A 253,495-nucleotide genomic window follows, 5' to 3' on the forward strand; every position below is an offset into this window, starting at 1 on the left:
ACATGCCTGGATTCAAATATGCAGAAATAACCTGCCTCCTTCTGTGAGCTACTGCAAGAGGGTAGTGTATGAAGTTACTCTGGGACTGTCAGGGACCGCGTGGCTTCAATGACAGATGACTGTTTCCTCAGTTGTGGAGGCTGGAGATCCAAGACCAGGGTGTTGGCAGGGTTGGTTTCCTCCGAGGCCTCTCTCCTGCCTCCAAGATGGTCATCTTCTCCCGTGCCTTCACGTGGTCTTCCCTGTGTGGGTGGCTCTGTCCAATTTTCCTCTTCTAATGACTTTAACTGAATCATCTCTTTTTCAAAAGACCCTGCCTCCAAATATGGTCACATTCTCAGTTCCTGAGGGTCAGACTGTCAACCTGTGAATTTGGGGGAGAACCCAACTCAGCCCATAACAGAGACCAGAAGAAGTGGGCTGTGGCCATTTCTAGGCCCTACCCGTCCCAGAACTGTGAACTGGGGTCCCCAGACATACTTCCCAGAGGCTCCTGCAGGGTGCCATCCCTATCCTGTTCCTGATACCTGTTTCCAGTAGCAAAGAGCATCTTCCCCACATTCCTATCAGACTGCTTTATTTTTAACGTAATTTAATTTGTAGTGCTGAGGATGGAACCCCGGGCCTGGTGCATGCTGGGTAAGCACTCTACCCCTGAGCCACACCCCCAGTCACCACCCTGCTTTTTTATGGCGGGAAGCGGGGTACCAGGGATTGAACTCAGGGGCACTCGTCCACTGAGCCACACCCCTAGACCTATTTTGTATTTTATTTAAGGACAGGGTCTCACTGGGTTGCTTAGCGCCTCAATTTTGCTGAGGCTGGCTTTGAACTCGTGATCCTCCTGCCTCAGCCTCCTGATCGCTGGGATGACAGGCAAGCGGGACGGCGCCCAGTTCCTATGCTGCTTTTTTATTTGTGGCAGAAGTTGTACCATTTCCTGCCCACCCACCCCCCCTTGCAAAAGCCCTTCTGTCTGGAATTCCCTTCCCTCTTCTCCAATTCCCTCCTATTCAACGAATAGGACCAATTTTAAGGGGTCACTCTCCCTGGCCATTCCTGCACAGAAGTGGTGCTTCATCTTTCGTGAGTCCCTGATGGCTAATATGTATTTCCCCAAATCTGTCACCCCACTAGACTGAACTTCTCCAAGGGGGGAGCTCTGTTATGCCAGCCAGAGAGAGAACTTGAGCAAGTTATTGATCTTCTCTGTGCATCCATTTTCCCATCTGCAAAATGGGACAATAAGGACCCTCGTGGGGATTGTGCACCGATTAAATGAGATAATATATGCAATGCACATAGAATAGTGCCTGGCACATAGTAAACACTCAATAAATGTGAATTATCCTTATTTTTGTTATCCCCCCCCCTTTTTTTTTTTTTCCTTTCTGGTTATTCGTGCCCTGCATAAGCACCTGGTCCAGGAATTATTTGCTGAATGAATGAATTGATGTTATGAATGACCTTCACCATCATAAACAGAAGACTGGAACATGGGGACCGTTAAGACTTCAGCTGGGGAAAAAAAAATAAGAAATATCACCAAGTACATTAAGCAGTTTAATTAAAGCCTCCTCCACGCCCCCGTGCTGTCTGGCCTCCGCCTGCGGCTCCTATTTTTGTTTGGGCCTGGGTGGCATTTTTGAGGATCAGAATTTGGGGCATCATCTTCTGGCTGCGTCCTGCGCCCATGTGCCAGACCTAGAGGCCTCCCACGTGCCTCCCCGCCGTCCGCTTTAAATAGCATCTCTTGTTAACTGTTAATAAGAATCCTGAGCGAAGCTTATATAAGCTGGCCCAACGCCGCCTGCACTTCAGCGGAGACGCGAATCCGGGAGCAGATCCCACCAGCGGGCAGCGACTCCGTCGGCCAGCAGGGGGCGCGCAACACGCGCTTTCACCGCCTGAGGCTCAGATCCGCTCCCAGAGCCACGAACCCCACCCTGGTGGGACTTGAAAGGATGCTGGTCCCATCCTCCCCCGTTGATCTGGAATCCCAGCCTGGACTCTGGGATTTTTAACATCCCCCTCCCCGATGTGATCATGCTCTGCAGCCAAGTTTGAGAACAAAGCCCCAGACAGAGGCTCTGACTTCCTCTACCAGCCACCAGGGGGCCCCCTGCAAGCACTAAGGATGGTTACAATCGGTCTTTCATAGGCAGCATCATTTCCAAGCTTGATTGACCCTAGGACTTCCCTTAAAAAGGTGTCACATCGGATCGGGAATGTAGCTCGGGGGCAAAGAGCTTTCGTAGCACGTGCCAAGGTCGTGGGTTCGATTCCCAGTATTGTTAAAAAAAAAAAAATCTATATGGACTCAGCAATTTAGTGAGGCCCTGAGCAACTTGGCAAGACCCTGTCTCTAAATAAAATATAAAAAGGGCTAGGGATGTGGCTCAGTGGCTAAGCGCCCCCTGGTTTCAATCCCTGGCACCATATAAATGAATAAATAAATTAAATTAATTAAAAATACGCCGAGGGCTGGGGAGGTAGTTCAGTGGTGGAGAGTTTGCTTAGTATGTGCAATGCCCTGGGTTTGAGCCTCACCGACACACAAACTTACTTTTTGTTTGTTTGTTGATACTGGGAATTGAACCCAGAGGTGCTTCACCACTGAGCCACATCACCAGCCCTATTTGTTTATTTATTTATTTTTGAGGCAAGATCTCGCTAACTTGCTTCGTACCTCAGTAAGTTGCTGAGGCTGGCCTTGAACTTGCGATCCTCCCGCCTCAGCCTCCCTGGTTGTTGTGGTAACAGGCACGTGCCACCACACCCAGCAACAGCTTAGTTTTATGACAGGTAATGTCATTCAGAAAGTACGAATTGGAAAGAAAGGCAAGGTCATTTGGAGAAGAGAGCCCCCTTTCCTACTTCTCCTCCAGGTGCTGGGGCGTCTCCATGGCAACCACCAATCCTGCACGTCCTTCCAGAAACAGTCCGTACACATGCAAATAAATGCAAGAGACGTTTTTGTGCACCTACTAAGTGCAGGGGAGAGAGAACACAGGATGGGGAGCCACCTAGGCTGGCTTTGCTTGCCAGCTGGTGATATTTGGCTGTGTCTCTGTACTAAGAGCAAACGTTTACTTCCTGGGGACCAGGCACAGTTCCGTGATTTCATTCTGTGTTCTCTCATCCGCCTCCCACCACGAGTTAGTTGGGGGCCTCTGAGAAGCAGACACCAATTTAGGATTAGATGTGCAAGTGATTTATTGAGGAAAATACTCGTGAAGGAAAACAGGAAGGAGCTGAGGTCACCAGATTAAGCAAAGAAAAATACAAGAAGTCGAGTTAAGTTCGAAAGATAAACAACCATTTTTTTTCTTAGTATAACTATGTCCCATGCAATATGTCCCAAGAGTACTTACACAGTTATGCAATGGGCAGCAATATTTCAGCCAATGATGGACCACGTATACCATGGTGGTCTCATAAGATTATAATGGAGCCTGGCAGGCCCAGTGACTCTGGAGGCTGAGGCAGGAGGATCGCAAGTTCTGAGGCCAGCCTCAACAATTTAGTGAGTCCCTTGGCAACTAAGCAAAACACTGTCTCAAAAAATAAAAAGGACTGGGGATGTGGCTCAGTGGTTAAGTGCCCCTGGGTTCCATCCCTAGTAGCAAAAACAAAACAAACAAGAAACTAAAAAGCCTGGTGCATCTCTTCACTGCATCAGGTCACATAAACTCATCGATCTATTCCATGCAAGGCTGTGTAAGTCACTCTTTACGATAGTCTCACAATGACAGAATCACCTAACATTACATTTTTCAGACATATCCCCCCATGAAGCAATGCATGACTGTATTCCAAAAAGTGTTTATCTGACATTCACACGTGACTGGGCATTATCAATTACCTAGAGGTGACTGCGAGTGTCATCCCACCACGCAGTTCTGACCTCTGGAGAAGAGCAGAAAAGAAAGAGGGGAAATCTCATGGGCTGATAACAGCCCCTAAGGATGGCCACATCCCAATTCTTAGAACCTGTGAATGTGAGCTTCCACAGCCAAAGGGATTTTACAGATGTCTTTAAGTCACCGACCTTGCGATGAGAGAGGATTGTCTTGGATTACCAAGGCCCTCAACGGAATCACTAGGGTCCTTCTAAAAGAGAAGCAGTAAAGATATGACCATAGAAACAAGAGGTTGGAGAACAGGAGGCGGGGGAGGCCTCTGGAAGCTAGGAAGGACAATAAAGCCAAGTGTCCTGAAGGTTAGTTGACAGGCCCAGGCCCCTGCTGCCTGGAACGTTCCAGAATCAGCATGGGAGAAGCTGCGGTCATTCAGAGGACATGTCCCTGACATAGGGATCGCCAGTCTCTGGCTTGGGAGCACAGGACTTCCCGCAGGCCACAGTGAATTCTTATGGCCAGGATGTCTGGTTCCTCCTGATACTAATCAAGCCTTTTTATCTCGACATCTCTGGGATGCTGGATTCCTAGAGAGAGTAACAGGTGCCTTTCACACATGAGGCCACCAATCTGCAGCTCACGCCACCACCAGCTCCTTATCTAAGGACCCTCACCCTGCAGGCCACTCCTTCCCTGCCCTCCTCAACCTGGGACCCGGAAACAGACAACTAGGGATGGCCCCTACACCCCAGCCCCGGCTGCAATTATCCAGACTAGGAACTCGAAAACCAGCGAGCCCAACTCTTCCACATTAGAAGTGCCACCCCACAGTGCGTGAGATGGCCAAAAAATTGACCCAATGCTACCAGAAGTATCAGGAGAAGCATCCCATGAAGCAAAGTTTGACCGACGGGCTACAGGAAGCAGGAGAGGCCCAGTGGCCAAAGTCCCTCTTCTTGTCTTCCCACCACTACTGCGGCAGAATTCCTCCTTACAGTCCTTCTGGCATGTTCTATGTGATGCGGACTCACTTCTAGAGCAGGGAGGGTGAAGGACAGACGGCCACGTGGTGACAATGCACGTGTCCCCCCAACCTCTGCTCTCTTCCTTGTCCTCGGGGCCACTGACTCGGCTCTTGCCAAGGTTTGCAGGACTACGGTCCCTGCAGAAGCCACAGCTGAGTGGCAGCCTGGGTGGGTCAGAGTGCAGGTGGCAAGCACCGCCTGCAGCGGCCTGGATCCAGTGCCCTGGCAAGCCAAAGCCACTGACCTGTCATCCTGTGGTGGCCACGCCTGGACTCCGTACTGGTACCTGCTGCAGAAGCCCTGGGTACCCAGTGCTGGAGTCCCCGCCCAGGACCTCACCTCCGCCTTCCTGACCGGCGAGGAGAGTTGACCAATAGCGTTAGTCCATTCCAAGCCCTAATTAGCATAAGACTTAATTAGCATAAGTTTGGACCAATAGCGTTAGTATATTCCAAGCCCTAATTTGCATAAGTCTGGACCAATAGCGGTAGCCCGTTTGCAAACCCTAATTAGCATACGTTTGGACCAATAGCAGTGAGGCGAGTGGTATATAAACCCCTCGCCCAGGTCGCTGGGTTGTAGCCGGTGTGTGCTGACTTCTGCGGAGTGTTTTTCTTTTGGGGTTAAATTCTGGTTGTATTGGCTCTGGGTTTTATTTTTGCAAGTTTATGAGATAAGAACCCAGGGAAAAAGAATGTGGTGCTGAACTGTTGGGCTGTATTGCAACTTTTGCTCAAAACTTTGGTTTCAGGGGAGGCCAGAGTTCATCCTTGGGCTCCTGCCTCCTAAAGGGGACACCCACAGCCAAGCAGAGTGATGTGCTCCTGTCATCTCGGTGGCAACGAAGGAGGATCTCATGCTGGTGGTAGAACAGCATGGGCAATTCAGCCGGGTTTGGTCTTCAAAAAGTAAAAGCGAGGGCTGTGCTGTAGTTCAGCGCTCGGCACCCCCTGGTTCAATCCCTAGTGCAGAAAAGGCACGGGTTTGGGCTCTTAAAGAGGAAGGCTGAATAACCAGTTTCAAACTCAACTGTGGGTACCTCTTCTGAGGGAGGCTGGAGCATTTGACAAAGAGACTCTTACTTTGAACTCCAGGTAGCTGTATGTAAATAAATTTGGGGGAGTGGAAGTAGTGGGGAATTGAACCCAGGGGTACTTAACCAATGAGCCACATTCCCAGCTCTTTTTAAAATTTTTATTTTGAACGAGGGTCTGGCTAAATTGCTTAGGGCCTCCTGCTTCAGCCTCCCAAGCTGCTGGGATTATAGGCATGTGCCACCTGTTTATTTTTTTATTTTGACAGGGTCTGCCTGTGTTCCCCAGACTGGCCTTACACTTGTGATCCTCCCACCTCAGCCTCCTGAGTCGCTGAGATTATAGGTGTGTGCTGCCATCCCACCCAGTATAAACATTTATTGAGTGCCTACTGTAAACCTGCACGTTGCACTAGTTACTAGAGTTGTAAAGCATAGATGTTTGCTGTATGTTACTGGCTAGTATGGACCAGTAACAGCAGGAAAGAGTTAAATCAGACACCAAGAAGAACTTCCAAGTATGCCAAGTTAGTGGATTTCAGAAGTGGAGGGTGAGGGTATAACAGGAAGAGAAACTGGTTCAGGAAAGATCTGAACTACAGAGAGGGTGGCTACGTTCTGAGCCATACAGGGGCCGGGGGGGAGGGGGGGTTCTTGGGCAAGAGAAGAAAAAAAATGTACTTTTCCACACAACATTTGGTGCGTCTAAGAAGAACCCCATGAAATTTTAAACAACGTTTTTCTAAAGAGGCAGATGACCGGCAGTTACATTCTGAAGCCCAGCAGGCCCCAGCTTGGCAGGATTGGGACAGAGTGAGTCTGCTGAGAAATAAATGAGAGGGTGCCGACATTTCTTCTTTGCCAATAAAAGTTAAGCTACAATTTGAAATTGGCTGTGTGTCTGCAGAAAGTGAAGAAGGGGTCGGATGAGGAAAATTCTCGTTTTGCAACGAGTCCACTAGCTTGAGGTCCCGGGCAGGAGGGGTGCAGGTGCTGGAGTCGACCTTGGCAGTTGATCTCACAAGATGTCTCAAGTGCAGGACTCTAGGGTAGTTTCAAAGGGCTAGTTTAAACTGTGCTTTTCAAATCTGGGTATCAGAACACCCTGGAGGATTATTTTTTGGGGGGCACTGGGGGTTAAACCCAGGGGTGCTTAACCACTGAGTCACATCCTCAACCCTTTTTATATTTTACTTAGAGACAGGGTCTTTCTGAGTTGCTGGGGGCCTCACTAAGTTGGTGAGGCTGGCCTCCAAATTGCAATCCTCCTGCCTTGGCCTCCAGAGTTGCTGGGATTGGCTTTGAATTTGCCATCACCTGGAGGACTTTTTACAACACAGATTACTGACTTTCAAGTTCCATTCCCAGCGTCTCTGATTCTCTAGTCCAAAGTTAGGACCCAAGAATTCATGTCTCTCAACTTTCCTGAGGATGCTGGTCCACACTTGGAGATGAAGAGTTACTCCCTGCGCCCTGCCATTCAGTGCTAGGAATTGAACCCAGGGGTGTCTGTCACTGAGCTACACCCATCCCTTTTTATTTTTTGCTTTGAGGTTCTTGCTAAATTGCTGAGACTGGCTTCTAACCTGAGATCCTCCTGCCTCAGCCTCCCAAGTTGCTGGGCTCACAGGCATGTACCACTGCTCCCACTGCTACGTTGCTCCTGATGAGCCTTTAACGGTCTTTCTGACCCCAGATCCACCCTGTGGCTCAGAGGCCGCGCCTGATGCGATGTGGGAGGAGGTGGGAAGCCTTCCTGGAGGAGGAGGTGCTCGTTTTGCGTTGGAAACCGCAAGAGTTCAGAGCAGGGCTGTGAAGCAGTGGCGCACCCCAGGAATCCCAGCGACTGGGGAGGCTGAAGCAGGAGGCTCGCAAATGGGAGGTCAGCCTGGAGAATTTAAGGAGACCCTGTCTCAAAATTCAAAAGAAATAAAAATAAATAAAAACGGGCTGGAGATGGAGCTCAGGGGCAAAACGCCCCTGGGTACAATCAGGGAGACTCAGGTCCTTATCCCAGCTAACCCGAGCCTCGCTCTTCTCATCTATAAAACAGGAATCGCTGTTGCGCCCTCTTGTGGCCACCAGGAGGATCAGTCAGTTAAGAGCCAGTGACGGGCTGGAGAACGGGCAGCGGGGGCGTGGGTGGCACAGTGCCAGTCCGGAGGGGCCCAGGCTCTGTCGCAGAGTCGCTGCTTTGCGCTGACAATGATGTCCTCAGAAGTGCGATGTTCCCTGAGTCATCAGGGCCCAGACAAAGGGGCTTTGTGGGCCCCGCCCGCCCTGTGTGGGTCCGAGCTGTAATGAGAGGCCTCCTCTGCCCAGGCAGCCGGCAGCCCCGCTGGCCCACTCGGCTCCCAGCAGGCGCTAATGAGCTGTTTGGACAGCTCTGGAGGTCACAGGAACCCAGCGACCTGGGGGAGGGATAATGAAGCTCAGGCTCACCCTGACCCCACAGAGGAGCGCCCACCCAGTAGTGCACAGCGGGTTTTGCAAAACCCATGTGTGAACATTTACTGCAAAGGCAGAGACCCCTGCGAAGCCATTCCACAAACCAGTGGTCACTGACTTTCTTGGCTCACTGGCTCCTTTGAGAATTTAAGGCAAGCTCAGAATCCTACCCCCACCCCCAAATCAAATGTGAACTAACAAATAATCCCAAGAATTGGTTTAGGAATAAATGATCACATGACAGGTACCGAATTCAATGGTTTGCGGGCTTCATCTCATTTAATTCTTCTTCTTTCTTCCCTTCTTCCTTCTTCCTTCTTTCTTTTCTTCTTCTCCTCCTCCTCCTCCTCCTCCTCCTCTTCCTCCTTCTTCTTCTGAACCCAGGAGCACTTAACTACTGAGCCACATCCTCAACCCTTTTGATTTTGAGACACGGTTTCACTAAACTGCTGAGGCTGGCCTCCAACTTGTGATCCTCCTGCCTCAGCCTCCCAAGCCTCTGGGATGACAGGTGCGTGCCTGTGCCTGGCTTATCTCTTTTAATATTCACATAGGTTTTTCTATATCTGCTTTTTAGGGGATGGGGGATGCTGAGACACAGAAAGGTTAAGTCACTGGAGGCCACACAGCTGGTGGGTGGACTGGTTGAACCCAGTTAGTTGGATTTCCAGCTGATTGACTTCACAGTCTGTACTTTTCACTAATGAACTCTACATCCACATGTCCATCCCTTCGGAGGGAATCTCAGGTTATGATCATCCCACCAAGGGCCCGAGAAGCATTCTGCCTGGGAGGAAGATGAGCCCATGGCTACTCGAGACATCACAGGTGAATGAAAGGCAGACCCGCTTCCTATCGGTCAGTGCTATGAGGGTGCTCAAAGTTCATGTTGAGTCACCACTGGGTCTTAAAGGATGGACGGGCCCTGAAGGGCATTTCTGCCAGACACAATGGTAAGAGGCAAAGGCATCAGGAAAAAAAACAGCAAATTTGGAGATGGAGAAGCGGGGCTGGGGTTGTAGCTCAGTGGTAGAGCACCTACCTAGCGCGGGTGAGGCACTGGGTTCCATCCTCAGCAACAAAGAAAGCTTACAAAAAGAAAATGGCGAACCCCTAAGGGTGACCACAAAGGCTAGGGAACAGAAAGACGAGGAAGTTGCAGAGAATGAGACTGAAAATGGGAGGTTCTTATGAGTGAGGACGTTTTTGGCTGCAAGTAACAGTTACCCCAATCAGAAATGGCTTAAACAAAGAGTTCATCCTATTATTTCATATAACAAGATACGGTGGCTTAAGTTTGGGGTTCAATTCCGTGTGGCTTAATGACATTGACAAAGATTCACACATCTTCCTGTTCTTGCTTTCCCTGGGAACTGACTTCAATTCTCTGATGTGTGTGCCCTCTTGGTTACAAAAGGGCTGCCAAAGCGTCAGCCATCACTTTAAAACATGATGTCTTAAGCACAAAAGGAATTTTCATCCTTCATACTTCTTTCAGAAGAAAACTGACTTTCAAAGAGCCCACTGATAACACGTCAAAACTAGAGTTTTGGGCTGGGGATATAGCTCAGTTGGTAGAGTGCTTGCCTAGCATGCACAAGGTCCTGGGTTCAATCCCCAGCACCACAAAATAAATAAATAAATAAATAAAAATACAGTTTTTACAGACTGTATTTTGATTCACTGTACACAAATGGGGTACAACTTTTCATTTCTCTGGTTGTACACAATATACACTCACAACATTCATGTAATCATACATGTACATAGGGTAATAATGTCAGCCTTAGTCCACTATCTTTCCCCACCCCCTCCCATTTCCCTGGACACAATCCCAAGTGCATCCATTCTTCTCTTACCCCCCCAACCCCCCCAAACCCTCCCACCTCCCTATGTATCATCATCCACTTAATCAGAGAAAACCTTCCACCTTTGGTTTTTTTGGGCTTGGCTTATTTCACTTAGCATGATATTCCCCAGTTCCATCCATTTACCTGCAAATGCCATACTTTTATTCTTCTTTATGGCTCAGTAGTGTTCCTTATGTATACATATATGTACACCAGTTTCTTTATCCATTCAATTGAAGAGCATCTAGGTTGGTTCCACAATCTAGCTATTGTGAATCAAGCAGCTATAAACAATGATGTGACTGTGTCACTGTAGTATGCTGATTTTAAGTCCTTTGGGTATAGACTAAGGAGTGGGATATCTGGGTCAAATGGTGGTTCCATTCCAAGTTGTCTGAAGAATCTCCATCCTGCCTTCCAGGTGACTGCAGCCATTTGCAACTCCACCAGCAATGCATGAGTGTGGTGAAACTCATTCACTACTTAAGCCAACACATAAAATTAGGGCAAGCTTCATACCACTACAGTACTTAGAAATGGACCATAGGCAGAGTCTCAAATCCCAGCATCAAACCATCAATTTCTTCTTCCATGTTCTTTCATCAAGGTTCTTTTTCACCAAACAAAAGAATGAAATCCACAAACCTAAATAACCACTAAAATTTTAAGGAACAAACCCACTACGTCTCCCAAACAAAACCAAGAATAAAACTACTCTGGAGTCCCTGGTCCAGGGGTTTATATAATACTTGGTCCACTGCTATTGGTCCAACCAGATGCTAATTAGGGTTTGGAAAAGTCCTATTGGTCCAGATTTATGCTAATTAGTTTTGTCCTAACGCTATTGGTTAGCCCTGCATGGGGGGGGGTGAAGTCTTTGGATTGCGCATGCTCAGTAGGGTGCCTGGGCTGCTGCGCTTCGCGCGTGCAGGGAGCGGGGGTGTACCTCTGCAGTGGCCTTCCCACCATGTGCATGTGCAGGCCGGGCTGGGGTGCCGTGTGGGGTGACGACTCAGATGGGCTTGTCTGACTCACCTTGGTGGCCGCCCAGGGCGCCTCAGGCATGCATGGTGGGATCCATGCTCCAACCCACCCAAGCTGCTGGTCCGCCAGCTCACCGCTCCTTTGCGACTTCTCAGCCATTACCAGTAGGCTGGCTGCAGGCCTGGAAGCCAGGGAGCCATGTCAGCGTTAGAATGAATGACACAAGCACCCCTAAAACAGATCACTGGCAAGAGAATTGCATTCTAACGATTGGCTTAGACCCATCAAGCTTCACCCCTTTGGAGACGCAGAGCTGCTTGATACCTGAACAAAGCCAGGAAGAAATGCAAGGGGGAATGTCTTTGGCAAGGCAGCTAATGGTATATGCCACCAGTTCTAAACATGAAAAAAAAATCCTTCATTATGAAATAAATGAAAAGTCTTTAGATGTTCTGTTGTTGTTGTTATTGTTTTGTTACTGGGAATTGAATGCAGGGCCTTTACCACTGAACTACATCCCCAGCCATTTTTATTTTTTAATTTTGAAACAGAGTATTGCTAAGTGGCTGAGGCTGGCCTCAAACTTGCGATCCTCCTGCCTCAGCCTCCCCAGTCGCTGGAATTGCAGGCATGCGTCACCACGCCTGGTGTCTTTAGGGTTTTAAGCACCGATATAAATGAAGCCTGTGTTATTTAAAAGATCACCTCACAGCCAAAAGAAAGGAAAACAGGGCAAGCTGTGAGGAAATCGCAGCAGCAATAGATCAGGCAGAGGGGCTCGGCGGTACAGCACTTCCTTGGCATGCGTGAGACCCTGGGTTCAATTCCCAGCACCACAAAAAAGGAAAAAAAATAATAATAATAATGGACCAATGTTGGGCAGTGAGGGTGAAAGAGGAAAGATGAGCTATGTATTTCTAGCTGTCATAGTGTTAATTTCCAGGAGGCTTAAAAAAAAGTTCTTATTCTCTGTTTCCATTTCTATATCATCTTGTGCTAGTTTCATGGATGCTGTAATGTATCTTCTCTCTCTCTGAGGACGCCAACTAATGGTTGTTTTCTCTTTCTTTTTTAACATCTCTGTTTTCAGAATTATCTGTTTCCTCTGGGATCTTTTTTTTTTCTGTTTCTTTATCTTGATGTTTTGTTTAAATTGCAGATTTTCTTGAAATGTTTAGATCTTTTTGATTGTCCATTTAGGAAGAAGGGGAATCAGCTACGTATGATCAGTTCGCTCTGTTCAACCAGAAATCTCTACAGATAGAATCCCCAGAAGTTCCCCCAAATAGCCGGGTGTGGCGCACGCCTGTTATCCCAGCAGCTCAGGAGGCTGAGGCAGGAGGATTGTGAGTTCAAAGCCAGCCTCAGCAAAAGGGAGGCTCTAAGCAACTCGGTGAAACCCTGTCTCTAAATAAAATACAAAATAGGGCTGGGGCTGTGACTCAGTGGTCTAGTGCCCATGAGTTCAAGCCCCAGTAGCCCCCCAAAATAAATAAAAAGAAATTAAAATGAGAACTTCTAAAATATTCATTAATTTAAAATTGCCATAATAAATCTATGTTCTGTTAATGTAAACATGCTTGTGAAAAATAACTGTCCTTTTCAAAAGAGAAAACAAGTCAGTGGGAATGGGGGGGCATTGGTTTATGTTTTTGCAAATTGTTAAAATGTCGACTTAATAGAAGGTGACTGGTTTCTTGAAGCTGTTTCTGCCTTTTACCTGTTGTTTGGGTTGAAGTATCTGGAGAAGGCTTGGCTTCATACAGACAGGAAAGCAAACACCATGAAGATCCCCTGAAAGGGTCTTTGAGCAATTTCGAGAACCCCTGGTATTTATTCAGCAGGAGAGCCAACATTCTGTAACTGTTCAACCTGAAAGCACACTTCCGGGATTTAAATCTCAGCAGTGTGGGCCACTCACCTAACCTCCCTGTGCCTCAGTTTCCTCCTGAAGAGCGTCAAATGACTTGTTTCCCTGTGGAGTGGCTATAGCCATGCTTGGCACATAGTAAGTGCTCAATAAACACTAATTGCTATCTTTAGAGTCCTGTGTCACTTAGCATGGTGGATATGTACTGAGAAATGCCTCGTGAGACGGCTTCGTCACTGTGCGAACATCACAGAAGATATTTATCCAAGCTGAGATGGCTATGATGTCCCTAATCTTATAGGACCATAGCTATACATGCAGCCCCTGTGTGGACAGAAGCATCAATTTGCAGTGTGGCTGTTATTAGCTCAGCACAGGATACTCAATAGGAGTTCTCCCTTCTCTTACCAGGCTGGGCATCTCCTCAGAGAGAATCTTCAGCCTTCCAAGAATGGCCCAGGGCTTCTTGCCCCCTTGGGTTGCATTGAAACCCTGAGCACCTCCCAAGGGAGACCCAGGCCACAGGCCCACAGTGGACGTGTCTGTGTGCCAGCCTCTAGCACGTGGGACGGGGTGTACCTGCGACATTTCTGGAAGCTCTTCTCTCCAGCAGCTGGCGATTAGGAAATCACACTCCGTAACGGACTGGGCCTAATCAGCCTTCCAATAATTACCAGGCCCAGAACGTGGTCACAATTCAGGAAAGATGATCCCGGAAGATAAAAGCCACTTAAATCCTGGCATGGACCACAGGTCCCCTTGGTAACCTGTAACTCTCAAGCCCGGTTTAGCCACTGAGCTAATTGATCTTCTCCGAGTCAGTCAGCTCATACCCCGGCAATTGAAATGGGTTCTAATTGTTAACATCCTTCAGGTAAGAAGTCCCACATGTTCCGGGCCCACCCAAGAGGCCCTGGAGCAGGAACTGAGTCTCTCAGCAAACCAGTCCTCTGATTGCATTTAATTAATCAAAATAAGGTTGGCAGAAAGAATTAATTAAAGCACATATCAGAGGAAGTAGTGACATTGAGATGTTTCCCAGCAAGGCAGGCTGGGTGCTTGGGCTGGATGTGAGAGGCGGCTCCATAAAGAAATCACCCTGCTTTTCAAAGCTGCCCAAGCAAGGTGGAGGAGGAAAGAGAAAAGATCCCAAGACCTGGGTTTTACAGAACCAGGGTGGGTCTTGAGCAGGTCACATCACCTTTCTGAGCGAGGCTCATTTCACATTGGTAACGTAGAGAGTACTAGTCAGCTTTCCATCACTATAAGGAAATGCCTGAGATAATGAACTGTATAAGACAAAAGGTTTATTTGGACTTTGCAGTTTTGCAGATTCCGGTCCGTGATGGATTGACCTCTCTGGGGCCTGCAGAAAGGCAGCTCATCACGGTGAGAGCACATGGCAGAACAAAACTGCTGACATCAGCAGCCAGGGAACAAAGAGAAGGCAGAAAGAGCCCAGCTTCCATAATCTCCTTCAAGGCTAGCTCCCAGTCACCTGATTCCCTTCTACTAGGTCCCGCCTCTTAAAGGGCCCACCACTTCCCAATGGGCTGGCGACCACCTATGGGCCACTGAGGTACATTCAAGATCCAAACTATAGCATGGGGGATGTAAATGGTGGCTGGCAAGTGCCTTGCACATGACCCAGCTCCTAGTGACTTTTAGTGGCACCCCACAGCTTGGTGTGAGCATTTGGAGTGACCCCACCCCTTCTGGATGGGACCCAGAATCAGACAGACCTGCTCTCAAAACCCACCTCCACCTTGGTTCATATCACCTCTGTCCATGCCTTCAACTGTTTACTGAGCACCTACTCTGTGCAAAACACTGCCTTAGGTACTGTCATGCAGGGGAGCATGGGAGCCGAGAGTTTGGTGTGGGTGGAGCCACCCTTGGTTGACAAAAAGTCAACCAAGACAATTGCAGCAGCTGTCATTGGTACCTCGCTCTGTCTGCTCAGGTCTCACTTGGTGGTCTCACCAACAGCACACTGAGACTCTTCACCCAAGGGTCTTCTCGAGGCTGGCTTCCCGGACGATCTGGAAGTGCTGAGGAGTTCGTATTCCCAGGAGGTGATTATTGCAAGCCCCCCGTGATGGAAATGGGGAGGTACATCTCTAGTTTTCTCATCCTATCAGGGGGGACAATGCTGAGGCCTGTTCCACAGGCCCCTGGGGATCACCAAGGAGACGGAGTCCCAGAAATAACCTGCTCACTACTGGATTCTGCAGTCCCTCCCCCAAACCATGCCCCCATTCCCAGACCCCCAACCAAGGAAGCCAGTTGCACTCAAATCCTTGCCTTGGAGTCTGGTGTCGGGGAAACCCAGGCTTAGACAGATCTAAGTAGAAGCTGCCAGGAAGGGACAGGATGTGGGGATGCCGTAGCACACCAAGAGTCATCTGCAGTGACAGCCAAAGAGGAGTTGGAGCCATCTAGGCCGATCATTCGGATTTGGCACAGCAAACAGAAACCATTTTGGAAATGTTAAACAGGAAGTAGGAAGGGGGAAGGAACAGAGTAGGGTCTGCCCCTTAGAGGAAGAAAAGTTGATTTGGGGCTCATGGTTTCAGAGGTTCAGTCCATGGTCGGCCGACTCCATTGCTCTGAGCCCCGAGGTGAGGCAGAGCATGATGGCGGAAGGACCTGGCAAAGGAAACTGCTCGGCTCATGGGGATGAGGGGGCGTCAGGCTGGAGAGAGAGGAGGGGGGGGCTTTGAGGGAAGCTGCACCCTTCCAGAGCACCCCCCAGTGACTCACCTCCTCCAGCCCCCACCTGCCCACAGTTACCACCCAGTCATTCCACTCAAACTAGGGTGGACGCATGAGTTACCGCTTTCATGACATACTCATTTCACCTCCGAATATTCCTGAGAGCTTTTGGGGGACACCTCAACATCCAAACCATAATGCTCGGTTTCAGTTTTTTCTAATTTGGCAGTGACTTTGACGGGTCACTCATTCCCTCAGCACCTGTCGCACTGAATACGTATTGGACATCTGGACTGGACGAGTTACCCACTCGATGCTGGGCTCAGGATGTCAAAATATTTTTCTCACCCTCTGGGCCCAGATGAAGGACTTGGGACATTTTTTAAATATTTCTTTCATCTCTCAAAGTTCAACTCAAAGAACGCTCCTCTTCAGAAAGGCTTCCCTCTTTCCAAACCGATCCATACTTCTGTCTCAGGCTTCTGTGGGAATCAGGGTCCATGTGTAGGGTGGACCAGGAAGAGGGTGAGGACAGCAGAAGGCAGAAAGCTCATTCCCTGAGGGCTGGAAGATAGAGCGGGGAGAGAAGAGAGGAGTCCAAACAGACACGTTTCAATTATGAGCAACCTCAGTACCTATTTTTCTCCCTACCAGATCCTTGAGCTTCCTCTTCCTCAAATGCCTCTCTTCTGGTTCTTTGGACACTTGGACGCTTCCTCCTTCAGGCTGAGTTCCTTGCTCATCCCTATTCCCCTTCTGATCGTTTGTTCACCATAATCGATGCTAAGTTGCCTTCATCTGTTTGCTGGTCCAACTCCTCCCTGGACAGGAAGCCCCCAAGCACAAGAAGCTCCAGGAAATCCAGCTGGGAAACGGAAATCCAACCGACCTAAAGCTTGCAACAGCCATTCAACTAAAATTTATTGAGTACCTCCTATGTTCCAGGCTCTGATCTAGGCAGCATTGGTGAAAGCAGACAGGAAGGATCTCAGTGTGGAAAGGAAACGGAGGAGGCCTCTGTGTTTGTAAGAACTGACTAAGTTTATCTGAAAACAGACCCTGAAATCTCAGGGACTTAACAAAATGCAAATTTGGTTCTTGCGTATAAGAAGTCTGATGGCAGCCAGGAACAGCCTGTAATTCCAGCGATTTGGGAGGCTGAGGCAGGAGGATTGCAAGTTCAAGACCAGTCTCAGCAACTTAGCAAGGCCCTGGGCAACTTCGTGAGACCCTGTCTCAAAATAAAAAATAAAAAGGGCCGGGGATGCGGCTCAGTGGTTAAGCGCCCCTGGGTTCAATCCCCAGTAACAAAAAACAAACAACAACAAAAATCACAGATAGTTGGGAACTTTGAAATCCAAAGGCTGGGGGGCAGGGATTTTTTTGGGGGGTACTGGGAATTGAATCCAGAAGCACTTCACCCCTGAGCTTCATCCCCAGTCCTTTTTGATTTTTAATTTTTGAGACAGGTTCTTGCTAAGTTGCTGAGATTGACCTTGAACTTGTGATCCTCCAGCCTCAGCTTTAATAAGAGTGTTAACCACTGTGCTCAGCTGGGGGAATTTTGGAGATTAGTTTAAGCTAAAGGTTAAACTGGCAAGTTGCTTAACTTTGCTGTACCTTCCTCCCTCATTAGTAAAATGGACAAAATAATTGTTATAGCTAGGAGGATTATTGTGAGGATTAAAAGAAGTTATATAGGCAAAATTTTCAGCACGGTGCCTGACATGCAACGGGTGTTGTGTTTGTGTTTTACTGTTGTTGTTACTGTTTGATTCACACATGGTTTCCTAAAGGTTTTGGATTTAAGTGTCTTTTTCTGGGGGATTCTGGAGATTGACCTCAGGGGCACTCTATGCTGAGCCACATCCACAGCCATTTTTATTTTATTTTTTTCTTTTGAGACAGGGTCTGTCTAAGTTGCTTAGGGTCTAAGTTGTTGAGGCTGGCCTCTAACTTGCAGTCCTCCTGCCTCAGCCTCCTGAGTCACTGGGATTGTAACCATGTGCCCCTGTGCCAGCAGACTTAAATGTCTTGAAATGAATTCTGCAGTTTACTCCAGTGTCCATCACTTCCTCTTGTCCTGTACCCAGCCTACCCCATGATTAGCCCCAGAAGACCCCTCTGTCTAAGTCTCCAACTTCAGCTTGGTTCTTTGCCCTCTTCATGCCTGTCTGATAACAGGCTGCCAGTGACACAAACTTGTCAATTACTGCCGCAGAACCATGAGGATTTTTTTTTCTTTCTTTTTTTTTTTTTTTTTTGCAGGGGGGATACTGGAGATTGAACTCAGGGTCACTTAACCACGGTGTCATATCCCGCTCTGATTTTGTATTTTATTTAAAAATAGTGTCTCACTGAGTTACTTAGGGCCCCTCACTAAGTTGCTGAGGCTGGCCTTCAATTTGCCATCCTCCTGCCTCAGCCTCCAGAGCCAGTGGGATTACACGCCACTGCCACCAAGCTCGGTCCATGAAGACTATAGACCTGAGTCAGACCAGTGCTCCGCTCCCTTTGCCCATCAGGGAACTCAAGTCAGGACCCTGAACTGGCCTCTTAAACCCAGGGATCCACCTCAGGCAGCTGTGTCTAGGATCAGCCTTTCTCCCTTTCCAGGACTCCTAATATGTTCTGAGGTGAGGGCAGTAGGGAGAACTTTTTAGCTTCCCGGGTCCCTGATTCCCTCTGCAGCAGAACTGGGGAGCTCTAGTCCCGCCCCCTTTTCAGTGCCCCTCTGGATGCCCAAGAGAAACCCCGTGTGAGCTGGCACAGAATTACAACCACAGAGCGCTGCGATCTATCTGGACGCATGTTTTATTATCATGTGGACAAGGAGAAGGTGCCTGCGGAGGGGGGTTATATACAAGCCACAATTTCCAGGAGATGTGGGAATATTCCCACGCACGGCCATTGTCCCCAGGGCCACCACACAGGGAGTTCCCAAGAATGGTGCTTCTTTCCCCAGCAGAGCCCAGCGGAGGGAGCAGGGCGCTTGCCACCCACAAAAGGATGCTCAGGAAGGGGAGGAGATCCTGGGTGCCCGGAGGGCGAGGCCAGGGAATTGGGAGCGTGTTATACAGGTGGTTTGGGGCTGGGGACCTAAGGAGGAGGGGAAGAGGGGACCGGGATGGGGTGGGCACTCAAGATAGTCTTAGACCCCAAATTTGACTTTGCAGGAAACCGGGCTCACCCCTCCAGGGGCTCCCTGGCCCCGGATGCCCGACGCCCCGGGTGCTGCCGCTTCTCCTGGATTCCCTGGCCCCTGCTCAGGTCATTCAGCAGCCCCAGAAGGAGGCCCGAAGGCCCACAGGCCCCCTGGGGCCCACACGGGCCTCCCAGGGCCCTCTTGCCCGGGTGCTGGCGCTTCTCAGCCACCAGGGCTTCCTCTGCTTCCTCCTCCTCTTCCTCCTCGTCCCAGCTCCTGTGGCCCTTGGGATCCACCAGCCTTCTGCCTGGGTGCTGCCTCTTGGTGACCGCATCCTCCAGCCAGGGGGAGCGTCGGCCAGGGTGCTGCCTCTTGTGCTGGCTTATGTCAACTGACCGGGAAGCCTCGTCCTCGCGTCGACCCGGGTGCTGCCGTTTGTGGGGTCCCACAGCGCCCCCTTCCTCCTCCTCTTCGACTCCCTCTTCTGCCTCCTCCTCCCTTTTGCCCGGATGTTGACGCTTGGCGAGCGAGTCAGGTTGAAGGGACTCTGGGGAAGGAAAGAGGCCAGTGAGGGGCACCCCTTACCCTTGCGAGAGGCAGGCCTTCCTGCTTGCCCACCCCAGCCTTCCTCTTGGAGATCAAGGCAGACTTCTCTGCAGCACCTACCCAGAAGTTTTGCGCCTGCCTCCCACACTCTCTCACACTGATGGGCAAAGCCATTGCCTGTGGGTTCCAATCCCAGTTCTGCCACTCTCTGGCTATGTGACCAGAAGCGACTAACTCAGTTTTCTTCTCTATAAAATAGTAATAACAGCCGGGCGTGGTGGTGCATGCTTGAGATCCCAGCGACTTGGGAGGCTGAGGCAGGAGGATCACAAATTCGAGGCCAGCCTCAGCAACTTTAGCAAGACCCTAAGCAACTTAATTCAACCCATGTGTGAATCAAAGTTCCTGAAATAAAAACTAAGGAGGACTGGGGATATAGCTCAGTGGGTTCAATCCCTGGAATAATAACAATAATATCACCTGGGAGGTTGCTAGGACAATCACACAGTGAAAGGGTCTGAAGTGCTTAAAATACTGCTTAGCAAAAAAAATGCCTAATAAATAGTAATTAAAACTGTGCCCACGGATTGGGAGTGGGGCACACAGCATCTTCCCCCTTGAAGGTCTGCTCTGTGAAATATTTCCAGTACTGAAAAGAGGACTCTGGGACCAAGGACGGGCAATTCCGGTGGCAATCCGCGTTTCTGAAACGTAGGAGGCTGAGGATCCAGTCGCCCCCTCCCCGCCTCGCGTCCCAATCCCTCCAGCCCTTCCGCCTGCTCAGTTCACTTCCAGCCGCCACCAACGGCCCCGCCCACTCACCTGAGTGCTCGCCCAGGTCCCCTCGCAGCCTCTGGATGTCTTCCTGGAGGAGGAGGAAACGTTCTGCCTGGCGCAAGAGGTCATCCAGGCCGGGATGCTCGGCAGCCATCTCCGCCTCTAGCTGGGCAGCCTCGGGTTGAGCGTGGCCTCCAGGGGCACCGGTCAGGGTCAAGGTCAGAGCTAAGGTCAGCAATAACCAAGGGCCCGGCATCGCAGCGGCTAGGGTCAGTGGACAGAGAGAAACGTGAGCCCTCCCCACCTGCTCCATCTCTCCCTCTCCTCCCTCAGCCGTCCCCCCACTCCGAGGCCAGACGCTGGGGGACAAATTGCTCTGCCTCTGCATCTGCCACCTGTAAGCCTTCTAGTCCAGAGGGATGCCTGGGGTGCCTGTCCATGTCGCGTTCTGCCAGTGTAAACCAGGTGACCGTGGGACCCCATCGTTGCTGCCGTCCCTCAACATCACGCCAAGCTGAGGAAGCCTGCCCTGGGGTTGACCAAGCCGGTGGTGTGACCACCAAGGCTGCAGCGCTGGCCCCACAGCCAGCGGGGTGCTAATGATCGCGTCGCTGCCAAGATTGTCCCCAAGGTTCTTTTTGCTACATTCTGACACTTCATCTCCCGCTTTCTTATTCCAATACTGGGATTCCTTTAGATTTTTTTTTTTTTTTTCTTTTTTCATTGCAAGTCGGGGGGATGGGACCCAGGGACTTGCACCAGCTGGGGTAGCGCCCTGCCACTGAGCCATACAGCTAAAATTCAGATTCCAAAGCTCACATTCTACTCGTCGTGCTCAGCTGGGGCATCTAAGGCTAAGCCACTGCGTCTAAACGAGGAATCTAAAAATCCTAATTGCAATGTTCATTCCAAAGCCAACATTCTATTCCCAATGTCAAGGTTGGGATTCGAACCCCGAGGCGGTCAGGCGGACGCTCGGAATCCCTAGTTCTGCTGGAACGTCCTGGAGCGAACCTAAAGCTGCGATCCTGGCAGGGACAGGATGGCTGACCTGCCATGGGACGCTGGGCGCCCATCGCTCCCGATGCCCGGGACGTGCGTGCGCCGCAGCCAATGCACCCGAGCGCTCGGGCTGTGCCTCCCGTCGGGTCCCGGTTCTGTGATCCAGCGCTCCGGGAAGCGCTCGCGGGCAGAGCAAAAGGCGGGCGGAGAGCGCTTCCCTCCCAGGGCTCGGAAAAGGAGTGGGGAGGGATCAGGGGTGCTTACCTGCCTGGCTAGGGCTCCGCGGGGTGGGTCGGGGATCCGGGCACGCGGGGTTCCGAGTCCGCCGGTCGCAAGTCTGCAAGCGCCTGTAGGATCCGGTGCACCGGTTGCGCGCTCCTCCGTGGGGCCGCTCCTTATATCCGCGGGAGGCTGCGGAGCCGATGAGGTCAGCGCGGAGGGGTCGCAGGCGCCCGGGAGGGGTGCTGACGGCAGCGGCCCCGCGGGACCCCGCCTGCCCGCTCCGCCGGAAATCTGGGGCGGGGGCGGGAGGGGCAGTGAGGAGTCACGAGTCACAGGATGAGGGTGCCGGTGTGGGGGTCGTGTCTGCACCCAGCTCCGGAGGAGGTCTGGTGTCTAAAAGCACATTGGAGGCAAAGAAAGAGGCAGAGACACAGAGGCATCCAGAAAGGGCAGGAGGAAGCCACAAGCGCAGAGAGACTCGTGTGGAGATGGAGAAACAGGAGCAGACACACACACACACACACACACACACACACACACACCCATCCAAGAGACGGAAAGATACAGAGACAGAGTCAACCCCCTTGGCAGGAGAGAGGAGGTGATGGAGGAAGGGAACCTAATCTCTGATCTTTACCCTGTCACCTTTAGCCAATGCCTTTCTTTCCCTGGGACTCAGTTTTCTCAATCTGCAAAATGGGAGAGGGAAGGGAACGTTTTCAGAACTCCAAAACTGGTGGCAACCACCACTTCATGGAACAGTTTTGTTTGACCCCTACAGTGTTTGGGAAATATCTGAATAAGCAACATTTTAAAGCCAGGAGAGGTTAGGGGCAAATTTGGATTTATGGTTTTCCTCCAAAACCTCTTGAGAAAGAGAGTCGCTTCTAGTGACAGCAGAAGGGAGCCAAACTTGGCTGCCCCTGGTCACCACACTCCCCACTACTCCCTGATGTCTCCCAGTGTGATGTCTGACCTCTGAAGAAAGATGTCGGAGTTTGCAGCTCCTGACCCAGAAGTCCGTTGGAGGCCACCCTAACCAGGCAAAGAAGGGAAGGGGATGCTGGGAGGAGAAAGATCTTGATGTGAAGGAGCTTGTCCCCAGTCAGTCCCCAAAGTCCAAGCCTTCTCATGACACTTTAAGAGAACACTGTCAATCTAGCCCTGGGCACCGCCTCCTGAGATCTGTCAGGTACCCCCTGGGTGCTGAGCTTCTGGGTGAATCCCAGAGACACCGAGAGAAACAGGCCCAGAGTTCCAGGAGTTCAGAAGCAATGAGGGGGACACCTTGGGAAACGCTGAGTTGTTATGTAGACTGAGGCTGGTTATGTAGACAAGGGACTGAGAAAGAATCCAGAGCCAGTCTGCTGACAGCCTTCCAGAAGTTTCTCAGAGGGACAACCTGAGGGATGATGGACAGTTAGACAGAACCACATTTTAGTCGAAGGCATCTCCTATTGCCGGACAGTTCCAGTTTTATCCTGCTTCCCTGGACACTGGTTCCTCCATCTATAACTTAATTGAGCACTTACAGTATGCCTCAGGCTGTGCTAGGAGTCTGGCGAAGGATTCCCAAGGTGTTTAATTATTACTCCTTCCCTTGATGGGAACTGTCCCTTGCCCAACTGTCGTGGCAAATCCATGCCCACCATCTCATTGAAGCTTCTCATCACTAAACAAGAGAAACAATATAGGAAATGTTAGTCCCACTTTACGGAGACCTGGGGAAGTAAGGTGACTCCAAAGGTCAGAGGTGAAAGGGAACTTTTAGATCACCAGGTAGAGAGTCCTACTTATTTATCTATCTTTAATACTGGAGATTCAACCTGGAACTTACTTTCCCAGTCCTTCTTATTTATTTATTTATTTATTACTTAGTTATATATTTTGACAGGGTTTCACTAAGTTGCTGAGGCTGGCCTCCAACTGGTGATCCTCCTGCCTCAGCCTCCCAAGTCACTGGGATTACAGGCATGCACCATGGTGCCCAGTCTGCTTTTCATTTTTAGCTGAAGAAACTAAGTTCTGCAGACCTCAGCTTCCCAAGGGCCAAGAAGCAGTATGTCACCAGGTAGACAGTTGCCTCTGGGATGATCCCAAACCTATAGCCTCGGGTTTGATCGCCCTGGATTTGAAGAATTACCAACTTCGCTATGAATGAAATCAGACAGATCTGTTATCTTTCATTCATAAAAGGTATATATGGATGCAACGAAGGTGAAAGTATATATCGATACCTGCTCTTTGGACTGTGTTCTGAAAACATAACCTTTATGTATCTTGCTTGAGACAATTCTGTTTTCCAGGTTGTTTTTTTTTCCTGCATTAACTGACGGCTCCCTGGGGGTATTCAGTACAGCCTGGTTTCTCGACGCCAGAATTGCAAACAGCCCAGATATCTATCTGTGGATCAGGGGAGAGCTGCTAAGTCGACTGGGTTCCGCCCAAAACGATGGGGGTACAGGGACTTTTAAAATTAAGGAATAAGCTCCAAGACATAGTAAGTGACAGAAGCAGTGCGAAGGACCATGTGTACGTGGTGCTGCCATTTGTGGGCTGGACGGTGAATGGGCTGTTCTGAGCTTATGCAGAGAAGGATCTGGGGAGCGAGGGAACGGGGCGTCAGGGAGAAGGGAGGCTGCTCTTGCTTTGGGCTTTCAGCTCTTAGTGGAGTTTGATTTGTTGTCCCCTCTGTGCAGCATGACCGATGCACAGACAGCACCCAAAACCAAAACAACAATCAAAAATCGCATCTGACTCTCCAGGGGAGGGATGAGCGTGATTGGATAGAAATTGCTGCCCCGCGGAAGACCGGATGGCTGGAACATCGCCCCCTGGTGGCCACGGAAACCTTTTCTTTTGTCAGGGATTTGAGTTGCCTACTTGGAGGGCGGGATCTGGGTGGCTGGGGAGGAGTTGGGGGGGGGAAGTTCTCCTGCAGCCCAAGGAACTGGAGTGGACTCTGCAGCGTCCTTCGCTTTGACCCCCTGGGGCCTTACTGATTTAGGACAGACTACCCCTCCCAGGGTCACCCAGTTCCTAGGAAGTAAGCCACCCATCCCCGAGTGTTCTTTTCAAATGAGTTCATCCAAAGCTCAAATCCAGAGATCACTTTTTATTTTTTAGTACTGGAGATTGAACCCAGGGATCCTTAACCACTGAGCCACATCCCCAGCCCTTTTTAATATTTTATATTAGAGACAGTTGCCTAAGCAACTCGCTAAATTGCTGAGTTTGGCTTTGAACCCTCCATCCTCCTGCCTCAGCCTCCCGAGAGGCTGGGATCACAGGCGTGCGCCAACACCCTCGGTTTCTCTACGTAGCTCCCTCGCTCCGGGTGACAGGCCAGGAGCTCACGCCCTGGGGCCTGCTGAAATGATCCAACCTGGCCAATCCTATAAACATCGCCTGTTCCCTCCCTCCTATAGAAATCACCATAGGCCCCCGCTTCCCCCTCACTCCCGCTACCTCCAAAGTGACCCCCGTGCTTCCCAAGCGATCCTCTCCCGGAAACTGTGAGTAATAAACCGTCTTTCCAACGGCAGTCACCTCTGCCTCTGTTGGCTTCACCCCACCTGAAAGATAATAAAAACCTACCTTTCTTAAAATGAGAGCCCAGCAGAGACTCTGCTCTCTCATGAAGCTGACTCTTTTTTAATTTGGGGTGCTGGGGATGGAAGGGGCCTGGTGCCTGTGAAGCCAGACTCTCCCACGAGCTGCACCCACCACTGCCAAAGCTGAGAATCTAATCAGTGTGTCACATTTATTTTTCTAGTTTGCTCCTTTGTTCTCTGCTAATGCAAATGTGCTTGATTCCAAAGCGGTAGTTACTTATCAGATTAATGCTCTGCTTTTGAAAATGAATATTGGGATAATTTAATAGGAAATCTATATGCTATACCTGACCCCCACCACCACACTCACGCACGCACGCACGCACGCACGCACGCCCTGGCAGAGATGTGTTGGGCCCCGGGGTCAGGGGTACTGTTCTGATTTTCTAGACCTGACCTCCTCTGAGTTCCTCTGTCCTTTTTCTCCCTCCAAGTCTCTTTGTTGAGGATTCACAGATATTTTAGTCTAGAAATGAGCTGCAGAAAGGCTGGAAGCAAGCAACCCATTCAGCTTATCTTTTGATTTTGTTCATGGTAGTTTTGTTTTGTTTTGTTTTTGAACCCACAGGTGCTTAACCACTAAGCCATATCTCCAGTCATTTTTAAATTTTTAATTCTGAGACAGGGTCTCACTAAGTTGCTGAGGCTGGCCTCCAACTTGTGATCCTCCTGCCTCAGCCTCCCAACCCACTATGATTCCAAGCATGCACCACCACATCCAGCCTAACAGGGAATCTTGAAGATAGTTTGTTTTCAACCCACAGGGCTGAGCATCCAGTGGGTGCTAAGAAGATGGTAAACACCAGAGAGGGTCAACAGATAAGGACTTGACAATGGAACCAACACCTAGGTTCCCTGAACACCCAGGAATTACTCTGCCTGTTTAAGGAAAACAAGACTCAGAGAGAGGAAGGGACATGTTCAAGGTCACACAGCCAGGAAGTAGAGGCACGTTGATTTGAACTCGGATTTGTGTTATTCCAAGTTTTCCCCATTCAAGCCCACTACAAGGAAATACAGAAGAAAAGAGTTAAGAGCCTTTGTTGTTCCTTTTACAAAATTCTTTTCAGTGGTTTTGGTGATGTCTTCTCATGAAAGAAACTTGAATAGAAATTCTTGACAGGTGCGGTGGCCCACACCTGTAATCCCTGTGGCTTGGGAGGCTGATGCAGAAGGAGCCTTAGTTCAAAGCCAGCCTCGGCAAAAGTGAGGCCCTAAGCAACTCAGTGAGACCCTGTCTCTAAATAAAACACAAAATAGGGCTGGGGATGTGGCTCAGTGGTTGAATGCCCCTGAGCTCAATCCCCAGTACCAAAAAAGAAAGAAAGGAAAGAGGAAGGAAGGAAGGAAGGAAGGAAGGAAGGAAGGAAGGAAGGAAGGAAGGAAGGAAGGAAGGAAGGAAGGAGAAAAAAAAGAAAAAAAAGAAAATTGGGAAGGCATGGGTAACTGAAGCCATCCTGTGAGCCAGAATCTGAGCTCTAGAAGGTCCTCAATGAAGGAGTAAGCCATCTTTGGATCATTTTGAAAGAACCCAATGCTCATTCTGATAAGGGCACAAATTCTGGGCTGGGCAGGGTGGGGATGGGTTGGTGGCAGCGGGTAGACATCATGCCACCAGGAAGCTGGTGATCGCAGGCAGATCAGACACCTCGTCATCCGTCAGGTCTGCCAGAGATAACGAGCCCCCCACCCCTGCCTCCATTTGTCTTATTATGGAAGAAAAATGAGCCCACCTCCCAATCGCCTCGGCCATTTATGTATATTTATCTTGCTGTCAGCCACGCAGGCTCTTGCCCCACGTTCCGGGCTAATTAAAGCTTGTCCTCAGAATATGTGGACTGCACACCCTGAGTATTGAGGAAGCGGGGACAAATACACTCGTCACACTGGGTCATGAGTCAGGGTGGCAACAGGGGAGGATCCTGGAGGGCCCAGGGGGCTGACCGAGGCCTTCCATATGGCCCAGTGAGATGCCCACTGTCCTGCGGCCGAGTCTTGAGTGTTCCTTTTTATGGCCCTGTGAGAATCCATGAGCGTCTGGGGCGCATGCTGTGGCGTGTCATCTGTTGACTTGTGATCTGGGGACCCCTCTTTCCTTCTGGAGAATTGACTTATCTCTATCAAGTGTGGCCTGGGTGTCAAGCCACTGCCTTCCCTCTCAGTGCCAAGGGGCTGGCAGGTGACCCAAGCTCGGCCCATAGAACCTACTCTTTCCTGGGACCTAGACCTTTGGGTGACAGGGGGACATTTTGTTCCAAAGCGGCAACAGCACAAGGAGCCAATGTTTGAGAAGTCCTTGCTGCGTGGCTGGACCCTTGCAGGACCCTTCATTTGGTCTTAGGACTGTCCCTCCCTTTGTGTTTCCTCCTGAGCAACCTTAATCCCTCTTTCTGAGTCGGGTTCTGTTCTTTGCGATCCTGATGGATGCAGAAGACCAGGCCTTGGTTCCCCTGTGCTGGGACCTTGAGAGAGTCATGGATTCAAATCCTGGCTGTGATTTCAAGAGGATAAAAAGAAGAGAGAGAGAGAGAGAGAGATCAAGGTTGTGAGAGGGTTGGAAGAGGGATGCTGGGGACGGAGAAGGTCAAGAGATAAAATGGGGCAAAATGTGTGGGGGTGTTTCAGCCACATCCAACGTGGATGAGAGAAGGGATTTCTGTCGGAGGACGGTGTTGACTGTAAATCAACTGCTAATCCACTTATCTAATCAATAAACACAAGAGCCAATAATCTTTTCAAATGGAAGGGGGTGTGATGGATCGGGCCTCTCACAAGACGGAGAAGCCCACCTTCGCCATTATTGATAGTTGCATGGGTAAAGGGGCCAAGACCGGGAGGGGCTTCTTCTGTGAGGAACAGGATGGGGTGGAGTTAGGGAAGCCATTTGCTCAGGGAATTAGCCTATCCTGAGGGTTGAGCCACCTCTGAACAGGGCCAGCTACCCAAGGCTGTCTGAAACACTCTCCCATGACCACCAGTTCCTGGGAGTCAGACCTCCAAATCCCATGGCTCAGTGAAGCCCAGTTCTGCTGAACATGGATGGCTTCCCACAAAAAGGAACAACAAAGACAAGAAGAAGAAAAGGAGTTCCACTCAGGGACCCAAAGACGGGCCGGAAATAGTCTCTACATCATCAGAACTACGTCTCTCAAGGAACTTGGAGAGAAAAGTCATTTCCATTTGCGTAGGTAGCTCTTCTTTTTGTCTGGACATTTTCCATTCTTCTTATAATGGGTCCCTAGGTTAACAATGGGGAACCCCCTTCCCCTATCCTTGAGCCCGTTGGTCTATGTGGAGCTGGGAGCAGGGAATGGCCAGTCAGGTGCGAATTTCCCCAGCCTGAGGGATGGCTGCAAGGACAGACATAGGACCCAGCTGGGCTAATGGGACTCACCTTTGAGATTTTTGCTGAGACCATGTGGACAGAGGCATTGTCTTCATGCTGAGGTTGTACAGGGTCAGCCCAGAACTGCTGGGGGCCATTTCTGCCACTTCACAAAAAGATTCAAGTTGTGAATGATGTCACCGCAAAGTCAGTTAAACCAGAAAGTGGAACTGGTTTTCCATGACATTGTTTAAACATCTCGCTGGACCCTTCAGTTCTAGGAGCTGGCGAATCCATTTTTGTGGTTGTTGAAGTCAGTGTGAGTTTCCTTTGATGTCACTTGAAACCTAATGACCAACAGATAAAACTCGAAGGAGTGAGGCCAGGACACCGTGCATGTCAAGAAAATGAATAGGAGTCACACGGAACCAAACCAAGTTCTCCAACTTACCGGGAGCTTGGTCCAACCCTTTACATGACTGGGGCTCAGTTTTCTCTTCTGTAAAATGAGGATGATAGTAACACTTCAATCCTGATCATTTTAAAAGTCCTTTCAATGCTAACTGGTGACTATTTCCCATGATTCTCATAAAAATTAAGTGGTGTAAATATTAGTTAGTCAGTGGTCTGTCACTGTGACAAAAATATCTGAGACAATCAACTTATGAAGAAGAAAGGTTTGCTGGGTGTGGTGGTGCATGCCTCTAATCCCAGCAGCTCAGGAGGCTGAGGCAAGAGGATCTTGAGTTCAAAGCCAGCCTCAGCAACTTAGCAAGGTTCGAAGCAACTTAGTGAGACCCTGTCTCAAAATAAAAATAAAAAGGGCTGGGGGTGTGGTGAAGCACCTCTGGATTCAATTTCCAGTACCAAAATAAATAAATAAATAAACAAATAAATAAATAAAGGTTAATTTTGGTTCATGGTTTCAGAGCTTTCAATCAAGGTAGTTTGGCCCTGTTGCTTTGGGCCTGTGAAAGGCCAGTACATGATGGTGGGAGTACATGGAGGAGGCCATTCATCTCATGGTGTCTAGGATGCAAAGAGAGAGCCAGGAAGAGACAGGGTCCTAAAATCCCCTTCAAGGACATTCCCCTCCCAATGACCTAACTTCCTCCCGCGGAGCCCCACCTCCTAAAGGTTCTACCGCCTCCCAGGACCACCACAGGCTGGTGACCAAACCTTTAACTCATGGTTTTTGGGAGAACTTTCAGGTCCCAACAGTAGCACAGTAATTCCCATTTTAGAGATGTGAAACCTAAGACCCAGAAGATTAGGCAACTTGTCCAGGTCATCAGGTGGAAGACCAAGGATTTGACTCTTAACCACCCTATTTCACAATCTCTCAGATATTTTTTAAAAAAGCCACTGGCCAAGAGGGGCAGAGCACAGGGAATCCGGTTCTTCCTGCTCAGACTTCCCAAGCCGCAGCCCCAGTCCATCTCTGCTGCACCTCCAGGAGGAGCTGCTCTTCTACCTGAGATTAGCATTGGGGAAGTGACCCAAAGTCTCACAAGTCCCTGGGAGACAGGTTAAGGTCAAGGTGAGGGTCCCGAGAGTCAGCCTAGGAACTGTGAATAAAATCCGACCTGAAGTTCAAAAGAGAGGTTGTTCCCCCAGTCTCTTCTACAAGCGTCCAAAGGGAAACACAGAAAGCACTTCAGGATACTAAGGCTTCAGGTGACTGACTGAGTGGATGGAGACGTGAGTCAAGGAGTGAGTGAGTGAGTGAGGCAGAAAGGAACTTGTGTCCTGTCTCTCCGAGGGAGCTCACAGGGCAGATGAGAGACAAGACAGAAATAGCAGAAAACAACTAGAGAACAATCATGTGCCAAGACACATAGCCCGATGATGCGGGAAGATGTCTCTACGGATAGACGGTGTCCAGTCGAGCTTCAAGTATGAGGTGAGGCTGATGGGGGCCCTGGAGGGTGAACCTACTGGAAAAACTGGAGAAGAGGGCATAGGGCATGTGGGAGGGGTCACTGTGTGCAGGTGGAGGAATGACAGAAAGGACAAAAAACACCCTCCCTTCCCTGGAGACCCATCCGCCATCAATATTTCCACTTCCTTCATCAGCACCTGAGCAAGAGTTACCTGTGGACGAAAATCTAGGGCACAAATACCACAAGGAGGAATCACAAGGAATGACTGCTCTTGACTTTGGCCCACCGCGGGGGCAGAAAGGGGGAGCCAGAACGATTCATCTCAAGCATCTCGGGTCTGGCCATGTCAAAGGCTGACCTGGGGCACATCCCCAGTGCTACCTTGGCGACCCAGCTGGCTACAGCAAATGGATTTTCCTTTATTGGTTTTGAAGCCAGAGAGCAATTAAGGACAGTCATGAAGGATGATCCAACAAGCAAGGGCTTCTGAGGAAGAGGGGCAGGGCTGCAGAAAAGACTAGGATCTCACAGACCGAGTTTCCACTCCCCACTTGCTACCTTGCTACCTTAGACTTAGGCAGGCTGCGTGTAGAGGTGCATGCCTGTAATCCCAGCGACTCCAGAGATTGAGGCAGGAGGATTGCAAGTTCAAGGTCAGCCTGGGCAACTTACTGAGACCCTGTCGCAAAATAAGTAAAAAGGGCTGGGAATGTCGCTCAGTGATAGGACACCCCTGGGTTCAATCCCCAGTGCCACACACAAAAAGTGAACACACACAAAAGTGAAAAACTGTAGGTAAGCCTGGCACTTCTCTGAGTCTCATGGGTACAACAGTAACAGTAAAAGATAGCTCACTGGAGTTTGTGGGGACATACGGACTGTGCCTGCTGGCATGGCGCTTGCCTGGAACGGAGTAGGTCCTGGTGAATGACAATTCTACATTTCCTCCCTCCCTTCTCCCTCTCCTCAGAAACAAACACAACTGATTTTTTAAAAATCAAAAACAATGACAGTGTGTCTACTTATGAACAATATGATGAGTGCATTGTTCAGAATCCTTCCAGAAAGCAGCCAGTCCCTGCCACTTGGATAGTTGGAGGAAGACTCAATAAAAGGATGATCTATAAAAGTACATGGCTGGGGATGGGACTCTGTGGTAGAGCGCTGACCTGGCACAAAGCTCTGGGTTCCACCCCAACACCACCACACACAAAAAAGTTTGGGCAGTGTGTGAGTCAGGGTTCTCTAAAGAAACAGAATCAACAGGAGGTATGGTTACAAAAAGGGGATTTATTAGATTGGCTTCCACAACCAGAAGCTGGAGAGTCCGCAATGGCTATCTGCAGGCTGGAGAGCTGGAAGAACCAGCAGCCGTGCAGTCCAAGAGGCCGAAGCCCCAGAACAAGAGGGATCAACAGTGCTACCCTAGTCTGAGACCAAGGCTTCTGGTAGAGAGTCACTGGCAGCGTCCTCTTTGGAAGAGTGAAGAAGCGAGAGTCTAATAGCCTCAGATGATCAAAGCAGTGATCAAAAACCCGTTCAAGAAGAGCCGAGCTTCCATCTGCATCTGCTTCCTCGTTCTTCCAGCTTTTATTCCATCCTATTGGGTGGTGCTGCCCATGCTTAGGGAGGGCCTCCACTCCAGTTGGCTATCCCACATGCCAATCATTCCTAGACACGCCCTCATGGACACACCCAGAAGCCTCTTAATCATCGGCATCTCTTCATCCAATCAAGTTGACAATTCAGATTAGCCATCACAGGCAGAGTGTACAGGAAGTGCAGCAACCAGGGATGCTAAGAGGGGAGATGTTGAAAGTCTTAAACTTAGAAAGGCAAGAGGAGGCAGCAGTTACCAGAAGCCAGAGAAAAAGGGACTCTAAGGATAGGAGCTGTGACCTTCAGCTGAGGGACCCCACAGAGAGGGAAATAGGGGATTAGTGTTATGGGGTGCAACTTAAGAACAGACTGATCACCACTGAGAAGTCTAAATTTGAGAGTCTTTATTAAGCCGGCCAGCTGACTGTTTCACACAATGCCCAAAAAAATGGCTATTGGGAGAGCAGCCCTGACCACATGGTGTAGGGGTTCTTATACCAAAAATCACATCAATCATAAGTGTCTGTTGCTATGATTCGAAATTACACATTAACATCATGAGCTCATCAACAGAGGGGGAAGTGGGTCAGAATGACCCTTACCTAGGTACAAACTAAAGAATGGTTGCTAACATCCACACAATCACTGTTCACATGGTACAATGTTTAAGAGCAATAGAGATCAAAAGAGAGCAATTTTTTGTTACATAAGAATTGTCATTTTGTATTGCTGAACATGTCACACTAAGTAACTGATGATGGGGACTGAGGTGGGTTGTCCCATGGGAGAAGCTTATTTCCTACATAACATGGAGCCTCAGAGCAAAATGGAGTCTGTTTAGTCGTTTCCCTTAGAGTCTGGCCTGTAACATTCTCATGGAGCCAGATCTGTCAGTCATCACATTACTACTTTTCCCCTTGTCCCGCCTTCTAGTCTCCCTCTAGGATCCCCATTGGCCAACCCCAACAGGAAGTGAAGGGTCAAGGTAGCCATTGATCAAGGTTGACTTCCTGTGCACAGAGCCGGTTGGGGAAAGTGGGAGGGTCAGATGGAGAGAGCTCAGGCCTAAGGGGATTTTGTGCCCTGTGGGTGATAAACTTGAACATGCCACCTGGAAAACACGCTCTCGGAGCCCCTGTCCCACAACACAGGCCCGACAATGGCGCTGACAGCGATTGCTTTTCACAGTGCAGAGAGAGGAGTGCCATCGTGACCAGGATCTGGTGAAGGAGAAGCTCGACCTTATCGGGGACGCAGCCTGAGGGTGGGGACAGGACATGGAGCGCTGCCTGCTCTAGGGAGACGGGAGCGGCCGGATGTGGCGGGACAGCAGGCGGGTGGGCCTCACATGGCAGGGGCCCCCATGATTGATGAGCCACTTGAGCCCAAGAGGTGAGGAAATTAAAAGGAATTAAAAAAAAGAAAGTTTAATAAATTCTGGTTGGTGTCATGCAGACACACCCACCCTCCCCGCTCTGTCATGGAGAGTCATATTTTAATCTCAGATTCCGAGAAGTCACGGATGGATTCGCTAGAGCTGTCGGGATGTTAGGAGTTGGGGCTTCAAGTTCTCTCTGCAAATTCTTGACGGTTTCACTTCTGGACTTGGGGTGGAGGGTCGAGAACTGAGCTGGACTGAGCAGGTCACAGCCCCCACGGCCTGGTCCCTGGTGGGGACAGAAGCCAGGGTCACCATCTCCTGAGATGAAATGGGAAGAACACATTCGTCCAGGTAGCAATGCATAGAGACTTGGAGGGGATTGATTGGGACGGATGTGTTGCTACCTGGACTAATGGTGGATGTTTAGGCTAAGTGACCAGCAGAAGGAATAAATGGCCAGTATTGTCAAAGGCCCCTTGGAGAGAATTTCTAGGTCTTTATCCAGGCCCAGCCCTGTCAAAGGGGTCAGGACAACCAGCAAGGTCTCCCGCCTCGGGAAGATGGGGGAAGCAGTGAATGCAAGAAGCAAGTTTCTGGGTTTTTTTTTGTTTTTTTTTTTTTTTTTTTTTTTTTTTTGTATTAAGTCTCTGATGAGCTGTCCTTGGACAGGAGAGAGGCGGAAATGTCAAGTGCTGGTAATGAGCTGCGAGGTTGTCCAAGCAGGACTGGCATTGATCACCTAGCTCCTGGTTCTTTCCAGCAGCAAGAGTGGGGGTTATGTGTGTCCCCAGGAGCTGCAGGAAAGTATCCAGGCACCAAGACGATTCTGGAGTGGAGACAGAGGGGCAATAAGCTCAGCCTTCAGGAAGGGCAGGGCTATCTCAGAGTACCAGGCGAGTTCCAGGCATGTCACCTCCATGATCTCCTTTACTCCTTACGACTATCCTGCAAGCAGGGATTCTTATGCATATGGAGACAGAAGCTCAGGGAGGGTAAGAAACTTGCCTCAGGTCACAGAGCAGACCTGTGACTCGCAGCTTGGAAGTCACCTATGCAAAAAATTGTGACATTCTAGATTAGAATTTCTTTTTTTTTTTCCGCGGTGCTGGGGATTGAACCCAGGGCCTTGTGCTCGCAAGGCAAGCACTCTACCAACTGAGCTATGTCCCCAGCCCTAGATTAGAATTTCTAACTCCAACTTTCTTCGTACCGGAAAGTGGACATTCAGTCTTGGTCATTTCACCAACTTCCACTTCGGAATCTTCCCACCCCGACGAGCACGTGTCACCATCTGCTGTGTAAGGACCAGAACTCAGGGACTTGAAGCCAGCACAGTTGTTATTGTGTAGCATTGTGACTCTGTGGGACAGTTCCAGGGAGGGATGGGGCTCAGCTGTCCGACCTTGCTCAGGGTCTCTGGCCTGACAGAGGCTAAGGCTGGAGGCCCTCAGAGGCCCCCTCAGTCACGTATCCGATGGCCGATGTTGGCTGTTGGTTGGGACCTGAGCTAGGGTGGAGGCCTGGGACCCCTACATGTGACCTTTTGGGGTCTCCTGAGTCCCCTCAAAGCATGGTGTCTGGGTTCCAAGAGCCAAAAACCCAGAGGAACCAGCTCAGGGTTGTCTCGGTTTTTAGGACCGAGCGTCAGAAGCCACAGAGCATCCCTGGGTTCTACCTAAGCCCCTCCTCTCCTTGAAAGGAGGGTCATCGGCTCATTGCAATGTGAGCCTGAGGCGGGACAGCTGTGGCTGTCTCAAAAAGACAATTAGCCAGCCTGTCTCTCCCCCCAGCTGGCTTTGTCCCCTGCCCTCTCTGCCGGCCAGTGCTCTGTAGCATGTGTGACTCCTGGATCTTCACCGCAAGACCCCCTTCCTGAGTCTCTTGGGCTGAATCTACACCGTTGGGGGTGAATTTGCTGCTTTTTATGAACTGGGGCACCGAAGGAACTCATAAGTCCTTCTAAAACCAGAATTCTCCCTTCACTTCTTCCCTTTTCTCATCGGGCTGGACAGAGGCGGAGGGTGAGAACCCAGATGGGAAACAGAGGGTCCGGCATATAGTAAATGCTCAATAAAAGTCAGCGTCAGTTCCTAGGACGGGTATGAATTACCTGGCATTACAGGAGACCAGAGAATCAGCCTGGGGATGTGGGAGCTGTCAGGGCAGGTCTCACGCTGGAGGTGACATGAGCTTGATTGTATCAGGTAGGGACACAGGAGGAGGGACAGGGATAAAAAATGCCATAGAGCATGCAGGACCCGCAGGGGCTGCGCCTGAGCTGCGGCTGCGGCTGCGTGGGAGGCGTCCCCGGTGCCAATCATCCCGGGATCCATGCAGCGGGCGGGAGGTGATTCTGGACTCAGAGGAAGCCAGCAACAGGATGGAGAAGAGGCTCCTGGGGTGGGTTCGCTCTAAAAGACACAATTCCAGACCCGAGCGAGGCAGACCCAGCTCCAAACCCTGGCGAAATGAGCTACTTTGAGGTTCCTTCCAACTTGGCAGCGCCTGGCGTCCTGGCAGGGCGAGGGTGGACCGCGCAAGCCTTCCCGGGATGCTGACGCCTTTGGAAGCTTTGCTGGGAGCTAGCGGAGTGTGTAATAGCTCTGGGTGCTTCATTAGGCGCCCTGTGTTTAATTTAGATAACTTCACTGCAGCCTGGGGCTTGGAGCGAGGCGTGCCTATCTGTAGTTCCCAATAGAGCCAGCCTCGGAGTCTCTACCAACGCCCCACCATCCCGCCTCCTCCGCCTTCCCGGCGCTGTCCATCAGCTGAGGTTCTGAGGTGGTGGATCTGGGCTGGGCTCCAGGGGAGTCTGCTGGAGGCGGCTTAGGGACACACTCAAGCAGCCCCGCGGAGGGGAGGGGCTGGACTGGGATCATGAAAGACCTTGAACGTCCAACTCTGAACAACACCTGTCCACTTGTTTTGTATTGACTGGACACAGACGTTAAGATATAATTTCAAAAGAGGAGCCAGGCGTGGTGGCACTCGCCTGTAATCCCAGTGGCTCGGGAGGCTGAGGCAGGAGGATCGCAGGTTGGAGGCCAGCCTCAGTAAATTAGTGAGCTTCTGAGCAACTCAGCAAGACCCTGTCTCTAAATAAAACATAAAAAGGGCTGGGGATGTAGCTCAGTGGTTAAGCAACCCTGGGTTCAATTCCTGGTATTGAAAAAATAACAATAATAATAAAATAAAAAGAGGAATTTAGGGCAACCTGCTCTTGGGTCCCCTCTCACTCTACAAGGGTTCTCTCTCTTCTTCTCACTTGATTAAAACCTACTCTTTAATTCTCTAAATATCAACATTTATGTATAAATGGAGGAATCTGAGACCAGAACTGATTTGTCTTTGCAAAAGTCAGTGGTTCTTTCCAACAAATATCCATCAACACCTCCTCAGACCCAGACTTTGTTCTGGAAAACCTGAGGGGGAAGTAATTCCAGTCTGTGTTTGTCTGGTTGGAGGATGGGCGGGAGAGGGGCAGACATGGAAAGAATGACCCGGAATAGCTACATGATCCAGAACCTGGACTGTGACAGAGTCATAGCCCAGTTCCCAGATGTGGGAACTTTTGGGCTGGATTTTGAGGAATGAATAGGAGTTCACCAAAAGGCAGAGAAGCAGCAGAGGCGGAAAGGGTGGAGGAGGATAGTTTGGGCTTCCTTCATTTCCTATAGTGTCTGGTTTACCTGTGCCTGGTGGCCCTGCTCACAGACCCCCATGATGACCTGGGTGATGTCGCGCTTACCTGACCCCTGTCACCTCTCCATACGTCCTGAGGTCTTCTGCTTTGGGTCATCCAGCAAGCAGAATGGGAAAGCCAGGGTAATGGCCTTCTTCACTGTCACAGTGTTAAGGGTTCCAGCTACTGCAGAGTCCTTCGAAAGGACTTCCTTCTTCCTTGGGCTTTGCAATTTTTTTTTTTTTTTGCCTCTGGGTCTATTAGTCTCAGATTTAATTAATGTTCCACTTGACTAATAAGACATAATGGAAGCAGTTTGGATGGGCTGGGGTGGGGGCGGGGTAACTGCATATCCTGAGACCAAGGGGAGAGTCTTGGGGGAGCTGCCAGCCTTGGGGAGGGGGCTGGCATGAACTGGGTTAGGCACCACTGGGGCTCAGTGACCCCATGGGAGGCCCAGTGGGTGAGCTCCATTCTGCCTTGGTGACTTCTGCTTCCCTGACTCTAAAATCCCACCTTCTTCATGACCTCTCAGTCTCCCACCACTGAGGGTAGCTTAGGCAGTGGATCTCAAAATTTACCAGGAGTCAGAAAGGACACGGCACAAGTCAGTTCTTGGGTATAAAAATACAGACTGTAGTGGGGCGAGGTGGTGCATGCCTGTTATCCCAGTGGGTTGGGAGGCTGAGGCAGGAGGATCGCAAGTTGGAGGCCAGCCTCAGCTACTTAGTGAGGCCCTAAGCAACTCAGTGAGACCCTGTCTCTAAATAAAAAATAAAAAGGGCTGGGGATGTGGCTCAGTGGTTAAATGCCCCTGGATGCAATCCCTGGTACAAAAAAAATCAATTAATTGATTGATTAAATAAACGCAGGTCCCCTGGCCCCACCTAGGCTTCCTGAATCGGCAATCCCGTCATGGTGTTGCAGGTGGTCTATTAAGAAAGACTCAGAAATGCTGCCTGAGGGCTGGAAGCAGGCGCCTCCCGGGCAGTGATCACGAATCCCCTTTCTTTCTGTTCTGCCCGGTTCCCAACTCCAGTGCGTGCACTTAGGAACTCAGAAAGACTCATGGGTGGCTTAAAAGTGTACCGAGGTCCTGAGATGGGCAGTGACCTCCCCAAAGAGGTCACACAGCCAGAGTTGCCTAGTACCTGCATTAAACAGGCGGAGCCCTGGCCAAACATGGGCAAACCCTGAGTTCCATTCCCAGCACCCCAAGGAAGCAGAGAGAAAGAGCATCCAGGCTTGAAATCAGACAAGCCCAGATTTCTTCATTGTTGTTCTTCTGGGGATTGAACACAGGGGTATTCTACCACTGAGCTACACCCCCAGCCCTTTTTATTTTTATTTTGAAATAGGTTCTTGCTAATTTTCTGAGGCTGGCCTCAAATTGCAGTCCTCCTGCCCCAGCCTCCCGAGTCTCCGGGATTACAGGCGTGCGCCTCCATGCCTGGTGGACAAGCCCAGATTTGGAAAAAAGAAGCAATGTCTTCCTTGATCGCCTGTGTGACCTTGGGCAAGGACCTTTGTCCCCTCCCCCCATGCACACAGCCCAGTGGGTCCATTTATAAAATGGAGATATTCAACCCTGTCCCAGAAAGTTGGCATGAAATAAAGTCTGTGTATGGAGAGGTTTAGCACCACCATGCCAGCTCCTGCCAACTCCTGGTTCACGGACGCTGCTATTTTAAGCAATATCACCCTTTTCCACATCATTATCACTAAGTCAAGCGCTCACCTGTAATCCCAGCAACTCAGGAGGCTGAGGCAGGAGGATCTCAAGTTCAAGGTCAGACTGGGCAATGTATCAAGAGTCCGTTTCAAAATAAAAAAAATAAAATAAAAAGGGCTATGGATGTGGCTCAGTGATACCAAGGCCCTGGGTTCAATCCCCAGTAGCAGGAAAAAAAAAATCAACGAGTGAACATCTTTTTCACTGAAAGACACCACAGGGCTGGGGTGAAGGTCATGCAGCTGAGGTTCAAGCCTGGTTCTGTCTGACTCCCCAAGTCAGTTCCAGCCTGGGCCTCAGTTTCCCCAGCCTGAAAGGATCATTGAAGCTGGGTTAGTTAACCTGAGTGAACTTGACCCAGGGACTGGACTTCTCTGGGCTTTGACTGACGCACCGGGCAGGCGCTGATTTCTCAGGCTGCTGTACTGGTCATTTGGAAAGTTGCAAGCACGCGCCCGGCGCCCTGGAAGCCCGGGATGAATGTTGGCTGTCATTACCAACAGCCTGGACCAGAAGCCCGGATAAAAGCTGCCTCCGTAATGAATGTACCTCTCCGCCAAGCACGGCTGTCAGCACGAGGCTCTGACGATCCAGGGCCTGGCGGCAGCACCAACTATACAATTAAGCGACTCCGTGGGCTTGGGAAGCAGACGTCAGTCCCTGGGTATTGATTTCCTGGCGGGACCACAGCCCAGACCCCGTGTGTCTGGCTTCTGCTGAAATGGGAGACATCACTGCTGAGAGAAAGGCTGGCGTTGAAACCTCCAGTCCCGGATGTCCCAGCAGCCTGGGCTGAAAAAGCCCCCTCCCTCCAGAAAGGTCCCATATGTGCCCATCTTTCATGATGACAGTGATTAAGACACAAAACTAACAAGGTTTATTTTGAGAGCATGATTTTGATGAATATCTAACCATTGCTATCACCGTGACCCATTTTATAGACCAGGAAAACTGAGTCCCCAGAGAGGCAGAGGTCTTTGAGCCCCAGGTCACACAGCTGAGGTTCAAGTCTGGTTCTGACTCCATGAGTAAGCTCTGTGCTGGGCCTCAGTGTCCCGACTGTGAAATGATCATCGAAGACTGGGTTAGTTCATTCTTCTGGGTTTATCTGGAGTTGGTCGGGAAGGATGCGCAGAGGCCAGTCCGTGAGCTGGGGACGAATCCTGTTACTTCCCAGAGGGGCGCTCATTCCCACGATGGCCCAAAGAGTAATTAATAATTGTTAACATTTCCTGCTACCCGAATGTCTGGCTCTGTCCTACAAATCTGAATTATATTAATTATATTCGTATTGATATATTAATTCATACTACTGCTGGCACTTTCCAAATGGGGAAACTGAGGCACAGAGAGTTGAAAGAACTCGCCTGTCTGTACTGTGGGCCCTCCACCCAGGTCTCCTCTCATCCCCCAGCTACTGTAAATGCTAAACACAGATGCGCCCTTCTGCTGAGAAGGTCCCTCGTCAATGGGACCCACCTCACCCCAAATGTCCTCCCAACAGGGTACTGTCCTCAGATAATGGCCATCTGAAGAATGAATACAAAAGGTTGTCCCAGCAGCTCAGGAGGCTGAGGCAGGAGGATCGTGAGTTCGAGGCCAGCCTCAACAATTTAGCAAGGTCCTGAGCAAGTCAGTGAGGCCCTGTTCCAAAATAAAAAATTTAAAAAGGGCTGGGGATGTGGTTCAGTGATTAAGCACCCATGGGTTCAATCCCTGGTAACCAAAAAAAAAAAAAAAAAAAAAAAAAAGGCTGTCCCAATGCCACAAGGTATCTGTGATCACAGGGTTGAACTGTGTCCCTCTAAAAAGACATGCTGTTCCTTGCCCTCAATATCTCCTATTGGAAAATGAGCTCACTGCGGGTGGAATTGATGGAAGTCACGGCGGGTTCATATTGGAGTCAGGCTACCCTTAACCCCATTTGACTGGTGTCTTTACAAGAAGAAAAGAGACACAGAGACGTGGGTGGAGAGGACCACGTGACGTTGGGCCCAGAGGTTGGCCAAGGAGCGCCAAGAACCGCCGGCCTCTCGTCTAGCAAAGCTAGAGGCAAGGAAGGACCGTCCCTCCTGGTCTCAGAGGAAGCATGGCTCTGGGGACACCTTGATCTCAGACTTGCAGCCTCAGAGGGGTGAGACCATGGCTGTCGCGCAGGCCACCCGCTCCAGGGTATTTTATTGTGGCTGCGCTAGCAAACGGATACCGAGCCCTGCTGCAAGGAAGTCCTGTCATGGGGCCATCGGGCTACAGGCGGGCCATTCTGCGGAGCTGGGATACTCCAAGCCTTCCCCTTCCCTAGAAATGGGCTCAAAAGGACTCCAAGGCGGAGTCCGCCCACGTCTAGGTTCTGAGGCGGGCTCATGGCCCAGTTCTGACCAATCAGAATGCTCCGCCCCAGCCACACACAGTGATTGGCTTTGGTGGAGGCACGTGACCCAAGTCCGTCCAATGAGCTTCCAGGTCATCTATACTATTGAAAATCTAGGGAACCAATTTCCATTCATCCTCCCCACCACCAGAGAGGCCTCCCTTGGCCACCTGCGCTAAAACACCTGTGCATCCCACCCACCTTGCCCGGTTTTCTTTTTCTTCACAGCACCTATCACTATGGATACATTTCCTTCTGTGGACAAGATTGTTACTACTAGTATGAATAAAAGCAACAACTGTCATTTTATTGTTATCTCCTGAGTGGGTTTGGCAAGGTGGCTCTTGATCAGGGGTCACTTCTGTTATTACAACCCAAGAACTTTAGTCCAAAGGTTTCTTTACTCACACACCTGGTGGTTGTTTCTGGCTGTTGCCTAAGACCATAAGTGAAGGTGTTGACTGGAAAACCTACCAGTGATCTATCCATATGGCTTAATGTATTTAGTTAGTTCTCTGTTACTGTAATAAAATACCTGAGATATTCCACTTAAGAAGAGGAAAGGTTTGTTTTAGCTCACAGTTTCTATTTGGTATCTGGTGAGTGGAGTCTCTCTCTGCCTCCTGATCCCCAGGGGAGCTGCTTCCCTGCACCACACTCTTCCTCCATGATGTTCAGCCTCCCCTCGGGTCCTGAGGAATGGAGCCGGCTGTCTATGGACTGAGCCCTCTGCCACTGTGAGCCCCCAAATAAACTCTTCATCCTCTACAATTGTTCTGGTCGGATCTTTTAGTCACAGCAGCAAAAGAAAAGTTGACTAAAACAGCAGGAATCTGGTGTTTTTTAAAACATGAAGGGTAGTAAGTTCTCTGTCCTCTCTGGAATTACAGTCCTGCTTCTAGAAACGTTCAAATTCAGATCAGAGAAAGTACAAATGTCTGCCAAATAAAATGAGCCCCCAGCTGGCCTTAGCTGAAGGGCCGTGAATTCCTATTCCTGCTCAGCTCACTCACTCTGGGGAAAGATGTTCTCACTCCCTGAGAAGGTTCCACGTACCCGGGGCGGGGACCCTTCACATGTCACAGAGACCGAACTGCCCCATTTTACAGCTGAGAAAACTGAGGCAGGAAGTAGTGAGAGGACTGGCCACCGGTGACGGAGGAGGGAAGAGGGAAAGCCAGGTCTCGGTTTCAGCCCCCTGAAGGGACCACCTTCCTGGACTGTGAAGTGGGAGGTGGACCGTGCCAACTGTGAAGTGCTGTGCACACCCGCACTGGCTTGTCCGGACTATACTTTAGGGAGAAGGATGGAGATGGCCAGGAAGCTGTTTCAAAGATGGAAAGAGGTGGGAGCCCCGCACTGTCACCCTAGGAGAAGCTTCCGGAAATGATCACGGAGAGGACGGGGACTCGCGGTGGGCGAGGGGTCTGGACCAACAGGATATGAGCAAGAGGGGAGCGGCCGCCCCCCAGGAAATGAACGATCCCGGAGATGGGGCTGCTTGCAGGAAATGAAAGACGGGGGGGTGATCAATGCAGATGCCACAGGCAGAAAGTGGCAGCAGCCCTAACCAGGGCGCCTGTCCAGTCCCCTGGGGGAGGACAAGGGCCCGTCACGCAGAGCAGGGCCTGGGCTTCTGCTTCTGTTACTCAGTGAAGAGCTCCCTCTCTGAAGGCACCTCTGGGTGGCCTCTGTCTCCTCTGCCCCTCCACTGCGGCCAGAGTGGCCTTGTAAAGGTAAAGCTAAGCCTGTCCCTCTTGGCTGCAGACTGTCCCCTAGTTCCTGGTTGCTCAAAATAAGATGCACGTGGCCATTGTCCCATACCTAGCCTTCCCCGTGGTCCTTCCTACAAGCTGACATTTTGGCCTCTTTTTATTTTTTTCCCCCTACATTTTTGCTGTACAGGGGATTGAACCTAGGGGCACTTAACCACTGAGCCACATCCCCAGCCCTTGTTATTAATTTTTTAATTCTGTGACAGGGTCTAGCTAAGTTACTTAGGGTCTCACAAAGTTGCTGAGGCTGGCCTCCAACTTTCGATCCTCCTGCCTCAGCCTCCTGAGTTGCTGGAATGATGGGTGTATGCCATTGCGTCCAGCCACTAACTGCTTTTCAAATGAATGAGTCCAGGCTGGAAGTATTTATTTAGACAAGGCATATTGTAGTTCTGGGCCAGAAGAGACGCTTTAATAAAAAAAAAAAAAAAAAAAAAAAAAAAAAACTCAGTTACATTTAATAAGCAAAGCAAAACGAGATAGCAACAATTTAAAAATAACATCAAGCCAGATGTGAGGCACACACCTCTAGTCCCAGCTATCTGGGAGGCTAGGGCCTGGCCCAAGAATTCCCTTCTCTATAAACCTTCCCTGACCTAGATCCTCTCCCTCCTCTGGCCTCCCCTAATTGTCCCACCCTGAGTCAGGCACAGTTCTCGGCCCCTCCTCAGCCTTTCAGCTTCCTGCCTCTGCTCAGTTCTCTTGGCCCCCAAGTGCTGGCGGAGGAACCTTCGGGTCCCTTAAGACCCAGGTCAACTTTGTAGCTCTGCTTCCCTCTGGTGGTGAAAATCAGTACTGCATCAAGCTGTGTGGCCCTGAAATCCTGCTTCTCCAGGTCCCGTATTTGTATTTGCTAAATCCTGGCGAACCTACTCCACCTCCCGGAATCCTTTTTTTTTTTTTTTTTTTTTTTCATAGAAGTTCAGTGTTTTCTTGTTTCTTTTATCGTTTGCTTGGTTTGGTGCTGGTGGTAGAACCCAGCGCCTCCAATCTGCTAAGTCTGCTGCTGAGCCACACCCCAGCCCCAAAGCTGAGATTCTTTTCTTTCTTTTTTTAATTTAATTTAATTTTTTTCCAATGCTGAGGTTTTTAAGACAGGCCCCGGGAGGGTGTCACCACCTCTTTGCCCAGTCAATCACAAATCATGAGGAGAAAGGAATTCACTAAAGAGGCCAGAAGTTTCCTGGTTTTTACAGGTATGCAACAAATTCAAAGTTCATATACCACTCTGTTGGGTTAAAAAAAAAAGTCTGAGGGCAGATCTGGAAGGAAAACAACAGCCAGTTTGGAGTTTCTGGGGGTAAATCCCCCATTTTTACAAAGGATATAAGAACCAGTGAGGGGGATGGGGCTACTCTGTCACACGGACAGTAAGTGACTTTTTTTTTTTTTGGTGCTGGGGATTGAACCTGGGGTGGGGGGTGGGGGGTGTTAAGCATCGAGCCACATCCCCAGCCCTTTTAATTTAAATTTTGAGACAGCATCTTGCTAAGTTGCTGAGGGTTTGGCTGAATTGCTGAGGTTGGCCTCCAACTTGTGGTCCTCCTGCCTCAGCCTCCAGTCGTTGGGATCATAGGCATGCGCCACCGCATCCTGCTCCTCTGGTTGTGTCTTAAGTAACCAAGCCAGTGAGGAGGTGAGAGAGGAAAGAGATGGTGAGGGGAAGGCCCCCCGGAAGATGACGGGGGTCTGGAGTCATGGGAACAGCATGGAGGGGCTCAGTAGGAGACGGATGGTGGCAGAGAGCCAGGGAGGAGGCTGGGGTGCCCATCTCTAAGATGAAGACCTCAGAGGTTCTGATGGAGGAGGGAGGAAGATGAGGGAGGCTGGAACCTGTTAATTCTGAAAGTCTCCAGGTCATCCAGGCAGAGATGCCCAGGAGATGGCTGTGTGGATGGGTCTAAAGCAGGATGGGGCAGGTGGATTTGGGTGTCCTGTGCTCATCAGGTGTCACACACGAGCAGCCTCTGGACAAATATCGTTTGGTCTGTACAGTGCTTTTAAAACCTAAACTCAGCAGGGCATGATGGTGCATACCTGTCAGTCATCCTAGTGACTGGGGAGGCTGAGGCAGGAGGATGGCAAGTTGGAGGCCAGCCTCTACAACTTGGAGAGACCCTATCTCAAAATAAAAAGTAAAAAGGGATGTGGGTGTAGTTCAATAGTACCCCTGGGTTCCATCCCTAGTATCCAAAAAAAAAAAAAAAAAAAAAAAAAAAAAAAAAAAAAGAAAGAAAGAAAGAAAAATTGGACAGAGTTTTTATCACCGAGTTACTTTTATCAGAAACCCCTATGGTCACTGTTTCCCTTTTTCAGTTCCCACTCGGACAAATTCCGCTCTCAATCCTGCTTGGAGACTTAAAAGATGGGGTTTTCTTGAAGCTGCAGACCTATGTATTGCCAGCAGGTGTCGCTGGAGGGTCGGAAATCGTCAGAACGCTGTGGTTGGGTGGACTGTGAACTCAGGACCCCAAATTGGACAATTTGAATTGTAGAGAAGCATCAGAGGAGTCTGGAAGGTGAAAACATCAACGAACAAAAGGGGAAGGTAATTACAGATAGTTATAAGGGAAATAGGATTATGTGATGGAAAAGAGTGGGAGGGAAGGGAGGCACCCCGCAGCCCTTTCCAGATAAGTAAACAGGGGCTGAGGAGGAATCTAATTTTACACAACCAGTTACAGCCAGAATCCCCATTTGACGTCAGGTCTGTCGGAACCTGAAAGGGGCTTTTGGCAGTAGAATCGGTCAAGGTTCCAGACCCTTTTATTGTTTTCTTTTGGGACGGGGCCTCAGTAAATTGCTGAGGCTGGCCTCCAACTTTGGATCCTCCTGCCTCAGCCTCCCAAATTGCTGGAATTACAGGAGTCTGCCACCTCGTCCTGCACAGGAAGAGCAGGGTTTTCAAAGTAATCTTCTGACTGCATCAAACTCTTCCTGCCTTGTGGCTTTTTCTGGGAGGCCAACGGAGAAAAGGAATACAAAATATCTTTCCTTCTAGAGCCTCAAACCTGCATGCCTCAGAACCACCTGGAGAGCAGTTAAGTGGTAAATGATAATCCTGACGACTAGGGAGGCTAAGGCAGGAGGACTGCAAATCGGAGGCCAGCTAGATAAGTTAGGAAGACCCTATTTCAAAGTAAAATAGAGGATGGCAAATGTAACTCAGTGATGGAGGTCAACCCTGGGTTCAATTCCCACTTCTACCAAAAAAGAACTCATTTCCACTCTAACCTCTTAGTAAATTGGACTCCAGATTCCAGATAGGCCCATGATGTTGGATTTTCCACAAGCTCTAAAGCAGATCTGTAAGGTTCTCTCAGGCTCATGAAGGATCATCAAAACACTCTCACACAGGTGAGCCAACATAGAAATCCTCTCTGGAAAGTTCCAGCAGGCTTCTAGCTCACATTTGCTCATTTACAGAAACATGTACACCTGAAACCCCCAAATCTGGAGATGAAACTGGATTCTCCGCTTCTGATGGGTTGAATTCACGTAAGATTTTAAGTTTCTGCAGTTAAAAACTGTGTCAGGTCCCGAAGCACGCCAAGACCCCCATTGTAATAGCAGATTCCAGCAGATCAGGATTGATATAGTGATCAGAAGTAAAATTCCTGCACAAGAAACGACTCAGGGTACTGGACTAGGGGTTTATATAGCACTGGGTTCACCTCACTTGGTTCAAACTAATGCTAATTAGGGTTTGAAAAAAGCACCAATGAACCCGGAGCTCGCCAGCTGCCTGTAATCACAGCGGCTGGGGAGGCTGAGTCAGGAGGATCCCAAGTTGGAGGCCAGCCTTAGCAACTTAGTGAGATCCTAAGCAACTCAGCAAGACCCTGTCTCTCAATAAAATACAAAAAAAGACTGGGGGCGTGGCTCAATGGCTAAGCGCCCCTGGGTTCAATCCAGTATACCAAAGTGGGTGTGGGGGGAAAGCTCCAATGCTATTGGTCCAAACTTATGCTAATGAGGCTTGGAAACTACTAATGCCATTGGTCAATTCTTGAGTCCCGACTTCCATTTGCTCCTGGCAGGTCTGGAAGCGGGCAGGTGAGCTCCGTGGTGGGGCTGCTGCAGCTGGCAGGGACCCTTAGGCTGGCTGAGGGATCTAAGCATGAGAAACACTCCCTGGCAGGAGGTGGCGTCCAAGGCCAGGCCACCATAACTGTCCAGAGTCCGACTTCTACCTGGAGGAGTCCTCTTTGTTCCTTGCATTTGCTCTGCAAGCCAGAGGCACTTGAGAGCCTGGGAACAGAGATGCAGAGGCCAGGTCCCTTATTATAGGTCCTAAGGACGTTATAGGTGAGTGCTGGGCACTCAGGTTGGCAATCCCAGCCCACCTCAGAGCCCGGCCATAGCCTAAATCGCTATTTAGTCATGTAAACCTTATGAGTCACCTCTGTGATGGGATCTCGTGGTGGCCAAGGCAGCTGCAACTGTCCCCTGCCTCTGTACAACTCCCGGTCCGTCAGAAGGGATGGGATGAGGTGCCCCAGCAGCTGCTGACTAGAAAGGGACGGGACCTGTGTCTTAGATCATTTTGCATTGCTATAACAGAATACCTGAGGCTGGGAAATTTATGAAGCATGGAGATTTATTTCTGTCCGTTCTGGAGGTCAGGAAGTCCAAGGTTGAGGGGGACCTATTTCTGGTGGGGGCTTTCATGCTGCATCACCCCAGAGTGGAAGGCAGAGGGTAAGAGAGAAGGGAAGGGGGCCAAATTTACTTTTTACGAGGACCCGTTCCACAGGGTTGGTGACTCGCCCACTCCAATTATGGAGCAGACCCCTGAGGACTTAATCAATCATGTCTTAAAGGACCAGCTATGAGGGACCTATTCAAAGTATAACATCCTGACTTGTTTTAGGAGAATTTTGTCAGGGTCGGCTGATAGGGAGCCGGTTTTAAAGTAGCAGGACACCTTTCACCATCTGTAGCTTCCTCTTTTCCTCTACCAATGTCGCTGGAGTTCTTTAGTATGCAAAGCAGCTTCTCTGGCCTACTTAGGCCTTGACCTTGTAGCTGGAGAAAGGAGATCATTAAAGGGTAGACTGGGGAAGGAGAATCCTCTGGCTCCCTCACCCCAAAAGAGTCCAGTGCCCTTCACTTCTAGCCACCAAGTCAACTTTCTAGTGTCATGTCCCCACACACTCAGAGCCCACCCACAGAGAAAATTCAATGGGGAAAAAATTCAGTTCCCAACTGGGTGAGGTGGAACAGGCTGGGAAATCCCAGCAGCGCGGGAGGCTGAGGCAGGAGGATTGCAAATCCAAGGCCAGCCTCAGTAGCTTCGAGACCCTCAGCAATTTAGTGAGACCCTGTCTCAAAAGAAAAATAAAAAAAACTGTGAACTGGGCACAATGTTGCACACCTGTAATCCCAGCAGCTCAGGAGACTGAGGCAGGAGGATGGCAAGTTGGAGGCCAGCCTCAGTAACTTAAGTGAGGCCCTAAGCAACTTGGTGAGACCCTGTCTGGAAAAAAAAAAAAAGGGGCCTGGGATGTGGCTCGTGGTTGGTTAGGTACCCCTGGGTTCAGTCTCCGGTAGCCAAAAATAAATAAATCTGTTCTAAATTCCAACCCATTTTCTTTTCTCCGGTTGCCCCACCCCCCACTACTGAGGAGTGATCCCTGCACTTGCGTGTTAGGCAAGTTCGCCATCACAGAGCTGCATCTCCACCTGCCCCACCCCTGTCCAGCTTACCTTAGTGTCACTTGAGTGACCCTTCCAGGCTAAGTTTATTCTCCTGATTGGGAAAGCATTTTATAGGGTGTTGTTACCTGAGATGAAGCAAAGGCCCCCAGCCAGAAGAAATAAACAGCTTTCCATTCACGACCAGCAAATTTCTCAGAAGCTTGTCCTACGGATGACGTGCCATGTGGGAGCTGAGGACATCCTGGCTTTGCAGGGCAGGGGATGGATCCCAGGATCTCGAGCATGCTGGGCAAACGCTCTACCACTGAGCCCCAAGGGCCTGTCTGTCAGCCTTCCTCCACCAGGCCCGGCCTTGGACAGACCCCAGCTGCAGCAGCCCCACCCCTGGGCTCAACCTCCCCGCTTCCAGACCTGCCATGAGCAAATGGAAGTGGGGACTCAAGAATTGACCAATGGCGTTAGTAGTTTCCAAGCCTCATTAGCATAAATTTGGACCAATAGCATTGGAGCTTTGCCCCCACCCACTTTGGTATACCAGGGATTGAACCCAGGGGCGCTTAACCACTGAGCCACTGTCGCAGTCTTTTTTTGTATTTTATTGAGAGACAGGGTTTGTTGAGTTGCTTAGGGTCTCACTAAGTTGCTAAGGATGGCCTCCAACTTGGGATCCTCCTGCCTCAGCCTCCCCAGCCGCAGGGATTACAGGTTGGAGAGGAAGCATCTTTGAATGTCCTCCCTCTGGCTATAGCCTGGCCTGGAAAGTAAGGATTCCTAGTCTCTGGGCTTCCAGTGAGAGGTGCAGAGGTAGGACAGGAGCCAGTCGGTCCCGCCCCCAGGGAAGGGACATGGCCAGTGTGGAGATATCTGCTGACTACCTTTCACTTTCCTTTCCCTCTCTCAGGCGCTCAGGAAAATTGGGAAAGAATTCCAGTCTGGAAGTTCAGCGGGGCCATTGGCAGGGAAGCCCAGAGCAGCTGGTTAGGAGAGCGGAGAGGAAGCGGGTGGCCAAGCCATTTGTCACAGACACAGGACACTTCTGAGAAGGGAAGGAGGCGCTATTAATAATCGCTTTGGGACAACAGCTTTCCCTGCAAGCGGGTGACCTCAGTAGTCGTGGGGAGCTGGTGCCAGGGGGTTTGGGGAGGTTTTGGAAGGGAAGAGCCCAGGATCCTGTAGCCTTGAAGGATGTCAGACCCTGCAGAGAAGCGGCCACCCCCGGAAGATCCGCGTGTGTCCTCCGCAGCTCCACCCCGCCGTTTCTGCCAGGTTCATCTGTCCCTCTCTGAACCCCAGGATTCCCATCTGTAGAAGTGAAGGTGTGTAGGGACCAGGGATGTGGCTCAGTGGGACAGCACTTGCCTTGCGTGTGTGAGGCCCTGGTGACATGGCTTGGTGGCTGCCAAGCTGCGTGATCCCAGCCAAGAAACAGCAGCGGAGGCGTGGAGCGGTGGAGCGGGAGCTGGGGTGGGTTGGGGCGCAGGGGACAGCACAGCTGGAGGCGGCATGGAACCCGCCACACAGGCGTGGCCGGCCTGAGTCTAGAGTCACTTGGCCAGGCTTGGGCGCCACACTGAAGCCCGTTCATGCGGCCTGAGGACTTCAAACCTCCCGCCTACGGATTGCGCCAGAAAATGTCAGTGGGTGGCGGGGACTGAATGGAAGTCCAGACCAGAGAGTTGGCCAATAGCGAGAGTACTGTTCCAAGCCCAGCATAAAATTGGACCAATAGCTCGAGCACAGTTCCAAGCCCTGCATAAAATTGGACCAATAGCGAGAGCAGTTTCAAGCCCTGATTAGCATAAAATTCGACCAATAGCGAGAGCACAGTTCCAAACCCTGCTTAAAATTGGACCAATAGCATAGGTACTTTTCCAAACCCTAATTAGCATAATTTGGGACCAAGGTTGGCACTTTTTTCAAACACCACACCCCAAGCCGAGCTGCCCCTCTAGAGACCTCCGTGCAAAGATGTGCAATTGACTTCGATCTCTCGCTTCCCCTCAGTGGGGAGAGAAAGGAAGGAGGCCCATTTGAACGAGCCCCAGGGCTAAGGAGTAGCATTATTGCTTTCCCAAACCCGCATTAGCGAAAGCTCGGACCAGTAGCCCCAACAGAGTGCTACGTAAAATGCTAGTACGCTCAGTGGGAGAACCTACTGTCGGGTCCCCTCTTGCACTTGAGAGATTGGTTCCTGTTTTTATTTTTCAATAAAGGTTACGCTCACTTATCCTGGCCTGTGGACTTCGTTCTTCAGGTTCACAAGACAAAAATTGGGAAAGAAGTGGCTGGCGAGTTGCTGTGGTCTGCAGAGACCTGCGACCTCACCCAGAGGCCACCCACCAGCAGAACTGGGAGAACCTGGTCTCATGTGCCAGGAGCCGCCTGGGAAGCAAGCTGCATCTCAAGACTTCCTTTTCAGTATCTCTATTGCTTCTCTAGTGTAGTGTTTTTGGAGAGTACTGAGGACTGAGTCCACAGTTCTACTGAAACAAACCTGGATTTCTGACTAACTCCTGCATAAAAAGTCACAGGCAACTGCAGCCCCAAAGTGTTGCAGGTCACCTCAGAAACTAAGTATCAACTTATTTTTCTTCCCAATGTTCTTGTTGCCTAAATTCAAAGAGTAATAGCTTCAGACAAAGCTGAGCAGATCGTGGAATTTGCTAGAAAATTGGAAAGAGGACGAGAACATACTGATAAACTATCTCAGTTGCTGCCATAGGGGTTTATATAGCCCTTGGGTCACTGCTATTGGTCCAAATGCTGATTAAGGTTAGGAAACGCACTAACGCTATTGGTCAACTCTCAAGTCCCCGGCTTCCATTTTCTAGCCCCAGTCAGGAAGCGGGAGCTTGAGGTCTCTGTTTGGTCTGCAGCGCTCCCTGGAGCGGGCTTGCGCTGCAGGCGTCCATGCAGCGCCCTGTTCTGGTGGCCGAAGGATGACAGATTGGCGCGCCTTGGCTCGTCTGGGCACTGGATCGACGTGCTTCAGGCCCGTGGTGCCTGTGCGCCGGGCTGCACGCAGCCAGGTGCTCCAGTGGTGGCCACTACTCCTCAGCGGGACCCTTACGGCTGCTGCCAGTGCGCAGCCAGAGACCGTCGTCACTACCACTGAGCTACGTCCCTACATCTTTCTTTTCTTTGGATACTGGAGATTGAACCCATGGGTGCTTCACACTGAGCTACACCCCCAGCTGTTTTAATGTTTTATTTTGAGACGGGGTGTATGGAACATTGCTGAAGTGAACCAAACAACTCCCATTTTGCTTTCTGACCACATTTTGTGAAACTTATAAAAAACATGTTGTTTGCTGTGATAGATCAAAACAAAATGTGTGTGTAGCATTAAGATAAGTAAAGTCACGAGCAGTGACGCACACAGTGACTATGCAGTCACTGAGAAAAACATTTGGCAGTTTGTTTACACCAAATTTACATTAGTTTTAATGGTAAAACTGGTAAAAATATTTACTAGATGAATTTGCAGAATCCAGGACTTGAAAAACAAATTAGGTAATGTGTGAACTTGTTTTGATGTGACTATATAAACTGCAGACTGATCAGGAGCGAGCGGGCACTACTCCACCGACAGAGTCTGTCACTATGTCCCGCTGACAAGTGACAAGATAGTGCTCCCCAGCTCGAGGCCCCTGGTCGCTGCATGCTGTTACTCCGATGACTGATTGCCATTTGCTGTGAACCGAGCATCAATAAAACCTCATCTGAGGGCCAACAACCGGCTACGTGAGTGTTATCTTATTCCTACCCGGTTCCCGATCCAGTACAGGCCGCAAGTGTTGCGACGTGCTCGTGACAGTTGGCGTAGTCGGCAGTCGGACGCCTTCCACCCTGGCTCCCCTACATATCACTGTGCTCCTGGACTGTCTTGAATTGATTATTGACCTCCTCGACATTCTCATCGACAGCAAAACCCAGGAACTTCGCGACCTGTTGGACTCCAACTTGTAAACCTGGTAGGCTTTACATTTCTCTTTTATGCCTCAGTGCTGGTTAAAATCTAGACTCTGTACTCACCTCCTTACCAAATACGATTGCCTTTTGCATACACTTGTTTGTTCTATTGATAGTGCTAGCACTCTAAAGTGGAATTGGATTTTATTTAAACTTTATTGTACAAGTCGCTTGATAAAATGGCTCCAGGACTAGGGATAGATAAGCTCTTTAATAAGCTTACATTTGGCAAGTCTGATAAACATGAACTCAAACCACAATCTCCATGGAGGCAATGCAAACGCATTGTACAAAATAAATTCCCTAAATATGATAAGGGAAACTCTGTCCAGGTCTGCCTTAGCAGTCCGGATATTGTCGAGCCTATTTTAGCCCAGGCAGGTAAACAAGAGATCCCTAGTATTTTGTGCAAAGTAATAGATGATGTTGATTCTGATAGACTTAAGGGCAAACGCTTGGTAAGGGAAGCGCTTCAGAAATCTAAAAATCCTTTCCTGCAGGACATATATGACTCCCAAGATCGATCCATTTCTGAGGCCTTAAAGGTCACCTACAGCTCTGACCCCGTCTCCACAATTAAGACCTCTACACCTTCTCGTGGTCTTTCTCTTGCCGGCGCTGACCACGTAGTGGAGACTAGAGAATTATCTAGAAGTGAACTTATGCAGCTTAGACAGGACTTTTCCCATGCCCCCATTCACCTTAGCTGTCCAGCGAACTCCCCCGCGTCCCTTCATCCCACACCCTGTCCCTCGTGGGCCATTTCGGAACATTGTTCCAAAAAACGGTGCTCGGGCGCCCCCGTCTGGCCAACGTGGAGCAGTCCATCCGGGGCCACTATTCCCCCGCCACCAAGGGCAACCCTTCCCCCCTCAGCAAAGGTTTCGCCCACCTTTGGGCTTCCAAGTAAGGAATCTTTTCCGGAGAAACCCCGGGATACAACAATCTTTCGGGAGAAGGCCCCAGGGTCAGAATCGGGGTCGCAACCCACCTGGGGCCCCCAAGACCCCCAACGGTTGGAACCGCCCTTCTCGGCGCTTCCCATGAGCATTTCCTTAGACGAGAACCGTCCCTTTGTTCTTATCTCCGGTGTCTGTGATAACATTCCCTTCTCTTCCCGCTTCCTTATTGACACCGGTAGCCAGATTACAATAATAGATCCTACTATCATCCCTCAGGCTCACATGGGCAAGGGAACCCCTGCACAGGTGCAGGGCATCTCTGGCACTATACTTACTGCTTTTCATTATAATGTTGCCTTGTTTATTTATGACAGGCAACCCTTACGTTGCACTGTGCTTGTCCTCCCTAGCCCCCATTGTATCCTTGGTATGGACTATATCCCGTCCTTTTTTGGAAAATGGCTGCCCCTTAAAAGACTTAAATGCTGCAGTGTTACCCTCTTACCCACTGTGGCTATACAACCTATTCATTTTCCCCGGATCCCGCCATCCTTCACGAAGCAATATCCACTTAAAGGTGGCCATGAGGATATTTCTAAAACCTTGTCAGATCTCCTCGCTAAAGGCATAGTAGAACGCACCCAATCCTTTAATTATAATAGCCCCATATGGCCCGTCCGCAAGCCTAACGGGTCATGGCGGTTTACAGTGGATTATAGGAATATTAATAAGCTGTCCCCTCAAATGCCCGGCTCCTTGCCAGACATAGAAGGTATTTTTCAGGAAATTAGGGATTATGCACCTAAGTGGTTTGTAGCTATTGACCTCTCTGACATGTTTTTTGCTATTCCCTTACATGAGGACTCTAGGGAATACATTTACGTGGAATGCTCAACAGTATCAGTTCACTAGAGTCCCACAGGGGTATAAGAATAGCCCTATTATAGCACATGGTGCTATCCAACAAATTATGCCATGGAAATCACTTCCTTCTGATGTGAAGGTCTTCACCTATGTGGATGACATACTTATTTGTGCACATAGCAAAGAGGCAGCAGACAAAGCTAAACTGGTGGTAATTTCTACTCTTACATCCAAAGGCTGGACCATAAATCCTGATAAAGTGCAAGGCCCACTGGAATCCATTAAGTTTTTAGGTGTCCAGTGGTCCTCCACAGGGCCCTCCGTCCCCCACCCGGTACTGGACAAACTGCAGGCTATTCCAGCACCCAGAAATAAAACTGAAGCCCAACATCTTATTGGCCTATTTGGGTACTGGAGACTGCATATCCCTTTCTTACAGCTTATACTTCAACCTATGTATAAAGTAACTAGAAAGGCTTGTGATTTTGAGTGGGGGCCAGCACAGCAATTAGCTTTTACAACTGCCTTGGAATATATTTCCCTGTATGCACAATTATATGTCCCACAACCAGGTGAAGTCCTATTATTGGATATTTTGTTCATGAATGATTATGGTAACTGGGGGATATATACTAAAACCCCCGGTGTGTCATGACCGGTTGGCTTCTATTGCAAACGTTTCCCATATGCACCCACCAGATACTCTCTATTTGAGAAGTATATCTGGACTTTATGTCAAGCATTACAGGCAATGGGCTTTTCTCTTATCAACAAACGCCTGATTATTAGAACTCCTGTCCCACTCATAAACTGGATTAAAATGAGTGAGGACCAACTAAAAGGCCTTCCCTTTGAACCTAAAGTTTTACAATGGAAATGGTATCTTCAAAATGCTCTACAAGATTCCCTGGTTCAGTCTAACACTGCAATTGGCAGGTTGACTGAGGAAATTTGTGCCCAACCCCTGGTCAAGTTGCCCATTTCTCCAAAGGAAGAGCCCTCCTCCCCTATCGGTCATTGGGGAGCTTCAAACAGCCATGCCAATGCTTGGTTTACGGATGGCTCCTCCTCTGTGATTAATGGCAAGACCCATTGGAAAGCTGCGACTTACCGCCCAGCTGATAAGACTATCTTGACAGACCAGGGGGTGGATGATTCTGCACAAATGGCTGAACTTGTAGCAGTAAATTTGGCTGTGAAACATTCACTTATGGAAGGCCGAAAGCACATTCATATTTTCTCTGACTCATGGTCCGTTTGTAATGGCATAGCCATATGGTCAGCTAAGTGGAAACGCACTGACTATTGTATTAATGGAAAACCCATTTGGGGTCAGACTGTATGGAAGAAATTAGCAAACTCTGGTATTAAGATATTTGTAACACATGTAGATGCACATACAAATAGATTAGATAAAAATTCTAAAAATAATGATTTAGTAGACAAAATATCCAAAATTGCAGCTATAAGATTGACTAATGCTGCACCTTGGAAGGTTGTAAAACATGAAGACACCAAAGTAACTTTAAAAAGAAAACTGCAGTGGGAGGTGCACAAACCTCCGGTAGATAACCTGGAGATTTTGGGCCCTGAACTTACAACACTCCATAAACAGATGGGACATATAGGCACCCATGGACTATACCAATGGTGTAATGACAGAAACCTAAAGACCACTTGGAGGGCCTGTAAGGAGGCAATAAGGCGCTGTCCTAATTGCCCTAACCTATTGCAAAGGTTTAGGAGAAATCCTCCATCACACTTATCATCTCCAAGAGCATTTAATCACTCATTACAAATAGACTTCATAGGACCCATCAGGCAGAAACACTATGTTTGCACTATAGTGGATTGCTGCACCGGCCTGGGGTCTGCTACCATGTCCTCCAAGCCTAATCAGATTGCCACTATATTTGCCCTTTGGACATGGATTGCTCACCATGGAATCCCCCATGTGATTAGTTCTGATCAGGGCACACACTTTACAGGACAATTGGTACAGAAGTTTGCTGTTGATCTCAATATACAATGGAACTTCCATGAGGCATACAATCCAACAGCATCTGGACACATTGAATGTTTCAATGCACTGTTAAAACTTAAGTTATCATCATTATCTGACACCCCACTGCATAAAGCCTTACTTATAGCAACCTTCGAACTCAATTCTAGACCACGAGCTTACCGCCACTCCCCTTTTGAGGAAACTTACCCTCCGGACGTCCAGCCTCTCGACGGGACCACACCCGATCCACCACCTTCATCTGACAGAATCCTCATCAAGGACAGACTGGACTCTAGCCTCACCCCTGCTAACATTGTTGCCTCAGGACCAGGGAACTCTTATTGGACTACATCTGGTAAGGGTGATCTTCGCCTTACCAAGATGAAAGATGCTACTCCAATGTAGATATGCCCCGTTCCTGTATTTGTGCACTAGCATTTGGGTATAACCTGATCTCTCCTCAGACCTGACTGCCCTCTTTGGCGTGGAAGCCACCCCTTAGGGTGTCTCCCGTGCCAGGGGGTGGACTGTATGGAACATTGCTGAAGTGAACCAAACAACTCCCATTTTGCTTTCTGACCACATTTTGTGAAACTTATAAAAAACATGTTGTTTGCTGTGATAGATCAAAACAAAATGTGTGTGTAGCATTAAGATAAGTAAAGTCACGAGCAGTGACGCACACAGTGACTATGCAGTCACTGAGAAAAACATTTGGCAGTTTGTTTACACCAAATTTACATTAGTTTTAATGGTAAAACTGGTAAAAATATTTACTAGATGAATTTGCAGAATCCAGGACTTGAAAAACAAATTAGGTAATGTGTGAACTTGTTTTGATGTGACTATATAAACTGCAGACTGATCAGGAGCGAGCGGGCACTACTCCACCGACAGAGTCTGTCACTATGTCCCGCTGACAAGTGACAAGATAGTGCTCCCCAGCTCGAGGCCCCTGGTCGCTGCATGCTGTTACTCCGATGACTGATTGCCATTTGCTGTGAACCGAGCATCAATAAAACCTCATCTGAGGACCAACAACTGGCTACGTGAGTGTTATCTTATTCCTACCCGGTTCCCGATCCAGTACAGGCCGCAAGTGTTGCGACGTGCTCGTGACACGGGGTTTCCCTAAATTGTTGAGGCTGACCTCAAACGTGCAATCCTCCTGCCTCAGCCTCCCGAGGCGCTGGGGTTACATAGGCCACCGCACTTTAGGGACTGATGCAATTTAAAAATGGGTTATTGTTTTGTACTTAGGCTTCAAAATGACGCTTTGAAATAAATACTATTATTAGCGGTATTTTTCAGAGGAGGAAACTTAAGTTCAGATATTCTCCAAGGACCATACTGGGAAGCTGACATGGTTCTCCAGGTGCCAAGCCCCAGGGGCCCATGAAGCCTGCCAAACAGGAGTGGCAGCCTGAGGCGGGGTGGTCCAGCACCCAGCCCAGCTAAGGCACACGGACCTGTCGCCCTGGGCACCCTACTCGTGCCTGTCTGCAGCAACCTGCCTGCTGGTCCCAAGACCTCAACCTCCCACTTCCTGACCTGCAGCGTGAAAATGGAAGTAGGGTAGACCTGATTGGACATCGCGAGTTGAGAATTGACCAATAGCATGAGTAAGATTCCAAGCCCTAATTAGCATAAGTTTGGACCAATCAGCGTGACCCGGGTGCTATATAAACCCAGAGCCCACGCTGTTTGTGGGGAAGAAGTATATTCTGGGTTTCTCTGTAGTACTGAAGACCTTAGGCCTTCCCTAGAGAATTTTTTTTTTTTCAAACTCACTTGGTGAGAATCCAGAAGAGAGAAAGAGTTAGTAACCTACTGAAATGTTCTGGAACACTTGAGTCCATATCCTGTCCCTAAAATTGGTGGTTTTTTAAAGAGATTTGTTTTAATGCTGTCCTCATTAACTTGAGGTCTTAGCACCTCTTCAAAACAACATGGTGTTTGAGGATTAAATGAATTAGCATTGTGTTAAGTAAATACTGATCTAAGAACGAGTTAAGTCTGGACAGAGGACCCAGGGTACAGGAGTGTTGTAAGGGAGCCTGTGAAGGTTGAGAGTATAGCTCAGTGGGAAAGTGCTTGCCTGGCATGTTTGAAGCCCCATGTTCCAATCCTAGTACTGTGAAGAGAAGTGGCAGCTGGGTCCCAGTGCAGTGGCACATACCAGTAATCCCAGTATCTATCAGGAGGCTGAGGCAGGGAGGATTGCAAATTTGAGGCCAGCCTCAGCAATTTAGCTAGACCCTGGCTCAAAATGAAGAGCTGGGTATGTAGCTCAACAGCGATGTTTAGGCACCCCTGGGTTCAACACCTGGTACCAAAAGAAGAATAGTATAATAACCAAATGAAGCTGGAGAACCTTTGAGGTTCTAGATGGCGATAAGATAAGCGGATACGTTAGTTTGTGAGGGTAGATAAATGTCCAGCCCCAAATAAGACATTCTCATCCCTTGGTACCCTGTGACCCGCAGGGATTGGTTCCAGGACCCTCCTAGGATATCAAAATCCCTGATGCTCAAGTCCCTTGTATAAAGTGGCTTAGTCTGCTAGAACAAATTCTGCTGTACGTTTGGGGTTTTTTTGTTGTTGTTGTTTGTTTTGTTTTGTTTTGCTTTTTGTTTGGCACTGGGGATTGAACCCAGGGGCCCTTTATCACTGAGCCACATCCCTGGTCCTTTTTTATATTTTATTTTGAGGCCTAGGGCCTCACTAAATTGCTGACGCTGGCCTCAAAGTCGCCATCCTCCTGCCTCAGCCTCCCCAATTCCTGGGATTACAGGAATATGCCACGCCAGGGTGCCTGGTGTCCTATACACTTTATAGTGGACTATAACACCTACTGGACCTAATACAATGTAAATGTTCGGTCTGTAACTGTTCTGCTGCTTTGTTTAGGGCAAGAATGGCAAGAAAAAGAAAATCCGGGCATGTTCAATATAGATGCTATCCCCCCGCCCCCGAATATTTTCTGTCCTCAGTGAAATCCCTGAAAGCGGAATCTCAGAAGCACAGCAGGAGCGAGGGGGGCCCTCCCCAAACTCCTCAAACCCCCTCCTGGAGCCTGGCTCAGCCCCTGCCATGGAGAGAAAGCAGAAATCCAAAACGGACGTTTTCTCGAAGTCTTTTTTCTTTCCTCTTTGGAGACGTGTCAGGCCAAGCCGAGGTCACTTTGGTTTTGTTTTTCTCTAATCTGCTTCCAGCTCAGGGGCAGCGGGGAGCGCAGAGGCCTAAAAATACCGTGAGCTGCCAGGTTGGATCTCATCAACCTCTGGCCAGCAGGGCACCTGTCCCTCTGCTCAGCACTCTGTCCTCGGGCTGCGCTCCCTCCCTGGCAGCTCGGGGAACTTTCATTGACCCCAGCCAGAGGTGGCATGTGGAGGGATGGTCTGAAATGGAGGTTCCTGGATGGGCTGAGCCCAGCTGGTGGCCTCGGGGTGCAGAGACGAGCACATTATCTGGGGTTGTCTTGCTTGGCCCCTGTGTACAGCTGGGACACCCAGATGGCAAGAGGACAGATTTTCGGGTTATCCTGGCCTAGCTGCCTGCTGGTCCCCTTCCCCGACAGCCTTCAAAGCCCTTATCTCACAGAAAACAAAACTTCCAAAGACAATGAAGCTGGGCTGGCTCTCGTGGTGGGGTGAGGGGTGGCCAATCACTTCCCTCTGGGTCTCAGTTCCTTTGGGGTTTGATTTTTCCAAAGGATGTTTTGTAGCTCTCTGGTCGTCTACATTGGTGTGTTGGGGGGGGGGGGGGCAGGAAAGCTGGAGGTGGGGAGTCTCTGGAGGCACATCTCCGTGTCACCTAAAGCTGCTCCGCTTTTGTCTGTGTTCTAGGGATCACCGTAAGATTTTCATCTGAAGCTGGGCGTGGCGGCGCATGCCTGAAATCCCAAGCTACGAGGGAGGCCGAGGCAGGAGGATTGCAAGTGTGAGGCCAGCCTCAGCAACTTAGTGAGGCTCTGTCTCAAAATAAAAAAGGGCAGAGGATGATGCCCTATCTATCCGTCTGTCTGTTTATCTATCGAGAAGGCTCGAAAACCACCATTTCCAGGATGAAGGGTTCCTTGGTCCCCCACAGCCTGTGATAAGCTATGTCTGCTATCACAGCCCAATTTACTTCCTTTCTTTCTTTTTAAAAATTTTTGTGTTTTGGTACCAGGGACTGAACCCAGAGGCGCTTAACCACTGAGCTACATCCCAGTCTTTTTTTTTGGTGAATTAGAAAACGTGCATTTTGCTTTGAGGGCTGGGTAGGTATCTCATCTTGGAACTTCCGGAACTGCTGCTTGCTACGAGCAGCGGTGGTGACCTTGAGTACCTTGAAGTGGCACCCTGTCTTGCTCAAAGGCTTGCACTCACCCACTGTGATGATGTCGAGGTTCTGGATGTCCCTGAAGCAGGGGGACAGGTGCACAGACGCGTTCTTGTGGCGTGTCTCAAAGCGATTGTACCTGGGGATGTAGTGGAGATAGCCCGGGCGGATTGGAAGGGTCCCCTGCATCTTCAGCTTGGTCCCACACCAGAGAGGATCCGCCCTGAGATGGAAACATTACCAGTGAAGGGGCACTTCTTGTCAACATTGGTGTCCTCGATGGCCTCTTTTGGTGTCTTTATAGATCAAGGGAGTTTTTTCTTCCCAATTTCTTCCACCAGGACCCTCTTCTTGTTTTGAAAAATGGGGGGCACATTCCATCTGAATGTCCATCTTCCCAGCTGCCTTAAAACAAAAGAGGTCCAGCCCTTTTTATATATATATATATTTTATTTGATCAGGGACTCAAGTTGTGAGGCTGGCCTCCCAACTTGAGATCCTCCTGCCTCAGCCTTCCAAGCTACTGGAATGACACGTGTACACCATCGCGCCAGGCAGTTTACTTTTGATGATGCATCTGCCCTAAACGATTCGCTGTTCTCTACTGCTCTATCTCATCCCTGGTCATTTGCACATGATCCTTGATCTCTACTGCTTCCTTCTGATCACCTGGCAACATTGCTCACTCTTGAAGCCACTGGTTAATACACTTTCCTCCCGGAAGTCTTCCAGACCCACCTCAGACCTGCATAAAAGTCTCTTAAGGGTTGTCACAGATCCTAAGCTATCTGTTTACATACTTAGTCCCTTTGCAATCGCCTACGCATTTGTCTGTCTGTCATCAGAGAATATCCAAGGTTTAGTCCCAGTCCTGCTCTTTCCCAGCTGTACAACCCTGGGAAAGTGACCTAACGTCTCTGTTTCAATCTTCACATATCTAAAATAGTATCGACAAATAAAAAATGCTTGCTATGTGCCAGTTCCTGTCTTATGTACTTTACTCATTTAATCTACACAACATTCCTGTAAGATTGGTACAAAACCATTGATTTGGGAAGAGGGAGAAAAAAAGCCCAAGGCACAAAGGCTTAATAACTTGTCCAAGGTCACACAGCTTGTAAGTGACAGGTCGGAATTCAAACCATGCAATTCAACTGTCTTGGTTTTCCAGGGTACTCTCTGTTGATCTGTCTTTGGGGATTTAAGTTGGGGGGCGTTAAAAAAGGAATGGGGCATATTTTTATTACCTTTTTCTTATCATACTATTCCATTTGCCATCATAGGAACATGGCAAATCAGAGCTGGATAGGATGCATTAAATAAACATAACCATGATAAAAACGAGCAGTTGAATATTTGTTATGGATCAGTTACAGGGTGAACGTATTTTTTTGAGAGATTTTAATTATTTTTAATTTTTTAGGCAGGGATTGAACCCAGGAGCACTTGACCACTGAGCTATATCCCCACCCCTTTCTATTTAGTGACAGGATCTACACATTTACTACACCCAGAGCAGGACCTGGGTGTGGCAACACTACCTTCAATCTCAACTGCTCAGGAGGCTGAGGCAGGACGATCTCTTTAATACCAGGGTCAGTTTACATAACACAGTAAAGTTGTCACACCTTTCCTTAAAAAATTTAAAAAAAAAAAAAAAAAAAAGGAGAAAGAAAACAGAAAAAGAGAAGAAACACCCTGGAAAAAAAACCAACCCCCAAGAGAAAGAAGTACCAACCCAGCAGCTTCCAAAAGCCTACACTTAGCATGGAACTGGTACCTGCAGCACGCTGATTCCTCCAGCCTAGGGATTTATATAGCCCCTGGCTCACTGCTATTGGTCCAAGTTTATGCTAATTAGGTGGAAATGTCCTAACGCTATTGGTCCACATTTTTGGAAGCCTACCGCTATTGGTCAACTCTCAAGTCCGGACTCTCCACTTCTGTTTTCTCCTGGAAGGTCAGGAAGCGGGAGGTTGAGTTCTTGGACCGTCTTCAGCATTCTGTGGATCGGACTTTTGCAGTAGGTGTCCATGCCGTGCTCAGGACTGGCTGCCAAAGGAAGCCAGGGTGGCGCTCCTTGGCCTCAGCGAGTGCCACACCTGTATGGCGGGAGCCAGGGGGCCGTGGGCTTCCTGCCACCCCGAGCCCACCCTTCTGCTGTTTCTAGGCAGGGACCCAGTGTGATACTTGAGTAATACCTGGACTTGTTTTCTTATCTGAAAGGTAGTGGTAATAATAATAGCTTAAACGTAAAAAGATAACCTGTTACAAAATGCATTAGCCCACAGGGTGCGGTGGCCTGCATCTGTAACCCCGGCGACTTAGGGAGGCCGAGACAGGAGGACGGCACGTTTGAGGTCAACCTCAACAACTTAAGACCTTGTCTCAAAGTAAAACATGAAAGCGGCTGAGTGGAGAAACAACCCTGGGTTCAGTCTCCAGTACTACAAATAAATAAAAGAAAAAATAGGTGGACGTGGCTCAGTGCTGGCGCCACGGCTGCAGCGGAGAAGCCGAGGTCGGAAAGTAGAGCAGTGCGGCGGTGCAGCGGCAGCCCAGTGGGTTGGAGCGCCTGGCAGCAGGGAGTCCACCACACACGCACTGCGGGCGAGGCACGGAGAACCAGCATCCGTGGGAACCGAGGTGTGCCGACCTGTCACCCTTCAGTGGCCAGACCAGGACACAGCATGGACGCCTGCTGCAGAAGCCCGCTCCATACAAGCACTACAGACCAAACCAAGACCTTGAGCTTGCCGCCTGCTGATCTGGGGCAAGAAAATGGAAGTGGGGCAGACAAGAACTGGGAGTCGGGATTTGAGAGTAGACCAATAGCATGCCTAGGTTCCAAAAATCTGGACCAATCGAGTTAGCGAGTGGGCTAACCCTAATTAGCATAAGGCTGAACCAATTGCATTGGTGCTTTTTCCAAACCTTAATTAGCAAAAGTTTGGACCAATAGCAATGAGCCACGGGCTATATAAATCCCTACACCCGAAAGGTTTTGAGGTATGTTCTAGGCTTAGCTTTGGGGACTGTAGGGAGAATGTACTCAATGACAATTTTCCAGAGGGGAAAGTTGGAGGTTGGGCGGAGCTTTTTGTTGTGAACATTTTTGGAAAGCTGTGGTGCTTTCTGACTTGCAGAAGTCTACGGTTTTGTAGCTCACTTATCTGTAGAGGAAAAGGAGGACTTAGCTTTGCTTACAAACTCCAACTTCAAGAGTGAGCTGTTTGAAGAACTGAAAATCAGGCAGGTGTGGCTGGCCAGGAAGCTGCCGCTTTGGACTTTGTGATCTGCCCCAAAAACTGTCGGAGAGAAGTGTGCAAACGGATGTAGGTTTCCTGCCTTCCTGTAGAAATGGACAATAGCTTTAATTTGGAGTTTCCGTTTTCAGGGATGATCTACCACACTGTGGGTGTGGTGTGCGTTCTCTAGGGCTGTCATGCTGGTGGGGGTGTCCTGGTCTTAACTGCAACACTAGTGGGTGTGGCCTCAAAGTTTTAACCCGGGGGGGGGGGGTTTGTGCTCTTTGGGAGCTGCAAATTAGCACTGTTAGCTGCCAATGGGAGTAGGTAAGTTTTATCTTAGCCCTTCATTTGGAATAGACCCTTAAATTCAGTCCCCAGTGCTCCGGCAAGGAACATTAATGAGCAAATGGGATAATGTCAGATGAGACTGGTTCCCCCAATTCTGGAGTCGGCGTACGTTGCAGGTCTCTCAGCGGAGAATTCTGTAGCTTTTCACGATGGGCTGTTCCCTCTGGGGTTAGCAGACCACGAAGGCTCACCACTGAGGCTGTCTTGCCTGGTTCTTGTGAATTTGGAATGACGTTCAGATAAGAAAGAATAACAGTAAGGTTATTAAAATATAAACAGGAACTGAACTCAAAGGCAGGAGGGAACTTGGCTCTTAGGTCTCTCACTGAATGTGCTAGTGCATGACTTTACGGCACCTTATGTCCTTGCTTTTGGTCCAAACTGATGCTAATTAAGGTTTAAGCACCAATGCAATTGGCTCAACCTTGTGCTAATTAGGGTGGGATTCAGGGCGAACTTATAGTGTTCTTACTTTTCCAAGCCCACATTAGCAAGTTTGAACCAACAGCTGATAAAAGTGGCATATAAAGCCCTAGACTAGCACACTCGGTGAGAGGAACTCGTCGTGCGGTTCCCCTCTTGCACTGGAGAGGTCGAACCTGTTCCCTTTGGGTTTTCGGTGAACCTTACTATTACACTCTGTTAGGGCTTGGGTGCGAGGTGTCTATTAGGGCGGTCTGAGGTAGCGGGATGGCAGGGCATCAAGCAGCCTGCGCATGCACAAAGGAGCAACCAATCAGGCGCTGACAAATGACCCCCCAATGGTGCCTCGCCATCACCTGACGACCAGCGGCGCTCCCAGTCAATCCCAGGAAGACACAGGAAGTCCTCAAGCTTCCCTGCCCCGCCCGCCCCATGGGGGCCCGGCAAGCAACTCCTCCAGCCCCTAGCCTGTGGAACCCACAAGCCTTGACCGACAGCCATCCCAACATCCCAATAAAGTTTTTATTTTTGACTTATATCTGGCCTGCCTGTTCTCCGGTTACCATGATCTTACAGTGTCCCCCAAAGGTTCACGTTTGGGACAATGCAAGAAGGTTCGGAGGAGAAATGATTGGGTTGCCCGAGGCTTGGCTTGATCAGCGGATTGGATTCCTGATGGGATTGACGGAGTGGTACCTGGAGGCCAGGGGGGTGTGGCTGGAGGGAGTGGTTCCCTGGGGGCGTGGCTATGGGTATGCATTTTGAATCAGGAGGGTGGAGTCTGCTTTCTGATCATCCTGTGAGCTGCTGCCCTCTGCCACCCTCTCCCGCCATGATGTCCAGCCTCACCCACACCTATCTGTGGACTTCATTCTTCAGATTGACAAGAACCAGGAGGACTAGATTGACGGTGAGGTGCTGGGATCTGGTCCAACGCAGAAGTGCGCACCAACCACAGCATGAAGAGCTGCAGAAGCCGGAACCTTACCTAGAGCCCACTGACCAGGACTCTTGTGTGCCAACAGCTGCTGGGAAGCAGGCTTTGTCTCCCAACTTTGGTTTCGGCATCACTTTTGGTGTTGGTATTACTTTTGGTGTTTTGCTCTTTCAGTATTGAGTCTTGCGGCGGGAAGGGTGGTGGGTAAGAAAATACTGCAACTTGATTTCCACGCTTCTGGTGACGCCTGGGGTCTGTGTAGCTTCACACCTCTTCTTGACATTAAGTGTTGTAGGTCTAAGTGACAAGCCACAGCCTCCAGTGTTCCAACTGTAAATGAAGGTCATGCACTTCTGTCTAGCAGTTCACCCAGCAGTTTTCTCCTAAAAAGTGGAGTTTTGAAATAAAACTGAATTTTTTCTGTCTGATGGTAAGGTCTGGTATAAAGCTGCAAGGTTCTTACAGCCCCAAAGTATGACAGCTCTTAATGGCAGCCCACCTCAACAGACTACTACCAATTCTCTTTTCTCTCAGTTCTGGCTTCCTGAATTCAAACAATGAAAATCACACACACACAAAAGAAAATCCTAAAGGACTGTAGATTATTTGTATAGGAAGTTAGTGTCCTGGTTTCTATAGCGCCTGATTTACTGCTTTTCCAAACTCATGCTGTTTAGGGTTTGGAAAAAGCACCAATTCGATTGGTTTAAGCTTATGCCAATTAAGGTTTGGAAACGTACTAATGTTATTGACCCAAATTTTTGGAAATGTGCTCACGCTATTGGTCAACTCCAAAGTCCCAGTTCATGTCTACGCCCCTTCCATTTTCTTTCTTTCTTTTTTTTTCTTTTTTCTTTTTTTTAAATTTATTTTTATTGTAAACAAATGGGATACATGTTGTTTCTGTTTGTACATGGAGTAACAGCATACCATTTGCATATTCATACATTTACATAGAGTAATGATGTTTGATTCATTCCGTTATTTTTCCTTGCCCCCCACCCCTCCCACCTCTCTTTTCCCTCTATACAGTCCCTCCTTCCTCCATTCTTGCCCCCCTCCCACCCCCATTATGTCATAATCCACTTATCAGTGAGATCATTCGTCTTTTGGATTTTTGAGATTGGCTTATCTCACTTAACATGATATTCTCCAATTTCATCTATTTGCCTGCAAATGCCATAATTTTATTATTCTTTATAGCTGAGTAATATTCCATTGTATATATATACCACAGTTTCTTTATCCATTCATCAATTGAAGGGCATCTAGGTTGGTTCCACAATCTGGCTATTGTGAATTGAGCCGCTATGAACATTGATGTGGCTGTATCTCTGTAGTATGCTGATTTTAAGTCCTTTGGGTATAGGCTGAGGAGTGGGATAGCTGGGTCAAATGGTAGGTCCATTCCAAGTTTTCTAAGGAATCTCCACACTACTTTCCAGAGTGACTGCACTAATTTGCAGTCCCACAAGCAATATATGAGTGTACCTTTTTCCTCACATCCTCTCCACCACCTATTGTTGCTTGAATTCTTGATAATCACCATTCTAATTGGGGTGAGAAGGAATCTTAGTGTAGTTTTGATTTGCATTTCTCTTATTACTAAAGATGGTGAACATTTTTTCATATGTTTGTTGATTGCTTGTAGATCTTCTTCTGTGAAGTGTTTGTTCATATCCTTAGCCCATTTGTTGATTGGGTTATTTGTATTCTTGGTGTAGAGATTTTTGAGTTCTTTATATATTCTGGAAATTAGTGCTCTATCTGAAGTATGAGTGGCAAAGATATTCTCCCACTCTGTAGGCTCTCTCTTCGCATTGCTGATAGTTTCCTTTGCTGAGAGAAAGCTATTTAGTTTGAATCTATCCCAGTTATTGATTCTTACTTTTATTTCTTGTGCTATGGGAGTCCTGTTAAGGAAGTCTGATCCTAAGCCAACAAGGTGAAGATTTGGACCTACTTTTTCTTCTATAAGATGCAGGGTCTCTGGTCTGATTTCAAGGTCCTTGATCCATAGTGAGTTGAGTTTTGTGCAGGGTGAGAGATAGGGGTTTAGTTTCATTCTGTTGCATATGGATTTCCAGTTTTCCCAGCACCATTTGTTGAAGAGGCTATCTTTTCTCCATTGCATATTTTTGGCACCTTTGTCTAGTATGAGAAAATTGTATTTATTTGGGTTTGTGTCCATGTCTTCTATTCTGTACCATTGATCTACCTGTCTATTTTGGTGCCAATACCATGCCGTTTTTGTTACTATTGCTTTGTAGTATAGTTGAAGTTCTGGTATTGCGATACCACCTGTTTGATTCTTCCTGCTAAGGATTGCTTTAGCTATTCTGGGTTTCTTATTCTTCCAGATGAATTTCATGATTGCTTGCTCTATTTCTGTAAGGTACGTCATTGGGATTTTAATTGGAATTGCATTGAATCTGTATAGCCCTTTTGGTAGTATGGCCATTTTGACAATATTAATTCTGCCTATCCAAGAACATGGGAGATCTCTCCATCTTCTAAGGTCTTCCTTAATTTCTTTCTTCAATGTTTTATAGTTTTCATTGTAGAGATCTTTTACCTCTTTGGTTAGATTGATGCCCAAGTATTTTTTTTTTTTTTGAGGCTATTGCAAATGGAGTTGTTTTCCTCATTTCCCTTTCAGCTGTTTCGTCGCTTGCGTATAAAAATGCTTTAGATTTATGCGTGTTGATTTTATAGCCTGCTATTTTGCTGAATTCATTGATGAGGTCTAGAAGTTTTCTGGAGGAGGTTTTTGGATCCTCTAAATATAGAATCATGTCATCAGCAAATAGTGACAGCTTAAGTTCCTCTTTTCCTATTCGTATCCCTTTAATTTCTTTAGTCTGCCTAATTGCTCTGGCTAGAGTTTCCAGGACAATGTTGAATAGAAGTGGTGAAAGAGGACATCCCTGTCTTGTTCCCATTTTTAAAGGGAATGCTTTCAGTTTTTCTCCATTAAGAATGATCTTGGCCATGGGCTTAGCATAAATAGCCTTTACAATGTTCAGGTATGTTCCTACTATCCCTAGTTTTTCTAGTGTTTTGGGCATGAAGGGGTGCTGTATTTTGCCCCTTCCATTTTCTGAGCTGGCAGTCTTGGTTTGGTCTGCCGCAGGCATCGTACAGTGCCCAGATCTGGTGGCCGAAGGATGACAGGTTCGAGCTCCTGGGCTCGCCTGAGTGCTGATTCTCAGTGCCTCAGACCCGAGGTGCCTGTGGGGCGGGCTCCACGCAGCCAGGTGCTCCAACCCACTCTGGCCCTTGCTCCACCGCTCCCCTGTTCCACCACCGCTCTCTTCCCAGCAGAGACCCTTAGACTGGCGGCCAGTACACAGCCAGGGAGCCTTGTCACTTCCACTGAGCTACATCCCCAGACCTTTTATTTATTTTTAGTACTGGAGATTGACCTCGGGGTGCTTCGACACTGAGTTACATGCCCAGGCTTTTTTTTTTTTTAGACAGGGTCTCCCCAAGTTCCTGAGGCTGACCTCAAACTTTCAATCCTCCTGCCTGAGCCTCCTGAGTCGCGGGGGTTACAGATGCATGCTACTGCACCCTTTGGGCTAATGCATTTAAAAAATGGATTCTCTTTTTACATTTAGGCTTCCAAATGACACTTTGGGAGAGATACTATTATTATCACTATTTTTCCTATGAAAAAAAAATTAAAGTTTGGACACTCCCCAGGTATCACACTGGTATCCCCTGGTATCACAGGGTTCCCTGGCTGCCCAGCTGAGTGGCCAGTCAAGGGGTCCCTGCCCAAAACAGCAGCAGAGGTGTGGAGCTGCGGAGTGGTGGCCAGGTGGGACAGAGGACAGGTAGCAGGCACAGTTGTTGGCCCCGTGGAACCCACCAAACAGGTGCAGTGGTGGGCCTGAGGAGCAGAGCTCACTGAGGCAGACAAGGCATGGGTCACTGTCATCCTCTGGTGGCCAAGCCTGGACACAGTATGGACGCCTGCTGTAGCCCCATCTCACGACCTCAACCACCTGCTTCCTGACCTGGGACAAGAAAAGGGAAGTGGGGCAGACTTGAATGGAAGTCGGGTCCCAACAGAGTTAGAGTAGATGGGCACCCCACTGCAAACAGACTTTCTTGGGCTAGATTTAATCCCCAGGATCCCAGAGATTCAACATCAGGTGAATAATCTTATTAAAACATGAGCAAATGACCCGAGGAGATACTGAAACTAAGATTTTAAGATGAAATGGGATTCCCTACAGTTGTTAGCAAATGAAACCAGTTTCTCCAAAATCTGACAGATTGGGTCTGCAAAAGGTTGCAGGTATCTGTAGCTGAGACCTGTCACCCTCCAGTGTTGTGGCAGACCTCAGCAGGTCTCATATGTTTCTTCTCCTTTTCAGATTCTTGAATCATAATTTTTTTTTTTTTTTTTTTTTTTTTTGGTACTGAGGATTGAACCCAGGGGCGCTTAACCACTGAGCCACATCCCCAGCCCTTTTTAAATATTTTATTTAGAGACAGACTCTCGCTGAGTTGCTAAGTGCCTCACTAAGTTGCTGAGGCCGGCGTTGAACTCACGATCCTCCTGCCTCAGCCTCCAGAGCTACTGGGATCACAGGTGTGCACCACTGCACCTGGCTTGTTGCATGATCTTGAAGGATGCAACCCACAGACCTGGATGAGCACATTTAAGAGGAGGATTTGTTGAAGCATAGAAACCAGGAACAGACCTCTCCCGTTGCAAGACGGGAACCAACAACAGGTTTTCTCCTTCCAAAGGTTGTAGTGTAGGGATCAGTATAGTATTTGGTTCGCTGCTGATGGTCCAGACTTAATGCTGATGAGGGTTTGGAAAGGTCCTAACGATATTGACCAATTCTTGAGTCTCCACGTTCGTTTGGGTCTGCCCCCTTCTGTTTCCTTGTCGCCGATCAGGTTGTCAGGTAGCGCTGCAAGGCTCCTGGAGCAGGCTTCTTCAGCGGTGACTTTATAACCAGACAGCTCAGTCCTTCCTATTTTGCAGAGAGGCCCAGGGAGGGAAGGGGATTTGCCCTTGGTCCCAGCCTGCGTTAATTGTGCCTGAGGACTGATTTCTGAGGTCCCTTCCAAGGACGTCATGGATTTGTGTTGTGGAGAGAGCTGGACATCCTGCCTCGAGAGAGAGGACCCAGTGTCTCTCTGATACCTCTTCCCATCCCTTGCTGAGCCAATTGGACCTGCAGCTCCTTGGGAGGCTGGGGATTTGCAAGTTCAAGGCCAGCCTGAGTCATTTAGGGAGACCTTGTCTCAGAATAAAATTTCAAAAATGGATAGGGACGTAGCTCAGGGACAGAATGCTCCTGGACTCAACCCCCACTACCACATTAAAAAAGAGAAAGGAAGAATAAAAGTGGGATCCTACTGCCCTTATCTCTGGATCACTGGACAAGGGGAGACTGAAAAGTGTTTTCCTTTGGGGTTCGTGATGAAGGCCTCTTTTTTAAACAAAATGTTCTTTTTAGCTATCCAAGACAGGACAGGGTATTTTGACATATCATACGTACATGGAGTATGACTTCCCGTTCTCGTGGATGGACACGATGTGGAGTTTCACTGGTCGTGTATTTGGATGCAGACATAAGAAAGTGATGTCCGATTCATTCCGCTGTCTTTCCTATTCCCATCCTCCCTCCCTTCCCTTCATTCCCTTTTATCTAATCCAATGAACTACTATTCTCTGCACCACCCCAGAAGTTTAAATTACAGGAGTAACAGGCCAGGCTTTATGGATTTAGCTCACCCCTCTCTGCTCCAACCACTTGTGACTTTGGGTGTCTTGTGTGCCCAGCGCACCGCCCCTTCTTTTTTTTGGGGGGGTGGGGTACCAGGGATTAACTCAGGGACACTCAACCACTGAGCCACATCCCCAGCCCTTTATTGTATTTTATTTTGAGACTCACTGACTTGCCTAGCGCCTTGCCATTGCTGAGGCTGGCTTTGAACTCACAATCCTCCTGTTTTAGCCTCCCAAGCTGCTGGGATTACAGGCGTGTGCCACCGTACCTGCCAGTACCTCCCTTTTTGTTAGAAGCAATATGTTCCTTTGGGGTCGAGTTCCTGTCTACTTTCCAATGTGGTTCTGCTGGTATTGAGTCATAATGACCCACCCTCATAGCCACATTTGATTGGTCGAGGGATGGAAGTGCACTCCAAATGGGCCAATCAGAGCCTTTCCCTGAGATTTGTGGAACTGGATTTAAGGAAAGCAGGACACTGTCTCTCTCTAGCGTGAGGCTGTGGTGTGAGCCTCAGGAACTGGTGGCAGCCACATTTCCCACCGGGAGGAGAAACTGGTTCTGATCGACTACGACTAAAAGAAGCAGAGAGAATAGCCTGGGACACAGGTGCCCTGAGACCCTGCCCTTCCTATGGCTGCCTACCATACATACATCAGGCGCCTTCCAATAAGTCGCTCTTGCTTTGTGAAAACAAAATAGGCCAATACAGCTGAGATTCCGGTCCCCAGCAATCCCCACCACGAGGGCGGCTGGCCGGGTTCTGACCCCCTATGACTGACTGGCTCCACTCAGGTGAGAATTGGGGGTCCTTGTCCCACTGACTCTGAGTCCCACGGAGGACAGTTGTCTTTAGATCATGAATAAGGCTCTCTGTGTCCCTGTCCCCATCTTCCTGCTGGGCCTCCTGGGACATGGCCAGGCCCCACTTCTTTCCGGTTAGGGTCAGGTCAGGGGAAGGAAGCTGTGGTTCATGGGTATCGAGAGAAGGAAGCAAGGGGAGGGGCTTGAACCTCATCCAGGTTCCCCTCTGAGGTCCTGGGGGGGAGGCTGAGAAGGAGTTGGGGGCCGTCTTCTATGCCCACATAAGATGAGTGGCCAGGAGCCCTTCTGTCAAAATTTTTTAATGAGATATAAGTTGTATACAGTAGGGCTGGGGGTGTAGCTCAGTGGCAGAGTGCTGGTCTAGGCCCTCTGAGAGCTTTGGCTGGATTGTCAGCATGTCACCCCCCAAATAAAAATGATTGTGTACTTTATATAATTTGTTTTCCGTGCTGGAGATAAAGTCAGGCATACGCCTGCTAAGTAAGTGCTCTACCACTGAGCCACAGCCCCAGTCCAAAGTGCACAAATTTTATTTTTAAAATAAATTAACGATCTCTTTGGCAGTACTGGGGTGGAACCCAGGGGTGCTCTGCCACTGAGTTATAGCCCCAGCCTTTGATTTTTTTTTTTTAATTTTTGAGACGGGGTCTTGATAAGTTGCCTTATCTCCTGCCTTAGCTTCCTGAGTAGCTGGGTTTACAGGAGTGTATCACCACACCAGGGTGCACACATATTTAACACGCATTTCTTTGTACACACTCGCCTGTATGACTACAATGCAGAAAAACATGCAGAACGTTTTCAACACTCAGAATTCTCTGTACCCCTTCCGGGTCAATGTGCCCACCCCCACTCTCGCTATTCTGATTTATCTCTATCTTCATGGTAGTTTGTGGTTATTGTTTTGGTACTGGACACTGAGCCCAGGGGTGCTTCACCACTGAACCACATCCCCAGCCTTTTTATTTTTTTATTTTGAGACAGGTCCTGGTTAAGGTGCTGAGGCTGGCCTCGAACTTGTGATCCTCCTGCCTCAGCCTCCAGAGCTGCTGGGATTACAGGCATGTGCCACCACACCCACTGCTCATTGGTGAGTTCTGCCTGTCCTTGAACTTCATGGAATCACACAGTATATGCTCCTTTGTGTCTGGTTTCTCTCACTCCAAGAAATATTGGGGGTTTCCCCCTGTTTTTCCTTTCAGTACTGGGAAATGTACCTGGGTCTTAGGTGCTAGGTAAGTCCTCTGAGCTACATTACCACCCTTATTTTATTTAAATTTTATTTTTTTGAGACAGGATCTTGCTAAGTTGCCCAGGCTGGCCTAGAACTTGTGATCCTCCTGCCTCAGTCTCCTAAGTAGCAGGGATTACAAGTGTGTGCTGCTAAATCTAATATTGTTCCCCCTACTCTTGAACTGCATGGTACTCATGTAACAATAGTGAATGTCTGTGAGTACCTACCATGTTCCAAGCCCTTTATGTGTATATATTCATTTACTACTTGTAGTTTACCTGTGAGATAAGTACAAATGAAGGAACTGAGGTAGAAAGCATCGAAGTAACTACTTAAGACCCAGATTTGGCCTGGCAGAGTTAAAATTGAAAGGCAAACCATCCATTTCAATTCACACCTGTATCTGAGAGGTAGATGGTCTCATCTGCTGGGTGCTGTGGCACAGGCCTGTAATTTCTGTGACTTGGGAGGCTGAGGCAGGAGGATCAAAAGTTTGAGGCCAGCCTCGGCAATGTGGCAAGACCCTGTGTCAAAAAATAAGAGGGGCTGGGTATGTGACTCAGTGGTCGAGCACCCCTGGGTTCAATCAGGTTATACTTCATTTAATAAGAATAAAACTACCATTCATTCATTTATTAATTTCAAAAATATTTTTGGAGCCCCTAAAGATATAGGGAGGGTCAGTGGATTCAGAACAGCAGAGACAAAGTCCCTGCACTCAAGGAGTTCACCGACCAGAGAAGAAGGAAGAAGTTTAAGGGGAAGTTTCATGCATACCGGGATAAGAAAGCAGAAGTTCAGGATGTTTTGAAAATGCGTCATGGGAGAAGTTGACCTTTACTGTGGGGTCAGGGAAGACTTCCCCTAGGAAATGACATTTAAGCTGAGAAACAAAAGGTCACCTCTGCTGGAGAGAAAGTACAGACAGAGGAAACAGCCAAGCAAAGGCCCTGAGGTGAGAGAAACTAGCACAATAATTAGAAATTAGAAGTCACTTAGCATATGATGATTTGTAATCTAACAGTTATTTGTCTTGCTGGCATAGAAATAAATTCTTTGGGTGGGGGGTACTGGGGGTTGAACCCCAGGGATGCTTTACCCCACTGAGTCACATCCCCAGGCTTTTTAATTTGTTATGTTGAGACAGGGTCTCACTCAGTTGCTTAGGACCTCACCAAGTTGCTGAGCCTGGCCTCAAACTTGAGATCTTCCTGCCTCAGCCTCCCGAACTGTGGGGATTACAGGCATATGGCTCTTGGCAGTTCTTTCAAATTTATATTCAGTGGTTCTTTGATATAACTAAAAAAATTTTTTTTGATATAACTAAAATTTAACTGAAGCTTTTCAGCAGCCATAAGTTCTTGGAAGATATTAAATTAAATTAATTTTTTTGGTGCTGGGCATGGAACCCAGGACCTTGCCTATGCTGACACATGCTGTCCCACTGATCTATAGCCCCAGTCCCTCTTAGGAGCTCAGTACCGTCAAGGGACATCTTGATTGTTTAGAGAATGCTAAAAAAAAAGAAACTCAGGGTTGGTGGGGTAGCTCAGTGGTAGAGGCCTCATCTAGCATGTGTGAGGCCCTGGGTTCCATCCCCAGCAGTCAAGTGAGGGAGAGACCCTTGTGGTGTCAGGCACGGTGCCCCACCCCCTGAGGCAGGAGGATTGCAAATTCAAGGCCAGCCTGAGCAACTTGGCAAGAACCTGTCTGAAAATGTTAAAAAATAAAAGTTCTGGGCATGTAGCTAAGTGGCAAAGCACTCCTGGTGTATTTAAAAAAAAAAAATGGTGTAGAATTTCTTCCAAGGATCTTCTATTGCATTGTTCAACTTTCCACATATATTTGCATCATGGTTGTGTGTCTGGCTTCTCTGGTTTTGTGTAGTCCCATTTTTTTTGTAAATACTTCACCAAAATTTTTAAAGACTTTTTTCTCCAGTTATTATGAAAGTGTCCCCCAAATAACTCCCACGTAGAAGCATGTGACAAGGCCTGATTTCGTGATCTGTATTTGAGACCAGGATACTAGATTTCTGGTAAGCTCAGGGGTCGCCTAAGGGAGGGGTCAGGTGTTCATATTGCTGGTGCTCAGGGAACATTTTCTTTGACTTATTTTTATTTTGGGGGGGGGGTGCTTGGGATTGAACCTGGAGTCTTGCCCAGGTGAGGCAAGTTCTCTACCACCGAGCTACGTCCCTGGCCCTTGGGAATATTTTCTTTCACAGAAGAAATCTATGAATGCCCTGTGCTGCCAATAGGAATATTCTCTAGGTCCTCCTAAGGAGCCCCAAGCCCTGATGTCCTGAATTTAACATCCCTGGTTTTAAGACTACAGGGTGGCGTGGGGATGGAGGGAGCCCAGGTGTCCATAATCGGGACAGATTATGAAATAGGGAGTGGTGAAGACGATAGAAAGCTAGGTGAGATTCTCCAGCTTCTAAAAGTGCCTACACAATATTCCAGAAACTGGCTGTATGGGATGAGTGTGTACAGAAATCCTAAACCACCAGGACTGTACAGGATGGTTGATTTTTTGGTCTCCACTTGACTAGGATCATGCGGTATCCATTTACATGGTTAAACATTATTTCTGGGCGTGTCTGCGAGGTGTTTCTGGTTGAGAGGAGCGTGTGGATCAGCAGACGGAGTACAAGAGATTGTTCTCCCCGGTGTGGCTGGGCATCCCGCAGCCCACCGAGGGCCCGGATGTGACAGAACTGTGGAGGAAAGGAGAATTGGCTTCCTCTCTCTTTCTGCCTGATAGCTTGAGTTCAGACTTACCCCATTAGTGTTGGTGGTCTCAGGCCTTCTGATCTGACCTGGGACGTCATCGGCTTTCCCTTCTCTGGTGCACAGATGGCAGATTGCAGGACTTTTCAGTCTCCTCCCTCCGATGAGCCAATTCCTCATAATAAATCTCTTTACATTGAAAAGGGGGATTTTTAGGGTTGATGAATGTGGCTTTTGTGATTGCAGCTAACAATTCTGTAGACTCAGCATTGCTGGCTAATATTTCCTGTTATGGAGGCAAGGTTGCCCCTCCCAGGACGTGTGGAAAGAGATGATGGTGTCCATATAAGGTTGTCAACACTTCCTTTCTGAAAAAGAGTAGGTCTAGAATGCTTTAAAGCTTTAATAAGTCATCAACATGCAATAAACCACACACATTTTTTTGTCTCAGTGCTGGGACACGACCCAGGGTCTTGCACATGCTAGGTAAACACTTTACTGCTGAGTTCCACCCTCTCTCCCTAAAATGTACAGTTAAGTGTATAATTTGACAACATTTTACCTACAAATACACCTGTGAAACAAACATCTTCATCATCATAATGAACATATATATCACCTGCCTATTTTCTTTGAGACAGGTTCTCACTAAGTTGCTTAGGACCTCAATAAATTGCTGTGGCTGGCTATAAGTTGCTGCCCTGGCCTACTGAGTAACAGGGATGACAAGCATGTGCCACTGTGCCTTATAATGGCTCTTCTCTTCCCAGCCGTCCACACATTTTTCTTTGCAATAGATGATTTTGTGTTTTCTATAGTTTTATATGATTAGAATCCTAACGTGTTTACTATTTTTTCTGGTTTTCTTCATGCTCTGTAATTATCGTGAGATTAATCAACAAAGTTTATATGAACACTTTATTCTTTTTATTGCTGAATATATTCTGTTCTGTGGACATACCACTATTTATTTATCCATTCATCAGTTTTTGGACATTTGTTTCTAGTTTTTGCTGCAAATAAAAGTCATGCTGAACATATATGTTCATTTCCTGATATTGTTTCTTTTCTCTTGTTAAGAATTCAGACTGTAGTGTCCAAGTTACAGGGTAGGTGAATATTTGTTTGTTTTTGGTATTGGGGATTGAATCCAGGGGTTCTTTACCTGCTGCGAGTCTTGCTAAGTTGCTGAGGCTGACCTCCAACTTGGGAGCCTCCTGTCTCAGCCTCCGAAGTCACTAAGATTACAGGTGTATGCCACCATGCCTGGTCAAATGTTTAATTTTTAAAGAAACTGCTAAACTGTGATTAAAACAGTTGTTCCCTTTTGTATTCCCGCTAGCAGTGTATGAGAGTTTCCAATTCTACATCCCTGCCAGTACTTAATATGGTCAATCTTTAATTTTAGCCCTCTTAACTTTTACTGCTATCGTTTTAAGGTTTCAATTTACATTTCCCTCAGGATTCTTGATGTTGAACATTAAACAATTAAAATAATTTTATTGGTGTATTCTAATTATACATAATAGTGGGACATGTTACATATTCACAACTGCAAATAGCACAATTTGGTCAATTTCATGGAGCATTTTTTCATGTATTTTTTTTTAACCAGTAAATCTTTGTTGAAATGAGGTTAAATGGTTCATATAAGGCATTAGATGCTTGCACCTAAAACAGCGATATTTAGCATTTCTTGCTTTATTCCAAAGTATTTTTTATAGAACCTGTTAACATTTTAATTACTATAATGGGTTTTGTATATCATCCTAAGTAACAAAATGTCCTAGTGTTTTAGGGATGATATTTATCTTCTGCATAAATGCTTCTGACTTCACGTTACTAATATTGCCAAATAATGTTCCAATTTTCATATGCTTAAAATTAATTAGTAAATGTCTGATGGCTAAATATTGCCTCTCTCAAATCGGAATAATTTAGATAATGTTTTCAAAACAGCACAGCAGTATTCAACCATCCCCCTGCCCCTTTAGTATTTTTGGTGCTGGGATGCTAAGCTTAGGTGTGGTGCCAATGAGCTAGACCCCCAACCCAAATTTCCTATGTTTAGAACCTATGTGCTCTTCCTGGTCTTTCCCTCCTGCCCATACCCCCCTTTTCAGTACTGGGGATTGATCCCAGGGGTGTTCTACCATTAAGCTGCATCCCCAGGCCTTTTGTTTATTAACTTATTTTTTGAGACAAGGTGTTGCTAACTTGCCCAGGCTGGCCTCAAATTTGCAATCCTCCTGCTTCCAGCCTTTCAGGTGGCTGGGATGACAGGTGTGGGTCACCGCGCCTGCCTCTGGATTCATTTTCTTCATAGTGTTTTTCAAGGAGCAAAACTTTTAGTTTTGATAAAGCTCAGCTTATGAATCATTTCATTTATGGTTCATGCTTTTGGTTTCCTAGAAAAATCTGCCTATCCCAAAGTCACAAGATTTTTTAGTTTTCTTCTAAAAATTAATAGTTTTAGCTTTTACATTTAGATTTATCATTTTGAGTCACTTTTCTCAGGGGCCTCCTTCGATGCTCCTGGAATGTAATAAATGCATCCCCCACGACCCTCCAATCGGAGTCAATCTTGCTACCTCTCTCTCCTTTACTCTTCACCCACAAACCTGTCCATTTTACTGGCTAAATAGTCCTGTCTACTATCCCCCTCCTCCCTTGCCTTTATCTCTTAGCCAGTGGCCTGCTAACTGCCCTCCCTGCCCCTACCCTGAGGCCATTTCTCCCCCCACTGCTGAGTAACCATTTAAAAACAGACAAAATGATCAAGTAACTGTGACCATGCTCAAAAAACCTCAAAGGCTTCCCCAAACTCTCAAAGTCCCAAATCACCTACACGTGCAGTCTACAGTCTATTCCACATTCGGGGGTCTTTCGATGCCCCTTCTGGCATTGTGAAACCGTCAACCCTTGCACCTAGTTGGCCCTACCCCTTCAGCTTTGGATTGTAGCTCCATCCTCGACTAGAACAAAGGTTCTCTTAGCACCACGGATCTCTCAGGAGTCATTACTAATTGCAAATTTAATTTTGTCCCATTCCCCCATCAACGTTTTCCTTCTCCATCAGCTCTCAAAACTTCACGAGGCCATGGACTCCGTTCCAGTCCCACACTGTGGACTCCCAATTCCTTTAACATGGAAGAAACCTCAATACCTAAGTGATGACCTTAAAAAAAAAAAAAAAATTAGGAAAATTGGGTTGGGACTAATAAAAGGACGGGCTGGTGGTGGCTACTTGTGGTTTCTTCAGCAGTTAAGAACTTATATTTGATGTAAAATAACAGCCTTTGCCCTTTTCCCAGCAGCCCGCTAGGCGGAAGGAAGGCCTTCGCGACTCAAGCAAGGTAGGGCGCACAAGCATGGGACCCGGAGCGTCATCTAGAAATCCGCGCAAAACAGCACTGCCCAAGGGCGTCGTTCTCCATAAAACGAGCCCTCCCTGAAGAGCTCGGTTCCTGCAGGTTCAGGCCGGGACCGGCTCACCTGGGACCGCTCCGCTACACCTGCAGCGGCCCAGCTGAATTGGCCAGTGACCGCGTGGGTGGGCGGACCCGGGTGGGGCGGGGCCCCAGCTTATATAGCACCAGGCCCCGCCCCCTTTGCGGCGTGCGCGCGCCCCCGCGCATGCGCCGTGGGCCGGGGGCGGAGGTTGTGGGCGGCGGTGGCGGTGGCGCGCGCGCTCTCGCTCCCTCGCGCCGGTTCGCGTTCCCGCGCCGGGGTTAAGGCGGCAGCGGCGGCGGCTGCAGCGGCGCGGGGGGAGGGCCGGGAGGGGGGTGGTTGGGGGGGGATGGACCCGGCGCGGCGGCCGCAGCGGCAGGAGCCGGCGCTTGAACTCGAGCGACGGCGCTGGCGGAGACGCCGGCTGCTCCTCCCCTCCCCGCCGGTGAGTGAGCGCCCCCGCCTCGGACGCGGCCGCGGCCCCCTCACGGGCGGCCCCTCGGCCGTGGGTGGGAAGAGCGGTGCGGGAGCGTGGCTGGGTGCCGCCGCTGCGGGCCGGGCCTCCCGCTTGCGGCCTGGCGCCGCTCAGACCGGCGGTCGCCCGGGTTCGAGGCTGAAGCCCCGGGCCTAGGACTCGACCCCCAGCAGCCTGCCGGGCCTCTCTTCTGTCCCCGGCTGGTTCTGCTGTCATTTTGACCCAGGGCTCCCCCTCGCCTCACCCCTTTCCTGAGCAGCCTGGCTCCAGGGCCGAGGTGAGGCAGGGGCGTGTGAGCAGTCGGGCCGAGGCCCGAGGGACCGGGGGCAGCTGGCTCCGTGGGGGCGGGGGCGGGGGCCTGAGGTCCAAGGAGCCCTCGGTCCCCAGAAGTCGGCCCCCGGGGCTCAGCCGTTGCCACCTGAAACCCGTTTCTGTACCTTTGATTTTGAGCTTGTTTTAACGGGAGGAGGGAGCCCGTTGCACGGGGAGAACGGGTGGCGAGGTGGGATGTGAGCCCTGGCTGTCGGGGCTTGGCCCCAGGGCGCCCTTTCTTAACCCTTTTTAGAAAGAGGAAAAGGGGGCCAAGAAGTGAGTGACACCTGCCCCCCGCCGCCCGAGGCCGGAGATCCGGCTGTAGCTTGCAGATCCTTGCTTTTTCAGCCTAAGTGAAGGTGTGTTGGGGTGTCGGTCCAGGGGTTGGTTGGATTCGTCCCTTAACAGCCCTGATGGTGAGGATCCCCCAAATGATTGTTGCCGGAGTTCCTCTAGAGGCAGCCCACTTGAGCATTTGGCCAATTCTTTTTCTTGCTCGAGTGACACATTATACGTTAGGCTAGGTGGGTCCTGGCTGTTTGCAGGCTGCCTTCATCCTGCCTTGTTTGTCAGAGAAAAGAAAGATGACCCCCGCCCCCCATCCAAAGTGATTCTGCAAGTCTGACTTACTGGTCGGAGGTTCCTGAGCCCTGAGCATCTTTATGAAAGATCTGAATCTCTAAATTAGCTTATTAAAAAAAAAAAAAAAACCAAAAAAAAAAAAAAAAACTAAGCCATCCAGGACTTGAAAAAACACAGGTAGCTACTTTAAAATGAAACAAAAGTTTGATCTGTTTATACCTTCTGTCTAGTATCCTAAATTTTGGAAGTGATCGGTTAAACCAAACCTTTGTCTTTTTGAAGTACCTGTATATCAGAATTATTGCAAAGCCTGAGGGAAAGAACCTTAGGAAAATGTTAATGACATAAAATTCCTCCAGGAGGTGGGTACATTTTTTTTTTTCTCCATTTCTAGATAAGGAGATTGAGACTCAAATTGTGAGTAGGTGGCAGTTTTACTAGTGTCCTGTAACAAACAATGCTTATAGGTGGGATTTGAACTCAAAGATACCTTGTCCTGCACCAACAGAGTTGGCTTTTATTTTTTTGAAATCACACACCCACTCTCTGGCTAGTGTAGAAAGATTAAAAAGCTGCTTCTGGTCTGTGGGCGGTAACCTTTTAATTTCTAAAGAGTTTTCAACTGCTTACAGAGTAGATTGTTGATCAGCAGCATAGGAAAAATTTAGATATTAAAAATTCATTAGCATGTGATCTAGATCTGCTATAATTAAGAGCATTTATTAAGGTTTGGCATGGTGTTGGTGCTGTGTACTATGTATAGGAGATGAGATTTCTCAAGTATTTGCATCTTAAGATAAACAGGAGCCCAGTCAGCTGACAATGTTTTGACACTTTGCACTAGTTCAGAGAATCTTTCATGAGCACACAGACCTTGTAGTCTACAATTTGGTGAAGCTGGTGACCACCTTTACTTTATTACTCTCTCCCCCTATTATAATATTTTCCCTTTTCTGCAAGAATTTTTGTTCATATCATAAAACCTATGATGATCGAAGGACTAAGTTTAAACTTCTCCCAGTGGCCCATAAGCCATTTATTAATTTTTTCATCAAATATTTATTGAACCCTTTCTTTGCTCCAGAATTTTTTCTTAAGAATTGGGCTTCAGTATGGGAACAAAAGAGACAAGGGCCTCTGCCCTCCCTGTGCTTTGTTCTGTGTGTCTGAGAGTGAGGAATATAAAACAAATAGAAAAGTAAATAGATAAGATCATTTTAGATAATATAACCAGGAGTCAGTGAAGTTCTTTCGCGGAAGTCAAGAAAGTAAATATTTTAGGCTTGGTGGGCCCTACAACCTGTATTGCAGCTATTTAACTTTGAGTTCAAAGGCAGCCTAGGCAGTAGTAAATTAGCATGCCTGTTTTACAATTAAATTTGGACAACAAAATTTGAATTTCATATAATTTTCACACATCATGAAGTATTCATTTAAAAAAATCTCCCCCAACCTCTTAAATATGTAAAACTATTCTTAGCTTGGAGGCCATTCACACACATGGGACCAGCTGGGTTTGGCCTGAATGTAATCTGACCTTTTATAGAAAAAGTTTACTGACCCCTGATATGAACTCTGAAGGAAATAAAGCAAGCGAGTGTGACAAGTGAGTGACTAGGGGATGGGCAAAGGGTGACTTAGTGAGGGAGGCCTTGATAGGCAGATGTTTGAGTGGTCCTCTGAAAGATGGAAGCTTTCCTGCCTGTAGAAATGAGCTCCTGTGTTCCCCAGCATTGAACTTCCCCCACTTAACAGGTCATTCTTGCCTTTCATTTTGTTCCTTTCAACTAGGTTGCTTTCCTCTTATTGGATTTTAAAATTCTGCCCTTTTCTAGACTTTAGAACTTGAAAGAGATCTTCTCACACAATTCTTCTTTTCTAAAATGTTCTTAGTGATTTTTCAGTCTCTGAACACCTTTTATGACAGAAAATTCATTGCTTTGCAGTAGCCTGTGCAATTTTTAGATTTAATTGTTAGAATGTTTTTCGGAGGATTTGACTTTCCTGTCTTGGAGTAAGCCTGCAATGGAGTGGCACTTCATTCTCGGATTAGATCCTCAATTTAGCACACGAGGCAAAAATCACTTAAGATGAAAACTATACTTTAACATTTCTTAAATTGCTCAAATAGTGTGTGCATGTTTTTGTGTATGTAACTGTATAAAGCTCTTTTTTTTTTTTTTTTTTTTGGTACTGGATATTAAACTCGGGTGCCACTGAATGCCACTGAACTACATCCGTCTTCTTTCTATTTTAACTAAGAGTCTTGGTAAGTTGCTGATAGTCTCACTGAGTTTCTGAGGCTGACCTTGAAGTTGTGATCCACCTGCCTCAACCTCCCAAGCAGCTGGGGTGACAGGCATGCACCCCCGCACCCAGCTCCTCTATAGCTTTTATGCACATTAAAGCCCGAGAGCCACTGAGCTTTACTAAAGAAAGGAGCAAAGGGAGTAAGTTATGGAGATATCTGGGCCTACAAACTATTTTGCTTTTTAAAATATTTCTATCAGAGAGTGGGGGATGGTAAAGAATTCTAGTATTATGTTCCTGCTTCCATGCAGCCTTTAATTCTATTTTTACCTTAAGCCTCTACTACATTAATAAATGTTTATAGATGTACTGTGAATCTTAAGGTAACATAGGAAAGGATGTGGCACATAAAGTGGTCTCTACATGTTTGCAGGATTTGAATCTAGATTTTTGCTTCATTGGACTCGCATATGCAGTGTCCTTTGAAAAGTTGTGGAGAAGAACTCAGCCACCTGCTTTCTATCTTTCCATATTGGCATTTCCTGTTGTGGCTCTACTGAACAGCTGTCACTTTCTTTGTCCTTGATTGTTGGGCACATTTCATCAGAGGTCAACTTGTAAGTTAAATGGGTATATGATGTAACCATTTTTCAGCCATGTGACCCCTAAAGTATTTGAACACTGCTATTATGTGTCCTGTTTGAGGCTTTATTCTTCAGGGCTAAATTTTAAAATTCCTTTTAACTTTTTCTTATCTCCCTTCTGGTTGTCCTTGTGAATGTACCCATTTATCTTCTTTTTTTACTTTGGTACCCTGCAGTACATTTTAAGGTACAAACTCAAGTTTTATCTCCTCCTTGAAGCATCCTTCGTAACTCTCTTCCTTCTCTACATTTCTAATATGCTTTTGTCTATACTCCTTGTTTAATGTTCTCTTATTTTTTGTATCTTTCATGAGTATTTGTCTTACTTTACAGTGAAACAACAAACTTCTTGAAGGCAGAAATCATATTTTAACATCATTTGTGTCCCAGATGCACTAAGTAAAATTGCAAGTTTATAGTCATCATAAATTTTTCATTTTAAAGAGTAAACATTAAAAACAAACATATTTGGAACAGTATTAGGTTTCCTGAAATGTTATGAAGATTACCACTGAGGATTCCTGTCTTCCCTGTACCCAGTTTCCCCCTTTTAAAAACACCTTACAGTAGTGTGGTTCATTTATCACAGTGGACCAAGTACTCATGCATTATTACTAAGTCCATGCTCTATTCATATTTCTGGTTTTTCCCTAATGTCCTTTTTCTGTTCCAGCATCTCAGAACCCCATTCCATCCAAATTACATTTTTGCAGTCATGTCTCTTTAATTCCTCTTGGTCATGACAGTTTCCCAGGCTCCTTGGCACTGTGTGTCCCTCACAGTATTGGAGATTGAACCCAGGATATCTCTACCACTGAACTACATCCCCATCCCTTTTTATTTTTTATTTTGAGACAGGTCTTGCTAAGTTGCTGAGGCTGGCCTTGAATTTAAGATCTTCCTGCCTCAGCCTCCTAGGCATGCACCACCATCCCCAGCTTCTACAAAAATTTTGTTGCTTAGATTGTTCCATCATTGGCCATCAGGAGTTCTTTCAGATTCTGTATCCCTTCTCTTTGACACACCTGATCATTGTGTGTGTGTTTTGGGTTACTTTCTGTCCATTTAAGATGCTTCCGGATTCATCTTTTATATTTTCTACTCTAGTCCTATAATCAGTCATTTCTCCAAGGAGTCCTGATTGCTTTTCTTGGAGAATGGTGTTAGAAACCAGGATCTGGGTGTTGGGTATGCTTGTTGCTACCAAAGTGTAGTTGCTTCTAATCTCTCTTTAGGTGACAGATCAAGGAGATAGAGGTATGCATATTGGCCTTTTATTTTCAAATATCTGTAAATATTTCTGTGTTATCTGTATTGATAGGAAGGTAGGCATGAGTTCATGATGTCTTCAACTCTTAATTGCCACATGGATGATTCTAACCTGCCTTTATCTGTAACCTCTTGCTTCGCGGTGAGAAACCTGGCTCCCGCTGTCCGCCATCTTTTGCTTTAGTTCTTCAGTTCCAGTATCCATATGTAGTGGAATCTGTACACCTGTGGGGAGCTGCTTTATCAGCTAGAATACAGTGCTTATGGATAGTTCCTCTTGGTTTTTTGTCTCACAGACTGCTTGTGTTAGAGCCTAGGTTAGCTCTTGTTCCTCTTCCTCCGTCCTGAGTCTGTTTTATGTGGTTGTGAAGGATTGTGGTGTGTGTGTGTGTGTGTGTGTTGGGGGTACCGAGGGTTAAATCCAGGAGTATTCTACTGCTGAACTACATCCTCAGCCCTTTTCATTTTGATAGGAAGTCTGGCTTGAATTGCCCAGGCTGTTCTGGAACTTGCGATCCTCCTGTCTCCGGCTTCAGAGTTGCTTGGATTGCAGGCCTTCGCCATCATGCCTGACTGAGATTCTTTTGTCCCATTCTGTACTCCATGCAGAGATCCCCATACTTTCTAATTCCTTAAGAATTTGCATTCATTTAAGTTTATTCTTTGCGCTCTAAAGTTCTGTAGCTTTTGATGGACTTTTAATAGCTTATGTTCACCATTAGAGTAGTTTCACAGCACTGAAAAAATTTGTGGTGCACCTGTTTGCTTCTCCCACAACAGCTGTTGGCAGTTACTCACTGGTCTGTTTATTGTCTGTAGTTTTGCCTTTTCTAGAATAACTATATTAAAAATTTTAAATGTTCTCTTTCTTTTTTAAACTAGCAAAGCATTTTATCAAGTAGTGGGAAATACAGGTACCAGATAACTTACACTTGGAGCTGGGCACTGTGGTGCACACCTGTCATCCTGTGGGCTAGGAGGCTGAGGCAGGAGGATCACAGGTTCAAGGCCAGTCTCAGCAACTTAGCAAGACCCTGTCTCAAAATAAAGGAGTAGGGATGCAGTTCAGTGGCAAATCGCCCTTGGGTTCAAGTCCCAGTACCAAAAAAAAAAAAAAAAAAAAAAAGCCTTAAACATTGTTGGGTACATTTTTGTCTGAACGTATGCCATCAGTTCTCCTGGGCACATAACTAGTATATTTCTTAAGATAAATTTGTTGTCATATAAAGCGAAATGTTACCCAGTGTTTTGACTTGGGTAAAATGCTGAAAGATGGCTGCTTCTCCCTGGCATGGTATTCTTTAGTGAATACTGAACTCATAATTTTCTTGTTGTCTCAACTCCATTTTATAGAACAGGGAGTTTTGGTTCAGATGGGATAACAGTAGGTAGACTTCCTCTGGAATTCTGTCACAGAAACATCCTGAATATGTACCACTCAGTTCAGTTATGTGTCTGTAAATAACAAATGGTCTCTCACAAGAGGTTGGGTCTTAAGATGTGCTAGAGGGGCTGGGCGTGGTGGTACATGCCTGTAATCCCAGTAACTCGGGAGGCTAAGGCAGAAGGATCTCAAGTTTGAATTGCCAACCAGGGCAATTTAAAGAAACCCTGTCTCAAAAAAAGTAAACATGGTCTGGGGTTGTGACTCAGTGGTAGAGCACTTGCCTAGCATGTGTGAGACGCTGGGTTCAGTCCTCACATAAACAAAAAATTGTGTCCATCTACAACTAAAAATAATTTAAAAAAATAATAAAAAGCCTGGAGATAGAATTCAGTGGCAATGCACCTGGGTCAATCCCCAGTACCAGGAAGAAAAAGGAAAGAAAAGGAAAAAAAAAAAAAATTGTTAGTGGTCTCAAGTAATCTTAATATATGAACTGTATTTCACATTATGTATTCAGAGGGATAGTAGGCAGGATTCCCATTCTGTAATCTATTTGGCATCAGTGATATTGTATTACAGTGATTTTATTCTTACTAACCACATTTCCCCTGGGGTTTGAACTATAATAGAGTAGTGTCAAATATTGTTGTTTTCCTTTTCCTGTTTCAACATCTGACCCTGAAGCTTCATTTTGCAGCTATTGCTTTGACAAATTCATTTTCTTCAGGAAGACTTGGCAAAAGTTTTCTTCTTTGGCCGGTTTGGGGCATCCTGACCAATTCATTGAAACTTAATGTTTTTCAGATCTCTTAAAAACAGGGAACATTCCTTGCTATCCCTGTAACTCATTTCTAAGTGACTTCTGGATTCCCTGGAGACACTGAAAACTAGGTAAATTTTATATTGACCATCATCACACTGTATCTCAAGGAATTTCTCAGCAGCCCCTTCAATTTTTTTTTTCTTTCTTTCTTTCTTTCTTTTTTTTTTTTTCTTTTTAGATGGAGTCTCACTTTATGTCCCAGGCAGGCCTCCAACCCAAGATCCTCCTGCTGTTTCCCCAGTAGCTGGGATCATAGGCATGCGCCTTCATTCCCAATTTTGTAGGCAGTCCCTTCAAAGGGGACGGGGTTTGAAAGCCACTGCTGGTATAGTAGAACACTGGGATGGGCTAAAGAAGATTTTAGTTTTAACTATTTTTTCAAAAGACTATCCAGGGCTGGAGAGATAGCTCAGTCGGTAGAGTGCTTGCCTTGCAAGCACAAGGCCCTGGGTTCGATCCCCAGCACCACAAAGAAAAAAAAAAAAAAAAGACTGTCCAGACAAGTAGCTTGTTCCTTAGAGCTGCTGCTCCCTTTTTTTTTTTTTTTTTTCTTGGTGCCACAGCAGTTGAACCCAGGGCCTTGAGCATGCTGGGCTGCTCTACCACTGAGCTACACCCCAGCTCATAGAGCTGCTTTTTCTGAAAAAGGAATAACGTTGATTCTAATTTACAGCAAAATGTGATGTTAGTTGAGTTCTGTTAGTCATAGTACTTTGAATTTTGGAAGATGGGCATGTTGGAAGATGGTATATTATAAATTTTTTTTTTTTCTTTTTGTAGTACCTGGGAATTGAACTACCACTGAGCCAGATCCCTACCGCTTTATATTTTATTGAGACAGGGTCTTGCTAAATTGTCCAGACTAGCCTTACCTTTGTGATCCTCCTGCCTCAGCCTCCTGAGTTACTGGGATTACAGGTGTGTGCCTCTGCAATTGGTTTGTGGAAATTCTTCTTAGTGCTACTTTCTTTAATAATCTCATAATAAAAATCCCTTTCATGTATTTGTGTGTTTGTGTGTGTATAATTTTTTTTAATTTATGTATTTATAATTTCCAGAACTCTTCATTCTTTTGTGTGGCTCCAGGTTTCTATGTGATGTCATTTTCCTTCTGATTGAAGGACTTCTTTTAACATTTTTTGTAAAGCAGGTTTGCTGGTGCTGAATCCTTTTAGCTTGTATTTCTGAAGAAGTCTTTAATTTGCCTTCATTTGTAGAAGCTATTTTCCTGGGTATAGAATTCTAGATTGTAGGGCTGGGGATATAGCTCAGTTGGCAGAGTGCTTGCCTCACATGCACAAGGCCCTGGGTTCAATCCCCAGCACTGCAAAAAACAAACAAACAAAAAACAAAACAAAAAAAAAAGAATTCTAGATTGATAGTTTTATTCTTTTAGTACTTTAAAGATGTTGATTCACATCTGGCCTTCATGGTTTCCAAGGAGAAGTCTGCTGTCATTGGGTTTAATCTTTCTTCCTCCGTACATGATGTGTGGTTGTTTTCCTTGGGGTACTTCGATTTTCCTTCCAAAAACCTTTTTTTTTGTGGTTAAATGCACATGATGTAAAATATGTTATCATAACCATTTTTAGATGTACAGTTCATTGACATTCAGTACTCTTACTGTGTAGCCATTATTGCCATCCATTTCCAGAACTCTTTCATCTTGCAGAGCTAAAACTTGGTACCTGGTAAACTCCTAACAGCCCAATCCCCCTCTCTTAGCCTCTGGCATTCTTTCTGCCTGTGAATATGACTACTCTGGGTACTTCATGTAGGTGGAACCAGACAGTGTTTGTCTTTTGTGACAAAATTGTTTCACTTAGCATAATGTACTCAAGTTCATTCATGTTGTGTCATCTATCAGAATTTTTATTCCCTTTTAAGACTGAATAATCAAGGCCCTGGGTTCAATCCCCAGTACTACAAAAAAAAAAAAAAAAAAGACTGAATAATATTCCATTATATGTATATCCTACATTTTGCTTATCCATTCATCCAGGATGAACGCTTGGGTTGCTTCCTTATTTTAGCTCTTAGGAATAATGCTTTTGTGAACATGGATGTGCAAGTATCTCTTAAAGATCCTGTTTTCAGTATTTTGAGTTTATAACCAGAGGTGGACTTGCTGAATTATGGAATAATTCTGAGTGTGTGTGTGTATTTTTTTTTTCTTTTTCTGTTTTGGTGTCGGGGATTGAATTATATTTAATTTTTTTGAGAAATTGCAGTACAGTTTCCCATAGAGGATGTACCGTTGTACATTCCTATCAGTAGTACACAAGGGTTCCAGTTTCTCCACTTCCTAACCAACACACGTATGTATATTTTTTATAGTAAGCATCCTAATTGTGATGGGGTGTTTTTGATTTGCATTTCTCTGTTAGAGGTTTTGAGCATCTTTACTTAATTGGCCATTCATGTATCTTTTGTGTAGAAATGTCAGTTCAGGTCCTTTATGGTTTTTTTTTTTTTTTCTGTGATGGGATAGAACCCAGGGCTTCACACATGCTAGACTCTCACTCTACCACTGATTTATATCCCAGCCTGTTTGCCTGCTTTTGAGTCAGGTTGTTTGCTTCTTGGTGTCATTGTTGAGTTTTAAGGGTTCTTTGGATATGAATCACTTCTTATATATGATTTTGAAATAATTTCTCCCATTCCACTTTCCTGTGACTCCTTTTAAGATTTTTCCTTATCGCTGAATTTAAGTAATTTGATTTTATATGCTGTAGTGGAATTTTAGCTCTTCCTCGAACATATTTTATTTTGACCTTGGTGTTGGTTGAACCTTTCAAATTGTGTGCTTATAGTTTTCATCAGATTTGGAAAATCTTTGGTTATTATTTCTCCATATAGTGCTCCCATTCCAGTTACACATGCACACTGCTGGAGCTCGTGCCGCAGCTCACAGGGGCTCTACTCTTTTCTCCTATCCCCTTGTATTCTCAGTTTCATTTTGGTTAGTTTGGATTGCTGTGTCTTTACATTCACTTCTCTTCTTCTGCTGTTAACCCCATGCAGTATATTTAACTTCAGCCTGCTACCTGTATTCTGCAATCTGAGTTTTCTAGAAGCACAGTGATGTGGTAGGTTTCAAGAAATAACTGAATTTGCTGCCAAAATATGACAGATTTCTAGTTATATACAATCTCCAATAAAGGTACACAAAATCTTACTGTGTGTCAAATTATCTTTGATGTCCCTCAGTTTCCACATTAACTTTTGTTTTTCTGCCAGGCCTACATATGTGTTTATTGGCATGATTATGCTACATTTTCTGCTGACATAGTCATTCCCATTAGTTCCCCCGCCCCTCCACTGTTCTTTAAGGTGCCAAAATGTTCAGTCTGTTTGGCAGACTACCTCCATCTAATATGTACCTGTGCTTGTTTGTTTGTGGGATACAACTATCATCTTGCTATAAAAAACATGAAACAGATTTTCATATTTTATTTACCATTCTGCTTATTTGTTAGTGATCAGAGAGTGGGATTCCCTTCTGAAGTGTACCTTTGGTTGTCGCTCTCATATAACCCCAGTGCTAGCTGACTTGGCTAGTTGTACTGCCTCCATGTGATCTTTTAATGTTGACTGTTGTTAAGTTGAAACACTTTGCAGCCTGAAAAGTGGTGATTGTTGGTCAGCCATTTGCATTCAGTAGTATTTCTTTCTCCTTCTCTTGCTCCTCTGTCCCAGCAGGTATTCCCCTCTGGAGAAGACACCCCCACAGTTAGCACTCACTTCAGATGCTGACCCTCGGTGAACAGCTGCTCTTGGTGACAAGATTTAGAAGACAGAGTCCATCCTCCCAGATTGGATCTCTTTTTGTATGGATCTTCTATTTCTATGTCTTTTTTAAAAAGAACTTTTTTGGGAAACATTTTTGATTACAACTGTTCATCGTCATCTATGCAAAGAAAGGAAAGCTGTTGCTGGGATTTTGAGGAGGTATGTCTTTTTTTCTTCTGCAAAATAACATCACTGAGGCAATGAGCACAGTACAAAATAATGACACAACCATGACACTTTCCTCTCTAGAATTCAGTTCTCTTTCATTCACTCGTTCCATTTTCTTTTTTTTTTTTTTCCTGTAGCTAAACAAGAACTTTCTTACTGTATACAGCATAATAGCTCATGTCTTAACATTCTTACTCAATATTACTCAACCCTGGATTAGACTTAGAAGTAACAGGGAGCAGTTTGAATCTGAATCCTTAAATTGAAATTGTGACTTTGATGAACTTTATTTTTATTCTGCATGAACCTCAATGGTTTGGGGAAAGGTAGTATCCACAGCATAATAAATGGATATATGATTGCATAGTTTGATCCAGTTTCATTTTTATAAGGAAGCGTGATTATTTTGATTTTGAACTAAAAATTGAGAGATCTCAGTCTGTTTTGACGTTATCACTGCCATGCTTTGAGAATTAAATTATGTTTGTTTTCTCACCTCTAAAATGGGCAAATTGTTACTTTATATTCTTCATAGGGTTGTTGAGAATCAAGTGAGAAAATTTTATCAATATGAAGGATGATTATTGCATTGTGGAATTGCAAGCATATCTGTTCTTTTCACACAGTGCCTCAGTTTTTCTGTCCGCTTTGTGATAGTATAGGCCTGCTGTAATCATGAATCAGATTGTTAAATCTCCATTCTTAATCATGGATACACAGAAGTTTTCTAGTACCTTCGTTTTTACCAAATAGGTGCTCAGTGTACTGTATTTTGAACAATGGATTTGTTGAATGTGATGTTAAGAAAAGGCAGCATCTTAGTAAGGAACCATTTTTAAAGATCTAGCAGACACTGCTTTGAAGAGAAAACTCATTTGTTTATTATTTTGTGCATTTAATAGCTGTTGAATGGTGTTTTCTGGGTATTTACAAAAATCTTTGCTTCTGTAGAGCTTGTGTTCTATATCATATGGGGACATAGAGTAAGCAAGGTAAACATGAAACATAAAGATACAGTTTTTAAACTTTTTTTTTTTTGGAGTCTTGCTAAATTGCTCTGGCCTTGAACTCGTGATCCTTCTCTCTCAGCCTCCTGAGTCACTGGGACTAGACACATACTCCACCATCCTTGGCAGTTTTTAAATTTAGAATGACAAGTTCTAATGAGAAAAGTAAGAGCTGAATAGGTTCTACTGAGGGAATCAAGTGGTCACAGGTGGCCTCACAGGTGGCATTTGAGTAGAGGCTTGTGAGAGTTGAGGGAATGAGCCATGCAAACATATAAGAGAGCCTCTGGGCATCGTGAATGGCAAGTGCAAAGGCCCTGAGACTGCAGTGTGCCTGAAGGATGACATGAGTGGCTGCTTGTTTTGTGGTGCCCTACAGAAGGGCTTTTCAAACTTGAGGGTGCATGTGAATGACCTTGGAGATTCTTGTTAAAATTGGGGGTGGGGCGCATTTCCATTAAGCCCTCAGGTGACACTGAGGCTGCTGGTGCTTTGCGGAACTTTAACTTTTACACTGAGTAAAATGGGGTGTCTTAGGAGATTTGGGGCAGTAGGGTGATATGATCTGATTTCCATTTTGACATTTCACTCCTGTGACTGCGGTATTGATCATCAGCTAACTGGTGGTTAGATGCAAAGGCAAAAGCAGGAGTACCAGTTAGGAGTTTGTCATTCTAATTGAGAGAAAAGATGGCAGTTTGCAGTGGAGGACAGCAGTGACTATGGTGACATCGTAGTCTGAGTTGGATAGATTTCAAGTATAGTCAACAGGTTTTGTTGGTAGACTGAATATATACTGGAAAGAAAGTGAAGAATTAGGGCCAATTCCAGGGTTTCGCCCTGAGTTCCTAGAAGGATGTAGCTGCCCCGTGTTGAGATGGGAAAGAGTTTTGGAGGGGATTGGGCTGTTAGGGTACCAAATTTCGGATTTTACATCATGTACATTTAACCACAAAAGAAAATTTGGAAGGAAAATAAAAGTAGCCTGAGGAAAACCACCACACATCATGTGCAGAGGAAGAAAGATTAAACCCAACGACAGTCTTTCAAGACCAGTCTCTTCAAGATGTCCTTGGAGACATGTTATCTTCAAAGAATGTTAGAGTCTATGATTTACACTATATAATACAGAGTATAATATAGAAGGTGGGCAGCCAGGTGTGGTGGTGCCTGTAATCCCAGCTACTAGGGAGGCAGAGGCAAGTTCAAGGGAGTTTGGGCCATTTACAAAACTTGGCGGTACACTGGGTTCAATCCCTAGTACTGTTATTAATAAAAGAAAAAAGTGGGAGGTGGCAGGGAGTTGTGTATTAAAACTAGGTTTTGTTTCCAGTTCTGCTGTTTGCTGTGTACAGTGGGGAATTGGAGATTTAATTTTCCCTTCTGCTTTTGGGGACAGTATTTACCTCTCTGAGTTTTGTATACTGCATGTAATTTATGCCAGCTTAATGCCTGGCACGTAGGTGACATAAAATTAATGCCAATTCTTCTTGGTAGCCACCATTCTGACGGCATTGCTTACATTTTTTCTTTTTTTGTTTATACACTGCAGCAAGGTAAGCCGGGAGGGTCGACCAGCAAATCTGCTGTGTCTTCAGGCTTTATAAATACAGACTAGAGGTGACTGCTTGAGTGTTTCCTTCTGCACCGTGACCAGTCCTTCAGCTGCCAGCAGCATTCTAGGTGTCCAGCAGTTCCATTGAATTCTGACACTGTCTGCCTAGAGTTGGTCTCAGCTCCCACAGGTTAAAGGGCTCAGTCCCACAAAACTGCCCCTGCTTCAGATGCCAGTAACTAGTCCCTGGCCACCCACACTCACACTTTCTGTCCAACTTGGTTACAGATTCAGGGGTTCCCGTGACTTTCCCTCAGGTTCATAATTGACTAGACTCCTAAAACTCTGGGACTCTTCACTTACATCCACTGATTTATTATCAAGGATACAGCTCAGGAGTAGCCAATGGAAGAGAGAGAGCCAGGGTGGGCGTTGCGGTGGGGTGTTTGCCAACCCAGAAGCTCTCCACACCCCATCTCCTGCTCCTCTCTCTTCTCCAGAGGTGAAGGGTTTCAGGACAATTGTCCAGTCTCACAGTTAGTTCTCCTGGCAACCAGCCCCCATTCTGAAGCTATCTGGGGGTCCACCAAGAGTCACCTCATTAGCATGAACTCAGGTGTGGTTGAAAGGAACTTGAATAACAAAAGGTGGGTCTATCACTGATGAAATAGCAAGGGTTTTAGGAGTAGGGTGCCAGGAACCCAAGGGAAAAAACTAAATATGTATTTCTCATAGCACACTGCACTGTTACATAAACCAGATCTCCTTGTTGGTAGAGGTAGGCTTAGAACTTCAGTATTGAGTTTCCTTTGGTCATTGATAGGTTCCTGTACTTAGTTGTGGCACCACTGCTTTGATTCTTGGTAAGGTAAATGACATTTGTTTTTGAGATCCTTAGAAGACAGGTGTCATTGAAACGACTAAATACTATGTTCTCCGGAGTCTTTATCAAATTCCAGTATCCAGTATTGTTTCTTTTTGCTTAGACTTTTGTCCTCAGATGGCTGTACTCTAATCCTGTGACAGAGCTAATTCTGCAGTGGGATGTGACAAAAACAGATCACTTTTCTGACAGGAACAAGGCTCATTTTTCTTAAACTATTGGGTCATGAAATTTGGGTTGAAATGCCTTTTGATGATCTTAATCTTTTTTCGTTCTTGTTGTACTAGGGATTGAACCTAGGGCCTTCAGCATGCCTTTTTTATTTTATTTTGAGACAGGGTCTCAAAAGTTGCCCAGTCTGACCTCGAACTTGTGATCCTTCTGCCTCAGCCCTCTGAGTAACTGGGATTACAGGTGTGCACCACCATGCCGGGCTCTTAATTTCTTTCATGGTAAACAGCATGTGAATTTCCATAGCCAAAAGAGGAAAAGGGTAAATTATTTGGAATTCTAAATTCTTCCCTGCTGGTATAGGTCCACCTTCCTCCATCTGCCTATTTTAATGTGCTAATTGAGAGAGGTGGGCATTAAATATAGGAGATTCCTTAGAATGTAAGCCTTAACACCTTAACACCTGTGTGTGTGTTTCACTGGGCCTTGTGCATGCTAGGGAAGTGCTGTACCTTTATGCTGTATCCCCAACCTTTTAATGTGTATTTTGAGACAGGGTCTTGTTATGTTGCCCAGGTGACCTGGAACTTGTGATCTTCCTGCTCAGCCTCCCGAGTACCTGGAATTACAGGCATGTGCTGTGCTCCCTGGCTTTAAAGGTTTTTAAATGTCCTGTGTACAGAGCAAGCACTAGTCTAACCTAGTACCTAGCAGAGTTCTTGGCACTTATTAGGCACTCAATAAATATTTTGCTCTACTAAGAGTTTAAAGTGTCTGTTCTAGCCTTTGTGTGGTACCAACTACCTGTGTGACTGAAATCCATTTCTCATTTTGAAAATCACTAGAATCCTGCTTTACTCTGTTTCAGTGACTCAGACCGTTCTTCTTAGTTTTAAAAATGTGCCTCTCCTTTGCCTTTAAGTCACTCTGTTGAAAACAAGCAAGTGCAGAGTCATCGGATAGGTTGACTTGAGAAGTATTGTGAAATAACTTACCCTGTGTGGCCTGTTACTACCTTGCTTTTTGTTCTTTCTTTACTCTTGAAGAATAACTTTAGATTTTCTATCTGTACCAGGTTCGGACCAGATATTTAGAAAACAAGATTTCTTAGCACCTGCCCAGAGGATAGAGTGGGAGCTTCATAGGCTGAGTGATTTTTTTCCCCAGTCATTTATCCCCTTACACAATAACTTATGCAGTTAGTTCAGGTCCATGAGAAGACTATTTTTAAAAAAAAACTTTTCTTAAGATAGGTTTGAAAAATCTCACCATAGTCGGCCAGAACTTTTCAGATTTTTTATGTATTTTCCTATGTTTTTATATTTTTTAATTTGGCAGTGATTAAGTATCCTGAAGAAGTATAGTATTATGATTGTTCAGTTTTGAATCTGGTTGAAGAAGTATAGTATTATGATTGTTCAGTTTTGAATCTGGTTTTATTTTACATTTGCTTGTTTTTTTTTTCTGTTATCTAGAAAATGTGCATTGCTCTTTCAAAATCCAGATGCATTTTAATTTGGGGAAGGGTCCTCTCCTCCTCCTCTTTTTAATGGTTGTCTCCTTTTAGGGCACAACAAAGAAAACCCTAACTACCAAAACATTGGGGGAAGAGTTATTTTTGCAAGGTGGAAACAAAACAACTTTATTTCAGAACATTGGAAAGATTGATGTCACTGATTACAGATGCAACATTAACATTCTTCTAGATCTAATACCTGCTAGTTCACTGAAGAACGGCATACTATACTTTTTTTCCTGCTTTGTGGCAGCATAGAGAAGTTAGAGTTCTTCCTTCTGAAGGCTCATTTGAGTCTGCTGAAACAGATGGACAGTAGGCAGATTCACAGGGGAACAGGGTGCAAGTGCCAGTGTGCACAGGAGCCACCACATAAAGGGTTAGAGAGCTGATGGGTCAGGTTTAAATACCCTCATCTTGGTAGAGGAGAGGTATCTGCGCTCTTTTTGTGGGGTAGAAAATGATTTTTAGGGTACAGAATGAGCCTGGAGAACGGACAGTGACTTGGGATCAAGTTCCTCTGGGCTGTAGGTGTAGGTTTGGATGTTAGTCTCTGCTTCTGTTGTATGACTTCAGCCTTCCTTACCTAGTGACCTTTCAGTAAGGTTGAAGGCATTGTGTTCTTCAGAATTGGAGGATCCAGTTTTTAGGTAAATAACTCCAGAGAAAGCCCTTCCTTGCTTTCGCTGCTCACTGGGTGGGGTGGTCTCAGCATGAAGTCTGGGGCAGCATGTATATATGTATGCATACCTAAAAATATATGCACACACCTTTTTTTTTGGTCCTAGGGATTGAACTCAGAGGCTCTTAACCACTGAGCCACATCCTTAGCCCTTTCCATTTTCTGTTTTGAGACTGGGTCGAAGTGAGTTTCTCAGGGCTGAGGCTGGCTTTGAACTTGCCTCTGGGATTGTAGGCATGCGCCACCACCCGACTGATGCTGCATATTTTGAGGTATTATTTTCTGAGCTCCAACCACAGTGTGGAGGCAAGAGAGGATCAGGAAACCTTCTCTGAGATAAAGATCAAGACCTGCCACTGAGTGTTACCATTGAACACCAACTCTGCTCAGTATTGTTAGGAGATTGGGATTTGACATGACACTTAGCTTCAAGAACCTTACATTCTAGCAAGGAAAGAGGAAACCATCAAGAATAACGGTCGAAGGCCACGTGGTCTGTATGATGGAAATGCAAGAAAAGGAGAGCAGGTGAATGCCGAGGTGGTTAGACAAGTGTTTGGTCTGTGGTCTGTATTTACATTCATTCAAATACTTGCTGGAGAAAAGGGATAACATTGCAGGTAGGAAAGATGCGTGATGAAAGCATGGAGACAAATTAGCCTTCCACTGTGTGTTTCTGCATGGTGAGCCAGACTCACCATTGACCTTTTGGGGATTCGAGCTTAACTTTGAATAAGGTCATTTTAAGATCCCATTTGAGAAGCAGAGTTGAAACAAAGGACAACTGGAGGGCTGTTTTTTTTTTTTTTTTTTTTTTTTTTTTCTTTCTGATAGAATGAATTGTCTCATTCTTTGTTATTTTAACTCATAGGTGGGCTTTTGCAGGTGAGGACAGTTGGAAGTGTCAAGGTGTTATAATCCTGAAATTATGTGAAAGAAATGTCAAAAAAATAACTTCGTGTCATATATTGAGAATAAACATTTGTAAAAATGCTGTGAAGGAAAATTGCTGTCTCAGTTAGATGTGGGGGCGCACACCTGTAGTTCCCGCTCCTGGGGAGACCGAGGTGAGAGGGTGTCTGTGATCCAGGAATTCAAGGCCAGCACTGGCAATATAGTGAGACTCCACCTCAAAACACAGACAGAAACCCAGAAAAGGAAATGATTGCTCTCTCAAGACATCTGCTTTTTCTAAAGTATTTCAAGTTTCAAACTGGAACTTTAAAAAAAAATCAGCATGCGACAAACTATTTTATGATAATTTGCCAGTTCATAGCGAGTAAAACCAGTATGTACATTTTGTGTCTTTATGGCAAATAAGGCTGAGTGTATTGAATTTTGATCTTCCCTGTATGCATGAGCCAAGAATTCTGTCTGTAGCAAATAAAGTGAAACTACAAATACAGCTGTGAGCCTTTGTATACCATTAGGAAGCAAGTGAAAGACGAAAGACGGAAGGCTCTAAAGTGTGTTTATTTCATGATCTAAATTTAGAAATCACTGTGGTAAAGGTCAGGTTGGGATGTGAAGGCATCCAAAATAGTGCATTCCATTTTGATCTGCATCTCTTATTCTGCTGTTGATTAAGAGCAGTGAGCCCTTAAAATGTGTGTGGTAGCTGTGATCTCTTACATAAGCTTCGTGTGGATGACTCCCAAATCTGCATCTTTGGCCTATTCTCCCTACTGCCTGCTGGATCTGAATCTCTCTCTCTCTCCCCCTCCCTCTCTCCCTCCCTCCCCCTCCCCCTCTCCCTCCCTCCCCCTCCCCTTCCCCTCCCTCTCCCCTGCCCTCCCCCCTCTATTTCTTTTCATTCCCATGTGCTTCTGTCTCCTCATCTTCATCAATGCCTCATCATTCACTTAACTAGTCCACAAAATTCGGAATCATCTTTGATTTCTTCCTTTTGTTTTTAAACTTCTAAAGTAATTTTTACTGAGACTCAGAATGTTCCTTTGTTCCTGCATTCACTTGGCTTTATTCTGACTCATTTATTGAGCCCCTTTTATGTATGAGGTACTGTACAAGGTACTAGGAATGTAGTAGAAAATAAGACAGATTATTTCCTTGCAGAGTTTATAGTCCAAGCTTTGATCACTTTCCCTCTGCCCCTGTTGGGTATTGGGGTAGCCATCCTTATTCTTCTGGTTATAGCATAAAATATATGCTTATTTTAAGAAGTGCAAGAATAACAAATGTGTAGCATCTTAGGATACTTTAGCAAACCTGCAGAAGGAAGCCGAGGTAGCATTGTGATAGTTTTTAGAGGGAGCGGGAACCTGAGGCTTCTTTTGCATTCTTTGCATTATTTCACAGTTAGTTCTGGGTAAAAATAGTCTTATCTTTTATAAACAAGAAAGTGGCATTTCAGGGTGTGTTGGGGATGGAGAGGATGTGATTCGATCCTCTCATTCTGGGAGACTTGCTGAATGAAGAGTGGTTCTGAGCCTGCCTGCCTTTCTTGTCTGTCTGTCCTTCGGTACTGGGGATTGAGCCCACGGGGCTCTATCACTGAACCACATCCTCAGCCTTTTTATTTTAACACAGGGTCTTGCTAAACTGCTTAGGGTCTTACTAAATTGTTGAGACTGGCCTTGAACTTCGTGATCCTCCTGAGTAGCTGGGATTACAGGTGTGACCACTGTGCCCACCTTTAAGATTCCTATTCACTGATAAGGAGAACATGTCTGAAAATAAAAAACTAAAAGGACTGGGGCTGTATCTCAGTGGTAGAGAGCTCCTGAGTTCAATCCCCAGTACTGCCCCTGCCCCACAAAACCAAAACAAGAACGACAAAAAAACCCCAAAACATTTTTCCTCTATTTACAGAGTGGCACAACTACTGCCACAGTGTGATATCTAATTTCAGTATATTTTCATCAACCCTAAAAGAAACCCTCCGTGCATCTGGTAGTCATTTCCCATTTTCTCTCATCCTAGTCTTGGGTAACCACTAATCTGTGTTTTCTTTTTCTAGGGATTTGCCTAGTCTGCATACGTCATATAATTGGAATCTTATATTGTTATTGGCTTCTTTCAGTTTGCATATTTTTAAGGTTCATCCATTTTGTAGCCTCCATCAGTATTTTTTTTTATTGCCAAATAATGTTCTGTTCTGTGCATATACCACATTTTGTTTATCCATTTATCAGTTTATCTGCATTTAGTTTGATTCCACCTTTTGGTTGTTAGGAGTAACACTGCTGTGAACATTTATGTCCAAGTTTCCAGGCGGGCACTTGTGCCCAGCAGTGGAATTGCTGGGTCATATGGTGTCTCTTGTTGAGCATTGTGAGCACCTTCCAGACTGCCAAAGTACTTGGGCCACGGTACCTTTACCTTGGTTATATTTTGACTTTAATTCTCCTAACAGATGCGAAATGGGTATTTCATTGTGGTTTCATTTGCATTTTCCTAATGACTAGTGGAGTGAGTAGTTTTTAAAACATTTGTATTGGCCATTTGGGTATCTTTGGAGAAATATATTCAGATTCCTTTTTAAAAAAATTCGTCGTCTTAATTATATCTTAAGTTTTGCTTTTAACAGTGAGACTTTTTAGTCATTTGAAAGATGATAAATCACTTGCAAGGTTCTTGTTTTTCGTAATAATTCTTTAATAATTATTTATGTTTTTGTTTACCTCTGCTGCCCTCCTCCCACTTCTCAAAGCATTGAAAGTATTATACAGGTCTTTGTCCCGTGATAAAAATATTTGGGTTATTTTCGCCCCTTACATGACCACAAATAGGTGGTTGGAAAAAAATGTTTGAATCCTAGATAGTCTACACATACCTAGTTTAATAGATTAAAGGTCTTTAAAAATTATTTATTGTTTTCTTTTTGTTTTAAAAGTAGTAACATGTTATTGTTGGGCAGGGCCATGGTGGTCTATGCCTGTGATCCCAGCTACTTGGGAGGCTGAGGTAGAAGGATCACAAGTTCAAGTCCAGCCTGGGCAACTTAGACCCTGCCCTGTCTCAAAAAATATAAAGGGCTGGAGATGTAGCTCAGTTGAAGGGCACCCCTGGGCTCAATCCCCAGGGATATGCCAGAAAATAAAATATGAAACTAATAAATATTTGCTATAGAAAAATATAAGAAAGGCTCAGATAAATATTAATCAGAAAATTATTCCTGGTCATTTTCAGTGATAACCAGTGTCATTTTGATGCACATGTACATTGTAGCCTTAGGTGCAAACATGCCCTTTATGCACATATTTGATCTGGATGATAGTGTGCACACTGCTTTTCATTTTTTTCTAACCTGGTCCTTCTTTTTTTAAAACATTTTAAAATTTGTTCTAATTAGTTGTATATGACAGTAGAATGCATTTATATGTTTTGATCATAAATAAAATGTACTTTCTCAGTTTTCTGATTGTACATATTGTAGGATCACATCGTTCATGCAGTCGTGTGTACATGAGGTAATAATGTCTATTATACTCTACTGTCCTTCCTATCCCAAACCTCTTCCCCTCCCTTCACTCTCCTCTAGCTAATATAAAGTAACTATTATACCTAATATAAAGTAATCTGTTTCTTCATAATGAAGGGTTGTTGATTCCTGAAGGTACATGGGTGAAAAATGTTTAGCTGTTTAGCATATGTATTTTTAAAATTATTAGGTATTTATAAATTAAATGAACTATTGGTGATTATTTCCTGCTTTGTTTTATATCATCAGGTGTTTTTTTTAGTGCCCCAGACATTGTTTTTTCAATTGTCATTGGTGGTAAATTAAAAATTGTGCACTTGTACTGGTGTAGGAAGATAGACAGCCATGTATCCTCATAATCATGGATGCTAAATTATGGTGTGCTCCTGATTAGTGGAAAGTTTGTTTTTCAGGTGAGCAGTGGCAGGGAGGCAGTGTAAAATTATATTAGAGCAAAACAGTCAAAAGGTATTACATCTACATATTTTTTAAAACATTGCTACAGTGCCAGGAAATGTGACTTTGAGATACCACCTTTTTCTCCTTATTAAAGGTTTAAATGTAGCATATGAAAATATTGCAGTGTATATGGCAAAATGAGGGAAATGAAACTGTGGACAAATCAAAATCTTAATAGAAATTAGCTGTGGATTACAAGATTGTTTTTGTTCCTTCAGATTACTTCTGTATTTATTTGCATCAGGTTATTTTTCTCGGTTTACCAGCTACCATGATTCTGTACGTCATATTATTGCTTTGACAGTTTGGGAAGAAGAAAAAGTTTTTTCAGATATGCATATCTTTAAGTGTATTCAGGATTCTTTCTAAGATAATCAGTTACTTATATAAATTGTTATTAAAACTAGTAGAAGAAATCATGATATTTACCTATGCCTGAGAATAAGAAAGTCTATCTTTCCCAATGGAGGTGATGGGAACCAAGAGGCCATTAAGCGAAACAAGGTAGTTCATCATTTGTATGTTTTAATCCTCTTATTTTTTTTTCAAGTTTCTTCATTTCCATACATGCTTGTAAGTATTAAAATCTGAGGACATTGAAAAAAGTGGTTTTGATCCTGAGTACTGAAACTTTTCCTTTTTATAAGAAAAAGTAAATGTAAAATGAGAGATTAGAAATGATCCCTTGTCTCCTGTAATTCTCTGATTGGTTCTTATTTTTCAGTGTCTTAAAGCTGTTTAAGAGTTTGCTAAGATACCTTGGAGGATAGTGCCTTGTGCCTCTATGCCCACGTAGGAGAGGCGGCCAGTCTGGTGGTTGAGGGAGTGAAGTTCTGACTTTTTTACTTGCTGGCTGTGTGGCCTTCAGCAGGTCACTTGGTCCTCATTTTCCTCATCTGTAAGATGTGAAATAACAGCAAAGACCTCAGGATTGTTGTGAGCATCAAATGAGATGATGTGTTAAGAGGCCCTGGGATCTACAAAGTGCTATTGAATGCAAGGAGGTGCTATAAAAAGAGATCTCCATGTAAGAATAACTGTAGTTTGATGTTCATGTGCATTTGTGTTACCAGCATCACACAGAATAGTCCCACACTCAGAGGATTTCCTTGTCCAATATCCCCGTATTGTTGTCATACCTCCCTGTCCTTGTCTCTGTCCCCTGGCAACCAGTAATCTGTTCTCTATCTCTTTAGTTTTGTTACTTTGAGGATATTAGGAAATGGAATCACATAGTATAAATCTTTTGAGATTGACACTTGTGTGTGTGTGTGTGTGTGGTATCCAGGATCAAAGTAATGGCCTCATACATGCCAGGCAAGTACTCAGTCACTGACCTGCATCTCCACTCCTGAGATTGGCTTTCAAAAACATCCACTAAGCATCATGCCCTTGAGAGCTGTTGAAGTTGTAACATATATCAGTATCAGTAATTCCTCCCCTTTTTTGCTGAGTAGTGTTCCTTGGTATGGATGTGCCAGTTTTTTTTAAACATTTACCTGATGTGGGACATTTGTATTGTTTACGGTTGTGAATATTACCAGTAATGCCATTGTGAACATTCTTGCACAAGTTTTTATGTGAACATACATTTTCATTTCTGTGGGAGTAATGCCCCAAAACGCAATTGCTAGAATGTATGGTAATTGAATATTTAATTTTATAAGAAACTGCCACACTTTTCCAGAACAGCTGTATCATTTTACACCCCTACGAGCAATGTGAGACCACTGATATTCTTTTATTCCTTGTTCATTCTTTTTCTATCACATACGTGGTGCTTGATGACAGAAAATTTAAGAAAGATTTATGTAGGAAAAATCATAAAATGAAAACTCTGTGCATTGACATTATTTTCATATATAGTTGTTCTCAGGAGAATAAAATTAGTTGTTGTAGGCTGTTTGCGCTGGCAGTCTTTCGTTGACCTTGTTTGAAGAGACAACTTTGATAAATGAGGTAAGCATGTTACTAAAGTTTCATCCTAAGGCACTTGGCCATTTTAGAATATGAAGAGCCAGTTTCTTTAATTGTCATTTCTCCAGAGATATTTTTTTTCCTAAATTGTTAGTAATGGTGACACTACAACTTGTTTATAATAAGGATCTTAAGTTTTTTCATCCATTTTTACTTCATCATGAATTCTAGCATCCACTGTTTTTTTGTGTTAGAATTGTTGAAATATCATTACAAAACTTTGTTTATCGTCAAAACAGGCAATTCCCCTAAGCAGCTATATCCATACTCAGGCTTTAGAATAGGCACTGTGAAGTAGCGAGGGGTTTTTTTAGGCCACGGAAGCTATCCAAGAATTCTGTGAATAAGGCTGAGGATTGACCTTGCCAGAATGCGTGGGGATGTCCATCTTGTTTTGTGTGGTGGAACAGGGTTTTCATCCAAACATTGCCCTGATTTCTTCTCCTTTTCCCACTGAGCTTTTTTTTTTTTTTTTTTTTTTTTTCCTTTAACTTTTATTAAGTGTCTAGAGATTTTGATTTCTTTAAATGTTATTTTTGGTAGACTGACTTTGTGATTTATTATGGGATAAGTTGAAGAGGTTCAGATTTCAAGACAAATGGGAGCTTTGTCTTTACTTGGGGACTTGACAGTGAGATAATAAAAAATACTAGTTATTTTGTTATGAAGACTGCAAACAAATTGTTTTTGGATTGTTCAATGAAGTTTGAGTTTTTGATGATTTCTTCATGTAAGTAGGACATAATCAGAAGAAGGCCTTTTGTAGGTACATTTCTTGTGGCAGCTAAAGGATCTTGCTGAAACCAACCACACACCATCCTTCCTAGGATCCTGGTCATGAGTGTGACTGGTGGGTGTGTGTGACCGCAGGCAAGTCACGTCTTGGAAAGCTGCGAGTTGAACTCAGGCACACTCTGACTGAGCTCCAGCTCCAGCCCCTCGCACCTGAGCTTCAGTTTAGGCCACCTGGACCATGTTTGATGATTCTTAAGCATAGTACATTTTTATTGAGCCACCAAAACATTCAGGATAAACATGGAGCAAAAACTGATGTGGTACCTTCCCCTGTAGAATTAGGATCTGGCAGAGCAGATAGTTGCTGTGACTGGTGTAAGAGCAGGTGTTGACATAGTTCTATATGTACAAGTAACTTTTCCTGTCCTTTTTTTTTTTTTTTTTTTTTAATTGGTAGGTTTGTACTTCAGTGTTGTCCGTAGAGTAGGCGTCAGATAGTACTTGGTGAATGAATGATCCAGTCAGTATTTTTCATGCCATTTACAAGTGTTCATGTTTCTGGAGTGTCGACAGATAATTAAGGCTGCATTATTGCTGTTTGCAGTGGTCAGTAGCCTCTTGCCCTATTAGTAATGCCCTCCTCTCCCTCAAACGTTTTGTTTTCTACAATTTTATAAAATGTTAAGACTAAAATGACCCCATTGCTCAGAAACATGTTATCTAATGGAGTTAATATGGACAGGAAATTAAAAATAGATATTGTTTGACTTTGAGCTGTCTTCTCTGTTAGCTGGTTTATAATTTTCTCAACTTTTTCTTCCATTTTTAAAAATGGTGGTAGGATATACATAATAGAAATCCACCATTTTCAATGTGCTCTTCAGCGGTGTTAAATACACTCAACGTTGTCCGGCCATCACCTCCATCCCCCAGCATTGCTCTCTTGGTCTTGGAAAACTGAAACCTTAAATCCATTAAACAGAACTCACATCCTCCCTTCCCCAGGCCTGGGGACCAACTTTCACTTTCTTGTCTATGATTGACTGTTCTGTGTTAGTGGAGTTTGAAACAGTGTTGTGTGACTGGCTTATTTCACTTAGCAGAATGTCTTCAAGCCTCATTCATGTAGCGTGTTGCAGAATGTTCTTCCTTGTTAAGACTGGACTGCATTCCATGTCTGAGTATGCTGCATTCTCTTGGCCCTTTTATCCACTGATGGCCATTCGAGTTGCTTCTGTTCTTTAGCTGTTGTTAATAATCTTGGTGTGGACATGCAGACTCGGCTTTCAGTTCTTTGGATATGTTCTTGGGAGTAGAATTGCTGGATCACATGTGATTCTAGTTTTTAATCTCTTGAGAAACTGTCATGCTATTTTCACAGTGGCTCTACCATTTTATATTCTGATCATCAGTTTACAAAGGTCCTGTTTTCCCCACATACTTGACAACAAGTATTTCTGTGTATTTGGGATTTTTATGGTATCCTACTTATGTAAGGTGGTAGGTGGTTTATACTTGGATGAAAACATATCTGAATATTTTCTTATTATTTTGATTCTTAAAAAAGGGAAAATACAGGGCTGGGTGGTAGATTGGTGCTTTCCTATCATGTGATGGGGATTTTCTGATTGCTAGCAGCAGAAACAGAAAACAATTACAGTTGTACAGTTGTTCCTCTCTATCTGTGGCACCTTGCTTCCAAGATCCTCCCCATATCAAAGTCTGCATATGCTTAAGTGCTTTATATAAAATGGCATAGTATTTGCTTAAAACTTACATATATCTTTCTGTGTAATTTACATCATGTCTGGATCACACACAGTACCTAATAAAATGTAAATGCTATGTAAATAGTTGTACTGCATTGTTAAGGGAATAATGACAAAAAATGTCTGTACTGATTCAGTACAGACTGGACTTTTTTGATCTGAGGCTGGTTGGATGTGCAGACATGGAACCTGCAGGTACAAAGGGCCAGCTATACATGGAGTTTCTCTTGTTCTGTCTTTTGGAATTAAGTTGCTTGCTTGTCTGCTAAGCATAGGTTTGTTTAATGGGGTTTATATAAGTCTTTTTACTTTGCTGGAACTTTGAGGCCACTCAGATGACAGCTTTATTTTTCTTTCCTCAAAAGCTAAAACTAGGCTTACAGGAAGGAAAGGAACATACGCTGGAGCCAAGGCTGGTGCCGCATGGGCCTGTGGGGCGTGCGTGTTCGGAAGCTTTGCAGTTGGTTGGCCTGGATCTGTCAGAACATATTTGGATGGCTCTCACTCTGTGTGCACTGATGTATTCATATGCTTCTGAGCAGTGATCCTGGGAATGAATGCGTTATGAGTATTGTTCGGAAAACTGGTCTAGATTGCTGGGGGTGGGGGGACAGAAACACCAGCGTCAGACAGATCTGAAGTCCACTGGTTTCATCTTCTGTGAATGTTGTCCAGGGATTAAGCCTTTGGAACAAATGCCACTATGTTGGAGGCAAGTTCTTTCACAGGAGGGACTCTGATAGGAAGAAAAAATGTGAAATAAACATATATATCTTAGGGCTGACCTTATAAATACATACTATTAATTTTAAACCCAGGGTCTCCCACATGCTAAAGCATGTGCTCTACTACTGAGTTACACCCCCAGCCTTAAATGTAGAAGAAACTCTTCTCTTTTCAGTATCAGTAAAGCATGGGGGGAAAGGTAAAATTCTTTTATAATTTCTTGTCAAATCAGTAAAAATAGTGTAATATGTCTCATCTTTAATTTAGTCGAATATTTGTGGAATTATGAGAATACAGACAAAATAATAGGGCATTTCTTTTTTTTCTTTTTTTTTTTTGCGGTGCTGGGAATTGAACCCAGGGTTTTATGCTTGCAAGGCAAGCACTGTACCCACTGAGCTATATCCCCAGCCCTAGGGCATTTCATATTTGAACAGAATAAGTAGAACACAAGTTGATGAGGGTAGTATCTTTTCACATTTTTTAGACTTTGTTCAAGATTTTGTGAACATCTTCAAGAAAGGTAGACATTTCAATAAAATACTATTTTCAAATACCTAATGTAAGTATTAATTGAAATAGAATTTACAGTCTTGCATGAAATGCAATCCTTCCTAATGGATATGCAAAGGAGGCAAGGACGATCCTCCGCAACTTAGGCCATAAGCAACTTCATGAGACCTGTCTCAAAATAAAATATAAAAAGGACTAGGGACATAGCTCAGTAGTAAATTACCCTTGGGTTAAATCTCCAGCTCCCCCCTCCTAAACTTAAATATAAACCTGCTATGTGACCCATCCATTCCATTTCTAAGTGTTTATCCAAGAGAAGAAACCAAAGCATATGTCCAGAGACTTGTATACAAATGCTCATAGTAGCTTTGTTAATAACTAAAAATAGCCTACCGGCCCATCAACAAGTCTGTGGATAGATTCTGATGTAGCTATATAGTGAAGTACTACTTTGCTATAAAAAGAAAAGAACTGTACTCTCGGTATCATGTTTGAATCTCGATAGTTAGGCTTAAAGAAGGAAGCCAGACTTAAGAAAAATATACATTATGATTTCACTTAGTTAAAATGTGGAAAATGCAAGTTAACCTATAATAATGTTAGTAAATAGATAATTAGTCATTGCAGGGGATGATAGTAGAATTGGTATAGGTTACAGAGGAGCTTGAGGAAACTTTTGGTAGTCTTGGAAATGTTCATTATGTTGATGGTAGTGATTTTATGATTACATGTGTAAATTCACCAAATTATCTTACGTTAAACAGGTACAAAACTGTACTAGCAGGATGGTAGAATCATGCTTTCAGATATAATGCTTATTGTCATGTAATTTGTCATCTAATTTGTTCTTACTTATTACTGTGGGTTTTTTTCCATGTTAGTTTTCAGTTTCTTGCAGATGTTATGTTTTCTATTCTAGTAAAGTTGCTGAGAGCTTAGTACCTTTGGATGATGTTGCTACAAACCAGGTTAATAGGGTAAAAATGCTAATTTGGGTAAATACTTAGGTTTTGGTGCTAAAACTCTGACATTTTAAAGGACAGTTGTGTTTCAAAATAATGTTTTGAATGTCTAGAATGTACCGCCACACTTGCCACTGAAAATTTTGTTCCTGTTTGCCTGAACATTCTGGGAACTGACCTCCACAGTTCACTGAATGTGTAAACATTAGGTTTAATTAAAAAGGGAATTTGTTGCCTGAATTGAATTTTATCTGGTTGAGGTCTTAGTGAGAAGTTGAAATAGCATAAAAATTAAGGAAATAGAATTGATACGTGGTATGTCAGAAACTTACAATACTTAATTGGCTTGTAGTGTGCTGGTTATCATGTCTAGGTATTTCCAATATATTTGCCTATGGTTGGGAGAGGGTGAGGGTCATGATTACAAGAAAACGAGACAGCTTGTGCTTCCATATTTTTTCCATTTTTCTCTCCCATTTATTGCTACTATTAGTTCCAGGAACTGTGGAAAATATATTCTGTGTGATATCTGATTTAATTTTTACAACTTGAGGAAGCATACCTTGTTGCCATTTTACCAGTAAACTGAGGCTTAGCATCGAAGACCTTGCCCAGAGATACACAGCTAATAAATGATTTTAGTAATTGGCTTACTTGGAAGCTTAAGCTCTTAACCACTGCTTGAATTTCTTCTTTATTAATAAGTCAGCCATTTCCAGTACTTAAAAAAGTGTTCCGTCAAATGCCCATTGGTCCTGGAGAAGATAAAGGCACATGAATACACTAACCTCATTGGAGAATTTTTGTACACTGTACAGTCACACACACACACACACACACACACACACACACACACACCACACTTGTTTTCAAAGTATTTTTCGTGGTTAGGAGAACCAGTTTCTTACACTTGGCCTTACTAGACAACACAAATGATTTCTAAGCCCTTTTGTGAGCATATGACTTAAACAGTTTTAAGTCAGGGACTAAGTAGAAGACTTAAATAAATTACAGCCTATGAAATGAATCTCTGAATTATCAAATACTGGGTAGTTTATTTGACCCTCTTTCTCACTTTATTGCAACACTGACTTACTTTATATTCTCATGTTTGCTTATTCATTCATTCATAAGTTCAGCATCTTCTTGAGCAAAGGCACTGTGTGTGTGTGCTTTTTGTAGTCACTGTGGTTTTGTAAAGCTCTCTTTAGTCACATTTAGAGTCAACCCAAAGAAGTTTGATAAAATTATATTCATGACTGAAGAGAGAACATTCTTCAAAGGAATGAATGTCTACTGGGCTTGATTACATCTTTCTCATTTCTGTCTCAGTTCTTGGGTTTCTTATCTGTGCACTTCATCAGTAGTGTTCTGTAAAACAGAGGTCAAGAGAAAGAGTCGAGAGTGAATGGCTGGGGTGGGAAAAGCTGCTGCTAAATAAGGAATCCCTTAGGCGGCTAGAAGAATATCACCCTTTATAAAGCAGAAGCATTAGAAGAAATAATGACTTCAAGAATAGAACTGTTGAATAAATTTTCAGTGTAGCAAAGCATAAAGTCTGTGATACCCTTGAAACCATCTCAGATTACCCACACAACAAAGGAGAAAACATTTTTAAAAAAATTTTTTTAAATCTGAAAAGGCTGTTTTAGTTTTGTAACTTACTTCATGTTCATTCATTTATTCTAGATATATTTAAGGTCAGCTCTGGGACAGTTTGTACAGAATTTTACATACTGAAGGTATGTTGAAGTGTAACATGTTTAGTTTGAGTATTCTTTTTCCTATTTCAAATGACAAATGGTGAGTGCTTGATGATAAAAGAAATTTGAAATTAGGATTTTTTTTTTTTAATACCAGGAATGGAACCCAGGATGCTTTAATCACTGAGCCATATCCCCAGCCCTTTTTTTTTTTAATTTTGAGATAGGGTCTCATTAAGTTGCTGAGGCTGGCCTTGAACTTGCAATCCTCCTACCTCAGTCTTCCAAGTTGCTGGGATTACAGGTGTGTATCACCATGCCCAGTTGGTCAGAGTTTTTGTTTTTGTTTTTTGTGTTTTTTTAATGTCTCCTGGTTCCTATGTGGAAGACAAACTGTGTTGAACTAAATGAGGATTTTTTAAAAGACAAACTCTTCAAGGTTTAAAGTATATATTCTAATAGAAAATAATGTAGAATTTATTTTTGCCTTTCCTGGATTTTCATTGATTTTAATAGGAATTGTCTTCAGTTGGTTTGGATATTTATTCTGTTCCTTAATTCCTCTGCTAGTCAAGGTTATCAGGAATTTCATTTTTATAGTCCTTTTGATGCTGGGTCTCAGAAGAGAGGCCCTTGTAAAACAACGTATGATAAAGCTCACATTGTTCAAAGCATTGGTTGATATGTATAACAATAAAAGATGAAAAACAGCGTTATATATATTATGTGTATATATACACCTTAAATTTCTTGTGTATATGCTTGGGGGAGTCAGGATTACTGCAGGGGAAATCTGACAGATTTTTAGTTTTAGTTTGAAATGAATAGACAACACCCCCCCTCCCCCAGCCCTTTTGGTTGTACTTACAAATGTTTGGAAGACACACCTCTATTTTTTCGGCCCCATACATGTGTCCTGGATTATACCAAACGAGGAATTACTTTGAGGGTTAAGAGCTTCTCTTTTACTAGTTCAGGACTTAAGTCAGAAAGCTTAAATAAAGAATTCAGTTCTGTCAGCTGCCTTCTTAGAAACAATTTTGGGTTACAGATCGAAAGCTGCAGGTAGTGGTAGGATCATGGGCAGGAAGTGTGAGACCAAGGGATAACCTCGGACTGTCATAGAAACCCCTCAGGAATGTTGAGAGAAGGGGAAGAAGCAGGGAAGACCAGGCAAGCCTGCCAGTGCAAACCCTGGGTTTAATTTGTGAATTTATGAAAATGAAGGTTAAAAATAAAAAATCTTTTTAAAAAATGTATATTGCAGGAACTTATTCCATATGCACTACATAGGATTTGTAGGTTTCAAACATTTTGTTTCCCCTCCACTTTATCTAATGTAATTGTGTGGATGCCAGTTAAAGAGTAGTCATGTTCCTCATGTTCACCCCTGTGTCTTCATTCACTCCTAAAATCATGGTAGTGTTGTTTCCATTTATAGTATTATTTTTCTCGATTTTGTAGATTTTTCACTGATACCTTTTACTAGGCTAAGGGATTTCTCATCTGTTCTTAATATGTTGAGAATATCATAGTTTGATGTTGTGTTGAGTGAGTTATTTTATCGTAAATCAATGTTGGATTTAGTTGAATGCTTCTTCTGCATTGTCGTGATGCTTTGGTTTCTTATTTAGCCCATTAATGTGGTGAGTTGCATTGATTATTTTGGAACGTTGAACCAGCCCTGCATCTCTGAGGTAAACACTACATGGTCTTGATTGTCTTTTTTTTTTTTTTTTAATGTAGGGGCTTTGTGTGATTTGCTAAGCATTTGTTAAGGTTTTTGCGTATATGTTCATTACAATATTGGTGTGTAGTTTTCTTAAATTTTTTAAAATCTTGTTTTGATGTTACAGTAATGTTGGCTGCACAAAATGAGTTGGGGAATGGCCCCACCTCTTTCCTGAAAGAGACTGTAGAATTCTTATTTCTTCTTTAAATGATTGATAGAATTAATCAGTAAAAGCATTTGGGAGTCTGGAGTTATCCTCTTTAGGTTTGGAACGACAAATTCACTGTTTTGTTAGATCTGTGTTTTTCCCATGGTGTTCATGTCATCTTGTAAAGATTTGGTGTATTTCATTTAGGCTATTAAATTTAGGGTCAGAGAGGTGTTTTATGTTATCTTTTATTCTCATTTTCTCTCCCTGTCTCTTTCTCTTCCCCTTCCCTCTCCCTCTCCCTCCCTCCTCTTTTGTTTTGTTTTGGTAGCAGGGACTGAACCTAGGGGTGCTCAACCGCTGATCTACATCTCCAGCCTGTTTTTAATATTTATTTTGAGACAAGGGCCTCGATAAGTTACTGAGGCTGGCTTTGTACTGGTGATCCTCGTGCCTCAGTCTCCTGAGTGGTTGGGATTACAGGCGTGCAGTGCACCTGGCTTATTGTCTTTTTAGTATTTCTTGGATCTTTGCTACTATTCCTTCTCTTTGATTCTTGATACTTGTAATTTATGTATTATCTATTTCTTGGTTGAACTGACGAGAAATTTATTATTTTTATTAATCTTTTCCAGAAACTAATTTTTGCTCTCATTAAATTGCCTCCATTTATTCATTTTGCTTCAGTTTTTATTATTGCCTTCCTTTTGTTTGATATAGATTTAATTTGTTCTTCACCCTAGTTGCCTAAAGTAGAAACAGGTTATTGAGTTCAGGTCTTCTTTCCTAATATATGTGTTTAAAACTATAAATTCTTCTTTAATACTTGTTTTAGATGTGTTGCATAAGTTTGGTATATTCTATTTTCATTTACTTGCAAATATTTTAAGACTTTCCTTTAGACTTCCTCTAATATCCATGGGTTATTTAGAAGTATATTGTTTAATATCCAAATATTTGGGAGGCTCCTACAGTATCTTTTGCTGTTGATTTTCTTTTTATTCCATTATGGTCCAAGAATATACTTTGTATCCCATCAGTTTTTTGAATTTTGAAGGTCAGTTTTATTGTTCAGAATCTGGCATATCTTTGTGAATATTCCATGTGTATTTGAAAAGAGTCTATATCAACTGTTGTTGCATGGCATACCCTACAAATGTCACCTTGGTTAAGTTGGGTGATAGTGCTCAACTGTTGAGGCCACCTATATCCTTCCTGATTTTTTTTTTTCAATCTCATTTTCCCACCACTCACATCTGTCTGTCCCCACTACTATATGCATAAAATATTGTTCGTCCATTCATGTCACAAATTGTCTTTGCATTTGTTGACTGTTACCATCTAGAAGCCCATTGTAAAAAAGGAGGTTGATCAGGCAAGACTAAGTTTATCAGATTTCCTGTCTTGAGGAAAACACCATCCTCACCGAGTCTCAGCTGTATTTCAAAGCCCTGTGGTAGAGTGCTTGCCTAGCAAGTGCTAGCTCCTTCTGATTTTCTGCCTGTTTTATTAATTACTGAGAGCAGAGCCTTGAAAGTCTGCCCCTGGAAACGTGGATTTGTCTGTTCCCCTTACCAAACCTTCCAGTTTTTGCCTCATGTATTTTGAAGCTTTGGTTAAAGGTTCATATGTGTTTAGGCTTTGCGTTACTCAGCTTCACAGTACTGTAACAAATACCTGAGGTAAGTCAGCTATGAAGAGAAAAGTCTTATTTCTGCTCACAGTTTGGAAAGTTTCAGTTCTGATCAATTGGCCTTTGGCAAGATGGCGCACCATGGTTAGAAGCCTAGTGGCATACAGAGGTCGGACTATGAAAAAGAGACAGAGGAAGAGACTGGGGTCCCGCGGTTCCCTTTGAGGGCATGCCCCCGTTGACCTAAAACTTCATTAGACCTCGCCTCATAAAGTTTCTTCTCCAATATCAGAAAGCTGAGAACCAAGCCTTTAATACATTACTTTTGGGGGATATTCCAGATCCAAAATACAGCAGGACTGTTAGACCTGTTTGGAGAAGTGACCCCTTTATCATTATATAATGCTCCTCTTTTTCTTTGCATTGCTTCTTCTGAAGTAGACTTTGCAATTAATTCTGCTATACTAGCTTTCTTTTGATGAGTGTTTGTGTGGTATATTTTTCTCCATTTTTTTAAAATCTTAAATCTTTAGTTAGTGGGCTTCTTATAGAGAGTACATAGCTTGACCTTTCTTTTATCCAACCTGACAATCTGTTTTTTAACTGGTTTGTTTTGAGTCTATTCCTACTTAAAAGTGATTATTAACATGGGTTGATTAAAACCTGTTCTTTTGCTAGTTATTTTTGTTGGTGGTGTTGCACTCGTTTCTTTTTTCTTTTACATTTTCTGATGCAAACTAAACTTTTAAGGTCTGTCTACTCTTGCCTTATTATTTATATTTCTTTAAAAAAGATTTCTAGTGGTTGCCTTTGGGTTTACAGTATACATTTTCAAGTAACCTGAGTTTACCTTCAAATAATATTTTACCACCTCACATGTGGTGTGTTATCGTATGTTCCCATTTCTTTCCTCTTCCTTTACCTCATTGTTGCAGTCTTTTACTTGAGCAGTACATGTCCAGTACACAGTTACTGCTTTAAGCAGTTACCATTTAGAGCGGTTTAAATCGTGAAAAATAAAAGATGATGTTTTTCCTTCATTTATTCTTCATTTTGTAGATCCAGGCTCTAACCTTTGCATATTCCTGCCTGCAGACTTCTTTAGGCTCCAGGGGTGGCTTTGCTGACAGTAAGTTCTTGGTTTTTGTTTGGGAGGGTTTTTCATTTCTGCTTTCCTCGTGAGGGGTATTTCCACTGGATGTGGAGTAGTGGGTGGGCAGTTGTTTTCTCTCAGCACTTTAAAGTCCTCAGTCCACTGCTGGCTTGTGAAGTTGGACGGGAACGCTGTGATCTTTGTTCCTCGGTGTGTAAGACACTTTCCCCTCCCTAGCTGCCTTCAAGATTTTTCTCTTTGCCTTTTGCTTTTGACTACTTGAACATCATGTCTGGTCTTGTGTTTTGGGTATTTATCCTGTTTAGTGTTTTCAGAGTTTCTAAATTTGTAGTTTGGTGCCTTGTTACTAATTTTGTAAAGCTTTTGGCCATTCAGACATTTCTTTCCTTCTGTTCTCTCTTCTGAACTTCTAAGTATGTGTATGTCACAGTGTTTATTTTCCCATAGCTTTTGGATGTTCTCGAAGTACTCGAAGTAGGAAAATTTGTCTTCCCTGTAGTCCTCAGTTTGGATAATTTTTACTAGCCTATTTTGAAGTTCACTGGTTCTTTTTCCACTTGTTTCAAGTCTGCTCTTTCAGTATATATATAAAATTATCTATCGAAGGCATTTGTAACTTGTTACCGTGTTTTCATTTCTAGCATTTCTACCTCATTCTTTCTTATGATTTATTTCCATGTATCTTTGAAATTACCTATCTGGTCTCACATGTTGTCTACCTTTTCCATTAGAGCCTTTAATTGTTAATCATGCTTTAAATTCCCTGGTAGCACCAGAATTTATGTCATGTGTTAATCTGGCTCTTAGACAATGTTTGTCTCTTGAGAGTGTTTTTATTACTGCCTTTAGAATGCTTTTTTTTTTTTTTTTTTTTTTTTTTTTGTCAAAAGGTGTATATGTTGTATGCAATAGGAGCTGCTGAGGTCAGTATTTAATGCTTTGATATATTTGACTGCAAGTTTCCTTCTCCTAGTCCTTTAGGGTGGGGATTTGTGTTGATCTATTCAAGGATTCTGCTGTGTTTGATGTTTATTATCACTGTGGTTACTGGAGTTGACATTTGTTGTTGCCATGGGGACCAGAGGCTTCAGATTTCCCTAGTAATCCTTGTTCCTTGTCTCTGAGTTTTCCTTTTATGCTGTTTCTCACAGGGGGTCATTCTCTTGCTCTCTCCCACTGTCTTCCATTGTTAGTTCTCCTCAAGATTGTTAGTGGCAGCTGTTCAGTGGTAGCGAGGGTAACAGCAGCTCTGTGACTTCAGATTAAGCAGCAGATTTGTGGGAGCACTGGGTCTTGGGGTGTGGCCTTCACAAGACTCCATCCCCTTCCCCTTCTTTCTTTTTCCCTAATGGCAGTGGCATTCAGTAGTGTTCTCAGGCTGTTTTCTAAGCCTTTCCCCTGCACATTAAGGCTATTGTAACTTCAGAGGGCAAGTGGATGTGGGCGAAGATAGGGTGTCGGCCTCCTTCCCCTTCCTCTTGCTCTGGTGCAGTTCTCCCAGCGCAGGGTACTGGCAGGGTACTGGCTATGATTAATTTCCCCCTGCAGGTTAACCCTTTGGTCCCGTGGGGAGATGAGGTAAATGGGTCTGGAATGGTTTGACATCTCCCCTCCCCAGGCTCTGCAGGGCTGGAGAGAAGCACTCTCTCTCATTTCGCCCTGCCTCAGAGAGCCTTTTGAGATTTCCTGGAGGAAAAGTCCACAAAGGCTGGGAACTCTCCTTCATTGCAGCCCCCACGGACTGACCTGACGCCAGCCCACATGTAATCTGCAGCAGTTTGTCGAGGTTTCTGGTTTAATCTTCCTAACTGCAGTGGAATTCCTCTAGACTGTTAGGACTGTTTCCTTTTGTCAGAGAGAAAGCTTCTAGGTGTCTCTTCATCTTCAACTGTTGTTCCATCCCTGCTGAACTGCTACTGGCAAAGACCGAAGAAACAGGGAAAAAAGAAAACCGGGAGTGAAATGTCCCCACCCCCACCTCAGAGACCCACCTTGTGGCTAGAGAATACACTCTAGCATTACAGCCTTTCAGAAATTTGTGAGACTTGCCTTAGGGTTCAGCATATGGTCCATTTTTGTAAATGATCTTATTGTGCTTCAAAGCATATTTATTCTGCAGTTGTTGGGTGCTGTGTTTTATAATAATGTCTGTGTAGGTCCGGTTTATTAATCATGCTCTATTAATTATTGAGAGAGGTGTTAAAAACATGACTATGGATTTTTAAAAATTGTCTTCCCAAATCTATAAGGTTTGCTTTATATCTTTGGAGTCATGTTATTACATACATACTTTAAAATGATACCTTCCTGATAAATTGTACCTTAAATCCTGCGAATTACATCTCTGTTGATACTTTGAGTACTATAGCTAGAACAGCTTTCTTTTAGTTTGTATGATCTTCTGTATTTTTTACTTTTAGCTGTTTTCTCTTGTTATATTTTAAGTATTATCCTTGTCAACACTGCAATAATTAGGTTTGTTCTTCTCATTTAGTAAAACTTTTGTCTTTTGGACTAGTTGCATTTAATTGGTATATTTGAATTTATGTTTGACATATTGTTAGTGTTTACGCATTTTGCTTATTCTATTATCTTGCTTTTTGTCCTAATATTTATTTAGATACGAGAAAAATTTTGAGTATTTAAATTCTATTTTCCTTTCTATTAGTGTAGTAGTTCTCCCTATAGGGTAATATAATAACCTGTCACCTTTCCCCCAATCCAGATGAAATAATCTGAGCATGTATATTCAAGATGTACTCACTTGTAAATATTCTGGTGTAAATTAATGTATATTAATTTTGTATTACGTATCTGTCTTGACATTAAAAGAAGCAGTGTGTTTCTCTCTGGTGGACTGTGAGATGGAGCTGGTTAAGCTAGATAAATTTTTTTAGAGTAAATTAACCATGTGCTACAGGTGAAGAAAGCGTCTGTTGCTTTAAAAAAAAAAAAAAAAAACCGACAAGAAGTCATAAAAGAATTGAACTAATTTATAAATTATCTCTGAAAAGAAAGAACTTTGACAGCATGGAAATATACCATGAGTAAGAAACACTGGTCATAATAGGATGTTTACTAAGGACTTTAGGAAAAGGGATTTCAAAGGAATCAGAGGGAAGATAGATAAGTTCTCCTAGGCAGTTAAAATTTTTCCATTTTATCATGACTTGTGAGATGAAAATGAAATATTATAGTTGTGACATCATGGATCAGGATAGGGAAATGGTAAAGAAATAGTAAAACCAGCAACTAATCGGCATGATCATTTGAGCTCTTTTAAGTCCGAAGGAATAAGGTCCATCTATCAAGACTGCAGACCAGGGAAGTAGCTCTCACACAGGCTACAGGGAGCCCACGAGGTTTGCTAAAGAGAACACAGGGTTTTTTTGAGCTAATGAAGTATGCATGATTTTTTACTTTTGTCGAAGTAAGATGCAGGAGGGTTAACTGGATGGTTGCTTTGCTAAGTAAATTTCTATCTGATAAGTATAAATATCATTGTGTATACCAGGATCAGTTTTATCTGATTTTTTTAAAAAATTGTAGTATCAGGGTGATGCGGGGAGTTCCTGTTGACTCTTCAGTACTCTTCGTGTGTTGACTTCTTTCCATTTGCCTTTTAATGGTCCATTCCCAGCCATATTTCTGGGTTCAGCTCATCCTCATCACCTCTTTCTAAATCATAATTCCCTTACCAAATTTCTCTGTTTATGGACTTTCCTCTTGCTGATGTCTCTGACCTGTTATGAGTCCTATAACACCCCTAGATTCTCAGTCTTATAGCAGCCCAATTATTGTCTATAAGAGCAAGTAAAATTTTTATTCACTAGACTCTTTTGGCCTTAAGTTTTCCAGCTATAAATTGGGGGTAGTGATCCTTGTCCTCCTGGCAGGGTGCTGTGAGGGCTGAAGGTGAGACACGTGTCACCTCGGTGCCTCACATACACAAGTACTCGAGTAATCGTTCCAATATTTAAAGCTCTCCTTTAACTTTTCAGCCTTACCCATTTCATTTTATTTCCTCTACTAAAAAATGTGCACCACCAGTCGGGTCGTTTGGCCTCCTCTCTGGCCCCAGACATACTGTGTTATTCACCTTCTGGCTGGAAGTCTTGGCCCACATCCTTTGGCTTATTCTCTGCCTTCCACCCTTCAGAGTTCATCAAGCTGTCCAGACACATCCAGTCCTAACTGATCCTCTGACTTCCGATGCTCATCTCAGTCCTCCCCACACTTAAGCCCCGACCTGTGCTGTTAGAAACTCATTTGCCAGGAAAGTTCCAATTTTAATGCATTTTGATTCTTGCTTGTACATGTAGGTTTTATTTTTTAATATTCTTTTTTAAGAAATTTTTATGTGTAGGTTTTTCAAATTGCCTTTGAATAAAAAATTGCAGATGCAGCATTAGAAGCTGCTTGAAAAAATTTAAGTTGTGTTTTCATATACTTGTTTTATATTGCATGTTACTTTAAAGGCTAGAACTTGTAGAATGTCCATTTCTTGTTCAGTCATAATAGTGTAAAAACATTCAGTGAAAACTGACATTGGTCACTTTTTCTTTTTTAAGCGCTCACAGGTTAATATTCTTTTTTTCCAAAATCTTTTTTTTTTTGAGGTGGGGGGATACCAAGGATTGAACCCAGGGTTGCTTTACTACTGAGACACATCCCCAGAACTTTTTATTTTTTGTTTGAGACAGAGTCTTGCCAAGTTACTTAGGGCCTGAGTTGCTGAGGCTGGCCTCAAACTTGTGATCCTCCTGTCTCAGCCTCCTGAGTCACTGGGATTACAGACATATGCCATTGTGCCCCCCCTCAGAAATATTTTTGAAAAATTGGAAAACACTGATAACTGCTAGCAAAAAAAGAACCCTTCTTCTTTCTACCAGTACAAAAGGACCATTAACATTTTTGTTTTATTTTTATTAACTTTTTTTTTCTGTAATAGGTAAATTTCCTGCTCTGAGTTTCTCACTTCATAATTCTCAATGCTTTATTGTGTGCATGTATGAACATGTAACAACAAATCCCAGTCCTGCCATTATATACAACTGAAATGCACCAATAAAAATTATGGAAAAATAAAATTCTTAATGTTTGCTTTTCAGCTTTTCGTGACAGGATTCCTGTACACCCTGGAAGTGCTTGAGGAAGAGTGATGAAGGCAAGTGTCCCGTCCGTTCTAGCAGTGAAATTAACCTGGTTCATGGTCAAAGCACAACGCTTTGGTTGCTATGTCTTAAAAAAAACCCAAAAACTTGAATAAAAAGACGAAGGTCATGGTGTGTGATGTGGGGTAGTTTGGTAGAGCACCCTCTTAAACGTTTGTAATAATAACTTTTTTGCTTAGTATATACTCAGAGTAATTTGTTTCCTGTTAACTAATGGCATATTATGTCTTTAGTGAAATTGTGGTTAAGATGCATTGTTAAATATTCTGAGAATTTAACAAAAGTTTCTGAAGTGCTGATGGATAGTTGCTGCCATTTTCTCTTCTCTTCCCATCTTTCACTTTCCTCTTCCCTCCCCTCCCCCCCTCATCATTTTGTTTTCTTTTCTACTTCCTGTGGTTTACCTAACAGAACTTTGCTCTTTAGAGAATCTGGGTGAATAGAGGAAGCGCCAGCCTTTCCTTCTTTTTCAAGTACGGTTTGCTTTGCACAGTTGAACTCGAGCTGAGATCCAGTAGGGATCATTGGGGAGTTTTGTAAACTGAACAACAGATTATTACTCAGAAGGAAATAGGGAAACCCTAAAATATTTTGAGATTATTGAGTTTCTTTCTTGCTTATGTTCTTACAATATCAGTGATTTTAGAGCCTTAATTACAGTGTTATCGTCATAGGTAGTTTTGCTATTAGCATTTGACTTTCCTTAATACTTGGCATAAGTTGAAAGGGCCCCTTAAAGTATTTCTATACAGACAATTTTTGGAACCTTCAAAGCTGTGGAAATGTTTCTTGTTGGTGCTGGGAGCACAGCCGTAATGCAGATAAAGCTACAAGTGTAAGTCCCGGATCACATTTTATAATCCAAGCAGTAGGTTGTTCTTCCAAATTTTTATCTTACAACTTCATGCTCAGATTGTGTAGGTTTCCTTAGAGCTCCATGCAGTGTGAGGCTACGTTGGTAACGTTGAGGTGAGTCATGTGTTAGAAATCCTGGAATTCACTATACTCTACAACCTAATCCCTGCAGCCGTGAAGAGAGCCTAGGTTTAGAAGCCTTAGCTTAGCAAGACTCAGCTTAGAAACTGATACCGTGTCAGGTTTTCCTAGGGAATGCTAACATTTCCTAGTAACCAGTCATCATTCTCAGATTGTTTGAAAATAAATGATAAACACATGTTAGTGAAATCTGAGACAAAATTAGTGATATTTAAAATATACCACATTGTCCGCATTTTAAATAGGAAAGAAACAGATGGTCACTTGATTAGTTTATAACCCGGCCCAAAGAAAGAGATTTGTTGGATCATAAGTTCCTAATACCTTTGTATAGGAGACAACTAGGTCATTTAGTTATTCAGCTAACCTTGACATTCTTTTATTCATGGTTTCTTTTAATCTCATGGGATAAGTTTACTTCATATATTTTACTTAAAACAGTAACAACAAAAAATGAGTTGTATTATTTAGCTAATGCAGTGCAAAAAATGTAAACCACCTCTTCACTGCCAGTTTGCAGCTCTGGCAGCTCTGCCGTCCTCCCATCTTTTCAGAGCTTAGATAGCCCACTGTGCAGAGGTTAGCTGATGTACACTGTTCCTGTATTATCTTAGTCGCATAGCCTTTTCCTCTCAGGAGATTACAAATAATTCAATAACTATTAGTCTGCCAGACAGACTCCCAAGGAAAGGTGAGGATAAGTAAATGTATACATAATTGGCAGAACTTTTGCCCAGAAGGAGCCCCACCCAGAAAACTGCACCAGAGTCCAAGACATTCATTAATCTAATAAGAGCTAAGGGTTTCTTTCTTGGCTGTCCCAGAGGGACAGAGAAAAGGCAAATATGCAATCAAGAAAAGGGTCAGAGGCCACAGTAGGATGGCAAGATTTCAGTGGTGCCTCAGATTTGAACGAAAGACAGTGAACTGTCCTATTATTGCTGTTCTGCATTTGCTTCATTTAGGAGCTAAGAACTTTATGGTATTTAGAAAGTAGAAAGGTACAGGCGAGAGACACTGTCACCCTATTTGTGTTCCTGAGTGGTAGAAAGTCAGGATGCAGAAACGCATATGAATGAATAGGGACAGTGGAGTCACGGCGAGTGTCCATGCAATATGACAAGAAGGGCTTCTGCGTAGTCATTAGGAGTTTGTATTCCTGTTACTCTGAACACTGGTAGCCTTGAATTCATGCACACTGAACTCTCATATCAAGCTCATTTACGGCTCCTAGAGAGCCACTTGATGGCAGCGTGTCTGCACGTCTCCAAAACATGAGACCCCCTCTGCTTCATTGGTAGTGACTTAGATTATTCAAAGTCCATGGGAATGTAGAGAGTTTAAAAGAATTACAAACAAAAAGTTGAGAGAAAATCTGGAAATAAAGAACCTCCTACATCATGTTTTGACCTTAGTGGCAGCTTCTGTAGGTTTATGCCATTGTGTTTTATATATTTGTACAAACGCAATTTAAAAAAAAAAAATGCAGTTGCGACTAAGGAGAAATCTCTTCCCTACCCCCAGCCCCTTCAGCATGTGATCTCAGAAACCATGGCGATTATGCCGACTTGCCCTCTCTTGGTTTCAGCTTCCTTTTAACTTCCTGCATTTAACACTGGTGTATGGTTGCTGTTTGGCCTTTCATTTTCTCTCCTCTTCCATCATACCCAGCTACTGTGTTACGTCTTTGCCTTTGAATTTATGTAGACACATGGGAAGCCTCTGTCAGGAATGACACTATTGAGAAAGGGATTTTCTTTGAATCTCCTTTCTTGATAGCTGCTACTGGGCAAAGCTCTAGTCTCTCTGAAGACTGTTTCTGTCTGGACTGTTTGTTCATATGGTGCCAGAAAGGTCATTTGTGCTTCAGCAGAGACTTCAGTTTACAAGATTTTTATTCCCGTTGTCTTCTCAAAAGAGCAAGCCTGTCACCTCTAATTACCAATGAGCTTGATGAATGCGAATGGTAACAAGAGATTGCTGTATTCCATTAAAACCCATGGATTTTAGATTTCACTTCTCACTATTATTCTTTGAATTTACTGAGTTTCAGCATGTGGATAATTAACTATAGTTTTGAATGGCAGGAATTAAATTGCTGCATCTAGAATAAACTTTGGACAGTCTTTTGATGTCCTAAGCAGCGACTTGTTCAGTCAACTACTATTGTGTTCATTCCAAGATGGCTACTCTGGTATCCAGTTCTTCACATATTGAAACCCTTTTTTAAAATGTTGCTGTTTTCATTTCCTGTGTATTTGTTCTGGGTTTTTCATCTGTTCTAAAAAATAGTCATTTTTCACTATTTAGAAAACTATCTTTTAATCTTCTGATTAAAGATTGCTTGATGATGGTGCCTATTTGTTTGGCTAATAGCATGTTTTTCTTTGTTTTAACACTGGAGTTTCTGCATGAACTTACGATAGTTATGAAGTTTCTTTTCTTTTTCTTTCTTTCTTTCTTTTTTTTTTCTTAACATTAGATAGGCATGAAGCCTCCGTCTCACAGCTGCATGCGTAGTCGCTGTTGAAGCAAATGCCTACCTAATCTGACAGTCTTGGTGTGTTTAAAATTTTTTGAGTTTGCAAATAAGCTTATTAAGTCTACTGATGGAGCCCTCGGGCAGTGAACAGTTATATGAGGACCCTGATCCCGGAGGCAAATCCCAAGATGCAGAGGCCAGAAAGCAGACAGAATCAGAACAAAAGTTATCTAAAATGACCCACAATGCTTTGGAGAACATTAATGTGATTGGCCAAGGCTTGAAGCATCTCTTCCAGCACCAGCGCAGGAGGTCATCCGTGTCTCCACATGATGTGCAGCAGATTCAGACAGATCCAGAACCTGAAATGGATCTGGAAAGCCAGAACGCATGTGCTGAGATTGATGGTGTCCCCACCCACCCCACAGCTCTGAATCGTGTTCTGCAGCAGATCCGTGTGCCACCCAAGATGAAGAGAGGGACGAGCTTGCATAGTAGGCGGGGCAAGCCAGAGGCCCCAAAAGGAAGTCCCCAAATCAACAGGAAATCTGGCCAGGAGATGACAGCTGTCATACAGTCAGGCCGACCCAGGTCTTCATCCACCACTGATGCTCCGACCAGCTCTGCTATGATGGAGATCGCTTGTGCGGCTGCCGCGTGTCTACCAGGAGAGGAGGCGACTGTGGAGCGGGTGAGTCTGTGTGTGTGCATGCACACACACAACCTTAGACAAACGTTTGGCTGAATTTCTGGCGTTTCCATTGTGTGGAAAGCCACCTCCTTTCGCCTCAGTTTGACAGTTGAGTTAGTAGAAAGTAGAGAGGAACAAGACCTGGTGTCTAATTGGAAACTACATGGTCCGTTTTTGAAATGGAGCAAGCTTTCATTCAGTCGTTCACTAGTACTCATTAAATACCTACTGTGTACGAGGTGGTGTTCTAGGTAGTTCAGAAAAATCAGAAGACAAAACAAAGGTTTCTGCCCTGTGGCGCTTGTTTTGTATTGGAGGAGACAGCATCCGCCAGGGAGAGGAGGCCTGTGATTAGAACAGGAGGAGAGAGGAGAGGGCAAGAGGAGCAGCGGTGCGCAGGAGGAGGACCAGGGCGGGCCTCACGGAGAGGAGGGAAGACCTGCAGAGATGCGGGACCTGGGGTGGAGCACGCCAGGCAGGCAGAGCAGCCGCAGGGCGGGGCTGCGGGACTTGTTAGAGGAATAGTGAGGGGCTCCTGTGGGGATGCTGAGTGGGTAGGGGGCAGTCATAAGAGACCAGGCCAGAGGGGTCGCCATAGGACTTTGCAGGGTTTCTGAGGACTTGGAACACTGAGTGAGGTGGGGAGCCATGGGAGGGTTTTGCACGTAAGAGGAAGTGATCCAGCTTACATTTTTAAAGCCCTGTCTCTGGTTACAGTGTCAATAAATGGCAGGTTCGGGGTGGGAGCTGAGAGAGCAATTGGGTGTCTGTGGTGTCTTGGCAAGAAATGGTGATGGCTGGAACCAGAGATTTAAATGGAACACTTAGGACTGGGGATGTAGCACAGTGATAGAGTGCTTGCTTAGCTTGTGCAAGGTTCTCGTCCCTAGCACTGTCCTCTCCCCCAAAAAAAAGGCAGGTAAAAGAGATGACGCAGAAGAAGTCACAGGTTTTTGAAGTTCCTGAGTAGGAGTTCACTAAATCGATAGGTGAGCATGTACTATACCAAGAAAGGTTAGTACTCTGTGGGGAAAAGAATGGTTGACCCTTAATCGTAGATTTTATGTAACAACAGAAGACATCTTAGAAAAGCCACTCAATTATTACAACAGGGGGCCCCAGTGAAAGAATTGAGACTTAAGGAGATGGCTGTTGAGTACATTTTTCATGACCACAGGTTACAGAGACTCCATGTTTCAAAACAGTGGTAAGATTCCCAGTGGTTCAGAAGTCAAGTGTATGTTTCATGGTGTAAATTGTGATTAAGAGCGAATGCTTTCAGCCAGGCGCAGTGGCTCACGCCTGTCATCCCAGCAGCTCAGGAGACTGAGGCAGGAGGATGACGAGAATCAAAGCAGCCTCAGCAACTTAGCGAGTCCCTAAGTGCTCAGCGAGACCCTGTCTCTAAATAAAATACAAAATAGGACTGGGGGTGTGGCTCAGTGGTCGAGTGCCCCTGAGCTTAATCCCCAGTACCCACTACCAAAAAAAAAAGAGTAAATGCTTTGAAATTTTAATGTAGTATATAAGTGAGCCACAGCGTTAGGAAAGTGTTAGTGTTGGACATATTATCAAGGAGGAAATGGACGGTTGACTTGGAGGAGGAGGCCTGCAGATTCAGAGTAGGCTCCACCGGTCAGGCTCCCTCCAGGGTTTGCTTACTGTCATTGTTTTATGGTGAGTCAGACTAACCATTATGTGTCACATCATAAAGTTAGATCATATATTTCATTCTCAACTAGAAGACTGGAAATAATTCTTTTATTTAATTTTATTTAAATTTGGTTGGTTACAATGGAAAACAGTTTTTAAAAGCCAGGTTTCTGTCCCATATTCGCCATATACTTGGTGAGTGGCTTCAGGCAGGTCTCTTCACTGTCTGATTTTGAGTGCTTTTGCCAACTTTGTCCTTTAGTTCTGTGATATGTAGAGAAAAGTGGAGTCTGAGAAATGGTACAGGTAAAAGCTCAAGCCGGGTTAATTGTACTGAAACCTTCATGGTGCTTCCTAAGTTGACCTGCTCTTGTGCTAATTTTTTTATAAAACACAGATGACATAGTGGTTTGTCCCCCATGTTTATTGACTCATACGTTCAGTCCATGAACGCTTATTGTTTGACCTAGGATTATTTTAGGTCAGAGATCCGCAGACCTTTTCTTTAAATGGTAAATATTTTCAACCTGGGGGGCCCTGTGCCCTCTGTGCAGCTGTCCTGTGTGTGAATGGGCATGGCTGGCTTAGCTGTGGTGGATGTGACCGGGGTGTGAGGACATAGCTTGCTTGCTCCTATTTTAGGTACTAAGCACATGTGAGTGAGCAAAATAGATAAAAATCTTTGCCTTCATGGAGTTCACTGAAGAAAGGGGAGATCAATAAAACATACCAGTAAAATAGAAGAGTGTGAGAGTTGCGAAGAAAGATAAGAACTGTAAAGTAGAATGGTCAGGCTGATGTCACTAAGTGCGCCATACGCTGCCCAAGACCTGAAGGACGGGAGGGAGCAAACCAAGCCACGCAGGTGTCTGGGGAAAGAACATGCCAGGCAGAAGGAAGGGCACATGAGCCTGTCCCAGGGGCCTGTACTATAAAGAAATGTTACTGAAATTGTTTTTGTCTCAGCACTGAAATGAGAGGATGATACTGCACTCCATGACGAGGAGTCAGGCCACATGCACTGTCACATGCCTGTCATCCCAGCAGCTCAGGAGGCTGAGACAGGAGGACACAAGTTCGAGGCCAGCCTCAGCAGTTCAATGAGGCCCTAAGCAACTCAGCAAGGCCATCTCAGAATAAAAAATGCGCAGTACCAAAAAAAGACAAACAAAAATCCAGAAGTCAGAGCCATTGGTCTGAGTGCGCCAGGATGAGCAGCACCTGGGATGGCTCTTCGTGATAACTTGACCTGTAAATACTATTTAAACTTGGCTTGCATGGTTTGAGTTTAACACTTTTCACTCCATAAGCTTACCTGTCTGTAGCTGTCATCATGTTAGCTCGTCACCCTTCCTTCTAGGTTTCTTTTCTCAGTCTGTGTATGTAACATGTGTGATAACACATAAATATTTATACTGTTCACACAGATTTCTGAATTGTTAGTTGCATTAAATTTCTTTATAACAAAGACTTTATTCTCCCAATAATGTCCCTAAGTATTCCCGAATTGGAGATTGGCAGTTTGGGTATGAGAGGTTTCTGTCAGGTTACAGCCTCACTCTCGGAGACCTTACAGTCCTGTTGAGGAGGCAGGAATTCCATAAGTGGCAGTTTGAGGAGCAGTGTGGTATAGTGCAATCAGGCTCAGCAGTCAGGAGCTTGTGGTTTTAGATCCAGTTATTTCTGTAATTAAATATCCATGTGACCTTAAGGAAACTGAACTCTCTAGGTTTCATTTTCTTCAGTTTCAAGATGAGGTCATTTTGCTAAATAATATCTAATGTTGTTTCTCATTTGACAGTACTATAAACTAGACTTGCTGTATTTCCCAATTTTGTCATGGCCTGCACAGAAAGTTAAAATCCATGCAGCACAGCAGGACAAATTGATGTGTTGTTCAGAGCTGAGACCCTTGACTTAGTCACCTTAGGCTGTGCCAGTCCACCTGGAGAACTGAGTTAATCGATACCTGCAACATACTTAGTATCCATTCTCAGCCATTAAAAAGATTCAGTAGAGAACAGCATATAATCAGATGTCATTGAAATTAAGGGTGGTAGAAGGCCGGAGAAGGGAGAGCTGTCCAGGGCTGCATAGAAAAGGCTGTATAGAAAAGGTACAGTGTGTCTTTGGAAGATGAGGCCCAGTCTGAGCAAATAATTAGGCTTCAAAATAGTTGAGATGCAAACAACAACAGAACACCCAGTTGTGAGCCTCTGGAGAGCTAGGACCACACTGGTGATTAGCTGTCTGTCTACCCCACATAGAACCCTGGGTCTAAGGGGAGGTAATACGAGATAAATTAGGAAAATCCGCTGTAATCCTGTACAGCTGATTTTTAAAATTTAAGTTCAGGGAAGTGATTTTTTATTTAGGAATATGAATATGAAACTAAATTTTGAGGATGTGATTGGAAATAGGGAACACAGATTTCTTTCTTTCTTTCTTTTTTTTTTTTGAAGACAGAGGAAATTATATGTTAAAAATATATTGCTGGGCACAGAGGTGCACTTCTACAATCCTAGTGACTTGGCGGACTGAGGCAGGAGGATCGCAAGGCTAGCTTCAGCAACTTAAGGAGACCCTGTCTCAGAAGAGTGAAGTAGAAAGGCACAGGGGATGTAGCTCAGAGGTAGAATTGCCCCTGGGTTTAATCATATATGTGTGTGTGTGTCTGCATGTGTGTATGATTTTTAAAAAATAAGTATGTTTAAGATGGAATAAAATGGGAGAAACTCAGCCAAGGTGTTCAGGGAGCCTTGCAAGAAGTAACTGTCATGTAGTATAGAATCCACCAACTTATAAAACATATCCAATTGTTTATTTCTATGGGAGAAGTCATTCTGACTTCAGTGTTAGAAATGGTTTGTAGATTTCCAGTTTAGTCCAAAAGGTGCATTCCTTCAAAACCTAGTTGAAATATTATAACTATGCCACTATTTATGTGGTAACCACATAGTAAAACAGTGTAAATTGATGCTATTTAGATGGCTCCTTTTTGGGGGTGGGTTACTGGGCATTGAACCCAAGGGCACTGTACAGCTGAGCTACATTCCCAATTGCCTTTGCCCCCCTTTTTTTTTTTGAGACAGGACCTTGCTAAATTTCTTAGAGCCTTGCTGAGTAACTGAGGCTGACCTTGAACTTTTGATCCTCCTGCCTCAGCCTCACAAGTTGCTGGGATTACAGGCATTCACTACAAAAAATCTCTCTTATTTTGTAAAATAGTAACTATAAATGCAATTTTTTTTGGTCATAAATGTTGAGATAGAATAGATTTAGAGGGAAAAACAAGACAGAGGGTGCAAACTTTGAATCTTCTAAAGGGAAAGTTTGAAGTGACTTTTTAAAAAAAGACTAGTATCACTTTAGAGCTCACTACATCATTTTACTCTTCGTAGGCAAATTTAGGAAAAGCAGTGTCTTGAATAGACTACAACTGGGAATTTGTTTTGGATCACTTAAAATATGGGCAGAGAGAAAAAGAATTTTTTGTAGTGCATGTCAATAATTGGAGTATAAAGAGGCAGGGCCTGAAAGGTAGGTGTATGCGTTCAAATAAAGAAATTCCTGTGATTGAGTTAGTTGAGCTATGAGCAAAACCAAGAAATAAGCAGATGTACTTACCTTTCTCCCAAGAGGGAAGGATAAGGTGTCATGGAAAAGATAATTCCTGTTGTTGACCACCAGATGGTGCCCTAGGCCAAGGACAGGCAGGTGGACTTGAGGGGTGACTGTCCTGATGGGACATTAATTGTGGATGATATTTTGAGAAGTAACCTGTACAGGAGGTCATTAGGATACAGACTAAGTGACTAAGGTATGGTAACAGGTGTTCTTGTAAATATTGAGTTGATTACTGTGGAAATAAAATAGACAGTAGAAAAGCATATAGGATTTGATGTTAGAACAAAGAAATCAAAGGTTAAAAACAACAACAAAAAATTTAGTTACAAGATTTGCTTGGGAGAACCAGTAAGAAAATAGTGTTTGTTTTCCATGAAATAATCAAAAAATTGTGTTGCTGAAACCCAATAGAGAGCTTAGTTTTCTACATATTTAGTGTCAGTTGAGTTATTGACACTGTCAAGGGAATCTCTTACAGGCAGTTAATAACCTGGGACTGGAAAAGTGGCCACGAGTTAGAAATGGAAAGAAAATGTATTTTGGCTTTTTAAAATTGTTCTCCCTGAAAGGTACTTTAAAGAGCAAAACTTGATTGTCGCAGCAAGTAACTTTTAGGTTTATTGACCCTAAGAGCCCGAACCTGTACGGCTACTTTTCCCCACCCCAGTTTCCTTTAGTATAGCATAAGTATGTAAGTAGTCCAACAATATTTTGATTATCCTTATTGATCTATGTCAAGGTTAAATATGGTTGTTTTATGAGCAAAGGTGAAGATACAGATCTTGACCTTGATAAATTTGATACATAAAGTTTAACCAGGGATGTATCTTAAAATGTTTCGTTTTCAAATTTGAGTTAACATTTCTTCTGTTCAGAAGCAGCAGATTTTTATGTAGAAGACTCCACATAATAAAAAGTAGAGTTCACTGTTTAAATTTAACCTACTTTCCTTTGTCCTACAGAATAATCGCAGGCTTGGGCAATCAGACCCATAAAGCAATATAGCATATGACCCAATTTCTGCCTTCCCCATCTATTCACTAGGGAGTTGGGTACTTTATGAATCTTAAGAGTGGGGAAGAGAATTTTGGCATCTAAAGTCCACTGTTCTTGTTTATCCAAAACACTGGTACAAAGGTCTTACTTTCATATACTTAGAGGGACAGATCCTATTAAGATCCTATCATGTTATAAAGAGTAGTTGCTATAACAGATTGGTTTTTCTTCCCCCATGACAGTACAGCATTTTATCTCAAGAACAAGATAGGCAACTTTGGCAAGTTAACACAGAATTGAACTTAGTTAAGTATTTGTTTAAAGTTGACTTGTTTCGATATTACATCATCTTGACCTATGATCCTAATGGTCAATACAAGCAGACTAGATTTCACTTTTGAACTTTGATTCTCAGAGTCACAATTAATACACATTACTTATTAATTTGTGCCTCTCATTTTATAAATAAACTTCAAAAACACTTAAGTAGAATCCTAGGTAGAATCATTTTATTTTATTTCTGTATTTTTTTTTTTTTTTCTGGTACTGGAGATAGAACCCAGAGGTACTTTACCACTGAACTACATCAACAGTTCTTTTTTCTTTTTTCTTTTATAACAGGGTCTTGCTAAGTTGCTGAGACTGTTCTTGAACTTGCCATTCTCCTGCCTCAGCTGCCTGAATTGCTGGGGTTACAGGTGTGCACCACTGTGCTCAGCAAAATCATTTTAAATATATAAATGTTTGATTTTCAAAATCTGATGGAAAATCTTTTTGTAAAAAGTATTAGCAAGGGCTTATTGGTGTAGATGTAGTATGAAAATATTCACATCTCCACCTAAAGATCAAGTCAGGTATTTAAGAACTTATCAAATATATTTTGTTGTGTCACAGTAACATCGTACTGGTAATCCTAGAGATTTGGGAGGCTGAGGCAGATTGCAGGTTTGAGGCTAGCCTCAGCAATTTAGCAAGACCTGTCTCAAAAAAGAAAAGGACTGGGAATCTAGTTCAGTGGCAAAGTGCTACTGGGTTCAGTCCCTAGGACTAACTGCACACCACCCCCAATCCCTTGCAAAAAAAAAAATTCTTACTGGAATTAGAAACCATGGCTCAGATTTCAAAATTGTAATAATGTGGAAACCAAGAATTTTAAAACCTTGGGTTGCAAAATGAGTTCCTTGCAACACATACGACTTGTAGTCAGTAGACCTCTGGCTCTTGCCAAGTGTTGAGCAAAGAGTTAAACACTGCTGAGTCTTACAGAGAATCCTGATCAGACTCCTCGTTTGACAGAGATGTCAGACCCTGCCCAAGGGTACACAGCTCTTAGGAGTGATTCCAGGACCACATCCCTGGGTTCCTCCAAGTCTCTGTTCACCATTCTTCTGTACCCTGTGGGTATGTCAGAAAATAGAAAAACATCACTTCTGTCAAGCAGGGGACAAGAAAAGGGAAAAATAAAGTTTGTCCTTTTATTCAGATATTAATTACTGAATCACCTTGTTTGAACAAAGGCAGAAATCTAAGTAGGAGAGTGATTTCTTCACTGCCCCTTTTTGATTTCTAATGTCACTACTTTTGAACATCATCTTTTTGAATATTCGTCTTTTTTTAGATGGGTAACAATACAAATAGAGTAATGATTCCCTAGTTATTTTTAACACTGTTAATCATTAAAATATGGGCAATGAGATTCTGTACTTTAGTAGTTTAAATGAAATAATAATGAAGTTATTTATAATGTTTAAAAAAGTAAGGCTTTTATCTAGTGAGGTGGCCAGTTCAATAGCCAGTCTTCATGGAGCTGTTCCTGCATTTCGAGATTGAGTTGGAGTAGAAAACAAAGCCCGTTCTTAAGGTCTCATGTGAACCACAACATAATGCTGCAGAATTGAGAAAGGGTAATGAAGTCAAGAACCATCCCTCTGTTAACTTCTTGCTTTAAGTCACCAAGAAACCAGCCTTGGAAATACTGAATTTTTAAATTTATTCTGCTTAGTTATACATGACAGAAGAATACATTTTGACACATCATACAAAAATGGAGTATGACTTCTCATTCGTCTGGTTGTTCATGATGTAGAGTGACATAGGTCATGGAATCATGTGTACACATAGGGTAATAATGTCTGATTCATTCTTTCATTCCTATTCCCATACCCCCTCCCCTACCTTCACTCCCCCCTGTCTAGTCCAAAATACCTCTATTCCCTATGCACCTTATTGTGAATAAGCATCCACATATCAGAGAAAACATTCAGCCTTTGGTTCTTCGGAATTGGCTTATTTCACTTAGCATAATATTCTCCAGTTCCACCCATTTACAGGCAAATGCCATAATTTCATTCTTCTTTAAGGCTGAGTAATATTTCATTGTGTTTATATACCACAATTTCTTTATCCATTCATCTGTTGAAGGGCATCTAGGTTGGTTACATAGTTTAGCTATGGTGAGTTGAGTTGCTATAAACATTGCTGTGGCTGTGTCACTGTAGTTTGCTGATTTTAAGTCCTTTGGGTATAAACGTAGGAGTGGGATGACTGGGGTCAAATGCTGGTTCCATTCCAAGTTCTCTGAGGAATCACCACACTGCTTTCCAGAGTGGTTGCACCAATTTGCAGTCCCACCAATGTATGGGTGTACTTTTTCCCCACATCCTCACTAACATTTATTGTTGCTTGTATTCTTGACGATTGCCATTTTGATTGACGTGAGATGGAATCTCAGTGTAGTTTTGATTTGTAGGAAACACTGAATTTTGATAAATCATTCAATAATTGGGACTCTTTTTCCATGTCATTGGTAATATTCTTTGCAAGAATACACACATACACACATTCTTAAACACAAATTAGGAAATTAAGGCTTAGGAAAAATGTTCAACTTGCCTGAGACTGGCTGGGTCTACGTCCTTTGCTGGCGCTACCATAGTGCAGCTTGTGTTTATCATGCAATTAAATGTGGGGAGTATAATCTGAAGTCAGAAAGTGTGGATGGTTCCAAAAGGAACTAGTTTGCCAAAAAATTGGTAACCTGCCAATTAATTTTCCTAAAACATAGGAAAAAGTTGATATTAATGAATTGAAGCAGGTTTGAGACCTGATAATTAACTGTTAAAGTAGAAATTTAGATAAAAAGGTAAATTTCCCATTGCTGTTCCCAGATGGTCAATGCAACTGCTGGAAGTCACCACTGTCTTACTTCCAACAGTGCTTGTAAGTAGCAAGTGAGTGGTGATTGGTTGGTTTACCTTGGCCATTAGTGGGTAATCTGGTTGTTAGTAGCAGTGAATATTTTTTATTATGTTTTTTTTTCCCCACCGTGTTCCTGTCTACAAGTTAGATAAGAGTGAGGGAGCACTGCCTTAAGGAAGTTCCACTTTTCCTTTTGAGCCTTTCATTAACACAGAATCTTAGGTTGGGAGGGATTGCTGCATCTGCTCAGCTCTGTAATGTTCTCCCCCAGTGGCTGTGTGGCCTCTTAGATCTCCCAGAGCAGCCCATTCTGCTTCTTCTTGTGTTAGACACATCAAGCATCTTAAGCTGAATCTTTCGTTTTTGTTTGTTTTGGGTACTGGGGGTTGACCTCAGGGGTGCTTAACCACTGAGCCACATCCCCAAACCCCCCCACCCACACACTTTTTTTTTTTTTTAATTTAAAGACAAGATCTTCCTAATTGCTTAGGGCCTCGATAAGTTGCTGAAGCTGTCTTTGAACTTGAGATCCTCCTGCCTCAGCCTCCCAAGCCACTGGGATTACAGGGGTGCACCGCTGCGCCCTTAAGCCGAGTCTTGTTCCCTGTGTTTCGACCATCAGAATAGGTCATGCTGCTGCAGGCATGAACTGTCTTTGCAGTGCATCTCTCTTGGATCATCCCTTTGCCAGGCTAATAATTCCTAGGGCTTGTGATTTATTTTTTTCAACTTAATAAATATCTGTTGATCCGGGCATTCTAAGTGGTAGAGATGTAGTAGTGAATCCTCACTGCAAACAAGTGTACTTTGAAGTATTACTTTAAGAAACTGAAATAAAGTTGAAATGACTCGACATGTTCTGTTCATACATTGGGTAAGAAGTTTGTACTGGATGCTGTGGGTCTTACCAAGCAGTAAGTACTGTAAGCCCTAGTATAGACAGCTCAAGGAGAAGGCTGACTTAAGAACAGTTTAAAATACTTCTTAGGTAAGAGATCCTGGGGTTCTTGGGGGTGTTGAAGAATTTGGATCTTTACTGACTTCTTCCAGAAAACTCCACACCAAGTAGATTCTTGCAGTCACATTGAAGTTTGTGGTTTCAACAGTTACCCTTGAGCCATAAGAGGTACAGAATCCTCACCAGTTTTTATCCTATCTCTGTGTAGGGGCCATGCTAATACTCCCCTTATTGCCAATTCAGTGTACGTGCTGCTTCAGTGAATGCTGGGAAGTATTTTCACATCACAGTTTTAAATTCTTGGTTATATTGATCTGTCAACTCTGTCCCAGTTTTCCATCATTCTTAAACTGTGATATCTGGAACAGAACACTTTGCACAGATCTGGGTGCAGAGGTAACAAAAGTTGAGCTATAAATCTGAAGAACCATATGCTTCAGGTACTTAGGCTTTTTAATCATTGCTCTCTCTTTTCCCATCAAAAAACTGCCTTGGTTCATTTTATACTCTCTGAAATCCAGAGAAGCTTTTTCTTTCCTTCTTTCTTCCTCCTTCCTTCCTTCCCTTTTTTTCTCTCTCCCTCCCTCTCTCTTCTCCTCCCACCTGCCTTTTCTCTTCCCCAACTCAAAATAATAGAAATTGTAGCCTCTCACAAAGTTACAGTGTGGTGACGTTGGATGATAGTCTCTAGGGGGCTCAGAGGAAGAAATTCTTCTTAGCATTTATTTCTTTTAGGATAATAAGTAAATATTGCTTCTCCATTGTACTTTTGATCTGGTGGTTTCATGATCTTTTTAAAGTTCAAACACATTTAAAAAAAAATAGTATTCTAAAGAATTGGCACTTTCTTCCTTAGAAAAAATTTGATCCTACAACACAGTCAAAAGTTTTGACATTTGAATATTGTTTTTTTTTGTCTTGGGGATGAATTTTTTATATGGAAATCCCCATATTTTATTTTTGAGCTAGAGCCTTGATGAGATGTTGAAAGTTTAATTTGAACTTACACTTCCTTTTTTTTTTTTTTTTTTTTTTTTTTTTAAGCAAATATCAGTGCCAGGGAATTAACTGTTTCCCTGGAACTTGGAAAAGATGTTTTTAAGAAACTTGAGTAACAGTGAATTCTGGAGGCCCTCTGCTGTTGCTTTCTGGTACTGCAGAGAGTGGTTGTTGGTGAAATTATCAGAAGTTATGCATTGTACTGATAATGATCCTTATTATCTACAGTGTTATTTTAAAAGCAGTTTTCTTAAAAAAAAAATCAGTTTTCTTGGCTAATCTTAATATAATTCCAAAGTCTTGTTTTTAATTACTAACCAGAGTATGGAACCAATTTTTAACAAATGTTGGTCTAAATCCTGAACTTTATGAAGTTAGTAAATAACTGAAGACTTTCACTTTGGTCAGTAAGTTGTTTTGGCTCTAACTAGTAGAATGTTGACAGTTTGCCTTGGAAACCTGATTTAAGTATGCTTACCTTTTAAAGATTCTAGATATGGCAGCTTTCCAAAGCTTCATTCTCTCTCTCTCTCTCTCTCTCTCTCTCTCTCTTTTATGGTACTGAGGATCAAACCCAGAAGTGCTTTACCACCAAGCTACATCCTCAGCCCATTCTATTTTTTATTTTGAGACAGGGTTTCACCAAGTTGCTTAGGGCCTCACAAGTCGTTGAGATTATAGGTGTGTGCCACCTCACTGGCTCACTCTTCCAATTCTTTGCCTTCTTTTTAGAATGTTACTTACGATCACGTGAGCATTTTCTTTAAAAACTTCAGGCATTTCCTGTACCCTTGTTACAGCATTTGGACAGAATTTTTGATACGACCTAAACATTAATATCTTGAAAAGCTAATTCTAGGTAAGAATATTATGTTTTAAATATTAATTGAAATGGACTGTATCTTGTCATTTCCATTGTAAAACATTCTGAGGGCTCCAGCTTAGACCTTTAAATGTAGATAAATCCAGTCAAACCAGGTTTAGTTCTTAGATTTAGTTTGGAGGGATAATGAAAGATCTGTTCACAAGTTTCTGTCCTCTGGGTGGGTGTGTGTGCACATGACTCTAGATTGTCAAAAAACTCATTGTATAGTGTGAGCTTAAAGGAAAGCAAGGTAATCTGTTTTTCTCGGTAACTGTGAACTTTTACCAAGAAAATGACTTTATTATTTTGATATTTTGGAAGATTATATGAGTGCCATCTATTTCTCATGCTAAATATTTACTTGTACGTGGTTGATGGTGCATGATTATGAGTATTTAATATTTCCTGTGGATCCTCAGTCACCTATGTAGGCCCCTGTGTCCTGATACTCCAAAACATAAAGGAAAGGGCATTATCTAGCTAGACTGAGGCTTCTAAATTATGTTGTTCATCTACCTCTCTGAGCATGTCTCTGATTTGTTTATATTTAGTTATGAATTACACGTGTATACTTGTTCCTGCATACTATGTACATCACATAACACAAAAATAGAAAAAAAAAAATATCAGTGGAAGTGGTAATGTTTTCTTCCCATGACCCATTGATTGTCTTGCAACATACTCTTAGGTGTGTATTTAGACCAAGATGAAAGGAGTAGCTTTTCCCTGAAGAATTTTTGGACAGTATGAAAATCATTTCTGTTTGACTTAGTATGTGACACTAGCACAACATAGAACAGATTTTACCACAGAACTGTTGAAGTCTGAACTGATCTGCATGGGGAAGTTGCCAGCTGAGGAACCGCACAGCCACGGCCGAGGGAGTCCTATTAAGCCTGATTGCTTTGAGACTCTGTGACTGTCAGATTCACAGATGAGTTCTTCACGCTGTTGGACAGTCAGGATGTGAATGACGATCTGGCTCAGGAGTATGTTGGGACTTCTTTCAAACCTGCTCTGAACTCCTGTTGTCTTGTTTAGAAATTTGATGGCCTCAGATTTTTCAAGCCATCTCCACATAGAAAAAAGTTTTAATGCTTCTTGCCGGGCTGTAGCCTGACAGTGTGGGCTGATAAATATGTACGTACATTCCAGTATTGAGCTCTATCACTTAACCTGCCTCACTGTGCAGGGAGGGGGGACTTACAAGCAGTTTAGAATGAATGATTGAAGTATATAATGTCACAGATGATACACAAATAATTTTCAATCTTGTTAAATTCTCTCTAACATACATAAGTACTGTTTAATTAGGAATATCCTGCAGTTCATCTTTTTAAGCTCAAATTGGTATCCCCTTAAAAGCAACATTTTAGCACACTCCTACCCCTTCCTTTCTCTTTTCTCTTGCTCCCCCTTCCCCCCATGGGTAGTTGTTTTGTGAAACCCTGCAGGACAAGGTAAACCAGTTATAAACACAGAGGTTTTTTAGGATAAATTTTTGAAATGGGACTCTTTAAAGAAGACTCGAGGCACCAGCAGAGCGCTGGGGTGAGCATTGTGGGTGCGCCTGCAGTGCTGCAGAGGGCCAGCCTGCTTCTCTGTTGGCGGTTTTGCTCTTTCCTGGTCTGTGTAATGCCCTGTTGTTTCTTATGGTTTAACACGGAGGCACAGTGAATCAGAGACCAGATCCTTAAGAATCACCAAAACTTGAGAATTTTTTTTTAATGGATAAGTAGTCCTGCCTTTATTGAGAAGATTGGTTAAGAAGATTGCCATCTGAATGGATGAAATAGGGCTGGGGTGGTGGCTCAGTGGTGGAGCGCTTGCCTAGCCCGCGTGAGGCACTGGGTTCTACCCTCGGCACCACAGTGAAATAAATAAATAAAATAAAGGTATTGTGTCTATGTTTTTTTTTTTTGTTTTGTTTTTGTTTTTTTTTAAATAAAATAGAAGCAGTTAGAATAGAGCAAGTGGCTTGGAGGAGGGAAGAGCATAAGATGGATCAAATTATGTGCATGTACAGATGTGGCATGATGGTCTCCCTGTTGTGTAGAATCATAACGTACTAGTTAGAAAGTATGCATAATACTCAAAACGAGTGGCCTTAAAGTGAAAGAGTCCGATTCTAATCCGCTCCTGAGCATTTCTTTACAAGAAGCATCACAGTTGAGCAGGGCATGTTACTGAAGATAACCTTCATGTGATGCTCTGAGGAAGAAGTTCGCTAGAACTTGAGTGAAATGGAAGTTTATTTAACCACATGGAATCTTCAGGAGCAGTCTCGTGTTTTATTAATGAAAACCTCACCATTTTGTTCAGCAGCTATGCAAACATGTTTAAATAACCCTCTTTTTTCTTAAATATATTTTTTAGTTGTGGGTGGACACAGTACCTTTATTTTATTTACATGTGGTGCTGAGAATGGAACCCAGTGCCTCCCCCATGCTAGGCGAGCTCTCCACCACTGAGCCCTTAAACAACCCAGCCCTTAAATAACCACCTGAAGGTAATGTAGGAGTAGAATAGCTTAAACATTGTTTTTGTCTTAAAACTCTCCAAGAATATGTTTTCAACAATTGTAGATTGTTCCAGGCCAAAGACTAGTATCCAGGTTTTCTATTCCTTGGAACTATTGCCTCCTATAATGACACAAACAGAAACACAACCCAAAAAACTGAAGAAAACTACCCAGTTTTGTTATTGTCCCTGTGATTCTTTATGACAAACCATTTTTTTTAACAAACCATTTCTTTAATAAACTTCCTTCCATTTTCCATATTCCTGTGTGTCATCCATTGTCTTTATATAATTTGTTATACCAAACAATTAAAGTACTTGTGAGATAAATATGTTCATTTAAGAATGTTTGCCTGGAAGGAGATAAGGCACAGGGTGAATGTGCTTGAGTTTCTCTAAGTAAAGGGGGAATGTAGGCCTTATTCTGTTGTCAGCTTTGTAAGAATTAAGGTTTTGGAATCTGATTATAGCTCAGGAGAATTTAGGCCATAGTATGAATTACCTGCTGTGGATCTATGTACTAGTTGTGATGTTTGTCCCTTGCCTTTTACTTATGAGTCTGTGTATCTTTTTGTATCAGGGTATAGAGACTTGTGTATTGGTACAGATATCTAAGACAACTTGGACTCTTTATTTTCATTATGGGTATTTGTATTGCTAGTGTTTTACTAAATAAAATAAAATAAAAATTCTTATTTAACTGTGTAACCCTTTTTCACATCTACCCTATCTATACTGGGTAGCATTAATTTTTTACTTTTTTGGTGGGATTCAGTTGGAAATGAGGTAAGAAAAAGAATTAGGTATCCTTGAACCTGCCCCCCCCAAAAAAAAATGAAAGGCATTGATGTTCAGTGTACAACACGTCCAGTCATTCCTTTTGAATATTTTAAGCATGTATTTTTATTAAATACTGTCTTTTCTCCCTCCTTTAAGATTTATACCCTGGTGATTTTTTTCTTCCTGTCAGTTTACATCCGTGTCATTCACTGTCTCTGGCTTCACAATTCTGTATTGTCCTAGTACCATTTTAAAAATCACAGCTGGAAGCTCTGAAAAGCATTGTGACAAAGGAAGACTGAATTGTGACCTTAGACTATTGATAAGGCTTACACTACAGGAACAAATGAAAATAAGGAATTGACGTTTCAGATATGCATCCATGTCCTCAGTCTTAGAGTGAATTGTTGAAACCAAGAATTTAAAAATCATATTTCCTTTTCATTATTAGGAGTATGAAACATTCTGCTTGCTTATGAATCATCCCTGCTCCTGGAATTAATGTTGAAAAATCTGAATGTCTTTCTCATCCTTGATGCTCTCAGTATTGCTTGTTTTACTTTCTGGAATTTAAAAAGTCTTCCTCTGCTGCCCTGAAGTTTTATAATGATGTACCTTAGTGTGGGTCTTTTGGGCATTTGTGAGGCTAGGAACTTGTGGGTCTCTTTTGATCTGGAAAACTCAGACTGGATCTGGAAACATTGGTTTTAGAAAACTTCCCTGTTTTTGTTATTCCATATTTAAAGTTTTTATTATGTAATATTTTGTTCACATAAGAAAAAAATGTAAGCCATGACACCGTAACGAACTACCTGTGCACCTATCACACAACTTAATGAGAGCATTGCTTGACAGTACCACTTGGTTGCATTTGTGATTTTCTGTTGTTGACTTTGTATTTCATGGCCCTTTTTTTTTTTTAAAGAATTAATTGCATATATTTTTGGTACTAAACAAGCTGTTGTTTATTATGCCTGTTTGGGGGCTGTATCAAATGGTACTCTGTATAGTTAATATAGTATTTTAGGATTTGCTTTTTATGCAAAGAAATGTTCCTAAGATTGATCCATGCTATTTCTTTTCTTACCCTTTAGTGGTTTTTTTTTTTTTTTTTTTAAAGAAAATTTTGTTTTCTGTTTGTTGTTCTAATTTGAGACTTCCCAGGAAACTTATTTTCCAATCCTTTTACTAAATATTTCTGCAATCATATTTTAAATTTCCTGAGTGATTTTTATTTTTGTTGTTATCTACTTATGTTTTGCAGCATCTTGTTCTTACTTCATGAATTTGTTTTGTCTTCTTTTGTCTCTGAGACTATGTTCTTTTGCTTCCTATTGTGTCTATTTTTCTGTCCCCTCTGAATGTTTTGGTCTCTTTTTTATGTTAGAGGCTTCTTAAATATCTGGTTAACCATGGCTTTCTACAGTTTGAGGGAGGCATTAACATGGCGTGGGGAATTCTCTTTGTGAAGGCTTCTAGGTTGACAGGTTTTACTTAAAAGCATTAAAAAATAAAGAGGTCCAGTTTATTGCAGGGCCCCTGAATTATCAGTATTTATAGGTCTTCTCTAGTCGATTTTTCTAGAGAAAGTGTTCAGCCCTTCGCCTTTGGGTGGATGATGTTGGCGGGAGTGAGCCTGACTGACTTTTCAGGAGGACCAGGGGAAGAGGACTGAAATTTTCATCTGTTGGTTTAATCCCACAAGGCCTCTGAAGGGTCCCGCATCCCAGCCTGCAGCTGTGTCTAGCACCTCTCAGTCTAAAGTCCTTCTGGTTCATCGTTTCAGCTCCACTAGATCGTACACCCCCAGTAGCTCACTGTCTTGTGTTAAGAGAGTAATGTGTTGATTTAACTGTTCATTAGAAATCCTCTTAACCAGGAGGCTGTTTCCAGGCCCACCTTAGGCCCCTGCTTTTAGAGTAGCCCTGTTACCTCTAAGTCCTGGCCGTAATACTGTAGTTCTTTATGTATTGGCTACTACTTGCCAAGCCCTTAACCTGATTGGAGAAAATCACCTTCCAAAGTTTTATTGACATCTCTCACCTATTGCCGACCCCCCCCCCCCTCGCCCCCGCAAACCAAGAAAATAGCCTTTTGAAATGTAGGAAGCCCTTCTTTGGAAGTAGAACAGACAAAGACTGGAATCAGTTTATTTATTCCTGTAACAACCGAAAGAATTTTATTTCTGTGGCAGAATCACTTCTGTCTCACATTTTCTTTACTAAACAGCTAAACATGAACTTCATTCTCTTACTGACCTACTGACCTAAGGTGTCATACACAGAGCAATATTTTAAAATTTGATTTTGAATATTAAGGCTCAGTCTTCTGAATCTTAATTTTAGTGTTGGAAATCTACAATCAAGTAATTTAAGCCTGACTCTTTTAGATCTTGTGCTTTGAACCATATGAAACTGCCAATGTTTGAGCGACTGAGACATACAAAAATAGTACTTTGATATGACTCAACATAATAGAGTTAAAGCACCTTAACAGCTTATTTAAGAGTCCTTGGTCTAGTGTAGGAATTCATTCTTCAGCATTCTGGAAACATTACTAGTAGGAGGAAAGAATGAGAGAAAAATGGGGATTCTTCATGCTAAGTAAAATGGAGAGTTTAGGTCCCCATTGCGTCAGGGTCCCTGTGGTTCTCTAAAGTGTGGCTGCACACTCTGAAGCTGGAGACCAGAAATTTCTTGGAGTGCCTGTGAATCTGGACACCACTGCACACTCCTCAGCAACTGGCTGCTAAGCTGTGGACCTGTAAAGAATTTCAGCAAGTACCATCTTAGCTGAGTCAATAGTGTTACCTTACCTTGTTTACTCTCTATATAATTTTCTTGTGAGTTTCCTTAGTAGGTGAGTTTTAAAGTGATAATATGACTTGCAGTTTAGAACATTCTACAAAGAAAATATACAGCAATAGAAATGGCGGGGAGGCAAGGCAACTGTAGGACAATCTAACAAGCATCCTGATACCACTGATAGACTATAAAAAAAATTTAAGGTCATGGATGGAAAATCATTTTCTAACAAGTATCTAATTAACAAGATTGGTAGAAAAAAATACTTTTTACTGTTTTATGTTATCCTGCTTTCCAGATTATCATTTTTGCTTATAAATTGCAGAGCTCCTGCACGGACTCCTATTTAGCATAGTATCCCAATTTATGTTTCTATGGGGTTTTATGCTTACTTTTTACCCCACCTGATTTGTTATTGTTTTTTTTCTGAGTTTGCTTGTGATAGCTAAATTTTGTTTGATTTTTGTTACCAAGAAACTGAATAGTAGGAAATTGGATTTGTATAACAATAAATGTATTTCAAAAAGAAAGAAATGGCAGGGAGGGTTAAAGACCTTTCATTGTTTTAAAGGACTTATGGAGTTTGAGATATTGTTAAGGTACATTGTAGTTAAGAATGTATATTTGATTCTCAGCACTGAATGTAAATAAATAAAGTCCACTGACAACTAAAAAAAATTTTTTAAATTTAAAAAAAGAACATATATTGTAGTTTGCAGTGTGACCAAAGAGTAACACAAAATGCCTAACAGACCAATAGAGAAGAGAAAATGGAAACAAGCAAAACCTACTTAATTACTAGAAAAGAATAAAAATAACCATATGCTTCAAATACAAAACAAAACAAAATGGAAATAAAAGGATTTGAGAAAATATAGTCCAGTTGTCCCTTGGTGTCTGTGGGAGTGGTTTCCAGGTCCCCCATCCACAACCCATGGATCCCAACATCTGTGGATGCTCAAGTCCCACATGTAAAATGGCATGCACTTTGAAAGTGACCTCCACATGTCTTCCTGTATACTTTTAAGTCATCTCTAGATTACTTAGGAGGCTCAGTACAGTGTGCATGCTATGGGCATACTTGCATTATTGCAAGGAGAATTTTTCAGTCTGTGGCTGGATGAATCCATGGTTTCAAAACCCTTGATATGTAGTACTGACTGTACCTTCAAACACCAACCCAAAGAAAGTTGTATCAACTGTTATTATCAGATAAGTTAGACTTCAAAGAAAGTAGTAGTATTAAAGATACAGGAGAACATTGCACAATGCTGAAGTAGTAAGCCTAGACAGTCCTCCTTTGTTGCTTGGTTTGCTCATCCGTGGTCTTTGGGAATTTTCTTTTGACCAGTGTTCTCACTTTTTACTCCTGGAGCTGTTTCTGTGGTCTGTGAGGGAATACTTACTTGTTCCTTTGTTTCTCAGACACAGTGATGCTCACCCTTAATGTGCTCTGCGCTTGCAAACGATTGCCAAAGGAATACCACTTGAGAGGAGAATTCCAGACATAGTTCTCATTTAATGTTGTAGTTTTCTTTTTAAATGAAATTCTTAATCCTTTCTTAAATGCAAAGTATGAGAACTAGAATTTAGATGAAGACTAAGAAGTTGATTGTTTTTAAAGAATTATTTTTAACATTATGTGACTATAAGTACTAAGATATTGCAAAGAACAAATCAGAAAGGAGTAGGTGTTCATTTATAAAAGTTATTGACAATAAGTTTTTTTTTTTTTTTCTGAATCTTTATAGCTCTACATTGCTGTCTCTACAGAGAGAACACCCAGTTATTAGAGAAGATCGTTTTTCTGGAAAAAGACCTGTTGTTATTACTGTTACTATTGCAGGATTGAAGATTGAAGCCAGATCCTTGTACTTGGTAGGCAAGCACTCTACCACTGAGCTCTATCCCCAACCTTTTTATTTGATTTTGAGAGAGAGTCTTGTTTACTCAGACTGGCTTTGCATTTGAGATCCTCCTGCCTCTGTCTCCCAAGTAGCTGTGTTTGCAAGTGAGGGCCACTACACCCTGCTGGAAAAGAGCTGTTGTTGCCCAGAGCTCAGTGCTGAATGCCTGTAATCTCAGCACCTTGGGAGGCTGAGGCAGGAGGATACCAAGTTAAAGCCAGCCTCAGCTACTTAGTGAGACCCTGTGTTAAAGTAAAAAACAAAAAGCAGCCTGGCGCCATGGCACACACCTGTAATCCCAGCAGCTTGGGTGGCTGAGGCCAGAGAATCTCAAGGTCAAAGCCAGCCTCAGTAACAGCGAGGTACTAAGCAACTCAGTGAGATCCTGTCCCTAAATAAAATACAGAATAGGGGTGGGGACATGGCTCAGTGGTTAAGCACTCCTGAGTTCAATCCTGGTACCAAATAAAAACAAAATCCAAAAATTGTTGAACTCCATGTCCAAGTGCAAGGATAGAAAAGAGTTAAGGAAGCAAAATTAAAAGTGCAAGTCATGGGGCATACCTGGAAATAGACAGAAATGCAATTAGTATCCCTTTTTTACTGTCAAGAAAACACTTAACCATCATAATCATTAACTGTATAGTGTTGTGTTGTTAAATATATTCGCATTGTTGTAAAATAGATCTCCAGAACTTTTTCATCTTCAAGTCTAAAACTCTAAACTGATCAAATAAAACTCCCCCTTCCCCTTTTCTCCAGCCCCTGGTAACTATCTATCATTCAACTTCCTATGATCTTGAGTACTTTAGATACCTCATATAAAGGAATCACTGCCTGTCTTCTTGTGATTGGCTTATTTCACTTGGTGCCCAGGCAGTCTCCAGACAAGGTAAGATGTTGGAGTCTCGGTCCATACTCTTGTTTACATCCCAAGGAAAGAGCCTAGGTATGGTGAGGTAGGGAAGGAAAAGTATCTTTTTCTAGACCCACCTTTGGTTCATGTGAGGTCATTAGTAAGAGGAGAAAAGAAATGGAATGATAAGAAAAAAGCATACAGATTTATTTAATGTTTTACATGGCATGGGAATCTTGATAAGGAAACGAAACCCCAAAGAAATAGTTAAACTCGTGCATTTTTATACTTTTTGTTTTAACAAACTTTTTTTGTAACTGTTTTCTTATGTGGTGTTGAGAATCGAACCCAGTGCCTCACAGGTGCTAGGCATGTGCTCTTACCACTGAGCCCCATCCCCAGCCCCTAGACTTGGTGTTTATTAAGAAGTTGATAGTTGTAGAGAACTAGGATTGACAGAGTATGATGTAATGGTGATAAACTACAGAAGCTTACAGGTCCCGTTTGTTCAGGTTCCTCTCTGTGACCCTTCATCTTCAGAGAGAAGGATGTTTCCTTATGTAAGGCCTGGGGAGGGCACCCCTTGCATTGGGTTTTAGGATTTTCTTCAGTGGAAGGTCAGAAGAATCCTTAGGTTTTAAGACCATCTTCAGTGGAGAAGGCTGGGAGGATGTTGGAGAGTTCCTGCTTTGGTAATTTTCTCAAATGCCACTGCAGCATGCTGGGATAGTGTGTTCTGAATCCCATCAGGGAGTGTGGAGGGAGGGGTGTGAAGAGGCACCACAGACACCGTGAGTGTCCCTGCTTTTTGGCTTGGAATACCATCTTGGTTTCACAGTGGGCTGGGTATCATAGCTCTCGAGCTGGTCTCTAGAGTTCTTACTGTGATGTTGTCTGTATATTGTTTAGAACTCACTTCGCTGGAGGAGGAAGCTTCCCAGTCACCATCTTGATGATGTCACTCTCCCTGACATAACTTTTCAAAGCGCAAAATTCAGCCAGATAATTTATTTGTTTTCATAAGACTTGTCAGTAAAAGGGAATCAATACTTTGAACTTGCATTTGGCATTTGGTTTTGTATTTTACGAAGTTCATATCTGCAAACAAAATGAAATCTAAAGCATTGATATCACGACTTAATTTTGTAATCTTTTCCTTTGGGATAAAGATATAAGGTAATAGAATAGACAAGTTAATCCTATAAGACAAGACTGTGTTTTCTTTTAAGGTTTCCCCAGCATTCCACAAATATTTATTATATGTCTAGTATGTGTAAGTGACTGTACAATTAAGATATGGGGGAAAATAAGAGACCGTCCTTCAAAGTGCTAAGTGTGTGTGATGTGTCTGCGTGTAGCTGGAGGTTGAACCTAGCGTCTCCTGTGTGCTAGACAAGTGCTCTACCACTGAGCTACACCCCCAGTTCTTTTTAATTTATTACTTTGTTTTGTTTTGTTTTGTTTTTTGGAGCAGGGGTCTTGCTAAGTTGCCCAGGCATAGCTTGTGATCCTCCTGCTCAGCTTCCTGAATAGTTAGGGTTACCAGGCCAAGTTCAGAGTGCTCATTTTTAAATCGAGAAGAGTCCTAATGTATGGGAGCCATGTAGCAAATGCAGAAGTACAAGCACTCCCTGCACATGGGTTAGTTTTCCAGAGACTGTGTTGTGAGTGAAGCAGCAGAAAAGACAGTGAACTGAAGAGGTTGGGGCTTGTTTCTAGAGAAAATTAATTTGGACTGGACCTTGAGTGTGGATCGTATCTTACTATCTATCCTGGAGAAAAACTTACACATGCAAAAGCAAGCGCACACAGGCAGTACTGTTTGTACTAGCAGAAACGTGGAAATAATCTGACTCATCAAGAGAACAGCTGGATAAACTGTTGTGTCTGTGCCATGAAATACTCGCAACAGTTAAGAAATATGTATGTAAAGTAAATAGCATAGATTATGTATGTGTTGAAAGAAAAATTCTGAATAATTGAAGTTTTGTTTTTTGAACATTCATATTTTAATTGACAGAATTGTACATATTATGTATATCATGTGAAATAGACATTGTGGAATAGCTAAAATGAACTTATTATATGAATTACCTCACATTGTTACCATTTTTGTGAGAACATTTAAAATTTAAGCATTTCTTAATACATTATTAATTTTAGTCACCACGTATAACAGATTTCTTGAACCTAATTCCTCTTATCTAACTGAAATTTTGTTTCCTATGACCAATACCTCTGCAACCCATTTAAAAAGGAGGTTGCAGATAGTATATTGACATTAGTTGGTTTATAAAACAAACCAAACTTACCTACAAGTAATTACTCTATAATTTTATAGATACACAAGTATACAAATTCATAGTAAAGAATTATTGATAACAGTGGTTATAATAACTAAGCTTTCATAATTTACAATATGATTAGAACTAAAGAAAAAAGCCCAAATGGAAATTCATGAAAATACTAGTAGTGGTTATTTCTACATGATTATTATGAATAACTTTTATCTTATTTATATTCAGTGTATTCTCTTAATTTTTATAGAAAACACATCTTATTGGAAAGTGTTAAATGATAATCATTGATAAATGGGAAGTAAATGACAAAAAGCTAATAAAATTAATTCTTACAGTGGAAAAAAAGAACAAGCAGAACAAAGATTGCAGATACGGGAAGTGGATGAGGGAGAGAGGAAGAAATTTAGAGTGTCAGAAATCGTTAAAGTTTTACAGAACCAGCAAGCACTTCTTCGTATTATTAAGGCATTCATTTAAAATATATCAGCATAATTCTGGTAGGGTTTCTGTCCGTCCCTAAGGAACCTGGATTTTGATGATCAGATGTAGGCAGGCAAATTACAAGAGTGTAGTAAGAAAGAATTGAGTGGTAAAGCAGGGAAAAGAGTAGGTGAGGTTGATAGAGACGTTCGCTGAAGGAACAGAAAACTGAGATTCTGGAGTTCAGGTCAAAGAAGTGGGAAATGTCTGTTGCAAGAAAGTGGAGACCAGAACTTGAACACCCTGTAGATATCTTTAGGACCTGCATTTGAATATATATACATATATATATATGTATATATATATATATACATATATATATACACATATATATATAAATAAAATCCTGCTGTTTTTTTATCACATAGTAAACAATAATCATGTCAGTCATCTGGCATTCAGTAGGCACATAATAAACACTAATGGAATGAATGGTCAGTCATGCTGAAAGGTGCTAAATTTACTTGGAGAACAGTGCTAATACCAAGGAGCCTAGCATTCCATAAATACATGGAAGGATATATAGAGAAAGTGAGAAGAGGAACAGAACTGACTTTAAGATTTGAAAAACAGCTTTGTCTAAAGAGTCCAAAGTAAAGTTCTAAGAAACTTCTTAAAAAGATACACAGAGGCTGAGGTGGGAGGTTTGCAAGTTCGAGGTCACTCTGGACAAAGATAGGATGTGTAAAAGGAGCCAGAACAAGAGATTGTTTTTATGTGAATTTTAAGTATAGGCGAAGTTATAGAAGTCACAGTTAATGGTTACTTTTAGGGGAGAGGAGAGCAGTAAGGAGTCTAGGAACTTTCTGGGACTGGAGATACTTTGTTTTCATATGAAAATTAATATCCTATATCTTCATACATTTGTGTATAGCACTATGTGTGTATGTCTATAATACCCATCAGTGAATTTGTATGTTTACATGAATTCATTTACAGAATGAAATATTCATCCATCATGATATTACATAGCAGTAAAAGCTTATTTACAACTATGTGGCGCACAAAGATGATGAGCAAAAGAAGCATTTATTTACACTTACATATTCACACATGAACAGATTCATTGGTGAACTTGTAAGATGGTCAAGAAACTGTCTTCATAGAGAATCTAGTAAGAAAAAAATGGGTTCAAAGTAAAGGCATATTTAGAAAATTAATGTCTTGACCATAAATAACCTTCACAAGAGATGATCCAGAAGGATGCGGACATTTGTCTACAAAAAGTACCTTTATAGATGAGGCAAGAACCTTGTTCAGTGAGTTTGTTGCCTAGATACAAGGACCTGGAGAAGGAGCCTTGTGAATCTCCCTGGTCCTCCATTTCTTCCTTCATGCATTTGCTGCAGGTAATGTGTGGCTTAAAGTTTGGGGAGAAAGAAAGAGAGAACCCAAATCCTTGCTTTTTTGGAAGGATGTAGACAATTTAGTATATTTGAAAGAGCCATGTCAAGATCACCAAGATGAAGGCTTTATTTGGCAAGTTTGGTCTTCAAATCAACCATTAAAACTGGTTGTGGAATTAAATACCATAACCTTTGATCATCAACTTCTTTTAACTTCTTACTGCTTAATATTAAGGACATTACTTTCAGGGCTATTTGTATTGAAAGTTGCTTAGACTTTGGTAAATAATTACATAAATTAACTAAACTTCAAGTATATAAAATGTTATATGTATTTACCTACTGTTGGATTGCCAAAAGAAATTAGTTTTTGTAAAACAAAAATCTACCACTTAAGGAGGCCTGAATCATTACAGGGTACCCTGAAGTTGACAAAATCATTGACTATACTTTTTGGAAATAATGTTCTTCCTTGCTTTAAAGGTAGACCGTAACTAAAACATAATTTCTGAAAGAGGGAAGGTGTCACATTAATTATTAATGGTGACCTATTTCCATTTGGGCAGTTCGTAGAAAAATAGTTTACAAATGTGTGCAATTTTGAAAAGAAAAATAACTGAATGTTGTTGCTGTTTACATTCCCATTCTATAACCAAAACACTTTCTGAAGACTTCAGGCTCAGAAAGGCTTGTCTTGGCTTCAGGCTTGTCTTGTTAGTGTGGAAGGACTATTTTATTTATCTGTGGTTCTAACTTGTGTTTTTCCATCGCTCAGAATGCCCTTCCCCTTACTTATCCATCAGCAGAATTCCTACCTAAGTTTAAAGACTCTAAGACTTGTTCTTCCAAACGAAGTTCGTCCTTCTTTCCTTGTGCTACCAATGTACCTACCAAGTTTTTGGGAGGGAGGCATGGAGGACTTAGGCAGGAGCACTTTACCACCGAGCCACGTCCCCAGTCCTTTTTTATTTATTTATTTATTTATTTATTTATTTTTTTTTTTATTTTGAGACAAGGTCTCACTAAATTGCTGAGGCTGGCCTAGAACTTGGAATCCTCCTGCCTCAGCCTCCCCAGTTACTGGGATTACCAGTGTGCGCTACTGCGCCTGGCCTTCCCTACTAATTATCACTGCTAGTGTAGTATTTACATTCTGTGTGACAGTTTAAGCTGTTTCCTTTCTATACTGTGACCCCCATAACTAAAGGGGTGCTTCATTCCATACCTATCCATGTCCGGTATCCTAAATGCGTGTTCTGAAGTGGCAGTGTATTACATGATCAAAAACCTGTTAAGTTCTTATTTTAATGATTAACTGGAGTTGCCGCTGTACAGTTACTTCTACTAGATTATCACAGGAAGCTGGTCAGAACACACAGTGATGTTTGAACAATAAGATTTATTTAATATAACTGTTATGATACTGGACGCCAAAAAGATAGGAGAGAGACCTATAACCACATTACTTCATGTGTTCAAGAGTTTAGGTAAACTTCCTCATATCTTAAAGTGTAGTAAACTCATGTAGAACTGAATGTAGAAAAGTTCCAGCTTTAAAAATGGAATGATTATTCAGTTTACAAAAAATTCTCCACGATTGTCTAAAGTAGTGTTCTTGGTGCATTTAAAATTATTAAAAATAGGAGGAAGTCTGAGGTAATGGAAAAAGCATTGTAGTGAGAGCTGGGCATTTTGAGTACTAGTCCAGCTCTAATTGTGATTTGGGGGAGCTTTGAACTTGAGTTTCCTTCTCTGTACAAGTATTGTTTGTATGATTTGACCTTCAGAAGTATAAAACTTTAATATTTATTTTAAAAATGTGTTTGTAAAGGATTTTGAGAATTAAGTTATTGCAGGGGGAGGGACAAGTATTTCGAATATAGAAGCTAGCTAAATTAGGGTGATTATTTGAATTTCCTAAGTATTCATCCAAGATATTCATGACATATATGTGTGCATTCGTACTCATACGTGTTACTTTTCTGCATAGATAATGTTTTATATATATTATCTACACATACATAGATACAGAACATTTATATTTTGATAAAAAAGTGAACCACACAACAGAGAAATCTTTCTTTTTTAAAAAAGTATACATTCAGATGTGTAGCAAAACATCTACAAAGTGTTATGTTCTCCAACATGGGCTTCTATATGCTAGTTTGAAGGATAATTTTTCTCCCTATGATGATAATGAAGAAAACCTAAAAGACTTCAGACAAACTCAAACACCTAGACCATTTGTCCCTTGGAAGCAGGTTATTTGACAAGTAAGGGAAATGTGCTGGGATCTGGGGTCAAACTGTCAAAGACAAGCATTTTTCTGTTTCCTGGTTTTACTAAGAACTGTTACCTGTGGTGAAAAGTGGCAAGACTGCCCAGTGGTTGGCATTTACCTCCTCTTTAATCACTACTCGAACAGTGTTCTTAAGATGGGGTCTGCGGGCCACTTGGGATTGTATGTAAAATACTGTGTCCATCCGGGCCCTTCATGTTTGTTATCCCAGGAACGGAGTCCATAGCTTCTAACTAATTCACAGAGACGTCTGACCCAATAAAGATTAAGAACCCCATGGATGGTTCTTGTCTGTTCCCACACAAATTATAAAGTATTGTGGATTTTTGGTCACAGGCTACTAAAAATGATGACGCTTGGGTCCTGGTGTGGTAAGAGAGTGATTGCATGACTCTTGACTTTCCTCTAGGTTATATATTTCTATGTTTCCTGCTGTGTTCTTGCTTTTTTGGGCGGGTGGGTACCAGGGATTGAATCCATTGACTCCTTACCACTGAGCTACATCCCCAGCCCTTTTTGAGACAGGGCCTCACTAAGTTGCTGAGGCTGGCCGTGAACTTGTCATCCTCCTGCCTCAGCCTCCCAAGCCCCTGGAATTGGGCTTTTGCCTTAACCTTTGATCTTAGTCTTATTTTTTCATCTAAAAAGCTGCCATTCTCCTTCAGACAGATCAGATTTAAAGACTCTGATTTTTTCCCTGACAGCTTAGTTTATTGAAGATCTTTTCTATTTTACTTTTTTCCATTTTTTTTTATCAAGGGCTGAACTGTTGTCATACACTCAACTGAATTTTAACAGGATTAGTTGCATCTAGGCATTGAGACTTTTAATACGCAAAAAAGAAGTAAGTTCCCATTATAATGGAGACTCCATCCTTTTAATCTATAAGTCCTTTCTATATATCTGGAACTTTAAAGGAATTTTCAGTTCATGATTGATGTATATCTGGGTCTGTAGTCTTTTGACTTTTTTCCTGCTTCCTTTTCTCTTTTCTCATTAATTTTTTGATAAAATCTTATATATAGCAGTGACAGTTACTTAGGAACACCTCATCTCTAAGACAGCATATTTTTTGATAAGAAATTTCATTATTACTATATCAGTATCTCATTAATCCTGCCTGCTTTCCCAGGAGATTTCAGAGTACTTTGTTTCAATTTCTGTAGGACAAAAATGGAGGCACTGGTACTCTTATCACTTAAAAGCAAAAATGAACTCGAAGAACTCTGTCAACCCACTTTCCATTTAAAGTTAACTTTCTCTAGGTTTAAATATTAGGTTACATTGCATTCTGTGAACCTTAGATACCAAGGAAATTTTACTGTTAGTAGTAAGTAGTAGTTGATCTAAAAGTTTTTTTAGCTTTGAAAGTTTACAAAAGGTAAAACTTGTTTTACCAAAAGTTACCTTAAGATTTTCAAAAGTTTGACACATAAATTTTAGAGGGTTTTTCTGAGCCTTAGCATCCTATTGTTTGAATTTGGTATATCTTTGCTGTTCCTAAGATGTGAAATACATGTCTTTTTTTATGTGAATTTTTAAAATTATGCATCATTTTTGCTCATAGTTGGAGACTGATAGCATGTGATAGGGGTGTAATTGAGAACAGCCACTGCACAGAGGACTATTGCTTTTAAATTCATTTTTCACTTTTCTTGCCCGAAGAAAAAATAAGTAGCACTTTCCAGTGTTCTCATAGTATTCATGTTCTAGAGATTCCTGCTTTGCTTATTGGAAGAGTTCAGGATATTGATAGAAATTTCAGAGTTGTTTTAAGAAATCTGTGGGGCAGTAGACGTGAGACTACTAACAGCGAGTGCACATAAGAAGTTCACTGCAACAAAGGCTAGAAATGCGCAGCCTAAGGTGGAAACTGAGGGGTCCCGGGGTGTGGGGGGAAGACGTGCCGACAGGTTTTCCCTAATCAGTTACTAAATTCATTCGCGAATGATGAACAGTTTGGAGAGGAGCGCACAGAGTGGAAAATCTCATGAAAGTGCAACTTAATCCTGAGGGGCGGTCTGGGAGCAGACTCAAAGGGGAAAGGAGCCAGCCCCATGATGGCAAAATATCCTTTTCTCTTGGGCCGCCTCACCGTGCTCTTCTTCCCTACCTCTTCACCTGCATCCATTCACTCTGAGCTGTTCCTTTTGTGGGTAATATTTAAAAAAAAAAAAAAAAAAAAAAAAAAATATATATATATATATATATATATATATATATATATATATATATATATATATATATACTTTGTTCCAACGAGAGAGGGCAATCACTTGAGGAGGCCACCTCAGCGTGTTTAACTGGGCCCAGAGTTGAAGTCACCGTCCCGTCACCGTCCGGGTATGCCTCTGCACCTGACACTCCTTGCCGGGCAGGACCCTCCCTGTGAATAAGAGGAAAGGCTTGGCGCACGAGCCAGACAAAGCCGCACCGCTGCAGCCTGGGAGGAGTTTCCCAGCGCCGCCAGGCTGTGAGTCGTCTGCTCCTCCTTCCCACCTCCTTTTCTTCGCACTGCTTCACCCGCCAGTCACCTGGGGGGCAGGTCCGGAAAGGGGTGTTGGTTTGCGCAGCCCACCTGGTCGGCGAGGCCGGGGGAGCGGGACAGTGGTCGCCTCCTGCTGGAGGCAGATGCTCCGAGCCCCGAGCGCCACTCCCCCTCCGTACCGCAGAACGTCAAGCCCGTCCCCGCCCCCAGCGGAGTCTCAGGTGGCACCCCGGCCGCATCCTGGCCTAATGGTCTGGTGGGAGGGGAAGGGGTGGTCCTTGTGTCTGGACCCCTCGCGGCTGACTCACAGGAAGTGCTAGGAGAGCTTGGCAGCCGGCGCCGGCTCCAGGATCCCGCCCCGCCCGCCAGCCTGTTCCCACGTAGGCTTTGCCCTATCTGCCGGCAGAACAATGAAGTGCTTCCAAGTTTGCCAAGAGTCCTAGGGAAAGGCTTTGGACTTCTGTGGCAGCCGTCAAAATGTCCTGCCGGCCACTTTCCCCAGAAGCTGCTTTTTAAAAAACCCTTCCTCGGTGGATTGCTTTGTCCGAAGAGCCTCAGGGTGACCATGGTTCAGCGCTTCAGCCTCAGGAGGCAGCTCTCCAAGGTGGGTCGCGATTCGGCGAGTCCGTGCCGGGGAAACTCGCTGGCCACGGCAGGGCTTGCTTTCTCTCCGGTACCGTCTGTCAAGCCTGCCTTCCTCTAGTGCTAAGGAGGGGCCGGGAGGAAGCGCTGCCTTTTGTTCTTTCATCTGACAGACACAAAGCTTGAAGGCTGACTGCACTGGCACCCGGGGATGGTGTGCTCCCAAAACTGTAGCTGTCATTTGTGGATTTGGACGAAGTTGTACTCTGCTCCCCAGATAGAATTTCCAGAAGAGTGTGGGTGAGAGAGAGATAATTGTAGGTCAAAAGCACGTATTTAATTAGTAATAAACCTAGCAGCTTATGGACCAAGAGGAGAAGACCTTCGTGGTCTGCAGAATCAGGGCTCTCATACAAATTTCACTAATAAACCAGAGAAATGATCACAAAAGAGTTCAGTGAGCAAGACCCTCAGGAAAACGTTAAAATGAGGGCTGTGTGGAGAGTTGCATACTTAATGAAGAAGTGTGTAAAAAGCAGTTACCAGGAGGCTCACCAGGCAGTTTCCTACAGAGTTCTAATTGAAAAGCAGGTTTCCTGTTTGCAGCTTTGGGGGGAAAGTTCTTATGATCTGATAAAAATCAAACTTCAAATAAAAGAAATAAAAATGGCAGGCGCTCCTTGGAAGAGGGGATGGTGGTTTTATGAATGGGCTCTGGCTGTGGCCACCCTCCTAGATCCAGTACTGAGTCTTGCCTTAGTTCGTTCCAATAGGGACCCATGTAGAAAGAGGTGTGGGAAGAGCCGAGCTTTATTTCATAACCCATTGTGTTCTTTAAAAGCTCCGTTTTAAAGATGTAGCACTTTAGCCAGTTGGTGACTAAATTTTGTCACAGTTCATTCCGTGCAGACAGAAGCCTAAATAGTAAATCAGTATTCATTCTTCGCTTCCTTGTCTCTTGGTCAGAATTAAGTCCTGCAGTGTGTTGGATCTTAAGGGCAAACCTTTAGCTCCTCATAGGTGACCCGGTGGAGATTGTGTGTACTGAAGCGGAAAGGAGCAAAGTGATTGTCACCATCCCCATGTCAAATGGCTGAACTTCTCCTGCACCTCTAAGCCTAACAGCGACTTTTGGGAGTTTTAAAATATATTCCCCTTCCCTGCTGTGCCAGGTGTGGGGAGCAGGGAGGGCTGGGAAGCCCCCAAACTTCTAAACAATACAGAGGATTGCGTTGCTTTTTTTTTTTTTTCCCCCTTCCCTGTTCTCTAGCACATGTATTTTCAAATGTGCAGTACATTTAAAAAGCAGGAGCTGTTAGCGATTCCCAGGGCAGTGACATTCCTGCACAGGAATGTCTGATAGTCGAGAGCCAGGTGATCACAGTTTGATTAGAAAGTTACTGTATTCTAGGTGTTTTGCTAACAGTCCTTCTCTCCCACATGTTCTTTGAACTCTACTCTTTTCATTTTTGACTGTACGTATGACTGGGATCTCCAAAAAGCTTGCTTGTGTGTGGAGGGAGAATAGGAGCACATTCTCTATCATGTGAAGAAACAAAGGGTGCGTTATATATAGAACACTCCAGAAAGTAATTCATTCAGTTCCTTTTTCTAATACTCCTGCCCCCATTTTAACATGGTTTATGGGGTCCTATAGGAGGTTGGGACCAAATCTAAGGAAGTTTTCTCTCTGTCAAGTACCCTTGACATATTATATGTTTAGTAGCAAACTGAAAAATGTAGAGTTGCTTCAACCTGTAAGGCACTTAAATATGAAGGAGAAACGGAATAGTTATGTCAGTGAGTTGTTGGTATATTTGCTGAAATTTAAAAAACAAAACCAGACTTCTGTCTTTTCAGCCAAACCCATAGGTTACCTGAGAGCAGAACCCATTATGTGATATTCTTGGCACACTCTGAACACAAAATACAACTGCTTTTTCACAGATAGAAACAGTTGCATAGTGACAATTTCAGATGGTTCCAGCTTTAGTAACAAGTATTTTTGCTGATAAGAACTAATTTGCCACAAGAAAAGGATTTTCTTAAGATGATCTCAGAATTTGTTTTGTAGTACTGGGGATCAAACCCAGGACCTTGAACATGCTAGGCAAGTGTCCTGCCACTGAGCCATATCCCTAGCCCGATTTCAGAATTTTAATATCAATTTCCTATTTTAATTTTTTAAAAAATGTTGATGTGATCATCTTTAGATTCTGTTGGAAATTTTCTGGAAAATATTTGTAAATGTCCGCAGTGACTTTAAACCCACTCTCTACTTTAGATGCCTTTTAACTTAAGTTTGGCGGTCATCCTTACTTACCATAGACATTTTCCCTAGATTATTGAAATGATTGCTGTAGGATAATGGTCGTTGACATCTGAACTAAGAAAGAGGAAGTAAATCAAGACACAGGTGAAGTGAAAGTCTTCAGGGTCTTTTTGTTTTTGTTTTTGGTGGTGGTGTTGGCAGTGGTGATGTTTTTGGTTTGTTTGTTTTTTGGTACTGGAGATTGAACTCAGGGGCACTGGACCACTGAACCACATCCCCAGCCCTTTTTTGTATTTTATTTAGATACAGGTCTCACTGAGTTGCTTAGTGCCTCGCTGTTGCTGAGGCTGGCTGTCCTTGAACTCAGATCCTCCTGCCTCAGCCTCCCACCGCACCCAGCAGAATCTTCAGTTTTTAACAAAGATGGTCACCTGTTCTCTTTGATGGAGTCCCAGTACCTGACTCTCAAAACAGTTGTCCATTTTCGTTGCCTGTTTGTTTTTCTTCCGTTACTTCAGGAATATTTGCTAAGAAAAACTTTTTCCTCCTGCTCTCCATCTTCTGTGTGAGTCCATCAAAATAGTCTAGAACCTGCCAGTGTGAACATTTCATTGAATCCCCAGCAGCCCTTGAGTAAGGTGGTATCCTCTTCATTTTGTCATTAAAGAAGCTGAGTTTCGGAGACGTCAGATCCTGCGCAGAATCAGCAGGAGTCAGGTTCAGACAGGCTGAACTTGAGACCATTCTCAGTTTCCCCATCCCCTGACTCCTTCAGTCTCCAGCAGGTCGGTCATTCTCACCATCGCCGTCTCTGATGTTTCTCCGCATGTTTCTCCAGGTTTACAGAGAAGAGTGTCATAAATAACTTGGGCAACATCCTAGAGCAGCCCTCTCCCACAGAGCTGAAGTGTATATGCAATAATAAAGTGTTTCCCTTGAATAAAGTTGTTTTCATTGGCCAGAGAAATATCGATTTGAATTAATTTAATAAAGCCATATTAAAGCTGTAGTAAATGTGAAGAAATTAAATATAAGTTGAAGCTTAACTGCATGTATTTATATGAAACTTTAAACAGTGCTGCCTTTAAATTTTTTTTTTCATAGGAAGGAGAAAATTTTTACTCTTAAGTTTCTATAGTAATGTTAATAGATGAAACAATGGATTAGGCATTCAAAAAGTCTTTTACTTCTGGCTCTACCTTTCTAATCAAAGGAAAAATTTCTCTAAAATCTTTTATGGGTACTATGAAATCAGTTTTTCCCTCTTTGCTAATAATTTCAGTTGTTAAAAATTTTTTTAAAAATTAAAGATAAAAGGCTTTGAGAAAATTTTAAGATTAATGATTTCCGTAAAATGCTGTTTTACTTTACTTTTTTAATATATATATTTTTAGTTGTAGGCAGACACAATACCTTTATTTTATCTTTATTTGGTGCTAAGGATCTAGTCCAGTGCCTCATGCATTCTAGGCTCTACCACTGAGCCACAACCCAGTCCCTTTACTTTTGAATAATAATTATTTCCGGGGCTGGGGAGATAGCTCAGTTGGTAGAGTGCTTGCCTTGTAAGCACAAGGCCCTGGGTTCAATCCCCAGCAACCAAAAAAAAAAAAAAAAAAAAAATTATTTCCATGGTTCAGAAAGTAAAGATTTCACTGGGCATGGTGGCACATACTTGAAATCTCAGCAACTCAGAGACAGGAATCAGGTCACAAGTTCAAGGCGAACCGCAGCAACTTAGTGAGACTGTCGCAACATAAAAAGGACTGGGAATGTAGCTTAGTGGTAAAGTGTCCCAGGGTTTAATCTCCAGTGCCCCTCCCCAAAATAAAAATAAAATAACTGAAATCTTCTAACCTTTTCTTCTCATGTATTACACACCCCTGCCTCCATGGGTAACCAGTTTTTCTGTTTATTCTCCCACCATTTGTTTGAGTATATAAGCAAATGTGAACATCTATTTTCTTTGCTTTCTATCATCATAGACAATGCTGTACATATATTTAGTCTAAGATAATAGCGTGAAGTTCCTTTTCCACACGTGGATCTGAGTAATTAACTCATTTTAGGTTGCACGTTTATTTCTGCAAATCCCTGTGAGGCTTGCTTTCTTTAAGTCCCATATAGCCTCTCAGAACCCACTTTGTACATCATGGATCATTGAAACAACAGTAAGTCAGTGATGACATGATTCTTTTCCGGTCATTCAACATTTTTTTCCCCATTCCATTTGAGGGTTTTCTTTTGGTATGTTTAAATTTTTAATTTGGTGAGAAGATAGAAAATAAAAATCTCACCAGTGTTTTGTGGGTTGGCCTATAAAGAGATTAACGGCTGGAAAATAGGAGATGTGAGATCTTCTCCTGTTCTGCTGTTGATTTGTTGAAATCCTCTAATCCAGACTTGTAAGCTTGTCTTCACCCTTACCACATTGCTCAGTGTACTGTTATTTGGTATCAGTCCAGTATCAGCAAACGAAACTTAAGAATTAGAGAAATGTTGATAATAATTTGTATTTTAATAACACCTTGTTTTTCAGAAGTAGTTTCTTTAGAATTTCCACCTGATTTATTTTGTGTTTAAGACCTGTGATATATACGACTGACTTAATCTTTCTGTGAATGTGTCTTCATCAGTAGAAAGAAAATATGGATTTCTTTTTTCTTTCTTTTTTGTGTTTTGAGAGTATTATTTCTGTTTGAAGTGATTAATTAAGGTCATTTAACAGTATTTTGATGACTAAATGGTAAATTTTATCTTAGTATATTTTACTGCAACTTATAAAATATGTTGAGCGCCTTCAATGATAAACATGAGCAAACAGTGAAATAGTGTAATTCATAACCCCTGCTGGGTGAGGTGGTGCAAGCCTGAAATCTCAGCTACTTGGGTGGCTAATGCAAGAGGATCACAAATGCAAGACCAGCCTATGCAACTTAGTGAGACCCTGTCTCAATATTAAAAGGACTGAGGATATAGCTCAGTGGTAAAGAACCCCTGGGTCCAATCCCTAGTATTGCATAAAAACAAGAGAAAATAAAACAAAATCCAAAAACTTAGATAGGAGTCAGTACTGGATGGATACTATTAAATAATGGGAAAACATGTAGCATTTCTTTTTGTGCTCTTTTTGATTTTTTTCCTGCTCTTTTTAATTAATTTTGTTACTGTATATGTTGCCTAGCTTCATACTTAGAAATGTAACATTTTGCATTTTTATTTTACTAGCAGTTAAATGTTATATCTCCCTGTTAATCAGCTTGCTTTTGAGAAACTTAAATCGTGTTCTAATTGTCTTGACTAGTCAAGGGTCATCAGCATGATGGAACCATTCAGTATGCCACAAAATCAAAATAGGAAGACTGCTGACTTCCTTCTCTTACATGAAATGAGGCTCCTATAACATCAATTCCATATGTTCTGCTTATAGTGGTAACAATGGCCTTCCTATGCAAATGCATTAGGAAATAATATACTAAAATAAAGAAACTTATTTAGGGATGTGTATATTATCACTCTGAAGTGCTTTTGTGATAGTGACACCGAATTAAGATTTTAAAATAATAAGTTATTGACTATGTAGAAGAACATGCTCCCCTGAGAAGATAGTTGAATCACCTTGAAAGTGTGTCCTTTGTTTTTTAAGCTCACAGCTAGTTGGGTTGATTTGAGTATTGTTTTTGCAGGAGAGATCGATATGTTAAATGAGTCTATTAAGTGATTCTTTGAAGTTGGAATGTTTACTAAACATTGTTAATTTTCAGAGTCAATTAACCAGTATACTTGGAAGTGCTTTGATAACTATAAGGACTATATTATTTTGAGGATTTAAAGCGATGGTATTTTATTTATTCTTTCTACTGGTATGTTTTGAAAGATGTGACTGTTCTTTAAAATTGCTTGAAAATACACAGACTTTTTTCATTCTTATGTGGTGTTTTTTGTATGCAGGTAAAGCGTCTTTGGGAAGATATTAGTGGTCGGTTGCCTTTGAGGAGAGGACCTGAGAAACTTGGGTGCGAGGGCGTCTTGCAGAAATCAATTTGAGACTCACAATTCTTAAGTGAAAAACACTGCCAGTAGTTTACTTAAAGGCTAATGTTGAAAGATGATATATTCTTCTGTGCTTAGAACTTTCTCCCAACCATCCATGTTAATCACAGATTGAAGATAACTTGTGTTCTACACATGTTTGTAGTATAGAATCACCAACTCGTCAGCTAATTGAATGAATTTATTTTGGGTAAATTACTATTCTGAAAACCCATTTTTTTGAATCACATGAAGGCAGGCACTCATTTTATTTGTTACATCTGTTTACTGGAGCTGCAATGTAATACTTAATAGTTTGAAATACATGAGTTTTTGGTTTTTTTCTTTTTTTCTTTTCCTTAATCATTTTGGCTTCCATGAGGACATGAACAGAAGTTGCTCCCCTGGACACCCTGGGCTTAGTTAGACTGAATGTCGGCCATATACAAGGAAATGTAACATAATTCCCTGTAACACATGTGGAATAAGAACTTGCCTTGTGGCAGCACGGGAAATCTTTTAAGTTTCATTTTGTTCCATCATTGGCTTGGTCAGCAGCAGCTCACTTTACCTTTCTTTATTGGAAATGTAGCATTTGAGAAGATTCCATCTTAACACCAACTGTGTCTGAAATCCAGAGGTGGCGTGTAGAGCAGCATCCTGTGGCTTCCCTTTTCACCATTGATAAACTCTGTGCCCAAAGGGTTTGTAACTGAAAAGCAAACCATGTCTGGCTGTGCAACTTGAGACAGGTCATTTGACCTGAAGGTTTCTCCTCCTCTGAGACGTATCATCTAGGACACCTCAGGGATGTCCGTTTTGTGGTGCTCTCTTGCGCGCTGGGCATGCTATCCTCTCCCCCCACAAATACACACAGTGACTTTCAATGGCAGACACCCAAGCTTTCTGTCAAGAGGGCACTGATCTTAGGTGGTGGTAGTTGGTGAAAGTAAATCAATAAATTCATGATTTTGGTGGATGGGTTTAGTGTTTTGTTTCTAGCCAGCTCTGGAAAATTGATACTGAGATTAGAAGGCAAACTCAGATGTATGCTTACTAGACATGTGAAGTTTCCTTTTTTTCCTTTTCATGCTGGGGATTGAACCAGGCATGCCTTACCACTGAGCTGTATGTCCTCAGCCCCTTTTATTTCTTATTTTAAGACAGGGCCTCGCTAAGTTGCTGAGGCTGGACTTGAACTTGAGATCCTCCTGCCTCAGCCTGCTGAGTTGCAATATGAAGTTTCTTTATGAAAACAAACTTTCTTTCAAGTGGAAATTTACCTCCTATAAAACAAAATTTCCTTCATATGATAGTGTATTGGAGCACAAGTGCTTTTCCTGGAACTGGCTGCTCTGAATCTTGAGGAAAAGTTCATCAGATCTGAGAATATAAGACAGATAAAAAGTGTAAAACAAGCTTTTCATTTTTGTGAAGTTAATAGTGAATGATATGAATTTGGAGGAGATTCTTTTGAACCTGAGGGGAGTTTACAGAACCCTGTGGAGGGATTCCTCTCAGTGGTTCTTACCTTTCCCTTCCTCCACCGCGACCCCAGCCTTTCTCAAGAATGTGACTTAGACTGAAAGTAGTGGTCCTTTGGAAGGCATCTGGGAAAGCTGCTCATCCTTCTGATACCTAATCCTGGAGGAATCCCTTGCTTGCAAATCACCGGTAGGTGAAGGGCAAGAGGAAAATATTGCAAAAAGGTGGCAGGATCACCAGGTAGGTTTTTGTTGAGAGGGAGAGGCAGGCCGTGTTTAGTATCTGTTCTTTTGACGATGTTCTAATGGAATAGGCTTTCAAAACCTCATCTGAGAGTTAGTTTCTGTTTTCTGTGTGTTATTTAAGGTTATAGGTTTTCAAGCTGAATGTCTTGCCTTAGAAAGGGAATGGAGTTCTGGGTAACATACTGGTTGCCTCGTACTGCTCCTTAGTGTGTAGGGCTTTCACTGGAAGGCCTTCTATGCTTGTCTAATGTTTTCCACTGTTTTCTAATCATTTGAAGATGATGCATCCAAGGATATAACTGCCCCTTCTCAGTTTAGTACGTTGTACTGGGAGCATTTGACACTTAGGAAACTAGATATAAAGATAGGTCTCAGTGAGCAAATTCTCTTTGGACACACCTGGAAATCCAACCCATTGCGTTCAGTATCTCGGGGTGAATGGTTGTTGAGTTTGATTCTTCTGAGATCATGTTGACGATCACTGTATTTAGTTTACACCCAGCCATTGGGACTTGGAAAAAATTTAAAGTATATAATATTATTCTGTGCATACTCTTAAGTTGGAGAGAACTTAGAACATGCTCATGGGTAGCAAGTTGTGGATAACGATGGACTTCGGCTTTGCTTCCTGCTGCTCTCCTTTACTCCTGCCACTGTGGCTCCACCCCTTCCTTGCCATTAGTAAATGTACCACATTTGCTCCAGTCCTTCGCCCTTGTCCTCCCCTCTGCCTGGAAAGCTGCTTGGATCACTGTCCTACTTCCTTGAGGTTTCCGCCCTTGTGTCACCTCTTCAGGAGGCTCTGACAGACCGGTCTCTTTGAAACAACACCTCCACTCCCTGCACACATCTTTCCCCATCTTCTTACCTCCCTCCCAGTTTTTCTTTTTCCCCCTCCAGTGTATTTTCATTTGTTGATATACTACATATTTTTCTTCTGTTTTTGTCTGCACTCCCCTCCCCTGGTGTATACTTTATGATAAGGAATTTTGCCTATTTTAGTTACTTCTGTATCCAGGAACCTAGAATGGTATCTGGTGCCAAGTAAATTGTAAAAAATATTTTTTTGTAAATAAATATGACCAACAGTAATCACAGAGTTGGCTTGTCTTCCATCTTCTCCTTCCTGTCTCTTCCCATATACTACCCCCACCTCAGGCTACTTCTAATCCAGGTTTTATTTGCCACAAAGTGAGTGATATCATGTTTGATAAGGCTCAACACATTGTAGACACCAAGTAAATATCTGTCAAATATGCTGAAATGCAAATAGGGTCTCTACTTAAGTTACCTTCTTTCCCAGATGTCAGACAAGTCTGAATATCAGAAATGGCAATAAATTAGCAACTTGATTATTGAGTAATAGGTGTCTGCATTTCTAAATTCATCTTTTCATGGGATGAAAAAAACCTGAAATAGAGGTCGTTGTCTAAGCCATTCATCTCACAACTGAGAAAAGTGATGCTCAGAGATGTGAAATGAGATGCTTATGTATGCACATCTTGTAAACATCGAATCGAAATGTGGAACCTAAATTCTGTGCTGACCCTTTTCTAGTCACTGTTTTTCCTACTATGTTGGCAAAACATTAAATCTTAGAAATAAAATTTCAGTAGTGAAGGATAGACACTAGGTAACAGTGATGAGAAGGTGAGATACAAGTGGGGACCGGAGTAAGCTAGTGTGGGCAGCTTCTTCCAGCACACTGGCAGTGACAAAAGAGGACTGAAATGGGACAAGGCAGTAAAAGCCAGTTTTTTCAGTACCAGAAATAACATCGAATAAACTTCTCCAGCATGACAGCAAGGAATAAAAGTGACAAAATAACCTTATCTGCCTCTAACACTGCCTGGGAAGATGAAATCTTAAGTCAAGATTGTAGAATGTAGTAGTGGTTAAGCCAGAGGTGGAGAAGAGCCGTGCTTTACTGCACGTTGTACAAAATGTCTGTAATATTGTTGGTGTGCTTGGCATTTTACTTGGAAAGACACAACTCAATGTTTCCTGTTTTTGGTTTGGCGGTCAAGGTCACTTGATCTGCTAAGGCCCAAAAAGACTTGAAGAGGCAAATTTTACATAAAGGTTTTGAGTGTGTTCTTTGAGTAACTTTTAATTACTAAATTACCACTTTGAGGATATTTATCATGATGCTAAAAGACCAATTGTGTAAATGAAATGTACAATAAATGATTCTTACATCTTTAAAGTAGGATGTCAGATGGGAAAGAGAATCCTAGGTGTAACAGTGAACGCAGATGATGAGGGTACAACCTAAAGAAAGAAAATTTCAGATTGCTAAGGACTCAGAAGTTTGTTCTATATTATAATTTATTAGAAAAAATATCCTTCAGATTGAATTACTTGGCTTTAACCCTGTGTGAATATTAAATGTTAGTCATGCAGCAGTGTCTGGAAGTATTAGAAGTGAAATCTAACCAGGGAGTTTGCAGCTGGAAATTACTCAGTGATGTTCACTTTATGCAGCCACCTCATTTCTGAGAGCACAGGCCCACTCTTGGTTGGTTTGCTGCTGCCAAATGTCTGTGTGTATAAGGATGGAGAGCACCGAGCTTCTGCTCTGAGGCACTGCATTCTGAATGAACAGGCGAATCAAGGTACAGTTGTTTGAGGCCAGAGTCTCAGAAGATACACACACACACACTCTAAAGAACAAAAACCCAGTTCAGATGGCGTTACCCTCTATTAATAATTTCTTTCAAGAGAGTATATTACCGTGGAAAAATAGCATATTTCCAGCAGTTATGCTGAGCTATAGGGGTTATGAAATTTATTCTGTACTTAACGCAGAAAAGAAAAAAGTATCATGAGTCTTTTTTTAGCAGTGAGGAAACAACAGCACAAGCAACAGTTGATTAGTAATCCTGCCTCTCTCTGGGCATCTCCTCCAAGATTCTAGTTTTAGCAAATGCACAAAAGCATTTAAGTAACTTAAAAAGTAGGTCACCAAAACTAGGATCATGGCACACACCTGTAATCCCAGTGACTCTGAGGCTGAGGCAGGAGGATTAAAAGTTCAAAGCCTACCTCTAGTGACTTAGAGACCCTGTCGCAAAATAAAAAGAGCTAGGGATGTGGCTTTGTGGTAAAGAACCCCTAGGTTTTCAATCCCAAGTGTCCCCCTCAAAAGAAAAAAAAAAAAAAGGGATCCTGCCTCTTCCAGTTTCATATTCTTTTGGCCTTAATGTTAAAAGGAAAATTTTGCTGTGGTTTTAAATTTTTTTAATGTATATTCTAGTCTATTGATATACTGTAACAAATAGCCTGTTAACTGAGAATTTTCAGAATTCCAAATGCTGTAGTTTGCTTTTCAGAACTTTTCAGCTTAGAAGAATGTGTTTTGTTTGCTTTTTGCTTGCTAAGCATGTATGACTGGCATAAGGCCTTTAGCCCTGCTGCCCACATTGTCTGTACAAAAGAACTAGCAGTTTGTTAGAGAGGAACAAAAGAGAAGCAAGGAAAATAATTTTCCTTTGGCCGGAAGATATCACTGGAGCCTCAATGGCCAGAGTTCAGGCAAAAACCAAAGCAGAGGGAAATCAATAGAAGGTAGTGTGTGCTGGTAGGAAGGAGGCATTGGGGTTGGGGTTGGATCGCATGGCACGCGAGATAAGGGTTCCCATTGGTCAGCGGGGTTTCACCCTCATGTTCCCAGTTAGAATTCGAGCAAGAAATATTCTGGCATTCTTCTCTAGTTCAATGTTTCTGAGGAATCTTTTTTTCAGCTCAGTTTGTTTTTGTTCTTTACTTCAAAACAGGCAAGCCTCTTGATTCCCATGGGGACAGCCAAAGGATATAATCGGACAAAATAAAAGCACCAGAAAAATGAGAGCTAATTGGACTGTGGTACTATATTTTTCTCTTCTAACCTGTCTAGTTTTAGAAAAGCCAAGAGATCTTATTCTGGAATAAGAAAAGCCCAAGGATGTGTGTTCTGAGGGGAAGGTACAGATGTGGTCTCAGTCGTACCCAGGAGTTGGAAGCTAAGTTGCCCTGCACTGAAGTGAGTCTGATAATACTTATTTTTGAAAATGGAGTGTCACTGTGTTGCTGAGGCTGGCTTCAATCTTGAGGCCTGGCATCCTGAGTAGCTGTGATTACCAGTGTGCGCCACCATCCTGGTTTGGGCTACCTACTTTTAAGTCACTTAAATGCTTTTGTGCATTTGCTAAAACTGGAATCTTGGAGGAGATCTTCAGATGGAACCTCTCTAGTTTCTCCATAAAAATCCCATCCCTTGGCTTGTTTTAATATTCTCAGAATAGCTTGGATTTTCAAACCAGATTATTCCCCCGGAAGATTCCTGTAAATTTCTGGACTGTGCCGGTATCTTGTACTATTTTTTTCACAGGAAAGGAAAGAGCACCTTCACTGTAGCAGCCATGATTTATTGGGCACCTATTGTATTACAGATATTGTACTCAGCACTTTATGACCAAGATCTCATTTAATCTTCCTAGCAGTTATGATAATTAAGGTTCAGATTGAGACTTGCTTCGAGTTACACCTACAGAAGATTGTACCATTTTATTAAAAAAGAATTTTATTTGTGCTTTTTAGTTAAGATCGTACCATAATTTAAATAGTCATTAAATAGTCTCTCCCCTTTTTATGATTTAATATTATACCCCAACTCCTGGCACAGTTCCTGGCACATGGCAGTCATAATAAAGATATTAACTGAATGTGCGTCTAACCTCGTGGCGACATGCTTTCCTTTAATGCCAGGCGGCCTTTCTAATAAAAAATGCTCTTTTGTAGCATCTGTACTTTGCGACTTTTTTCTGGCTTAGCTATTTTCTCCGACCCTTCCTTTTATGGGTGCCCCCCGCCCCGCCTTGTTCTGTCCATCCTTGAGATGTTTGTGTTCCTCGGGGCTCTGTCGTAGACCCCCATCCTCCCTCTGCGCTTCACACAGCAGGCGGTATCTCAGCGGCATCATTGATCATTCACGTGTGGAAGATGCCCAGATCAAGACCGCCAGCCAGGGTCTGTCCTCTGAGCTGAGCTTTATTTGTTCTGCATATCTTATCATTTATTTAAGTCAGGCAGCATTCATTGAAGATCAACTCTGTATTATCTGCACAAAATGTAGTAGTGGAAAAGATAGCACAGCGTTTCTGAAGACACTTGTAGGCAATAAACAAGACCATGGCTTAGGTTACGGTGACAGGGGTGGTTCAAGAAAGGCTCTCTGATGAAGTGATGTTTGAATTAAAATCTGAAGGTAAAAAGCAAGGTTACATGTGTCCATAGAGGGGAATAAACAGAAGTGGAACAGTTCCCACTGTCACCTAGGGGCCCCCAAAACTGAGGGGTCAGCCGGGCAGACGGCCACGATGAGTGAGGGCAGCCGATAAAGTAACAAAGAGGTACATCGTGCCCAGCTCCGGGGCTACAAGAGGGAGCTTGATTGATTTTAAAATTCAGTAAAAAGACCTTCAAGGGTTTAAATAGGGAGTAACATGATCCGATGGACACATATTTTGAAAAGATGACTCTGACTTAGTATAAAGACCAGGAGGGAGATATTGGAGCTCTGTGGTCAGCTGGGGACAGTAGAGATGAAGAGGAGATGGATTTGTGTGGACCTGACAGGGTTTGTAACAGATGAAATGTGGAAGTGCCTGTGTGGCACCTCTGAATAAACTTGCCTTCCCGCCTTTCTTCTCCCAAACACACTTCTTTTCTTACCGGTGTAGTGTGCGTCAGGAATGTCCCCCAGAGGCCCAGCTGTTACGACTTGATGCCCAGCTTGGTCCTGTTGGACAGGGGTCCTGGCGGGAGGGCTCCAGGTGGCTGGGGCATTCCTGGAGGATTGGGAGATCCTGGCCTCTCCTGTCCCCTCGCTGCTGGCCCTGAGCTGAGTGGCTCTTGCCCTGCCGCACACTCCCACCCTGCAGCACAGCCTCACCATCCAGCTGGCCAGTTATTGACTGGGATCTCCCAACTGTGAGCCAAAATCCACCTTTTCTCTTTGTAAGTTGGTTATTTCAGATATTTTATCCTGGCAGTAGACAGCTGACACAACACAGACAACACCTAGCTTCATAAGTGTCGTCCCCTATGTGGACCCATTTGCCTAGGCCCAGAGGACTTGGGGATCTCCCCGCTTGCTTGTTTGTTGGGAGTGGAGGGTGGAGAGTGGGCTGAGAGAGGAACCAGGAAAGGGGACCGAGTGCAAAACAGCTGGAGTCTATGCTCTGAGGAGCAAGGTGTTTGTGTGACTGGTGGGGGCCTGAGTGGGAGGGGGTGAGACCAGGCTGCAGAGGGGGCAGCAGCCAGGTCACAAGAAGACAGAAGCCTGGGCGTTGGTCTTTCATTTTTAAAAAATTTTCTCCCATGATCATGCTTCCTGCAAACTGTAAAGGTCATTGATTCTACCCCCTAACTGCCTCTCAAATACCAAGCGTTTCTCAAGATAACGCCTGCGTCCCCATCCCTAGTGTCCCATCCTGATTTCTGTAGTGGACTTGTACCTAGTCTGCTCACCTCCTGTACCTTCCCCCTGGCTGATCAGTGGTGGATTCTGCAAGTAGCTTTAATGACGGCATTTCTGTGCTGAAGATTCTCTGAGTCCTTGAGGATACTTTTGAAACCCCTACCACCACCCGTAGCAGTGTTCCTTCATGAGGAAGTTATGACCTGGTCTTGGCCCCCTCCCTCATAGGGCCCCGCCAGCTGCACAATCGCTCCTTGCCGCCAGTGAATCATGCACGAGCTGTTTTTGCACCCATTCCTTTTCCTGGTTCCTCTCTCAACGCCCACTTTCCACCCTCCATTCCCAACAAACAAGCAGACGTACAAAGTTTTCTAATGTCCTCCAGGTCTCAGTTCAGGTGTCCTTCTGACCCAGGAGTTTGGTTATTTCCTTTGTATTCCCTTGGCGCTCTGTTTGTTCCCTCCACGGAACTTTCTCACTGTTTTGAATGGCCTGCGTTTTCCACTAGACTAAAACTTCTTGAGGCCAGAGGTGGTATATTGCATGTTCACCATTATACCTCTCACTTTCAGCCTCCTAATTTATATTTGATGAAGGTGAACTGTGATAAGAAGGGTAGACTGTTCTAGAACATTCACGACATACTTAGGTATTCACGTATTCAACTGCTGACATTTTTGTAGGAAGAATTTCAATAAACAAACACCTCTAGGCCAAATAACAACTGGTCAGTGTCCTGAATAATGTTATTCTTGGAAGTGACCCACAAGTCTTGTCATGACCCCAGCAACGTTTATGTAATTACAGAAACCATGCTGATATACTTACGTTTTTCCTTCTCCAGGCCTAGAATCAAGGATGTTCCTTCAAGAAGCCTTGGTTCCCTCTTAGTGGGAGGTAATAGCGAGCATTTTGAGTGCTCAGCATGCTCATTGCTACTGTGTTGTGCTAACATGACAATTGAAAACAAAAGATTTTCTTCCCTCTCTTAATTTACCAACTTGATGTTGATTGGACTTTTTTCTATCTCACTTTTTACATTCAGAAATTTTTTTCCATTTCAAATTTAATTTGGTTTTATAATTAAATACAACATTTGCGTGATTCCAAAGTTAATTCTACTAAACAAAGTTTTTCCGAGAAGTCTAGCTTCTTTCCTAGCCCCTTCTACTTACCTCTTTCTTTCCACAGTTGGTAACTTCTTTTTTTCTGGTTTGGGTCTCCATTTTCTAAAAGTACAAACCAGCCTGTAAGCATACATATCCCTCTCCCCCACCACGGACACCCACTCGCGTTTCCTAGAGAAGCGGCGCTGTGGTGTCCTAGGGTGCCTGTTTCTAACCTGAGGTATTCTGCAGATCACACCATAACAGTAGATAGAGGTAATCCGCGTTCTTTTTTGAAGGTGCAGTTTACACAGTATTTATTAGGCTGCCATTTATTTGACCAAACCTCCTCCTGGACATTCAACTTGTTCAGAGGCTGTTGCTTTTCACAAATGTAGCTGGGGTCGGGGCTTCTGCCTCCCTCTGTTCGTGGTCTTTGCACTGGATTCTACGTTTCTGTCTAAAGGAGTGATAGCATTTTGCATTCCCACCAGGGTTTCTGTGTGCTTATTTTCTTAGGATCTTACCCATAGAGTGGGTTATAACTTCTTATTTTTATCAACCTGATAGGTGAGAAATGGCGCCTTAATATAATTTTAATTTGTATGTTTTCTTGTGAGCAGCGTCGAGTGTCTCTTCTTATTTAAAAGCCATTTGTATTTCTTTTTATGTCTGTACTTTCTAATCTGTTCCCATAGCCACCAGCCTGGTCAGGCCAGCATCACTTGTCAGTTATAGTGGGTTTTTAACTGGTCCCACTGTGTCCAGTTTTGCCTTCCACAAGTCTGCTTTGCCCACACCCCTCAGAAGTCTTTCTGAACTGTGTCTCTGACAGCCCTTCTGCCACACAGCCTCAGTGCCTCCTGCTGTACTCAGACTGGGGTTCACAGCACTCAGCTTGGTGCCCAGCCCCTTTATCACCTGGCGCAGGCAGGTTTCTCGTCGGTAAGCTCAGCACCCAGCCCAGCTCAGTTGCTCCTTGCTTCTTACTGCTCCATACCTCCTCCCATTCCTACCCATTCTTTAAGCCAGTATCAAACGCTGCCTTCCTGTACTGCCTCGCCTCTTCTATTCCCATAATTCCTACTCGGGCCAGGTGGACTTCTGGAATACCCTAGCTGGGAACCATTGGAGTAAGCAGTTAGAGGGATGGCCATCAGATATTATCCAGAGATGTTGACTCAAATTATATTGTGGTAACAAAATATTGACAGAAAACTTAAATAATAGCACATGTTTTCTTAAATGATTAACTTAATCTCCCACATCTCTTCAGTTTTTATTAGCATGGCAATAATGACTGTTCAGGGGACCAGACATTTAATTGTAGCTCAGCCTTTTCCTCAGGTGCACAGATTGCATTCGCAAAGACTGTACAATGTCCCTGCCCCCAGATTCAGATTGTGCTTCCTGTGGTGTGAGATTTTCACCCTCTCCAGACTCTCTAGATGGATAAAATAGTAGAGTTAAAATTCATAGCTGAGGAGTGTTTTGATGATGTTTTAAGTATTATATCAAACCTGTTTTCTTAATGCCTCAATAGATACATCTGCAGTTTGAATTTTTGCTCTTTAGTTTAATTGGACCCAAGATAATTACAGAATCCCTGAGAGCCCCAAATAGTTATCAATCAATCTCAGAGAAAATTGTTTGCTTGCCAAGGACAATGTGTTCCCCTTTAATAATATAAGGGAAACAAAGTTCCATTTTGCACCAGAAATGCAGTGCAAAGCTGGCCATTTGAATTCATGACATGTGACCAAATGAAAAGAGTATCTTGACTGAAATAACCTTTGGTTGTTATAACTTTGTACGAATATCTTTAATTGCTAAAGGAAAAAGGTAAAGAAAATATTCTGTTGATTTTGATCCAGAGCAGGTTTGTGATGAATGACAAAGAGCATTTGAAAAACATTTTGCCCCTTTCTCCCTGTCTTGGAGTCCTTGTAGCTTATGTCCCATGAGAAGAGAACTGGGCTTTAATTATTCTTGGTTAACTTTTATCCCAGATCAAGAGTAAAAATGTAAAACATACAGATTTACATCATTTCCAAATGCCAGTGTAAGAACATAGTGGAGGAGATGTAACCCAAGTTACTTTATTTTTTTCCACATTTCTTATTAGTGCATCATAGTTGTACATAACGGTGGGATTTGTTGAGAGTATTTGTACAGGCACACAACATAGCAACATCATTTGGCCAGTACCACTCCCCAGTGTTTCCCTTTGTCACCGTCTGCCCACCTCCTCCCATTCATTTCTTCTACCCTACTGATTTCCCTCTGTTTCCATGAAATATCTACCCCCACAACACAAACACGTGTACACTTTTTCCTTTTTCCTCTCTAGCTTCCACTTATTTGAGAGAAAACATAGTACCTTTGACTTAGAGTTTTGCTCATTTTGCTTAACATAATGTTCTCGAGTTCCATCCGTTTTCCTGCAAAAGACATAATTCCATTTTTCTTTATGACTGAATAAAACTCCATTTGTGTGTGTGTGTGTGTGTGTGTGTGTGAGTGACATTGTCTTTACCCTTTCATCTATTGATGGGCACGTAGGCTGGTTCCACAGGTTGGCATTGTGATTTGTGCTGCTATAAATGTGGCCGTGCAGAAAACCATAGTCTCTTAAAGATGGGTGCGACCTTAAAGAAGATTATGTAATCCAATCCTTTATTTTATAGATGAGCAAATCCTGCCTACATGGAATGCGAGAAGAAAAATACTTTGAACTAAATAAATACCAGTGTCATGTTTTATCCTCATTTTCTCTTGAAGGGTATCTTGATTTCATTTGGGACTGTGGTGTACCTTAGGTCTGTGTTTTTCTTTACGATTTACTCTTCAAACTGTACTTTTGAGTTAGACAAAGAATGAATAGTTTAAGTTTCTCAGGGTAGAGGACAATAGGAGAGGGAAATAAACAGACCTAATCAGCAGGGTTTATAATAAATGAAAACAAAATACCTAGATCTGGTTGCTGAAGTCATTTCTCACTAGGTTCTTTTCACTCAACTTGTTTTATAATAAACTCAAGGACACATTAAGGTTCTTATGTCTAAGTATGTGGACATTGTTAAAAAAAAAAAAAAAAACTTACAGAAGTTGTTTGGACTTGGGGTCTTGTTTCGTTACCTAATGAAACATCATACAGGATTAGGAGGCAGACCCACATCCTGCTATCTGTTACAATGTACTCTTGTAAACCAAAATGTATATTTATTTGAGCTAAGGAGTGATTATTTGCTTTACAAAAGACTTTTTTCACTTTGACTAGAGCATTCAAGTGATGTGCTGATGCATGCTGCATCACATTTGAACTTTAAAAACAACAGAAAGCAGCCAGATGCAAAAGGTCACATTGCATGATTCTCTTTACATGGTTTCTGCAACCGGCAAGTCTACAGAGACAGAGTAGATCGAGGGTGTGTCAGGCAGGGCAGCGGGGAGGAGAGGGGAGTAGCTAAGGGCTTCGGGATTTCTCTTTTAAGGGACAAAAATGTACCAGAATCGGCTGTGATGAGGGTTGCAGGGTTGTGAATGTGCACAAAACCAATGACTCGCATACTTTACGTGGGTGAATTGTGTGGTTATGAATAAACTCTCAGTGAAGCTGGGTACAAAAGCACTGGTAAGGTTTGTTGAAACAGTGAACATTGTTACGTCCTCTTCACCACTTGAGTTTTAGTGGCAGTGACTGGCATTGTCCATCATGTGTTATGTGCCAGGTGTTGTGCTAGATATTTTAAAGTGTGTGTTTTCTTAGCCTGGGGTTTGGTTTACACGTGGGGTTTCAGCAACGGAGCTGTGCTTGGTATTCTCTGTTCACGCCACGCAGAGCTTGACAGATGCAGCATGTTCATGGTATTCGAACGACTGAACTGAGTGAAAGAAAGAATGCAGTGCTCGGCAGTGGGCCTCCTGGCATGGCACGCCAGCACCTCAGGACGCTCTTCTTGTCTTCACATCGGTCTGTCCTTAGGCCCTCCAAGCTGTTCTCGCTTTTATGGGGCCTAGCGGAAGAGTTGGTCTGTTTGGTTTCACCATTTCCACAGAAGTAAGGGGAGAGGAAGGCACGGACGCACTGCCCTGTTCTCCCTTGCTCCTTTCTCAGGTGGCTGGCACACCCATCTGCAGCTTTCAGCCTTGGTTTTCACTCTTCGTGGGGGTGGGTTAATCCTCTGCAGATTTCCTAAGATCACTCATCCACATTTGGCTTTGAGTGTGCTTGAATCACAGTCCAACAGAATTGCTCAGAATCTTCAGAGGTGAACTAACTGGCCGCCTTGCTTGCTTGCTTCCTTGCTTCCCTTCTCTCTTTCCTCCCTCACAGCAAAGACCCAGTTTCTTCCTATTTTTATACAATTGAATTAAGATAACTTAGTTGGATGCTGACCAAAGACACAAAGAATACAGTTCAGCTTCACATGCAGAACCCCCTGGAACCCCGAGGACCATTTGACACGTGGTAGAGATTGGTCTACCATTGAGAGCATCTATTTTTCTTCAAGTTCTTGGTCAACCGGAAGATCCTTGTCTCTCAATCTGTGCTGCTAATTACCAGATTATGAGAATTAGAGTTTTATTCATCACTCATCGTTATTCCAACCTTGCCAGACATCTTTAAGATATTTGTAAAAAGGGACTAGAGTCAAATAAGCTGTTCTGTAATTCTAAACTTGAAAACTACCACCAAATAGATTGCATTTCTACCTGACTGTGTCACACTCCTTCCCCGAGCTGATGCATCCTAGTCATCATCAGCAGGTCAGGAAGTGAGAGGCCATACCATTGTTTTCATAACGAAACTGAAAGGAGGCACTTCCACCTGTGGTAGCAGTGGGGAAGCCGCTGTGGCCTGGTGCGCAGCATCAGCAGATGGATAAAGGAAAACTTTGGTGCCATTTAAGACTGACAGTCTTGTTTACAGTCTGAAGAGAGCTTGTGTTGCCTTTTTTATTTTGAGACTTAGCAAATCATGAAGTCATCTTGCTTTCCAGTGACGAGCAGTGGGAGCCAAGTAATGATGCTGCCCCTCCAGATGGGCGTGGCACTGGAGGTGTAAATGTTACAGACGGAAGAATGCATAGCATTTTGCTTTTTGTTTTACCTACCAGGGAGAATTTGACTTGAACTTCAGGTCCAGTACTGTAATACCACAGTGTAAGTTTGTGAATTATTTGTTCACTTTGTTTTATATAATTTTAAGTTTTCTTATCCTTATTTCAGTGTCTTACTGTAAACAGCCTTTTTTTTTTTTTTTAAAGTTTGTTCATTTGCTAAGCTGAGGTTTGAATTCATAGCCTCAAGTTACTGGGCAAATGCACTGTCATTGTAAACCATCTTTAAAATTTTTATTTTAGAAGAAGGCTAGGAAAACTTAATTAGTAAGACTGAGATTTTATTAAGTTCTTCATAAGGTACAGGTTGATTCCTAAAAACAAAATAATTCTTGTATATTTGTCAATCTGAAATAGCTGTGAGTGGTTGGATTAGTTGTTAAACCCACTAATGGCTCATAATTCCAAAATTTCAGTAGGTTAGTAATACTTCTCTATGTTGCTTGCTTCAGGAGACCGCCTTCTCTGACTCACACCTCTTTTGTCTTTTTCTTTTTCTTGTCATGGTGGTGGGAGCAAATAAAGGGCTTTTTGTGTGCTAAGCATGCATCCCTACCACTGAACTACACTTCCAACCCTCTTTTCTTGTCTCAACTTGTATTCCTCCTTGATAATTCTGCAGTATTTTGTGTTTATCTGTATCAGACTATTTCACTTAGCATAATGTCCTCTTTATGATATAACAGATTCACATTTGCTATCTGTTGTATATATTGTAATATGTGTCTCTGCTATTAAAGTGTAAGCTCTTAGAGGCCAAGGATGTTGCTTTGTTCTGAACATAGTGCCGGTCACATCACAGATTCTCAGTAACTATTTTTTTAAATTTATGTTTATTGTAAACAAATGGGATACATGTTGCTTCTGTTTGTACATGGAGTAACAGCATACCCTTTGCGTAATCATATGTTTACATAGGGTAATGATGTTTGATTCATTCTGTTATTTTTTCCTTTCCCCCCACCCCTCCCACCTCTCTTTTCCCTCTATACAGTCCCTCCTTACTCCATTCTTACCCCCCTCCCACCCCCATTATGTATCATCATTTGCTTATCAGTTAGATCATTCGTCTTTTGGATTTTTGAGATTGGCTTATCTCACTTAGCATGATATTCTCCAATTTCATCCATTTGCCTGCAAATGCCATAATTTTATTATTCTTTATAGCTGAGTAATATTCCATATATATATATATATCTCTCAGTTTCTTTCTCCATTCATCAATTGAAGGACATCTAGGTTGGTTCCACAGTCTGGCTATTGTGAATTGAGCAGCTATGAACATTGATGTGGCTGTGTCTCTGTAGTATGCTGATTTTAAGTCCTTTGGGTATAGGCCGAGGAGTGGGATAGCTGGGTCAAATGGTGGGTCCATTCCAAGTTTTCTGAGGAATCTCCATACTGCTTTCCAGAGTGGCTGCACTAATTTGCAGCCCCACCAGCAATGTATGAGTGTACCTTTTTCCCCACATCCTCTCCACCACCTATTGTTGCTTGTATTCTTGATAATCGCCATTCTAATTGGGGTGACATGGAATCTTAGTGTAGTTTTGATTTGCATTTCTCTTATTCCTAGAGATGGTGAACATTTTTTCATATGTTTGTTGATTGCTTGTAGATCATCGTCTGTGAAGCGTCTCTCAGTAACTATTTTAAGGAGTGGATGTTTTGCTAGGCATGGTGGGGCGTGCCTGTTAATCCAGCAACTCAGAAGCCTGAGGCAAGAGGATTGCAAGTTTGAGACCATCCTGGGCAACTTAGTGAGGTATAGCTCCATGGTAGAGCACCCCTGGGTTCAATCCCCCATGCCCCCTCCATACACAGTCAGAATCTAATCTCCTTGCACCAGTAACTTGACTGCTGTCATCTGTTGGTGGAGTCACTTCTTCACTTAAGAATCAAGTAGTGAAATTACTTTGGGGTATAGGTTAGTGGTAGAGGATGTGCTTAGCATGCACGAGGCCCTGAATTTAGTCCCCAACACTAAAATTAGAGAGAGGGAGACAGACACACAGGAACATTATTTCTGAAATCTTAAAATGAAATTGTTGAGAAAGCATACAGTGTAAGAACAAAATCTCAAAAAATGGAGTTAAATTTACACAAGTGTGAGTTTAGTGGTTGATGTGTGTCAAGTCAATTGGAGCTTAGAAGCGACTATGGAAGAATAAAGCGAGTAGCATTGAGGATACCTAGTATTTTCAAGAAGTAAATTTGTTTTAACTTTTTTTTTTTTTTTTTTTTGTAACCACTTGAACCATACAAACCCACATTCATGCATACAATGAACTGTGACTTCAACTTCTTTTTTTTTTCTTTTGGACTGAGGATTGAACCCAGTGGTACTTTACCACTGAGCTACATCCCCAGCCTTTTAATTTTTTATTTCGAAACAGGATCTTCCTAAGTTGTCTAAGACCTCACTAAGTTGCCAAGGTCAACCTCAAACTTTTGATCCTCCTGCCTCAGCGTCCCAAATCACTGGGATTACAGGTGTATGCCACCACACCCGATTTATTACTTTGTCTTAACAGAAAGTAAGTTCTGACACATGCTACAAATGAATGGACCAGAAGGACATTATGCTAAGTGAAATAGCTAATTCATATGCTAATCACATATACATTTATCTCAGTATTTCTGTGTTCAGCTGTACATTGATTAAGCTAAGCACTAAGACATTCATTTGCTATCTCCAACTATGGTACCACAAAGTTCAACCTTGCTGGTCCTTTTGGCTCATCTCTGTGGAGAACGGACTATGCTCTGCTCTGAGTTACTCTGTGTTAGGTAGGACAGTTCAGGCTGTGCCTGGCCTTGAGTCACTCCATTATATAAAGCAGGAGTTTGCCCTGAGCTACTCCATTTTGAGTGCAAGTGCTCGGGCAGAATGAGGTGGTAACTTGGTAGGTAACCACCACGATGTCAGACATACAGAATTTATCAAAATATAATCTCCAGTTGCACAGCACAGTCATAAGGCACAAAATGATAAATAAAGTAACGATGATAATAAAAATGACCACCTGTGAACTTACCAAATTAAATCAGAAGCACATGGATGTGGGCGTATCAATCCCATATCAAAGAAATCAGGCGCTTTACCAGCATGCCAGGTCAACAAATGATGCAACCCCTCGCCAGGCGTACGTGAAAGGAAGGACACCTAAGACAAGGACAGCAGCACGCGCCTGTGAGCCTGACACCAGACCACCTGTTGTACACATCACAAGATCAGCAGGCTGTGTCCCCACGTTTCAGCTCAGCTCCATCTTCCTGCTTGACAAGGTCCACTTTGAAAAGCCATCTGGACCCTAACCCTGAACAACTCCATACCTTGGTCAGGTGCTAGCTGGGTTCCTGCCTTGCCCTGGCCCTTTTGCTCAGCTTAGGAGTGTCAGATAGGAGCATGTTTCCCTAATTATTCAAAATAATGCAGTTTCATATCTCAAACTGTGTGAGAGGTTTAATTTTTTCTTCAAGTTCTCCTCCCAGATATTTTCAAGGACTTTGTCTGGTTGTGTTTAGTCTTCAGGGTTTCCCCATAGTTATTATAGGAGATAAGCACAGGCCTGTCTCTGCAGGAGACGGAGTGGGTGGACACAGTATTGTACTTGGATGCGTCAGAGCCCAAGGGTGGGGTGAAGTCTTTGTAGCTGGACACCCTGGGAAGGGGTCAACTGGAGTGGGTGAGGAAGGCATCAGCCCCGGGGAGGAGGTGGCTGCAGAGATGGAAGACTGGTTACATATGGGAGGGAAGGGATTGACAGACTGAGTGTATTCATATATTGAGGATAAGGGGAGCCAAATTTCTCACTGTGATAAGAGAAGGGAGGGAGTTTCATATATGGAAAGGAAGAAAATTAAAATGAACCTGTGGGTATTGGGTTGGAATTTTGTAGTTTCAAATTTTTAAAATATCTTGTTATTTTAAAAATTCAAAAATTATTTAACAATATTAGAATAAAATAGAGCTTAAAGCATAGCTTAAAATGAAGAAATATAAGTTTATAAATAGAACCAAATATTATGTACATACCCTTAAAAGTGTTGCCAAAGTTTCCTGAGCTTTGAAAAGAACCATATGGTTTACAAGGCAATCCTAGAAACTTAAGGAAAAACTGATTTCTAAATTTTCAACTTTATAAATTGAATGGTATAAAATCTAAAATTTTCTGGATTGACCTGCCATAAACAGAAATTCTTTTAAGTATGTAATAGAAGTTTTTAAAATAAAAAAGAGAGAACATAGATCCATAGCCTATCAGGAACTAATGGATAAAGTTGAATTAGTTTCAGCCCTGGTCTTCCTGGTATCCAAAGCAAAAGGTTACATAAGGGGATAGTAACTTTGGATCATGGATTTCCTAGAATTGTATATAAATTTTATGTCTATGTACATTTTTTTCTGGAGCACAAATATTTTTATATGAACTTCACAAATGAATAGATTTCTTAAAGTGGAATAGGTAACATACTCTGAGCTCATTTTAGAAATCCCTCTGCAGCCTACATTAATGGGGCAGGTATTATAGAATTAAATGTAGATTTTAGATGAGCATTCAAATATATGGGGAATTAGCATTTTAGGGAATGCCTTTTAAGTGCCTAGAAGAGAAAAAGTGCTCTCTGTGCATTGATTTATTTCAGTCTCACAAAAATGATACAAAGTAAATATTTTTGTACTCACGAGAAAACAAACTCAAATTTAAAACCTTGCCCAACATTACCAAGCTAGCAGGAGGCCCGGCAAGGCAGAGGTGTTCCTTCTGCTCCTCCCAACTGTTACCTCCAGCCAGTACCTGCTGTTTTGGGCTTTGTACCTGTTGCTGTTGACATAAAATTGATCACAGCATATCCTTGGCCCCTGGCCCTCAAGATTAGGAGGTGGAGCGTAGAGAATAACTAGAGTGACTTCCTCTAATTTTAGAATTAGTGATAGTGTGATTAATGTCTCGATTCACCTTCTCTTTTAAAAAAAAAAGTGCCAGCAGTGCTGGAGCTGGGCGTGCAGCTCCGCGCTGCAGCTCTGGCCCAGCACGCAGGAGGCTGGGCTCCACCTAGCTCTGCAAAACTAAGTAAGAAAGAAGCGAGGTGGCAGTGTCACTGGATTCCCTTAGGTCTCTCTCCCCACAGCTTCATGGAGAAACACCTGCTACACAAACGCACAGTGAGGAGAGTGTATGCGTGCACGTGTGAACGGGCTCTTCAAGTCCCCTAGTTGGATCAAATTTTCAGAATCAGGTTTGGTAACACTTGATATTACATGGTGGCGGTGAGTACGCCTATTTCAAAAACCGCAAGCAGTTTTTGAAGCTACGTATATATGTGTTAAATCTTCTCTACCTGTCTTAATTTGTTTTCTCTCCCTTTCAAGGGGGGAAAAAAGTAGAAGAGTCCAGCCAAGTCTAGTTAGTCTTCTGCCTCTCCTTTTGGTAGCCATGGCACACTTTGTGCTGCTGAAACGGGCGGCTAGGAGCTGGGGAGGCCAAAAACCCTTAGGATCCAGAGTGTCTGGCAACGTTGCCCTAGAGGCTCCGCCACCACCGTAGATGCATAGCATCTCCCCTTAGGGCTTCTGCTCTGAAGGGGAGGATTCTTGTGAAAACAACTAGGCTTAGAGAAGTCCAGAGCTGCTCTTGGCAGAGGTCAAGTTTCAGAGTCAAGAGCTCAGCTTCAGTCCTGAGGCTGAGAAAGCTGGTGGTGTTGGACTATGCACCCTCAAGAGAAGGGGCGGAGTGGTTGAGGACATGACAACAAAATGTTTTGTAATCTCCTCATACAAGCCAAAGAGAAGAGTGAGTTTCAAAAAATGTGAATGCATGTTTGAAACCCTAAGGAAGTTTTTCTGTTTTTGAAGGTGGTGGTGGTGGTGGTGGAGATTTATTTTGGGATTTTGGGTGCTTGAATAAAAGAATCTTCCTACTAGATTGCAGCACCTGCAGCAGTGGTAGCTGGTACCTTGAAATCTAGTTTAATTTCATTGAGTACCAATAGTGCATGGCACGTTTTCTAAGAAATTTTGCTCTCTTCATTATTGTGGAATAGCGAAGAAATCTTGTGGGCTTTCTGAAATGCGAATTTTCAGGTTGGGGAGATAGCTCGGTTGGTAGAGTGCTTGCCTCACAAGCATGAGTCCCGGCTTCAAATCCCCAGCACCGCAAAAAAAAAAAAAAAAAAAAAGTCTTTGAAATGTGAATTTTCTCCTTTTGTGGAGTAATAATGAAGATTCTTCATGCAGTCTAAATGACTAACAAAAGTTATCATAATAATTCAAAGCAGGCTTTATAAACTGAAAAACCTAGTTTCTAATTCTTTATTACCTATCAGTTAACTTGTGCAAGTTTCTTGTCTTCTTGGCTTAATCTTTGAGTTGAGGGAAGTACTGATAGTAATTACATCTTGGGACTGTTAGAATTGTATCAATATACATAAAATTATATATAGTAATAATCAAAGATTATGTATTAAATACATGTGATTGGAAACCTTGATGATAAGGAAGAATATGTACATACTCTTATGCTTATTTTCCCTTATAAACTGTTGACTATAAATGGGTTGTCTCAATTTAAAAATACTTGATTTTCACTGGGTTATTTTGGTGCACACCTGTAATCCCAGCTACTTGGAAGCCTAAAGCAGGAGGATCCCAAGTTCAAGGTCAGCCCAAATTAAAAGAGTTGGGGAATGTACCTCAGTGGTAGAGCACTTGCCTAGTATGTACAAGGCCCTGGATTCAATGTCTCGTATAGAGGGGCAGGGGGACCAAAAAACTGGATTTTCTAAAAACCGTTATTCAGCCTCTGAGCCCCTTTCCTACATTTTCCTCAGAAGTTGCTAGCAAAGCTCTTCTATCTCTAAACACCTGTGTGATACCAGCATTAAAGTTATAATGTGAAATTGTAAGGTTCATGTCTTAGCAATGTAAGCATCCACTTGCATCTGATTTGGTCCATGCAACACAGTATTGATCAAAATTAATCTAAAAACTTGGATGATCTCAAAGATTCTTTTAATACTTATTGAAGCTTTTGGTCACCAGAGCTAAAGAGGCTTTTCACTATGGACATCTTCATTAGATATTATTAGGAATATGATTTTTTTAAAAATAAGTGCAACTTGGCAAACAAAATCTACCAAAAATGCAAGAAAAACTTCGATTTAGATTTTGTGAAACAGTGTAGATATTTTTTTAAACTCAAATTGGAAATAAATGAGTAAATAGCAAGCAGATTATAAGTTTCAAGATTTTCTTGCAAATTTGTAAACCAAACCCAAGGTGGCCTCTCACCCTGTTAACTTTAGTTTTTGAAGCTATGGGTCAAGTTTTGTTGTGTTCCTGCCTGCCCTGCCTTTTCAGTTTTTCAGGCCTGAGAATCAAACCCAGGACCTCACATATGAAAGGCAAACAGTCTACCTCTCCCACTGAGCTTCATTCCCAGCCCAGGATTTTTTTCTTTAGCAGAAAAGAGCATTTTGCAGACTTGTTAGCCTATTTGCCAGTTTATGTACACAGACTATAACATGCATAGATCAGTCTCCTTGGTCCTCAGTTACATAGTGAAGGAGTCATTCTCTCTGAGTAACTCGGAGCCCTTCAGGATATCTGGCGCAGAGTAGGTGTTTCACTGCTACTCATAAAACTCAGTGGGAGTTGCCAGAAGGAAGAGAATTTCCACCGAGGCCGCCCTGAGAAAGCTCCACAGGGCCAGTGGCAACTGGGCTTTCAAGGTCAGAGTGGTCCTGCTGCATAGGGGGATGGAGAAGGGTGAGGTAGAGGGGGAGAACGAGGAGCTGCGCCTGGGAGTTGACAAACACCTCATGAGTGTCACACAGTGGTCACAAGCTGTCCAGTGTTAATGGGCTCCAGTCGCAGTGTAGCTCACAGGACTGGAACAGAAGTGAAGCTGCCTTCCTTTGGAACTACAGGTCAAAGTCAGGCATCTCCCTGGCATTTGACTTGTCCTTTGAGGCCAGCCGAACAGCACATTGGAAGGTGAGCAGACGACTGGCCTTCTCACAGCCTTCATTTTCTCATCTTTAAAAATGGACACGACAATAAGTAAGTTGCAGAGAATTTTGAAGTTTGAAGGAAGTAATGTATATGAAGAGCCTGGCACATAAATGATTACTGTGCTTCTACTGGTGATTGGTAACTTTAATAAAAACAATTATTTCGGATGAAGAGACCTTTCTTTGTCCCATGGTAAATAGTACTATAGTAATAGTTTTATAAGTATTTCTAATTCTTGTTTCACAATTCACAATTCACATATAATACCATTCACCCATTGAAAGCATACAATCCATGGGTTTTCATATTCCTACAGAGTTGTATGACCATCAACAATCAGTTTTAGAACATTTTGTGACCCCCAAAAAGAAACCCCACATTCCTTAGGCATCACTGGCCTATCTCTGTGTCCCCTTTAGCTGTAGACAGTTGCTGACCTTGTTTCTGTATGTATATTTGCCTGTTGTGGACACTTTGGGTAAATGGAGTCATCCAGCGTGGGGTCCTTTACGACTGGATGCTTTCACGTGGCACACCACTTTCAAGGTTCATCCTCATCGTAACGTGTTTCCTTCTTATTGCTAAAGAGTATTCTGTTGAATGGGTATATCACCTCATTCATCCATTTATCGGTTGGTGGACATTTAAGTTGTTTCTACTCTTTGATGATATGATTTATGCTGCTGTGAATATACATAGGTTTTGTGCAACCACAGGCTTTCCTTTCTCTTGGGTATACACGTAGAATTGCTGGGTCATATTGTGACTTCAGTTTGATCATTTAAGGAACTGCCAGGGTATTTCGCCACTTTACTTTCTCACCAACACTGTATGAGGGTTCCAGTTTCTCCACCTCTTACTGTCTTTGTTTTTTACTATAGCCATCCTAGTAGGCATATGGCAGTATCACTTTCTGGGGACGCAGTGTGGGGAATGGAACCATCCCTCACATGTCAGACGAGTGCTCTCCCCGTGAGCTGTACCCTCTGGCCTCCACTTGGACTTTGATTTACTTTCCTTGATAGCTAATGATGATGCTGATCATCTTTTTATGTGCTTATTGCCATTTGTGTATCTCATTTAGAGAAATGTCTATTCAGGCCCTTTTTCCTTTTCCTTTTTTTTTTTTTTTACTTGGGTTGTCCTTTTCTTTTCTAACATGGACCCAGTACCTTTAATTTATTTTTATGTGGTGCTGAGGATGGAACCCAGTGCCTCACACATGCTAGGCAAGCGCTTCACCACTGAGCCACCACTCCAGCCCACTTGGGTTGTCTTTTGAACATTGAGTCTTAACAGTTTTATATATTTGTGTACAGGTCCCTTAACAGGTAAGTGATTGACAAGATTTATTCCCCAATCTATGGGCATCTGTTTGTTTTCCTAAGTATTGTATTTTAGGATTCAGAATTTTAATTACATCTAAATGTGCTTTTTCTTTCCTTGTTTATGCTTTTAATGTCATATCCAAGAAGCCATTACCTAATCCAAGGTCACAAAGACATTCATGTTTTTTTCTCAGTTTTAATGTTAGCTCTTACTGATGAATTTTGGTATGTAATATAAGGAGGGATCCAACCTCATTCTTTTGTCGATAGCCAGTTGTTCCAGCATCATTTTTTGAAAAGCATATTACTCGTTTCTCCATAAGTTATCTTGGCAATAGAAGTGACTATTAGGCATTATTAGGCATTATTTTTAAAGGAGAGATGTTAATGACTGAAGAGAACATTCTAGTTAGGCTTCTAAGTAAATTATGTGAAGGTTAAGATGAGATATTTAGATCAAAGAGGCATTTGCCTGTTGCTGATGGTGGAAACCTTCAGTAATAGATGAGGCATCTGCCCAAGAAGAGTTGAGATATGGAATTAGAGAGTGAAGTTGTAGTGCAAAAAGTCTGTCCAGAACTGACTGATGAACCGGGTTTGGTGGCACATGCCTGTCTACATTCCCAGAGACTGAGAAGGCTGAGGCAGGAGGATCCCAGATTTGAGGCCAGCCTCGGCAACTTAGCTAGACCCTGTCTCAAAATAAAAACAAAAAGGGCTGAGGATGTAAGTTAGCGGTAGAGGGCCCCTGGGTTCAGTCAGCAGGATCTTTAAAAAAAAAAAAGTTGTTTCTTTTGTTGTTGTTGTTTTGTTTTAACCTCTTAGGTTTCCAGCCTCTTATGTTCCAACCTCTTGTGTTGAAAATAAGTTGGGGAATCTTCCGTTACTAGGATGAGTGTGCAGACAAACTTTGACAGAATGGCGGGGTTGCTCTAAATTGATTAGATAGAGAAAGCCAGTATAGAAAACATAAAAGCAGTTAAGGCAGAGATTGAGCGTAAGGAATGTCATTTATAATTTTATATAATTTTATTTTCTCCAAATAAACCCAGAAGCACAGAATTAGAGGCAGTTGGCCGAGTGGTAAGGTGGAAGGAATGAGAGGAGAGTCAGGAATCCGGCCGTCCACCCCTCAGCCACAGTAAGCGTGGGGCCTAGAGTCAGCCACGCGGCCCTCAGAGCAGCTGCTGACCTCTCCCCAGCCCTGCCCCATGTAGGATCATGCACAGCCTCAACCCCTTTTATAAAATGAAGAAGATGTGAAATTAATTACTCCAGTAGCTTTTTTTTTTTAAAGAGTGATACACATAGAAGGGATTATTGTGCCTGAAACTTGGAAATTACAGCTGACCCCTTCATATCCACACCTGTGGATTCAACCAAGTGGATTAAAAACACTCAGGGAAAAACCAGTCTATCTGTACTAAACATGTACGGACTTTTTTTCTCTTGTTGTTATTCCCTAAACAATACAGTGCGGCAGTTAATTACATAGCACTTACATTGTGTTAGGTATGACAAGTGACCTAGAGACTGTTCGAGTGCTTGTGGGAGGACGTGTATGGGTCGTGTGCAAATGCTGTACTGTTGAGTAAAAGGGACTTGAGCATCCACGGAGTTTGGTGTTGAAGGAGGGTACTAGAACCAGTTCCCTGGGATACCAAGGGGTGACTGCACTCAGTGCTTGCTAGTGGTAGTAGTGGCTGACAGACATGGATCTACTCCAAACACTCTAAGAGGTGCTGTGTCCCTTTGATAATAACTAATGTTCCATGTTATGAAAGTTGTACCATTATTAATCAATAGAGCAATGATTCTAATTCAGTTCTGCCTGATTTCTTTCTCTCACTGTGACTTTGACTTGAAAAATAGTTGATCTAAGTGGGTAAAGGACCAGGAGGGAATGAAATTTAAATTATTAGACATACAAGGTTAAAGGCAAGGCTGGGAATGTCACTCTGGTAGAGCACCTGCCTCGTATGCCCAAGGCCCTGGGTTTGATCTCCAGCTCCCACCCTACTCCACCCCACCCCCCAAAAAAGTTGTAATTCTAGAAGGATGATGTGTCCTGAGAGTGGTGACCTCAGAGGCCAGGTGGAGCAGTGCCACATGGTAATGAGGTCAAAGGTATGTCCCATTGATTAACCTGTAAATCCCAGAAGGGCCAGGTGTCAGGAAGCAGTCATGTAGTGGTTTGTCCGTGTGCACTGGGGTCACTGAGACTTGTGTTTCAGTCTTCAGCGGAAAGGGAAGACAGAAGGGCCATAAGGTAATGAAGGCACAGTGGGGAGCAGAGGTGAGTACAGGAGGCTGGGGACCTCGTGGAGAGAAGGTGGCTTTGAGCTTCAAGGAGGTCGAATTAATCCTCAAATTCATACTTCTAGAAGACCCTTCTCACCCTGCCAGCAGGGCCTGTGGTGAATTCCCAGATGTCATGAATCCAAGCGTCTCTCAGCGCTCCTGTTGGAGCTCTTGTCCTTGAGCCCCTTCTCCATTTCTGTTAACACTTGTATTTTTTTAAATCGATTTAGCCTGGGAGTAAATTTTATTGATACCCTTCATTTTCATTTTTAGTTAACATAATTGTGGATACTGTAGTTATGTGCACACGGTGTATGTTGATCCATGCATACTTCTTCCTGAGAACTCTCGTGAGCTGGGAACCGTTGTTAGGAACGAGAGCCTAGCAGTCATGCAGGAAAAGGTGCTCGCAAGCGGGGAGCACGGTGGTGTTTGCTTTCTGCTCTGTCCTGTGCCCTTGCTTTTTTGATAACTACTGCAAAGTTCCTTCTTTATTGGTTGCTCTGCTATTTCTGCTGCTGCTGCTAAGTTATCAGGCATTTGGATGTGCTTCTCTTTCGTGTCCAGCTGTTGGAGATGTCATCACCTGGCACAGGGGACACAGAGAACTTTGAACTCTAATGCTCATCAGCAAACTTTGAATCTCTGCATAGAAATCCTGTTGATTGGTACCTAGGAGAACAGATCTGAGATACCAGCTTGGAATAGGAAGTCAGCTAGTATCCATTGAGCTGTGCTCAGTTTGAGACCATCCTAAACACTTGAAGGTGAAATAAAGAAGTCTCAAATCACAGAGACCTGGGCTGTTTTCATTCACCACTCTGCTTCTCAAAGAGGCAGGACTGAGAGGAAGAAAGAACCATCGAGTTGAGAGATATTGTTTGAGAAGAAGTAGTTCTGTGACTGATTTCGCATGTGCATATGTGTATTTTCCTCTACCACCATTGATAATAAGTCCCAGTATGATTCTTGATTGAGTTTGCCCCTCTCCTGTGTATTTCAAGATCAGGAGATCTTGGGCCTGGGGAGGTAGCTTAGTTGGTAGAGGGCTTGCCTCGCAAGCACCAGGCCCTGGGTTCACTCTCCAGCACCGCAAAAAAAAAAAAAAAAAAAAAAAGATCAGGAGATCTCGAATTAGTCTGCCTAGGTTTCTAAAATCCATCTTTTGTTCATTTCCTTATGCAGCAGGACCTTGAACCTGTTTGGTGTGAAGGGAAATTAAAATGGTGCGTTTGTGGGGTATGTTCTTAGGTTCTTCCTACATGGAGGTTATAAGCTGATTGTCAAACCATTCACAAATGAGCTCAAGCCTGTGCTGTGTGCTAACCAACTTGAGTTTGATACCTGGATGCAATCTCTGACATTTGACATTATCCAGATATTGACGTTATCTATCTGTCCCTCAGACTGTCTCTCTCCCGGTATCAAGTCAGATTGCCAGAAAGCTACAGACCTAACCTCTGTTCCTTTAGTTCACATAGAAACTCATTCACTGAACTGTGATTTTATAATAAGCCCTTGGGGTTTTTTTTTTATATAGATGTATATAAGAATCATCTATGAAGGATGTTTTTCCAGCTTTTATAAAATCATTGTTAAAAAGATGTAATGGTTAGTATTTTTAACATACAAGTTTGTGTACAAGTTTCTTCATTCAGGTATGCTGATTAATTATTAAGTGCCTTTTAATAGCTAATGAAAAATACAATGAAGCCATCATGTCTCCATTTCTACTTTGGTTGTCAGAAAAATCAAGTGTCCAATTGCAGTAACTAAACTTATTTAATGTTTCTAGTTCAATTATCTGTCCCCTGTCTTCAAATATGTGTATCTTTGTTCTTTTATTGTAATTTTTATTAAGTTTTTAAAAATCATATAAATTGTACAAGTCATCTAAAATTCCTTTTGGAGGTAGGTTATGAATTAATAACTGGTATTGCAACGGAATTGTGCAAGAATATATAAAGATTCACTCCAGGCCTTAGATTTATACTAAAATGATTCACTTCTCATTTTAGCAATGCTTCCAAGTTGTCTTTTGTTTCTCAGACTAAATATAGGGTTAGGATAAATTTAAAACCAACCTAATGATTAAAGTTCCATTTGCATTTAAAAAAAAAAAAAAAAAAAGATTCACTCCAGGCCTTAATATGTTTGTTAATGTAGCACCTGAGCAGAGATGGACCTTTTGAAACATAAGCAGTGGAACTAAGAAACCACATGTACAAGTTGGAGACCCTTTAAGAAAGAAGCCTAGTTCTGGAGCTTATATAGTTTTTCCTGCTCTCACATTCCCAGCTTATGGGCTTGGGCCCTTGTAACAACGAAATGCTATAAGTGGTCACTAAGTCCACCTGTCACATATGTACTTTTCTGTCAGTGATTGTTGAAACTGTAATCTCTATCATCTGCCAATTTGTGTATTTTTAGTTTTTTATACCACTGAATATTATACAATAGTAGAAAATTGTATTAGTTGTGATAATGGTATAGCTATTTAAGAAGGTGACCTTCAGTTTTGAAAAAACTGAAATATTTTGGTGACTCTCTTAAGTGGTGGGGCTACTGTAATAAAATACTCCAGAACTCAGTAATTTATAAGTCCAGGGTGACGGTACCAGCAGATTCATTGTCTGGTGAGGGGCCGATCCTCATGGATACTGCCTCTTGATTTGTTCTTACATGGCTGAAGGAGAAGAGAGCCTGTTGAGCTTTTCTAAGTGCAGTTATCCCATGACTTAATCACTTCCCCGCAACACCACCCCCCAAGTAATTAGACATTGGGTGTTGGGTTCCAGTATGTAACTTGTGGTGGGGGATCATGAACATGTAGACGACAGCAGTGTGTAGTGTCCAATGGGACTCACTTCTGGTGATTTAGCTGTTTATGTGTGCATGTGTAGCTAACCCACTGTCAGAATATTTTTTCATTAAGCATTTCAGTGTTAGCAATTTATACACTTAAAATCTTTTTTGCTCTTTGTACTATAAAATAGTTCAAAGAAAACAGAAAACAAGATAAAAATAACATACAAACACTCAAGGACTGATACCAGACCTTTTCAGACTTAGTGTTTTGCTATATTTGCTTTCAATAGGGTTTGTGCTTATATATTACGCCTTGATCTGGAGACAACTGCTGTCCTGAATTTAGTGGTTTTCATTTTCACATATGTTTATGTAATTATTACATATACACATCATGTGTCAGTGACAGGGATACAGTCTAAAAAATGCAATTTTGTCATTGTGTGAACATCGTGGTGTGTACTCACACAAATCTAGCCTGCTGTGACCTAGGTTATGTGCTGTAAACTGTGGCTCCTTGGCCACGGTCCTGTGCGGAGTGTTACTGTATTGAAGATGATAAACAAGTGAATGCAGTGGTATTTGTGTATCTTAACATAGTTCAGATACACCGTAAAAAATCAAAATGGCACACCTGTGTGGGCGTGCCCGTGCCTGGAGCTGGCAGGCCTGGAGGTTGCTCTGGGTGAGTCAGCGGGTGGTGAGTGAGTGAGAAGGCCGAGGACATTCCATACACGACTGCAGACTTTGTCATGACCTCGTATTAGGTGACGCTACACTTATTGACATTTTTTTCTTCAGTAACGAATTAAACTTAGCATATTATGGCTTGAATATAAATATTTTAATTTTCTAACTTTTTGATTCTTTTATATACTTAACTTAAAACACAAACACATGAGCTGGGGGTACGGCTCAGTGGTGCAGTGCTTGCCCAGCATGTGTGGGGTCCCTGGGTTTGATCCCCAGCACCACAAAGAAAAGAACATGTTTTACAGGTGAGCACAACTGTTTTTGTTTCTGTATATTCTTAAATGCTTTCTTCTATTGTTAAGATATTTATTTTTAAACTTTTTTCTTAAAAACTAAGGCACTAACATATTAGCTGAGGCCTACATGGGGTTAGGATGGTCAGTGTCACGGTCTTCCATCTCTACATCTTGTCTCACTGGAAGATCTAGGGGCAGTAACACTCACGGAGCTGTCATTCCCATGGTAGCAAACCTCCCTGAGGCTATTTTATAGTTAACTTTTTTTTTTTTTTTTTTTTTTTTTTGTGATGCTGGGGATTGAACTCAGGACCTTGTACTTTCAAGGCAAGCACTCTATCAACTGAGCTATCTCCCCAGCCCCCTGTTTTTTTTTTAATAAGTAGGAGTACACCCTGACAATAAAAAAAAAAAACAAAAAAACAGTATATGGACTACACAAACTGGTCTTACAGTCATTGATTATCAACTATTATGCACTGTACATAACTGTGTGTGCTATACCTTCGTTTATACCCACGTCACTGTGAACCCATGTGAAGTGTGTTGCACTACAGCATTTCAGCCAGCTCAGTGTCACAAGGCAATGGAGATCTCACCTTCATTATAGTCTTAGGGGATGATTATTGTATATGCAGTCCTTTGTTAACCGAAATGTCTTTTTATGCAACACATGACCATACATGTACCCATAGATAATATATAGTACATGTTTATAGTACCTAATTTATACATAATGATACAGTGCGATGTTATTGTACATAAATAATATATACCACCTGGTTTTAAATTGTACATAGATTATTCCTTACCATTTTACATAAATCTCTCGATGTATATAAAACTTGTTTGACTTTTTCATGCGTCATACTTTTGAAATTTAATTACATTGATAGATACAGCTCTGCTGTATTTATTTTAACTATCATGCATTCTGTTTTATGAATAGACCACAGTTATGGACTGATAATCATGTTAAGGAGTTTATAAGTTGTTTCCAGTATTTCATTGTGTCATAAACAGTGCTGCAGTGAATACTCTTGTTTAATAGTGTTGTCTCCTTATTCAAGTACAGGAGAGTTAGTATAGTATTTGTACCTCGGAATGGAATTATGGGGTTGTATGCATATTCATCCTCAGTTAACTACATACTGTCAATTCGCTATCCATCATGATTGTACCAACTTAAACTCTCATTACTAGTGTCTGAAAAGTTCCTGCTGACTCATCTTTACAAACACTTCAAATTTTTTCCTCCCTGTAGGTGTGAAATGGTTTCCACACAGTAAGCTTCTTCATAGTGTTTTGCTTCTGTTGGGCAAAGCTTATAAAAGCCAGGGGAGCTGATTGACATCTCTTGATTTTTCCCCTAGGAAAAATGAGTGTTTAATTACACAAACAGATTAGTAGGCCATTCTGAAAGAAATGGTGCTTGCTGGTGAAATGCTGTATTTTCAAGGGCATAATATACCTTCTTTTAGGAATTCCGTACAAGAATAACTTGAGGAAAATTTTCCCATAGGACATTTTTACCTTCCAGTTTTATCCTTGTCATTCCAGTTGTCTTCCTTGATTCTCTTAGCTCTTCTGACTGATGATCAGTCAGGGCATGAAAGAATGAGATATCAGAACCCTTTCTGACCAAATTATACTGACAGCAGATAAACCTACATGTACTAAGGTAAGAATCTTCCATGGTTTTTCACTGCTGTCATTTTCATTTACTCCAGTAATGAGACTGAATCTGTTCTTTGGAGCATGAGGTAAGAAAGCAGAGAATAGTCTACCACTGAACTGGTAGCAGCTGTCTTATATTATATCTGATGACTTTCCTGTAGCAGTTATAAAAAAATATATAGGTTATTTCATGTGCACTGCACTCCACGTTTGCTTCTTGAGTTGAACTGTATTCCTGTTACCTGTTGCTGTGTAAACAAACCAAACATAAACCTAGTGGTTTAAGATTCTAGTTCCGAAGCAAACACACCTCGCCCAGTCTCTTCCACTGCACTCAGTGATAGCACCTGGCACAGAGCAGCTATTTGAGGACTCTGAAAGGGAGACTGGGAAAGAAGATTTTGAAGTACTACTGAACCAGGGTTGAATTTTATCACTTTTCTCCTCCTTCTCAATCCCAGACTTGAACTCAACACAGCATAAAACCTAGAAGTGGGCATTAATATGGATACAGAGAACTCTAGGAGAAATCCTAAGTTCTGACTGAAGGAATGGGAAAGAATTATCATACCCAGAGGAAGTATGAGAACATATTGTTTTCTTTCAGTCTGCTTTCTTGCACTGGGAAACTCAAGCACTCCTATCATCATAGCAGTGGGTTGAATTTATCAAGGGCCTAAAACTCCAAGGGCACAAAACTATTATCTGTGATCAGTGAAGATGTGATCCCAAGACAGTGGAATGAACCCCAAACGCTTCCCCCCACACATCCTCTCTCCTTCACCTGCTTGCCTCCAAACATAGGCATTCATAGAAATTCTGTGACTGAGAGCAGCATAAATAAAGTCCCAGCTTTCTGACTCAGTAATGAGGAAGGGCAACCCCATTGACCTAGGAAGTACTGGGGAGCTTTGTGAAAGGGAGATACTCGGGATGTAAAGTCCTCAAATTTTTTTAATGAACTCCTGAGCTTACCTGTGCATTGTGATATAGAAATCTGACCCTGATAAAGCAAAGCTAGACTTTGACAAATGAGATATGGCTTAAACCCCTGCCAGGTCCTATACTGGCAATAGGGTGTGGTGCACATGAGGGGCAGATCTAAATAGCACCACAGACTTTAAAACTTAACTGATAGTGGAACTACAATCTACAGAAGATTGGTCAGAAATTGTAGACAGAAGACAAATAGGTTGATTAGCTCATACTGAGATAAAAATACCAACATTCTGTATAGGAGTTTCAGATGGTCTAGAAATCTCATAACAATGATCAAAATGTTCAGTATACAATAAAAAAACTACTTGGCCTATGCGGGGTGGGAATTAGGAAAATCAGCACACATGGAAAAACCCAAAAGATACCAATGCCAAGAGAACACAGACATTAGCATTATCTGACGAAGATGCTAGCACAGCTGTTATAAAAATGTTCTAACAAGTAAGCGCAAAACTCTTGAAATGAACAGAAAGAATAGGAACTCCCAGGGAAGGTATAAAGAAGACCCAAATGGGAATTTTTCAAGTGAAAATGTAACTGAAAAGCTTTCACTGGATGAGATTAGCAACAGGATGAAGATGATGGAAGAGAGTTGGTGAACATGAAGAGGAGAAGTAGGAGCTGTCCAGTCAGGGAAAAAATTGAGGGGGAGGGGAGAAACTTAGACTTGTACAACAGTGATAAAATGCTTAATGTTCGAGCCAACATAGTTGCTGAGAGGAGAAATAGTAGTATAGGAAATTGATTTGAAGAAGTAAGGCCTGGAAGCTTCCAAAATTTGGCAAAAAAGATACAGAACTATAGATCAAAGAAATGCTAAACAGGATAAAGACCAATAAATCCACACACAGATACACATCATAACTAAAATTATAACAGCACCAAAACTAAAGACGAATATTTGAAAGGGAGAAGGGGAGCAACCCTCCAGATGACTGCAGATTGCTCATCAGAAGTCGTCAGTGCCCGAAGGAGTGAAATTAAATTTGGACTGTGCTGTAGCTGGGGGGCGGGATTGTCGACTCAAAATTTTATATCCAGCAAAAATACTCTTGGGCAATGAGGGTGAAGCAAAGACATTCTCAGACGAAGCAAAACTAAAAGGAAGGTGTTCTAACTGAAAGAAATTTGGAGCATCTGCAGTGAAGGGACAGCAACAGAAATGGTTGATACCTGCTTAGGTACACAGTGCTCATGAGTTGTTCTCGCAAAATCGTTACAACATTAGATGGTGGGAGTTTCAGTGTATTTAGATGTAATGTATAAAGGGGAGGGTGAAAGAATCTGATAGCAGTGAAGTTTCTACATTCTTCTTGAAGTAACAAAATATTGATTCTAGATTATGAAATATGGTACATAAATATTGATACCTAGGGCAGTTACTTAATAAAACTGTGCAAAAAGTCAGAAACACAAATATTAACAATGAAATACTAGAAACATTCCAGTGACCCAAAAGGGGGAAATAATGAAAAGAAAAACAGAACAGACAGAAAACAATGAAATGGAAGTCCTTAATCCAAACAGACCAGTAATGTCCATTAAATATAAATGGTGTAAGCTAAGTATGGCATTACATGCCTGCAGTCACAGCTACTTGGAAGCTTGCAGGAGTTCAAGGCCAGTCTGGGCAATGCAGTGGGACCTTGTCTTTAAAAAAATAAAAGTTAGTTATAAGGACAACAATTAAATGACAGGTGGTCAGAATGAATTTGAAAAAAAAAATCTGATTATATTATTAGTTTTTTTTAAAAAAACCCACTTCAGATAAATGATAAACGTAAGGTTACAAAGATTAAGTTATACCATGAAAGCATTAATCAAAAGAAGACTCTAGTGTCTTATGTTAATATCAGAGTAGACTTAAGAGTAAAGAAAATTAGGGATAAAGGCACTACCTTAGGATAAAATGATCAATTTACCAAGTCACATAACAGTGACAGCTCCCTACTTTGAAAACTTCTCAGCAAAGTAGAAGGAAGCTCTTAGAACTTGTTAAATGGCATCTAACCAAAAAAAAAAAAAAAAAATTTAACTCCTGTTAGCTTCATACGTAATGTTTTCATTCTGTTTGGAAACAAGGCATGAATATCCTGTGTCACCATTTCTATTCAGCATTGTTCAGCATTGAAAACAATTATTGCCAGTACAGTAAGGAAAGGCAAAGAAGTAAAAGGCGTACGGATTGGGAAGGAAGAAGTGAAGCTGCCCCACTTAACAAGTTTCCTAATTGTCTGTATAAAAAACCAGGGAGTCTACCAGAAGCTCCTAAAACAACTAAATGAGTTTAGCAAGTTTGCAAGATTAAGCACTGATGCACACAAACTTTTATATTCTTGTAATTAATAATGGAAACCACCCTTCCCAAAATGCCATTTATAAAACAAGAGAAAAATATTTAGGTATAAATTGAGAAATCATATGCAGATCTGTGTGCAGAAATTGTAAAACACAGGTGAAATAATAATAAATAAGACCTAAGTAAATGGAGAGATAATAGAGATCGTATTCACGAACTGGAAGAGCTAGCCTAGTTTAGATGTCATGTTTACCCAGTTGATCCACAGCTTTAACACAATTCCAATGAGAAATCTCAGCAGGACTTTTTCTGACTACAGACAAGGGTATTGTCAAATGTACATGGAAAGGCAAAGGAACTAGAATAGCCAGACCATATTGGAAAAGAAGAATAAAGTCAAGTGAATAATAATTCTGCCTAGTTTTTCGGACTCACTGCACTGTAAACTCTCACATGCTGGCAATTTTTCCCCTTCCCTCCCTCCCTCTATTCCTTCCTTCCTTCTTTCCTTCCTTTTCTTCCCTTTCCCTTCCTCTCCTCCCTGCCCCCCTTTCCTTTTGTCACTGAAACAGGGCCTCACTATGTTGCCCAGACTGGCCTTGAACTCCTGTCTGAAGGGATCCTCCGGCCTCAGCCTCCTGAGTAGCTGGGACACAGGTGTGCGCCACCACGCCTGGCACTTACCTCATTTTCTGGCCTGTTGTAGTTCTGTCTCCACTGATTGCTTAAAGCTACATACATAAACCTAACTGTGTAACAAACAGGAGTGTGAAGAGCTGGGAGTCAGAATGCTACTCTGTCTTTGAATCTCAGTCCCATTACTTAGCCAGGTGACTCTAGGCAAGTCAGTGACCTCTCTGTTACTTCATTTCTCTGCCTCATGGCAGTAACAGGTGGTTGAGCATCTGGAATACAGTGTTCATGTAGGGAGATGAAATAAGGAAAGTAGACAGACCCTGCTCACAGCGTCCTCGTGCGACACACCTGGGTGTTTGGGTTTTTCACATAAGTAATGAGGGATGTCAAAGTTGTTTTGTTTTGTTTCTTAACAGTATCGTGACATAAGTCTCAGTGTATTTTAAACACGAACCTCATTCAGCGTGTGCGCGTACCGGACTACGGACCTTTCCTAGGTTTGCCTTCCCATTGGTGCTTTCACACAGTTTGCTTTACCGCCATTGTCCTATATTTACTTCTATTTCTGTCTAACTTTTATTGTTAAAAATCTACTGGGTCACATTTGGTCTAGAATAGAATTTTCATAATATCAAGGAGACTATAAAATGTAACAGAATGTCTGTGTTGTCCTGCTTCTCTTGATAGACATTGCATTTGTGGCTTCCTTTCCTACTCCAGATCTTTTTAGCATTCCTCTTCTTTTGGGGAAGTGTTTCTAAGGGCTCTTCGATACATTCTTGATGAACTAAAAACAAGTGATGTCCATGAGATCTGCCTTGGGGATATATGTGACAGTGACCACATATATCCATATATTCTACCACGCCTTCAGTTCTGGCATATGTCCATTACCAAAAATGTATTTTCAGAGTATTCTCCCTGCTTCACAGTAAAGTCACAGAGAAGATTTGGGGCTCCTCAACTAGGTCACAGTGTCCAAGAGCAGGCCACACCTCCCTCCTCTCAGATCAGAATCGGTGTTTGTTTGTGATACAAATCAAATTAACCAGTGGCTCATCAGATTTCCCACTTCCTGTTCATCTCCCCCAGGCACAAAATGGCTTCAAGGAGAAAAAAATTTTTTCCCACCTTTTAATATTTTGAGCTGCCTAGGTTTGGGATTCAAAGTATTTTGTTGGTCATTGCTTAACTAGGTTGAAGATCATCTCATGTGACGGCATAGATCTCTTGTTTTGGAATTGCCAATACTTTCTAGAACAGCCATTCTGTACAGCTGCCAACATGCCCTGGGTCCTCTTGCTTCATATTACAGTGATACTGCTTTGTCAGGGTAGAAGCCAGCCTCACAGGGCTGGAGCCAGTCTCTGCTGACCTCATGCCACAGCACAGCATGTTCAAATCTGGGAGAAACCTGAGGGTTATTCGGCATAATCCTCTTCCTTCTCCCTCACAAGCATGGAACCCTCACTCTCCTCGGAAACCGTATGTTGTCTCTGTGTGTGTATCTGTCTTTTTCTTTTTTAAAACCTCTTGCTCATTCCTGTAGTTCTGCAGCTTTAAGCGGGGGCTGGTTGATAGAGTGACAGAAAATGGCCCGAGCTGCTGGAACTGGGCATTTTTCAGCAGCGGATCGCAGCCAGGTGCATGTGCTGTTGTGCGACTGTGAGGTCGAGGTGATGGAGGACTGTGTGGTCTGTTTCCTGACTGTTCATTTTCCTCATTGCTATTTGAGCAGAATGCAGAGGGTGCTCTGTGGCCACACGGGCATGCTCAGACCATCCTGGTCCCGACTCTCCCGTGAGACGGGCTGCTTGGTGTAGAGTAAATGCCTTCCTCACATTCTCAGACTAAGGAGGTCCCAGAGATTGTTTCCTTCAGTGATTAAGAGAGTTTCATCTGCCTTTGGAAGTCGGGGAAAAGCTTGGGTTAAACTCGAAGATGCCAGGCATGCATAACAAATAGGAATTTGGGTTAAAGCCAGCTGGAAATATTTCTCACTTTTTAAAAAGAAAAAAAGGTTCTTTTCACTCAGCCTCTTGTTTTCAAAGTATTTCCCCCAAGGACTTGATGATTTTGTGAATTATGAAGCAGCATCCACAAATCTCAGTGCTAAATTTGTGTCTTCAGATCAGCAAGCAGGCCCCGAGATACAGCTGGGTGGAAGGTGATCTGGCTTTATGCAACACAGCCACCCTGCTCACATTTCACCCCGGTGCTGAGAGGAACCTCGCCTATGGCTTGATTTTTTACCTTGATTTTTGAGTTGGTTCTATAAATGACACGTAGGTACTAAGAGATTGCATGCTAAATAAAACAGATTCTTTATATAGTTTTTCAAAGGTAACGTACATTAATATAGTTTGTCATTGAGCAGTTGAATTTGAGATCCAGAGTTTTCACTGTGAAGTTTGATATTGAATTACTCTTAGGCCTTCTGGTTGATCATTTAAATGCCAGCTCTGTTAACAGATTTGTGCCTCTGGTCTGTATCCTGTTTTTTTCTGTTTGTTCTGAATCTTGGATTCAAAAACTCTGGCACATCTCTGTTTGCTCTGAAGTTATAAAAGGTCAGTTTACTTATGTTTTATTAAGAGTGCTAGGCCAGGGTGGATGTGGTGGTCAGAAGGAAAGAATACGGAGAAGATCCCTAAAAGAGGAGGGGGTGGAAACTCAAGAGACATTATCCTTTTTCTCTTCATTAGTGACAGTCAGTGGGGAAAGGGGACCATAAAACATTACACTTGTTTAAAATGTTTTTGCAGTGCTGGGGCATTCTATCACTGAGCAATGTCCCCAGCCCTTTCTTTCTTTCTTTCTATTTATTTATTACTTGTTTGTTTGTTCGTTTATTTACTTACTTACTTGCTGATACTAGGGATTGAACCCAGGGGTGCTTTACCACCAAGCTACATCCCCAGACCGTTTTGATTTTTAATTTTGAGATAGGTTCAAACTAAGTTGCTTAGCTTACCTTGCTCAGTATCTGAGGCCAGCTTTGCACTTGCAGTCCTGCCTCGGCCTCCCAGGTCGCTGGGATTACACGTGTGCATCACTGCACCAGGCAGAGCTTTTGTTTTTCATTTTTTGTTTTACCCAGTGATTGCATTGACTTAACACAGTAGAGAGTTTTCTAAAGCATATTACCTGAGTGATTTTAGTTTAAACTGTTTCCTTGCTTCAGACAATCATCCTCTAGTAAACTGTTCTCATTGAAGTGATGTTTAAAATGTTCTGAAATGAAGTACTTGCTGGAGCATCTGATATTCTTAATATGACTACCTAGATACACCAAACTGCTATAGACTGGGATGGCATGTGACCTTGCATGAGATTGCAACAAGTTTTGTGAACATTTGTTTCTAAAGTATGGAATGAACATTTCGAAGGAAGCCTTGAGGGGAAAATGTAGTTAACTCTTGGAAATAAATGGAGTGTTTTAAATAGGATACTATAGAATTCACTGTATTTGTTGAACTCATCTGTGATTTGATATAAAGGATTATAATATTCCCCTATGTCCACCAGTTCTAAAAATGAATAACTTTCCTTTTCCATTCTTAGTAACCTGACAGTACCACACATCTCTGTTTGTGTTAAAGCCTTGTGTATAATACAAGTATTCCAGAGCATTCCTTGAGTGTTACCTGAATTTCCTATACAAATGCTTAGAATTTGTTAGTGTCAATTTAGGACACTAAATCCAAGTGTAATCACTTGGTCATTTATTGATGCTCTGCTTTTAAAATAAGTCTATCTGCATTGGACTGTTACTATATTAAGGTAATCTTCTGAAAGACACAAAAGAAAAAGAAAAAAGCCTTCCTTTATGCTGCAGTCTCGCCTGGATTTCATCTTTCCAGAGATCTCCGAAGGCCACTTACAGAGCAGATCCCATAAGAACAATGCAAAGGTCCACCCACATTATTTTGTAGAATTTCTTTTAAGTGTGTATAATTCAAAAGAAATAGCTGGAGCAGGGATGTGAATGGTGGATGACACTACACAACAGTGGGACGGGAAGGGTCGTTCAGGCTAGTGTTCCTATTCCAGTGCTCAAAATGCCTTCCATCTCCTCTTTAAAATCAGTGAGCACCAGCACCGTGGTGCACGCCTGTCATCCCAGCAACTTGGGAGACTGTGGCAGGAGGATGGCAAATTCAAAACCAATCTCAGCGACTTAGATCCTGTCTCAAAATTTAAAAATTTAAAAAAAAAAAAAAAAAATTAGAGAGCTGGGAATATGGCTCAATGGTTAAGCACCCCGGGTTCAATCACTGACACAAAAATAAAAAAGAAAACCCAGTGAGCTAATGAGAGTATATATGTCCTTTCAGAGTGCTAGAGAGGAAAAAGGTCAAGAACTGTGACTTAAAGCTTAAAAACACTTGTCGCAGATTATTTTAATTCATACCAGAAATTATTAAATGTCAGCTCCAGTATATCCTGTCTGAAATTGAATATTGTAAGCCAGTAATTTGTTCATCCTACAGATAATTATTGAGGGCTTGCCATATACCAGGGTCTAGGGTTTTAGATGACTTGGAATATATCTGCTTACATTCCAGGTAGGAGGAAGTAGGTGACAGGGCACTTGCCTAGCATGCATTTGATCCCCAGCACCATGAAGTAAAAACAAAAACAAAAAAGAAAGAAAGAAAATTAGTCACATGCTAGTTGGGAAAGAGGGCAACAAGTAATGAGCCTAACGAGTGAGTTACGGAGTATGTTCAAGAAGGCTGGGCTGTGGAGTCAGTAACGCAGGCTGAGGGGGACTGGAAATGTGGGCCTGGGGACTGACAGCCATTTAAACAGGGAAAGCTCAAGCCTCCTCCAAGGAGGCATCCCAGGGAAGGCTTGAAAGAGCGAGCAGTGAGCCAGGTGCCTGAGGAATGAGCCTTCCAGGCATCAGCGTTCCCCAGGTACACAGGAGCAGGAAAGAGGTCGCCTACTGCTGTGGAACAAGCCACCCCAAGATCCAGTCACCTGAAACAACTTTTATTGGCTTAAAATTCTGCAAGTCTGCCATTTGGGCCAGGCTCAGTTGGGTGGCTCTTGTGCTGGTCTTGCTCTGGGTCGCTGTGGTTATTGAGGGGCTGTGGCAGGACTGAATGGGCCAACGTTGCCTCCCCACACGTGCCCGGCTGCTGGCACTGGTGTCACCTGGGCCACTCCCTCCATGAGCAGCTGCGGGGATGAACGGTCCTGAGCTGAAATGGAGAGTGGACTGGAGGTCTTGGCCCAGCGAAAGAGCCAACCCCAGTGCAGCAAGTTCTGTGCAGGCCTCTGCCCTGTCACCTTGGCTCACGTTTCACTTGGCCAAAGCAAGTCCATGGTCAGACCAGTCTCACAGTGGGGAAAAACAGATCCCACCCCTGGGGGAAGGAGTGGGCAGTGGGAACTGGAAGGGAAGGGCAGGTCAGGCATGCCCTTGAAAGCCACCTTCAGGGACGCTCTCCCTCTAAATGGAAAGTTTTCATTGAAGAATTTTAGGCAGACAGGTGACAGGATTCGACTTGGAGTTTGAAAAGATCACGCTGGCGGGAGTATTAGACTCTAGGAGCAAGGCGGAGCCGCGTCAGTAGCAGAGAGGAGTCTGGCTGAGGCTCCAGCGGAAGCAGGAGAAGGAGAAGGGGCTGGAGGCTGCAGAAGCTTTGAAGGCAATGCCACGGAATTTTCTGGTGAATTGAATGTAAGATGTAAAAGAGAGCAATGAATGAACCACAAGGGATTCACCTGAACAACTGGAGGGATGGGTTGTCATTAACTGAAATGTAAAGTCTGCTCGTGGGCCGTTGTCATGGGAAAGAGCAGCAGTGATGTGGAAAGTCAGGAGGAGTGTGGTGTGCTAGAAACACAGCGTGGGAACTCTTCCGGAGCCGCACGGACGCATCAGCCGTATCAGACAAGAGGCCAGCTAAGAACTCGTCTTTGGATTTGTCATAGAAGAGATGTCTCCAGAGAAAGGTCTGAGGAGTTGCCAGAGAAAAGGGGGAATTTGACTCAGGACCAGCGGGATTCTTGGCATTGAAGAAAAAAATTTCAGCACATGCAAGTCAAAGGTCTAAACAGGTGTTAAGAAGTAGATACAAATTTAAGGGACAATTGAGAGCAGTCTCCAGAGAGAGACCTTTGGTGGTAAAGCAGGGAACGTGCATTCAAGAGAGAATGGGGCTGTCTCCAGAAGGGGAGGTGGCAGCCCACTGGTGTGGGCTGTTAGAGGGACAGTTGCTGGGGTCCGGTTGAGGCAGTGTGGAGCTACACAGTTGTCACGCCAGTTTTCCCTGTGCTTCCTCATGTTACAAGGGCATAGGTCAAGGGTGCAGGCCAAAAGCCTGTCACTCAGGAATTGCAGTTGTTCTTGGGTGTTTACTGATCTCAGTGGTTCATGAGCACGTCCTTTGAAAACTCAGTCTCTCCCTTTATTCCAGATTCCTATCTGACAATCAGTAACATGGAGATGACTGGTCACCTCAACATGGACTAAACAGAGAAAAGCCACTTGATTGTGTTTGAGAATAGAAAGGAATCTGGAAACAATGAGTTTAGACAATTTTTATCGGTTTTATTACAATCAAGAGATGAGAAATGGGGCCGTGCCTAGCATAGGAAATGGAATTAAGATGGGAGAAATAACTCTCCTGGGCTGAGGAGGTAAGTCATCAGAAAGGAAAGTTGATCTGTTTCTTTCATTTATTTAATAACTTAAGTGGTACTAATGTGCAGACACTACTTGAAGCACTTTACAAGTGTGAACTAATTTAGTGTAAAAACAAATGACTAATGTACCGTGGTGGGCGCTGTTGGGGGTTCAAGAATATGTAACAGTCTGACTTAGGGACTCATCTCAGGTAGAAAATACCAAAATTTACATAATGAACCAAATATAAGATGTTCTAGACCATAAAAATTAAATAGTTCAGAAGTTCAGAGAAGGAAGGGAGAGTACCTTCAGTTGGAAGTAACATCTGCTCAGTACAAAGGTCAGCTCATTCGTCGAACACGGCGGGAAGGGGCAAGGTGGGATGAGGACAGGTTGGAGACAGGAGGAAAACCATTTCTCTTCAGAAAAGACAGAAGGGTTTGGGGATAGCATGCATGAGGCCCTGGGTTCCATCCCTAGCACTACCAAAAACAAACTTCTTGGTTTTAACAAATTAACACTTTTTAAAAAGGAAGAAAAGAGAAAGAAGCTCAGAAGTAATTTCTCTATTGGCATGATTGTCATTTTCGTGCTTGCAGTCCTAGCCCCCGTATGGAAGGAGACATTAGGGCTGCAGAAGTGGGTGAACATGAGCTGCATGTGCATCTCGGCACCCCCGGCACAGTGTCCCCACTAGTCAGATGTATCTAGAGCCTGTCTTTGAATGTAAAATTCATTTGCCAGACCACCCAGTACTATGTTTCAGGTGCCTAAAATAGGAAATTGTGAGATGTTTAATCCCAGGAAATAAGGGTAGAATGTATGCTTTAGTTGTCATTTGCTTTTAATGAAAAGTGTAGTGTTTGCTTGCAACCAGAGAAGAAGTAGCAAATGCAGATTGTTGAGGTTGATTCTTGGTGGAAGCTAATATTTGTGTTCTTAGTGGAAATTGACTAGGCATGGCAGCACACAACTGCAATCTCAGTGAGGATTGCAGGTTCAAGACCAACCTCAGCAACTAAGGAAGACCCTGTCTCAAAATTTAAAAAGGCTGAAGATGTGGCTCAGTGGTTAAGCACCCTGGGTTCAATTTCCAGAGCTACAAAAATAAAAATGAAAAAGTTTATAGGAAATTATTTCTGGGAGCATAAAGGTCTTACTTTATTGTTGTTGGGTTTTTACAGTTCCAGTGGCACCTTATGCAGATCATCTGCTGTCTGGCCACCTTTTATTTGTGCCCTGATTGCAATTTCAGAAAAGAGATCCTTATTAGGGGTCCAGAGGTGCTGACAGAAGCGGAAATACTTATGATAAAATTACATATCAAAAGATGGTCATATTTGCCATAATTGGCTGGTTGTGGTTTGGCACATACCTGTAATCCCAGTGAGACAGAAGGATCACCAGTTTGAGGCCAATCTGGGCAAGTTAATGAGACCCTGTCTCAAAATATGAAGGAAAAAGCGGCCAGGGTTGTAGCTCAGTGGTGGAGCACTTGCCTAGCACATGTGAGGCATTGGATTCCATCCTCAGCATCACATAAAAATAAATGAAATAAAGGTATTGTGTCCATCTAAAACTAAAAAAATATTTAAAAGAAAGAACTGGTGATGTAGTAAAGCACTAATAAATAAAGTGTAATAAAGCACTCCTGAGTTCAGTCCCCAGTCCCCTGTCCAAAAAAAGTTTACCCACAATTTAAGGAATGCAAATAAGTAAAAGTAAGATCACAATTTAACTCAGATGCATGAATATACAAAAGATTGATAGGTGGTAAAGCTGGCCGTATTCTGGCACTGTTAGTGCAAATTCCCATAATCTTTTGGAAGAGCAACTTGGTCATTTCTATCAATCTGTATAACAGTCACTCTCTGAAACATTGCTAGGAATTTACATTATCAACCTACCCACTTAAGTTCACCAAGATGTATAGAAATATGGGAGCTGGGATTGTAGCTCAGTCGTAAAGTGCTTGCCTAGCATGGGTGGGGCCCAGGGTCAATCCCCAGCACCACACACACACACACACACACACACACACACAGAAACATTACGGTATAGTCTATAGTTTTAAAATGGGCCGAATGCAGTGTCACAAGCCTGTAATCCCAATAGTTTGGGAGGTCGAGGCCAGCCTGGGCAACTTACTGAGACCCTGTCTCAAAATAAAAATTAAAAGGGCTGGAGCAGTGGCTCAGTGGTAAAGCACTTGTGTATTCAATCCTCAGTACCAAAAAATAAGAATAACAAATAAAATGGGAAGAATTTGTTTTGATGCCCAAGGCAAGTTCAGTAACAACTCTCTTTGATATTCCCCTAACCCTTCTTTCAAAAGTGGTGCTGTCTTCCTTCTTAATGAGGAACTGTATCCCACGTTGTCCTGTTTTACAATTATCAAATGAGTTCACAGGAAGTCTCCCCCCATCCCCCAGAAATAAAGGCTTTTTATATTCTATTAATAGCTGCCATTGGGATCGAGGTGTTCTGAATGAAAGATTGAATACTCTTGAGATGATTCTCATGCAAGAACTGTTAGGAAGAGAGGGCAATAATAGGAAGCTGTTAATTTTTTTTAAAAGTTAAAAAAAAAAAAAAAAACCTTAAGAAGACTAAGTCATCTTGGTGGTGCAAGCCAGTGACTTGAGACTGATGCAGCTTTTAAGTTCAAGGCCAGTCTGGGCAATTTAGTGAGACCCTGTCTCAAAATAAAAAGGACTGGGATGTAGCTCAGTGTTAGAGTGCCCCTAGTGTCACACACAAACAAAAAAGGTAAAGTCTTCCAGGATTAAAGGTTAGCATGTGAGAGTGAAACGGGAAGTAGGGGATCTAAAGGAAGTTTACCATACCTGTAACTTCAGGTGATTCTTCAATTTCTAGAAGCTTAGTTTTTGCTTTGGAAGAATAGAACCAGGTCAAAGAATTGAGAAAGCATCCAAGGAAGGTAGAACTTCATTATGCATTTCCTAAACTAATACTGCATTTATATTTTACATGGTTGCACTTCATTTATCATACACACATTTTATCAAATATATTTTGCCAAGTTTTATGAGTTTTTAATGAAACAATCTCATTTTTGCCTGTTCGTCTTACTTTTGCCGAATGCACGCTATGGTAATGTGCTTACATCATTTGATTCATTGTTATTCTCCCCTGAATGAATTATATTCCAGATTACCTCTCAGATTTGGAACTAAGTGGGGATGGGGGAATTGAGTCAAGCCTACTGCAGGAGTTGTACTTGACAACTGTTGATTCCTTAAAAAATTTAAAAAATTTTTGTTGTCTTCCAAGGACACATTGGGAAATCCCAAGTGTTAGATATGAAAGTTACCCTGGAAGGTTTTCCCCAGGATAATTAGGATTCAGTCCTAGAGAGTGCAAGATGGAAATATTTAACAAAGGAGATTTAGGCCCTTGCTTAGGATAGGATCATAGGTGAGAAACAGTATTTGATCATTTACTCAAAGTGACAGTAAAGCACAATATATCTTGCCTGACAGAGACTAAATGTCTGTCATTCTACATAGATTCTCAGATGTCAAACTGTAAAAACCAGATTTTCCATCAGTACTTTCATCAGTAGAGATAAATTTTCAACTTCACATAAACTAAAAACAAAATCATCAAGAGAAGAAAATCAAGAGAACTAGGGAGTCAACAAAATTAAACTGGCATTTACTTTGGGAATCAATAAGATGTACCCAGGTGAAAGCAGCCCATGGCGGGTACGTCTTTAGCAACTCCATTTACTTGATTCTCTCCAGTAAATCTATTGAAATCTCATTGATATCTCCTAAACCTGCTGAAGGACAATTTTTAAATGATAAAATCATGGCTTTCATATAAATACACAGTGAACATTTCTCACACGCAAGATTCCTCGTTAGGCCAGGCATCTCTCCAGAGCAGCCGTCCTCCTTATGGTGGCTCATCCAGCCAAGGCAGCTTTTGATCTATGGCACCTTGAGTCAGCACACACCTCCCCGATCTCAGTGGTAAGGAAAGAAAGGATAAAAGAGCCTCACATTAGCAGTTACAACTCTTTGACCTCCGTGACATACTTTTCTTTCACAACCCACTGGTCAGAATTAGTCACATGCCCTGCGTAACTGCAAAGGCTCTGGGAAATGTCATATTGCATGCCCAGGAAGAGAAGGACACTGGAGACACCTGTGAGCAATAGTAATTTTACTTAGAGTTACAATGAATATTAATCTTTAAAAAGATTAAATATTGTACTTACCCCAGAGGAGATAAAATCCCCCAACATTCACTTATGTAATTATGAAGAAAATAGTAGCGCACTGGGTTTATAGTAGACTAAACATAATCTAGTAGCTCAGTGCCCATTTAAAAGTTCACATCAAATGTATTTAGTACAGGAGTACATGGAATGATTTCCCCCAAGTGCTGGGATTGAACCCAGGGCCTCGCTCCCTCAGTGAGGGCTGTCATCACTGAAGTGCTCGCCTGCGCGGCCCCGACTCAGACTTGCCATCCTCCTGCCTCAGCCTCCCGAGTAGCTGGGATGACAGGTATGCACCACTGTACCTGACCCACAGGGTGACTTTTGAGAGAAGGGGGAAAAAACAGGGACTCTCTTAGAGGATCCTTCAAATTAAAATCACAAGAACTCTTGATATTTTAACAACAGAAAATACTTCCAATTTTTTTTTTTTTTTCAGTGTTACTGGGAATTGAACCCAGGGGCATTTTATTAGCAAGCCACATCCCCAGTCCTTTTATCTTTTATTTTGAGGCAGTGTCTCTCTGAACTGCTAAGAGTCTCAAACTCGCTGAGGCTGACCTCAAACTTGTGATCTGCCCCCTGAGTTGCTGGGATCACAAGCATTCTTGTGCTTTTATTTTATTTAACTGAAGAAATAGAAATCATAGTGATAACACTGATTTGTTTGGTCTTCTCTGGCAAAATTACAAATAAGTTTTTGCTTTCTTTAGGCTCACTTGCAATCTAAGGTTTCTATAATGAACATGGTTGTCTTAACAGACGATATTGAAAAAGTGGGACTGTGTGAGGCCCTGAACCAAAACCCAAGAACCAAAAATAAAAAGAAGACATTGAAAATACTAATAAACAGAACTAAGCAAACAATAGCTGGTGTTTTTGTTTGGTACCAAGGACTGAACTCAGGGGCCCTTGATCCCTGGGCAACATCCCCAGCCCTTCTTTGTATTTTATTTAGAGACAGGGTCTCACTGAGTTGCTTAGGGCCTTGCTAAGTCACTGAGTCTGGCTTTGAACTCTCCATCCTCCTGCCTCAGCCTCCCAGTTGCTGGGATTGCAGTTGTGCACCACCACGCCCAGCTACCGTGGCTAGTTTTGATGCTGGTAGTACTAGATTGGGGTTTTTGTTGAAACAAAAATTGTCTTAGTTGAGAGCTTACAATCTAAGTTTTAAGTAAAGACTTTTACTAAGTCATAAATTATTCATTAATTCATTCTGGTAAGTCAAGGTCAGGATTCTGTGCCTTTCTTTAGAGATAGGAGAATAATGTGGGGAGTCATAGTTTCAACTTAGCATCTTTTTCAAATTCATTCAGAGTGTTTTAGGTTCTGTTAATGTGACTTCACCCAATGTAAGGGAAAGAATACAAGCTGAAACCGCTAGTGAATGCCAAGGGAGGGCCCCTGCCCTCTCAGTACTGTGCCCGCCGGAGCTTCCAGCCGCATGTTTCACTAGAAGCCCAGAAATTATCACAGCTCCAGGCTGATGGAAAGGGTATACCATCTTAATTGTCTTCAAATCTGATTCCTTTCTGCATCTTAACCCTAGAGAAATATTACCAGATAATAATTCCCATTATCACCTTTAACAAAGGAGAAAAGTTCAGAGGCAATAGCTTGCTCAGACCCCACAGAGACTTTTTCAGGGCAATGGTGGTCTCTTTAAGACATCTGAGTCTTTGATCCAGTGTTGCCAGTGTGTGATGGGGGTGTGGGGTCCTAGCCGGGCTTATAGTCCTGGGGTTTTCATCTGTTGCTTGGATTTCAGGGAGTTGCAGTGCTTTTCGTACACGAATATTTTTCTCTTTGTGGTGAGTTGGATTCTCACGTTGAGTTTTCCATTTCTTGCCCAATTTTCTTACTCTTACTTAATTTTCATTTAAATGATTTTATGAACCTAAAATGAAAGGTAAGAGAAGACACCTTTGGAAAGCATAGAAGTTTGTTCTGGAGATATCCTGATCCTTTATCAAAACATGGGTAGATTGCTTTTCCTTTGTATTTTTTGAACCAAGCTACCTAAATGGTATTATTTTATTTAGACCATTTTAAATACTTAATCCATTTGGAAGCCATCCTTATCTAATTTAAACAAGAAGACGAATGTGAATGTGGAATAAATGCCCTGTAGCTTTAAATCCAGCCAGTTGGAAGCTTTTGTCTTTTATAAAAGATGCTCACAGCTGGAGAAGAGAGGCAGATACTGTCTGTGATCTCCATTCTCAGAGTCAAACTATTCATTTGCAAGAGCAGCTCCAGCAAACTGCGTGAGCGCGCGCGCGCGCGCGCACACACACACACACACACACACACACACAGATGCTTGTTTGGCAGAAGCTTTCTGTTTATTCAGCACAGTCCTCCCAGGCACCCAGATGTAGAAAGCTCCAAGAGTTGATGCAGGAGACCGCAGCGGAGCTGTACAAAGGCCGGGTGGGCACTGCGCAGGACTGGCCCTGCGGGGTGTTGCTGTGGTGTGGCCATACCTGCCTGTTCTGTGAAAGGCGCTTCTGTGAGACTGTGAAGGTGAGACGCCCAGGGATCCACTAGAAGCTTCGCCGCCGCCGTCTCTGGTGGGAAGTGCATTCCCAGTAGTAGCCGCCCTCATTCACGGCGTTCTGGGAAGCCAAGCGTGTGCAGCAGTGACAGCCCAGCCACAGCTCCTCTGCAGTTCGGAAGCTGGAGCAAATGGAAAGCGCCTATAGCCGAGAGAGGTTATGATTTGCTGTCACGATCCAGGCTTGCTCTGGCAGTGCCCAAATGACGGATGAGCTCTGTGGCAAGCAAATCAGCAGACTGCCTGGCAGGGGGTTTTGGTAAGAGAAATGTGTTATGATGTTTCACTTTTTGTTTTTTTTTACCTTTGTATATCAGCTCCATAGCATTTGCATCTTAATAATAACCAAAACCTGGTGCAGAATTGGGCTTGATGGAAAAAGATGAACAAGAGAGCGAGGAGGGAAAACGCTATTTCTGCACGTTCAAGTTATGACCTTCAGAGATAGTCATCAAGTTTCTCCGATGTTCATGGACAGGCAGAAGCTAGGAGTTTCCAAGGCAAAGAATGCTGACTAACAGATACCTTTTCTCCTTTGAAGAGTCACAGCTCCCTTTTTTCCAGCTTTCCCTGTGGCTGAAGTGGAGAAAGGAAAGCGGGCGTCCGCCCCCTGCTCGCCTTGCCCCTGCAGCAGCGTAGGCTGGTAGGCTGAGAGCAAGGCTGCAGGAGGCGCGGCGGCTCGCCAGCCCGTCTCAGAGCGCCGCCTTGGTGGTGTGTGTCTTGGGATCTGTGTCATTGCTCTTGGATATCAGGTGGTTGTCACTGGTGCCTCTTTTTGCCCTCTGCTGTACTTGAACGCCTTTTGTGTTCTCTTTTGTATCTTTTTCTTTGCCAGACCCAATTCTGTCACTGTGAAGCCTTTCTCTGTTGCTATTAGTACATAATAGACTTTATTAGGGAAAAGATGGTTGTAGAAAATAGCCCTGAAATATTTGTGGACTCCAAGAAAGATAAGGAAATTCTCTTTTTAACAATCCAGGTTTTGGTCTTAGCAGAATTGGGAGTCTGAATTTTGGAAACTAATGAGTGCTTCGTTGCAAGTTACAGAAGTTGGTTTCTTTCGATCAGTGAAATCCTGCCAGAATCACCTGTCTCAGATCTGCTTTACGTTGCATCCTGTTTCTTCCGTTTTTGTAACCAGGAGATTCACTTTTCCTGACCCTAACTTTGAGCTAGTGCTGCTGGCAGGTACGTGGCTGTGTTTCATTAGCCTGCCTCAGAGCTGGTTCTTGGGCCTCAGCATCAGGGAGCGCGGGTTTCCTGGCGGGTAGAGTGGGCTCAGAAGACTCCATTGACACCTGACTCTGCTGACTCACTGGTTATGTAAGCCTGGTACAGACAGCCTGCGTGCACTCCGGCACCCGTTAGGTTACCAGGCCCGGGTCCCCCTCCCCACCACTCTCAGATCCTTCTTTGCTTCCATGAGCCTTTTTGGTAACACGGTGTTAACCTTTCACCAAGTAAATTCTAAGCAGCAGCAAATAAAGAAATCCTTTCTTTTTGTCTTTTTGAATGGCTGCATTCTTTATTTTCATCTTCACCATGATAGATTTCCAAATTCTCTTCTCTTGGCTCATGAAGCCTACAGTGATAATGCTTTTCCTCACTTATGGCCTGCTTAACGTAACAGCTTCCTTTTCTGGCCTCAGTTCAAAGCCCCCCCCCCCTTTTCTGTCTTTTCCTCGTTCCACACTTTCTGTTGGTGCGTTATAGTTGTACGTAATGATGGGATTTGTTGTTGCATATTCCTACATTAAAGGCCCCATTCAAAGAAGCCCTCTGAGACCTCCCAGTCTGAAGGGGAGTCCCCCTCCCCATACAGCATTCCTTTTCTTATAGCACTTTCTTCTTTTTCGTTGTGGTACTTTCCACGATTTTTATTGTGTGGTTATTGCTTTTTCTACTGCTTTGTGCTACTCAGCCATGAGCCGCATGGAGGCAGAGCTTGGTCTGGTTGGTCAGCACACACCCAGCACCTGCAAAATGGCTGGCAGAGCCCTGGAGAAGGACAAGCAGGCCTGGTGGGAGGAGGACGAGCCTGGGGCCTGAGTGTGGCCAGTGTGCCTCAAGCTGGGAAAGTAAGAGGGTCATGAAGGTGAAGCTCTACGACTGGGGTGCAGCTCAGTGGTGGGGTGCTTGCCCTGGGTTCCATCCCCAGCAACCCCCAAGAAACAAGAAGCCCTAGAGAGGTAGGTAGGTCCAGGGCCTGGCCATGTTCAGATCCCTCTTCTTCGTCGTGAACGTTGCAGAAGCTGCTACAGGAGTGGAAGCATTCAGTGGCTTAGGACGCTTTTCCCTTCCAGCTTAGGAAAGAACGCAGGTGAATGCAGGTAGATCGGTCTAGATGAGTGGTCCAGAAGAGAGAGAATGAGGCTTTGTCCTAAAGTGGTGGCAGTAGAGATTGATAGGAATTTGGAAAACAAAATTGATAATTTGGTGTTGGGTTGGCTGTGGATGGAATGCAGAAGATGTCAAGAATAGCTTTTGACCTTTGGTTTGGTTTTGACTTGTGTAATGTGATAAATAGTGCTGTTGCTCTTCCTGAGATAAGGAGCACTGTAAGAAGATGAGGTTTAGAAAAAGAGTGTTGATTGGTTTTGGTCATGTGCAGATGCAATCAAGTAGCCTTCTGTAAGTTTCGATTCTAATGGAGACTTACCATTATCATTGAGACGCCTTCAGTGATGTCCTTGGAATACAGTCCAGAATGTAGTTTGAACCTGTGGTGGCATTGCATGACCCACCACAAGGGGATGGGGGTGGGCACAGTGGCACACACATGTAATCCCAGTGACTCTGGAGGCATGAGACAGGAGCCTCTCAAGTTCAAGGCCAGACTCAATAATTTAGCAAGACCCTGACTCAGAATGAAAAATAAGAACGACTGGGGTTTGTAGCTCAGCAGAAGAGTGCCCCTGGGTTCTCTCTCAAGTACAGCAAAAGCAAGGAGTTCTGGGTATGTAGCTCAGTGGTAGAGCAAGTACTGGAAGAAAAAATAAGAAACAGAAAAAGAAAAACCTCTATCATATAGGTTTTTATTTTGTTCTGTGAAAATTTGCTGTTGACCTAAGTTGCAGAATATGTCGCAGTATTAGAGGCAATTTTGTTTTGGTCTTGCCTCAAAACTTTAGCCTCATACAAAAATCAATGGAAACCCCTTACTACTAGTTCTCTACAAGTTAATGGTAGCAGGTACTTTTGGAACCTTTCAGATTTTCAAGCCTCCACTAAAGAACATGTGTGCCATTTAATCCTGCAAGGAAGACAGTTATCTTCACATTAAAAAGAGAAAATGGATTCAGAAATTTAAAAGTTCGGATAAGGAAGTTTTAGAATGGGATTCAAACTTAGCTCACTTGACTCTGATATCCATGTTCTTTCCCCTGCTGTCTTGCTCTCTAAGATCACCACTTCTGATTTCTATCATTTGCCTCCTTTGCCATTTCCCTAAAATTACCTCTTGGTTTGCTTTTTAAGGCAAATAATGGAATGTGAGGATGAGAGACATGGGAAGGTTATTGATAAGTCTCATAAAAACCAAGGTAACACTGGAAAAATGCAACTTTCAACTGTATGGAGGAAATTACTGAGAATCTGTTCATTCAGCAAGTATTTACTTAACATCTGTGTACTAGATAGTGGGGATGCTGAGTTAGAAAAAAACAAGAAATCTACCCTTGGAACCCTCACAGGCTGCTGATGTACTCGGCAGACTGGGAACAAGAGGCAGTTGACCACGGTGGAAGAGATCTTGAATGGTCAGCATGGAAAGAATTGACATGCAGTGTTTACGAAAGTAAAATCAGCAGAACTTGAAATCTGCTTAATAAGGGAAAAGATCAGGAACATGATTTTACCCACAGTTATTTGGGGGGAAAGGTTAAAATAGGTTTATAGAAGTAGTGCACCCCAATCATCCCAATGACTCGGAAGGCTGAGGCAGGAAGGGCCGCACATCCAAGGCCAGCCTTAGCAAGGTAGCAAGACTCTGTCTCAAAACAAAGAGTTGACATAGCTTAGTGCTAGAGGGCCCTTAGGTTCAACCCCCAACACCAGGAAGGGAAAAATATAAAAGACTAGCCCATTTTGAAGGACTTGGGGGAGGAGGGCATGCTCAGAGACATGCGGATTGGGTTTGTCAGAGGAGCAGGAGGGATTCATGTGGGTAGCCATTAGGCAGTTGGGAATTTAAGCCTGGAAACCACATCAGGGAGTCGTCACAGATATTTGAGCAACTACTGAGTGCCATGTACAGTCTTAGTTATTAGAGAAACAAAAGTGAACAAAACAGAAAGATCCCTACCTCTGGGGACCTTACATTCGAGTTTCTGGTGATACATTTAAAATGTAATGTCAGAAGGTTAAAAAAATAAAATCACAAGTTTGCATTTGGGCTTTTTCGGATTTTTTCATTACTTTAGAGTTTTTCCAGAATTTTTTTTATCAGAAATACTTGAAATCAGTAAGATTAAAGTAAGAGTGAAAAATCTTTTGTCTTAAGGACACTTGTGCTGTAAAAGTACTATTTTTGTAGCAAGAAGTACCTTGTAAAGGAGAACTCACTGGTATCAGTTTTACGGTCAGACTGGTTTATCCAGTGAAAGCCCGTTTCTATGTCATCTTCTCTTCCCAGTTAGCATATGCTCAGAAAATAGTGGTGTTTGGTGGTGGTGGTTTGGTTTGGTTTGGTTTGGTTTTGGGTTTTGGTGCTAGGGACTGAACACAGAGCCTTGTGTGTCCTAGGCAAGTGTTCTCCCCTGCTACATCCCCAACCCTTTTCTAAATTTTTGTTTATAGATGGGATCTTACTCAGTTGCCCAGGCCGGCCTCAAACTTAGAATCCTCCTTTCTCAGCCTCCTGAGTAGCTGGGATTACAAGGAATTGCCATTGCCCCTGGCTTCAGAAAATAATGTTCAGCCTTAGCCTGAGCTAGCAGGCTCAGCCAAGCACACAAGTGCTTCATCATGCTGAAGGTGAAAATAAACTTCTAACATCATAGCCAGAGCCTCGCTCTTCTTTTTAAACAAAAGTTTAAAGTCCTAGAGTTTGAAGGGAACTTGGATCATCTGTTCCGACTCTCCGTCAGGAAGTCTGGTGGCGTTGTTAACATGCAGCCATGAAAGCGCTGCTTGGACACTTCTGGTGGCACAGGCAAGCTGATGACTGAAACACACAGCACACCTGCTCTCATGCACACCTGTGCATGTCTTCAGTATGCCACCTATTTTTTTTTTGACATGGAGAGACTTAAAAGTCTGTTATTCATCTGTAAGATACATTTTCTAAACTGGGAGACCTTAGGTTCCTTCCTAGCTCAGAGGTTCTACTTTAAAAATAGCACCTAACAAACCAACATGTTGTCTGCTTACATCACCACTAGTACCAGCAGAAGTACAAGGATATCATTTTATGCCTCCACGCCTGGCATAGATCCCATATGGGGATTTTTATTTATTATTATTTTTTTAATGAAAAAGATTTTGTGCTCAGGCTTATGGATCTGTTAAGCCCAAACAGCAGCCTGAAGTCCACCTGGCAGTCTTGTCCTTGGTGCTGCCTGTCTCACTCACGCCCAGAAGTCCGCCCTCCTGCGAGAAGGCAGTCCCAGCACCAGCCCTGGCTATAACGGACAAGCCTTTGGATTGGAACAGTTGGGTTGAAAAAGACATTAATAATCCAAACTGGTATTCAACCCAGTCAGTAATGTTCCCTTAGCAGCCTTGGAAGAATCATTTATTGAAAGATTTTTTTTTCCTACAAAAAGTAGAGTTGATTCCATTTGTAGAAGGCAGGTGAAAGTGCTGCGTGACCATGAGAGCTAGCGGGTCGTGTTAAGTAAGGAGATGCGGGCAGCGTTGGCGCTGATCAGACACTTCTTAGGTGGCTTCCTCCTACAAGGCATTGTGCTAGCCTCATGGTACAAAGATGAATGTGACATAATCCCTGTCCTCAGGAACGCAAGTCAGAATAGGGGCAAGACACCCAGGTGCCACTTCAATATGATGTGGTTAAAACCAGTGATGGAGACATGTATAGGCCTATGGGAAGATAAAGGAAAGCTCTTAAGTCACGTGGGAGAGGGACATTGTCAGGGAAGATATCCTGGAGAAAGTCACACTTCACTGAGTCTTGAAGGCTGACAAAGGAATTGGGCAGAAGAAGAAAGGCAGTCCTGCCCTGGCCTGGCCACAGACCTGAGTGGGCAGAGACTGGAAGAGGGAGCAGCAGGCCACATCAGAAGAACCAGATTACAGTTGTGCCCCTGACACATAGGGATCTGAATGTGAGGTTTCAGCTGTTCCCAGGAGATCCCTGATAAAGCTGCTTTGGCACATGATAGGATGTTTAGCTATAAAATGAACTCATAAGCCAGGCGAGGTAGTGCCCACCCATAACACCAGGGACTCAGGGCTGAGGCAGGAGGATCATGAGTTCAAGGCCAGCCAGGGTAACTTACCGAGATCCTGTCTGAAAATAAAATAAAACAAAAAAGGGGGATATTGTCCAATGGTAGATTATGCACCTGCCTGGCACGTGCGAAGTCCTGGGTTCAGTCCCTAAGAATTGTTAGAACTAACGTACAGGTCCAGCTGGAGTAAGTGACTTCTCTGGGGAGAGGAGCATGCCTCTGCTCTCCACCAAATGTGCAGTGTCCCCCATGAAATTATTTTAAACTTTGTTCTTTATGGAAGATGGACCTGAAAAGTACTGATGGTAGGAAAGAGAAAGGGGCCAGAAGGAGGGGAGGTCTTAGTAGAAAAGGGACATCTGAGACAAACTGTGAAGTCACATTCAGAAGTGATCAAGATTGTTGTCATGAGGACTATTTGTGTATCACTGACTTTTTGAATTTTTAGAAATCAAGTCATAAGCCATCTTTGTTTTATCTTCCATTTTTCTAAGCCAAATTGTATCCAGAACACTCCTCTGAACCAGATGAGGCAGAGTCGGACAGGAGCCCTGCTGGCTTAGATCCACTTCCCTCTGTGGTGAGCCACGTACATCTCCACGCCGCTGAGCGTTCCCTGTGATCAGAGTTCTATATAAAAATGTGAAAAAGTGATTCCTGGAACTTCTAAGAAACATCACAGTCTACACAAGAGTTATTTCTCAAGCGAGTGAAATTTTTTGTGACAATTAAATAGATCTTTTTTTGGACTCTTAAGCAGAATCTTGATTTTTGCTTCAAATGGAAAGGTTTGGAATGTTTAGGAGAAAAAGCTTTCTGACTGTGGCTAAGGGAACGTAGTCCACTTTTATTCTCTGCTAATCCCCCTCCCTTTGAGATCACCTCCCCTTCACATACAGGACCAGCTCAGCACACTAGAAGTCACGATTGCACACAAGAGCATATCTCAGCAAGTTGCTCTGAACGTTGGTGGGGACAGACACGCCATTCCTACAGTGCACGCTGGAGAGGGACGGACAGTGACCACGAGGAAGAAAGACATTCTGCCAGGTGCAGTGGTGCACGCCTGTGATCCTGTCACCAGAGATCCAAGGGGCTCTCAGAGATGGGGGCGTCAACTCAGGATGAGTGGGGTCCTTAAAAAACATTACAGAAATGCATTTAGGGACATGTCAGTAAGAGGCCACAGACGTATTTATTTAGGAAAGTGAAGACACATCCGAGGGAGAATGTGGAATGCTGTCTCTAGAAGGACACACTTTAAAGGTCCCAGGCTCTCCTTTCAAAGGAAACTTGGTGAAGGGTGGGTATGGGAAGGTATGTGAGATGACATTACAGAAATTAGTGTGTGGAATATGAGATTCCCTAAAAAGAGCTGATACCCTGTAATAGCACAGGGTTTCATTGAAGATAGTGATAGGAAGTCGGAGATTTCTTAAACTTTTGTAGTTATGAATACATACTTGGATTTTGGGTAATGAACCTACCCAGCCAGGTTAAGTGATGGAAGAAGTTCTGTGTGTGTGTGTGTGTGTGTGTGTGTGTGTGTGTGTGTAAGGACAAAAACATTACAGCTGCTTAACTTGACAATCTTTTTCCCCACACCTGAGTACTGGGGATTGAAGCCAGGGTCTGTGCACGCTTGGCAGATGCTTTGCCCCTGAACTTACACCCCAAGACAAGCCCTTTCCATTTTATGTTGAGGCCAGGTCTCACAAAGTGGCCCAGGCTGACCTGAAACTTGGGATCCTCCTGCCTCAGCCTCCTTAGTAGCTAGGATTACAAGTGTGTGCCACCACACCCAATAGTTTAATGATCTTAACTGGCTTTATTTTCAGTTCTATCATCAGGCAACACTTCATTCCCTAAGCTAGAATCTGTGTTTCAGTTAGCTAAGCAGAAGAGGTTTTTATAGACAGAAAGTTGAAGAAGAAATAGAAAATAAGTGAATTGATCATTTCAAAGTTACTTCATTGTAAAACAGGGACAGGAAGACAGAGCAATAGAAAAATAACTGGTTAACATCAGCTTACTTTAGGTTACCTTTTTTGTGTAAGGATTAAAGCAGGGGCTGGGGAGATAGCTCAGTCGGTAGAGTGCTTGCCTTGTAAGCCCAAGGCCCTGGGTTCGATCCCCAGCACCCAAAAAAAAAAAGATTAAAGCAGAAGAAACTTCTTCGTTCTTAAGCCAACTGAAAATGGGAAATTGAGTTGTTACCTGTAATCCTGATGGAAGGTCAGATAACAGTTTAGTTTCAGCTTGGTGACATGGAACTTTAGCATGAGTGACTCCATTTTGATCTCTAGCCTGGTCTCTTGGGGCCTATTGCAGGAACTTGATATGAAATGGCAACCTCCTGTGACTGAACACTGCATGTGTCGGACAGAATCCATGTTGTTGTGGTGGTTATTTTGGCAGTGCCTGGGATCAAACCCAGGACCTCTCACTTGCCAGGCAGTCACTTACTGCAGAACTACTTCCCCAGCCCCTAATTTAACATGTTTAATATCTTTTTTTAAAGTCTCATGAAAAGATGGCTGACCCTATTATGTATATACATAATACAATACAATATACATAATAAGGTCAACCTAGGCTCCAAGAGAACAAGCTTACCAAGGTTACCCAGAGACACGGTGTGGTAAGGCCTAGTTGGAGCCCAGACCCTTGGCGGTGGTCAGCGCTGCTTCCGCTGCTCTGCCCTGACTATGACTGTCCCACCTGGGCGCTGTCACTTCATCTCCCTAGAGGCCTGTTAAAGTGGTAATGGTTTTACTCAGCCCCACCCTCAATGAGTCAGTGTTTTGAGGTGCTGCTGAAAATTTCTCTTGGGTGTTTTTTTTTTTTTTTTATCAATTCATTCATATTGGTTAGTAGATAATTGAAGTCTGGCAAATGAGTTCTTAGCTGTAAGAGACAAAAATGCAGACGAAGCGATATCCTGTGCTTGTTGGAGCCACAGAACAGAATGGTGACCAACCCGTACCGCGGCCTCCCTTAAGAGACAGGATGATCAGAAATGCAAGCCCCTTGAGATAGTCAGAAAAGACTTGAGTGGGGGTTACTGCCACTGTCTTCTTCCCTCCCAGTGATACCTGGAGGTGGGAGGCACTCGGCAGTCCAGCCAGGTGCTGTGAGCCACAAGCACTAGGTACAAAGTCCCTGTCCTGCTTTTACTGTTGTGTTAAATTACAGGACTCAGTTCAGAACCTAAATCTCCCTTGTTCATGCCTGAAGTGGGAAAGATCTTGGAAGGGAGTACATTCCCTTGGAAGAGAGTTTATATGTGAATCTTTAAAAAGAATACTCACATGGCACAAAAATAGCCAGTGCTAACGTGCTCTGTGCCACGTCCTGTTCTGAACACTTTTATATTTATCGACTCATTTTATCTTCACACGTCTTCTGAAGTGAGCATTATCTCCATTTTACAGTTGAAATGGGTACAGAGGTTAAGTAACTTACCCAGAGTTACGCAGCTGGGGGGCTATGTCAGATGTGAACCTAAGCACTTCATGCCAAAGTCCCGGCTTCTCTCCTCCACCACAGGAAGCCAGCTCAGTCTTCTTGCTTTTCAGATTTGCACCTCTTCCTATATCTTTAAGAAAATCCTGGGAATGTAGCTCAGAGGAAGAGCCCTTGCCTAGCATGGTGAGGCCCTGGATTCCACCTCCAGCACTGCAGGCGCGCGCGTACACACACACACACACACACACAGCCTCTCCTTTTTAATATGGCCCTTGAAATGTTTTTAATTTTTGCTGTTCACATTTGGAACTTGATTGTCAGGTTGGGGTGAGTTAGGAATCTAATTTTCCTTGTTGTACATGAACAACCCAGTATGGCTGCAAAAGCTATTTTTTAAAAAAGAACCACTTTTCAGTTGATGCATTCATAACTCACAGCTAAGTCAGAACCAGTGTTCACGCCCGGAGCATGGGCTTCCTCCTTAAGGAAGAAAGAGAGGTGCTCACCTCTCCCGCCCCGTGACTCTGGCTGGCATTCTCCCTTGCTTCCTCCCGTGTCCGCCCCCACTCTTCCCTGTCCTCATCTCACCCCTCCTTTCTGACCACTCCTGTCCCAGTTCTCTGTGTCTCCCTCCTTAAAAGACTGGTACTGCCACAGTTGGGAGGAGCTACTGAATAATCCGTGGTCCCTGGCTCAGGGTTCCTTGCTGCAGCCTGGGCTGGTTCTCCCTGGAGGCAAGGACTTTGTGTGCTGCAGGCCGTGCAGGGAGGACACATGGCTGCTCTTAGCAGCCCGAGGAGGACAGAGTCAGACAGGAGACAGCCGAGTGTGTCTTTAGTTACTTTGTGGGGACTCTATATTTGCAATTTAATTATTTCATTTAAAATGTGATCATTTGTAAATAATTACTTTATTAAAAGTTTATCGTGGGGCCTGGGGTTGTGACTTAGTGGTGGAGCGCTTGCCTAGCACGTAGGTTTGATTCTCAGAACCACATATAAATAATAAAATAAAAGTCCATCAACAACTAAAAAATATGTATCAAAAAATAATTTTTAAAATGTTGATTATGATGTTTTGTTTAATTTTAGAGTTATGTGTAAACCTTGATTCTAGTCCCTAAGCCATCTTTTCATCAGTATGATCAATTTTGATCCTTCCAGATTAATAATGAAAACTTTTCTATATCTCTTCTTCTTTAATCATCAGATTACATGTGAATTAATGATTCATTGCAATGTGAAAGAACCTTAAGAGAAAAATAGTGTACATAAGCATAGAGTAGTCTTAGATCTAGTGGTGTTCATCTTAATTGACTTTTCTTCTGTGCTAGACTTTCAGCTTAATCATTAAACAATCGGGGTCATATTATATACTGCAGTTGTGAGACCTGAAATCCCATTCTGAAAGGAAGTGGAGCAGTCGAACCTGGTGCAACGGAGGAGATTTGGGGCCTGAAGGAAGTGGGTTTGCAGGAGCTCTCGTTGCAGCTCCTGGTAACTTGGTTATCCAGAGCTGTGGCTGCTCCTCCATCTGGTGCCTCTGGCTGTTGCACTGGCCTCCAGGTGATTCAGGCGTGCGGAAGAAGTGATGTGAAGCTTATTGTTCCTGGTCCTGTTAGAGATACTCTTTTTTATTAACTAGCATAACATATTGTCATTCTGTTTTTAGTTTCAGTATTATCCACTGGGGCTGCAGATAGATACTGGACATGAAACCCAGGGCCTCACATGCTAGGCATGCACTCTACCATTAAGCTTCATGCCCAGCATTTTTACTTTATTTTGAATCAGGGGCTTGCTAAGTTGCCCAAGCTGGTCTTGAACTTGGGATCTTATTTGAACTTAACAGTATTTCTCACTTATCTAAGAAAGAAAATAATGCTTTTACCCACATCAGTGGTATTGAATCCAGTAATGAGCTAAATGTTTAATAGCTCAGAGATCAGTCTAGTGCCTGTTCAGGTAGTGAATGACAATGTACATTGAGAGGAAAAAAAGAGGATGCAATACCCATGCATGCCTGTCATCCCAATGACTCAGGAGGCTGAGGCAGGAGAATCACCTCAAAGCCAGCCTCAGCAACTTAGGGAGATCCTGTCTCTGAATAAAAAATTAAAAGGGCTGGGGATGTGGCTCAGGGGTTAAGTGCCTCTGAGTTCAATCCCTGGTACCCCCGCTCCCCCCCCCAAAAAAAAAAAAGAAGAAGAAGAAAAAGAAAACAAAACAGGATGCATCTCTAGGCTGAATTAATTACTAGACATTTCCTGAGTATTTTAGATTTTGTGCATTATTATCATGAAATTATAGTGGGGTAACCACTATGTCGTTATTTCTGGCAGATTGCTGCAAAGGCAGACTTTTAATGGGAACCAGAGAAAAAGGATATGCTCTTATTCTCTGCAGTGGTAAATTTGTAATTGGATGTGTACTGTGATTTTTTATCACCCTGGGATGGTTATTTCATTATCCACTTCTGGTAGTACTCAACAGAGAGCAGTTTCTAAGACCCTTTTTCTTGTGCCTTGCTCTGATTCACCACCGCAGGCCACATTGAATCCAGGAGTGCTTTACCACTGAGCAGTACCCCAGTCCTTCCTTTATTTTGAGACAGAGCCTCGCAATTTGATGAGGCTGGCCTCACACTTGTGATCTTCCTGTCTTGGCCTCCTGAGTCAATGGGATTATAGAGAGGAGTGTGCTATCATGCCCGACTGGGGAACTTAAAGAATTTTTTTTTCCCTAAATTTGAGAGACCTGACCCTTCCCCAGCTTTGGCTAACTGCTTTGAACTCAAAGTTTTAAGTTTTCAAATCTGAGCAGTTTCTTTTTCTTCAGTTTCCTTTAATGGTTCTCACCCATATGAAAGGATATTGCATGATCTTTGGAGTCCCCTGCCTGACAAAAACTTTTACTAGATAAAGCTTTAAAAATTTGAATTTTAAAGACCTGACCTTAGTCCTTGATTTAATTCCTTACCTCTTTCTATCCCAGTGCCTCAGGGTCCCTGTTATCTTCACCAACTTTATCACCAGTACTTGTGATTTGATAACAGTCACCTTTGCCACTCTGAGCAGTGCCTTCCCATTTTCCCTCTGCTCCTCTCCAGCTGCCATTTATTTTATTTAAGTGTCCTTATTAGAATAGAAAATGATTTCATTACCCTCAACATAAGGTAGATACAAAGACCCGGAAGCTGGCAGCACACGCCTGTCATCCCAGCCCTCAGGAGGCACATCAAGACCAGCCTCAGCAATTCAGCAAGACCCTGTCTCAAAATAAAAATATAAAAGGGGGCTAAGAGTGTAACTCAGTGGTACAAAGCCCTGTGTTAAATCCCCTGTACATGAAACTAAAATTTAAAAATATAAAATAAAAAGGGGCAGGAATGTAGCTCAGTGGTAGAGTGTTTGCCTAGCACATGTGAAGCTGAGTTCAGTTCTGCTGCTGGAAAAAAAAAAAGAAAGAAAGAAAAGAAATAAAAGGACGCTGTAATAAAAATTTAATATTTCTGTCTAGCCACTAGCATACCACACCTATTCTTGCCCGCTACCCTCACCCGGGGCCATGCTGGGGATGGAACCCAGGGCTTCTGCACACTGGGCCAGCACTCGCCTGCTGAGCTGCTTTCCCAGGCCTGACACTCCTATTCTTGCCAGCATTTTCAGATATCCATAGTCTGTGAGCATGGATCAGAGGACAGTGAAGGCTGGACACTGAAATGGTTTTCATACCATTAAGTTGAAAAGCAGATGTACTTTGTCTTAAACTAATGTGTTTCCGAACAAAAGTCTGCAGCAGACTGTGAATTAATTCATGCCTTAAACCACTTATGGGAGCTTTACTATTTAAAGAGATACTGTGATGAGTTCTCTAGCAAAAACTACTCCCAGTTTACAGCCGCGCAGATCTTTTTTCATAATACTGTATTTTGTTCTGCTTAAAGCAAAGCATACTGTAGAAGGACAAGGGCGAGACAGGACGGTTAGAACGCACGGGTCAGCTCTCTGCTGAGAGTTGAGAGAAGGGAGAGTTTCAGCACATTTGGGACCATTAATTCTGGGCAGGTGATCCTCTTGGGCTCCTTCTAACATCCGCCTCTTGCTTTTCTGCCCAGATCGAGCGGTTGGAAGTAAGCAGCCTCGCCCAGACTTCCAGTGCAGTGGCCTCCAGCACTGATGGCAGCATCCACACAGACTCTGTGGACGGCATTCCAGACCCTCAGCGCACGAAGGCTGCCATTGCTCACCTACAGCAGAAGATCCTGAAGCTCACAGAACAGATCAAGATTGCACAAACAGCCCGGGACGACAACGTCGCTGAGTACTTGAAGCTTGCCAACAGTGCGGACAAGCAGCAGGCCGCCCGTATCAAGCAGGTCTTCGAGAAGAAGAATCAGAAGTCTGCCCAAACCATCCTCCAGCTACAAAAGAAGCTCGAGCACTACCATCGCAAGCTCCGAGAGGTAGAGCAGAATGGGATCCCCCGGCAGCCAAAGGATGTCTTCAGGGACATGCACCAGGGTCTGAAGGACGTGGGAGCAAAGGTGACTGGCTTCAGCGAAGGTGTGGTGGACAGTGTCAAAGGGGGATTTTCCAGCTTCTCCCAGGCCACCCACTCAGCAGCTGGAGCTGTGGTCTCAAAACCCAGAGAGATCGCATCACTGATTCGGAACAAATTTGGCAGTGCAGACAACATCCCCAACCTGAAGGACTCCTTAGAGGAAGGGCAAGTGGATGATGGGGGGAAGGCTTTGGGGGTGATTTCGAACTTCCAGTCAAGCCCAAAATATGGTAGTGAGGAAGATTGTTCTAGTGCCACTTCAGGCTCAGTGGGAGCCAACAGCACCACTGGGGGCATTGCTGTAGGAGCGTCTAGCTCCAAAACCAACACCCTGGACATGCAGAGCTCAGGATTTGATGCACTACTCCACGAGATCCAGGAGATCCGGGAAACCCAGGCCAGACTGGAGGAATCCTTTGAGACCCTCAAGGAACATTATCAGAGGGACTATTCCTTAATAATGCAGACCTTACAGGAGGAACGGTATAGGTAAGTTATGTGGAATTAAAATCCTAAATTATTTTTGGGGTCTCCCCTTGCCAATCCTGACACTCCTATTCCAAAAGAAGGAAAAGTAGCTTTAAAAAGTCTTTATCTTTCTCTAGAGTGCCCAGAGCACTTTAGACGTGTGATATGACATCCACATTGAGTTCACGTTTCATAGCCAGCAAAACAGAGGCATAGCAGTTAAATGACTCCCAAGATCACACACTGATGAAGCATTTTAGTCAGCTGACAAAACATTGCTTAACTCTCCAGTCTTGCATTCTGGTTTAAGACTTTAAAATGAAGCCCATGCTTTCTAAGGCAGTCCATCTATTTATTATTATAGAACTACCCGATCATCAAAGCTACATTGAATTCAAAAGATCTTAGTTCTCAGACTCAAATACAAAAATACAAGCCAGCAAAAATACAGTGAACCGTATAGATATTGGACCTTAAACATTTATCTGGGCAATCAGTTAGATCAGAATGGAGGTGAATGCAGATAAGTATCTGTTGCTTTTATTATGAATTGGCAGATGTTTGAATGGGAGGAGACTTAAACATGAAATGGTTCTACAGTGGAACATTCCCAAAGGACTAAATGCTTTGAATCATTATCTGTGCCAAGGGTGTAAACCAGTTTGTTCCCCATGGCCCCACCACTCATGATGGGGATTAAACCCAGGGTCACATGGTAACCATGCATTCTACCACTGAGCTATACCTCAAGTGTGGTGTCTTTTTTGGGGTTTCATATTATACTACATACTTGTATTGGGTCACTCTTAGCTGTTCTGCACATGTGTGTCCTTTCCCCTTGTTTCTTCACATGCAGAAAGAAATAATGTCCTCCCTATAGTACTTCATGTTCAGATCCTACCTGGCCACTCATGATGCAGAGTGAGGGCCGGCCTTACAGGAGCTACAGGTCTGCAGATCATCCTGTGAAGGACCTGGGTTTTGGTCTGAGTGCAGTTACTGACTAAAGGAACCCTCAGTACGTCTGCTGTAAAACCTGAGGTGTTGTAAACAAACAATCTCTTAAGGTCCCTTTCACCTCTTAAAAATAAAAGTGATGTTTTTCAAACTTTACTTTTGTGAGATAATCTCTAGGCCTGAAATAAATTGTTCACATGTATCAATTAGCTCTGAGGAGATTTAAAGTAACAAGCTCTTTTCAGATGGTAAAAATGCATCAGTAATTCAATCCTATCTCTCTCCTTTACTCTCCTTCAATTCTAACTTAAGACTTCAAGGGATAAGAAAAGTGTGTAGGAGAAGTTCTAAAAATGAACACACTGCTATTTTTATTTCATTGTTCTACATATACTTTAATATACTGAGAACTTGATGTCTAAAGTAGTGAGCAATCTTAATATTCAGGTAGACTCGAAAAATCATACCGTCGGTCCTTTGTATACAACATAGTAAACTTAAGTTTCAGGTTCAGATTCCAGTCTCATTGCTTACTAACCTTTAAAACTAACAAAATTTCTTAATATCTCTAAGTCTTGGTTTCCTCATCACTAACGTAGAAACAATAATAATGATCCTGTGCAACATTATTGTGACATTTAAATGAAATTTCTGTAAGACACATTGCTCAATGCCTGTTCCCTTAGTGCCCCTGGATGTCAATCAACAACTGTTGTGAACAAGCCCCTGCCTAGCATTGCTCAGTCAGTGGCTTAAAAAATGCTGCCTGCTTTGACTCTTTTGTTTTGAGATTCCTCCAATTCATCTAGAGCTTGTTGTCTTTGGGTTAGATATAGGTCAGAAAATCAGAAAAAAAAAAAAAAAAAAAAAAAGACACATTTCCCAAGTCTTACCTTGGTATCCATTTAAAATAAATCAGACGAGCAGAACTTCAGCTCCTCATTATCACCTCATTTAGGAGTTAATGAGCAGTGCTTTTACTTCATTGCACTTTGGGTTCTCCGTAGAAGGTAAATGGCTAGTTTTTCTGGAATGAAGAGGAAATAAAGAAAACTTTTCAATCTTCTAAAAGAGAGGTAAAACCTGGGGGCTGGAGGAAGATATAATATGTGACCTGACTAGTCTGTCATTCCACTTCAGCCTCAGGATGATTTTCCTTAAAACAGATCTTGGAGAAAGCAAGCCTTTCCCCCGTGAAAGTCAGTGGGAAAGTCACAACCAGTTCATTGAGGTTTTTTGCATTCGTAATTCCCCGTGTAAGGTGGTTAGGGATTTCTCCTCCGTTACATATGTCTTTGACAGTAAATGTAGTTGTCTAGCTTTGTTGGTCTTGAGTTTCACATAAGTGAGATTCTCCCCCCACCCCCATTGAAGCCTATTTTAAGCACCAGAGCTTTTCACATTTTAAGCGTTCTTGGAGTGTCTCTCTGCCTCCTTTCAACCAAATCCACAGAACCCAACTTAAGGAAATAGCTTAGAATGACAGCTTGCTACTCAGAGCTGGTGAGGCTGCAGTGACGTGTGTCTGCGGAAGATGGTCCTGGGCTGTTTTTGGTCCATCTGTCTGCTGTTTTATGGTTCGTGTCTTCTCCTTTCTGTACGTCCTTCACACTCCACCCCTGCAGAGCCCCTCTTTTTTTTTGTTTTTGGGTTTTTTTTTTTTCCTTTCTGCTTGGTGCTGGGGATCAGACCTGGGGCCTTGCTCGCGTTAGGCCAGCAGTCGCCCCTGAGGTACACTCCCAGCCTGCGGCCCCTGTGGCTGCTCTGCCGCACGCTTTCCTTTTGTCTAGAAAGGAAGTAGGCGGAGGACCAGCTTCGTGGGACTCTCATAGCCAAGACATTGGACGCACATTTGGCCACTCTAGATACTCTAGATGTGCCTTTTTCTTTTCCAGTGCTGGGGATGGAACTAGGGTCTCTGACATTCTACATTCTTTACACTGAGTTATATCCTACCTATAGATGCATCTTTTAATTTTTTTCCTATGCTGTAGGGTTTATTTTACATAATAAGCTAATATCTGAGTTGACAGAGAGCTGTGCACAGTACTGCTTGTTACTTGGTGAGCACAGTGATGACACTGTCCCTGACAGCGCTCCCAAACTCCTAGGGTGTGCGTGATGCCAGGTACTGGTTTGGTTTGGTTTGGTTTTAAATCCAGGGGTGCTCTACCACTGAGCCACCTCTTGAGCCCTTTTTAATTTTTTATTTTGAGACAGTCTTGTTAGGTGATGAGGGCTTCATTATTTGCTGAGGCTGGCCTCAAACTTGTGATCTTCCTGCCTCTGGCTGTCTCTGAAACTACAGGCCAACGCCACCTCGCTGGCCTAGATGCTTTAAATGCACATGCTCGTCCTCACAGTAGTCCTGCCTGTACATCGTCCCATCCCCATCTTAGAGATGAGACACTTCAGGCCTAAAATCAGCCGGGGGTTCCTTGGTACTAAGTAGTTAAGCCACACTTCAAACCCAGTTTTATCTGACTTTGAATCCAGTGTTCTTTTTATACCAGGATAGGTTTGGGTTTCTTTCTTTCTTTCGTTCGTTCATTCATTCGTTCGTTCATTCGTTCTTTTTCTTTCTTTCTTTTCTTTCTTTCTTTCAACATTTTTTAGTTTTCAATGGACCTTTACTTGTTTTTTTATATGTGGTGCTGAGGATGGAACCCAGGGCCTCACACATGCCAGGCAAGCGCTCTACCAGAGCCACAACCCCAGCCCCAGGATAGGTTTTGTTTCAGGCTCAACCCTGAACTCTGCAGTCGAAAGACTCGCCTAGTTCTAAGAAGCACCATGGCACTGGCAATGGGTAATAGGTCTTTCTCAGGTCAAATGTGTGTTTACTAAAAGTTGAGTCACTGTTTCAAACGTTTTTTTTATAAAATTCTGTGATCATGCAAGCTCCAGGAGGTTTTTCAAGCCAGTACAGCAGTGTAGTGGAAATCTCAAAGAAACCCCCACCCCAGGACTGGGAGTGTAGCTCAGGTAGAGCAGCCGCCTGATGCCACAAAAACAAAAAAACGAAGAAGAAAGAAATGCCTGCTCCAGTCATTGCTCCCTTTGCAGCATCCCTCCCAGTAATGTCGCTCTCGCTATGCCTCCCTTGCTTCTACCCCAGTGAGTGTGCCAGGCGAGAGGTTGCCCAAGACCATCTGCTCAACTCTGGAGTCATCAGAAGCGTGGAAGCCTGGGGAGCACCGGTGTGTGTGTATAGACTGACGGTGGTTTTAACACCCACGGGCACCTAGGCCAGGAAGCCATCATAGCAGACCCTGGGCCTGACCACCCCTTCAACCTTTGGCCAGGACCCTCGGTGCTTAGTCTCTGAGCTTTGCACTGGGCTCTCAGCTACGCGGGAGATGACATAGCGCAGGGAGATAGGAGGCAAGGTGTGGACATTGAGTGATGAAGACCATCCCCAGGAAGTGCTGTCTCACTCTGGTGACTGGCAACTGGGTCCGTGGTCCTTCAGAAGTGAAAGGAACTGAAATATCTGTTTTAATCTAATTTAAGACTAGTATCCTGAAACCCAGAAACATAAAGGGACTTTTGCTGGATCACACAATAAAACTGCTTCACATATATTCAATTTGCTACTAAAATCTGAGGACCAGGCCTGTCCCACAGGGTGTGACACATCTAATGGAGTGCCAAAAGAAAGGGCTCAGATTCGGCCGTGGCAAAAGGCACTGAATGTAAGAGCTGGGAATGCCAGGGGCTTTCCTGGTGTGCCCTCGCTGGTGAGGGGATCCACTTTCCGCCTGCACAGCAATGCTGTACGGTCTGACCAGAAACCCTCCCAGCCTCATGAGCAGCAGTGCCGTTTCGAAGCTGCTATTTTAAGGGTATTATTGTCCCTTGGACATCAGCTTCTGAGAATGTTTGTATTAAGCCCAGGGATATTTTTAATTGCACTGAGTCCAAAAGCAAAAACACAGAAGGCTGCAGTCACCATGAACCGTCATCATGTGCAGTAGAGCGGTCAGGAACCACACTAGCCTAATTAGGCATGGGCCAGAGGAGTTCCACCGAGAAAGGAGAGTGGTGGGTTAAACAATTTTACATGATTTTGTTATCATAGTACATAAACCAGGGAGACCCTGTCTCAATAAAATTGAAGAATAAATAAGTAAGGGCGATGTTCTTTTGATGGGTTGAGCCACCTGTAGGGAGACTCCTAGGTGAGCTCTTCCCAAGGTAGCCACTAAGGAGGTAACAGAGGAGGCAGTGGGGAGAAATGAACCAGCAGCCCCCACTGATGCATTGGGCCTGGACAGACTTGAATTACTTGCCAGTTCTGACACTACCTAAGCTTGTGTGGCCTTGAGCAGACCATATGATTCATCTGGCCCCAGTGAAAAACAAGGTAATGATATTTGCTCTGCAGGTTGGTGGAGGTTGTTAAATGAGATCATGCATTTCAAAGCATCCAGTAGGTACTAGGTTTGGAGTAGGAGCGCAGGGGCTGGAGCTGTATCTCTAGAACAGATGCGTAGGATGTAGAAGCCCCAGCACCCAAAGGGAAAACAAATAAGATTATGAGCTCAATAAATGCCCCGTCCCACCCAGCGTTCCGTGAGGAAATAAAATCTGGGGCTGGGACGTAGCTCAGAGGTAGGGTCTTACTGGAAGCCAAAGGTTCCATTGAGGTTCCATTTAGGAAACAGCAGTCTGCTCCCAGGGTGCCTGTGGGTGTCAGCCTGGGACCTGGTTCTTCCAGTTTTTTCTCAGTACCTGCTCCACAGGTTGCTTCCGCCATCCTGCCCTAGTGACCTGTTGCCCAACCAGGGAAGCACCAGCGGTTCTCAGAGGTGGCTCCAAACCCCGGAGCCACACCCGGACAGTAATACTGAGAGGGCTGACGAGTGCCCAGCCTGCGCACTCACCCAGTTTCTCATTCATCAGGAATTCAACCCAGAAGTGTCCCTGGCCTATCTTTGATCAAGGAAGGTGGCTGCTGTGTTGACCAATCCAGTGACCAAGACACTTTAGTAGATCAGTATTCATTTATGAATTATTGACCTCCAACAAAGTCTGAGTGTGTTTCATACTTGGTAGATCAGGTTTTACTTTAGTGGGGGATGGATTTCATCTGCCAAAATACAGCTGACCTCCTTTCTTTAAAAAGTAAATGTTAAGCCTTTCTCTTTGCTAATAGTCAAGCTCTAGCAATACTTAGGTGTCTAGTGTCCCTTTGGGTTATGATGAATTAGAAAGGATCCTGGAGTAAAAATCCTGAAAATGAGGTTATTGGTCTCGTGCTAGTTTGTGTTCCTGATGGAGTTGCATGACCAGCGTGTGCCAGCCAAAGTCACATTCAGGGAGGTCAGGAGCCACCCCGTCCTGCCCTGCATGTCCAGAGAGCTTTAGTGGGGTTACATCACTTAAGGAGGAGTTCTTGGTTTTAAAAGCTAAACTGGAAGAGGCCACACACAATTATTTTACCTTCTTTTTCCCCCCTGCCTTTTGGTTTGGTGTTAGTATTAATGAAAGATGGAACTGTTTTGTGTCTGAATTCCCAGGTACCTGGGTTCTCCTTGTTAGAGTCGAGACAGTCGCCACCGGCCAGTAACGCCAAGCCGGAGAGCTCGGGCTGTCAGCAGTGGAGGTGGTGGGAAGCGGGTAGGAGCGGGATGTTTGCTTTGTTGTTCAGGTTTTGCATTTGGTTAATAGCACGGGAAATTTTTTGTAAAGGCAACAGTAAAGCAAATCTAGAAAGGAGGTCTGAGCCAGATGGTTCAGATCTTTACAGTGCCTCGGTCACTCGCTCAGGGCCCTCTGCGTCTCTCCTGGCCTCCTATTTCTTACTTATAAAATTGAAGTCCCTCCCGGGGGGGAGGGAGATGAGGAGTCGTATAGAAATAGCTTCATAAATCCCAGTTCCTTGGAGGCAGACGCTGCACATAAAAAGACACGGGGGAGGACAGTCATCGTGGCTCTCGTTACTGGAGCTGGTGTTTTGATGTTTTGATGCTTGTGATGATTCAGTCGATTAGGCTGAACCCTCATTCCTCCCCCACACGCACTCCTCCACCCAAAACACCACCCGGTTCTTAGTGGGCCCTCTGCTAGGCGACTTGCAGACCAGAGCTTCCCGTGCAGGTTGCATAAGCCATCCTGGGGCTGGCAGCTCTAGAACAAAGCTAATGCCCAGCTGACCAGGTGTGCGCTTGCTGAAAAAGCCGAGGAACTGACTTCCAAGGGCCGGGTGAACGGAGGAGGGAAAAGTGGCCCTGCAATGACAGGCCAGGGGGGTTCTTGCAAGGTACTGAGCCAGCCCAGGTCTACGGTCCAAGACACCAAGGGCGTTTTGCCAAACCCTTTGTTCACCAGATTGTATAAAAGCCACCAGTTGCGCAGCTCTGTCCGCTTCCTCCCCAATGTTTCCTGCAGATTGGGGTGCTCGCTAGGGTAACCGAGCTCCACTGTTGTGTGAACGCACGAGGATCTCACCTACACTGTAACAGCTGCAACTTTTCTGTTCTTTCAGAAAGTCCTCATTCCCCAGGTAATTCTTACAACTTGAAGAAGGAAATAAGTGCTGGTAGTTATCAGTGGCTGCACTAAAGGGGCCAGCTCAGCTGGACCCGGGGTGGTCTTGCTTCACCTTGGGTTTCATAGCTTTGTCATGACCTTGGCGAGTCTCTTAACCTGTTTGCTTCATCTGCTGGGAAATTGAGCTCACTCCACTTACCAAACGCTGCTATGCTATTTAACTACTTGCTAATAATAGATAGTGCTCCTCACTTGGGAAGGCTCTCAGCTTAAGGAGATTTTGCCATTAATTTACCTTGCAGTTTTGAGCAAGTGACTCAATCGCTGAAGGACTGTATTTTCTACAAGGGCATGGAGAGGAATAGCAGTTTCTACTCAGCCTTTTCCAGACAGTGTTAAAGATAAAATTGACTCGAGACTCCTCCTGTCACACACACACACACACCATGAAAGGAATGTATAGGTGAGATAGTTTCGTCCATGTGAGGGAAACTTGGAATGGGACAGGGAGTGCGACTTGTAGGTGTATGGCCAGCCCGAACCGGGGAGTGGCAGGAACCAGGTGTCACGCTGCCTTCCTGATGGGGCAAGCTGTGAGAAGGGCTCGTTGCATTTCGAAGGACAGCAATGTGCCCACCAGACCCAACTGCATGACGTGACAGAAAATAGAAAGATGAAAACAGCGAAGTTCCAAAACACCTAAATTGAGATCACAGAGATCGATGAAGAAATGGAGGCGAGAGAAGGGAGTCGGAGTGGAAACCAGTGGAGCTGCAGAGCACTTGAGGCCACCCGACAGTCCCCGTGAAGCACCTCACCAGGGACAGTGGGGGGAGAGTGATGATCACTGCTCAGCCCCAGGTGCAGCTGCCCCAGCGGCTGTTTACCGATCCCAGAGGAAGAAGAGCAGCAAGGATCTGGACGGTAGCTACTCATGGCTCCTCAGCAAGCGGACCAGGGCAAGATGGAGGCCTCAACCCGGAGCAGTCTTGATTGTGTTTGTATCTACCATTCCAGATCCTCCTGCCTCAGCCTCCCAAGTCACCTCCAGATCATCTTGAAGCTGGGCCGGTGGCACATACCTGTAATCCCAGCAACTCGGGAGACTGAAGCAGGAGGATCGCAAATTCAGGACCAGCCTCAGCAACTTAGTGAGCCCCTATCTTAAAAGATAAAAAGGTCTGGGGGTGTAGCTCAGAGGCAGAGCACCACACCAAAAAGAAAAGGGAAAAAAAACCCATCTTGAACTCATTCTGCTGACTGCTGTGATCTCTTGCTCATGCTCTTTGGAAAGACAAGCTGCCTTCTGTTGTGTTGTCTTTACCCAGGGTGTGGACACAGGGGCCAGGTCAGTAATGCCAAGGCCAAGTCAGCACTCACTGGCTGCTGCAGAGAATCCCCCAGACCTGGATGCTGGGAGCTTCCTTGCTGGGGTGGCAGATGCTTTGTTGTACATTATAAAAGGTCTGGCGAGAAGAGGAGGAGAGGGCCAGGCGCACCTCCTGCCACCTGAGCCGTGTGCAGTGGTGAGGCTGAGCTGGGGGTGAAGGCCAAGTCACTTTTGTATTGGCAGGGGCCCAGGGGTTCCAAACACACACCTCTAGTTAAAAAGCAAAATTGCATTTACCTTCGTGTTTTGTGTCCTGATGTCTGTGAGCATCGGTTGGTTGAAGAGGAAAGGAATAAAATGTCCAGATGCTTAACAGGTAGCAAGTGCCGAGCAGGTTAAGGCACAGACACGGAGCTGCACCCGAGAGCGACCGGGATGGTTTCCTCCTGTGGGGGAGTGCTCCTCCACACTGGCTTGCGTCCACGTTTGGGGTGTCGCGACCGACACGGAACGTTCATGACACGTTCTAACGTGGAAATTAGTTTTCCTTCCTTCTCGGTGTTTACCTCAAGTAGAGTTGCTGGGCCGTGGGAAAACTGTTAGCTCTTTGAGGGACTGCCAGACTTCCAAAACGGTGGCACCGATTTACCATCCCACCAGCAGTGTGTGAGGTGTGGATTTCCCCGCGTCCTTGCCAACACTGCTTTATTTATCACTGTGGGTCTGTGGTCTCTCATCGCGCCCTCTTCTCCTGTCGACTCCACCTGACAGCAGGCTGCAGGCCATTGCCGCAGCTTCATGCCCCCGGCTCCTTCTGTGGCCGTGTGACATGGTGGCTGCCAGGCGGGCTCAGGCTTCTCACTTTTAAAGGGAGTAGTTGATCTGGGCTTCTTGACTACCTTCCAGATGACATCGCAGTGTGAAGCTGAAGAGCTTGGGCTTTAGCGGCTGAGATTGAGCTCAGGGGTAAATGCCTGCCTGTCTAGCGCGTGACAAGCCCTGGGTTCCATCCCTAGTGCAAAAAAAAATTTTTCTTTTCAATTTTTTAAGACCTTGGGGGGTTTTTTTGTTGTTTTGGGTTTTTTTGGAGGCGGGGTGGGTAGAGACAGGGTCTCCCTGAATTGCTGAGGCTGGCTTTGAACTTGTGCCCCTCTTGCCTCAGCCTCCTGAGCTCCAGGATGCCAGGTTTCCCGCACCCTGGCTCAAAACCGTGGGTTTTAAAGTCACGCAAATCTAAATGCAACCCTTGCTCCCTGGCTGTGTCCTCAAGCAGGTCACTCAGGTGCTTCTTGGAGCCTTGATTCCTCATCTGTAAAGTGAAGATGTTGAAATGCACCCTCACGGTTGTCGGAGTAAACCTGCACAGCATGCGCGGAGTCAAAGCTGCTGCCACCTTTTCCGCCTGCCGTGGTGTGTGCGAGCCATGCTTAATATCAAATGAAATCCCATCGCTCCTAAAGGCCTGAAAGACCATAAAGGCCAAGAGGCTGGGGCAGCAGCCTTTGGAGCACAGGCAGAGGGACCCAGGGGGCTTCTGTCACAGAATACAGGCAGGCGGTCCCTCACACGTGCCGCCCTCGCCACCATCCAACACTCGACACTTAGCATGAGAGGATTACTTGTCATGAGAGACCTGTACATTTTTTCGGGGGTGGTGGGGTCCTCTTGTTTTGGTGCTGGGGACGGAACCCAGGGCCTCTCACTGAGCACCCCTCCACTGCCAAGCGGCAGCCCCAGTGAGACCAGCTTGGAACACCATTTCACAGTCTGGAGCCCCTCTCAGGCAAGGAAAGAAACCCAAGGACTTATCCAGTGCTAAAAGCAGCACAAAACGTTGGCCTGCGTCGGGATGATCTCTGGAAGATGGCGTGCCGACTTGATCCCACGGCGTTGAGCTTGGAGAGGGAGTTCCAGGAGCACACGTCGGGGCGCAGGCAGGTTAAAGAGGCGGCGTGCAGGAGGACGTGGCACTGGGTGCCGGGACGGTGACGGGACGCAGTCTGGGCACCGTAGGAGCAGAGTCAGCACAAAGGAAGACATCAGAGGCTCCTACCAAGGGTGGCGGACCACCAGGTAGAGTTCACGAACACAGGAAGAAGGGTCAGAACCGTGACTTTTAAGTTGTCATGCTCCGAGTTTCTTAGAGGAGGAGTGGAGTTAGGACGAAACTATCATCATCTAATTTTTGAAGGGCCAACAGTTGAGGGCGCTGCAGCACATACAGATCAGCAGACGGCAGTCCTTCCTATTCCTCCAAAGGTCACGTGCTGCAGCAGCGATCAAACACAAGGGGCCGGTAAAGGGGGCTAGTTTGAAATATTTGTGTTTGTTCTGGCTCTTTTTCTCTCTCTTTTTTTTAAGTTCCAAGTCCCCTGAGGCGATCATGCAGAGTCCTGGGCTGCCTCGTGCTAGGTGTGCCCCTGTGGGGGTGGCTCTGCCCCACTGCCCGCTGACTGACCCAGAGGATTCCATCCTAGTCACCAGAAACCAGAGGCACCTTCATTCTTCCCTTGCTTCCGCCCAGTCTCTAGTGGTTTTTAACCTGTGGTCTCCAGCCCTTCTACTCGCTTGGCTCCTTGGTTCCCAGCCTCTACACACAGTCTACCCCAGTCCGTACCCTGCTCTTTACCACCGCCATGACTTGTTCTCCTCTGTGTTCATCACGTGACTCCTGCACTCTGTGATCTGCTTTGCGACTGTTTACTGTCGATTCCACAGTCACAGTTCTGCCCACCTTTTTTTTTTTTTTTTTTTTTCCACCAAGGATTAAACTCAGCGGTGCTTAACCACTGAGCCACATCCCCAGCCCTTTTTGTATTTTAGAGACCGGGGCTCACCAAGTTGCCTAGGGCCTTGCTAAGGCTGAGGCTGGCTTTGAACTCGTGATCCTCCTTCCCCAGCCTCCTGAGCTGCTGGGATGACAGGTGTGCGCCAGCGCGCCCAGCTCTGCCCACCTTTCAGATCTGATGTAGATGTGCTGTTGGGGTTATTCTGCCAACAGCCCTTTCCCTTGTTCTTTTTCCACCTGGGAGTTGCTGATCTCGTCCTTTAAACCTGTTCTTATCCTGTCCTCACGTAGAGTGAACCTTCCTGTGTATGGTCCTAAGTGCTAGAGATACAAGAAGGATAAAATCACCTCTGCTCCCAGGGGACCTTCTTGTCTCCATTCTTCTGTGCCTTGCTGAGCTCCACCACCCTGGCCTGTTTCCTGTCCCTCAGAAGTGCTGAGCTGGTTCCATCTGAGAACTTCATCCCCCAAAGTGCCAACCCTCGTCGCTGAGCAAGAAGGAAGCCTCCCGCCCGTCCCAGCCTCGCCCGCTCCCAGGCACTCTGCCCTCTCACCCACGGGTCGTGGCTTCCCTTCTCCATATCAGAAATCCCCTTGGTGTTCTGCCTCCCTCTCTCATGGAACAGAACCTGCGGGCGGGTGCTCTGTCTTGCTCACCTAGTGTTCCCAGTACTTGAACGGCCTGGCCGGTGGCAGGCTCTTGGTGATACCTGACGGAAGTGTCCCAGACACGGATGGTGGTCCGATTCTGGTTCTGCCGCTCTAGGTCTCTGAATCCCAGGCATCCAGGTGGCGAGCTGGCCTGTGCTGGGCCAGCACTAGTGACTGCTGGGAGGCCATTCTCCACTCCCGTGCTGCTTGTCTTCTGTGGGTTTGCCTCGTTGGGCTGCTGGGAGAGAGTGAACTGCCTCAGCGTCCTGCTGTGCTCGCACCTAACCAGCGCTACTGGTCTCTGCAAGTGCTGAGCGCTGCAAAGACCCCGGACAGCCGTGTTGCTGTATGACGTGGCCATGTGACAGCCACCCTTCTCAGAGGCTGAGAGCTGCACCCCCTGGCATGCCCTGATACCTCAGGCCACTCGGTTTGGGGCGGGGTTTATTTTCTTCCTTTGCAGAATGATTAGGGGATTGGATGTCAGTCATTTACCTGCAGAATGCATAAAATCTCACCTTTCTGCCCTTCTCAGATGCGAACGGTTAGAAGAACAGCTGAATGACCTAACAGAACTGCACCAGAATGAAATCTTGAACTTGAAGCAGGAACTGGCCAGCATGGAAGAGAAAATCGCATATCAGTCCTATGAACGGGCACGGGACATCCAGGTGAGCTTCAAGAGCAGAGTGTGCAACGGTTCAGGAGGGTTGGAAAGGAAGGAGAGAGCGGGCAGCTCATGTCGACTGCAGCGCGCCTGCTCTTCTGGGCCAGGCATCTCTCAGGTCCATGCCATTCGGGGTCCAGACTGCTCGGGTTCTTGGGAAGCGCTCTCCGGCTCACAGGAGGCTCTGCCTGGGAGACGGAGCATTGCACCTGTCGGCTGCTGCTTCAGGAGCTGCTCCTACAGCCCCCCAGCCCCTGGCCTGGCTTCTGCACCTGTGTCCCAGCTGCCGGCTCCATCTCTCTTGCAGGCACATTGCCACACAGCTGGAGAGAGTCACCCTTGAGGCAGCCGTTTATTCCATGGAGAAATAGAACTCTTACTTTTTCCTTATTTCTGTAGAGAGTTTCTCAGGGAACAAGATGCCATGTGAGAGCATCTTAGAAGAAGCTCGTCTCAGAGAGGGGAAGTGGCCCAGGAAACGTGGGTCCAGCCCCCTCAGGAACCAAAGGACTGTCCAGGCCCTGGAATCCTGTGTGTGCTTTCATTTTTTTTTCCCCTCTCAAGATGGTTCTGGACTGGGCAGATCTGTCCCGTCTCTAGCTAGCTTCAGTCTAAAGCCGCCTGAGCCTGACCTCACATCTCAGCTCTCCAGGCCCCATTGAAAGCAAGGCCAGAGCCAGCATGGTGGCACACACCTGTAATCCCAGCCACTGAGGAAGCTGATATAGGAGGATCACAAGTCTGAGGCCAGCCTCAGCAACTTAGCGAGGCCCCTTCTTGAAATAAAAAGGACCCGAGATGTAGCTCAGTGATAAAGTGTCTCGGGATTCAATCCCTAGTGCTAAAAAAAGAAGAAACCAAGGCCCAGAGAACCCAAGGTTCCAACTTTGGAAGATGTGTGTCCACAGCTAGGGAAGTAGATTCTGTTCTCTGAGTGCTCTGGCAAATCATAAGGACTCAAAGCGCAAGGGTCTTGGTCTAAAGGAGAGCAGATGACTTTTAACATTCGTCTAGAGTGTGAGCAGTGTCTTCAGGAATCAGCCCAGAAGGCACGTGTGATGCTGTCAGGGCTGGTCCCAGGTCCTGTGCACTGTGGTCAGAGACTGACCTGGTGTAGAAACTAGGTAGGCCAGATGTGGTGCTCGCCTGTGACTCCAGTGACTCGGGAGGCAAGACAGGATCAACTTCAAGGTCAGCCGCAGCTACTTAGCAAAGCCCTGAGCAAGTTAGTGAGTCTGTCTCAAAATTTTAAAAGGGCTCGGGCTGTGGCACGGTGGTAAAAGTGCCCCTGGATTCAATCCCCGGTACCAACAAGAAGGAAACAAAACCACTCGTGTAACAAGGAAGTGTATTCAGAGAATTCTCCCTGCATCATTGTTAGAGTGGAAAAGTCGCAAAGAACCTAAAAATCCCAGGAAGGAACTGACTGAACACCCGTACCATAAAATGCCGTGTGGCAGACAGAATGAGGAGGGTCACTCTGTGTCCTCTTGGAGACGTCACTAAGACCCACTGTTGAGTGAAACAAGTAAGTGTGGACCACTTCCTTTTAAAATAGGAAATAGAATAACGGTCCTGTCCATTTCCCTGTCCTTAACCGCAACTAAAAGGGCATACAGTCTGAGATTGTGACCTCAGGGCAGGGACTAGAATCGAGCACCCTATCAAGGGGAACTGTGTCTTACTTAAAAACTTAATTTTCAAGTAAAACATTTTTATGTTTAAAAAGTATGTGTCCTATGCAACTTAGTGGTTTTTTCTGAGTTTTGGTGGCACTGGGGATTGAACTCAGGGGCACGTTCCCACAGAGCTGCATTTCCAGTCCTTTTTGTAAGTATATACTTTTTATTTTTTTATACGCACACACGCAAACATGGTTTTCCCCCGCTGTCTTGCCGCCGGGCATGGTGGTGCATACCTGTAATCCCAGCTACCCAGGAGGCTGGAGCAGGAGGTCCCAAGATCGAGGCCAGCCTCACCAATTTAGCAAAATCCTATCACAGAATAAAAGAAAAAGGACTGGGGTGTACCTCAGTGTACAGGACCCCTAGGTTCAGTCCCCAGTACCAAAAAGGTGGGGTGGGGGCCTTACAAGTTCCTAAGGCCTGCCTGGAGCTTGATCCTCCCTCCTCAGCCTCCCAAGTCCAATTCACTGAGCTTGCAGGCCTGCACCTCCACACCCAGCTAGGTTAGTAATTTCTTGAAGAGATCATACTTTCAGGTCTTGTCACTAAAATGTTGTAGATGACATTAATGAAAGCGCGGCCACTGCGTCCTGGGAGCCATCTCAAGGGAGGCAGTAGAGGGCTGGAGGGCATTGAGCAGTGAGCTGTGCATCCGGCCTTTCCTCCTGGGCTGAGGCGTGTTTTAAATGGTTGGCACAGCTCAGGTGTGGCTGGCAGGAGGCGTGGCCACTGTCCTTGGCAGCCGCAGGCCTAACCGTCCCTGTTTGGCCCGCAGGAGGCTCTGGAGGCGTGCCAGACCCGCATCTCCAAGATGGAGCTGCAGCAGCAGCAGCAGCAGGTGGTGCAGCTGGAAGGGCTGGAGAACGCCACGGCCCGCAACCTGCTGGGCAAGCTCATCAACATCCTGCTGGCCGTCATGGCTGTCCTCCTGGTCTTTGTGTCCACGGTCGCCAACTGCGTGGTCCCCCTCATGAAGACGCGCAACCGGACGTTCAGCACTTTATTCCTCGTGGTTTTCGTGGCCTTCCTCTGGAAGCACTGGGACGCCCTCGTGAGCCACGCGGAGCGGTTCTTCTCGTCCCCAAGATGATGCAGGAGGCAGCCGCGGCCGCCAGCGCTGACCTACTCTGCGGTTTTCTACGACAAGAGTTGAGTGAATCTGTTTACATTTAGAATAATGTTTTTTTCTTCAAGAGACGCAATTGCAATAGTATTTTTTAGATTTTATCCAAGAAGTTTTTGGGCGAAAATCTTGGATCCTTTTTATGTAGCATGATTTTCCTTGGGATGCAGATCTCCAGCAGCCCTTAACACGAACCGACACCCCGGGGCGCACAGAGGGCACTCGCGCGGCTAGCAGGGCTGCACTAACCCACTAAACGACTCCGAGTAGGCGCCGCCTCCCCGCCCTGCGGGCTCACCGCTCCGCCCCAGACGAACTCTACTGTGAAACCCACCACATTCCACGTGTGAGTTTTTGGATTCAGGGTGGATGGTCCTTGTCCGGGAAGAACACGGACCCCCCCCCCCCCCCGGCATTCTCGCCCCGTTGGCCATTCACGCTAACCTGGAAGCCTGTCGCTCGAACCTGGTCCTCGCCGTGCTGGGACAAGAAGTGCGCGCTTCCTGCCCGCGGGATCCCCGCACAGTCCTACGACAGTGTTTTGAAGTAGCCCTCTAAATCCGTAATTTTAAGCAAAATCCCTTGGCCGCACTTTTAAGGTTTTTTTTTTTTTTTATATATGTGTGTGTGTGTGTGTGTGTGTGTGTGTGTGTGTGTGTGTATGTGCGCGCGCGCGTGTGTATAGTTATCGACTTAAAAATAAAAAATCCGAACAGCATACTTGAAGAATGTAATACTCAAACTCTCAGTGCTTCCTTATGGTTTCTAATAGGATTTTTTATTATTGTTATTATTATTATTGGGTTTTTTTGGAAAGGGTTGGGAGGGTCTTTTATTTTTCCTTTGAAATAAAGAAGTGATGTTTCTAAATGGAGACGTGTGGCTATTTCGGTGTGCTGCCCCTGGTCCTGACGCAGCGGAGGGAGCACGCGCCGGGGACGCGCAGCGGGACGCCCGCAGCCCCGCACCACCCCTGCCAGGGCTGCGCTGCGGGAGGGAGGCCGAGCCCAGGGCGCACCCCCCAGTGTCCTTGAGCGGGGCTGTCGGATCGTGAGCAGCTCCTTGTGTTTCCTTAATTTATTGTCAACACCCCTGATTACCGAAACCAAAGTGACGTGAGCCTCCGCCCGCTTTCCCGCTTTCCGCCCCCGCATCCTTAATCGCAAAGCTTTATTCTGTCTGCCTGAGGATCTGCGAAGGTGATTCTGAGGAGAGACAAGGAACAGGCCGGTCGCAAGGACCCGGGTCTTGGTGACAGTGCTGCCAGCTTCCCGCTCATCAAGACCGACCTGCCAGCCCAGCTGTGCTCAGTGGACTTGGATAGTTAGGGACACGAACGGAGCCGCCTTCCCCTTCCCTTAGCAGTTCCTCATCCTGGTGGAACTTGAACGTGGAGACCGCCTGGAGAGCTCGGTTCACCTGTGCGTATGCGCTAGTGTCGGGTCGCAGGTGCCTTCGCTCGTGTCCGCTGCCTGCTTTGTCCCCACACCAGGAACCTCTTCCGGAACTAGATTAGCGTCGCCCTGCCTGTCGGAGCGGATGGTTTGCAGGACAGCTCGGGCCTTCTGTGGCTGTGGCGGCCAGCCTTCTCCGTCAGCTTGCTGTCTCGTGACCACTTTGATATTTCAACTCAGGTACCCCCGTCTTCACCCCACCCCAGATGATTGTAGTGCACCTCACGATGAGCACCCAGTGCAGGGACCAGAGGGGTGATTTTTCTTTAAAAAAAAAATCATCAGAACCAATTCATGTTCATGCCAAAAACAAACCGTCCCCAAGCCTATATTCTTCACATGTTAACTTTGCCTAAAAATATCACAGCGACTTTAGGCAGGAGTGCCAAAGGACACTAAGACCTTGTCAAAGTGCTTTAGCTTAGTTGCTCAGAGTAGAGAGCCCCACACTTTAAAAAAAAAAAAAATGCCCTCGCTGAAATCCAGTGGTTTTTGAGAAACCGAGTCTACACGGGTGGAGATTGTTCCCATCTGCCTTTGGGACAGTTTCTATCACAGGACGGTTCTCACCTCGGGGAAGCCCCAGAGCTGCAGCCAAGCGGGCGTGCTCCCCTCCATCTCCCTCTCCTGCAGGCCGGTGGCCTTGCATTGGGCTCTCCTGGCGCCTGCCTGTTCACGCCTGCCTGTACTTCCGCTGCCCACCCCTGCTGCCTTGGAGTTTCTTTGCCTGGTGGCTGTTCTTGGACCCCCTTGTCTGTTGGAAGCCCTTCTCTAACCTCACTCTAACCATTGTGCTGTGTAGAAATCTGCTCACTTCAGTGCTTCTCATTAAAAAAAAAAAAAAAAAGACTCCGTTTGCATTCCCTGCGAAATGAAGCATTCCTGAGTTACTGTCCACGCTGGCGCCTGGCCTGGGCGGACGAGGCTGGCTGCGTTAGCCTGGGTGACTGTTCTGGCTGTGGAGTGACCGCGATCTCACACCCCGTACCACCATCCAAGGGCTGTGGGCGCCAGTCTCAGTTATTTGGCGTACTCAGTGCATCCTGGCCGGGAAGGCTTTCTACCCTACGGGCTCCCGTAGACCAGGAAGGAGGCTAAATTCTCTATGTCGCTGACTGGGGCCTTCCCTCTCCCCTGTCCCCATCAGGATCCAAATCCGGTGCCCAGCAAAACCCAGGGATGCAGCCTTCCTCGCCAGCCGAGTCCTGCTGATGAGCATATTCCCATGTGGCCCCTGCATTTGGTTTTGTTTCCAATTTCACGCCCCCTCAAGGTACACAGGGAAAATAATGCCGAATTCTATGCATCCAAAACCCAACCAAACACTACAGTCCTCGAGGCGAAGCCCTGGTCCCCCGCCCCTGCCCCCACCCATGTGAAACCTGGGAATTTGAATGTGGCTCTAAGAGTTACCATTTCGTCTGTGTGTCGTGTGTGCTAGGTGACGCCCTCAGTAGGGATTGACTACTAGACTGTAAGCGTGTTTTATCGAAGTGTGTAAGAATAAAAACTCACTTGCACGAACTGAAAAGTTAAAGAAATGACACTTGTGAACGCGTGAACTTTAACACTGTAGTTGATAGATCGTAAGCTGCTAATTGTTGAGAGAGAAATTCATGTTCTGTCTGGTCGCTGCTGGTTCCCGGCAGCACTTTTACTGTACATAAATTGAAATAAAGACCTCAGCTATTAACCTCGTGGCTGGCCTTGGGTTTGTTTCACTCTGTCACGCAGTTTCCAGCAGTAGGTGTGTCAGTCTGAACACTTTTCACTAATCTATACGTTAGAGAGAGAAAGAGAATATGTGTATGTTTTGCAAGGCTGACAGGTACAGATATGCAGGTTGCACACTGTGCAACCACAAGGGGCTTCATAAGTAGACCACACAGTGACCATCACAACCTACAGTCGTGCTCTGCATAATGGGCACACACAGCAGCCCTGAACATGGAGGATGTATAATTTCAAAGTCTGCTTTATATTCACCCACTAAAAACTTTGAAGAACCTGCCCCCATGGTACACACCCCTAATCCCAGCAACTCAGGAGGCTGAGGCAGGAGAATCAAAAGTTGAAGGCCAGCCTCAGCAGCTTAGCAAGTCCCCACCTCAAGATAAATGATAAGGACTGGGAATATGGCTCAGGTTGAGCACTCCTGGGTTTAGTCCCCAGTACCAAAAAAAGTTAGCAGGATGACTAACAGGTGCAGCAAACCATGGTGGAAAACATGAATTAAAATAACCACTCCAAGGAGAGCGCTGTGAGGATTAAGTGAAACCACCACGGTGCGCAGCCCAGCACCTAGCTGCACAGTGATGCTGCACAGTGGCCCTGGTTACACCGTGGCACTCACCCAACCAAGGCCCAGCAGTCAGAATTTGGGCCGTCCCTGGCCAGCCCTGGCTCTGGAGCTGGTTTGGGGGAAACAAAATCAGCATGTCAGAGAATATCCTGCATGTAAACAGCAGAACACCGTCCAGGCCACGGAGATCAAAATGGACACACAAGAGAATTGGAGTAGATAATATGTTGATTTTTACTCCTAATTTTCTTTTTCTTGGTACTAGGGATTGAACCCAGGTGCGCTGAACCACTGAACCACATCCCCAGCCTCTTTTTATATTTTACTTAGAGCCGGTCTCACTGAGTTGTTTAGGGCCTCACTAAGTTGCTGAGACTGGCCTCCAACTTACAGTCCTCCTGCCTCAGCCTCCGGAGTCACTGGGATCATAGGCACATCCCACCACACCTGGCTAAAGTAGCATAATTTCCATTTTGCAGATGGAAAACAGGAGCTCAAGTAGGTGGTTTGGATTTTATCCTACAGACAAGATGTCTCATTAGTAAATGGCACAGTCGGGATTTGAACTTGGCTGAGCTTGACTCTGAGACTCGTGCCATTTCTGCTATTGCATTTTGCTGGATAAGGAAAAGATTTGTGAATTTGAGGAGCCGAAGGTCTAGCTGAGTGGTAGACCACTAGTGTAGTGTGTACCAGGCCCTGTTTGACCTGGAGAAGGGAAATCACCTACTTTTTCTGACTCTCCATGCCCTAGCTATAAAATTACCTTAGGTCTCAGTAAAATAATTGATGAAATAAAATGTTGATGCTCCACCCATCCCCTAGGAGACTGACCATGCGCACTTACAGGGTTCCCCATCAGAGAGCACGGGTGGCCATCTGTAGTTGAGAGCTAGGCAGACCCCACCAGGAGCAGGGAGGCAGAAAGGAGCTGGCAGAGGGATTTGAAGCTGTTCCCCGCAGTGCTGAGTACATTGGTGTTCTGACTGCAAAGAACATTTCCTGATCTAAGAGAAAGCAGCCTTGGCCTTGACATAGGACACGCGTATTAGAACCTTAAAAAAATAATGGGGCAAACTCCCGTCTCGATTCTTCACGAAATCTGTGTGTTGTGTTCGACTGGTCAGAACTCAGAAGATGTCAAAATGTTTGGAGCTGGACACCGTGGTACACACCTGTCATCCCAGTGACTCTGGAGGCTGAGGAAGGAGGACTGTAAGTTCAAGGCCAGCCTCTGCAACTTAACAAGACCCTGTTTCAAAAATGTTGAAAGGACAGGTGATGCTGTTCAGGGCTAGGACACTTTACCATACACAAAACACTGGGTTCAGTCCCCAGTGTGGAGGGGAAAACAAGATGTCAAACCAAGGTTTGAAAGAAAGATAAAGTGTTAGTTTTATCCAGTTTAGTTTTCCATTTACTCTAATGATTAAAGACCCATACCTACAATGAAAGAATTAGCTGCAGGTACCTGACAAATTTCTCTCCATGTCCTTTGTAAACAAAACACACTTTTCAACAGTTGATTTCTTTTTTTTAGCACAAAATGTAAGAATTTCAAACATCCGGCTGCGCAGATTTTTAAATGACCTATCATATAGTTTAATATCATTCCTTATTCAATTCCCCAAATATGGATATCTATGAACTTTTAATTTCTCAGTGCGACGTCTCTTTTCATGTATTTGCAGTACTGAGGGTTGACCCCAGGGAACTCTCCCACCCAGCTACATCCCCAGCCTGTTGGTTTTTTTAATTTGAGACCAGGTCTCACTCAGTTGCCCAGGCTGGACTTGAACTTGCCGTCCTCCTGCCTCAGCCTCCACATGTATGTCACTTCAGGTGTATGTCACCACCCCAGCCCTTCCATGATCCGTTTCCAGGGAGGAGGTGTCACTGGTGAAGGCTGAAACTTGGTGGAGCTTGCCTGCCTAGGTGAGCTCCTGGGGCCCATCCCCAGTGCCACAGAAGGAACAGAGGGAGGACAGGAGGAGGACAGAAATGAGTCCCTGGTCCACGTCGGGCCCGTCCTGCCTCTCCTGCGGCCTGCCTTGGGGGAGAGGAGGTCTTCCTGAAGTCACTACCTGCAAGGACCCTGCGACACCCAGAGCTTCCAGGCTCACAGTCCAGCTGATCTTGAAGGCACAGGGAGGGAGGCAGAGCCAGGACAGAGAGGAGAGTCAGGGTCCCGATAAAACCAAATCAGCAGCCATGTCTGAAGTCACTTTTCATCTCTTGAGCCAATAAGTTGTATTTTTTTTTTTTTTTTTTTTTTTTTTTTTTTGGTCCTGGCAATTGAACCCCAGGGTTCAATAAAAAAATATTTTTTATTTGGAGACAGGGTGTCACTTAGGGCCTTGCTAAATTGCTGAGTCTGGCCTCCAACTAGGGGATCCTCCTGTCTCAGCCTCCTGAACTGCAGGCATGAGCCACTGTGCTCGGGGAAGAGGTGTTGGTCTTAAGGAGCTTGTGGGAGACCCCTGTATACACAGGATCACGAAAAAGCCTGAATTAGATTGGGTTGGAAAGGGATTCGTCAGAAATATGGTGTCCTCCCGCCCCCACGTTGGTTGGTAAAACCATGGTGGAGTATGTGTGGAGGCCACAGGGGCTGTGGTGCCTGCCGCCACTCACCCTCCGGCTTGCCCCCGGCCTCTCTCTGCAGAAGGCTCTCCCCAGTTTCACACGACCTATTTGTAGGGGCCAGGCACGGGCCCTGACCTCTTTCTGGTCCCAGGTTCTACAGCACTCGACTTACACTTCACCATGAGATGTGTCACCTGGGGCAAGTGACAAAGCCCAACTCAAACTAGCTTTGGCAATAAAGAGAGAGCTGGCACGGTGACACATGCCTGTAATTCCAGGGACTTGGAAGGCCAAGGAAGGAGGATTGCAAATTGGAGGCCAGCCTCAGCAATTTAGCAAGGCCCTAAGCAACTTAGTGAGACCCTGCCTCAAAATAAAAAATAAAAAGGGCTGGGATGTGGCTCAGTGGCTAAGTGCCCTGGGTTCAATCCCCAGTACCAAATAAAGAAAGAAACCCTCACGGGACCGTTGGTGATTTGAGTGAGGTTTTGCCCGGCGTCCTGCCTCCTGGGTAGATGTGAGTTGGGGAATTCCGTGTTGTATTCCTGGAAGGTTTAGGGTTCGGGCGCAGGGACTCTGCAGCTCCCTCCGGTGCTTAGAGGAAGGCTGGAAAATGCCGGCCGATGGGGGCAGAAGGTTAAAACCTGGTGAACCTGAATAGAGGAGGGGATCCCGCCGTTCGGGTGCCGTTCTCACCACTATCCTGTGTTGAAATTAGTGCCAACAAAAAGAAAACCTGGTCTCTGTCGCCTCCTGGTGGCCACTTCGGGGAGCGCACCCTCTGCGTCCCGGGCGGAAAATTCTGTGCTTGGACCGCCGCCCCGGGCGCCACAGCAGCGCCTGCCCATCGGAGCCTGGCGCCGGGGCTCCCTCCCTGTGCGGGTTCCAGGCCCCGCAGGCTTAGGTCCCCTGCCTGCGTGAGCCGCCGCGAGCCCATTTCTCATCCAAACCAAGTGAAGTCGCATTCAGAGCAGCCAGAATTTCAGGTGGCCTGATGGGACAGCCAGGGAGACCCAGGCCCAGAGGCGCAAAGGACCGAGCAAAGCCCCCGACTTCCTTTTCTCTCGGCAGACGGCCGGTCCCCACCCACTTGGGTGCGACTCAAATCCCGCAAAGCTCCCACAAGGTCCCCTCCGCTCTCACCTCCCGCTCCCGCGCCCTTCCATCCACCCAGGGCTTCCTCCACGTCCTGGGTCCCGCTGGGGTCACCTCTCCGGGAGGCTGCAACCCCGCCGCCACCACGCGTCTCCCCTTCTATGCAAACTAAGTCACTTGCTGCCAACAGGACCTTAGTTATCTGGTTCCCCCGTGTGTCCCCAATAACTGACACCGCGCTTGCTTGCTTGCGCAAGGGCAGCAATGTTTGTCCCTAAGACCTTTCGTCCCAGGGGACCGTCCCTGAGGGAGTGCGGTCTCTGAGGCGCTCGAGGGTCCACGGGTGTAAAATGAGGGTGGGGAAGGCTAATGGTGGCCCTTGCGTCCGGCGACAGCGCGCATGCATCATGCACGGCCAGAAAAGGAGCGCTGGGGACCCGCCACGACCCTGCGCAGCGCAGCGCGGGCTCAGGGTGCTGGGGCGTCCTCTTCACGGGGGACCCGCGGCTCAGGACTGGCAGCCTTGCTCCGCCCTCTGGCCTCTGGCTTCCCAGCGGGGACGGACGCGCGCTGGCGAGGACCTCGGCGGGGCCAGCGTGTGCGTCCCACCCGCCACCGGCCTTGGGGCGCTGCCCCCGGACGCAGGATCCGACCCGACTGGGACCCTGCCGAGCTCCCACCTCCGCGAGCAGGCGGCCCGGCCTGGGGACAATGGGCGGGGGCGGGACCGGCGGACGCGCGGACAATCGGCGGGCTAGCGACCTCGGCCCCGCGGTCCCCACCCGGCTTCCGGCCTCGCTGGGCCTGCGCGGCGGCCCGGGAGGGGTCTGGAGTCTGGACCCCGGCTCGGGTGCCCTGCCTGGATTGTCCCTGGCCACGCAGCGTCCCGCCCCCGCTGCCCTGGAGACCAGGGCGCCCCGTTCGGGGACTGGTGCGTCCCAGGCTGGCTGGCGCGGGGACCGGTGTGTCTCCAAAACTTTTCTTTTTTTGGCCGAAGTACAACTGACACGGAGGGAAAGGGACAGGTCTCAAACCCGAAGCCTCAGGAAGTCTCACACCTGACACCCTGGAAACGCCTCCCACCCGGGCCTCCAAGATTCCGGGCCCCCAGAAAACTCCCTGGTGTCCCCTGCCAGTCAGTCCCTGCCCCCAGTCCCAGCCCCTAGCAACCAGATGGGTCCCTTGTCCTTAGAACTGTGCCTTTTCCGGGCTGCCCTGGGAGTGGACTCGCAGCAGGCTTTGAGTCTGTCTGAGCTTCATCCACAGGGTGCGCTTTTCGGTTTTCCGTAGTTGGGTCTTTTCATTCCATGGTGGATGCGCCTCCACTTCAAGGGGTTTGGGGTTGTTCCCAGCTTAGGAATAGCGCTGAGACGACACTCACGTGCAGGATTTTATGGATCTGTGCTTTCCGTGTCATACCTACGTGTTGGCTCGCTGGGTTATATGAGTTTATGTTTGATTTTTTTTTTTTTTTTTTTTTTTTTTTTTTTTTTTTTTTGTACTGGGAATTGTACCCAGGGTGCTTTACCACTGAGCGATATCCCCCCAAATTTTAATTTTTATTTTATTTTACTTAATCTTTTTGAAACAAGGCCTTGCTAAGTTGCTGAGGCTGGCCTCCAACTTGCAGTCAATCCTCCCCCCTCAGCCTCCCAAATCGCTGGGATTACAGGTGTGCGTCACTAAGCCAGACTTTCCTTTTGTGATTCTGGAGATGGAACCTGGAGACTCCCACACGCTGGACAAGCTGCTGCACTTCTGAGCTACATCCCCAGCCCTGTGTTTGACTTTTTTAAAAAAGAAACTGCTAAATGATTTTCCAGGATGAGGATACCATTTCACCCTGCCCCCTACCTTCCCTACCCCAGCTGCGTATAAGATTTCGGTTTTCCCACATCCTGGCCACTACTCGGTGTTGGTCTTATTAATTTTAGTGGGTGCAGCGCTGCCTCAAGAGAGTGCTAACAAATCAAAAAGCAAGTGTCCAGCAGGGGGCAGTGGCTCGTGCCCATAATCCCAGCAACTGAGGAGGCTGAGGCAGGAGGATCACAAGTTTGAGGCCAGCTTCGGTGCTTTAGGGAAACGCTGTCTCAAAATAAAAAATTGGGGGGGAGGAAAGGACCTGGGATGTAACTGAGTGTTAGAGTGACTCTAGATTCCATCCCTAGTATCAAAAAAAAATTTTTTTTTGGTTTTTTTATTTTTGGGGGGATGCTGGGGATTTGAACCCAGGGCCTTGTGCTTGCGAGGTAAGCACTCTACCAGCTGAGCTATCTCCCCAGCCCCTCAAAAAATGTTTTTGATTTAAAAATTTAAAAGGCAGATATCCAGAAAAACCCCAGGCCACCCACCCACCCCAGGATGTTCCTCTGCTTTCCTGAATTTTCCTTGTCTAACTGTTGGGGTACAGGCAGGAGTCAGGGCCAGCCCACGAGAGACCCCAGGTGCTCCCCGCACCAGGACTGAGACCGGATCCTTTGCAGACACCTAGTCCCCAGGACGGAGGTGCTTGTACCGAGTCCCCGAGTCCAAGGCAGTGGTGCTGAGTTTTGAGCCGAGTCCTGCTGGCCTGACACCCAGCCTCCCACCCAAACAAGGTCCCTCTGGAAGAATCACGAAAAGACATGGAGAGGGAGGCAGCGAACCCAGCGCCGGGTCTGGAAGCAGAGGCTGCAGGTAGCCACCGCCTGAATGCGCTCCGGGTGACCCACAGGGCACGCGGCTTGAAGACGGGGAGCTGGGGCCACGAGGGACCTGCCTGTCTGCCTTCAGCAGATATGTCCTGTGCACCTACTGTGTGGCAGGCCCCGTCTCCTGTCCCCTGGCAGCCAGGAGGCCCTGGAGCGCAGGAAGGGGCGCCCCCAGGACGTCGGGAAGAGAGGGCTGCAGGGGGACTGGGCATCCGTGAGACATCAGGAGGCAATCCAATGGCCCCGGCCGGACAATGGGAAGGGGACCTGGGTGGGCGGCTGGGGAGAAGGGACCACCTTTGTTGGCTTTGGCAGGTGGAGCCAGCAGGCTTCCAGAAGGATCCATCCGCGGAGGGAGAAGGCCGGGGTGCTGAGCCCCTGTCTGGAGGAGGTGCCCCTTCTTAGCCATGGTTGCACCTCAGTCGGCACCTACTGCATGCAGCCTGCCTCCTGGAGCGAGGAGGGCGAGGCCCGGGCGGCGCTTCCTGCCTTCTCCTGCGGCTGGCCTGACCCCCACTTGGACAAACATCTTGCCGCTGTTTCCGCCTCGCCTGCCCGGAGCCCGGCCGGCCTGAACAAACACTTAGGACCTGCGTTTCCGGCCTCTGCTCTGGGAAAAGCCCAACCAGGGCTGCGGAGGTCGACCCTGAGGGCGGCGGGAGGAGACCCCAGGCCCGGGCACAGGGCAGCAGACCCTGCCTCCGGAGCCACCAGCCCTGCCTCGGGTGCAGGGTCCCCATCTGAGAGGACTGTGGCGAGATAGCAAGGCCACATCTGGGCCTGCCAGCAAGAGGGGGATTCTGGGAGGGGGGTCGAGGATAAAGATTCTTGGGGTCCAGCGGGGGCCCCAGGAGAGCCAGACTGTACCTTCTCTCTATGTCGCCAATCTTTTTTTTTTTTTTTTTTTTGGGGGGGGGGGGGGTATCAGAGATGAATCCAGGGGCATTTAACCACTGAGCCACATCCCCAGCCCTTTTTATTTTTTATTTTGAGACAGGGTCTTGCTAAACTGCTGAGGGCCTTGATAAAGTGCTGAGGCTGGCCTCTGACTTGCGATCCTCCTGTCTCAGCCTCCCCAGTTGCTGGGATTATGGGCATGCCCTACACCGAGCCAGGCAAGGCCCCCTTCTTATTTGCACCTTGATATTCCAGTCAGCGCCCCTGCCACAGCCTGCACATGAGGCACGGGCCCTAATGGCTTGTGGCAGGTCCCTCCTACCATCGCCCCAAGTCTCCTTCCCGGACACCGATCTCAGACCGTGTGATGTCAGGTCCAAAGCTGGGGCCACCCGAGGCAGGGCCAAGAGCGATGGAGGTGAACGAGGGTCAGGAAGCCCACCGGGAGCCGGCTCCAGGACGCATGCGCCAGTGCGTGACCGGGAGATGGACGTTCCACGTGAAAGGTCGCTGGAGGTCACGGGGCTGCCTTTCCGCATCAAGCACCCCTGGGACCTGCGGCCCGAGGACCCCAAGCTAGTGGCTCATTAGGCCCAGGGTCAAGTCCCAGCTCCGCCGCAGGACTGATCAAGGACCCCCGGTTCTCTGAATGGACCCGGGGACGCGGGAACCTTTAAGGACTCCATGGCACCCCGTCCTCCCTCCCTGTGGACCTGGGTGGTGGCGGCTGCCCGGCCAGGGCGAGGAGCCCGCGTCCCCTGCACAGGGGTCAGGGCCGGCATCCAGGGCGCAGGCCTGGGGGCGAAGGCTCGGCCAGGGACAGCGTCCCCAGCTGCAGCGCGACTTTGTTTTGCTTTCCGAGCAGGATCTGGGAGGCCGGGCTGGGGCGAGGTCCCCTCCCGCCAGCAGCGTCTCTGGGAGCTGCAGGCCGCCTTCCCACCCCGGCTTCCTTCCTGCGGGACCCGCGGAGGAGCCTCCAGAGGAGAGGCCGGCGGTGGGCGGGAAGGAGCCCGGGCAGCGACCTGGGAAAACCGACCAGCCACCTCCCAGAGCCACAGGATGGGCCCGCTGGTGTGTGGCCCTGTCCCCTGCAGGACACTGACCGGCACTGGGCCTCAAGATGGTCCGCAGTGGAAGTAGCTGGGCCGGTGTAGACGGGGCCAGCCCCTCGTTCCCGGTCCTCATGCCTCCGGAATGGGGGCGGGCTGTCACAATGGGGCCTGGGCTGGGAGAAAGCACAGAGGAGTGTCTAGGACCCGAGGGCAGGAGCGTGGGACTGCCCGCCAGGGCTGTGTGACCTTCCACACTGAGTGTGCCTCTCTGATCCCGTTTCCTTCTTTGCAAAATGAGACTGAGGACACCACCTGGTAGAACTATCCAGAACGGCCCCAGCAAAGGCAGGAGCCAGGGTTGGTGCAGAAGCAGTGGCATGTCCCCGCTGGGAGGGAGCATCCAGGACCAGGAGGGGGAGCAGAGCCCCCGCCATAAATCCTGCCCCACCACTCAACTAAATGCTAAAAATAGCTCAAGCCCATCCCACTCCCCACCCCCAGCCCTCCCAGCAGGGGCAGGGCAGATGTCCCTGCAAAAGGAAGTGGATTAGGGGCAGAGGGGACTCCAAGCTGCTCTAAATCCTGCTATGGCTGAAGCATTTAAGAGCCTTTTAGGAGACACCTCCCTTCAC

At 44.3% G+C, this 253,495-nt stretch overlaps 2 protein-coding genes and 1 pseudogene across 11 annotated transcripts; 1 reads left to right on the forward strand and 2 right to left on the reverse strand.

The window, feature by feature from the left end:
• Positions 1-18,589: 18,589 nt before the first annotated feature.
• Positions 18,590-21,730, reverse strand: Trh (thyrotropin releasing hormone). Of its 3 annotated transcripts, none has more exons than XM_047534847.1 (3): positions 21,524-21,730; positions 20,299-20,517; positions 18,590-19,477 (listed from the first exon to the last, which is right to left on the reverse strand). In XM_047534847.1, the coding sequence occupies exons 2-3, from the start codon at positions 20,507-20,509 to the stop codon at positions 18,972-18,974; spliced, it is 717 nt and encodes a 238-aa protein (XP_047390803.1). In that variant the 5' UTR covers positions 20,510-20,517; positions 21,524-21,730; the 3' UTR covers positions 18,590-18,971. The 3 variants fall into 3 exon arrangements, with proteins under 3 accessions (XP_047390803.1, XP_047390802.1, XP_047390801.1); XM_047534846.1 differs by having other exon boundaries at positions 21,520-21,727; XM_047534845.1 differs by lacking the exon at positions 21,524-21,730 and adding an exon at positions 20,649-20,781.
• Positions 21,731-59,232: 37,502 nt separating this feature from the next.
• On the reverse strand, positions 59,233-61,115 carry LOC124971216 (40S ribosomal protein S11-like; annotated as a pseudogene).
• Positions 61,116-79,854: 18,739 nt separating this feature from the next.
• Tmcc1 (transmembrane and coiled-coil domain family 1) lies at positions 79,855-240,899 on the forward strand. Of its 8 annotated transcripts, none has more exons than XM_047534571.1 (7): positions 79,855-79,973; positions 90,973-91,221; positions 120,068-120,123; positions 124,037-124,299; positions 224,178-225,112; positions 237,848-237,983; positions 240,440-240,899. In XM_047534571.1, the coding sequence occupies exons 4-7, from the start codon at positions 124,078-124,080 to the stop codon at positions 240,752-240,754; spliced, it is 1,608 nt and encodes a 535-aa protein (XP_047390527.1). In that variant the 5' UTR covers positions 79,855-79,973; positions 90,973-91,221; positions 120,068-120,123; positions 124,037-124,077; the 3' UTR covers positions 240,755-240,899. The 8 variants fall into 8 exon arrangements, with proteins under 8 accessions (XP_047390527.1, XP_047390528.1, XP_047390529.1 ...); XM_047534572.1 differs by having other exon boundaries at positions 79,861-79,973; positions 90,970-91,221; XM_047534573.1 differs by lacking the exon at positions 79,855-79,973 and adding an exon at positions 88,172-88,188.
• The last annotated feature ends 12,596 nt before the right edge of the window (positions 240,900-253,495 follow it).

The sequence above is a fragment of the Sciurus carolinensis genome, chromosome 19, assembly GCF_902686445.1.
Source record: "Sciurus carolinensis chromosome 19, mSciCar1.2, whole genome shotgun sequence".
Classification (NCBI taxonomy): domain Eukaryota; kingdom Metazoa; phylum Chordata; class Mammalia; order Rodentia; family Sciuridae; genus Sciurus; species Sciurus carolinensis.

Coding starts and splice junctions, on each gene's coding strand:
- Tmcc1 (XM_047534570.1), top strand. CDS start 123,736: ATGGAGCCCTCGGGCAGTGAACAGTTATATGAGGACCCTGATCCCGGA. Junction 124,300..224,177: donor AGGAGGCGACTGTGGAGCGG/GTGAGTCTGTGT, acceptor TTTTCTGCCCAG/ATCGAGCGGTTGGAAGTAAG. Junction 237,984..240,439: donor AACGGGCACGGGACATCCAG/GTGAGCTTCAAG, acceptor TTTGGCCCGCAG/GAGGCTCTGGAGGCGTGCCA.
- Trh (XM_047534845.1), bottom strand. CDS start 20,736: ATGGGGTCCCACGGTCACCTGGTTTACACTGGCAGAACGCGACATGGA. Junction 20,518..20,648: donor CTGGACTAGAAGGCTTACAG/GTGGCAGATGCA, acceptor CACTGACCCTAG/CCGCTGCGATGCCGGGCCCT. Junction 19,478..20,298: donor GGACCTGGGCGAGCACTCAG/GTGAGTGGGCGG, acceptor TTCCTTCCCCAG/AGTCCCTTCAACCTGACTCG.